The sequence below is a fragment of the Oreochromis niloticus genome, linkage group LG12 (genome assembly GCF_001858045.2).
Source record: "Oreochromis niloticus isolate F11D_XX linkage group LG12, O_niloticus_UMD_NMBU, whole genome shotgun sequence".
NCBI lineage: Eukaryota > Metazoa > Chordata > Actinopteri > Cichliformes > Cichlidae > Oreochromis > Oreochromis niloticus.
In genome coordinates, this window is record NC_031977.2 from 17,097,893 (window position 1) to 17,382,311 (window position 284,419).

At 41.1% G+C, this 284,419-nt stretch overlaps 15 protein-coding genes and 2 non-coding genes across 38 annotated transcripts in view; 8 read left to right on the forward strand and 9 right to left on the reverse strand.

Annotated features, from left to right (window-relative positions):
• LOC100694523 (gastric intrinsic factor) overlaps window positions 1-6,682 on the forward strand; it is a 39,606-nt gene extending 32,924 nt beyond the window's left edge. Inside the window, exons 1-5 of one of the 2 annotated variants that reach the window (XM_005473239.4) lie at window positions 3,301-3,683; window positions 4,482-4,576; window positions 4,661-4,790; window positions 5,566-5,681; window positions 5,796-6,682. In XM_005473239.4, coding sequence (XP_005473296.1) covers window positions 4,510-4,576; window positions 4,661-4,790; window positions 5,566-5,681; window positions 5,796-5,857 — 375 coding nt within the window. In that variant the 5' untranslated portion in view covers window positions 3,301-3,683; window positions 4,482-4,509 and the 3' untranslated portion in view covers window positions 5,858-6,682. Of the gene's footprint in view, window positions 1-3,300; window positions 3,684-4,481; window positions 4,577-4,660; window positions 4,791-5,565; window positions 5,682-5,795 lie in introns of those variants that run through there. The other variant, XM_019365874.2, reaches the window with a different exon arrangement.
• A 51,713-nt stretch (window positions 6,683-58,395) lies between these two features.
• unc45b (unc-45 myosin chaperone B) lies at window positions 58,396-65,852 on the reverse strand. Of its 2 annotated transcripts, none has more exons than XM_003451765.5 (20): window positions 65,704-65,852; window positions 64,928-65,089; window positions 64,800-64,836; window positions 64,511-64,686; window positions 64,179-64,268; window positions 63,919-64,086; window positions 63,620-63,785; window positions 63,288-63,458; window positions 63,023-63,194; window positions 62,604-62,904; window positions 62,409-62,503; window positions 61,817-61,958; window positions 61,595-61,735; window positions 61,352-61,479; window positions 61,095-61,161; window positions 60,603-60,716; window positions 60,334-60,449; window positions 59,662-59,779; window positions 59,410-59,565; window positions 58,396-59,016 (listed from the first exon to the last, which is right to left on the reverse strand). In XM_003451765.5, the coding sequence occupies exons 2-20, from the start codon at window positions 65,087-65,089 to the stop codon at window positions 58,744-58,746; spliced, it is 2,793 nt and encodes a 930-aa protein (XP_003451813.1). In that variant the 5' UTR covers window positions 65,704-65,852; the 3' UTR covers window positions 58,396-58,743. The 2 variants fall into 2 exon arrangements, with proteins under 2 accessions (XP_003451813.1, XP_005473297.1); XM_005473240.3 differs by lacking the exon at window positions 65,704-65,852 and adding an exon at window positions 65,428-65,481.
• A 5,093-nt stretch (window positions 65,853-70,945) lies between these two features.
• On the forward strand, window positions 70,946-90,251 carry kif2a (kinesin family member 2a). Of its 5 annotated transcripts, XM_019365852.2 has the most exons (22): window positions 70,946-71,139; window positions 78,403-78,497; window positions 80,308-80,430; window positions 81,225-81,279; window positions 82,240-82,356; window positions 82,599-82,643; window positions 83,988-84,088; window positions 84,212-84,307; window positions 84,392-84,446; window positions 84,525-84,687; window positions 85,363-85,453; window positions 85,572-85,635; window positions 85,720-85,811; window positions 85,897-86,039; window positions 86,261-86,465; window positions 86,634-86,744; window positions 86,851-86,918; window positions 87,196-87,321; window positions 88,083-88,230; window positions 88,844-88,945; window positions 89,073-89,208; window positions 89,306-90,251. In XM_019365852.2, exons 1-22 carry the CDS (start codon window positions 71,079-71,081, stop codon window positions 89,389-89,391), a joined length of 2,283 nt encoding a protein of 760 aa, XP_019221397.1. In that variant the 5' UTR covers window positions 70,946-71,078; the 3' UTR covers window positions 89,392-90,251. The 5 variants fall into 5 exon arrangements, with proteins under 5 accessions (XP_019221397.1, XP_019221399.1, XP_025752718.1 ...); XM_019365854.2 differs by lacking the exon at window positions 87,196-87,321; XM_025896933.1 differs by lacking the exon at window positions 82,599-82,643.
• A 1,454-nt stretch (window positions 90,252-91,705) lies between these two features.
• dimt1l (DIM1 dimethyladenosine transferase 1-like (S. cerevisiae)) lies at window positions 91,706-97,533 on the reverse strand. Of its 2 annotated transcripts, XM_003451679.2 has the most exons (12): window positions 97,358-97,533; window positions 95,401-95,474; window positions 95,199-95,285; window positions 94,346-94,407; window positions 94,155-94,248; window positions 94,022-94,071; window positions 93,799-93,922; window positions 93,604-93,696; window positions 93,445-93,509; window positions 93,304-93,367; window positions 93,087-93,193; window positions 91,706-92,436 (listed from the first exon to the last, which is right to left on the reverse strand). In XM_003451679.2, the coding sequence occupies exons 1-12, from the start codon at window positions 97,413-97,415 to the stop codon at window positions 92,394-92,396; spliced, it is 921 nt and encodes a 306-aa protein (XP_003451727.1). In that variant the 5' UTR covers window positions 97,416-97,533; the 3' UTR covers window positions 91,706-92,393. The 2 variants fall into 2 exon arrangements, with proteins under 2 accessions (XP_003451727.1, XP_025752720.1); XM_025896935.1 differs by lacking the exons at window positions 94,346-94,407; window positions 95,199-95,285; window positions 95,401-95,474; window positions 97,358-97,533 and having other exon boundaries at window positions 94,005-94,071; window positions 94,155-94,209.
• cenph (centromere protein H) lies at window positions 96,848-103,513 on the reverse strand. Of its 4 annotated transcripts, none has more exons than XM_019365860.2 (10): window positions 103,277-103,513; window positions 99,337-99,461; window positions 99,188-99,243; window positions 99,052-99,097; window positions 98,905-98,973; window positions 98,758-98,814; window positions 98,614-98,677; window positions 98,193-98,244; window positions 97,936-98,093; window positions 96,848-97,835 (listed from the first exon to the last, which is right to left on the reverse strand). In XM_019365860.2, exons 2-10 carry the CDS (start codon window positions 99,456-99,458, stop codon window positions 97,743-97,745), a joined length of 717 nt encoding a protein of 238 aa, XP_019221405.1. In that variant the 5' UTR covers window positions 99,459-99,461; window positions 103,277-103,513; the 3' UTR covers window positions 96,848-97,742. The 4 variants fall into 4 exon arrangements, with proteins under 4 accessions (XP_019221405.1, XP_019221404.1, XP_019221403.1 ...); XM_019365859.2 differs by having other exon boundaries at window positions 99,337-99,497; XM_019365858.2 differs by lacking the exon at window positions 103,277-103,513 and adding an exon at window positions 101,260-101,820.
• A 973-nt stretch (window positions 103,514-104,486) lies between these two features.
• On the reverse strand, window positions 104,487-104,558 carry trnaq-uug (transfer RNA glutamine (anticodon UUG)). The gene has a single exon. It is a non-coding gene; the product is annotated as a tRNA-Gln (tRNA).
• A 1,982-nt stretch (window positions 104,559-106,540) lies between these two features.
• On the forward strand, window positions 106,541-120,219 carry LOC100694356 (junction-mediating and -regulatory protein). Its single transcript, XM_013275385.3, has 10 exons — window positions 106,541-108,010; window positions 111,420-111,593; window positions 115,253-115,403; window positions 115,996-116,165; window positions 116,267-116,432; window positions 116,587-116,756; window positions 117,015-117,086; window positions 117,181-117,276; window positions 117,359-117,902; window positions 118,002-120,219. The coding sequence occupies exons 1-10, from the start codon at window positions 107,198-107,200 to the stop codon at window positions 118,307-118,309; spliced, it is 2,664 nt and encodes an 887-aa protein (XP_013130839.1). The 5' UTR covers window positions 106,541-107,197; the 3' UTR covers window positions 118,310-120,219.
• trnaq-cug (transfer RNA glutamine (anticodon CUG)) lies at window positions 113,260-113,331 on the reverse strand. The gene has a single exon. It is a non-coding gene; the product is annotated as a tRNA-Gln (tRNA).
• A 588-nt stretch (window positions 120,220-120,807) lies between the features above and the next one.
• Window positions 120,808-144,609, reverse strand: homer1b (homer scaffold protein 1b). Of its 3 annotated transcripts, XM_005473245.4 has the most exons (9): window positions 144,049-144,609; window positions 138,328-138,484; window positions 136,251-136,382; window positions 134,001-134,093; window positions 131,277-131,425; window positions 123,838-123,994; window positions 123,467-123,577; window positions 123,293-123,373; window positions 120,808-123,195 (listed from the first exon to the last, which is right to left on the reverse strand). In XM_005473245.4, exons 1-9 carry the CDS (start codon window positions 144,066-144,068, stop codon window positions 123,004-123,006), a joined length of 1,092 nt encoding a protein of 363 aa, XP_005473302.1. In that variant the 5' UTR covers window positions 144,069-144,609; the 3' UTR covers window positions 120,808-123,003. The 3 variants fall into 3 exon arrangements, with proteins under 3 accessions (XP_005473302.1, XP_003451810.1, XP_013130840.2); XM_003451762.5 differs by lacking the exon at window positions 144,049-144,609 and having other exon boundaries at window positions 138,328-138,840; XM_013275386.3 differs by lacking the exons at window positions 120,808-123,195; window positions 123,293-123,373; window positions 123,467-123,577; window positions 123,838-123,994 and adding an exon at window positions 126,702-131,015 and having other exon boundaries at window positions 144,049-144,596.
• Window positions 144,610-146,783: 2,174 nt separating this feature from the next.
• Window positions 146,784-155,392, forward strand: tent2 (terminal nucleotidyltransferase 2). Of its 4 annotated transcripts, none has more exons than XM_005473249.3 (15): window positions 146,784-146,881; window positions 147,232-147,389; window positions 149,728-149,829; window positions 149,935-150,190; window positions 150,297-150,411; window positions 150,489-150,577; window positions 150,688-150,745; window positions 151,056-151,122; window positions 151,213-151,289; window positions 151,436-151,564; window positions 151,655-151,698; window positions 152,186-152,322; window positions 152,956-153,047; window positions 153,153-153,232; window positions 153,328-155,392. In XM_005473249.3, exons 2-15 carry the CDS (start codon window positions 147,268-147,270, stop codon window positions 153,412-153,414), a joined length of 1,455 nt encoding a protein of 484 aa, XP_005473306.1. In that variant the 5' UTR covers window positions 146,784-146,881; window positions 147,232-147,267; the 3' UTR covers window positions 153,415-155,392. The 4 variants fall into 4 exon arrangements, with proteins under 4 accessions (XP_005473306.1, XP_003451809.1, XP_005473308.1 ...); XM_003451761.4 differs by having other exon boundaries at window positions 149,737-149,829; XM_005473251.4 differs by having other exon boundaries at window positions 146,802-146,825.
• Window positions 155,393-156,018: 626 nt separating this feature from the next.
• Window positions 156,019-172,131, forward strand: cmya5 (cardiomyopathy associated 5). 2 transcript variants are annotated; one of them, XM_005473253.4, is made up of 14 exons: window positions 156,019-156,479; window positions 157,282-157,927; window positions 158,054-160,813; window positions 165,818-165,913; window positions 166,003-166,221; window positions 166,310-166,332; window positions 166,878-167,002; window positions 167,095-167,229; window positions 167,386-167,532; window positions 167,765-167,912; window positions 168,015-168,148; window positions 168,609-168,726; window positions 168,800-168,976; window positions 169,068-172,131. In XM_005473253.4, the coding sequence occupies exons 1-14, from the start codon at window positions 156,364-156,366 to the stop codon at window positions 169,318-169,320; spliced, it is 5,097 nt and encodes a 1,698-aa protein (XP_005473310.1). In that variant the 5' UTR covers window positions 156,019-156,363; the 3' UTR covers window positions 169,321-172,131. The 2 variants fall into 2 exon arrangements, with proteins under 2 accessions (XP_005473310.1, XP_013130850.1); XM_013275396.3 differs by lacking the exon at window positions 156,019-156,479 and adding an exon at window positions 156,881-157,026.
• mtx3 (metaxin 3) lies at window positions 171,491-177,454 on the reverse strand. Of its 4 annotated transcripts, none has more exons than XM_003451678.5 (9): window positions 177,345-177,454; window positions 175,409-175,478; window positions 174,804-174,880; window positions 174,621-174,713; window positions 174,363-174,545; window positions 174,174-174,250; window positions 173,420-173,577; window positions 173,076-173,164; window positions 171,491-172,931 (listed from the first exon to the last, which is right to left on the reverse strand). In XM_003451678.5, the coding sequence occupies exons 1-9, from the start codon at window positions 177,435-177,437 to the stop codon at window positions 172,836-172,838; spliced, it is 936 nt and encodes a 311-aa protein (XP_003451726.1). In that variant the 5' UTR covers window positions 177,438-177,454; the 3' UTR covers window positions 171,491-172,835. The 4 variants fall into 4 exon arrangements, with proteins under 4 accessions (XP_003451726.1, XP_013130851.1, XP_005473311.1 ...); XM_013275397.3 differs by having other exon boundaries at window positions 173,399-173,577; XM_005473254.4 differs by lacking the exon at window positions 173,076-173,164.
• Window positions 177,420-189,539, forward strand: thbs4a (thrombospondin 4a). The gene is made up of 24 exons (XM_003451759.5): window positions 177,420-177,461; window positions 180,149-180,286; window positions 181,063-181,260; window positions 181,364-181,611; window positions 182,982-183,084; window positions 183,179-183,270; window positions 184,037-184,088; window positions 184,176-184,375; window positions 184,450-184,587; window positions 184,677-184,757; window positions 184,835-184,987; window positions 185,115-185,219; window positions 185,315-185,422; window positions 185,881-186,040; window positions 186,982-187,100; window positions 187,183-187,235; window positions 187,319-187,403; window positions 187,506-187,602; window positions 187,692-187,870; window positions 187,951-187,999; window positions 188,084-188,280; window positions 188,428-188,600; window positions 188,687-188,826; window positions 188,916-189,539. Exons 2-24 carry the CDS (start codon window positions 180,205-180,207, stop codon window positions 188,969-188,971), a joined length of 2,868 nt encoding a protein of 955 aa, XP_003451807.1. The 5' UTR covers window positions 177,420-177,461; window positions 180,149-180,204; the 3' UTR covers window positions 188,972-189,539.
• Window positions 189,346-207,269, reverse strand: serinc5 (serine incorporator 5). 2 transcript variants are annotated; one of them, XM_003451677.5, is made up of 12 exons: window positions 207,062-207,269; window positions 198,805-198,972; window positions 196,178-196,356; window positions 195,869-195,951; window positions 195,499-195,592; window positions 194,312-194,523; window positions 194,005-194,097; window positions 192,939-193,065; window positions 192,408-192,477; window positions 192,197-192,233; window positions 191,659-191,803; window positions 189,346-191,141 (listed from the first exon to the last, which is right to left on the reverse strand). In XM_003451677.5, exons 1-12 carry the CDS (start codon window positions 207,086-207,088, stop codon window positions 190,997-190,999), a joined length of 1,380 nt encoding a protein of 459 aa, XP_003451725.1. In that variant the 5' UTR covers window positions 207,089-207,269; the 3' UTR covers window positions 189,346-190,996. The 2 variants fall into 2 exon arrangements, with proteins under 2 accessions (XP_003451725.1, XP_025752648.1); XM_025896863.1 differs by lacking the exon at window positions 207,062-207,269 and adding an exon at window positions 206,639-206,786.
• Window positions 207,270-208,977: 1,708 nt separating this feature from the next.
• Window positions 208,978-215,725, reverse strand: cdk7 (cyclin-dependent kinase 7). The gene is made up of 12 exons (XM_003451758.5): window positions 215,571-215,725; window positions 215,271-215,330; window positions 215,152-215,185; window positions 214,993-215,060; window positions 214,787-214,855; window positions 212,472-212,582; window positions 212,248-212,366; window positions 211,916-212,015; window positions 211,725-211,811; window positions 211,446-211,595; window positions 210,107-210,245; window positions 208,978-209,424 (listed from the first exon to the last, which is right to left on the reverse strand). The coding sequence occupies exons 1-12, from the start codon at window positions 215,634-215,636 to the stop codon at window positions 209,396-209,398; spliced, it is 1,032 nt and encodes a 343-aa protein (XP_003451806.2). The 5' UTR covers window positions 215,637-215,725; the 3' UTR covers window positions 208,978-209,395.
• Window positions 215,726-229,427: 13,702 nt separating this feature from the next.
• On the forward strand, window positions 229,428-260,487 carry setbp1 (SET binding protein 1). Its single transcript, XM_019365763.2, has 6 exons — window positions 229,428-229,566; window positions 246,883-247,304; window positions 247,534-249,474; window positions 249,596-249,803; window positions 249,925-250,993; window positions 255,578-260,487. Exons 2-6 carry the CDS (start codon window positions 246,904-246,906, stop codon window positions 256,081-256,083), a joined length of 4,125 nt encoding a protein of 1,374 aa, XP_019221308.1. The 5' UTR covers window positions 229,428-229,566; window positions 246,883-246,903; the 3' UTR covers window positions 256,084-260,487.
• A 21,719-nt stretch (window positions 260,488-282,206) lies between these two features.
• Window positions 282,207-284,419, forward strand: part of slc14a2 (solute carrier family 14 member 2) — a 4,841-nt gene continuing 2,628 nt past the window's right edge. Inside the window, exons 1-5 of one of the 2 annotated variants that reach the window (XM_003451676.5) lie at window positions 282,207-282,317; window positions 283,011-283,082; window positions 283,171-283,354; window positions 283,960-284,149; window positions 284,327-284,419. The exon at window positions 284,327-284,419 is cut by the window's right edge and continues 36 nt beyond it. In XM_003451676.5, the coding sequence (XP_003451724.2) occupies window positions 282,294-282,317; window positions 283,011-283,082; window positions 283,171-283,354; window positions 283,960-284,149; window positions 284,327-284,419 (563 nt within the window). In that variant the 5' untranslated portion in view covers window positions 282,207-282,293. The remainder of the gene's footprint in view (window positions 282,318-283,010; window positions 283,083-283,170; window positions 283,355-283,959; window positions 284,150-284,326) is intronic. The other variant, XM_019365187.2, reaches the window with a different exon arrangement.

A 284,419-nucleotide genomic window follows, 5' to 3' on the forward strand; every position in this document is an offset into this window, starting at 1 on the left:
ATGTTAAGCTGTGGAATATTTAGCCAAAACTCTGTAAGTAGTTATGATGATGTTGATTTGTTGGTCTGTCATTTTGCTCCAGCCTCTGTGTTCGTGCACCAGGTTGAGCCCGTGTCAATAAGCCCAAACTAACTGTGTTCACTGAACTTCTCTGAATGGCAGACCCTCTTACCAAACCCAGAATAATCTCAAATTTCTTAAATCAAATAATTTGTCCTTGGAAAAACTAAAATAAAATCAGAAATTCAAGTTGGAAACGCAACACAATTCAAGTAATGTGGTGTTTCCCTGTGGTCCAGAACCGGAGACCAGAGTGATAGATCAACAACAGATCTAACTAAAGTTAATCTAGTGCTAAGCTGGGCAAAGAACCACAAAGAATAAAAACTTAGCACACCTAGTACGCAGCAGCTACAAGCATGGTGTGTAAGATACTTATGAGAGCCTGCAGAGAGGAGTGGAGCTCTGCAGCCAGATGTGTACAGATGTTTCACTGAGTGCACTCACTGGCAACAACATAAACACATTTTATACTTGTTCACATTTTATAAAATTAACTTTACTCAATTGACTAAGAAACTTTTTCTTAGAAATGATGCGTGCTTCTCTGTGCTATGCTGTATAATATTGTACAACAGATTAATGGGATGGCAGTGCAGAGACTTTGGAACTTGCCTTAGAATCTGACTGAAAATATTTCTTCAACAATAAAGTAATCCAGTGACAGTTGTCTGTATTTCCACTGCTGCACAGTAAATAACAGCTCCTGATAATTAGTTCGCCGAACTTTATTTCTCAAATTGTAAACAAATAGAGCACTGAGTCCTCACTCAAATATGCCACACACGCACTAATTGTAGAATTTACACACAGGGAATTTAATTGTGTCCGTAAAATGAAATTACTATTATTATCATTATAATTATTATTATTATTATTTTTTGCTAGCACATTCGTTATGACATATCATTCTATACACTCTTTGTCCAAGAAAGTTACAAATGCATCTCAATAGTACACAGAGGTTAGATGAGGTGAAACACAAATTTTCTATCATAATAAAGAATTTTGTGCTTCAAACATAAAATAACACCCTCATCCAGCCAAGCTGTAGATTTTTCAGTTTATGAATGCCAGTCTAAAGTGAGTTCAGTTTGAGCTCAGTTTTGGTCCTAAATCTCCAAAATACCACCTGTCTGATTGTCAGATAGTTTACAGTGCTGCTGCTGCTTGCTCCTCCAACTGTCATGAACGAGTGAGTGATGAAAGGTTTCTCTCACTGAAACCCATTGTGTCCAGTTCAGTTGAGTCAAACTTTTGAGGGTAAATAGTTGTTAGCTGTTTAAATGCTCAATGAAGTTGAAGGGTTTTCTCTGTCAGCGACCCTGAGCCTAGATCAGGCTCTTCGCATTCGCTTTTTCAGCCTTCTGCAGGCACTCTGTTCTGTCGGCCATCATCTCCACCTCTCATCTCTCGATCTCCATTCATGCAACCTTCATGCCCACCTCCAGCGTCTAGGCTCTGGGGGTCCTGCTCTAATCCCTTTCACAGCAGGGGTTCCGTTCTGCAAAGATGGGCCATTGCAGTCAAACCGCCAAACATCTATCTATATTCTGTTCATCAATAAATCATGTTCCTTCTAATGATCTGTCCTTATTGAAATATTGTTAGTGTTTGTGCAAAATGTGTTGTAGTACATAAAAAGTAAATAAAAGTGATAAAAGCCAAGAAATGAAAAGAATGAAGAGGGGTATTTGTTGAAAAGGATATACCATCTGAAAGCATTTTAAAGTGTGAAAGCATGAGGCAGAATCCAGGCATAGAAGGGAAAGTGGGGGGCGGGGGGGCGGGGGATGTGAGGGATGAGTACATCCCTCACATTTTTCTTATTATTATATCTTTTCAAGGGACAACACTAAAGATATGAAACTCTGATAGAACGTAATCAGTGTACAGCTTGTATAATGGTGTAAATTTGATGTCCCCTCAGAATAACTCAACACACAGCCATTAATGTCTGAACGGCAACAAACGTGAGAAAACCTCTGAGGTGAAATGTCCAAACTGTGCCCAACTAGCCCTTTCCCGTCCCGTTGTCGTGTGATTCGTTAGTGTTACAAGGTCACAGGTTTTAATAGGGAGGAGGTTAAACTGTTAAACTTGGTGTTATCTCTCTCACACTCTCATGCTGGTCACTAGAAGTTTAACATGGCACCTCGTGGCAAAGAATTCTCTGAGGATCTGAAAAAAAGAATTGTTGTTCTACATAAAGATGGCCTAGACTATAAGAAGATTGCCAACACCCTCAAACTGAGATGCAACACAGTGGTTAAGACCACTGAAAACTACTACTGCAACTGAAAACAGATAAGTAACACCCTTTGACTCGCTATAACCTGGAGCTGTTCTGTAAACAAGAAATGCTGCCCAGAATAGGAATAGAAATCTTTAACAAGTAAAATAATAAAGTACATCAGCTCCTTTGCTGGTAACTCGCGATACACAAGCAGACTAGTGACTAAAATTAGCTAATAATAGGCTACATTAGCTAATGTTTTTGATGCTATTTAGAGAACAAATTTCTAAATTTGTAAGTCAAAAACATCAACCCTGCATCATCAGAACATTTTGAACTTTTGCTATGTTTCAGTTAAAGTGTGTATTAAATCTGCATCACTGATTTGTGTCATGTCAGTAAGAATAAAGTAGGCCTGGCTCAGTACAGGAGCAGGAAATGATACTGCACTGTAGAGAGAGCCAATTTCAAGTTAAAGTCAAAAAGGAAAGAAGAATACACTGAAAATTCTTCTAAGAAGTTTCGGTACCAAACCAGAAAAAAGGTTAAACCCACACAATGTACTTTCTGTCAGCAGCACACCTTACCTTTGTGAAGCATGAATGCTATGAATGGTAACAACAATGTGTTATTCATTTTCCAAATGATACAGCTCAACATCAGAGTATTACCATTTCTCAACACAACTTACACATTGCATTTGAGACTGTGTGATTGTTTCATTACAGTGATCTAGCTATGAAGCAATAAAAGGGCTCAATTATGTAAAGAAGAAGGCTGAAGTCTGACAAATCAGTTATGTGTAAATTCAAACAGAGATCCTGGAAACACGATTAACTTTCTTGGTCACCTTCGGTTTGCGGACACAAGCACGCAGGTTTTTCTCACCCTGAAAATCCTAAATAAATTGCACATTAGATTTTAAAATTATCTCTTTTTTTTGGCCTTTTTCTGGCTTTATTAGATAGAGACAGGAAAGTTGCGGGAGAGAAAGAGGGGAACACATACGGCAAAGGGCAGCGGGTCGAATTCGAACCTGCAGTTAAACAATTAATTACAGAAAAAATGCCGGATGTAGCAAATGTTATACAAATTAAAACTCCTATGCAATTTAATATACATGGTCACCTTTTGTCATTCAATAACATCCATGGTTAGTCAACACAGATTTTAGCTTCTCTTTTTTTGATTGCACAAGTATAGGGCTTGGTTAGTTTTCTGTATCATCATTGGTTGTTTCTGTATAATGCTATGTGTGGCGTAGAGGTATAAAAGTTGCTGATCTGTAGTTCAGCTTCAACTTGAGGAGGAGGAACTGTTCAACTGAAAAGTTACAACCTCCACGGCTGCATTCTTACACATTTGTTGAAAAGAGAACGTGTAAAAGGTAAGAATATCTTTAAATGTCTTTGATATTAAATAAAAGCAATTTACCTTTGATCTACTAACATACTAAAGCATTTTCCATGTCTCCTTTTTTTTTTGAAGGCACAGTAACCTTTAATATTTAAATGTATCCAGTCTAAGGTTCTAATGTGTAATGTGTTCACATCTGCAGTTTTTATATTAGAAATAAAAGGCAGCACCCAACGTAGTCAACATTAAAATAGTTTATTTGAATTAAAATGTGTATTTTACTGCTCTGTGCGGTTCTGTTACATTTTTCATATTTTTTACAGATTTTTGTCACCATTTTATCATCTGCTAACGTCTCTGATTAGAGTAGGCTACACTCACAGGGATAATATGACACATGAAATCCTGGGCATTCACAGAGTCTGAAGCAGAAAGCCCAACTTAACAGGGAATGTTGATAACCACTAATGTGATACTCTTTATCTCCAACTTAGACTTTAGGGTTTGTCAAGCAAGAAAAGCTTAACTTTGTTGAACTTCCTTAATATTGCACACCTCACTTTTAGGACCTATAGGGGAGATGTTGACAATCCCATCAATGCCAACATCCTAAACACTGGTTGTGAGAACAAATACTCTACCAATACTACAATCAAGTGAACCTTTAGTTGACTTGATAAACTCACGTACCAAATAAAAATAATAATAAAACACTAAGAGGTTTTTCTTCCACTATAAATGCTGTATTTGGGGATGGTGATACTCAGTGTTCAGGAACCGCTTTCCACAACGTATGTTTGTGTTCATGTTTGCATATCAAAATTTTCAGGTGTGCATTCTGGTACCCTGCAGTCAAAATGAAGAACCCTGTTCTCCTCTCTGCAGCCCTGCTGCTGCTGTTTTTTGTTGGGACATCAGCTCAGGGTAAGCTATAAAGCAAAAAAATCACCTTTATTGTTTTTCTGCTCATCTTCTGTAAACTAACTTCAACCTCCTTTGTTATTTAAGGTAACACTAACTTCAGAGTGCAGGTGAATGTGCCACCCAGTGACATTAAGACCTACAACACTTCTACTGCTTATAGAGGAAGCCTCTTCGGTGGACTGACGAGACTGAAATACTCAAACCAAGGCTTCAAGTAAGACCATGATATCAGCTATTTCTTTACTAGAAGAAGCCATACATTTTGTTTTGTTCTCTTAATTTTTAATTAAAATTGAGACCCCGTATATCTGGGTGTGAATTATTAATTTCAGATGACTAATTGTGCCCTGTAATGTTTGTTGACATCTTAAAAAAACAAATCTTCATACTTTTTTCTTACAGTAGACCACAGAAACTACAGTATATGTACAGTACGGTCAAAAACCACATAACATCTTTAGCTTTAAAATGCCTTCCTTTCATTAATGTTTCATAAATCCTCATGAGTTTTTGAAAGTGTTTGTGCTCTTTTGTGCAATCACAATAGAGGACCTTCTATAACTCAGTTTTTTTCTTTTCAATTGAATTTTATTTATATAGCACCAAATCACCACAACATTTGCTCAAGGCACTTTATTTTGTAAGATAAAGACCCTGCAATAACACAGAGAATTTCCCAACAATCACATGGCCCCATATGAGCAAGCACTTGGCGACAGTAGAAAGAAAAAACTCCCTTTTAACAGAGAAGAACTTCGCGCTGAACCAGGCTCAGGGGGACCTATCTGCTATGACCAGCTGGGTGTGAGGGGAGGGAGACAGGACAAAAGACGCAAAAGAGCCAGAGATTAATAATAACTAATAATTGAATGCAGAGTTCTTTGTAAAAACATAGAAAGTGAAACTATTTGCATTGTTAAAAAGGATTTCATAGTTATATTAAAAACTGTCCATTTCACTCTTTAAAAAGTCATGCCCTGCATTTCCAGCTTTCAGTACATACCATATGACGACTATGGACCATTCCTTCAGAGTGTAAATGGTTTGGCAGGAAATTCATCATACTACTGGCAACTGCTGAGTGGTAAAACCCCACTTAATGTTGGTGAGTGAACCAAACTCACGATCTGTTAGATAAGCTGAGGTCAGACATTTGATGCACACAGTCCAACTTGTCCTATTATATAATATTCTCTGAACTTTTAAATTTTTTTTACAGGTATGGGATGTTACCTTCCAACAGCAAATGAAGTCGTCACCCTGAAATACACGAAAATTTAAGACCATCTAAAGTCTTATTGTTACTTATGGTCAACCAATACACTTTGATCTTTGGCAAGTTGAGGTGAATAATTGACTTGTTGTGTCATTTTTTTGCTTGGGAGTCTTTTAATCATAAATCAGTAGCCTATCACTGTCTTAGATTCTTTTACTGGGTTTCTGTCAGACTTTATGAATTAAGATTACAGCGTTAATCTACAATTCTGCCACAGTGTAGTAATCTGAAGTAAGAGAAAACTCCATCAGTCACAAGAGCAATCAGTAAAACATATACAACACAACAACTTGAACTGTTTTTTAATTTACTGCCTTTATGGCAACTTTTATTGTGTTTGAGAGTAATTAATAGTTTCTCAACTTGCCCCTGAGTGTCATAATTTTACATTCAAATTTCATTTTTTGAGAGCTACAAGTGCTCTCAGTTTTACTCTAAAAAGATGGTGTGGTTATACAGTAGACTGCCCAGAGACTGCTGGCCAGCAAAAACAGCAAGGTGGGTCAGCTGCTGACTCCATGTCAAAATAGCTTCTTTATCCTGCAAATCAAGTTATCAACAGCTTGCGAGTCAAAAGGCTTCTGAGATTGACTGGGCTGCTGACCTCCACCTGGACACCAGCAGGTCTCAAGATCAGCTGTGAAATTAAAGCTATTTTTATACTTTTGGGGCTCCTAGAGGGGTGTGAGAGGGGCAAAATAAGATCAAATTCATTGTTGAATCATTTTTGTATTAGTGCATTTTTATTGTTTATTAAAATGTTACTGATTATTAGTGTTATCTTTTGCAGGCATTAAATAAAGCATGTAACTTGTAGTCAAAGTAAAATGTTTCTAGCCTTGGTTTGTTTTATTTTTAGACAAGGTGTATTTAAAATGTTGTTAGCATGTCCACCATCATGTATCTTAAGACAAAGAAAGGTCTAGACCAAGGGTGTCAAAAATAAGGCCAGAGGCCAGAAACGGCCCGTCAAAGACTCCATTCCAACCCTCTGGAAGGCTCTGGAAAATGTAAGGGAGAGCATGGATTTTGAACTTCTAACTGTATTTTCATAAGTTTAAAGCTTTTCCTATTAATAAAGAGCCCGCCTCATTTATACTACAGCAAAGTAATTAATAGATAAACAATTAAATGACAGAAATTTCTCTACTATATAAATTTACAGTGGATTTACAGGAGAAAGTATCTTTTCTTTGAATGAATCAAAAATGTATATTTTAGAATTATGGGATAGTCTTGGTAATTAATTACTTTTTGTGTAATTTTACACATTTATCATGTAAATTCACTGGTCTGGCCTACTTAGGATCAAAGTAGCTTGTAAGTGGCCCACGATGTAAAATGAGTTTTACATCCCTGGTTTAAACTGCAAAATTAACATTTAGTTTACAGTAAAAGTATTCTGACAACTAGCAACAAAGCTAAGGAGCTACTAAGAACTGTTACATTTGGGAGAGAACTTTCATTAGCCAAATGTTTGTATATATATTCTTGGGGCAGGTTAACATTGTGTCTATGAAAAGGTAGCAGTGGAGACTTTGGCAAGACGATCATTAGCAGCTGCACAAATGTCTTTGACCTCAGATTAATTCATGGACTGCTCAGCATCTGGAAAACACCCCCAACAATCAGTGGCGTGTCTAGAAAATTTTTGTTGGGGGGGCCAGGTAGGGGCACAGATTTGGAGAAGGGTGGAAGATGTAATTGGCAGATAATGTTAAAAAAAAATTCTACCAACCGTTAACCATAATTCAATAACCCTATAAACCTAATAACCGAATGCACTTTTAACTCTTATTAGAATGAGATTTTAACCACTACGGTGCAAAGTTTTTAGATATTGCGTTGATAAAGTACAAGGGATACAATCAGTGCTTTGTCAGTGTTTATTCAGCATTCAAGGACAGCAATATTTGCATAGTATTTTTACTGACATATAGTGCAGATATGTTTTGGGCAAAAACATTTTTGAATATTAAAATACAAACATTTTTAACATACAATTGGCAAATTAGCCAATGCAAAACTTTATCTGCCTATTAAAAAAAGAAGATAATCTTCTCACAAACTGGTGTTTGATTTTGAAACAGGAAAAAAGTGGGGAAACAAATGAAAAGATTAACATTTGAATGAAACCTGAAAGCAAGTAAATACTTTCTATGCTGCCTTATGATAAACTTTGGTAATACTGATGTATAAAGAACAACACTGGCTGATGATGAAATACAGTCAGCTGGCATGGTGACACTGCCAGTATTAACCTGCAGGGCTGCACTGGGACAAAAAATTGGGCATTTTGACTAGAGACCGGCGGGCGACATCCGCTGGTTTCCTCTTTCTGGCGCAAAGTGGGCGATAAACAAACAAGGGAGAAAAGCCGATCAGCTGATCATTGATCAGTTTCATGATTGAAGTAGAAACAGGAGAGGGAGGGGGGAGACTGAGAGAAGAAGAGGCAGCTGTGCAGCGTAAAGACAGAATAACTCCAGCTTTGTCTTTTTTTCATTCTAGCTGAAGTCCGGGACAAACTACGTCTCTCTCAGCTCAATACGAAATGTGTAATATTTTCTCTGAATGAGGGACCATTCCATTTTTTTAAGGAGCCGCTGACAACTCTACTAACTAACCTTATGAATAAAATAAAGTTCACTATCAGTAACATCATAGCATCCACCCAGCTGTATAGAAACTCTGTCATGCTAGCTAGTACGCAGTACGAGTTATTGTAACTGACTGTAAAAAGTCAGCACAACGAAAATAAACTCCACCTAAACTTGGTTTATATCTGACCCAGATAGACTGCAGGTCATAACTTCTTACCTGAAATTTAGTTCACCTGACACTCGGACTGGCGGCTGCCTCGGATCTCTCCTTCTCCTGCCTCCCCTTCCCTCATCCACCTGCTGGCCTCCATGCAAGCTCCGCCATAGCCACCACCAAACAACTGAGTTATTTTTACACATCGGCCAGCATCTGGCCTATCCACCACCTCTCATTGTTCATGCCGTTACAAATAAAAGAAATAAATAAGTCATCAGCCCACCGGGCAAATACCCAGGTATGCTCGATGGCCAGTCCAGCTATGTTAACCTGTTAATCTTTTGCTGAAAAACTGTTTTCTGAGGTGCTGTCTTTGGTGCTTGGCTCTCCTACCTTTGCTAACATGATGCTCATAGCGCAGAAGCCGATGCTGCATTCACTTACACTCGGATATCTGACCTTCACTGTGAAAACATAATCGTACATTTGATATTTCATTGAATTTTATTGTTTTAGCTTCGGGGTGGCCAGTCTGCTTGGGGGGGGTGTTCCCTGTGCCCCCCCAGGCCACCCTGCTGGACGCGCCACAGCCAACAATCAAACAGCCCCATATGAACAAGCACTTTGCTACAATGGGGTGGAAAAAACTCTGACAGAACCATGTTAAGGATGGGCCAGCCATCTCCCCTAACCATTTGGAGGATGAGGGGAAAGAGAAAAAAAGAAGAGAAGAAAGAACAAAAGACACAATATGGGAGAGGGAAGACAAAATTTAATGATATAGTAAAGCATGCAATAGACTGGTCTACTGTGTCCATTTCATGCTTTGCCTCTCCAAAGCGTGAAATTGACACACATGCAAAAGTTGCAGTACTAGCATATTATATTTGAAGTCAACAAGTTGCTAATGAGCAAGGAAGGTTAGAGAATTGGCAAAGACAGCTGGACCAGGTAAGGGCTTTTTAACTAATAGGAATAGGAAGATGTCTTAGCTTTACAGACAGCTATGTTTTCAGAGTAAAAAACTATTTCTCCAGGCCAAACAAAATCTTCTAGATGAGCGCAAATCCATTTCCTCTTCAGCTTACTCATTATCAGACCGAGTCCTTTTCCACTGCTTCCAAGCTCTCAGTTAGGTTCTCTTGTCCTGTATATATGCCTCGAGACTGTATATACATCTTTTCTGTTTGTTATTTCTGATGTCTTTAATATTTATATATATCCTTTTACCCCTGCACGGCTGGCGTGGAGCACCCATAATTTTGTGGCACATGTAAAATGACAATAAAGGGCTATTCTATTCTAATATTTGCTTTAAGTTGTATGTTTGAGAGTTACACAGTACCAGGAAATCAAGCATCCCTGTCACAGTCCCGGGCTGTGTGACCCAGCGCTTTGAGTTTTCTTATATTTTGATATTCATTGTTTATGTTTAGTCCTTTTGGTATTAGCTCCTAGGTTCCTCAGTTGTACTTCTTTGTTCATTTAGATTCCTTTGGGTCTTCACCCCTGTGTTAAAGTTCCCCCTGTTGTTGACTGTGTCTTGCCTGTCATGTTTTGTCTGCAGCATTAATGTTGTCAAGTTCCTGTCATGTCTGCGTCTCGTCATGTTTCCTGTCTATTTTGAAAGTCTGGTTTCCATGCCTATTGTGTTTAGGTTTACTTTTTTCTGTGCGTCACTATGTTCATTCTAGTCAGCTGTTTCCTCATGTGTCTCCACTTCCCCTGATCACCTAGTGTGTATTTAAGTCCTTTGTCTCCTACTGTTCATTGTCAGGACGTCTGCCTATTTCCCTTCATATTATCAAGTCACAGTCTTAGTTTGTGTCATAGTCACAGTTTTACTTTTGTCTGTTTACCTTTGTGTAAACTTGGTCTCGTTTTTGGTTTAGTTCATGTGTTTGCCCAGAATAAAGGCTCACCTTTTGTTGAGAATGCAGCTCCTTCCTTCATTGTCTGCTTTTGGGTTTGTGCAACAAAACACACCGGTGTACCCTGCAGTGACAATCTCTGACTTGTTGTCTTGTTTTTTAGAGGAGCCACAGCATTCAGGGCCGTACACAGTGAGGATGTAACACTATTAACAAGGCAATTACCTGTGTGGGAGTAACGTTTAGGTAGCTGATCTGCAGTGTGGTGGCACGTGGCATTGAAGAAGATAACAGTGAAGAATCAGTTCCTTAATCTTAGTTACAGCAAAACAGACAAATAAAATGATTCACTAACAGGAACTTAGAGGAGAGAGGCCTAATGTTTAATACTCCACATTTACTGATTGGTGCAGTTGAGGGTGTTATATTGAAAAGTGAATAAAAATAGCATTTTTATATTGTGACTAAGAAGTTCATGTTAGGAAGTTTCATGTATTCTACATGTTTTTTTGTTTTATTTTTGCTTTTTTGCATTATCCTGAAATATAACTATATACCATTCAGAAACTGTCACTTCATGTTTTTTACTATGTGAATTTTTTTTATTCGTGTTCTCAAATATTGAACTTCTTCAGGTGGTTTGGAAGTTGGTGGGGTGTTTTTGTTTGTTTTTTTACACACTAGCCAATACTCAGACATTCTTAGGTCTACATATCAAATTACAGATCCTGAATTATTTCGATGGTAAGAAAAAAAACTGTGAGATTTCAGGCTTTTATCTTCAAGAGTTTGAGATATCGTGTTCAGCCTTAGATTTCAGTATACACAAACAAAACAAGGGCCTGAAAGTAGGTTGGCTAGGCTTTTTTTCAGTCTAGAAAAGTAGTTTTACAGCACTCATCATATATGTTCAAAAAAATGCGTATGCAAATAGTTGTGCAGAAAACAGAGCAGACAGCCAGCAGATGAAAATGTAGGGTATAGGAAAGGTCTCGCAGCGGTTTAAACCTAAACTTCTAGTAATAATGACCCACATCCACCTTGGCTTGTGTAATGAGGCACATGATTAATAGTGGGGTACTACCCTTCTTAAGGGACAACCCCAACTAGGGTTTAAATACCTGGGACTTTCCACCATTTGGTTTTAGAACTGAAGAAATCTCTTTGATGAGAGGTGAAAAACTTTCCCAAAATTTAAAGTCCAACTTAATTTTTACTTCTAAGAATTTGTTATAAAAACAAAAGTGCTCAATTCCAAGTGGCTTCTAATTAGCCATACAAACAAAAGAGACCAAAAATTAAAAACATCTGGCAGCAGGAAAGGTGGCCAAAGATGGTTTTATACTAAGAGGACAGGGCAGTAGAAGGGTGACAGGAGACAGCCTGATGACATTGCCAAGTGGCAGGATGTAAATAGTAAAACGTACTGGTCCCAGAACTGTTATTGTGGAACTGTTACTGTGAATTAGGATAAATTTGTCAAAACAGCCATTACAAAGAGGCTTTGAAAACAGATTTGAACATGGGATGTGTGACTGAGTCAAATCTAAAGATTAACCAGTTATGCAACAATGAATAATGTGCTGTTGTTCTGGTATTTTATTACATGGTCTGTGTTTTACAGGCCCAACTTTTACTGGCATTGCAAACTAGCTTAGGCTATAAAGTAAGTAAGTAAGTAAGTAAAATTTATTTATATAGCGCTTTTCACAGATAAAAATCACAAAGTGCTTTACAACACAGGAAATGGGAATATAAAAACAATATAACAGTAAATAAAACAATGTAAAACAATAAAACTATAAGAACAGCGTAAGAAGAAATTAATCAAATGCTTTTCTAAATAAAAATGTCTTCAGCTGTTTCTTAAAAGAATCAATGGAGTCCGTGCAGCGAAGAGACAGTGGGAGAGAATTCCACAACCGTGGTGCCACAGTCTGAAAGGCCCGATCACCACGAGTTTTAAAGCGAGTGCGCGGTACCACCAGCAGTCTCTGATCTAGTGACCTTAAAGCCCGAGAAGGTGTGTGTGGTTTCAGCAGGTCAGATAAATATTGAGGAGCCTGACCATGTAGGGCCCTAAATGTTAGAACTAAAATTTTAAAATGAAACCTAAAATTTACAGGCAACCAGTGAAGGGAGGCCAAGACTGGAGTGATATGCGATCTTCTCTTGGTGCCTGTTAAGAGTCGTGCTGCGGCATTCTGCACAGTCTGAAGACGACTTAAGGCTGATTTGTTAAAACAAGTAAAAAGGCCATTACAATAGTCTAAACGAGAAGAAATAAAAGCATGAATAATCATCTCAAGTTCAGGCTTGGATACCATTAGTCTGAGTTTAGAAATATTCCGTAAATGATAAAAACAGTTTCGGACCAGCTGCTTAGAATGCTGCTCGAGCGACATTGAGCTGTCAAATATGACACCGAGATTTCTAAGGCTTGATTTTACATAAGGTTCTAAGAAGCTGATATGCTGTCTAATTTCTGGGACCATGTGGTCTGGAGCAATAATTAGAGTTTCTGTTTTATCAGAGTTTAGTTGGAGAAAATTGTCATATAACCATTTGTTAATTTCTGTCAGGCAATTACTTAAATTAGACAATTTATAAAACTCAGACATTTTGAAGGAACAGTATAGTTGGATGTCGTCAGCATAGAGATGATAGGAGATATATTTATAGCGCTTAATAATTTGGCCTAGGGGAAATACATAAAGTAAAAAGAGAATTGGACCCAGGACAGATCCCTGAGGTACCCCACACGGCAAAACTGTTGATTCTGATGTGACATGATTCATGCAAACAGTAAAAGATCTCTCAGACAGATATGATATAAACCATTTTAAAACAACACCAGTAATCCCAAACAAGTTCTTGAGTCTGTTTATCATGATACTGTGATCTACAGTGTCAAAAGCAGAGCTGAGATCCAACAGGACCAGCACTGTGTATTCTCCAGAGTCTGCTGCCATCAAGATATCACTAGATACTCTAAGTAAGGCCGTTTCAGTGGAATGGAATTTACGAAAACCAGACTGGAAAGTGTCCATAACAGCATTTTTATCCAGGAAATAGTTAAGTTGTTCTAGTACTACTTTTTCTAAAATTTTCGATATAAAAGGCAATTTGGATATTGGCCTATAACTGTTAGGAAGAGATGGATCCAGCTGGGGTTTCTTTAATATTGGCTCAACAACAGCTTGTTTAAAGAAGCTGGGGACAGAGCCAGTATGAAGAGAAGTATTTATCATTTCCACAATACAAGGGCCAACTGAATCAAACACACTAGTGAAAAATGAAGATGGAAGGACATCAAGGGGGCTTGAAGTCTGTTTTATATGACAAAGCAGGACTCTGATGTCTTGTAATGTAACAGGAGTAAAAGAGGACCAAGTATCAGAGGAGAGCAAGTTGAAAGTTTGATATAAAAGCAATGGTGTGTTGCTTGCTTCATGTGACATGCCTGTCCCAGTGTAAAACAAAAACTAAACTGCCTTCAAAGTGGTTTATTTTAACGTCATGTCACTTCTTAAATCTTGTCCCTGAAAAATTCCTCAATTAATTAATTAAAAGAATGCAAACAAATGATGATGCTGGTGTTTGTTTACTGAATACTAATGCTGAGAGGATGAAACAACTTATATCTGATAATCCATATGTATTGTATAAACATACATATATGGTCATGGTCCGTCCGTGCTGTCCATGGTGGTAACTAGGCAGCTCTTCTCAGTTACCTGCTCCTTACTCAAGCAATAACTCCTCCTCCATCTGCTACAGCCATTACTTCAGTGTTTTGATGACGTTAAGGGTTGAACGTCTCTTAACTTTTTAAAATTCAGTGACAAAAAGACTGAGGTGATGGTTTCTGGTAGCCCCACTGAGACCCCCAATGTGTTTTTAGATACCTTGTCCCAGTATAATAAGCCAACTGTCACAAACCTGGGGGTCAAAGTGGACTCTGAACTGAAGCTTGACAGTCAGGCTGCCTGTTTTTAAATCACTTCTGAAAACCCATCTCTTCACCCTGGCCTTTGACACCTTGAGAAATGTTGGTTTTAGTTTTATTTTAGTTGTTGTTAGTTGATTCTATGCTGTTTTATCTTGTTTTGTTGTTGTTTTTTTTAAATATAGGGCTGCTTTAATTTTTATGTTTTGTGTTTTATTTTTTGCTGTTTTGTTTTATTCTGTTCTTAACTTATTTACTGTACTTTTTTGGGGGGGTCCTGTGCTTTATAAATAAAGTTGGATTGGATTGTTGCAGGATCTCTCTCATTCCTTCGTTCCTCAACGTGACTTCCTCCATGATCCAGTTCCCTAGAGCCACCGTCTCCTGCAGCAGTCGCCATTTCCCTGTTGCCAAATCTACCCAGAATCGCATTTCCCAATATTCTCTGCTGTTCAATAAAGACTCTTGTAAATACACTGAACAAAAATATAAACCCAGCACTTTTGTTTTTCCTCCCATTTCTCATGAGCTGAACTCAAACATCTGAAAAATTTTCTACATACAGCAAAGACCCATGACTCTCAAATATTGTTCACAAATCTATCTCAATCTGTGTTAGTGAGCACTTCTCCCTTGCCGAGATAATCCATCCCACCTCACAGGTGTGGCATATCAAGGTGCTGATTAGACAGCATGAATAGTGCACAGGTGTGCCTTTATACTGCCCACAATAAAAGGCCACTCTGAAATGTGCAGTTTGATCAAACAGCACAATGCCACAAATGTCGCAACCTCTGAGGGAGCGTGCAATTGGCATGCTGACTGCAGGAATGTCTACCAGAGCTGTTCCCCGTGTAATGAATGTTCATTTCTATACCATAAGACGTCTCCAAAGGTGTTTCAGAGAATTTGGCAGTACATCCAACCGGCCTCACAACCGCAGACCACGTGTAACCACACCAGCCCAGGACCTCCACATCCAGCATGTTCACCTCCATGGTCGCCTGAGACCAGTCACCCAGACAGCTGCAGCAACAATCAGTTTGCATAACCAAAGAATTTCTGCACAAACTGTCAGAAACCGTCTCAGGGAAGCTCATCTGCATGCTCTTCATCCTCATCTGGGTCTGGCCCTGACTGAAGTTCGTTGTCATAACCGACTTGAGTGGACAAATCATCACATTCGATGGTCTCTGGCACGTTGGATAGGCATTCTGTTCACAGATGAGTCCCGGTTTTCACTGTTTTGGGTAGATGGCAGACAGCGTATGTGACATCGTGTGCGTGAGCGGTTTGCTGACATCACCGTTGTGGATCGAGTGGCCCATGGTGGCGGTGGGGTTCTGGTATGGGCAGGCGTATGTTATCGACAAGGAACACAGGTGCATTTTATTGATTGTATTTTGAATGTGTGACCAAGTGGTCGGCGGGGTTATAAAAATTAATAAAATGACAACGCCACCTAGGGGAATTTCACCCCCAGGAAATATAAAATCTTTTGAGAATAAAATAATATAATAATAAAAAACGAGGTTTGCACAGGTTCGGAGATGCACAGAGAGGCAGGTTGGCTCAAATATTAATAAGGTTTTATGTATATTTATAGACCAATGAAGAATAAAACATTAAGAAAATACTAAATGTAGCGTCATTGTTGACAGTGTCCTAAAATTACAATAAAACAATCATGGAACTGGGACTTACCAGCAGCCGCGGACCCAAAAGAAAATCACACGAAAAGAAAATCACTACAGCCGGCACCCAGTGCTGTACAAAAGAAAGTGTGAAAACGACCAACCACCTGAGGTCCCAGGGCCACTGGCACGTCCTCCGTTCACTGAAATAAAAACACAGCACAATGAGTTAAAAGAATAAAAGGACACTGAGCGTCAAGCTCGCTACATATCATAAAAAAACTAAAAACTTGAATCTTTAATAGCTTTAAAAAAACAAATCACACACACAGCGCAAACTGGAGACTTGCACCCTTGCACACAAACACTAAATACTACTTGTCTTGTGCTGTTTTGTAGCAGTGTGTACACCTGAGACTGTCACCTGTCTGTCTGTCCTGCACTCTCTCTCTTTTTCTTTCTCTCTGATTGTGGAATAAAAGTATGAACATGTATTTATAAGTTACACTTGTGTTTGAATCCTGCAGCTTATCACACATTTGATTTTCATGTGTGACAACTGCAAGTGTCCAGAGTGAGGACAGACTGAGGGACCCACTGCTGCACATCATCTGTGAGGCTTTGCACCCCTGATGATCCACCAGGACAAACTCAGCAGTGTGTGAGGAAGAGGAGGAGGAAGAGCCAGCAGCAGCTGACAGATGGAGAGAATAGACAGACTGTTCCCTGTTTGTGAAGGACTGCTAGAAAAGTTTAAAATAACTAATTGTCTGTCCTGAATCAGTCTTATTAGGTAATGTTCAAATGATTTTATCATTCTAGTGTTTTCAGTGTGGGAGAAAGTACTCAGGGCCTTCAAGTTACACACTATGAAAGGCAGCAACAAGTTTAATATTCAGAAACCTAAAGTATGTATCAGCAGCAGAATGGAGCTAAAAATAAATATCCATGTTTTTTTCAGTTCTATGAAGCTTTGAGTATTTTGGATTAGTAGTACTGCTGTGTTTGTTGCATCATATTGCTGTGATTGTTTATATACTTTATATATTTTGAGGTAAGTTGATCTATAGTGTTACATCATCATATTTTATAAGGATGTTATGTGTTTGTATACATTCTTTCTTCTATACTTACTTTCAGTTTGACCCATTTAGCAGAAGTCAGCCTGTTTAAGGCTCTGATATCTATTCTGTATGACTTAGAGCAGTTATTACATGGTATGATTTTCTCACCCAATAAAGGAATATTTAATATATCAGTCTGCTCTTCATTTTATCAGAAACAGTTATCACAGCTCGCAAATTTTCTTTTTATACATATATGTAAGAATTCAGACACATTTAGTAATGCCGATGTATTAAAAGAAGAATATTTGTCTCATATATATAATACATCTATATATACACTGTAAAAGATACTTGTCTCTTAGTGAAAATTTAAGGTGATAGGAAATATAAATAACTGCAACTTGAATCCTTACTGAAGCTCAGTATTTGACACAGAGTTCAAGTTCACTGCTGTAATAACTAATAATGAATAATATAAATTAACTTTAATATTGTAAATATTATATTTACATTACCAAAGTTAGATGACTTTAGTCTCATGAACAACTTTAGCTAAATGATATTTATCAGCTAATCACTGATTAGCCCTCCAGCCCCCCTGCTTACTCTATATAGGTGTGTGTATGAGGAAAAGCTCCTCAGATCCACTTGATGCTTGCTGTGACTGCATGTAGTGTGATCTCCCAGTGCGCATTGGTAATAAAGCTTTGATGAAAAATACTCCAGCCTCATCTGACTCTTCTTCTCCAGCTGGGATATAAAACGGATCGGCGAGGTCAAGAAGAAGTAAACCTCAACACCAGGCATTTTGGTTCTGTGCATTCTGTACAGTTTAAACTCAGTGGGTTGAACAGATTGCATAAAAATGTGAGGAACTAAAGCATTTTTAACATATTTATTTCGTGGCAGGGGCTCAAAAGTAATTGGACATATTAGATAACAGAAAATAAATGTGTTCATTTCTAATACTTGGTTGAAAACCCCCAATGACAGCCTGAAGTCTTGAACTCCTGGACATCACCAAATGCTGGGGTTCCTCCTTTTTAATGCTCTGCCAGGCCTTTGCTGCAGCAACTTTCAGTTGCTGTTTGTTTGTGGGCTGCGTTTTACAGATGCTGTGGTATGCTTTAGATCATGAGCTGTTCCACGCCTTCTCCATACTTTTTTCTTGCCATCATTCTCGTAGAAGTTGATCTTGGTTTCATCTGTTCAAAGGATGTTTTCCCAGAACTGTGCTGGCTTTTTTTTTTTTTTAGATGTTTTTCAGCAAAGTCCAATCTAACCTTTCTATTCTTGAGGCTTATAAGTGGCTTGCCCCTTGCAGTGAACCCTTTGTATTTACTTTAATGCAGTCTTCTCTTCATGGTAGACTTGGATATCAATACGCCTACCTCCTTGAGAGTGTTTTTCACTTGGTTGGCAGCTGTGAGAAGGTTTCTCTTCACCACAGAAATGATTCTGTGATCATCCAACACTGTTGTCTTCCATGAACGTCCAGGTGTTTTTGCATTGCTAAGTTAACCAGTGCCTTCTTTCTTACTCACGATGTACCACACCGTAGATTTTGCTGCTCCTACTATTGTGCCAATTTCTCAGATGGGTTTTTTCTGTCTTAGCAGTGCAAGGAGGGCTTGTTTCACCTGGATGGAGAGCTCCTTTGACCACATGTTGTCTGTTCAAAGCAAAATCTTCCAAATGCAAGCAACACACCTCAAATCAACTCCAGGCCTTTTATTATCTTAACTGATGATGACATATCCAAGGAATTACCCACACCTCCCCATGAAATAGCCTTTGAGTCAACTGTCCAATTACTTTTGGTCCCTTTAAAAAGAGGGTGGCACATGTTAGGGAGCTGAAACACCTAAACCCTTCATCCAGTTTGAACGTGGATATCCTCAAATGAAAGCTGAGAGTCTACACATTATGTCCATGCCCATCATATAAGTATAACTGTAATATGTTTCGGTAAACAACTACACCCCAGAATGTCCACACTAATACGTTCTCATTTGAAAACTCTTTTTCTCTCCATTTTGGCCTTCCGTCCACACTGAGACGCTGTTTTTGGTCAAGGAAAACTGAGCTTTTTGAAAACGCTCTCCAAAGTGGATAAATTTGAAAATGCCGTTTTCGCGTTGCAGTGTGGACTGTGAAAACGGAGGCTTTCGAAAACGATGACGCATTTTAGTCATATGATGCAGTCATGTATTGCATTGTATTGCATAGCAGTTGTTTTGTTTGCTCTCAATTTTGACAGCCCTATTAAAAATTAATATCAGTTTGTACATGCTCCAGGTAGCTCCAGATAAAACTTGGCACTTTTCCTCAACATTTTGCTGCAACATTTCAAAGACCCGGAAAGTAAATAAACAGCAGATGGAAATGACGCAGGTCAAATCGCCTTACGTTTCACGTATGCACAGTACAGGAATGTGGAGTTTTCAATGTGGATGAAAACAATTGAAAACGATAGTGTGGACATGGAGTGTTTTTAGACAAAAAAACGCCGTTTTCAAATTTATCCGGATTAATGTAGACGTAGCCTCTGTTAGCAGCACACCTTAACTTTGTGAAGCACGAATGGTAACAGTGTGTTATTCATGTTCCAAATCATATAACTCTACATCAAACATTCCCATTTCAAAATGCAATTCACTCATTTCATTTGAGATGACTGCTTGATTGCAGTGATCTAACTATCAATTGATAAAACTGCTCAATTATATAAAGAAAAAAAAAACAAAGACCAAAGTCTGAATAGTTTGTAAATTACAAACACAGATTATGGAAACATCATTAGCTTTATCTGTTACCTTTCTGGTGTACTTGCATGGTTACTCAATGAGGCTTGAAGGTGGAAGTTAAAAAAGTTTATGTGCTGCAATTAAATAATGTCCACATTTTACACAAGAACAAGACACAAGCAAGCACTTCCACACAATTTAGACATTTTTCTACACTTGTTGAGGAAGCATGCTTACATATTTTGAAACTGGACTTTCACCATCCAAACCAGTCAGAGAGAAAATACCATTGCACAGTCTTCCTTTAGTACTTCAATATAATGTTGTACATTCTAAAGGTTTAGTGAAGTCAAGCATGCAGGTACATTAGCTGATGGGTGTGGGGATCCAAAGGCAATCAGTCAGGAAAAAATTGTATTTTTCCATAAAGTCTTTAAAAATAATTAGTGACTACTTCATTCCTCTTAATAACCCCTTAATGCCTAGTGCATCATATTACTACATACAGCTTTTGTGAGTTTTTTAAAACTTCTTTTGAATTTTTTTGTTTCATGCTTTTTTATACACCAACATCATAATCAATGACGGCTCTTTCTCAGAAGGCTTCTGAGATTGGCTTGGCTGCTGACCTCCAACTGGACACCAGGATGTCTCTAACGCCAGCTGTGAAAACTAATGACAACCATGTTTTACAGATTTCTGTGGCACTGTGAGCAGGGCAGAATGACAGCATGACAGAAATTAACATTAGGTTAAAAGCTGAGTAACTACTAAGAACTGAGAGAGAACTATCATTAACCAAAATGTTTTCATAGTTATTATTGGAGTTGTTCAAATGGTGTGCTTATGAAAAGGTAGGGGTGGAGACTTTTTCCACCATCCAATTCAAATAGTATAATTTTATAATTTCTAATATATTACATTTTACAGGATTCAGATTTTGGATGGCCCCAGAGTAATATGAAATGGGCCTTCTCTGAGGTGAACCTATCTTGCTCGTGTTTTATGAGTACACCAAATTGATCGTCACATCTTGCCTTGAGAGAAAGTCCTGAATGCTTGTTTTCAGCAAGTAAAAAAAAAGTGGAAAATGCCAAACAATGGGTCCATCATGTCTGCACCTGGGCATATCTCATGATTCACAATCAAGTCCCTGCGATGACGTTTGCATTTCTAGACAACAGAGAAAGCTTGAGTACATTTTTGAGGATGTCTGTGATATATTAATACAGTAGTTTCAATCATATTCAAGAACTGATTATTGATTTGTGTGCCTTTGTGGTATCTGAATAAAAATGTCATAACGACCAAACGGATTTGGATTCAAAATGTTCTAGCAATTTCTGATTGATGCACAACCTCAGAGTCTCCCATAAAGCTTTAGAGGGAGCTGTATTTGCACTTCAGTCAGAGATGAAGAAGAGCAGAAGGGAGTTATGAACCCACAGGCAACACATCCAGATCAAAAAAATCACACAAGAACCAACTTTACTACTTCTTCATCACTGTTATTATCTTGAATCCGCAATAAAAAACGATTTATAAATGTCATGATGCCATTAGTGTGTAGTGAGGAATGAGGACCCAAAATGTTGGACACAAAAACGGTTTAAAAAAAAAGCAGCAAGCTTTTCAAAGCAAAATCTAAAGTATAAACTTAACAATGTACAAAATAGACAGTAAACAGAAACTATCCCAAAAAGTTGATTCTGTTCATCGGGACGTAGCGTTTTCAGTGGGAGAAACATTTTGTCTCTCATCCAAGTGACTTCTTCAGGTTTCCCCAGCCGTATAAACAGTACTTTCGCACAGTGACTGAAACTAGCACCACTGAGGGAACAACAGACTGTGAGGTCAGTTCCTTGAACATTAATATGCAAATTGTCATGATCATTGATCAACAACCACTGATCAGAAACCAGTGATCAAAAACTATTGTTCATTGATCAATGGTTTTTGATCTGAATCACTGCAATCACATCAGTGATTGTGCAAAGGTACTATTTATAAGGTTGGGGAATCAATGAAGTGTCACAGTTTGATGCTTATCTCATGCTCCGAATCGACAAGCTCCTGGACCAGTTTGGCACTGCTCATGTTTTCACAGCCCTGGATTCAACCAAGGGCTACTGGCAGATTCCCTTGTCTGCATAGTCCATGGAAAATACAGCCTTCTCCACCCCGTACATATTGTACTAACTTGTCACACAGCTTGTTTGGGGCCCCCGACACTTTCCAGAGCCTCATGGACCGGGTGCATCTGGCACCTAGTCAAGAGGGGCACTGGCCACCCACCAAATTTGCTGGCATCCCCCAGTGGCCCTCCCTGGCAAGACTGTCCTATGTCGGTAATAATTTCTTCTGCTCAGCTCTGCTGAGAATCATTACAGCAATGACTGGGACTTCCAGTCAATCAATCAATCAAGTAAAATTGATTACAATGGATTTTAAAATCTTATTTGATTTTCATATGTACCTATTTTCAGTGATACCAACTTTAATAGCAGGAAATTAACTAGGCATATAATTCTTTTCTTTCTCTCTTGTTTTCCAAATTTTTCGAGTAATCTATATTTGACAACAGCATAATAAAAGTGGCTTGCCCCTTGCAGTGAACCCTTTGTATTTACTTTAATGCAGTCTTCTCTTCATGGTAGACTTGGATATCAATACGCCTACCTCCTTGAGAGTAGGCGTATTGAAATTCTGTTTTTGGTGTACCATCTGGAGTTGTTGTTCACATCTCAGTGGCTTCTTTGGTGTGGAGATGCATTAGAGCGAAAGGGGATGTTTGTGAGAAGCCTGCCAGCAGAGAAATGTAGCACCTCGCTGTAAAGAGCAGTGAGAATGTGACAGATGCTGAGGCTCAGGCCAGCACGCAGACAGATATTTTGGGAAACAGAAATGCATTTACATTTTGGGGGAAGTGTATCGACCTGTTGACAGACATATGAGGAAATGAAATTGTGCTTACTGTGGACTGAAAACACACACTGGAAGTTAAAAAGGTCACTTTACTCATTACCTGTCATCATGTTTTGAACCAACCTTTTCTTGCTCCATCCCCAGTTACACATGCTTACCTCATTTCCTATCAAACTGTCTGTTTCTCTGTAAATGTGCAAGGCCAGGGTCACAGAGTAACAGTTATAAAAATATACAAAGGAGCACAGTGAAATGTAACGCTTCACTTATCTGAATAACAAGATTCAGTTTAGTTAAGGATGAAATTTAAAAACAGCCAAATCTCCTGATGTCCCACCTGAGGTAAAGCCTGCAGTTCTTTAATGTAGTTGTGGGTTCGACCTCCTGGGTGACCTCCTTGTAGTAATTTTGATAGGCCGTAACTCCTGGGAAGGTTTACCACTGTTCCGAGTTTTCTTTATTTGTGTTTAATGGCTCTCACTGTGGTTCACTGAAGTCCTAAAGCGTTAGAAATGGGGTTTTTTACCCTTTGCAGACTGATAATTGTCAATGACTTTGTTTCTTAGGTGTTTCTTTGGATCTTGATATGTTGTGTTGCTTTTTGATATCTCTTACCCTGCTTCCCTTTTAGATGGGTGAGCGTGTTTAGTGAAACTAAACTCAGCTTTCCAAAAAATGTGGTTAATCACAGTTAAGTTGTGATTTAACAAGGGGGGCAATTACTTTTTCACACAAGGTAAGTAGGTTTGGATAAGCTTTCCATTAATGAAATCATAATTTAAAAACTGCATTTTGTATTTACTCAGGTTATCTTTGTCTAATATTAAAATTTGTTTGATGATCTGAAACATGTCAGTGTGACAAATCAGGAAATCAGGAAGGGGGCAAACATTTTTTCACACCACTGTATGTGGAAATCTAATTGTAGCTCAATGTGCACTCAAAACATACACACATGGAGTTAAAAAGGTCGCTTTGCCCATTAACCTTCATCATGTTTTGAAGCAAGCTTTTCTTGCTCCACCCTCACTTACAAAACTTCTAATAATGTCAGCCTCATTTCCCATCAAACTGCCTGTTTCTCTGTAAATGTGCAAGGCCAGGGTCACAGGGTAACAGTTATAAAAAATATACAAGAAGAAATATTCCTCTCTAATAAGGCTGGTGCAGTCCTCACAGTGCGCCTTTCTCTTCAATGCAATCAACAACTGATAACAAACTGCAGTTTACAGTAGGAAACGCAGTGATTATTTCCACCGCAGACTGGCTGTGAACTGCCTCCTTCTCTGCCAAGCAGCTGAGACTGGGACAGAAAAAAAAAATCAACCCTGGCATTTTTTGTCCAGGTGACTAATGATCACTCAATATATGTACAGCGGGTAAAATAAGTATTGAACAGCTCACCAATTTTCTAAGTAAATAGGTTTCTAAAGGTGCTGTTGACATGAAATTCTCACTAGATGTTGGTAACAACTGCTCCAATCCAAACATGCATAGAAATCAAACCATAAATTATGTGTAATAATGAGAAATGACACAGTAAAAAAGTATTGAACACATGAAGAAAAGGAGGTGCAAAAGGCATGGAAAGTCATGACAACAGCTGAAACCTATCAGTAATTGGAAGCAATCCTGCCACTTAGTGCAAATTAATATCAGATGGTTCAGTCCCAACTGAAGGCCTACACACAAGATGTCTTATTACCAAGGTGTTACACAAGTACATCTTATGATGGATAAAATCAATGAGCTCGCACAGGACCTTTGCAAAACATACTGATGGCAGTGGTTACAAAAGAATTTCTAATTTTCACCATAATCTGGCCACAAACAGGTGCTCCCCGCGTGATTTCAGACAGAGGACTAATAAGAATTATCAGAAGAGTTGTCCAAGAGCCAAAGACCACTTCTGGAGAGCTGCAAAAAAACCTTGGAAAACACGTATTTACTCAAACGCCATGGCCTGTATGCACGCTCAAGACTCCATTGCTGAAGAAAAAGCATTTTGAAGCACATTCAAAGTTTGCTGAAAAACATTTAGACAAGCCTGTGAAATACTGGGAGAATATAGTCTGGTTAGATGAGAAAATTAAACTCTGTGGATGCCAGAATACACACAGTGCTTGGAGGTCAAAAGGTGCTGCATATCACCCCAAAAATACCATACTAACAGTGATGTTTAGAGGTGGGTATTGAGCTGTTTTTCAACATTTAACCCTGGCACGGGTTAAATGTTGAAACATTTAACCCTGGCACGCTTCATGTAACTGCTTCTTTCAGTTACATGAAGCGTAACTGATGAATGGAAAAATGTACAGAAACATTCGTGATGAAAAGAAATCTGCTGCCATCTACCAGGATGATGAAGATGAAACAAGAGTGGACGTTTCAGTAACACAACGATCCCAAACACACTGCCAAGGAAACTCTCAATTGGTTTCAGAGGAAGTATTTTCTTTCTGCCAAAGCTGCCAGAATGGCCCAGCCAATCACTTGAAACCAATTGAAAATCTATGGAAAGGACTATAGAAGGGGAGCACAGGACCTTCAGGATTTAAGGACTGTTTGTGTTAAAGAATGGGCCAAAATCACATCTGTGCAATGCATATGACTAGTTTCTCACCAGTGTCATTTCTCATTATTACACATAATTTATGGACATCTATGGTTTGACTTCTTTGCATGTATGGATTGGAAGGGTTGTCAGACATCTGGTGAGAATTTCGTGTCAACAGCACCTTTAGAAACATATTTCCCTTTAAAATTGGTGACTTGTTCAGTACTTATTTTACTCACTGTGTGTATATTATGTATATATTTAATTTTAAAAATCACGTCGGTACAGTTGCTGGGTTAGGGGATCTTAGTTGCACGGACGGTAATACCGCATGCGACAATTAAAACTTAGCTATTAGCAGTGGTTCATGGTCAAAGTAACCCTTCATTTTACCTGAATCCTTGAATCTCTCCCTTCCTGATTAATTTCACCTTCCTCTTCTTCGCTCTGTTGTTGGCACTGCTCTCTCTCCTGCACTTCTCCACAGCTAATGTCCAATGTGCCAGATTACCAGTCCAGCCCTGCGAGGAGACCTGTGTGGTGTGTCTCTGCCTCCCAGCCCTGCCTCTTTACAGCCATGACATTCAGTGCGCCACTGGACTCAAGCGAGCACGAAAAGTGGCACGAGCACGCCCTCTGCTGACCATTTCATTTCTGTGGTCAGGCTAAGATGTAGTACTGTCATTTTTCAATCCAGAACAAGCTTGAGTGCATCTAAAGATACAAAAATTCCAGAGATGTGAATCTCTTAGGTGCACAGTCACACCATGCTCACTGAAACTGTCACGGTCCTGGATCTGTGACCCAGTGTTTTGATTGTGTATTATTGTTTATTAGTCTGTTTTCTTTTTGGTTCATGTTTACTAGTGTTTCTGTTTTATTTATTACAAACAAAAGTTATTAAGCGTTAAAAGGTGCTTTAGATTTAAAGTCTTATCATGAGTCAATAACGTTGACATTGAAAACAACTCTTGTGAAACTGCTGTTTCCAGTAGTAAATATGTGCAGTTTGTTTCCTCTGAGACAAACATTTCAGAATGAGTCATGCCGGTTACTGTTACAAATACTACAGCTGCAAGTCTCGTGTATGAATCTTCATTCTCACCACTCATAATGGAGTTCTCAAAACAGGCACGTAGTTTCCCATCTGCATTTTTCTCTTTTTTTTTGTAGACACTGCTTTTTCAAATATGTAATAAAGAGCAAGACCAGTAAGACACAATCAAGCGTTGCCATGAATTTGCCTTCAGATGAAAGCAAATATGAAGACTCAGAAGAGTCTTAGCCTGCAATGAATAGAAATGCAGGCTCTCAGTCTTGTGTCACAGGTGCACGTCATTGAAGTATGGAGTATGTATACATTGTAGGATTGCAAGACAGTGTTTATGCAAAGTTTCATAAAGATTGGCCCACTCATCTAGGGGGAGATAGGGAACATGTTTGCACAATTTAAAAGCTTGATATCAGTAGGCCTGTATGAATCATACGTTTCTTTGGGGTACAGAAGGCATGCAAGTGTCAGCCAGCCAGCCTGATTGCCTTATGACTCAGAGGTAAGTCATTTGACATGCTGACATTTCTTGGAAATGTTACATCAAGGACATGTTTTTACTTTGGAAATGATCAATTCCAAAGTAATTACCACTGTACTCTATAAATATAATACAATATTTGATTTTACACAGTGATAAAAACATGTGATTGAGATATTTTACTTTAGTATAATATCTCAATCACATATTGACAGCACAAACAAACCGCTTGGACAAGCTCAATACAGTGTTTACCACCTCAAGTTTTCCCATGTCATACCCCATCGTAAAATCCCCTCTGTCACAAAATCAGCCCTCCAAAGGTGGACGTCATATTATTAAAAAAAATGTTACAAATGATTTGCATGTCACTGAGTGAAATAAGTGCTTGATCTTCAAGCACATAACGTAGTACAGAGGTTCCCAAAGTGTGGGCCACCATTGCTGGGGGGGGCGTGAATTAAAAAAAAACACAAAGAATGCTTCGACACTGCTAGCATAATAAAAACACAAAGCAGAGGATGAAGCATCGCCAAATATGCTTCCAAACCAACTTCCTTCCAAGCCAAAGACCAGAAAATATGATGAAGCATATCTTGCCTTTGGCCTTACCTGCACAATGGTGCTGCCAAGGTTGGTCTCCCCGACAGAATTTGTTTCCCCTGCGTCAGGAGCATGCGCTGGACTGTTCAAATCACGGACAAACAGTATCCCACATTCTTGATTTTTAATTCACAAACACTTCTTATAATGAAATTTTGGCGATGTTAGCTCTTTATACAGTAAAGTTACAGTGGGATACAAATAATATCAGGCTGATCCTGCCACAGTTTGTTTTCCTGGTTCAAATCACTGACAAACAGTATCCCACAGTTGTTTATGTTTTTAAACTCATTTTGCACAGAGAGACATTTTTTGAAAAATGTATTGATAGCATGGTTGAATATTCTTACACAGTAAAAAAACAACAACAACTATACGTAAAATAATTTCACCATAAAGATGGTTTGTTTAGTGGTTTATTATTGCAAGCTGTAATTTATTACAGTTTACTTTTCTGTGTTTCACTGTTTACAAAAGGTTTGAGGTGTGAAATAAACTGCAATGGAGTTTGAAAAACAAAAATGGGTGTGTGTGGTTGAAGGATGTGTTTGTGCCCAAACTAGCAAAAAAAAAGTTTGGGAACCACTGATGTGATACATGATGGAGGAATCCTTGCTGAAAAGCATAAGTTTGCACACAGCTCTGGAGGAATTTTCACCCACTTCTCTGTAAAGAAATCCACCAATGCATATTTCTGTAGTGATACTTTTAGGTGCTATAAAGAACTGTTTTCTTCTCAGAAAAGGCCAAAACAATTACTGTTTGACAGCCTTACACATGTTCAGAAATAACTAAATGTCCTTGTCTCTAATAACAAAGTTTACTGCATATAGCTGTAAATATAGACTACATCCCATTTCTTTGAATCAAATGTACACTTCCTTTCCTGCTTCTCATTCAGTGCACCACTGGATTAAAAAAAAAGTATGTAAAGGGGCACAAATGGGCCCTGACAACAGCCAGTCTCATAGAGAACATAATGAGAAGAAGAATAAATAAACAATTTTAAAGAGGGAAAACCATTTTGGTTAGAAATATGATTATTTTCTTTTTACACACATAATAATACATCTACAGATAATATAAAGTTGGTTGTAACAATCCTTCTTTGTACTTCCATGTTGGAAAGCCTGTGTATTTCCACATAAATGTGTCACATTTGTGAGGAAAATACATTTTTGGATTTCCCCCATGAAAAACTTGGCAAATTCTTTCAGGTAGTACTAAACAGCTTATTCTGCTATTGAGCATTCCTTCTTCTTGATGTTGCCATCACTTGGAAAAGCCCTATTTAAGTACTAGCCAAAAGTGCGAGCATCAGAATGATGCTGTCTGCTTATGTAAACTCTTCTGGTTCTTCAACACCTCATGCAGACCTTAATCAAGACGACGTCCGAGCCGGCATGGCTACAGTTGTCCCTCACAGTAGGCTTGGGTAGCAGGAAGGACCCTTAGTGGAGGCATGCCCTGGCCTCGAACAAGGAGTATGATGTTAGATCCAAGGCATTAGACTAATGAGCTGTCATTCTGCAACCCAGGACTGGTTTGAGTCTGTCTAAAGATACAAAACATTATTTTAAATTTGGATACTTTTATCAAATTAGTCAAGTTATTTTTTAATTTTAGTTACCTTTGTTGTTGCTGATTTTTTGCTTTTCTGTAAAAGAAACCCGCTAACAGCAGTACCACACCTGTAGAACCTGTTTCAAAAACAAAAAAATAAAATAGGTTATAGTTTAGATTAAATTTGCATAGTGAAAACAAGCTGTGTTAGTAGCAGAAGCTATACTCAAAAACATGTATGGCAGTAAGTATGGCAACTAACTGTGTCTCCACACTTACAGGCTACTGCGGGCACGACACCTAGAAGTTTGGAATTGGGCTGCGAAGATGTTTCCACAGTGCTTGGGGTGACTGCCGGTGTGGTAGCTGGATGGAAAGGGATAAACTTAATTTAGTAGTTAACAAAATCAGAAACTGGTGAAATGTGTACCTAAAAAACAAATCTTACCTCTATTTAAAAAAGAGCAGTCTAATTGAGAAACAGGAGAAAGATGGTTAATAGCAAGAACAGCATTAGTTACTGGATATCAAAAAGGTACCAGGTCTCACTAAGCATCAGAGGTTTTTCAAATGATATATGGGAACTTTTTCACGTTATTTTTATGAGTCATGACTGACATATACATATACAGGAAATTACTAAAACATGCATGGGCCATTTTCAAAAGTATCAAACTGCCCCGTCAGCTGCAGCAGCATCTCATAAACTAAAATGGAATCAGTAAGAGAAGAAAGAGCAAGATGGGAGAAAAGATTGAATATGTTTGCATTGAAAATACCTGTACAATTTTTGGTCTCTATATAGTCAGTGTCCCCTTCAAATTCACAGGACTTTAAGAAGGTGGAGACAAACAAGTGGCCTCTGTGTTGGCAGATGGTATTGGGTGGAAGCGGACCGTAGGAACAATTTGAAATCTCTGACAATTTGAAACCCAGGAGCTCTAGATCTTCACAGTAAACACGCTTTACATCATTGACACAGTTTTCAGTGTCGCAGTAATATACATTCATGCCGTTTCCACCTGTAACACCACACAGTTTATCCATAAAACATCACAAATGAGCTTTTAGTAATGTAAACATTTATTATGATAAAATTGTAAACAATGGGAGACATTTCTGACCTGATGTGAGGAAAGAGCACGGAGAAAAGAGTCCAGCGATGACGAACAGCAAAACCACTGTCAAGGTAAAGAATACGATCTAAGCTGAATGCTCTTTGATGAGGGGTGCTGACCAGGGCCGGCCCTACGATTTTGGTGGCCCTAAACAAGATTTTATATGTAGTCCTAAAACACTTCCATTACACCTACCAAATCACACACACTGCTCATAACTACATGAAGAGAACACATACACACAAACTAGAAATAGGCTAATTAATTAAATGTCTTATTTTAAAGTGGCTGTTAACAACATTTTAAATATGAGCACTAAAGAAAAAAAGAAAAGTATTCAAAATGTTATTAGTAAAGTCAACATTTTCACAAGATAAAAGCAACACTCCTGCACATTACAAAGTCTAACCTGGAAGAGTTTGGGACGACCCCCCCTCCAAAATGCTTGCTATTATATGTGATGTTGCAGTTCTACTTAAGATGGCAAGCAATTAACAAGTAAATTGTTGTATTGAAAAACACATTGCCTTAAATGAATATATATTCATTAAGTTCTAGCCACTGTTTTCCAGGGGAAAATCGCTGTGGTTACATTTGGTCAATAACAAAAGCCAACTTTAAAGCCCCTTTTCCATTATTACATACTCGGATCGCCTTGACACAACTTGAGGCGGTACGACCCGCCTTGACTCATTTTCCATTACAATCAAGTACCACCTAATATATGGGCAGAAATCTGTGCCATCAGAAACTGAATTTGAATAAGTTAAATTTGAATTTGAATTGCTCAGATTGAATCTGAATTGTAACTTGAATAAATGCTTTTAAAAACTGAATATCAATTAGCCTAATTTGAAATTCAATTTATTGGTTTGAAAATGATCATCACTAAATTGAAATTGAATTTCATTTTTGAAAATGAATTCATTTGCTTTGAAACTGTATTTTATCCTTAAAAAATTAGCTCTCGAATAATTTCAGATTCACTTCTCACCATTCAATTTCAGTTCCAAAATTCAGTTTTTTGGGACTTACATCCGGTTCCGGTTCAAGAGTAATCGAGCGCAGATTAATAGAACTACGTTTTACTAGCGGACCGAAAGTGTTACTGACGGGAATCTACAGCATCTTGAGCTGAATTAAGACTTCAGAAGTCATTCGTCATGTCGAATGACCAGCGGATCTGTGGCCAAATGTTTAGAGAATGAGAAGTGTTGTTTGTTTATTTACAAAGTTTGCTGTTTCAGTGATAGTTGTATATCACATTATATCACGTCAAACAGAGGTGATCCAGTAATGCTGCACTAATGAATTAGACTAACTATTCACTTTAGCTAAAGTTATTAAGTTAGCTAAAGAGTTGGGATGCTGTGTAAGACATAAATAAAGCTAAAATACAAAGGTTTGGACACTGTTTTGCATGTTTCCCTACTGTAGGGGTCTCTGCAAGCATACGGGGCTCTGAGAGGGTACAAGATGACAACTTTGGAATTCTACTAGAAACAGTCGATCATATTTGTTTGTCAAAGCTGAATCCAGGGCAAACTACGCTAAATTAGCGTTTTTAGCTAACAGCTACAATAAGCATAAAAGTTACTGTACGGCTATCATTTGTTAACATGACGCTTGTTCTTATACATGTAATACATTTATTACCAACCTGAGAGTTTATCCGCTGATCATTCTGAAGTCTTAATTCAGCTCAAGATGCTGTAGATTCCCGTCAGTAACACTTTCGGTCCGCTAGTAAAACGTAGTTCTATTAATCTGCGCTCGATTGCTCTTCTTCTTCTTCTGCTGTATAGAGTTTATTGGCGGTTGGCAAACAGCAAAATGGTGCATTACCGCCACCAACTGGTGTGGAGTGTGGACCGAAATGATAAAAAAAAAAAAAAAAAAAAAAATTCAAATTCTCCCAAACAAACGGGTCTGCCTTAAAAACCGAAATACAGCCTGATAACTTTCACTCATAGAGCTCACGCGAAATAAATCAAACAAGTCCAACTTCACTTTCATATCGTCCAGCTTTTTGATCAGTTGTCTCTTTTCCATAACATACTTCTGACTAGGGATGGGTACCAGTTTCGGTTCTGACATAAACGGTAGTAACCAGACCGAAAAGCAGCGCACATTTCGGTGCTTTATTTCGGTGCTTTTTTTTTTTTTCTTGAGATGTCATACACTTTGGATTCTAGCCAATCATTTTACCTTTACAAGGATAGTAGGCGGGCCCAGGTACATACGTTCTTTTAGAGCAGAGCTACAGATTAAAAATGCCCAAGCCGAAGCGGTCAAAAGTCTGGCTGTACTTCACAGCAAAAGATGCAAACTCAGCAGCCTGCAACAAGTGCTTTAAGCCCCACGCCCCCGGTACCGCGAGCAAAAAGGAGGAGATCACGTTTAATCGGTTATAACACGGGGTGAGAAATATAAGTCCAGACATGTGTGGTATCCACAGAAACCTCTGAATCTCAGCTAAAATGTCATATAAACCATTTCTACAACCACCAAACTCAACGAAAACAAGCCATGATTAAAGAGCAGTTATGTAAATGCGCACAAGTCCGCTAAACAAACAAGGCGAACCAGAAATTCTCCAGACTTCATGTAACCGGCTAAAGAAAAGCTGGTTATCTTCCAGAGCTATCACCAATTCCAAACACCAAGTTTCACCACACTCTGACCAAAATTCACTGAATGAGCCGCAAAAGAAGACCACAAAAACACACAGCGGCGCAAATGCGCTAAGACAGAAATTGGCTTACCGTCCAGATTTCCTCCGTTATTTTCGCCGGTAGCCGGTAGCCATGTGATTATCAGCAGTTACCACGCCTACCTAGCGGCATCAGAGTCGTTTTCCGTCAACAATCTCCATAGTCGTGTCCAAATTCATAGGCTGCATCCTCCTGAGGACCCGGCCTTCGCGGTCTACGTGGGCCGGGTCCTCAGAAGGTCGGGTAGGCCGGAAGTAAACAGCTGTGAAATTGGACGGTCTAGCCTTCAGATTAGCGTACCGCTGTCTCGGTGGAGTTTAATAAACTCAGCCGTCTGCTCCTTGCTATCTAAATTATAACAGGACACTGGCGTAAATTCTCCACCGTCTCATACTTCTTTTTAATCAGTTTTCTGTTTGACGTTTAGTCAGCTGTGTGAAAACCAACGAGGAACCCACCCAGGGGATTAATAAAGTTTTATTTTATCTAATCTAATCTAATAACTCTAATCTCAGCCAAACCGATTTACTCACGAACAAACAAAACACTGAAAAAAGCCCAACAATAACATTTTAGGTTGTCTAAGTGACTTATATGTTATGTTTAACCTGAGTAGCGAAAGTCCGCGGTGATCTGAAAATGATGTGCCGGGAGTTGTGCCGTTCTCGGCGGCTTCAGTGGCCCTCGAGCTCCCGGCTAGCTATCGAGCTGGTGGGTAACAGACGTCTCCGAAAACGTCGAAGCACTTTTGCAAATATGCGATATCTTGATAAACCGAGCAGATATTTGATGTTTACACAGCTACTTTCTCGCCTGAAAATATGTTAAAAGTGTATTTTGTGACCCAGAAAGATTAATAAGAGTAATTTTAAAACTTAGTAGCGGCCGCCATTGTTGGAAACTGGAGTTTGGCTGGGCCGCGCTATGAATTCTGGGATATGGTGGGCCACGAAGGACACAACCGACCCATCCTTCAAATTCGGGGAAAAGGAGGACGCATTTGTCGGCTGCATTCGGAGGAGTCTACGAATTTGGACAGCCTTCGGCGCGTCGCTGTGACGTAATCGGTCTACAAATGCGGCCTCAGGAGGATGCAGCCCATGAATTTGGACACGACCCATTTTAGACCCACCTATAGACACGTGACTGGACAGACGTCACATGCAGTAAATTTGGGCCCGCGTGGGTTTTGGCATTACAACGTCTGATTGGTTGACGTAACGTGAACGTGGCATCGTTACTGTGACTCTATTGGCTCAAACAATTAAAAAGAGGTGTCAATCATGCAAATTGACCAAAAGAAACCAAAGTTACAGCCCCTCAGAGTTTAAAGGGCCAGAGGCCAATTAAGCGCTCCATGGCAGAAAAGGCCCATTACCATGTAAATGTAAGGTTAATTCTTCAAAAACGCATTTTTTTAAAAAAAAAAAGCATTTTTAGGCATGTTAATAAAATTAATTAATGACTGCTCTTAAATACCTAAAAAAATCAACTGGCATGGTGTCCAATTGTGTGCAAGAATTGGACATTTTTGTGCAATGTCTGGATATTCATGTATTGACAGCGCTGTAATTTTTCACTGTTTCACTTTAAAAACATAAATCTTTGCACAGATGATGTTTATATGTTGTTGCGGTTCTTATCATTTTGCAGAAAAAAAGAGACTGCTAAAAATAAAAAACATGAGAGGTTTTTGGACAAAGTTTGTGTTCTCCATTCTTTAAGCACCGGTTTGAGCACCGTTTAAGCACCGGCACCGTTTCAAAAGTACCGATTTGGCACCGGTATCGGATAAAACCCATCCCTACTTCTGACAATGCAGTAAAACATGTTGTATTGTTTCCTGTTCCCTACTGCAGTCACACTCCCCTGTACAGTGTTTACCTATTAAAAATAATGTGCTATTTAAGCCAGTGTGTCCAAATCTCAGTCGAGATATAATCGTCTCCTCTCTCCTGTTTCGTCCTGTACTTCTCATTTGCCCCACTTTCCTTTGGATGTTGTACAACCATCGCCCTTTCCTCTCCTCCTCCCATTGCTTTTGCCACCTTTCCTTCATTTTGTATCGTATTCTACTCTTGAGCTCCGTCCTACTCACACTAATAACCATGTCTACCATCGGTCTCCTTGTTGTGACTTTTGCTGTCCTATCTGCCATTTCATTTCCTTTAACTCCATGATGCGCTGGTACCCATAAGAATGTGACCACAAGCCCCATCATAACAAGTCTGAACAATGTTTGCTGGATCTCTATCATAATGTCAGGTCTGCAGTCTGAGTGGCTGTCTTGCAAGCTGGCCAGAGATGAGAGATGAGCTGAACATACCACAGATCTTAGTGGTTTCGTTTCCTCAATCCACTGGACTGCTAACAATATGGAAACCATTTCACCTGTGTATACTGACAAATCGTCACTGATCCTTTTCCCCACCTTGATATTAAATTCAGGAACTATAAAGGCTATCCCACTTTGGTTGGCTGTATTCTTTGATGCATCTGTGTAGATTTTGACATAACTATAATACTGATTAATATATTCCTGTACTGTATGCAAATTTAAGATAACACTCCTCTCCGTGGGCTCGATCACTCTTGAACCGGAACCGGATGTAAGTCCCAAAAAAACTGAATTGTAGAACTGAAACTGAATGGTGAGAAGTGAATCTGAAATTATTCGAGAGTTAAATTTTTAAAGGATAAAATACAGTTTCAAAGCAAATGAATTCATTTTCAAAAATAAAATTCAATTTCAATTTAGTGATGATCATTTTCAAACCAATAAATTGAATTTCAAATTAGGCTAATTGATATTCAGTTTTTAAAAGCATTTATTCAAGTTACAATTCAGATTCAATCCGAGCAATTCAAATTCAAATTTAACTTATTCAAATTCAATTTCTGATGGCACAGAATTCTGCCCATACTAATATGCGTGGTAGTCGTTATAGCAATGCAGCTGAGTGTCACGTAATTAGTATGCAACAAAGGTGGAAGTTGAGGCGACAATAGCATTGCGGCGTTACGTCAACTCCAAAGCCCTATATACATGCTGCTCAGTATGTGTTTTTTTGTCAGACTCAGGAGCCACGGCGTTGCTTTTTGTAGCCATTTCCCTCGTTGCCAGTTTACAAATATGGTTTACATTAAGCTCTGGTGACTCATCGAGTGACACCACTGACTGAATTGATGGCATGCAGTAGTCTCGGACTGCTCGAAACCCCAGCGGAGTAGTAGGTACTAAAAAAGTACTTGGCACCAGGTACTACGACCTTATGGAAAACCCTGAAAACCATGGCAATCTAACCCGAGTAGGTGCTAATGCCAAAGGGGCTTAAGTTGCAAAACAATACAACAAAAAAACAAAACAACCCAAAACACTGGTAAGTAGCTAACAACCTAAGCTAGCTTTACAATCAAAGAGGTTATTTGGGTTGGTTAACAGGTGGACCCCCCCAAAAAAAACTCAACAAAAAACAAGCATGTTCTCAAAAAAAAAAGAATGCTTCAGACTCATCAGTAATGAGCCATTAAATAAATCTATTATGTCTAGTCAGCAGTTCACGTTAAAAATAACTGTGGTTATCTACTGTTAAATATGTTCAAGCACATATTTAATATGTTTAAGCACATATTTAACAGTTATATTTAACATATTTAATCATCTGACAAGGGCTTAAATTTAACGGACCTTCATTTATATATAAACGTGCAAAACCACAAAGAAAGTCATGGTCCATACACCCTAGTGCCAACAGCCGTACAGACGACACCTGGCCCCGGCTGCCTGTAAAGTTCACGTACAGTTTCCACTAAAAACCCCTGAGGGAGTGTCCCGATTAATGTGTTGGATAAAAAGTAGATAATGTTAGAAAGTATAGTGACTTCACACCACATTCGTTTAAAATAATGTTAAAGTTAATGAGCTAAATAAGGCACAAGGTTGCAGTTAAAGCGTCACACCGATGAATAAAGCTTTTCTCATGATGAAGTTTAAATGTGAGACTTACCAATCATGTTAGATGAAAATGCAATCTGTCGCTACCCTCTGCTGGTATATTTTTCTTCAAATGGACCTTTATAATCTCCGCTGGAGCTCAGTCGCGTGGTCCTAATGATGTTCGCTTCCTCTCGTCCGCGGTTAAGGCGCAGAAAATTGTATTATTCTCCTGGACGACAGATGTCGCAACTCAGACACATATCGCTACATACGTTCTCATAAAGGAAAAGAAGAAGTCAAAACCGAAAGCCAAGACTTTAACCAAGTTTTTTTTTCCCACAAAAAAAAAAGTTTTCAAACAGTAGCAACACGAACTGGCTGTTTTTTCTCCCTCTGTGTATCTGTGAATCTTTAAACTTCTGCACTGGAATATAATTAAAATGGCAGTAAAAACAGACTCGATCGTAGACGTGTCTGCTTCAACCCAGCTGCTGCGGAACTATTCAGCGTACAAATCAGAGTAGCATACATTGCGTTAATTTGCATGCGCACGTTGTAGAATAATTCTACGTTCATCGTACAGTAGACAAATGGTAAGTAAATGATCTTTACTTTAAGATAAGCACGTTTGTTTTTATACTGATATATGATTCGGTTTACCGTTAGGATTATTGCTGGTCTCACAGGTTATGATTGTCTAACAAATATAGCTGTCACCTTGTGGTGCACGTATGCCGATTTGAAATTGTGTATGTTGATTTGACAGAACACGCTTAAGTGACACCAAAACTGCGGCACGCACCTCATGATGTCAAGTGAGCAAACTCGTGTTAAATATGGAGTGTGTCCAAATTCAGGCAAAGCACCTGAATCACGAGAGGAAAGACTTATAAACGTGATTTTTTTGTTATTTAAAAAAAAAAAAAAAGTTTTCATTTGAGTTCACACTGAACTTAAATTTTGTGTGTTCACTTTGAAAATGTTTAGCTTTAGTTCAGTGTCCCTTTTATTGGTATTATTTGTGAATGAAGTTTCAAGAAGCGCTTATTATGCTTAACTGTTGTTCGTTTTGCACTGATAAATAAGACTAAACTGGCAAAACTGAAAGCATTTTGTGCGTATGTATGCTTTTTCAGATGTTACGTACATATTATTGCCACTTTATCTGCAAGAAAAATCTAACTTATGCCTTCTCATGATCTTCCCATGGTCCTGACACGAAATATACAAACTAGCATACTCCTACGACAATTAGTTCTTCTACAACTGTTTAGTCCCTGAAACGATGCTGCAGGTCTTGTAGCTCTCAGATTCTTATGTGTTAATAAACCAACAGCTGACAGGTACTTTTATCAGATGAGCATAGAGGCGCGAGGGAGGAGCCGCTTCAAAAAACAAGCCATCAGTAAACAGCCAGACATACTCATGCAAACAGGGAGGGAGGGGAGAGAGAGTCCGGGAGAGGACAAGATAGAAGGAAAGCTAGCATGTGAGGTCTACCGACAATGACACAATGAGTTTTACTTCCTTTGTTTTCAGCTGTGTTCAGTAACCTCGGTGTTTTCCATCTCTTTTTCCCATCTCTCTGTTCACCTCATGTCTTTTTTAAAGCCACATTTTTCCTTAGCTGTGTGTGTACACAGTAGCCTTAACTTTAGATGCCTCACCTGGAGTTTGTTTATTGTTTGATGCTTTTAGGGTTACTTGTGTCACCTCAATAAAAGTTAGTTTTTGTTTAAGACGTCTCCATTTTGGCCCGCAACCTGCACACTTCTGACAAGTGTGAACTTACTTTTATTTGGTGTGGCCAGTTATAACTTATAAAGACAAACGCATTAAGGCATAACAGTGTAAGTTAAATAAGTGGTGTAATAATATTATTATTAATAATAATACTTTTATTTCTATAGTGCTTTAAAAAAAACATACAGTTACAAAGTGCTTCACAATTTGACTAAAACCACACATTAAAAACAAGTATACAGGTTCCAGCATATAGACACACACTCAAACACACAGGCTCACATTTAGTCCAACAAGCACACTTCTATACATACATTAGATGCAAACTAGGGCAAAAATATTGTATTGTATTGTGGTTTTTACAACAGTTTGCAAGGTTGTTTCAAAGTTTAGGCACTTTTGACTACGGCTCAGGAGGTCGAGCAAGTCATCTACCAAACACAAGGTCAGTGGTTCCCTCCTCAGCTTCTCCAGTCTGCATATCAAAGTACTCTTGGGCTACTGAGTGTGTGGGTGTAATTTGGGTGCTCAGTGAGTAAAAAAGTGCTATATACATACAGGTCCATGTACAACCTCAGCAGCATGGTTTCCTCTGGATTTAAAATGACAGCATGGAATAGCTAAGAGACCCTAAACACTGAATTTCCCGGAGGAATCCACCCGAGGGATTAATAAAGTTCTCTCTAATCTAATCTGATCAGATGAATGAAGAAGATGCTAAACCTGCGGGAGCCTGACCATAAATGATGACATAATTAACCTTTTTAACAGGAGAGAGAGCACAAGGATGTCATGTTTCGGCTGTGTAAAGGCAGGAGAAGGACCCAAACGCAAAACTCACCACACAGGAATTAAACTCAAAAGGCTGCTTTATTGCAGGATGGCATGAAAAATATAAACAAACTAAACTGGGACATGGATAACTAACACACAGGGAAACACAGCCATGAGGGAGACTACGACACTGACAAAGAGAAAACACAGGGCTTAAATACACAGAGGGATAACGAGGGAATTAGACACAGAAGGAGAGCACAGCTGGGAGTAATCGGGCTGGACGAGACAAGGGAAGCAAAACTAGAAACACTGACATGAGACACGGACCTTCAAAGTAAAACAGGAAACACTGACTGAACTCTAGACATGTAACTTAACAGCAACTGGGGAGACAGAACATAAGAACCTGAAACATGGTACAGAAAGGCACAGAGGCAACATGGAACACACAGGGAAGCCATATGACAGAACTTAAGAACTAAACTTTTGATAACCCTAATTGAAACCTAGGGAACAACAAAGACAGTACAACAAGGACTCAAAACATACACCATAATATACAAACACAAGATCTCTTCAAAATAAAATAGGAAACATAATGAGACGCAGACATGACAACCAGAACTTGACAACGTAAGACACAGACATGAAACACATGAAGAGCAGGGGAGACTTAACAGGGGTTGGAAGACAGGGGGAATCTAATAACAAAGAACTAGAAAAACTCATGAGCTTAATCATATAAACATCCAAATAAACTAAACTCAAAACACTGGGTCATAAGACCCAGGACCGTGACAAAGGAGACAGGATACAGATTAGGAGAGAGAAGATAAATAAAAACAAAAGTAAAGGCTGCAGTCTGAGAGAGTAGTACTCTATAAAGAGAATATGATATTATGAAGTTTTTAACATATGACAGGGCCTGATAATTCAAGACTTGGTATGTGAGGTGAAAGATTTTAAATTTTATTCTAGATTTAACAAGGAGCCAATAAAGATGGTCTGTCTTTCTAGTCCCTGTCAGTACTCTCACCACAGAATTTTGGATTAACTGGATGCTTTTTGGGGGATTATTATTTGGGGACTTTTGAGGAAATTTTTGGAAAAAAATCATAAGTCAGCCCTAGAAGTAATAAATACATGAACTAGTTTTTCAGCATCATCTCAAATTAAAGTTGGAGATTCCTTGGGCTTTTCCTCAGAGCTTCCCTTCTTGCTTTACGCTTTCCTGCCAACTCTACAGATGTCTCTACAGACAAGGGGAGCAAAGTCAAAAGTCTTAAATCTCATAATCTTCAGCAGCCTCTTTATCTTCAGCACTCAGTCACTGCCAAGTGCTGTTGGATTTCCACTCACCTGCCTGCCTCCCTGCCACTGCTCAAAGGATTCATGGAAAAAACTCCCTCCGGACCCACAGCTTCAGGACACTTACCCAGTCCCCTTTAACTGCTTTCTCCTCACGCCAGCCTCCACCTGCAAAACTGTAAGACACTTCCCGTTTATTGATTCATCTCACCTGACCAATCACTGTCATTACTTAGTTTTTTGTCTGTGTTTCCAGTACCACTTACCTCCTCTGCCTGAGCCACAATCCTCCCCGTAAGTTGTCTGCTTAGTTCATGCATTCACTCCTAGCTCATGTTTCATAGTCCATGGCTCATAGTTCACATTCAGACGTATTGCTCACCTTTGTGATTATTAAGTTTATAGCCATCTCTGAGTGATTTTTAAATAAAGGTTTTGTTATTCAGTTTAAACCTCTTGCCTCCGTGTTGTGTCTGCGTTTGAGTCCATTCTCCTGGGTTTTGGCCCCCCAGCCGTAACATCTGTACTGCTACTTAAGTACAGTCTGTACTTTTGCCATCTCTGACCTGAAAACAGGAAGGAATGCTAACTAGGACTATAAGTCACTATAAACACTGACAGAGTGACAAAAAGACAACAGAATATGTAAATGAGCCAAAAAAAAAAAAAAAAAAAAAGGGCACCATCAAACGGTAGATGGTAACCTCTAAATCCCAAAGGTCATTTCTGAGGTCCCTTCTTGAAAATGACATGCCCAAAATGGATAGATTATTTCTCTGCAATTACAAACGCTGTATAAATCTTAATTTTATTTTCTTCTAGAGCTAAATGCTGTGGTTACAGATGGCTGACGCTCCCTGGTCTGGTTCTGTTGGAGGTTTCTTTCTGTTAAAAGGGGAGTCACCCCCCTTCCCCACTGTCACAAAGTGCTTATTCACAGGGGATTGTCGGATTTTTCGGTTTTCTCTAGAATACTCTACTTCACCTTGTTTTTAGCAAAAGTAAAGACCAGTATATTTATTTTAACTTGCAGTATAAAACCCCTTGAGGTGACAGTTGTCACTGTGTAAATAAATCTGATTTGAGTAAACCTAAATTAGTTATATAAATGCATCAGTCTTTAAACATTTTGGCACTATTACAGTTTCACTACAAAAGATAGTTGGGAAAATCGTTGAATCTGGTGGAGCACAGTAAAAATGAAATGTCAAAAATGACATGTTGACATTACAGAATGCATGGTTTTGTACTACAATGGCAGAGAAATTGAAAAAAAAAATTTCATTGAAGTAAATGAAATTAAACGGCTGACTTTGTGCATGCACAATTTTATCCACTGAGGTGTCGAAAGGGTGCAAAATGCATCAACAGAGTATGGATGACATGTAAGAGTAAAAAATAATGGATTTCAAAAATGTGACTAAAAAGAAGATCAAAAAATATGTGCATGTACATGTGCTAGTGAAAAGGTACAAATTACTCAGGTCAAGTTTTGAAATCAGAGAAACAGTAAAAACAGAAAAACATCAATTATTAGACATCAATAAGATACTGAGCTATAGCAAATGTACTATCAATGTTTTGATTTAAAAAACGTACTTTGTTGCAAATGCTGATTTGTAGTAAGTATCAACATTAGTTGCTCACAGATCACAGTACATCTCAAGGATAATAAATGTTCATCTAAGCTCTAACTAAGGACAAAACATATTGTAAAGGCATTCTGAGAAGATTATTGGGAAGATTTCTATATGAAAACAAAAGAGAAAAAGCTCCCCCATCCCCTGCAATAGTCATTGTTTTGTACTTCATTCTAAAACTCATGATCAAGAAAAAGTTTCCCTTGTCATATTTTTTTCCTCAAATAATATTTAATTGAGTCATAATAACATTTTAAAGGTAAGTTCCAGTATGAGACATCTGTTCGTCTGCTTATTAACTACATTCAGATGATAGGGTCAGAATTAAGCAGAAAAGGTATGGATCCATTCTTACATGCTGCTGGTGTAATGGTGTGGGGGATATTTTCTTAACACACTTTGGGCCTATTACTACCAACAGGGCATTGTTTAAATGCCACAGCCTACCTGAGTATTGTTGCTGACCCTGTCAATCCCTTTATGACCACAAAGCATCACCCAGTCTCAACCCAATTGAGCACCACTGGGATCTGGTACAACTGGAGCTTCATGTCATAAATGTCTAACTAACAAATCTGTGTGATGCCGTCATGTCTGAGGAAATCTTCAAGCACCTTGTTGAATTTATGCCATGAGGAATTAAGATGGTTGTGAGGAGCAACAAACAGAGTGCACCTAATATAGTGTCCCGTAAGTTTTTCACTCTTATGAGACAAACTCACCTAGTTTATCTCCATTATCTCAGTTTTCTTATTAAACTACAGCAACACTGAGTCATGATCTACCAGCACTGGATGTGCAAAACCAGAATCAGCATGAGAAAGTTAAGATCCATATTCTATACATATAAAATTTTATTTTATTTTAGTTTAGTTTAGTTTTTTACTTTTGGAAACATGTTGTTGGACACCGCCACTGAAACCTTTATGAGTACGGAATCAGAATGTTTTCTCCCTAAAGGTCTACTCTTGTTTCTATGACTAATACATGAAGGTTGTTACACACGGAGGGGAAAACTGAAGCAGAAGTAACAATATGACGTCTGCTATTTCTTACAAAAACTTAAAATTAATGTATTTTTCAGTTGTTCCCTCAAAATGACAGAGTATTTGCAGAGATGGAAACAAATGTGTACATGAGGACAGGACAGCCTCCGTGCATATCTTGCCCTGGCCTGGGTCTGGTCTTAGGAAGCAGAATGGGATAAGGTTTTTATTCAGAAAAAGTCCACACATGTGTTCACTGTCTTTGAGAGCTTTTAAGGTGTTCATTCCAAACACTTGACACTCCATGCACTGTATACAGCCACATGGGGATGCTGTTTTACTTAGCATCTGAGCATACCCAGTAATACTGTGCTCCCAAGTGCATTAATAGCCGCGCTTATGACTTCAGTCATGGTCCAAAATCTCTTTTTCCACTGAAAAAACAACTGTAAGGTATCTAAGAAACACTATGGAATATATCTAACCACTTGGCAACAACATTTGGGTTATTGTTTATTGTTAATGCCTCCATTCATACAAAAAGCTGAACCATTATGAGGTGGAATGACCAAAACATTTCCCTTTCTATCATGTCAAATAGCACAATCAAGCCAGAAGTTAAGATGCACTCATGATGGGCATGAATGTCACGGGAATTCTGTGCTTTTAATGATTTGTTTGAACTGTTCTTTTTCCAGGCTGGAATGATTGACACAAAAATGTATGCTGTGTATTGCACAGCATACATTTTTGATGACTTAAAAAAACAGTAAGTGCACAAGTGGATTACATTTTCTCTAATCCACACAGGCTCAAATATACACCCCCCTCAAATATACAAATATTATTTATGCTTAATAATGTTTGTTTAAATGTACGTTAGCAAATTGAAACCTTGAAGAGATGCCATAATTCTGGCTACCAAAAGGATAATTCTGGATAACTGACCACAATTCTTGACAGAGAATAGTGGTCAGTTATCTGTATCTTAAAAACTATTCTTGACATTTCGTTTAAATTGGTTGCTTTCGTGGCAAAGAGCGAGAATACTTCTCAAATTTTCTTTCTTTTACCCACAACCAGTTTTTTGTGTGCTTGGGATCATTGCTCTGTTGGAACACCCAGTTGTGTCCAAGTTTTAAGCGAATTTGATGAATTTGGAGGTGATCCTAATGTTTCATTATTCCATCCATTTTGTATCATGTACCAGTACCACTGGCAGAAAAACAGCCCCAAAGCATGGTGCTACCACCAGCATGCTTGATAGCCAGTACCATGTTCTTAGGTTTGAAAACCTAACTGTTTCTCCTCCAAACATAACTCTCATCATTCAGGCCAAATAACTAAGTCTTTGTCTCATGTAACCATAACATTTTTCTCCCAAAGGCATTGGGTTTGTCCACATGGGCATTTCAGTTAGTCTTCAAGGTGTCTGTTTTGGAGAATGGGCTTCTTCCTCGGTTGGCACTCTCTCGGTCCATGGTGATGTAAAACTTCACTATAGACAGTGACGCTGGTGTTACAGCAGGGGTTCACGTCAGGCTTGAGCCTTGGTTGTATGAACTTATTGATCAGTAGTCTAAAGAGACAAAAAAAAGTCAATTAAAATGAGAATAGTTCCATCTATACAGTTTGTAAGTGTATTTAATGTTCACTAACCTTTCACAGCTGACTGCAGGCCTCTTTTAGGGGAACAGTCATACCAGGCTCGCTGAAACAAGGTTATATTATTAAGAAAGATATCCCATTAGCTAAAGACATTAAAATGACTAGTTTTTTATTTCAGTAACCTATTTTGTTTCTGATTTGGCTCTCTCTTTGGTTTCATAAACATGTTTCAAAAATGTATCAGTAGTCCCAGTAGTATTATTAATATTATTAGTAGTACTTGTGAACCTGTGGAAGAACAATCATGAATTTGTTACTAGATAAAAGCTGTATTTGCACTTAAAGATTTACTAGCTAATTAGGTGCAGATTCAGAAACATGAGAAATGTGAAGCATGCAGCCAAAACAACTAATGGTCAGAACTTACAAACTACTACAATGAGGATGATGAGATGAGTTTGCGTAAGGCCCTCCGCAAGACTTCCAAAACCCGTTGGGGTTGGTGAGGATTTGGTTGCTAAATAGAAAGGAAGAATTTCCATTTAGTGAAAAATTAAAATAATGATAAGCAGATGAAAGGTCTGTACTTACTTCTAGTGAAAGAGCACAGGTTGCTGAGGTCTATTTGAGAAATCAGAGAGATCAAAAAAGTCACTGTTTTGGTCAAGAAAATGTACATTGTGTCAGATTCTTATTTGCAGTAAGTATCAACATTAGTCAGCTCACGGTTTATATGGCAGAATAAATATAACTCTATAACATAAAAAGGTATTTTATACAGTGCAGTCAAAAAGTCGTTGCCCCCTTTCTGATTTCTTAGTTGTTTTCCATATTTTTCACACTGAAATGTTTCAGATAATCAAACAAATTTTAATATTAGACAAAGATACCCAGAGGAAATGATTTCATTTATCGTGGAAAAAAAAGCTATCAGAACTTATCTGGCTCTGTGTGTAAAAAAAAGTACTTTCACTATAAGCCTAATAATCAGTTGTGCAACCCTTGCCAGCAACAACTGCAGTCATGATTTGGCAATTCCTGACTGAGTCAGTCATTGCCAACAGGTATTGTCAGTTTTGTTGTTTTATTTTGTTTTATTTTTTGAGTCATTCTGAGGTTGTCTTGCTGGTTTGAGATCATTATCCTGCTGCATAACCTAAATGCTCTTGAGCTTCAGGACACAAACTGGTGGCTGGATATTCGCCTTCAGAATTTCTGATAAAGAGCAGAACTCGTGGATCCATCAATTACAGCAAGTTTTACTGAAGCAGCAAAGAAGTGTAGTGTAGTGCACTACCTCTACCATGTTTTCTTTTTATGAAATGCGGTGTTAGTTTTACACCAGATGTAACGGCACTCAAACCTTCCATAATGTTCAGCTTTTATCTTGACAGTCCACAGAATTACTTTCCTACAAGTCTAGGAGATCATCAAGATGTTATGTGGCAAATATGAGACGAGCCTTTTGTGGGGTTTTTATGGTCAGCAGTGGTTTTCTCCCTGGAACCCACAGATGCCATTTTTGCCAAGTCTCTTTCTTATTGTTGAATCATGAAACCTGAACGTAACCCTTGTGTTGTCCTCAGGTCAAAAATGGTCCCTAGGTGAATGGCAAACAAGTATACTTGTTGTCCTCGGGATTCCCATATATGGGAATCCCGAGGACAACACAAAAGCAAGTAAGGCCTGGAATTCTTTACATTTTTTCTTGGTTCTTTTTTGACCTTCTGGATGAGGGACTGATGCGCTCTTGGAGTAATTCTGTTAGTAATTCTGTTACAAATGGTAAGCATTTCAAATGTTTCCTTTATCAATTTATGCAAAATAACAAATACATTATCAAGTTAGATTTGACATATTCTTAATTTTGGTTACTTTTTGGTTGGGATTTCTTTCACAACCAAAGTTTCAACATTTTAAGTTTAGAAAATAAGTTTATCTTCAGTAAAGGAATATCTTCTAACAGAAAGTAGTTATCAACAGTGGCATCAGTTTCACTGTTGTTGGTTACGTATATATCAGCGTTCCATAAATATAAGTCGACTTAGTAAGAGTAGAAAAGATGCAGAAGATACAGACACAGAATAAACCGGAAATCTTTGACCATTATCAGCAAGGGTGGCACACCTTAATCCACTGTTTTCCTCGTGCAGCTCCTCTAGCATGACCAGAACTAAGTGTTATTTTATGAGATTGTTTAAGTACAAATGGAAGTAAACAAAACCTGAATAAGAGCTTAAAAATTCTACAACATCTGCCATCTTTCTGAACACACAAGTGGGCTATTCTGGATTTTTCCAAAGCTGGCCAAATTTCTGACATTAGTGAAAGAAATCTGTTATTTTCAGTGCAATGACAAAAAAAAAGAAAAAGAAAATAAAAAAAAATTAAAGAGAGGCATGAATGATTGCAACAACTTTAAAAAATGTAAATACCTGAACAATTTTTTGTGGTGATGTATCCACTATTCCCTTCAAATTCACAATGAGCATTTCCAGACATGGAAACAAATGCTCGACCATCATGCTGACAGACAGCTCTGTGTGGAGGAGGACCAGAGCACTCTGTCATGGATCCGTTATTGAGCAGGGCTTCATCGTTGCAATACACGCTAATTACACTGAGAGCACATTTTTCAGGCTCGCAGTAAAACACCTGCACACTGTTTCCACCTGTAACACCACACAGATAATCCATAACACATCTCACATGAGCTACTTTTTAAAAAAAATCTTGAGATTAGTATAGCTGAATGAGACAGTCACCTGCTGCGAGAGCAAACAGTCCAAAAGTAAACAGCAGCAGGTCTATGAAGAGAAAAATAGAAACAAAATTTGAGCCTTTCTGAGTATGAGCACTTTTAACTTTAAGTGATGAATCAGAGACTTACTACTCATGTTCAACACCAACGCTTCAGGATCGGTTTTGAGCTGGAAACCTCTTCTCTTACACAGTTTGATGACAGTCTGAAGAAACTCACTGTTTAACCCTACATTTAAGTGTGGTTTTGGCCCTCCCAGAAACGCTGCATGACTCACTCAGTTGTGAATGTGAAAGAAGTCTGCAAGCATCACTGCTTTGCATTAAACAAACATGCGCAAAAAAATGCATTTAAAAAATATTTTAATTTAACATTTTTCATTTAGTACTCTGAAATGCTCTTTTTAAAAAGTATTCCACGGTTATATTTGGGAGAAGTCAATTTAATATTGTTTTAATTGATGGAAATGCACCACTCCGTTACTTAATCAGTACTCTAACAAATTTAAACTGTGACGTACTGAGTATTTATTCCCCCACATTTTTTCACAACCCGCGTGATCAGATGCCACTGGAGCATATCTTTTAGCTCAGCTTTTCTGTTCTCTTCCCCCACTCTGGCCAGTTGTGGGGGCTGTCTGCCTACATGAGGCTGTTTCTTTCTGTAAATGGGAGTTTCCCTTCCCACCGTGGCAAAATGTTTGTTGGGGTTTTCTCTAAAGTATGAAGAACAATGAGGTGACTGTTGTTGTCATTTGCCACTATATATAAACATACCTGACATGACTGAACCAGGGATAGATGAATAAAAGTACCACCAAATGTTGGTTTTGTATGTCAAGTATTAATGAGTAATATTATAATTATTATATATTTTCTTGAATTAAATATATTTTTACTGGCACAAAATGTTGCACAAGGCTCTGCCTCCCATTCTACATTTGAAAACTACAAACCACAAGTAAGGCAGCAGTCTGAGACTGAAGTGCTCTGTAAGGATAATGAAGTACTATGAGGTCTTTAAGATATGAAGGGGCTGATTATTTAAGGCCTTGTATGTTATGAGAGGGATTTTAAATTTGATTCTGGAGCAAATGCAGAGAAGCCAATATAGGACAAATATGACTCCAAGTCAAAGTAGACACCATGTTCCTGAGAATTTTAGGAACGAGTACAATAAGCTCAGCTGTGCCTGAATTTAAACATAGGATATAAGAGGTCCCCCAGACTACTATAGTCTCTGCACTCACCTGATCTCCTTTGCAAACTGTTTGACAGCGAGCACCAACTATTTGAACCTCTGTCGAATTATGTCAATTTCTTTAAGGGCATGAGTATTTATGCAGTCAACCCAAATGATATGGGTTTGTAAAAATCTGTTTTCACACATGTTGTTGTTCATCACAGGTTGTACCCGATTTTAAGGCTTGGTAAGTGTTAGATATTTTTATTATGTATATATGTATAATAATGATATGTAAAACCTAGAAACTGACAGAGAATGTACTTTCATTTAACCATGACAGTACTGCATGATAGCACGTTTTATTTTCATAGCAGCTTAAAAACAGTTTACAAAGTGTTACACAGAAATAAAAATATCGGAATTACTCACGCATGTATACTTTTTTGGGGTGGGGGGTCTGATCCAGACATGCTTTAAAAGTTAGTAAAAAAAAAAAAAAATCAATATATATAGATATATATATCTATATATATTGAGAAAGACATAAATGACAGAGTCACCTGCTGCGAAGGCCAGCGCAAACAGTCCAAACGTAAACAGCAGCACCTCTGCCAAGACAAAACAACCTTTCATGTTGAACGGCAAAGTTGTTTAAACACAGTTTGAATCCTTCTTTTTCCTAAGAGTGACTGTAAGACATGTCATGACATGATAAGACATGCTCCTCATGTCATAATCTGCATCACTCATCTTGGGGACTGAGTTTTTAAATAGTTTGCTGCTGTCACTGGTGCTCCGGTATGTATGTAGATCCCCCCTAAAATCAGGAAAAGAAACATGCAGACCTCCTTTCTGACCTCCTGAAAGAAAAAAAAAAAAATAATCGGAAAAAAACAATCACAACCGACCACTTCTGCAAGGTCCAACACAGAGCAGCTGAATGGGCGTGAGCGGTTATAAACTGAGGGTGTTGTAAAATGCTATTAAAAAAAAAAGGCGGGGGGGGGGCAATCATAGGGGACAAGGAGAGGAGGAGATGTGGGGCACAGGGCATGAGATTGCCACTGGCTCAGTTGTCACACAATCAGAGGCTCTCATATGGGCTCAAAATGTGGTCATAAATATTTTGTACTTGTAAATCAGTTTTGTATGTGTAAAAAGAATTTGTGCGTGCGTAAAAAAGATTTGTATGTGTAAAAAAGATTTGTGTGTGTGTAAAAAAGATTTGTATTTGTAAAAAGAATTTGTGCGTGCGTAAAAAAGATTTGTATGTGTAAAAAGAATTTGTGCGTGCGTAAAAAAGATTTGTATGTGTAAAAAAGATTTGTGTGTGGACTTAGCCAAAAACCCCCCTGCAAGTTACAAGTACGAATTTTGACCCTATTTTTCTTCCTGTCATCTGATTGGTCAATGTCATGTCAATCACAAATGTAACAATCCAATCAGAGAACAGATGGGTTTGGCTGTCGGAGGGGCACTTTTTTGAACTGCAGGTCCTTGAAGGGAATAAATGCCCTTTTACATGCCAACCCAGCGTTTTCCTTCCTCACCACAAAGGAAAACAGTCTGTGGTCGTCCGAGTTTGGTGATTTTTGTGTCACAGGTCTACGTGCTTTATACAGGGACTTCCACAGGCTTTTCAACAGCGCTGCGGACCGCGGGGGGGCAGTGTTTTGGAAATGACAGTCTTCATTACAAAGCTTTCTTCGTTATGAATTAGCATACATGTTTTTATTGAACATTTGAAGAACTAGCAAAAAAAACAGAAACTGTTGTAGAGGACATAAAGTCAGAGATAGAAACGACAAGGAGCAGGTGCATCTAGTACAGGTAGAGCTGCTGCAAAAACCCACAGAGCTCAGCAGCCAGCGCAACAAATTCTGGATCCTTTGCTTTTAGTTAGCAGTTAGCATTAGCAGCACATCCTGCGTCTGATGTGAAAGGACCTTTATGCTGCGCACTGTGACTCACAGCAATGGTCCCGGGTCAGCCCTGACTTTGTGTTAAACTAATCCTAAAGTAATAATGGTATTTCTAACCACTGATATACCACAACTTTATCCTTTCAACAGCTGCTGAAAGTAAGGGGACCTAGCTGCTATCGGATATTTATATAGAGATCCTCCAGCTTCAAACTGTATTACCCTTCAAGGACCTGCAGTTCAAAAAAGTGCCCCTCCGACAGCCAAACCCATCTGTTCTCTGATTGGATTGTTACATTTGTGATTGACATGACATTGACCAATCAGATGACAGGAAGAAAAATAGGGTCAAAATTCGTACTTGTAACTTGCAGGGGGGTTTTTGGCTAAGTCCACACACAAATCTTTTTTACACATACAAATCTTTTTTACGCACGCACAAATTCTTTTTACACATACAAATCTTTTTTACGCACGCACAAATTCTTTTTACAAATACAAATCTTTTTTACACACACACAAATCTTTTTTACACATACAAATCTTTTTTACGCACGCACAAATTCTTTTTACACATACAAATCTTTTTTACGCACGCACAAATTCTTTTTACAAATACAAATCTTTTTTACACACACACAAATCTTTTTTACACATACAAATCTTTTTTACGCACGCACAAATTCTTTTTACACATACAAAACTGATTTACAAGTACAAAATATTTATGACCACATTTTGAGCCCATACTCTCAGTTCTCTAAAGTGCTACATCACATGTCCATTTTCTCACTGAACTGACCAACAAATTCATTACTCATTAAAGACTTTATGGGAACATCATGTGAGCAACGAGAAATAATCACAGATCTGTGATGTTGAAATTATTAAATCAGAGGCTGAGAGTGATGTTGGGCTGCCGGACTGTTGCACTTCCTTTCTTCAAGTTCTTCAAGTAACCATGGTTACAAAGGGACAGTCTGAAACGAAAAGATCTCAGGTTTTTATATCCATGCAAAATCAAGAATGTATAGTAAAGTAAATATACTACATATGCATATAGTGTTTATTACTGCTGTAGCCTTCATGGTACTGACTCTTTTTTTTTAGATGATAGAGGTTGATGTACTTTGTTATGTTTCATGTTCACTGTGGATTAATGAAACCTAGTGGACATTTAAAGTTTCAAATACATCAAATGTAGATAAATACAGCATAATGACAAAAACAGTGAAAGGAGAGTGACGCTAAAATAAAATACTTTAAAATGAAAAAGAAACACAAATTAGGAAGAGCAAGTCATTTGATTGTGTAGGCTGTCTTCAGGGTGAACGTGGACACTGTAGGAATAAACTGCAACAGAACACAGACTGCTGCACGTCAGCTGCATTAAACATTGACCCGTAGCTGGCACTCAGTATATATATATTGAAGGAAACATACCAATTACCTGGAAACATGTGGTAGTTTATGTGTAAAAACAAGGAATCAGAGCTCCAAAGTTACACATTGTACTGCATTTCATAGTTATTCATTTTGAATTTTGAATTGAAAACCTAAAACGTGCCCAAAAAACTAATAATTTGTATTTGCCAAATATAAATGTTTGATTCTTGCACTGTAAAATGTAATTCTAGATGTTTGTTATTTCAACATATTATTCTATATCAGTTTGACGATAGATGACTGAAGTTGTTGTTATAACATAGAATTACAAGTTAAAAACGTCCCAATTACACCAAAAAAAGCTAACTTGAAAACTCATGTCCAGCTAAATCAGCAACTTATGTGAACTTGACAATGTGGGTAAGTTGAGCACGGCAGGATTCAAAACTGCCTCACGTGACTGCTACCGAGGTGCATCATGGGGAATTGGCGGTTAAGACATGCTCACTTTACTTGGACGTTTTCTAATCGTCTTCTTTGGAATATGCTTTCAAGGTGAGTAACATTGGTTATAACTATAAGGAAAGAGAGCTACAAAAGTTGGAACATGTTTTGAATTTATGGCATGATGTGTGTTTTTTCTCTTTTACCGAAATGTTTGCTTTAGCTAATGTAACTTTAGCCGACAAGGTCCAGCTTGTGTGTCATGACCAAACTTGACCTAATAAACTGACATGTGGCCTTTTTTATGGGTTTAATGTGGCACTGACCAAATCACAAGTATTGTGCCGCTAGCTTTAAGGTTGTGCACTCAACCACTGTTGCGATATTAGCAAGCTAACTCAGCTAATTAATAAAGCTTATTTCATATTGTCTCTGTACTTGTAAATTTCTTTCAAGTTCACAGGCTGTTGTATTTTGGTGGAAGTTCATTTTGGCAATATTTCCAATAACTGGCTGCGTTCAAAAAGAACTTTTTGGCAGGACTCCGATGCTTGTTGTCATCTGTTTACCCCTATGTAATCACTTAAGTTGTTATTAACTGCTGCATGCTAAGCTGCAAGAGTGCACTGAGGACTGAGACAAAATATGGTCTACAAACCAGCATTATATTAGTTTTTATCAGATAGTCCTCCAGTGTGTTTATTTTTTGCTTTAATTCTATTGTGCAGTTATTTGTTACCCTGAAATGCTTTATGCTTAACAACAGCTCACCATTTTAACTTATTTTTGAACTCTTGTGACTAGTATGACTAGATTGTGTGAGTTTCCATACTAAAAGAGCTGTAGTGATAAAATAATTGGCATCAGAGACACTGGTTTTTGGCATGGTATACTGCAGAAGTTTTTTTTTTTTTTTTTTTTTTTTTCATAATTTACCTTATAATTAAACTGCATTCTCTGTATTGTAACAAAACTAACATTGTTTATATGTCAGAAAATTGGCAAACATGAATAAATGGCGAAAACAATATAATTATAACATATATTTTTATTTTACTTATTTTAGGTCTGTGAAGCCAAACTTGATGCTGGGGATATATTTTTGTCAGTGGAGTCAAATGGTAAGTTACAATTTGTGCATTTGTCATACTGGAATCACCACAGATTATATTGTAACTTAATAGCTCTGTAGAACAAATGATATAAAGATTGTAGTGTCAGGGTACTTCTTAAGAAGTAATATGGCACTATTGATGATCACATGCAGGTGGCATAAACTAAATATTCAGATGTGTTACCAACAAATGATTCATTAACAAAAGCAATGGAGCAGACTGTTTAGGTTCTTGTGGTTGTAATAACATCCATAACTGCAAGTTTGTCATTAATTTATTTTCACAGGTCTAGATGATCACATCTGTCTTTGTCATTTAAATGAGGTGGACTTGCAAACTTTGTGCTCTTTTGGGTAAATTGCTGTCCACTACATATACACAGAATCTGCACAGTATTTCAGATCTAAAAAGGGAGTATGTAATGGACTTGCTGGCTTTAATGTAAAAAGCCTGTTGTGTAACTTTAACGAGGCAGTTGGACTAAAACAGTATTGCTCATCAAGGTAAACATCTGAGGAATAAGGAAATTGTTACTTGTCCTTTTACTCAGTGTTCTTTTAATCGCATGTTTGCTAAAGTTTTACATCACATAAGTCATTTTCACAATCATTCTACTTTAAAAGATTTCAAGACAGAGCTTATTGTTCTCTGAACTTCCTTGTTTGCTGAACGGCAGGTAAAGTGCATCTTTTTGTTTGTTTGCTTTTGTGTGTTTGTGTTTTCTCTAATGGGCCTCAGATGACTGTTTGCTTAAATTTGGGTCTCAAAGAATCTTTTTTTTATTCTGCCTGTACTCTCCACCCCTCTTCTTCTATTGCTCAGGTTGAAGCAGAATTTGCCCGTCTTACATCTGTTGACCTGAAAGGGTTCCTTTTTGCTGTGCTTGACCATTATGGAGAGGTTCGTGGAGCTGTACAAAATCAAGAGCGGCATAGGAGGGCTAACTAGGCTCATAAAATGCTTCGGTGATGATGTAAGTGTTCAACTGCGAAATGTTCTCCTTTGTTTAAGTTTTAGGTTATCCAGTTCAACTGATGAACTCATTGAAAGAAAGCTGATAAGTAAAGTCTGTCATCATATTTCACAACTGGACATTTAGTGTGGTAACTTTTACAGAATCTATGTATATTGGTGTTAGGTTGGATATCATATTCTGCTTGAATGTCCTGATAAGCCTGATTCAAAATCTCCAATGATAATCATATATTGATGGAATTATGTATCAAAAAGCTGTGAATTTGGAGCTGTCTACATGCTTCATAAACACTGTTTAAAAAATGTTTTGGTTTTGTTTTTGACTTCTTTGACCAGAGCCCTACACAAAGGAAGAGGACAGAGGACCTCATTTTCTAAAGGAAGATCCCTCACACACTTTCAAGACTGTGAAGGTTAGCATTGTTTCTTTTAGTAAATTTAATAATGACAGCACCACAGTGGATTTTAAATGAAACATGTGGCATCTATGAAACAATAGATGCCACATGATAACATGTGTACTTTTTCCTCACCAAATGTATTATTACAAGATCTTTGACACTGGATTTGGTCTGGGTTTCAGAGAAACTAACTGGCAAGCTAGCATTGATATTATTAGTGTCTTGTGTTTATTCATGTCTTCACCAGGGTCTTTGACATTTCGCTGCTGTACTGTTCACTTCAGCTTTACGTTTGATTTCTCACATTGTATATTGTAATGGCAGCGATATTAGGATATTTAAGGGGCTGCAGTGACTGCTACAGCTGTGGGGGGCAATACTTTGGTGAAATGTCCTGGACCCTGGAAAAGAGACTGTGTAGACTGGGTAAGCAATTAAAGGTTACTGGCCGAGAGTCATTGGGCAGCTGGGTAAAGGTGGATGTTGATATTCAGTGCCAATTATGCAACCTGTTCAGCCATGTCTATATGCTCTTTTTTCATGCTGTTAATATTAGGGGAAAAATAAACTTTAATCAATAAACTGATTAAAGAAGCATTGTCTATGGAGCCATAATCTGATCCTGTAGTGTAGCTGCAGTTTGCACATTTCATGTATTCTCAGCCAGATTTGGTTTAGAGCACAGCCAATATTTAGCATAAGTAGATTTAAATTCACACACTCGTGATGGCAAGCTACATTGTAGCCACAGCCACCCTGGGGCGCACTGACAGAGGCGAGGCTGCCGGACACTGGCACCACCGGGCCCTCTGACCACCACCAGTAGGCAACAGGTGAAGTGTCTTGCCCAAGGACACAACGACCGAGACTGTCGGAGCCGGGGCTCGAACCGGCAACCTTCCGATTATAAGACGAACTGTCAACTCTTGAGTCACGATTCAGTCATCCACCCATGTGTGTGAATGACTGAATGTATAAAGCACTTTGGAGTCCTTAGGGGACTAGTAAAGCGCTATACAAATACAGGCCATTTACCATTTAAATTGAAAATTTTGTTTGAATTCTGCAATTGAAGACATGCTCAGTTATTTATGAACATGGTCTTTGTTTAAAGCAAGAAATGGATTTGTAACATGGGGGTGCATATCTCATTCTGAAAAAACTTTAACAACTAATAAGTGTTACCCAAAGCCAATCACCATCATCCAAAGCATCAGTATGGCTCTTCTTTGGAAAGACATGAATTGTTAAGCACAACGGATATTGTGTAATTGTAATTGTGTAATTTTTTTTGTTTTGTTTTTTTGTCTTTGAACCCTTTTATAGCCGACAGGTATTGAAGACACGTTTTCTAAGAGGATGAAAGTTGGCATTGTGATGGTGAAAGAAGAAGACATCATCGATGTGTTGGTTGTCCTTGAGGCGGCAGTAATCCTGTCTAATCTGAGGGATGTCTCAAGTGCCATTTCCATGCTGATGGGCCTTCTTTTTGCCCTCAACATAGACTATCCAAAGGAACTTAAGGACATCTTTGAAGCCATTCAGAACATCCTAATGAACATTGGTGGAAGGCAGTGCATCTCACTAGTGCATGGTCTAAGAAACAGACTCTTGCAGAAAGCCATGCAGAACTGTAATTGTATGCTCACAGCATACAATTGCCTTAGTGTTAAGGACAGTTTTTATTTTACTGTTTGTTTTTTTATTCTTGCAAGTTCTCATGTTTCACTTTTGTATGTCACTAAATGACTACACTTTACATTCCAGATTAGATAATTACTCATTTGTTCATGGTTTAAGAAACTTATGTGAACAACAATATAATGGTGGACTTTGCAGATGCTTATCTCATGCAAGTCAGTAGTTTTTCCTTTGTTTTGCAATTGAGCAGACTCAAACTAATGTTTCTGAAATATCCATATTATCAAATGTTTCAGAAGCATGTACTCATTTTCAGAGATATTGGTTCTGTGGAATTTGTTGCAATTGTAAACGAAGACAAATACAAGAGTTTGATGTCTTAGTTGTTATAAACTGATCTTTACTGTCACTTATCAAAGGTTTTGTACTATTTTAATATTTCAAGTTTTATGCTAGCAGGTGTGACTGAGCACAATGAAGTTTAAAAATTTTGCAAATGTAAAGAATAACTTTTCTAAAATAGCAAGTGTCCCGTTGATACATTACATTAATGCAGACTTTATGTTGTTACTTCACAAGAATCACTACTGCTCCTAGAGTATTGGTCAGAATTTAATCTTCACCCAAACTGGGCTCAAGACCAAGTTCAAATTTATTGTTTCACAGGGAGCAGCCTTTGAGTTTTGATGGATTGTGAGCCTGATGAGCTACGTCACTGATTTTTCTGTTTCTCAGATGACTAAGATGGCACAATAAATGGTGAATGTTGGGTGCTCATGAGTAATTGTCTTGTCATGTTCTTAAAACAAACTTTCTGTATGAAATGATCAGATAGACTTTAATGGAATCTGTGGGGTTTTATTTTTTTTTCTGTAAACAACAGAAAATTAATTTAAAGGAATGTAGATATTTAAACCTGAGATCTAAGATAAACCTAACAGGTAGTTTTGCTGAAATGGATGTTAGAAAGCTAAAACAACAAAACAAAACTTAAGATGTTTAATACACATTTTTCTTTACATCCAGTCAATCAACTCTGATAATTAAAATGAAACTGATTTACAAGTTCACTCAGCTACCTTAAGGAGCTCAGTTAATTAATAAACTTAAATCAACTTAGCTAACAGGTTATGTTAGTTAAGCTAAAATAGATTCCTAAGTTAAAAGAACTACTAAAGTATTTGAATTAACTAAAAAACCCAAGTCAACTGAACTAGGACAAGAGTTTAAACAATAGATTATTTTAATTTAGCTGAAAGGGTTTTCCCAAGTAAAAATGACAATTAAAGGAGTTGAACTGACTAACAAATCTCAGTCAACTAAACTAAGACGAAAGTTTAGACAACATGTGATTTTTCATTAAGATAACAATTGGTTGTGTTATAAGAACAAACTCTATTTCTTGACTTAACTTAAAATTTTAAGGCAGCCCTGTACCTGATATTTTTAAGTTGAAACAACAAGTTATATTTTACAGTGTGTCTATTTACATATAGCTATTCGGGCTGAATGATAGTCTTACTTCAAATCATAATTCACAAAAGATTTATTAATGTAGATACAAGATGCTGTTTGTTCAAAAAATCTGTAAAGATGTTTGATTTAATGTTTTCAGTCTGTGCTGCTTATTTGCACTGAGTTTAGAATAGAAAAAGAGACACTGAAACATTTAGGTGTTATTTAAATGGTGTATTATGGCTCATCAACCACACAAATGGCAAAATATAAACACATGTAAATGCATCAGTCTTTAAACATTTAGACACAGTTACAGCTTTATCACAAACCAATCACTTTAAACCCCCACCCCATATATGATTAGTATATCACGCAACCCCTTACTCGTTTCTGTATATATAAAAAGAATCCCTACTTCACAGTGTGAGGGGTTATATTTAGAGATGGGGAGTCAGGGTGATGACTCCTAAAATCACTTATATGAAAAAACAGTTATTTGGGGGGGAAATCTCTGTTTAACAGAGGGGAAAAAGGGAGAATGTCCTTTGATCTTTGGCTTTTTCTTTAAGAAGGGCTGGTGAAAGGTTTGATGAGACCCAGATCCATAGCTTTGACCAGACATGTGCGTGCTGCATCAATGGCCTCCTGCCTCTTCGGATTATCCTCCGCCTTGCCAACCACTGAAAGGATTTCCAGTAACTCGCTCTCTATCAGTTTCTTAGCCAGGTCACTGTTGTCTGAGTTGAGCATGTTGTAAACAATGACAAGACCGCGGTGTTGAACCTGAGCATTGGTGTGAAGGCATAACCTCTGCAGGATCTCAAGCCACTGGGAAGTCTGTTGGTACGGATAAGGTACTCTGTCAGTGACACTGTGTTTTTTTAAACATAAACATCATTGGCTAATATACACCTGACTCTGTAAGTTTTCAGACAGTGATATGTTTTTGTAGTTTTGCCTGTGATCAAACAGTGAAGGTGTGATTGAAGTGCAGACTTTTAGTTTTAATTCACAGGGATTTAACAAAAGTGTTGCATGAACTGTTTAGAAATTACAGATATTTGTATATACACTTTAGCAGTAACAGAGGCAAAACTGTGTTATTGTCCAAAAACCTACTATGCATGTAACTGTAGGAGTACATCTTAAAGTTATCTCATTTATGTGATATCTCTATACAAAAAGAAAAATCAGAGATGGGGGTGGGCTGTAGTAAACTGTTGCACATACCACCAGAGTCATTTTGGTGCACAGCTTCTTCTGAGCAGCCGTGATCATGGCCAGAGCTCCAGCTGCAGCTATCTGAAGTTTGTCGTCATCTTCGCCGCAGAGCAACACCAGCAACTTCAGCTTATCGTTGCCATCTTCCAGGTAGCGATCCTGCACCTAAAGCATATGGAGTTCATTTCATTTCCGGCCAACCTGTTGGATTGCTTACTTATTGTGTGCCCTCCATCATTATGTGTTTGCAGCTGTCCTTACCTCTTTACATGTCACCAGGTTGCACATGCATTCAGTGGCAGCCAATCTGATCTGGTCATTCTCTTCAAACATGTAGTTCTCAATCTCGGGCAAAGCCTTCTCTTTCACAATCTTCACTCTACAAAAACAGATGAAGGTTATAATTCCATCCATCCATCCATTCGCTTCCGCTTATCCTTTTCAGGGTCGCGGGGGGCGCTGGAGCCTATCCCAGCTGTCATAGGGCGAGAGGCGGGGTACACCCTGGACAGGTTGCCAGTCTGTCACAGGGCTAACACACAGGGACAGACAACCATTCGCACTCACATTCACTCGCGCATTCACACCTAGTGGCAATTTGAATTATCCAATTAACCTATCCCCACAAGTTGCATGTCTTTGGACGGTGGGAAGAAGCCGGAGTACCCGGAGGGAACCCACGCAAACACGGGGAGGACATGCAAACTCCACACAGAAAGCCCCCGGCCTGATGGTGGAATTGAACTCAGGACCTTCTTGCTGTGCGGCAACAGTGCTAACCACCGTGCCACCGTGCTTACGATGAAGGTTATAATTGAAAATGAAAAAATCTGCAGAATGTAACAAACTGTTGTATAGAAAATGACATCTTGTCATTTTGTCACAGTGTCGATTTATTCATGTGATCTTAAAAAGAAAAAAAAAAAATTTCACCTCAGTTTTTCACTGAAACCAGCCAAGTTGGTGAGACCTCTCAGAGCTTCATAGTTCTGCATGCCGTCTCTGTCTGTGTGAAGGAGGTTCACTAATGGACGTATTACCTCATACACCTGTGAAACAATAAAAGATGTGAGAGCTGAGTAGGTATGACACAGACTCACAAGTAAAAACAAGTCTAAACACTTTCATGTAAACCATTAAAAAAAAATCATTCCCACGGGCAAAAACTGTAACTGTAGAAAACAAAGGAGCTTCTGTCTTACCCTCTCACCAGGAAAGGCGATTTCTGGGTTGGAAATGGCAGCTATTTTGGCAATGACATGGCTGGCTTTCACCTTTCCTGCTTCTGTTCCTTCCAAAGCGAGTGGAATGAGAGCCTGAGGGCAGAACCACATTTATATGTCTAAATAACAGTAACATACAATTTAAGTCGATCAGTACAAATCCTGACATGCTTGCTCTGACCATGTATCTAACCGTGGCTTTATAGAGCACCATAAATGGTAAATGGCACACTGACAGAGGCGAGGCTGCCGGACACTGGCGCCACCGGGCCCTCTGACCACCACCAGTAGGCAACAGGTGAAGTGTCTTGCCCAAGGACACAACGACCGAGACTGTCCAAGCCGGGGCTCGAACCGGCAACCTTCCGATTACAAGGCAAACTCCCAACTCTTGAGCCACAATCGCCCATATATACACATCGCCCATAAATTCAAGTCTACTTTGATTTTTTTTTTTTTCAAACTGCTTACCTTTCCTCCACCCTGGGCAACAATAGTACCGCGATCTCTGGGATCCTCTGACAAGGCCAAGAAAACCCTAAAGATTAAAAAATGTGTTAAACAGTCATGATGTCATTTATTCAGCTGTCACCAAACTGGAATTCCCCTCTAGACTACAAACGTCACAAGATGTCCCAGTAAGATTCCAGTAAGCTACAGGGTGTGCTTTCGTTTTACAAATTTTGTTATGCCTCATCAGTCTGTTTTTCTTTTTTTTTCTTTCCCACCTTGCCAGCATCTCTTTGGTTTGATCCGTCAAGATGGTGTTGTCTGCTTTTACCATGACAGCAAGAGCTGATGTGACTCCGGCCTTCAGCAGCCTTTTCACTCTCTTCTCAACAAAGTCCTTCTTGTCCTGACAAGAAAAAAAGCATCATATGTGTATATGTGTGTGTGTATGTGTGTGTGACATTTCCTGTTCTGTTTGTTGAATCATCAGTTTAGGTCTGACTTTTACATTCTTTTCTTACTTTGGGGTGTTGCTCAGGTACATGTTGTTTTGAAAACTTGGCCAGCTGAACCAGCTCAGGGAGAATTTCTTTCTTTTCATAGGAGTTAGTGCAGTTAACCAGGATGCAAGCAACTGCATATAGGATCGTCTTATCCCTGGACTAAAAACACAGAGAAAAGGAAGAGGTTATTGGTCTCTTCTTAGTCTTTTCTGAGTTTTTCTCAGGTTGTTATTTCCGTACCTTAGCCAGTTCAAACATGGCTTGCATGGCAGGCTCATCCTCCACAAAGTCATCTTTTACATCAGCATCATTAGTGAGATATGCAAGACCCTCGATAGCCCATTTCCTGGTTTTGGTATCAATCTGGGGATTGCAGAGCCACCTAGAAAAGTCAAAAATGATCATGAATCATTGATTGCAGTGACAACCTGACAAATATGAAGCCTGCAGGGGTGTCAAACACTTGGATCAGAGGCCAGAATTGGCCCAGCAAAGACTCCAGTCTAGCCCACTAGACAGCCTTAGCAAATGTGAAGGAGTGCATAGACTTTTAACTGTATTTTCAAGTAATTAAGTAATACAAAAACAAGTAAATGACAAAAACATGTCAGCTTTTGGGTTGTTGTTTTTTTTAAACAACTCAAAAGCTGACATTTTCTTTGAATTAATGAAAACTTCATATTTTATACTTGCAGGACAGTCAAAGTGGGCTGTATTTTGCCCACTATGTAAAATGACTCTAACATCCTTGCTCTATAAGGTTGTTTATCGTATTTTTTAAATATTACTGTTGTTAGCATATAGCTAGTACAGAGTCTCTGTGAATACTCACTTTCTGCACTGCTTGGCCAGCTTCTCTGTGGAGCCCTCAGCAAACTGCCTTAAACTGTAATCATCGCCTCCTGCTGAACCGAGTTTACAGAGACCCTGGAGAGGACAGATGCATGAGTATTCATAAAGACAGACAGACCCTGAGACAAAAGAAAAAAACACAAATTAAGCTTTTATTGCATTTTGGCACACTCACCACCAGCGCACGTATTTTAATTTTCTCATTCTTGGTCTGCTTGTAGATATCCTTGAGTAGTGAAACACCATTTGTAATAATGAAGCTGGCACGGCTCATCTTTGAGGAGGCGTGGATCAGGGCCTCCACTGCAACCATCTGGTCCACCTCGCGTTCTGAGCCGCACAGTGCCACCATCATCTCCATGATGCCTTGCCGACCAACTAAAGCATTACCGACATCGAACGGTCCCTGCAGCAGCCCTGAGATGCAATTGATGGCATGAATGGTCTTGTCCATGTCTTTGGGGTCTATTTTGGATCTTTAGAAAATGAATGGAGATTTAGGGAAAAAAAAAAAAATCGCATTATTACACAAGATATGTTTGCTGGGCCTCATTTATAGTGTCTTTATTAACACTGAATGTTTCATGGACATACTTGATATATTCGTCACAAATGTCCCTGAAGTTGTTTCTCTCTGGGTCACACTTAAGGTCGTCATAGAGCTTGTTGAGGAGCACGCTGGCAATCAGCTGTGTATTCTCTGTCAAGGGCAACTGGTCTGGCAGCTCAGGAACCTGGCCACAAACCTTGAGGATCTTTTTCAAACCTAAAGAAAAAACAAAAACAGATGTTGTATGATTAGTATCACTCAAAAAGCCTGTGTTAGGGAATCTGTTAGGGAATCAGGTGTCGGGCTCACCATGGTCAATAGTGAAAAGGGTTTTGGAATGGTCCTGCTCCTTCTTCTCTTTGCGAGGTACATTCTTGCTCAGGAGGTTTAATGCCTGGTCTCTGCCATGGCCAGACACCTTTTTACTGGCAACCATCTCCAGCAGAGAAAGAAGAATAGTTTTCAAGTCTTTAGATGGATCTGTGGGGAGACACATTGTCCATCAGTCAATAGTACAGTGAAAAATACCACAAATAGAAGAGCCCTTTTTTCAATGAAGTCTGTGGTTTTAGGAGTAAGGATTAAAAAAAAGAAGTAGACAATCTAACTGATACTTATTACACATAATTATTCTCTCATACCCATAACCAGGTCTGCTTCTTTCCCATATTCTCGTGTATCTCCACCAGTGAGGGAATCATTGATGCACTGGAAGAGGTTGCAGGCTGCCAGTGCAATCTCCTCATTGTCAAGAGCCATGATGCTGCACATTTTATCAACACCCACCATCTGAATGATGGCCATGGCCTGTTGGAGTAAGTGTAAAGGGTTTTGTAAGGAAAATGGGAAGCAAATCATACATCTGGTAACATGGGCATGGGAGTTTATTATATTTATAAAGAGTTTTTGAAAGTTTCACTTTGCATGCACCATGACTCACGCGAGCCTTATGTCCTGTGCACATTCCTGACAGCGTACGGACAGCAGCCAGGATCATTTCTGGTTTGCCAGTCTCGATCATATTGAGTAGCAGAGTCACTCCATTATTCTGGAAAATTCTCTCTGCTCCTGCGTCTTCCCTCGAAAGAACAATCAAGTTGTTGGCAGCCTAGAGGTTGAAGAAGTTAGACTGTGTGAAAATCACAGATGACCTTTGTTGCCACAACAAATATAGAAATAGGATGTTTGGAAAGTCCTCACCTTCTCCTTCTTGTCCTTTTCGCTCTCTTCATCAAAGAGAATGTCAAACATGTTTTGTACCCTCGAATCTGTGGAAAATGTAGTTTTCAACTGTGGAGAGAAAAAAAATGCAACTATAAATGATCATTTCCTCTAAGCTCCTGATATGTAGACTACATTTTATATTGTTTGGTGATATGGCCATGAACAGTAATGGAAATTACTTCAGTGTTTAGCCTGCTGATTACTTGTATGTTAGAGTTTAATGGATACTTATTGCAGTTAGTTAAGTAGTATATGTAGTTTTATGCTGTTTTATGCTCTGTGTGCAGTTGTATCTGCCTAATGCTGACCTTGGACTGGATTTCTGCTCCCAGTCTGCGGAGTGTCTCCAGGAAGGTTTTGTTCTTTGGCTCGAGCGTGGCGCACCTCTGCACATCTTTGAAAGCCATATCCAGTTTTCCCAGCTTTTCCAGAGCTTGGCAGCGCCGGTACAAAGCCTTTATGTCTTTTGCATCAACATCAATCGCTATGGATGAGGGCAAATGGTTGAAGTTAATGACTAGCTTTCATTTATGGATTTTTGTTCTGCTGTTGACTGAATATTTACAGCTGTTCAAAGTTCTTAAAGTATTACTCTACCTTTAGTTGCATCAGATGCTGCATTAGCATAGTTTTCCTATAAGAAAAAACAATCACAGACAGTTTGTCAGTGAACCTGCAAGCGTAATCTGTTTGATATAGTTTTGGTCCCATATCAGAGTGCTTACCTTTTTTAGGTAGCATGCAGATCTGTTCCTGTAAATCACAGCCAGCACTTTTTTGTCCTGGCACACCTTGATGGCTTTAGTGTAGCACTCAATGGCCTTGTCGATATCGCCTGCCTGAAAGTGTTTGTTTCCCTCCTCTTTTAACTGGATTGGGTCTCCCATCTGGCAAAAAAATTGGAAAATATATATATTTATGTATATATGAAATGTAAAATCAAACCTGTGTGTTGTTTTATTGTGCTCACCAGGCAAAGCTTACTTTAACAAATTCTGCCAATCAAATTTAAATTAAGCTTTTTACTTTTTCTCTGGATGAAAGACAAATATGTCAAACAAGCTGAACATATAATGATCGTGGCTCACTCTTTTTGTCTCGTTAAACTGTGTTAGAAAAGAAGCGTGCAAGCAGTTCAAAGTTATACAGACGCACCATTCAAACAAACGACAGAGTAGTAATGAAAATAATTTACCATACAATTAGAAATTATTTTCATTCTCACCTTCTTGCTAATCCCTGTCCCACTGACCTGGGTCCCCTGTAGAAAATGGCCATGCACATGCTATCTCTAACTTTAAATGGCCTCCCCTCAGGCCTTATTTGGGCACGATCTCCCACCCTAGTCTGAGCCTAGAGACAAATGGCACTTTCCTAGATGACCGACACTATCTCCACCTGCTCCCCTGATAGCCACAGTCTACCCTTATACTAAGTACCTCTGCATACCTGAGTGTCCCTCAAAAGAGAATCACGGCTCTGTGTGGAAGCTGTTCTGTACCTTTATATTGTATCTCTGTTGAGTCTCTCTTCTTCAGTCCTCTTCTTTGTTCTTTGCTTCTGTGTTTTATTCTTTTTTCTCGTCTGCGTAGATGATCTGGACCTGTAGTCCCGAGTGTTTCTTACAAGCTTTATCTGTCATATGTTACCTCCCCCTACCAGTATCGCAATTTATATTTATAGTGACTCTCAAGGAGGTGGGACAGAACTAAGGTGGAGCACCAGTGACAGAAGGGGTTCCTTCCACAGTGTACAAACCCCCCAACAAACAGCTTTGTGCTTAAGATTGGTGTATGTTTATGACTACTTGCATTGAAAAACATATAATTTAAGGGTTGTTGAATGATCCAAAGCTCCCCCCCCCCCCCCCCCCCCCCCAAAAAAAAAACAACTTTACATTTGGTAATTTAGTGGAGAGTAACCCCTTGAAGGTGGTCTGCTCCTGATGAGGTCTATTTAGGGCACAGACAGCTGAGAACTCACCAGCAACTGCCTGATGAGGGGGGGGGGGGGGGGGGGTAAAGAGTGTGTGTGTGTGTGGGGGGGGGGGGGGATCCTGGTAGAATCTGGTAGCTTCTGGAAAGAGCACATACATAAGGTTTGATATTGAATCAAGCAATTAGTTTTTATGGTTAGGGGGAGAGTTCAGGGTTTAAGGTGGAAAGACAAGTGTAAATGTGTGTGTATGTTTACATCCTTTGAATGTGCGCTCAAATGGTTTTCAGCAATCCTCTCAAAAATGTCCAATGCTGTGCTGCATGTCCCCTCTATGGTTTTATAACTTCTTGCAACTGGTATCCTCTCAGCACACACACACACCCAACAGAGGTCCTAAGATGTTTTTGACGCTCCAATGAAGAAGTGCTCTGGTTTCACAAGTCACTACACATTAAAAAAGGGAACAATCTGTGAACACTTTGAGAAATTAAAAACATCTAAAATAGAAATTATGATTGCTGCAAATTACATGGAAAAATGTGAGAGCAAGTACGCACACGCCAAATGATAAAAATATGTTTTAAGAAGAGTCGTCATTGTCCTGAAGACCAGTGATCCTCATTCTTTCTCTCCACCTACTCTGTCCCAGGTTCAGTGGTTGGTTGGAGGTTTTGAGAAGCATGCGTCTCAGCAGCTGCAGTGGTTATTCACACAGCTGTGTTGTCTCATCACCACTGCAGTATTTAAGACCGGATTGTCCTCTCCAACATCACCAGATCGTTCAGCTTCCCACAGTGGTATTGTGGGGCTCCGCTTACTTATTGTGTTATGATCAACTCATGCAGGCCACTGTGTTCAAATGTTTACCTTGTCTGGCCTTCATCTTCATAAAACCTCTGGCGCTGCCTCCCTGCCTCTTGCTTTGAGTCTTAAATCAGTTTGCTTTGGATTGGATTTTAAAGTAGACATGCATATCAAAAAGACAGCTGCAGGCATTTTATTAATATCATTTCACAATTATTCATACTTTTGGAAATAATTTCTCTATTTTGAGCATGTATTGTAGTTTTGTATTTATAGTGTATTATGGTTTTATGTTTTCTAAATGTAATGGGGTTCAAATCTAGCAGTAACTGTAAACTCCATGTGCAGCACATCACTTTCATGCTCTGTATTAGAACTGCGTTAAACTGTGTAGACATTTTTTGATACAAGACTCAGACCAGAGGAAAGATCAGTAATGTTGTTAGTGTTGGGGCAAGAGATACTAATTATATTTGCACTGACCTCTGAACTCACCAGCAACTGTCTGATGTGGATGATAGGGTGAAAAAGTGTGTTTGAAAGCGGTTTATTGTTTCTTCTTTTTTTTGTATAGTTAATATTTCTGTTAAAATGGGTTTGTACCTGCTTAAAAGACCAGTCCTTTCAAAAATGTTCAAATGACCATTCAAATGGTACATTCAACTTTAAATGGCTTCCCCTCAAGCATTATTGCAGCATGATTTCATATCCCACTTTGAGCCTTGCAACAAATGCCATTTTCCTAAATGATAGACACTATCTCCACCAGACCCCCAGTAGTCACAGTGTGTCTTTGCCCTGACCATCTGCATACTGCAGGGCCAAGTCATGACTGTCCCTTAAAAACAAAAATAGTTAATACATACAATACTACACCAGTATACAAGACAACCCAGCAAAGATTAGTCTTCTATTGGCACAGTGAATTTCCTGAGACCTACTGTTGCTTCTTTTTCATTAACATTTGAGTTCAAATGTTTTTGCCCTTACAGTATTGTGCTAAAGTCTTGAAGCCTTTTCTTTTGTTCTCTGTCAAGATGATCCCACACTGCTTCAATAATGCTGACGTCCGGGCTCTGGGGAAGCCGTGACTGATAGTAATCCATTGTGTGTTTGATATCCAAAATTCTCATTTGGATTCATCAGTCCATCAGACCTACAGATTTTCAGTTCAGTTCTTCTGTAATTTGGTGTGCCTCAACCTTTTCTTTCTTTAAGTATGACGTCTTTACAGCCACTCTCCCATTGAGACCATTTCAGAGGTCAGAGGCGTCTCTCAGGTTCTGTTTCAGGACTTTGGTGTTATTTTTGTCCTGTTTCTTAAGATATGACTTTCAGTATTGTTCATTGCTTCTTCCTGCTCCTTTTTGAACATGAAAGTTATTTGTAGTTGCGGTTGCTCGTTTTTCCTTTTGTTTTGCTTTGTTTATTTGTCTCTTTGAATTCTATGTTGTTGGACTTTTTCAACATGTTCAAAATAAAGATTCAATCAATCAATCAATATTGTTCATCTGCTGTAAATAGTTGAACAATATTGATTGATTGATTGAATCTTTAAAAAAGTAGCAAAGTGGGCAAGTGGAGGACAAAAGCACAAAAGGAGAAGTTGCAGGATTTACAATCTGCTGTAAATAGTTTGTAAATCCTGCAACTTCTCCTTTTGTGCTTTTGTCCTCCACTTGCCCACTTTGCTACTTTTTTTTTAAAGATACAGTTCACAGTATGGCAGGAAGTGCTTTTCAGTTAATAGCTCTTTGAGAATCGATTTCTGATGCAAAAATACTATTTTCTGCCCATCAAACTATGTTTTCTTTTGCATTTTTTTGTATAAACAAATGATGTTTTTCTTTTTGACAGGCTGCTGGTAACAAAGCATCTAAAGATAATGTAACATGGTAGACTAATGTGCCTGCATTAATTCAGCTCCATATTATTGTGTGAAGTTGCACTGGGTTGGGAGTGGTTGTGTGTGTGTGTGTGTGTGTGTCACATTTTTGGTGAGCCAATGGCTGTAATGGGGTTGGACTAATTGGAGGCAGGTGTAATTGATTGCACTGATACACTGGTCTACTTATAGCCCACACTACAAACACTGCTGTGTAATTTTGTCTCTCTGTGCAGGTATGTAATGTGATGAAATCTGATATGTTTGGGATGGATGGGTTTTGCGCTATGAATTCTATAGTGAATGTGTAATTTTGTCTCTCTGTGGAGGCCAGGGCCTATTATATGCCACAGCCTCCAAAGGCAGTGGAGTTGGAGAGGCTGGAGTGGTGGGTCTCAGAGGACAAAATGGTAAATGGCCTGTATTTATATAGCACTTTACTAGTCCCTAAGGACCCCAAAGCGCTTTACACAACCAGTCATCCACTGGTGATGGCAAGCTACATTGTAGCCACAGCCACCCTGAGGCGCACTGACAGAGGCGAGGCTGCCGGACACTAGCGCCACCAGGCCCTCTGACCACCACCAGTAGGCAACGAGTGAAGTGTCTTGCCCAAGGACACAACGACCGAGACTCGAACCGGCAACCTTCTGATTACAAGGCAAACTCCCAACTCTTGAGCCACGATCGACAACTGCTAACCCTGTTGAAGTCAACACGTGGAGTGCAGCTGGCATTGTGGCATAGCTGGCTCTGGCCTTGGGACTGTGTGTTTTTACTTGATTCGCAAATGGGACATTGGACTGTTTTATCTTTTATCTTTTGAGTATTGTGTCAATAAATTATCTTTTAGAATTTTATTGACTGTCATCTTTTTTGCCCACGGCTGAGACGGTTGGTCAGACCTAGAATCTTTTTGGGTGTGTTACAATAATACATCTCTAACGTGTTCGTTATGTGTAGATGCAAAACTGATTCATTCCTTGAGTTGAATGCATTCTTTTTATTCTTGAATGATTCATAGGTTGGTTGTGGCTTAAAAAAAAAAAAAAGAACACATAAAAAAATCCTCTGAGAATCAGGTACAAGGACTGAAAAAGAAAGCCTGTAAAATATTGCTAAAGACCAAAATTGCTCAAAATAAGACTCTACTCTGGCTCCTTTAAAGCAAAATATATATAAAAAAATGAGGGGCCAGTTTAAACTTTTGCACAGTACTGTAGATTAGAAGAACAATGCAATACTGTTGAGGAAATAGAGAGCTGTGGTTTCATTGTTCTTTCTCATTAACATTTGTGTTTTTAAAAAAGTGTTTTGTACACTTTTTTTTAAGTTCACTTTCAGTGTTATGCAAAGTGCCAGTAATATTTTTTTTTTTTTTTTTTTTCATTTTTTGTAAATGACAACTGTTGGGCGTGCTGGTCCTCTCCATGTGATAGTCCGAGAGGTTTACACATGAAACGTCATAAATGTCGTAGGTAAATTCTTGGCATCTTTTCCACATTACGTACGTAGTGAAGAAGTCAGAGAACTGTGATGCAGCTTATCTGGACCTATTAGAGCAGTAGTACCACCAGGTGGTATACTGCATAAATTGCAGAATAGTGGGATTTTTGTTCATACCAAACAAATGCATTAGTGTAAGTGAATGCCTCCTCAGTTATTTATTAATGTCATATATGTTTATATACGTCATTAAAGGTATTTTTTTTTATTGCATTTTAAGATTAGTATCATATATTTGAAACATGAGCTCAATGTAAGTGCTCATTTTACAGAAAAATGAGCATTTATTATTATTACCTAGCATTTTAAATCATTCAGTTGGTTAGGAGGGAACTAATCTTAACATTTGTTTATTTTGGAGTCAATTACGACAGCCTATAATAGCTATAATATATTTATTATGGTGTGTTTGTACCCAAAGTGATAATGTACAAGTAAAAGTAATAGTTTTTCAATTAACTTTAATAAGAAATCCAATATTTTACAGCAACAGCCTATGATTAAAGAAATAACAATTATAAACACTGTAGTAAATGCAATGCTTTTATGAGCCGCATCACTTTTTTATTTTGAAAAAGCTGACCGGAAAGAAACTGCTATTCTTGGTAGGTACGTAATGCTCTTGACGTAATGCTGCCACTGACTGCATCTTCCTCCCAAAGCAAAGACTGCCAAAGAAGCTGATTTTACTGGCTTACAATAAGTCTCTAGTCCTGTATTTGTTCATTTTTAAGTGATGTAGAATGGCGTCTGGCTTTGGGAAGATAGTCGTTGGTACCTATGTGGAGATAAAACGCAGCGATGGTAAGTTTCACCCTGTCTCTTTATTTTTTCCCGTCGCGGTGTATAAGTTGTTTGGGGATCTTTGTTGCTGCGCTGCTGTTGAATATAGCAACCGTTGTTTCTGGCTGCAGAGCGTAACGTTAGCTGCAGGTTCATATTAGTTGTCAGGGCGGAGAGTTTCAGCACGGCCTAAGCCTTTGAATGGGCGCCTTACCTTTGTTAGCATGCCCATTCAGAAGATATTTCCCGATACCTCTAGATTCTTATCATTAGATAACAACAAATGTCTTTGATGGGAATTTATTAAGCATACAAACATATTAACTCTAGCGCCACCTAGTTTCTTAAATTATTTATTATAACAGGGAATTCAAAATTATAATTAGCCAAGCTAGCGGGATTGCTAACCCGGTTAGCTTAGCTAACTAACGAAGACGGCAGGATTAGCGTTAGCTTGTGGCTAGCCAAAGGTTGTGTGCTGTTTCCCGGCTTCACACAGCAGTGGCTCCGCAGTAAAATCGGTTTCGTTAACATGCAGTTTGGTTTTTGGTTATATTTTATCCCCGCTTTCTTTCATTGTTAGCTTATTAAATGCTCTCTCAAGAAACTGAACCGCTAGCTGTTATTGAAACCCTTTTGAGGTCTAAAATCCTGTATTCATATTGTCTTTTATCACGGTCATTTGCAATAAAATTACATTTGTAACAAAAGCATATACGTAGGCCATTTTTTATAACTCTTTCCTTTATTTCCTCTATTACTCTTGGTATTGCATGGGTCATAAAAGATGATAGTGTTTTATTTAATAGAGGCAATGCCAAGGATATATAATTGTAGATAGTGTAACCTTAAATATGAGGCACCTACTGATGCCCTAGGTTTTTTGTAGTGGTACTAAGGATGTAGCCATAATAGCTTAGGGGGGTTAAACTGGGGTTAAAAAGGGGGGTTAAACTGTATTCACTTGAGCTGAAGTTGTTTCTGAACGCTAACAGATGAGTAGACCAAGAAAAGGGAGAGGCTAGTTGTTGTATGACTCTCCTCTCTGTGAATGCCAGCTTTATTCTTGCTGCTGTGTAGTTGTTCGGCATTGCTTCAGGGCTATAGAGCCAAAGATGACACAGAAGTTTGTGTCATTCCCGCTGGCCCTTTCAGGACTTGGCTACACCCAGTGAAATTGTTTTGCAACAAACCCTCAAACAGCAGCAATCTTGTACACAAAGCACACGGGAATAAGCTTGAAAGCTAGTGCCAGAGGTGTGCTGCAGCCACTGTGCTGGTTAGTATCATTGGTAATGTCCCTAAATCCATAATCTCTGTCCTAAGATCAGGAGTGAGATGTGAACTAGATGCACAGCAGGGCTGCAGAAGGAACCAGTTGTCTGTCTGATGTTGTATCCAGAGCAGGGATTGCCCTCTCCCTCTCTCTCTGGGGGCTGGTTCAGATTCAAGCCAGATTCATGCTATTAGCCACCACCCCATCTGTTGCAGCCGGCTCCCTCTGTTCTGCCAGGACTCTCACTCGCTCCCTCTGTGTTTTTTCCATTTCATATTTATTCCTGTTGAGAGCTAGGTCTCATAGAAAATAATTAGGAGCAGTTTAATTAGACTACCTCCAGTCATCAGAGGATGTTGTGTGCACCTTTTAAAGGTATTATACTCTTAATTGTTCCTGTATATCAATTTTGAGTATTCATTTTGGGGCTTTCCTCTTTTCTTTTTATCTTTTTTAGTAAAATATTATGGTTTGGCATAGTAGGGTCTTTCAGAGCAGAGTGGAGTACCGGAGAGGCAAGGGTCTGTGTGGTGTTTATACACTGCACAATTTTTTTTCTGAATATGTGCCATGTTGATATGGTTTCATTAATAGGTGTCTCTGGTTCTGTGGGTGAAAACGATGCTTTGGGGGTTTTGTTTATTCCACAGGCTTAGCAGAACTAGAACACCCCCATTTTAAGCCCCTTCTGCTCCTGGGAGGTGTCAGTGTACCCATTCAGCAAGGTTTTAGTAAAAAAGTGGGGCACTTGATGGGGCATTCAGTAAGACAAGCCCGTGTGTGACTTGGCATTTCAGCTCATTTAACTCTAAGGATACAGTGTATGTCTGTGAGGAAAATGTAGGCAGCCGTTACAGTTTATTAAAGTCTGGGGGGGAAAATAAATATTCCCTTCTTTGGCAAGGTCAGAGAGTACAGCTGCACAATAGCTCATGTGGATCTTGTAGGTGTACAGTGTCTGGACGTATGCTGTGTCCTTGAAACCTGTCCGTTGGGTCTGTATCTTTGCAGAAAGAACGGTAGAATAGTTTCCAATTAAGCAAATTTGTCACTTCTCGATTATTAAAAGACATGTCTGCCTTGCCGTTTGAAAGTAAATGTAATAACAAAAATAATAATTTTACTTTTAATTAAATCAATAAATTGTTTGTTTTTTTTTAAGACTTGTGTGTCTCCAAATTAAAGACCTATGCTGTTAGTACTTTAAAACATGTGTTTCTGGGTACAACAGGTTACACAAGCTCCTGATGTCCAGTGTTGTATTTAGTGCCATTTACTGCTATTGAGGCTCAGTTTACATAGTTCCTGCCACTGCTAACAGCAAATGTCTACAAGCAGCACCATTGCTTAGCCTCTTCATGGGAAATTTCTTGTACTGTTGCATTATGGGTTCATCATGACTGCCTCCCTTGGCATTTGCACTCACTATAAGGCTCAGATAATCACTCTCATCTGGTAGCAGAATAGACGAAGTGCTGGCATTTTACAGTGAAGATCCAACTGTTGGCTCATTGACACAACAAACATCTTGCAAAGTTAGCAGAGTTGGGAGGAAAGTGATCACTTCATCAGTTTCAGCAGGATCATATGACAGTTACACTGCCTTAGAGTGTTATTCATGTAGTTGTGGGTTGTTATGAATGAGCCTAAAACAAGCCTTGTCCTTATTATATCTGAACCTAATGACCTGTGTAAAATTGACATTTAGAGTGAGACCAACTGTATCCACTCAACCACTAGTACCTGTTGAGCATTGTGTCATTTATTTAATGTAACAGATCTACCCCTTTTATAATAGTATAGTTCAAGGACTTCGGTTTGATATTTATTGGGCATTTTTTTATAGCAGTATGTAAAATAGTAGGGAGGTCTGGCCATTAATAGGTGTATTGTACTGTATTTTAAGAGAACTTCTAACTGGAGATGTGGCGTTCATGAAGTTCTGTACCAGTGCCAGTATGGGTGATTAAAATAACAATTTGGCTGTTGATTGATTTGGAGGGGGAGGGGGGTTGTTGCTATTTATTTCCTCCTTTGTGTCTGGGAAATAAATACATCTCCATCTGTGTAAATAAAAACAGAATAGTGCGTTTATGTATCATTTATTCCATTCATTTTCTTAACCGCTTATCCACTGAGGTCAGCGTTAGGGGTGGATCTATCCCAGCTGTCGCAGAGTGAGAGGCAAACTAGACCCTAAACAGGTTGTATCGCAGGGCCAACACAGAGAGACACACCAGCAAACACTCGCAGTTGGACTTGGACTCACTGCAATCGCTCTCAGAGATTGTTAGAGGCTTATAAATAATTGCTGTTTAATTTATAAATACAGACAGTCTGAATGAGTCTTTGTCAATGAGCACAACTCAAAGGGACTCAACTTAACTGGCTGCCAGTTGATTGTATTCTGGTTATATTCCCGTATATTCCCAACTTTAATAATTATATGTGAATTTCTTCCTATGTAGACAGCATTTTTTGATGATTCATCACAGCTAATTACTTTATTATCAGAAACTGATTGGATGTAATTGCTTTCTTGATCCCATTCAGTCACAGGCTGATAGCGTACTGACTCGGTCTTTTTGGCACCATTTATGGCCAGGCTTCACTGACAGTGTTGGTGTGCTTGACAATCTCATTTTGCAGCAAAAAATAATAACTAAAGTGTACTTAATTGTGTTAAACTTCACGACCGCCTGCTTTATTTAACTTTGAGTTGAAAAATGGCCATAAATCAGAATATATGTTACTGCAGTACTCAGCATGTTGAAAAATGTTAAAAATTGTCGTTGTATCGTATCATTAATTAAGTACTGTGATAACATTGTGCGGTGTCTGTTGATTACCACCTAAGTAGTACATGTATTGGGCTGCAGATTTTCTTGTGTAAAATTATATTGTTGTTGTTGCTATAATTTCAGAATTACATATTATAAAATAATAAGACATTTGTCTCGTTTTATCAAAGTAGTTTGGGCAAAGTTGTTCTCTTCTCTGCTGCCGTTACTTATGCACCAAGTAGTTTATTGAGTCTGATCGCGATGAAGCCACAGGAAGTCTGTGGTCTGCGGCTTGCTGCTTGACATTGGCAAAAGCAGGCAGCCGTTTTTTTCCAGGGCGGTTAGCAGGATGGAGCAGTGATTTGGAGAGCCATGCTTAGCACAGTTGTTTCCATAAATCCTCTGAGTGCTGCTACTCTTGGAGATGTGACATTTAATATCACATGTCTCTTCCCCCCCAGTCACTGTATAATTTAGCTAAAAAAATTTTCAGTCTCTTTCCAAAGACCAGTTTTTGTGGATGAATGCAGCTTGTGGTGGACCAATACCTGTGATAGGTCACCCATCTGGGAGCCGTCAGACCTCGACTGTTTTTGGAGCTTTTTCTAACTAAGTAAATAACTAATAGAGAAATTAATCATTAAATTAATCCATGATGAGTATAACAATATCAGTTCTATTAAACGGTCATTATTTTCCCCAATTAAAACAATTTTAGTTGTGATTAATGTGAATAATATTAATAACCTAATGATAATGACATATAGCAGTGTAACACTCGGTTCAGATTACTTTGACATAGGTAACATTCTCAGAACCTTCGCAGCACTTCTCCTTGTACAAGTATAGTTGTAGGAGTTTTACTTGGGTAAAGGATGTGAATGCTTCCTTCATTACAGTGCATGTTGATGTGTATGAGGAGAAAACGGGCAGAAATATCTTGCTACCATACAGCGCTAGTGCCTAGGGTCCAAAGCGACCTAGTCGTAACAGCCACACAGGATCTTAGAGTAGATCTGTCTACCCCAATCAACGCTACAAACAGTTTGTTCCTCAGACTCAGTGAAAACCTCCATCAAAGCTATTGGGACATTTTTATTACAGTGGTCCCTCGTTTTTCACGGGAGTTGCGTTCAATAAATAACCGATAAGTGAAATCCGTGAAGTAGCCAACTTTATTTTTACAATAATTATAGATGTTTTAAGGCTGTAAAACCCCTCACTACACACTTTATACACTTTTCTCAGACAGACATGAACATTTTCACGCTTTTCTCTCTTGTTTAAACATTCTCAAAGTTCAAATCTTCGTAGAAAAATAAGTGCAGTATTATAGAATGAAACCAAAGGCACCCGCCGGTAACGACGTTTCATCGACATTGTTGTGTTTATTGGGGAGAAAACTTAAAAACATACAGTACAGCACTTCAGAGTCCCACTGCTAGCGATCGAAGATTTATGTAAATTTGACAAGCTGTTGGTAAACATGTGATCAGCAGTAGAATTTTTTGTTTTAAAGCCTCATGTATATTTCCTGTTTAAATTCAAGTCCATGCTTGGATTAGTTACTATTATCATTACTGCCTGTATGGAAGTTTTCTATAATAGCATGTGTCTGATTTCTCTGATAATAAAATGTGAAAGCATCTTGCCTGCTAATAGCAAAACCAAATGAATTGTAGTATAAGTTGCTCTTGTAAGATAAGCTGTCATTGCACATGAACATGATACTTAAATCAATTATTAATTTATATCTATCCATCCAGCTGGGAAGTAATGACAACAACAACAAAACCCCCCTTCATCTACCCTATGTGTTTACAGGTGACAGATTACATGAACCACAATGAGTGTTCAGAAACTAAATTAGTTTTGAGGGCTGAAAAGGACCAAGTATAAAACCACTCTTACATTTTAAAACTTTGTGTTTTATTATAAATCAATTTCAACTATCTATTTTTTTTATTTTTAGTGTGGGGGTTGGAGGGCAGTAGGGTTAACTTTGTTATTCTGTTTATTTTTATGACTGTTTGTATCCTCTATAAATGCACACACGAATGGCTGAAATACTGGATGTCCACACCTTGCTAAATCACCTAAATTTTAAGGAAATAAAGCTATCACAAGTGCACCATATATACCTAACAAATAGAACGTGCATTCTGTTGAATAAATGGCTGCCCTGTGAGAATATCCTTTTCCCTGCTTTTTGCAAATGTAAAACATTTGTATGGTAAATTGATCAAATGTTCAGCACATGAGAACACTGAAAGCATCTTCGCTGGCCGCCTCTCTTTGTGTCTCTAAATAATGGATACTGGAGCATGCTGTTTCCTTAGATAGTGAAGGGATTTTGCAGCATGCAGTTGGATCTGCACAGGCAAAAATGGGAGGGCTGAGCAGCTTTTTTCTTTTTTGTCCTTTTTCTTTTTTTTCTCCAGCTGTTAGTATTGCAGTGTTGAAGACAGAGGGGCGGAGAGAAGCACAGAGGCTAACAGCAGCTGCTCTCATCTCTGTTATCCGAGAGTCTTGCTAACGTTTCATTATCAAACCTCCTGGTCTGAACTTACCAAGATTAGCCTCAGCCTGCTGCCTTCCTCTCACAAGAAACCTAATTTGTTCAGTCACTTACAGAACAATGGAAATGAAATAAAAGCCTCTGTTGGTGAGCATAGGCAGGTTTTGTGTTAGTAACATTTCACTGAAATGCCTGCATTATCTGGAACTAGATTCTTTGTTTGTGAGGATAAAGGTGAATATAAGCTTACATAATTAGTAATGAAACTGTTTAATTGAAGCTAGGTTAAATGTATATGGCATAATAATAAAAAAGTAGGATCACAACACTTCAGACACAACTGAAAATGTAAAATGTATAGAATACATCAGTGGGTCGTCACACAACAACTATAATATAGTATATTATTTAAAAACATGTTCTTTAAAGTCAGTGTATATCCAAATGAAAACCGTTTTATTTTATCAACACTGCATGCAGATCTGATCATGGTAGCAGGTGGAAATTAGACCTTTTTATATTTCATAAATCATGGGGTGTGAATGGCAAATGCAGTTATATTGTTGTTGTACTTACTAAACAATAAAATGCTTTTAATTTTCCATAGCTCTACACTGATTTTGGTCCTCATATTTGCTACCTTCAGCTATTAATGTTTTTCTGCTAATCTGATGTTTGAGTTTATCTCATCTCTGGTGCTTTTACAGGACGTATACATCAGGCGATGGTGACCTCACTTAACGAGGACAATGAGAGCGTCACAGTGGAGTGGATAGAAAATGGAGACACAAAGGGAAAAGAGGTAAACCACTATTTACCACTGTTTTTTACCTCTTAAAGCTTCTTTAACAGCACAAAGTGCTTTTTATTTTCCAAAGCAATGAATAATAGATCCAAAAGCATTCAGGAGCTGCTGTGATTATGCAACTAAGCTGCATGTTCGACCACACATCACCCCTTGCACACCCTGCAGCTCTGATCACATGTAGACAGTGTGAAAATTTAACAGTACATCTGGCGGCAGGCTTGCTGCATCATAATTTCATAATTATTTTTCATGGACATAATAAAAAGCACAAAGATAAGTAGAATTATTTATATAAAAATGTCTGTTACTTCATGTGGTTCAGCCCTGTCTTTGGAGCACATACGCACAGTCCAAATAAGACAATAAAAAATACTAGAAAAAGCATTTCCTAGCAAAAATGCAATGTGAATGCTGCAATTTGAAAATGTTGCCTGAAATGTTTAAAAATATTTGAAATATTCAAAGCTAAATTTGCTAAATCAGCTTAATTGCAAACGATTAGCAAAATATTGGCCAGCAACAGTACCAAAAACTGAAAATGTGTTAAATAAAACGAAAAAGGTACCAAAACTGAGCTTCATTTGGCTAAAATGACCTTTTTCAAAACAAAGACAAAAAAAGCTGAACTTGGAGCTGAAGCTCATCAAAATGAAAAATGATCTCAAATGAGAAATGTTTATCTAGAAATGTTTAGCCGTGTGACGATTTTGACATCACATCCTATGTCGCGAGACACAATCTTTGTGGTGCGTCGGCCGGTCGTGCACCTCTTGATTATTGTAAGCAGACGTCAGAGTTGTGTTTAAGACATGAGTCTACGATCATGCTGGTTATTAGCTCAATTTTAATCATAATCCTGCACAGAAGCTCAGAGATGTACAAACACACAGAGGGAGATGTTACATCTGTTTGAAAACTTTAGTTTGTGGAAAGAACTTTGAGCAAAGCAACCACTGCAGAGGGTATATTGGCAGCTTCAGGCTGTTTACTTTATCCCTCCAACAAAACAGAAAGAGAATTGAGAAATTGCTGAATGACATTGGATGAAAGAGGACAAGGATGGCTATGTTTTGATGTATATATTATACATGTGGGGCAAAAGATTTGGGCATGCAAAAAAGAGGTTTTTCACATTATTCTTCTAGCACAGTTTAAAGAGCAGGGGATGTCATCACACAGTGGTGGCAAAATGCCATGGAATATCTAATTCTTCATAAAAATTGATAAAAGCACACTTCTCCAGAAAAAGCTGAACGTTTTGATACCAGAATGGTTTCTGTAGCACAAAGTATGCAGAAGTAGTTAAGTGCAGAAGGATCTCAATAATGTGAATGCTTATACAGCGTGCACATTACCTAGATTTTTAAAGTATAAAAACGAATGAGAAAGTTGGAGCAAGTTGTCCATTAATTGCAGCATTGATTCTCAGCCCATCAAAACGACAAAGTGTCCATGCAGCAAGTCTGTCTCTGAGCTTTTTCACCCATGGAGCGTTGCTGAAATTTACAGTACAGAACTTTAAAAATGACATTCAACAGCAGTTTTAGAAAGTGTTCAACGCCCTTTGGCTTTACTGCAATAAATCTGACGGATAATTTTGACTACTCAGCACACAAGAGACATCCAAGTTTAAATATAAGCACTCGGGGTTAGTTTGAAGACTCTTGTCCACCTTAATTATGTACAAAACTGGTCCCATTTAAGCCTTTTTTAGGCTTTTGTGATGCACTGTATTTTCAAACTGACTGAACCCCCCCGTCATAGACATAATCACTTGACTTTATGCTGCTCTGTTTCTGGACAGATTGACTTGGAGAGTATATTTGCACTTAATCCAGATGTGGCTCCAGATGAAGAAATTGCCCCTAGTCCAGAGACCCCACCCCCTCCTACACCCACATGTGTGAAGGTCAACAAAATTGCAAAGGTGAGTGGTGCTGTGTGACCTTATCAGCACCTGAAGGTGTAGCGTGTGATTTACATTGCTCAGAATAGCAGCTCTTTGTTTTGTCACCCTTTAACATCCCTCATTCACGGGCTAGCGCCCAGGCTTCCTCGGGTAACCTGTGCAGCTCAGTGTGCTGGGTCTTTTTATAGAACCTCGATCCTTCTCAGGAACCAGCTAACTGGTCCTGTTAAGTACACCATGTGTCATAAATATAGATTAACAGGTGAGAGTCTTCAGTGTTTTTGGAGTTTTTTTCTTTCTAAATTCAGTAAATATTCAGGGCTCAAGGTTTCCACCACCCTTTTGTCTCACCAACAGCCCACCCAGACTCAAGATTTTCTTTGTGTGTTTTGTGGCATGAGCTGTATCATCACGGTTTTTCCTTTGTCAGAGATCTAACTAGAATTTGGGTAAAGTCCTATATCAAATCATCACTTACCCAGTACTGAATATTAGACATTTTTGTCTGATATTCACATTTGTCAAATGATCAGAAATTACAGGAACATTTCTGCCAGTGAGGGAACAGGGTACTTAGAAGATGAATCAGGAGTTGCACCTGTGCCGCTCTGTTTCTCCATCTGTGCCACACAGTATGCTTTGCAGCATGTGGATACATTAACCACTCTCCTCCAAAAAAAGCGTGTGTATTCCTGTATCTTTGTATGCAGAGTAGTCACGATAAGAAAAGTCTGGAACTTTGTGACAACAAAAGTAGGAATCACACTAGCTAACTCAATAGTCATTTCTCTTTATTTGTTTTCCCCTCACAGAACCGACGGACGATAGCACCTCCTAAGAATGATACTCCATCCAGAGATAATAGAGGTTTGAGGAACTGCAACATTATCCTAACATATTTATGGTGGTTTGATTGTTATTGAAATTGTTGCTTTCTATGGCTTGGTATTTTTTGTTTGTCAGTCTTTGTTTTGTTTATTTCCATCATGAGTTTGCTCACTTTAGTTTAGCAATTATTTTACTATAATGCACAAAATTTGTGGGGGTTTTTGTTTTGTTTTTGTTTGTTTTTTTTGTCCACCATCTCCTCCTGTGCAATCAGGAACAACTAACTTTTTAAGCATTTATAAAAGCATCATATCATTTTTATTTCTTGACATTAGCTTCTCATTTACATCCACAAAAGTTGGATTATACATGCCGTTTTTGCATTTATGCAGCTATGGTCTCATAAAAGCTTCTTGTCATACTCATTTCATGGCAAGCAGCAAACACAGGCCAAACAGTACTGTAGTATGGGCAGGCAGTAGTTGTTTAAATGTAAAATTGATAGTTTAATAGAATATGTTCTCCAATGCAAACATAGTGGCTCCAGTGTAGTCGTTTACACTTTTGGCTAACAAGCCAATACCAGGAGGAGACACAAATCCCTTTGGTGGTGCATCAGTACAGGACACCCAGTGTTTCAAAAAAAAAAAAAAAAGATAAAGTAAAATAAAAAATACTGACTAATCCATTTATATATAGAACTACCCACTACTTTCAGCTGCTTCCTTATTTATAAGAAAGCATTTTTCTGAAATACAAACATAACACTCACAGCCTTATAGTTTCAGTACACGTGAACCATCCACATGTTTGTTGTGCTAACAAATTTTTTATTCATTATTATTATTATCTATTTTTTTTCTTTCCTCCTTCTTCCTCCTTTTTAATATTCATTCATTTGTTTATTTGGGGTTTTCTTTTTTGCTGTAAATGTTGCTTGGTAGTGGCATCTGGATCAGAGATATTTGTATTTTAATCTTTGTGGTGTTGTGTCTTAAGCAATTCCAACCCGGGCCAGACCTCCACAGCCTCAGCAGCCAGAGCCTGCTCCACCTCCTCCATCGCAGCAGCCTGCACAGCCCACTCAGGCCCAGACACAGCAGCAGCTACAGAACGGTAACAATCATGACATTTGTCAAGAAAATTATAATTTCAAGAAACCAGTTTTAAGCAGTTGGCCAAAAGCTTCTAGACTAATCCCTTATGCAAATGTGAAGCATAATCCATATAAGATTTTTTTTTCTCTTTTTTTAAATCCAAATATACTGTCAGCGTTAGTAAAAATGCATCGATCGCACAAAAGCATATCATCAAAATCTTTTAATGTCATGTCTTTGTTGACCACATGTTCATCACAGAGTCCTCACATCAGCCGCTATCCAGAAAGGAGTTTGGACAGCTTTGTATGTATCACCTGCATGTTACCCCTGCCCTCAGTGCTTCACAGTGATTCTGATAGTTTCCAATAGAGTCCGATAGACCTCTAGTCAAACAAGAAGATCGCTCAGCCAAATGTCTGCCACGTACTGCTCAGAGCTGTTGGAAGGACAAGAAGCAGCACACTCACAATCCATCCAGCAGACAGGCTTTCTGGGTATTAGGAGGGGGAAAAAAATTGTGGTGTCGTTTGGCTGTGCTGCTTTTTTTTTTTTTTTGGTCTGTGTGTCTGGTTTCTGCTGAGTCACACACGGGCACACACGTGGAAGAGCCTGCGGTAATGTGTGTTACGTCTCTGGGCTCAGACAGCAATGATAGCCTTTTACTCAAAGTGCTCGCTGTCATTCGGAGAGCTGAGAGGATGATGTGAATGCCTTGTCCCCCCTCCTCACCCCCTCAGCTCCCCTCCACACAGACTGAATAGCCCATAAGCAGTAATGGTGCTGAGTTCCTCTTATATTTCTTGTCCCGGTGCTGACCCAGCTCATCTTCTCCTCCCAGATTAGAGCAGATTATTAATCCCTCTGCTCTGATAGTCTGGGTTCTCAGGGACTGGAGCCAGCAGGAGGCCAGGACTGTGTCACAGGGCTTGGGCCGGGCTTTGCAGCGGGAAGCTGGGGCTGCAGCGGCGAGCATTGAGCCGGGTCTAATCGAATAACATAGTTTTGATGAACTCTGCACTGAATTAAAAGTGGCTTTTACTCACATGTTTGCTAACTTGTGTTCCTTTATAATGGTGACTAATAGATTGATTGACCTGAAACAAAACTAATCTGGGGGTGTGGTGCTCGGGAGCTTTGGAATAACCTTCTTAAGACAATCATTCTTGATTTGAAACAGCCTCTTACTGTAATCAGACTGGATTAAAACAGTAATGCAAGGCACATATCCTGCATTGTAAGTGTGTTTTGGTTTTGTCTTTGTTTTTTCAATTTTCCTTTCAGAGGTCACATGTCCTGTTGTGTTTGAGGAAACAAATTAAAAAAAAAAAAAAACAGGTTTTGAAACACAGTGCTGCAAAAGGCCTTTTGTTGGTTATGTAGAGCAAGCAGCTAATGTTATGCGGGAGACACTGTGTGCCAGCCGCTGCATCCCGGTGTGTAGTAGCTGTATCACTGCTCTGCTTTGTTGGAGCCAGCCCAAGGTTTCTCTGCTGTTTAAATAAAGGCCAACAGAAAGGAAAGCTGATAGAAGACGCTGGGAAAGTAGTAGAAGTAACATATTGTAAGCGAGATGAAAGAGGAAGAGAAAGCTGTTGATACATGATGTGAAAGGTGGGAGAATTATTGTTTTTCTTTTCTAAATGGCAGCACGAAGGAAGTCAAACTGCGTGAAGGAGGTGGAAAAACTTCAAGAGAAAAGAGAAAGACGTCGGCTTCAGCAGCAGGAGCTCAGGGAGAAAAGAGCTCAGGTACACTGATGATGTTCTTTTTTTTTTCTTTTTTTTCTTTTTGCCATAGAGTTGATTACATTGAAGTGAGAATTTATTTGATTATGTCGAATAATTGTCACGTTGACTGTCTCTGTCCTTCAGGAGGTGGACACCACCATCCCCAACTATGAGATCATGTACATGATCCGAGATTTCCGAGCCAGTCTAGACTACCGGCCCCTGACCACAGCAGACCTGGTGAAAATTCTTCTTCGTTCCTGATCGGTAAGAATTGACCTTCATCCAAAGTTTAATAAATGTCCTTCTCATTGCACTGCCCAGATTGAAGAGCACAGAATATGCGTTTGTGTGAGGAAACGTCCACTCAACAAAAAAGGTGAGGTCTTTGATGAGTTTCGCCTCATGCTATGTGCTAAGTACTTTTTTATAAAGTGTCGCCTCTGCTGTGTTTCAGAGTTGTCCATGAAGGATTTGGATGTGATCACCATTCCCAGTAAGGATGTGGTGATGGTTCATGAACCTAAACAAAAAGTGGACCTGACCCGCTACCTGGAGAACCAGACCTTCCGTTTTGACTACGCCTTTGACGACAGCACCACAAACGAGATGGTTTACAGGTTTGTGACCCGAAGCGACATCTGAGCTGTTAGATTTATTCAATTTCGAGTCAGATTCAGATTATGTGATGCAGCACACGATAAGCCGACCAAAGACACAGGCGGAGAATCTCTGCCAAGCAATGGCGCACAATCAAGAACAACCAGACTTTCCAGTATTTGCAGTGTTTGTCTTAGCTTAGTTTTGAGAGATGTTTGCAGACAGCTATGTGTGGGGAAAAAATTGTTGAATGGTTTCTGATGCACAAACTGCAAATGAACAAGTCAGTGTTTTTGCCCCAAATTATCGGCCGGGGGGGGGAAACCCTGGATCAGCGCAGCCACACTCATTGAGGGGTGCGACCTGGCCGCTCGGCCAGCGGAATTAGACTGAAATGTGTTGATTGTGATCGTTTTTGTTTTTTTAAATCATTTACAAACATGCTACAAATGACTCTATCTATTTGCTTTGTTACTAAACCAAACTAATTCTAATAACAGCCACAGGTTGACATTTTCAAGTTGCAAATTCATAGATAATAAAAAACTGAAATCTGTTTTTTTGCATGTTAATATAATTCCTTTAGTCAGAAGAAAGGTGACTAACAAACAAAATTAGATGAATGAATTGTTAATATTTTCTGTATAAATTCAGGGAGGGAGTAGAGCATGACTGTGTTTTGTCTTCTCCTGCAGGTTCACAGCCAGACCTCTTGTGGAAACCATTTTTGAGAGAGGCATGGCCACCTGCTTTGCCTACGGACAGACAGGCAGTGGAAAAACACATGTGAGTTACAATTAATGTGCCTTTAAGAAAACAGAAGGCTTTTATCCTTGTAGTTGGAGTGCATCTTATATAATTAACATTTTAACTTGTATATATTTATTTTTCCATTGTGTCACAGACTATGGGTGGCGATTTCTCTGGGAAAAACCAAGACTGCTCTAAAGGAATTTATGCATTAGCTGGTAAGCACATCAGATGTAGCTCTTTGTTGACTGAAGGATAAGTTGGATCTGTTTTGGAATTCGGTCTCTCGTGTTTTTATGCAGCTCGGGATGTATTTCTCATGTTGAAGAAACCCAGCTACAAAAAGTTAGATCTACAAGTGTACGCAACTTTCTTTGAAATCTACAGTGGGAAGGCAAGTCATGTGTGATCATTTCTTTCCTTCTTATTTTTTTCTTAAAGAGAGATTTTATCTAATGCTGATAGAACTGTGTTTGTAGGTGTTTGACCTGCTGAATCGTAAAGCTAAGCTGAGGGTACTGGAGGACGGGAAACAGCAAGTGCAGGTGGTGGGGCTGCAGGAGAAGGAGGTCAAGTGCACAGAGGATGTCCTGAAACTCATTGAAGTGGGAAACAGCTGCAGGTATGACAGCAGGAACTTTCTCAGGAATCCCGAGACTTTGAGTTCTTGTATTTGATCAGTGATCAGATCAAAACTCTGAAACTCGTTTATTGTCATGCAGACGTCGTCTAGCACAATATTCATGTTCTTTGAGGATGTTATTCCTTCTCCTAAAGTTATTAATTTTTTGCCCTCGCTGCTGCTGCTTCCTCTTCTTCATCATCTTGATCACCCCCCAAAAGAACATCAGGGCAGACTTCGGCCAACGCTCACTCGTCTCGCAGCCACGCCGTATTCCAGATCATTCTCCGGAGGAAGGGGAAGATGCATGGAAAGTTCTCCCTCATCGATCTTGCGGGCAATGAGAGGGGGGCGGATACATCGAGCGCTGACCGGCAGACTCGTCTGGAGGGAGCAGAGATCAACAAAAGCTTGTTGGCCCTGAAGGTCTGTGTGCAGTGAAGGGATAGCTGAGTCGCTGACTCCTAAGTGTTGGCTACCACTTCATTTTTTTTCCTGTTGATTTGTAAGATAACAAAGAAATGTCATGTATACTGTTTCCATTCGTTTTTTGTTTTATTTTGTTTACCAAGGATGTCTCTCTTGTTGTTTCAGGAGTGTATCAGAGCTCTGGGTCGTAACAAGCCCCATACGCCATTCAGAGCCAGTAAGCTCACCCAGGTCCTCAGAGACTCCTTTATTGGGGAAAACTCACGCACATGCATGGTCAGTCCTCTGTCTTTGGCAGTCTTTGGACATGTTATCACATCTTTTCCACAGATTAATACATGTGAAATAAATCTGAATGATTTATTCAGTTTTTTTTCTCCAGATTGCAACCATTTCTCCTGGGATGACATCCTGTGAGAACACACTCAACACACTACGCTACGCTAACAGGTGGGGTTGAGATAACCCACTCCAGTGATTTGGACAGTATCTACCTTTTACAGGAACTTCTTGGATTATTCACCTTTATGAAATTTTAGCTCTTTTAAATTCCTCTGTAATGTCCAATGGCTTTTAGAGAATCTGAAATTAGCTGTACTACTCCAAATTTCTCTGCTTACTCTTGTTCGTTCTGACTCTTGTATCCTCTTCCCTTTTTTTTCCTACTTTCTTTCCTTCTTGTTTCCCGCCCTCTGCTGCTCTGTATGCTGGTATGATGGCTGTGTAGAGTGAAGGAGTTTGGAATTAGTCCGTCAGACATCCCCTTCTCCCAGAGCGGTCAGGGAAGCCGCCCTGAGCACTCGCCCACCAATACCTTTGAGTATGATGACTTTGCTGCTACCTCTCCCAGCAGGTCAAGCACTTCCCAAAGCACAGCACCACACGCACAAATACACACAGTGCATGCTGTCCCTTTGTGTATCTAATGCATTATAAAACACACCCATGAGCTCATTTATCAGCTCCTCACTGCGCTACACTTCCTGTCTTCCCCTTTCTGTTTTTCATCTGCATGTTTTGATGTGATTCATCTTTTCATCCCTGCTTTGACTTTGATCTGAACTGTAGACAAAACTTCTTTTTTTTTAATTGTGTTGCTAAATCCTGAAGAACAATATGTCTGTCTGTGTGGGTGTGCCTTTTATTTGCTCTGTTGTTTCATCGCTGTTCATGCCCCGGATGTCAGGGATAACTGTGATAGCTGGGTGTGATAAGTCAGAATGCTGGTGCAAAACTCGACTTTTAGCTGTTTGGCAAATGCATCCACGGTGAGCTTTTGTTTGAGCCAAACGCTCAGCGGGTAATCCCTTATCCCAGCCGTAGTCCTAATTAATTGGCGCTGGCACCTGCAGGTTGGGTACAGTGCTGTAATCCCTCATCAGCTTTGCGAGAGCCTAGTTAAACATGAGCTCTGAACACCCAGACTCCATGAAAACTGATATCTGGAAATTGAGCATTGTCATCTGTGCCTGTGCATGACATCACTGCTGTCATGAAGCTGCCATGCTGCACAAACCATGAACCGCAAACCAAACATCAGCCTGGTTAAAAACAGGTCTGACCTGTGGTCACTGCGATCTGATGCGTTTCTTTATTTCTTCTTTTGGTCTGCAGGGTAAAGGAGCTAACGGTGGACCCCAACCAAGTGATGGAAGGGGGACGCCCCAATATCCATGCTGTCAACCAGCTGGATCTCTTGGATGAAGAGTGGCTGAGCATCTCACCACAAAGAGACGACCTCAAACTTCTCTGTGAGCAGAATGTAAGTGCTCACGATTCATTCTTTGAAGCACAAATCAGACTGTTTGCATCTGGAAATTATATCTGAAAATAGGGCTGCTGTGCAACAGGAGGTAGAACAAGGCTGTGTATTACTCAGTAGTTCAGTCCCTGGCTCCTACAAGGTGCATGTCAGTGCAAGATACTGGTATATGAGCACTAAATAAGTACCAGCCCATTTACCGTATCACAGCTGCCACGTATTTCACTACCCAAAGTGTTTTCTTTTGGATTAACATTCAAACTTTTATTTATCAGTGATGAAGGTGATGTCCACTGATAACCAGATTTCAGAAATTATCTCTGTGCTGTAGCTTTTTGTTAAGTCCATTTAATTGTAAGAAAATTAGATTTTTGACTAAAATGCGTCATACAAAAGAGTGAGATATGATAATAATAACACAAATGGAAGAACTCAGTCTGGTTTAAAACCCAAATAATAAACATGGGTTTTTACTCAGGTTTAAAGAATATTTGTTTGTTGGAGACATCGTGACGTATAAAGGGAAAGAAGCCACAGTTTAGAAGCAGCTATTTAAAAATGCCTGATCTCCTTTGTTTAAATCTGGATCTTGCTGCTGGATCTGTAAACACAGGAGGAAGAAGTGTCTCCCCAGCTCTTCACCTTCCATGAGGCCGTGTCACAGTTGGTGGAGATGGAGGAGCAGGTCCTAGAGGACCACAGAGCTGTTTTCCAGGTTAGAAAACACTCCCGCTCTCCTTGGTTCTTTCATTTTCTTTTTCTCGTACATACTTGTATGAATCCAGATAAATTGCAGCTCCTGACAGTGAATTTATAACTTCTCTTTGTTCTCCTCTGAGCAGGAGTCTATCCGGTGGCTGGAAGATGAAAAGGTGCTGCTGGAGATGACGGAGGAGGTGGATTATGACGTGGAGTCTTACGCCACGCAGCTGGAGCAGATCCTAGATCAAAAGATAGAAATTCTCACCGAGCTCCGAGGTATGCCCGAAACTCACATGCACATCACTTAACAATAGAATACAGCCCTCCTGTTACATTTTTTAAATGTGTGAAATGCTTTTGCTCTCTTCAACAGACAAAGTGAAGTCATTCCGCTCTGCACTGCAGGAGGAGGAGCAAGCCAGTAAGCAGATCAATCCCAAGAGGCCACGTGCTCTTTAGAGTCTGAAGAGGTTTAAGTGGCGCGTTGAGAAACATAACCACTAGATGTTTGGCACAAGTCGAGCTGACACTAGCAGCTGTGAAAACACAAATTAAAGGACTGTTTAATGTACCAACAGGCTCAATGAATATCATTTGTTTTGATCCCTCTAGTAACAGAAACTGGCTCTCCACTCACTCTTTGGTCTTGTTAGAAAACTGGAAGGAAAGTAGTTTTTATTTCCTTCCACTTTAGATGATTTTTTTTTTTTTTTAATGGAGAACGTTTAGTTTCCTTTCCTTGTACTTAAATTATTTTTCTTTTATACCCGTTTGTACTTCCTTTGAACTGAAACTTTTCGACCGGTTTTAAGAGGAGATCTCAGTTGAACATGCTTCGAAGTTTACTACACAAAACCAGTATTTGATTTCTGGTTTGCTCTGGCTGACATTTCTGCATGTGCACTCTGTGATAGCTTATGTACACCACTGTTTCATGGTCCGGGGATCCCCCCGGTCGGCATCGTAAAGTCATACTTCATTGTAAATGATCTCTTCTCCCTTTCCCTTCCTTCTCAAAGTTTTTACCAGTTTGGAGGAAGCGTTAAACCACATTGTGTTTCTTTCCTTCTGTCACCCCTGACAGATTTTTACATGTAGTTTGCTACAGTCTGTGCCATGTGGCAACTGACTCAAAAAACTCTTACTGTAAAACATGTTTTCCACCCATTTAACACTTTGTTAAAAAAAAAATGGAACTAGAAAAACTATTAATAAATGTATAGTGAAGATCACTGACCTATCATTGGTTATGTTGCTCAGTGTTTGCACCAGATGTAATGCTGGAAGAATTAATAAAAAGTCATGTTTCATTTCAATGACTTATGTGACCCAAATTATCTTTAACTGCTATGAACATAAAGTCAAGTTTGAGTAGAAATTGAGCGTCTAAAGGTGGGCTCTGCTTCACCACCTTGAATTTCACTGTGCTACTTTAAGTTTTCACATCAGGGCGAGTTCAACATACCCGTATCTCTCTGCTGTCTGGATTCACTTACCCTGTCGTTGATGATCAAGATAAGCAGTCACACAAAGCTGGTTATAAACTAGCTAAGTTAACCCAAGGTTTCCCCTGGGGTGGTGTTAGCAGTATCTGACTAATCTAAAAGGCAGTTTCATGGCTCATTTGTCATTTTTCTTCCACAGAAAATGATCCCTATGAGTGTCACCTGCTCCAATCAGAGACTTTAACAGATGATAAAATGGTGATCAAAAATCTATAAAGAACAAGAACTCGTTCATCTGTGATTTAGCACACAGACCAGTAAAATAAACATTTAACTCAAATTATTTTATCATCGAGTTCGCTCTGTGCTGCTTTAAAAGAGAATTATCAGCAGACGATAGAAAAGTACATTTATTTGGTGACGTGGAAAATGTATAAACACATGCACTCCCGTGACAACGTGATGCAGTTTGTTTCATTCAGTGTTTTCTGTAAGTTACGACTTAAAACATGCTGTAAATGACAGAATTGTGCTAATGTGGAGCTTTCAGTTGATTTTAAACTGAAACTGCCTCTGACAGGTTTAGTTTTTATTCTTTCAGCTGCCGACTCTGTGCTGTCTTTATGAGAGTAAAGAATAAATATAAAAACAGAATTCAAACATAGGCTTAGTCTGCAGCAGTATAGGCATCCTCCTGTTTTAAGATCAGGTACTACTGATGCTTATAAAAATATAAAAGTAATCGCAAAAATGTAGCTAACAGAAAGGCGAAAATAAAGTAATAATGTCACGTCTAAGAATCTGTATTCACTACTGATCGCTGTATTCTGGAGACCTGATTGGTCAGCAGGCGGTAATTACTTACCTGCTGATCTCTTATGTGGAAAGTTCAAAGAATACGTCACCATTGTGATTTACCCTGATAACCGAACCGCCTTCACAGTATAGAAAATTCAGGGTTAACCCTGAAATTACCTGCTCAAGACGAAATCCTCCTTTGTAGTACACGCCTCAGAGCGTGAAGACAATACTTCAAATGTATTATTCTATATTAAAAAAGAAAATACTAACTTACAACAGTAACAGCCTCCAGTGTATTATTGTACTCAAATGGCAAGTTCGGCAAACTTATTTTGAAAGTCACCTCAGCATCGGTAGCCAATGTTTCCACCTTAACATGACCAAGACATTAGTGGCTATTCACTGCCCTCCAGCGGCCAGAGTGAGTAACTACAATTTCCACACGTGTTCTTTCAGTATCCATGTTTCTTTGGTGTTTCTGTGACCAGTAGACGTGTATTATTGTTAGAGAAAACAAATGGTCACTATTTTCTTTCATAACATTTATTGAGTTTTTATACCCCTCAGTCTAATTGGTTATCCTTGTTCTGAGCTTATCCAGACTTTGTTTTAATATTTCTAGTTTCTTTACATGTATTATATTCATGGCAGTCATACCAGTAAAAGATTTTCTGGTACAGACTTTCAAAAACAGAAAAAAAAAGTCAGAACAAAAGCATAAAGCAAAACTTCTAATGAAGGCAATCAAATTGTTTATGTAGTGCGACAGGGAATATTGATTCTTTGTTAAAGGGGACCTATTACGCAGGAGTAACTCTGCATTATTGAGAGTTACAAAAAAATCAATGTAACATTTCTACACTTGAGAAGGAAAATCTGTGTAGTTTAGAAAATGTCTGGTTTTAGATTACAATAATCTACATTTTTGGACAAAGAACAAACTCAGACCACAAAGAGGCTTTAAAGTATCTGTGCTCAAAGTTTTTACAGGTCATATATTTCCACAAATGTAAAATAGCACTCAATATGAGCACTTTAAATGCATCTGATATTATTTGTATATTTCGTTCAACCATTTCAATATCTGAAATTTCAGTTCCGTCAAACAGGGCTCCAGGGGCTGAACTGGACAGGCCGTTTGCTCTTCCATGATCTGACCACAAAATTCTCCCTCATGTGACAATTTTGAAAGATGAGAAGATCTTCTCATCAGAGTTAGGAGAAGTGGATTCCTGCAGAGTTGAACGCATGCAGCAGTCTGAGGATGATGAAGAAAAGACGATTAAACACATTAGAACAGTGAAGCCTTTAACAACCACATGCAGCCTGCCGTTTATAATGTACAATAGACTCCTGTCATCCACACACAGGTCACATTCGTGTGCAGTGTGCACATATGTTACATGGCAAGTTCTAATCTGAATCTTTTGAGTTTTCCATTAGTTGGTAAAACCTGGTACTGATTACTTAAAAAAACAACAAAAAAAAAACTCTTGGTTGGGGTTCAAAGTGAGCAGAGTCGAGCTGAAAATGGAACATCAATAGACCACACTGATTGGTCAGGGAGTGACTCTTTCTGGCTCTCATCTTTACCCCAAGTCTGGAAAAAAGCCCCCAACTGAGCAGGTAATGCCATCGCTTCGATATGCTCGATTGTTGTGTTTGTGTCACATACAAATTACATCACAGGACTCTTGAGACAACCATAATAAGAGGTGCTTAATTGTAAGTCAAGAGAACAGAGTCGAGTAGGTGATCGTGGAAAAGAGGCAGGCATGTGTATCTACTGACATACCAATACTTTTTTACACTGTAATTACACAAGAATCACATGGTAAATTGTAGAGAAACCACACTAAAAGCTACAGGCTGTGGCGTTTCAAATGTAGGTAGAGAATGTCAGCTTACACCATGAAGTCATCAATGTCCATCGACCTGGCTCTCTTCTCACTGAAATCAGCCTCCTGAAGGACACTCTCGATTTTTTTGCTAATGCTGAAGTCAGCTGGGACTTCCTGTGAAGATGCACAAAAAGATTATTGATTAAAAGCAGCCAACGGGGAGCGGGCGAGGGCGAGATCTTTAAAGAGGGCTGAGGAGTTGTTTATTTAAAAACTTCACTCACCGTATTGTGAAGAGAACAGTGAATTCTGTAGTTCTTCTCCAACATCTGCTCCACTGCAGCGGACCTACAGAATACAAGATCACATGATCATCTGCTCTGGACCACACCCACTTTTGAGTGAACCGTTTGAGAGCTACTCACTTAAAAGCTGCGTTGAGGGTTTTGTTTTTCCTTACAAAGGCTATTCTGACGAGGCCGTCCCACTCCTACTCAGAATAAAAACAACATACACCTTCAGTTTAACTTCTATTTTTAATGAATACTCCTCCACAGCAGGATTTGTTAACAATCAAAGCTCACCTGGAAGTTCACTGGAGGAGGAGGATTTTTGGGTTCTATCCTGACAACACTTGACTCCACTTTCGGAGGGGGACGGAAATTATTCTTCCCTACCTGATAATATTGAAAGATAAATAAAATACACATCAACACTGTGACAAATGGTCTAGAGAGTTGCTGTTAGCATTAGACAACCATCAGAGAGCGGATGCTGACCTTCATGAGATGGTCTACACGAGCCAGAAGCTGCGTGTTGATGGAAAGTCTGCAGTACAGTTTGTCTCCAGGCTTGGCAACCAGGCGCATGGCGAACTCTCGCTGGAACATCAAGACTGCACACCTGGAGGAAAATAAATAAATAAATAACAGGCACTTAACACAGCAGGGATACGAGAGAAGATGATCAAACTTCCTCTACGGACCTCCAGCTGTGTCTCACCTGAAGAAAGGCCGGTGCAGCAGGAGCTTGAAGACAAAAGGTGATGAAATCTGCACAAAGAGAAACTGTTTGGTCCCAGTGCAATGCAAGACACTGAAAGACTTGTGCGGATTTGGCAGAAACACATCTATACCTGGTAAGGTAAGTTAGCCACACAGACGTCAAAGAAAGGCAGATCTGTTTTTAGCACATCTCCAATTAATATCTGAAGCTTGGCTTGTAAGGGTCTGATGGAGAAAACAATGATTTTATTAGATCACTTTATATTCAAGTACTACTTTTAAGCACAGTATATGTGAGAGCAGCGCTGCTTTGTTCACTCACGTGCACTGTACTCTCTTCTGAAGTTCAGCCACCAATCTGCAGTCCAACTCGCAAGCGACGACCTGCAGAAACGGCGAGTCACTTTTAAAAATCTGCAGTCACTGCAGCACCCAACAAACACCAAAATGAAACAAAATACCGGATAAACTCCAGGAGTGCAGTCTGTGTAGTCTTATGGCAGTTTTATACTTTCCAAGTGTGAGGAGGGTCTTTTTGGGGGTGTAAATTTTATCATTACAGGGTAAAAGCAACACTCAGTGCCCTCTCAAATTAGTTATGACAGCGTGGACCTGTCTGCAAAGACACTACGCTGAGATCCACCAACTACGCACGTGTGCTCCAAGCATTCTCCAAGAAAAAATGTAACAGAAACGTGCATTCATTCGTGCTGTCTGCAAGCAATTAAAATACTGGCCTTAGGCTTTTAGATTTAGATCTATTTTTTTTTTTTTTTAAACACACCAGATGCATTTGTATCTCCTCCTGGAATCGAACCAAGTATATTTTGATTGTTTTTGAAAAACTTTGATTTTTTTAAAAACTCAAATCTCAATATTGAATTAAACTTTTTGTGGTTTGAAAGGATTTTGTGCAACTTTTTTTTCCATTTGCAATTTAGTTGGGGCTTAAAAAGTTGCAGAACATCTCATAACAAATAATAATGAGAATGTAAAAAAAACTAATTGGATTTTCAGTTTCAATATTTAATGTTTACACAATTCTCTATTACATATAGGTTTTAAAATATCTGTATTTACTGACATTGTGTATCACAACATTTTTGGAAAAAGCCTTGCATAAAAGTGTAGTGTGAGTTCTTGGAGCGAGACCCCCGACAGTTTGAGGCTCTCACTTTTTTGGCCTTTTCCAGCAGCTTAACCGTCATGTTACCAGTACCAGGTCCCACCTCGAGCACCACGTCTGTCGGCCTCAGAGCAGCCTGAAAAAGACACGCGTCACAGTTCAGTTAGATCAGCAGCCTGTGATTGCCCACTTTTTTTTTTTTAAATACATATTTTACATTTTGTGAGTATTTGTTAAAAAGTCTTTCCCACCTTTTCAATAATCCCATTGACAACCAGAGGATTCTTCAGGATGTGCTGGCCGATGCCAGTGTTGAACATGATCCCTGCAACAGAGCGCAAACTGAGCACTGCATGCTGGTCTTGTGTGATGACTATGGTCATTTATGTATGTACACTTATATCTGTTTATATGTCCTAAGCTCACATTTTAAGCCAAGGATGAGTCCATCCATGCCAGCTCATCTAATCCCATGAAAAACATCTATGAAGCTCTTGCAAAATCTAAACGTTATACTCTAAATACTCCTTTTGCTTGTTCCCTTGCTAAGATGAATGTGAGCTATTTTTCACTTTCTACTAAATTGGGTTTTAATGCACTACAGTCCTCCTTCTGTATATACACAGCAAGAAACCCCCAAGGCTCATTTTGCAGATAAACAGCTCCTGCTGAAAATTTTAAAATCATCATTACTCAAACATTGCATCTATTGCAGATGGGTGAACGTTGCACTGCTTTTTGTTCAGTGGGGTTTACATGCACCCGGCAGTGATACAGTATTAAGGAATCACACCATCCCTTCCACAAACCGCTGAGAAACATAACCACGGCTGCAGATTCAAAAAAATTTCCTGCGCTCATAATTGGCACCGAGACGCCACTTTTCTTTACATCCATCCTCCTCTTTAAAAATCTTCTGCACTTCTCTCAGCCTTCAGGTAGGAATGAGTTAACAGTCAGCCTGCCTGTTCATCAACTTGCTCAGTGTAAGTTTCCAGATGGTCATACTCCTAATTTCATTTAAATTCATGCAGACAGCCAGAAGTAACTGCTGTCTTTGTCTTCATCTAACGTGGCCAAATTTTATCCTTTCCATTTCTGCTTTTGTGAACTTTCAATGTTGCTCCCCTGTTTCCCCATGCCCATCTATTCCTGTGAAATAAAATGCATACTGTAAAGTTACAGCACCAATTCCTCCCCCTCCACGGTCAGTCACCGCTACTTATTACAAATATCGAACGCATCTCGCCATCTTCTGCTAACTTCCTCTCCCATGCAGAGTGACCAGACTGACATTTTGATTAGTTTGATGTTTTTCAACAGACAATACCAAATAACAGAAAGCTTCATAAAGTCTGGCTCTTTTCCAATAGCTGCCAAGAATCAAGGCAGGCCCCCTTTCCAAGAACTCCTGGTGGACTGAGGTTTGTTTCAGGCTGCGATGAATTAGTCTGGATCAGTGGTCTGGTTTGAATGAACAGTAATGAATTACTGGCTCAGCCTCGTGAGTCGTCTTCTGTATAGCTTAAAGATTTTTGTGGCTAGGCCCTTAAAACGTATCAGGGAATCTGACAAACAAGAGTCTGAGTTTGTTGCTCTGTTATCAGTAAACATTTTTCATTGACATCAAGGTTGAGGGTGCTTGCAAATGAAATAACCCCCCACCACCATGAAAAAAAACAAAAATCAAAACAAGCATTTTAACATAATGACAAAAGACATTTATTTACATATCAGGAATGACTTTCAACATTTCTTCATACATAAGCCTCTTTGGGGAATATTTACATTCATAATATTGCAAAACAGTAGTAATAAATCTACATTTTAGAACTGTTACAGTCAGTTATGTTTCTCTGATCTTGATTAGCCGTAAACAAATTTGTTTATGTCATTTGTTCACCTCCTAAACAGTGTATACAGAAAATGACAGAGGAAGCAGCTGGTTTAAATATCGCAGTTAGCACAAATGAACAGTTTGCAGGAAAAGAAACGTTCAAAAGAAACCTTTTCATTGAAGTAGCTGGTGGGTTGGAGTCACTGAAACGTTTCCACGTCAACACAAGTGACGACAGTCACAGCAGTGGTTCGTGTTACATGCTGTGACTGTTAAAACAGCGATACACGAGCTCTGCAAACACTGCACAGACACGATGATGTCCGGCATGCTAACATGCTAATGCTAACGCACCCCGTTGAGAAACGTACCTTGGTTTTTGACCTCTTGGTGCTGTCTGCTTTTCTTCTCCGCTTTGACCTTCGGCATTTTACTTTATTTTGTCCCACTTAAAGAGCTACAAAAATCCAAATAAGTAATTATCCAGAGTAAGGCTGGCTGGACTTTGTAAACACGTGTAGTCCTTCCTCTGTGCTGCTCCTTCTCTTCTTCAGTGACACGCTGAGCTGCAGATTTCATCTGTTGGCTCGCTTCCTCCGCGCCCTCTGGTGGCGATCTGGCGGCATTGCTTTTACTTTTTCAAGATGAAAATAAAACTGTTTTTGAAACAGTTTGTTTAACACACACGCACACGCACACGCACACACACACACACACACACACACACACACACACACACACACACGACCTCCATCTTTACTCAGAGATGGGAAACTCCTCGAGTGTCATGGCGATGTCTCGAAGTTTGGGATCATCAAGCCAGTTGACTTTACAGGCCAAGAGGATGCCCTGAAGAGGAAAACAAACATTAACATACAACCAACGAAACTGGAAGTGAGTATCAAACATTCAGTCATAAACTGTACCGACTGTTTTTTCTAAAGTTTACCCTGAGGACATTTTGTGTCATGATGGCCATCTTTTTATATTTCTCCAGGTTTGCTTGGCCTTTCTCCAACGCAGCTTTGTACTTTTCCATGTCTGGATACTCTTTCTTTGAAAACTCCTCCATGTGTTTGATCTTCTCATGCGTGACCCGTTTCATCTCTGCAAGCAGAAAGTACTACTTTAATCTGGAGTCGAAACAATAAATAACTAAGAACTTTAACTGTGAAAGACATCCGGTTTCTTTCCCGTAAAGCATACCAAGTCTGTTCTTCTGTATTTCTGTAATCTCATCTTGAAGTTTTTTGGACTCCTGTTAGAAAAATAAATAGTGAATTAGGGTATAAAACCCTCAACTTTAAATAACACTTTAACCTATAGCATTCATGTTGAAGAATAAAGGTCGTCATGCCAAGTATTGACTTTGAAATTTGTTAGAATTGTACAGATTCTGTTTTTGCCTTATATACACTGTACTTCCATGAATGTTTTCATGTTTCAATAAAGATCAGAACCCAATATCCATTTTCCAAGCAAAATATCAATAAATGAGGGTTGACTGAAGACTTTTGCACAATACTGTAAGTGATTACAATACCCTAACACAACAAATTGTCTAATATAGGAATCCCATAAAATTTTAAACACACAAAGCACTTCAAAGAAGAATACAGCTGCTCACCTGTTGAAGGTGTTTTATGTGTGAACAAAGACCCATGCAGCGGTCACTTATGGCTTTCAGGGCGCTGAGGAAAAAACAAAACAAATGTTTTGATAAAAATAATTAAATATTTCAGCTGTTTCTGTACGTTGTCAGTAGACTTACTCTGCTTCAGAGTCACTCCAGTTCAGCTTTTCTCCGATAGCGTGCCACATCTGCATTCTATAAGACATCAGAGATGATCAATGATCTGTCACGATAAACATGACAACATCCAAACTCCAAAAACAAATAATACAAGCAGCGGTTTACCTGTGCAGGGTCAGTGTGCTGTTAAAATGAAGCGTCTTCACCCTTTCAAGCTCACTGATATATTCTGGCCTGAAACAAACACGCGTCAACATCTTGTTTTTCCCCCTTTTTTTGTAAACATTTGGCTTTAAAACGTCAAATACTCACAAGTCTCTCTCTGCTTCAGATGTGCTGCACGACCTTTTATTTTTTTCTATCAGGGGAAACTTAAAATTAATTTCTATTTTTGCTCTTAAAAAACTAAAAAAAAAAAAAAATTTAAATGAAGAGAATTGTTTTATACCTGCGTTGAGCTGTACTGCCATCTCAAAGCACTGGTTGGACATCTGTTGCTTTATTCTGTAAAGAAAGTAAAGACCAGAGGTGACATGTGCGGCACAGCTGGATCAAAAACTGACTTTCAACACCGATGTTGGGGTGAGAGATACAAACCTCAGCATGTCTACAGGTGATGTGTCTTTCTGTCCGGTGGCGCCTTCAGCAGCAGGAACATCATTTGGCTCCACAGTCCCCACCATGTGATTGAGTTTCCCCTGACTGTCAGATGACTCCATCACCAAAAAACAAAAAAGAAAAAAAAAGAGTGAAGATTCCTGGAGAGACAAATCACACCACAGAAATGTGGATTTAATCCAACATAAGGAACTATAGCTCATTAAAACTCAGACTGACTAATATGCACTAATACACAGAAAATAATGGCATTTAACCTGAAGTTTTTGTCTGCCAGTCATCAAGTTTTTGTTGTTTTTTTTGTTTCAGTGGCAGAAACAAGCATACTCATCTCAACATACAAAACACATCATACAGCCTTGTATCATACAGCCTTACACTCATTCATAATTCATACATGCAGCTGGTGCAAAAAACTGCCCACAAATCATGAGCAAAACATTAAAGTTAAACTTAAGTTTTCAGCAGCTGAGCTGAGGAAGGCCGTTTCAAAATTCCAACTTATCAACTCAAACATGTGAAAAAATTATTTGAAATTTCAATTAGTAAGTCAAACTGTTGAGATCGTGAGAACAAATTTTGGATTAGTGTCTTATTAATAGTCCACCTTGGCAGAAACAAGTTTGCATAAAAAAATACCATATTTTAAGTAGGGATCGGCAAATATCCCACAATCAAATATTATCACAATTTGATATGCATTAAGATTTTATGATATGCCAAGTTTCAATAACTTTTAAAACAGCCAATTATGTTCTCAAAGTTAAACTTTGTCTGCTTTATCAATAAGCACACCAACACTGTCAATAAACCTGCCATAGCTGTACTGCCAAAAGACAGAGACACGCTAACTGTATGCAACTGAATGAGGTTAAGTTGTTAAATACATGCGATCTGTTCCTGATAATACAACAGTTAACAGTGATAAACTTTGAACTGTTAAATTTGTGCTCAGCAGCCTTTCTGCTCTATAGGAACATGACCAGAATACAACCAGCTGGCAGCCATTTGAGTCGAGTCTCCTCATTGACAAAGACTTGTTCAAACTGATGGCGAAATGTTGGCAATCTGTCTGCATTTATAAATTAGACAGCAAGTATTTGAAAACATTTAAATATATTTCTGACTGTCAAACTGTGACTGAATGCAGAAGACTGCCTCCTATTAAGCGACCTGAAAAATCACCTTGTGATCAAAAGTGGTTGTGAGTGGTGGCCAGGCAGACAGACAGATGGTTTTTCAGTTGACCAGAAAACTGCACAACATTATGTAGAAAAAGAAAATCGGGGCAGATTCTGCAGGTTGCACCAATGAATCATCTGGTTTCCTTGCTGTAGCCCTCCACTGTAACCACTGAGCTCAGTGGTTTGCAAACAGTAAGCAGTTTTGTTGTGCAAGTGTCAATCTTCAGATAATGCACGGAAACGCAGCCAGATACGAGCAAAGAGGCTTCTGTGACAGAGGCTCCTGCCACCTGTTCATTGCTACACAGTGAAACCACTTCGAAAGTCACTTTAACCTGCCGTTCCTGTCATCTCATATAAAATCATTATCGACTTAGCCTGGTGACACTTTTTTTTTTTTGGAAATACGACAGTATCACTGGTAGTTCAATCACTTCACGGTGCTATGCTTAGCACCTGTGTTAAAGCACCCGCAGTAATTTGTCACCCATCAGTTTTACAGTCACGCATAAAGTCAAGCGCAGGCTTCTGATGTCGTAGAAGCTGAAAACTGTACTTCAGTGCAGCTCTGCTTCTGTGCTGTACACAAACATACAGTTCATGTTAGCAGCCCTAATCGGAGTTGATGCTCGTCTTTATACGGTTACAGCGGCCCTTTTCAGCAGCTGTCAGCTTAGCGCTAAAACTAATATCGGTTTATTCTAAAGAAACATCTTACCTCTCTGAACGTAATTGATGATGCTTCAAGTCCAAATGACATCAAATAAGCACAGTCTGCTGAGCCTCTGTTAGCTTCAGCGTTACACTTGCTAGTTAACGTCAGTCGTTCAATGTAACGGCTAGTTACAACTCTTCACAAGCTTTCATCTGTGTGAAACACGGTTGTCAATTAGCAAGAAATTGCGCAATAGGTAGTCAGTTTTGTCACTGCGTTAAATTGTTATTGTTGTTCTTTATCAGGGATTAGCAAACCAGCCTACAAGTTCAGTACCGCCACCTGTCGGACAGGAGGGTAAAACTGAAGACAAGCAGTCCACATTAAGACGGTTTTCGTCTTCTACTCATGCACCTTCAGCAAGGCTCATACAGTGAGAGTTGGTTTCACTTTCTTTAATGCTCATTTCAACGTTTTAAAAGAAAGATAAAGACCACCCTAGCCCACAACATATTATTCGACTTATGGATAATTGGCCTATAGCTGAGCTACTAGTTCATAATGTTAACCAACCATTAAATGAGTTCAGTGATTCTTCTCCATTTGTCTTCCACTTTACTCGTATAACCGACCTGATACATAAGCATTTCACTGTGCATTATACTCGCATAACTGTGTGTGTGACAACATCCCAATGCATTTAATCTTTCTTTTAAAAAAAAATGTAAGAAAGTCCAAAATGACCACATTTTTACATGTAATAGCCCATCCATGAAAAAATTAAGAACTAAAAAAGATATATATATATATATATATATATATACACACACACATATATAAACTAATAAACTAATAGGTTTGGACAGTGAGTCTCAGGAGGAGAAAAAAAACCCCTCTAAGATCAATGCATTTAAGCATACAGAGATGGTCAAGCTTACTTGCTGAAGTTCAAACTTAAAATCAGAATGAAGAAGAAAGCTGATTTAGATTACTTTAAACGTGGCACTGTTGTTGGTGTTAGATGGGCTGGTCTGAGTAGTTTAGATACTGGAGATCTACTAGGATTTTCCCACACAACCATCTCTAGTGTTTACAGAGAAGGATCTGAAAAAGAAACTGTCCAGTCAGTGGCAGTGTTCTGGGGTAAAACACACTGTTAATGTCAGAGGAAGGGTAGAATGACCAGGCAATAATCACTCGTTACAACCAAGGTATGCAGAAGAGCATCTCTGAATGCACAACATGAAACAGATGGACTACAGCAGCAGAAGACCACACTGGGGGGCACTCGTGTCAACTAAAAACAGGAAACTGAGGCTAGAGTTTGCACAAGCACATGACAATAGAAGAATGGCAAAAAGTTGACTGGTCTAATGAGTGTTGACTTCTGTTCTAAATTTCAGATGGTAAGGTCAGAATTTGGTGTAAATTACATGAAGGCATCCATACTGGCTTGTTTCAATGGTTCGGGCTGCTGTCTGTGGTGTAATGGACTGGTAGAGATTCTTTGTACACTTTGGGTCTCTTAGCTGAAAATCAATTAAATACCACAGCGTTCCTGAGTATTGTTGCCAACCATGTCAATCCTTTTATAACTACACTGAACCCAACTTATGACTGCTATTAAGAATAGTATAATTATACAATGTCACAAAGCTCACATTATCTCAAACTGGTTTCTTGGACAAGATAGTGAGTCCGCTGTACTCAGGCGCCAGATCTCAATCCAATACACCAAATCTGGGATGAACTGGACTTAGAGATACTCATTATGAATGTGCAACTGCTGCAAATCTGCAGCAACTGTGTGATGCTATCATGCCAACATAGACCATAAATAAGGAAGGCAGTTCTGGGGTCCAACCTAGTGCTAGCAACGTTTACCCTAATGAAGTGCCCGGTGAGTGTACCGTTACAGACAAATAAAGGGAATCCTCAAATTAAGAACAAGAATCCGGTTAACTACACAGGAAGTAGAGTAAACACATGTAAGCATCATTTTCATATAACGTCATTTAACGTGTTTTCAACTGGTTATAACTTAGCGTTAAAACTACTTCGGCTTACATATAAGTCTTACCTCAATTGAGTTAGGTTAACGCTGTCTTACGTCAAGATTTTTAAAAAAGAAGAAGAAGAAGTAGACGACGAAGAAGCAGAGGTTAGTCCTCCCTGGCGTCGTCGTTACACTCGCCCGTTAAAGTTAACAATTTTTTGCTCATCAAAATGTCACCAGCTGTAACACACCAAACTCTGCTGACGCCGCGCGACTTAACTTTATAACGACGCCGTCCCGCCAAGAAACACGTAACGGAACGTCACCATACGTCACACGTCAACTTTCAACTTTCAAAGGCTCTGCCTGCCACACATCGAGGGATGCGGCGCCCCCTGCTGGTCGAGAGGAACACCACATATTGTTTATGTGAATAAATACAACAGGTTTGTTTTCTTTATCATACCGTTTACCATCGTTACTATAGTCACTATAGTTAACCCACATGTATACGAAATGAAATACTTGCTTTTTAAAAATATTAGTGACTGAAGAGTGCTATGGAACCAGTGTGCATTTTTTTAATACAAAAACAAAAGTATTCTTCACTCAAGACAAACAGGGTTTGTTGAAATACACCTTTTATTTCTTTACTTGCAAAGTTTTGTCTCAACATTCTGCCTCTACTATTTTCAAGTATTTGCTCTAGAGAGTAAAAGTGTTAGACACGGTGCCATAAATCATACAATTAACCACGAGTTTAGTTGTGACCCAAGATGTTTCCCCTGCACGCCGAACTGACGACTTCACCTCGACTTCCTCAGGTCCATCAAACAAAACAAAGCAGGATGAGGTTCAGTTGTGATGCAAGATTATGATTTGTGTAAGCAACTGTGTAAGTTACACCTCTACACCTGACACCGTTAAAACTGAAACACTATATTTTACATGCATTTTTTTTCTATATGTAAACTATGCCTGACATTTATTCTTCTGACTGGATTAATTTATTGATTGTTTAGGTAAACGCTTTAGGCTGAATGGTGTAGGTTTTTCCAGACAGTCGCAAATTGCAATAGCCTCCCAAAGCAGGACACCACAAAAATTTCGCAATTTGATCTAACATCAAGCAGGAGTAAACACATGCACGGGCCCAAATAAGCATTTCCATAACACATGACAAATCCTTAATCTGTATAACGTAAGAATCTTGTTATGCTGATTATGTCGACCGATTGTGTATGATGTACTTTATAGTAGGCCAATTTGACACCATCTCAAAGTGAAAAGTGACAGGCTCCACCGAGATTTGAACTCGGATCGCTGGATTCAAAGTCCAGAGTGCTAACCATTACACCATGGAACCCTTTACTCGCGTACCTGGTATGCACGCACAGGACTTGCGCAAAATCCCCCTTGGCTCACTCTACCTGTGAAAGTTGTGTGTGTGTGTTTTAAGAATGTTCCACTTGTGGCTTTCAAAAGCCAAAATAAGGTTTTATTGTTCAATTAATTTAATTGAACTGATTCAGTAAATCCCTTTTAACTGAGTTCCCTAAATTACGAGCTCCGTGTTTCATTGTGTGTGTGTGTGTGTGTGTGTGTGTGTGTGTGTGTGTGTCTGTACCAGTGCGTGATTTCAGGTATTTGGGAATAAACTGGGCTGTTAGTATGGAGGTTTTGTTAGGCGGTAGTCCAGTGAAATCCAAAAGAAGATTTAAAAAAAGGAACACACGGTTCTTTAAAAATGTTCAGCCGTCTATCCGAAATCACCCCAACTTGCTCCAATAGTCGTAGGAGATGTTCAGCATTTTGCAGTATTTTTAAATGAACGTCTTTTTATTATTGTATCTTTATTTCAGACATATACAGAAAAAAAACAATATATACACAAGTACACATACTTGCATTTACAAATACGAATATATATGTAAATACACACAGGTATGTGCTCAGATAAAAAAAAAGAAGAAGAAGAAAACAAATAAAATAAAACAGAGTCTAAATGACATGAAATGACAATTATTAAGTCTGAAATGGAGTAGGAAGAAGTATAACATACTTATTAATCCCTACCCCATGCTCAACATTCTATTGAATCCCACCATTCATTGTTACCCCTAATTCCCATCATCACTTACCCCACACAATAAACAAGGAGGACATGTATAAACATAGCTACAGTGATAGATATAATTTAGATACAATTTAGCATAGTTATATATACAATGGGTGATCAACTTTATCAGTTTCATATTCTTCCAAAAGTAGTTTTCGAAACATCTTTATCTCTTTATCTTTAAAACTACAGGATCCCAGAGGTAAGCCAGGGATCTGTTTAATAATGCAAACACAGTGCTCTATAGGTTGTTGTGGTGGGAGGCAGTCTTCGATGGAACCCATTAAGGATTTTTTTCTTTGCATCATTAGGAGTAACAGACCCTGGTGAGAGACTCACTTTTATCTGTCTCAAGGCTGTGACCATTAATGGGGAATGCTATTTTCCATCCCTGTCTTCTGTAACAGTCCAGCCAACGTGTAAACAACAGGAGCTGTGTAACTCAATAACAGTCCCCTCCTCTGAACTTAACCATGTAAGCTGAGGCACCTCCTTTTCTTCAGTTTATTTTTCAACTACTTTATTACTTCAAGGTTTGTGGTTTTGGACTACATCATCATTATGATGGCAACTAAATCCTCCCACAGTCCAAAGACAAGCGGGTTAAACTAATAAGTGGCTACTCTGACTTGGCTGTAGGTGTGAATGGCTGTCTGTATGAGTCATCCCACTGATCCCTGGTGACCTGAACATAAAGTAGGTTCACTCGGCTTCCTGCCCTTCCTCTAAAAAGGAAGAGGGAATGAACTGTTTTATATTAGATGATTTCAGGGGCCTTCCAGAAATGGGGTTAGTTTATTGTGAGATATAAAGCAGCACTGCACAAATAATGATCACGATAACATGGGTCATTCAGTTACTTCTGAAAATGAGCTGTCAGTTTAATTGGTGAAATATTTTAAAACGTTAATATTCTGTGCATCTAGCTATTATTTAATTAATTTCGGAAAAAGCTGCATTGTTTTTATTTTCTAAACTACCAGACTGCTCGACAATAAACGTAACAGTTACGTGCCCTACTCAAGCGGAATCTCTAATGTTGCGTTCACGTGCTTTTTGGGATACAGCAATGCAGACTCAGTGTCCTCAAAGCTGGCTTGCATTAGTCAGTAGTCAGCAGTAACATGATGAGTAACTACGAACTGCTGCTAAAGCAACTTTCCATGGGATTACAAACGTTAATGCAAACCGCTCTTCCTATTTACATAAAGTCTTCAATGTTTCATAAATAGACCGCAGTGTAGCTTTCAGCACTCAGTTTTGCCTATTTCCCCGTCTCCAAGTTTATCAATATACTTGAAAGTTCCGACATATCTCGATGCACGTGAAGGCATCATATTTTGCGTCTGTGGTCCTCCTGGGCGAAAGCTGAAGACAACATGGTAATGTGAGTTTGGAGACGATGCTACCCTTTCACACAGACCGGAGAGAGCCCCGTGTAACGCTCATGTGTGCTCTCGGTGTGGCGTATCTGAACGATGTCTGCTTTGGTGTCGTTTTTCATGATTAGAAAGGGGCTCTGGAGCCGAGAGAATAACGGAACCCAGCTGACAGGCGGATCGACCGTTGGACTGGTAAACACTCGGGCGCCTGTTATGTGTCAGAGCCGAGTCTTTAACGGCCGGGAAAGCTAATGGCAGAGGTAACGGCTGCTCGATGCTGCGATAGACGTCCGAGCTGAAAGCAGGTGGGCCAGAGATGGGACATGAAACCGCACTGCTTCAAATTCATCCACTCGAGCGAAGGAGGATAGCCCCCCAGGCGAAATCTCCTCGGAGAGCAAACGGTTTGGTAAACGACGTTACAGCGCTGTGAGGCTCTCCGTTTCACGCCCCACTCCCAAACAGTGCCACCGCAGCATATTCCCGTTTCATCACTTTGCAGAGATGTCCTTCACAATGGAGGATAATTTGGAGTCGGGTTGGGTAGCCGTTCGCCCGAATGCGTTTGAGGAGAAGGAGAAGCATAAATTTGTTTTCATCGTCGCCTGGAATGAGGTGGAGGGCAAATTTGCCATTACGTGTCATAACAGGACGGTGCAGAGGAGAAGCTTTGGTAGGGACCCTCCTGCGGATGTGACTGGTCTGGATGGGGACAAAACAAAATGGCCCGAAAGTCCCGTCAGGGATAAAGCGTCTAGCAAAGGGGCCAGTGAGGCTAAAGCATGCAGCCCTAAAACTAAGTCCCTGTCAAAACATAGTCCTGTCAAAATTCAGACTGCGACTAAACCCGCTACTTCGCGGGTTAGCCCCGACACCGACGCGTTACAATCACTCAGAGAGGACCAGCTGTCTCCATCACTGGACTGCCTGGACCTGGAGGAGCTGGACAGTCTGAGCAGGGAGGACTGCAGTTGGGCCGGACTCTTCTCCTTTCAGGACCTTCGGGCAATCCACCAGCAGCTGTGCTCGGTAAACTCCGTCCTCGAGCCATGCCTGCCGGTGTTTCCGGAGGAGCCGGCCGGGATGTGGACGGTGTTGTTCGGCCCGGCGGAAGTATCCGAAACAGAAATGGACGAGCTGTGCTTCAATTTACAGGTGTACCTGGGTCACGCGCTCGACACCTGCGGTTGGAAGATACTTTCCCAGGTTCTCTTCACGGAAAACGACGACCCGGATGAGTACTACGAAAGCCTGAGCGAACTGAGGCAGTCCGGGTACGAGGAGGCGCTCAGCCGAGCAAATAAACATCTGCAGGAGGTGAGTTTTGAGATCCTCCCACAGCCTGTCTGTGACACATCTAGAAAATGAAGATGCGCTGCACTTATCAGACCCAATTCACTGCTCAGGGTATTTATTTTATTTATTTATAAATTTTAACAACACAAAAACACACAAACTCAGCAAAAAACTACTATTAGATGGGATTCACCTGCAATAAGACTTCAAAAAGAAGTCCAACAGGAGGAGCTCTCCCTTCTACCAGGAGGTTAATGGCACAAAACCCCCCAAAGTGGATGGAGAACTGCTAGAATAATAGTCAGTGTACAGGACACTATCTCCGTGTTTGCTAAGAATAATCATGAACACAGCAAGAAAACTCATGAGGCAAACACTGGCTTATTCTTCAGAGAGGCTATATTGGTCATTTCCATTTGCTATAATAAATCTGTGCTATGTAGGTTAGACCGTTATAGCAGGCACACTTAAAACACACAAAAAACAAGTTCAACAAAAATGGCTGAACTACTGAAACCTGATTTATTTGATTGATTTGTTAAGGTTTTATTTTTCTTTAAATAGTAATACAACTGCAGTGCATAATAACTAAAATAATTAACCCAGAATTAAGTCAAACAAAAAGGCACATTTCATTTTCACCTGTCCGCTGCTGTCACAGGACAGACGTCACAGGAGGAGAGGCGACAAATAGAATCACGTTCCCTTTGAGTAGGAAGCTAGTTTCTGAGGTTAGAAAGAAAGAACAAAGTTCAGTTAAATTCAGTTTTATTTATAGAGTTCTAACTCACAACATTGTTGTTGTGAGTTAGAACTCTATAAATAAAGGCGCTTTATATTGTCACAACAATCAGGCGACCCTCTATGAGCAAGCACTTGGCGCCAGTGGGAAGGAAAAACTCCATCTCACTCATCTAAAACACTAAGGGGACTGAAGTGTGAGAAAACCAGATCACATGAAGTTACAGGAGGTAAAAAAAAAGACAGTGTAACCTCTGCAATACAACAGACACCCAGTCAATGACAGGTAGAGTGCTTCAGTTTTTTCCTTTTCTGCAGAGATAAGGTGGAGTGCCCAATAATGCTGTCTCACCAGTGAGCAAACGTTGGTTTTTAAAAAAAAAAATTCACTGCAATGTGCTGTGTGGAGTACTAAACTCACAGCGTGGCAGCAGTCTGCTGCTTATACAGCTGAGCGAGTCCAGTCCACACACACAGACACACAAACTCAGTCTAAGCACTTATTTTTCTTTTGCAAAGAGCACAGTTGCTAAAAATGAGCTCAACTGTTGCCAATGACAGCACCAAAAGGATTTGTGTCTCTTCCTGGGATCGAACCTGGATTTCTTTTGATTATGAAGCAAATTTGTAAGCCATAAAGTTAACAGTATAACTATAATTCAGGCTAAGAAGGAGCACGTGACCTCATTATATGTTTATGACCTTTAACTCATGTTTGAAATCATGAGCCTGGCTGATTTGTGACCTTGAAAATGAGTTTTATATTTATTTCATGAATGCTAATTAAAGATGTTCTGAAGTAAAAGGAGTTTTATATTTATTTTAATAACATCACTCATTTCAAATTGCATGATTTAATGTTTGATACAGATTCTGACTAACAGTGCAGACACCCTCCAGACACTATTCGTGCTCCGGGCCTGCTCCTCTGACACACTTTAGCAGCAGCTAATGATTGGTTAACAGCTCATAATAGCAATAGGCATTATATTGATGCTCATCAGCTCTCGCATTGTGCTACTAATCAGCAGTGGTAGATTAATGCATCCTTGACTTGTGGAGCCAGACAGTGAAAGAAGGGCCCTGAGGGAAAAGGTGAGAGAGGCCTTTAATGGAAGGGTTTTCAACAGTGTTACTTCTTCATTACGTTACAGTGGAAGTGGTAGATAAACCTTGCTGTGTTACCGGGATTTCTTTGAAATACATGGACTATCTAAAAACTAATTTTAGCGTAACCATTTCTTACGATACACTTATATTCGTTTTGCATATGCAATGAAAAAGGATAGAAGCTTCCTCTTAAAGTTGCCCTGTTTATGATTGCAGTCACAGCGTGATGCATTTCATATCTTTTTTAACTCAGAATTGAAACGACATGCATTTATACTGATGTGCTTATGCGACTATTTTGGCCGAGGCGTTTCCTCTCTGCTCTGCTTTTGGCAGCGAAGAGAGACTGAATAGCGCACACGAGTGAGAGAAACCATGTCGTTCCACCCAGACGGTCCCACACCCACTCCTGCTGTCAGAATAAAAAAGGCAGAAAATCAGACAGAGGAAGTGTTGCCTTACTGCCCTTTTCCTGATCTGAAAACATCAAACAGCCGAGCCATAAGTCTCACACAATGTGCACCAACCAGCCAGAGCTAATTCTCTCTGATTGTTTCAGTAAGTGTTTATCAGTTTGGGATTTCCATTTGCTCGACGGAGGATTCATCCTCGAGGAGCTGCTGATCTTATTCAACTGTTTATCACAGGCTGAGCTCCCTGGACTGCAGTGACAGCACTCTATAGCTCATTCAAAAACAGAAGTTGTTTATTTTGTCAGATATCTCACACATACACACATGCACGCACACACACTGGCCTATCGATCCTCTCACTCCATTTGAGGGGTGAGTTAATGCTTATTTTGGTGTTGCTGGTAGCCTACAGGATTGTTCAGTCTGGCAAAAATGTGCGTGTATCGATCTTATTCCCAGCAGCTGCAATGACTCTGCTCACTTAGCCATAGTCTATGCAGCAAGAGACTACGCTCAGATATACTCCTGTTATTTACAGTTACACAAAGCATCCTTGTAGTCTAGTCATAGTTTTCACTCATAATCTTCTCGGTTTCTACTCCCTTCTATTCTGTTTGGATGCAAATCCCATTCATATCATGTATTTTAAAGCTTTAGATTTTATTTTGCAGATTGAAAAAATATATATTTTATACTAGGCATTTTTATTGCAAATAAAGCTATCCAACAGTCTATAAGTATTCAATATCACATCTCGCTGAAAGATTGAAGTGATACAGTCATTAATGAAATAAATAATTAGGATATCATGTATGTGACTCTGCTTAATCTTTACGTTTTGAGTAGGTTTGCTAAGATATATTGTACTATAGTCCAAAAGTAGATTTAAGGCTTTTTAACTAAATTAAAAGGTCTAAATATTTTATAATTTATTCAGTATAAAACAATTTCCAGGCTCTTCTACGCTTTATTTCTGATTAAATATTCTGGTCTCTTGTGGTGCCCCCTCTGCCTTGCTCTTGTGTAATACCACCTTATTTTAAAAATCATGGAAACACCCCTGATTTGCAGTATGTTTGTAAGCTGATCGATGTGCACTGTTTTTCTTTGTGTTTTAAAAGTTGTTGATGTTAAGAAAAATAACTTCTTGTACGTATAAAATGCAGCTGCTGGAGAAGCACAAGACCATGGACAGTATGGTGGAGTTACTGGAGCTATATGAGGAAGAAGACCAGGCCTACGGAGGTCTGCTGGAGGCCTCCACACAGTTGTACCAGTATCTTCTGCAGCCCTTCAGAGACATGAGGGAACTAGCCATGCTACGCAGACAGCAGATCAAGGTAACAATTTCCCCTTGTCTGGAACCAGAGAGGCATTCTTGATATTTCGTGGGAATTTGTTTGGATTTAGGTTTGGATCTAAATCCTTTAGTGACCCAGTAAATTCTCAAGACCTCTTTGGCATTTTACCAAGCCCTTTCAGTCACGATCCATGACAAGTAGCCTACATAGTATGCATGCAAACACACATTTTACACACAGGGGGTAAATGAACACTGATGACATATAACCAGGAGGAAATAAAAATAAAATGAGACACAAATTGTTGTTGTAGATCATGGGAATTGTGTGGGTTTTTCTGTCCTCTTCTTTAGCTGCTATATTTAAATTATTGCATTTAGTCAGTGACGTGAAAGGATCATAAAACACAACGGACGTGACAGGAAATTCTCATGTCTCCTAAAATAGGGCCTGCTCCATTTGTGTGCAACACTGTGTATGTGTGTGTTTGACGAAGATGTATTATGGTATTACAAATTATCTTGTATTTTCTGATAAGCTCCAACACAGTGGGAGGGGGACGAGACGGATCTAATTGCAAAGGGAAGATGAATGCTGGTGAATGGATAAATGGTGGAAAAGCTTTGTTCAATCATTGCAGTGCTGATGGCACATTTATATTTAGCTCCGTGACTCACACACAGCACATCAATAATAATAAGACCTCAGTGTCTTTTGGATGGATATTAACCTTGCCACTTGATATCCATCTACTAAGAAAAAAACACAGCTTTCCCATCCTTGGATCAAAACCCCTTCCTCTAAGTTTTCCACATTACCTGAAAAACTTCTGGTGGTGTTTGAGTGAAATGCTGTCAGTTGGAATGGATCTCCAATTTCCCGTATTCTCACAGAGACATGAATAAATCATGTTGTGTGGGGTCCTATAGGTGTACACCTATAGGACCTCATGAAGAAACAGAATCACTAGGAAGTATATTTTATGTCTGCAGCACGTACAATACACTGTCCACACTGTTCAGCTGGGATTTGTCACCCTGGCAACCAGGAAAACTGAACCTTAAAGAAGTAACAATCGCTGTACTTTATCTCAAACAATTACCTTTTTCTAACCCTGAGTATTTTTTTGTTGTATAAACCTAATTGAGTCCAGCTTAATAACAAATAATAATCAATATTAAATATTGTGTATATTGAATTAATATTTTTTAGCATTAATAATAGTACAAATGAAATGGAAAAAAAATCTTATGTGTATGAGTCAAACTGTTGTCTCTGCTGTGAGCATAATCACTCCACAACATTCAGTGAATTCAGGAATTTTAGTGAAACTAATTCACAGGAATAAGTGTGGAAAATTTATGTCAAGAAGCACAAATCAATAGAGGTTGTTACTATTCAGAAACGACCACACTGAATGGAAGGATGGATTGTTGAGTAAAGCTTTCCACTTCACGTGTGGCTGCTGTCAGTCACAGTCCTTCAACTAAAGACAGAGTTTTAGCAACTTTAATCCTCTATGTTGTTAGTAGGTCGGCTGTATGGGTATGGTATAGATGCATACATATACTACTCTGATAAGTAGAGCAGAACCTCCCTTTTTGCTTCTCTGGATTTTTTCTGTAGTGCATTTAGTCTGCTCAACAATATGTCAGCAGAAGCGAGGCCAGAAAACAAGAGGGGAGAAAGAGGTTACAAAATATGCAGGTCCCACCGAGATTTGAACTCGGATCGCTGGATTCAGAGTCCAGAGTGCTAACCATTACACCATGGAACCTCCTACCAGAGTGGGGGAGGTAGGAGTGAGTTACACTCAAACTTCCGGGTGTATTTATAGCCTACAGCATCTGCAGCTACTACACAGCAAGACTTTCAGTGACTTAGTTCTTTTAACTTCACAAAATGGTTAGATAAGAGTATAAGTGCTCTTTCTTCCCCTAATGTTCATGCATGTTAGAAAACTGATGATTCAGAACTGGCAGGACTGCTGTTTGTCCACTCTGTGATGGAGTAACATTTAATATCAAAACGCTTAACCAAAGGTTATTTTTTGTGAAGTGAAAAACACTGGAAAGACAACAATCTTAATTAAGAACTTTTTATACGTACCCGACTTAACATATAGATCGAGAGCATTTGAGATCCTCTAGTAAAATATTTCTTTATATCCTGTAACCTTAGCTATATAGTAGCACAAATCAATATGGAAGAATATTTTTTATTAAAAAAGCTTCAGGAAATTGCAGTGGCAAATGATACTGGTGCACCAGGTGATAATCTCTGTAATCTTGTTTGTCTTGTGATTTTGTGTAAAAAAAGGACTCTCCTGTTTTCCACATTAGTGATGGATTGTTTATTCTTTTTTTGGTGTCTAACGATCCTGCAATGTGATAATTAAATGACAAAGTGTGTGATGCTGAAATGATCCAGGCTTTAATTAGTTTTTTAAGTTTGCACTAGTGCATCTCAAAAAATGTGAATGTTGTAAAAGAGTTCAGACTTCTTGTGATTTAATTCTAGAAGATTAACTTTCAGTGAAACATTTCGAGCCCTTTTTTTGATTGAAAATGAAACCAAAATTTATTTAATCTGAAAAGAGGACTTTGGACCAGCGAGCAGAGGTCCAGTTATTGTTTTCTTACACCCACGTAAGATGTTTCTGAGGTTGTCTTGGGTTCAGGAGTACAGCAGTGTGCGAACATCTAGCCTTCAGGACTGAGGCTTATAGTTGATCGTAATTTGGACTGCATTATTGTGGCTATGTATGCTGAACTAGAGTTTTTTTAGTGTTTGAATAGTAATTTACTCAAAATCTATATGAAATATTCTAACAATTTTAGATAGTGGATTTCTGACTTCATCAAAATGAAAACATAAAACCCCTTGAAATATCAACTTTACACGTAATGAATACAGAATATATGAAAGTTTAGCCTTTTCAGTTAAGCTATTAAAAAAACAACTTTATATTGTATTTATGATATTGATAAATACAATATTACATTAATTGATACTGTATTTGTTGATATTAATATTACATGCTTAACTGACATTATGCTATCTTCCATAAACATAACCAAAAAACAGCGGAAACTTTTCAGATTTACTTTTTTTTTTTTTATTTGTTTTTCATCATCGCACATGCTTTTGTAATCAAAGGGATCGTGTGAGGCTGACACTACTTTTTGTTATAGATGTCTACTTGCATACATGCTCACTTGACTGTGCACAAAATAATTAAAAAAACTAAAATAAAAGAGAAGATGAAATTTCATGACAGTTGCCAGTGCTTCCATGTGTGGGAGTGAGGCTGCCCCTCCAGGCCTGTTTTTGTGGTGAAAGCACTTAGATGGAGTGTGTGTTTTTAAAACACACACTCCATCTCAAATGAAAAAGAAGCAGTGCTATCTTAAAGGTGTATGTTTTTATGAATGGGCAGCTAACTTGTCATTGAGATTTGGCTCCACTGTGTACACAGGAGCTGCTTCCTAATCTTTTTTTATTATTCTTATTCAATGGATATTCATTTTTTAATATCAAGACACTATATACTGTATCCAAAGGATTATTTTGAGAAGTGTTAATAAGATTAAAAAACTAAACAAACTTACTTTTCTTTAGATTTTATTCATCACAGAAAAATATTAAATGTCACTTTTTAATCTTGCTGATAAGCTGTGTGCATATCCTCTTGTTAGATTTCCATGGAGAATGACTACTTGGGCCCGAGGCGGATTGAAGCTCTAAAAAGGGAAGACTCTGACTGGCAGAAGAAGGCTCAGGAGGCCGTCCTCAACATCCAAGAGTTTACTGTGAAATACTTTGAAATCACTGCCAGAGCCCAGAAAGGTACGGTCTGCCATCACTGACACGTCAAGTCGATAAAGCAGCAGAAGGATGACTTTGAATAATCAAACAGAGAACACGCACGCATAGTAGAGACATTGGCGTGTTATTGACCTGTGTGTGGTTTTGATCCCAGGGCTAATGCGATGTGGTATTAATGAGACACTGCAGACAGCTGTGCTTTAACAGAAACAGGAGGAAACAAGGACGACCTATTGATCAACCAGCTCTGCCAGCAGATTCTGTCAGTGCAGGGTCACTCCACAGTGTGTCCCTCTTATCTCATGTTTTCCTTCACAGCTGACTCATTCTTTTATTATCTGAAATATATCAGATGAAAAATCAAGTAAGTTATTTGCTTGAAGAGACGACTGAAAAGAAAGTAGTTGCAATATCCAAATGTGGCCAATAGATGTCTCCCTCTGTGTTATTGTAAGGATCCTTCGTTTTATGTTAGACTGTAGTCATCACATAGAGGGAAAAGAAATTGCTGTGACGTGCCCACTCACTGTACCAGAGGATGAAACTGAACGCTTCTGTGAGTCACTCTCACGTTTCACTCAGCCACCTGTGCAATGTGTTTTGTTGTCCGTAGGTGTATATGAGCGTATGAAGTTGGATCAGCGTAAGTTTGGTAAGTCTTCGTGGACGGCGGCGGTGGAGCGCATGGAGAGGCTGCGCTACTCAGTTGCAAAGGAAACCCTCCAGCTCCAGAGAGCCAGGGAGATCTGTCTAGAGCAGAGGAAACACACACTTCGAGAAGAGGTGTGGTAACACGCTCACGACCAAATGAAGCTGACAGGCACGCTTACTAAGCACGCTTTGTTTTGTGACCATTTTCTATTTTTTGCATTCATTCCTTCCAGATGCAGAGTCTGTGTAGCAGTGAGGATGCGATGGCCCTCTTAGACCACATGGAGACCCAGTACTATGAGCTCCAGCTTCAGCTCTATGATATCCAGGCTGAGATACTACAGTGTGAAGAGCTGCTCCTCACTGCTCAGTTAGACAGCATCCGTAGACAGATGACAGGTTCTACTGCAGCTACTTTTTGTTTGCAAGATCTTAATTATCCTGTTTTAAAGAGAGTCCTGAAGTAGAATTTCTGCTATCTTAACTGCTGTAAGACTTTCTGAATTCTGGTTGTACATTAATGGTTTATATTTATGTGTATGTGTGCTTTCAGAGCGTCAGGATGAAGTGGTGTACTATGACACCTTTGAAAGTGCGGATGATATAACAGAGGACGATACTGCAGAGAGAGAAGAGCTGCGCAGACTTCAGGTCAGCGCTCGACAGCTGGAGGCAAGGAGGGGGCGCATCACTGCCAAACGCTCCTATCTAAGGAATAAGCGGGTGTGTGTGCTTTACTCGCTTTTATTTTCATTCCTGAAGTGTAGCCTGGACCATGAAGGATATTCAAAATGAAGAAGTGACTGCTAATACTGTGGTTGAGATCCTGTTCAGCTCTTCCTTCCTAGATATTTGGATTTTGTCTCCAACAAATTATGAAGACACATGTATATATAATTACACATATATATAATTATGGTTTGTTCATGACTGTGAGTTTTTATTGATTTTTTAAATTGGTGGTTTTGTGTGTATCGATAGGAAATCTGTGTCTCCAACCACACTCAGAAACAGCAGAGACGCCAAATCCTCCAAAAGGACCCCACATCCCAGGTAGAAGTTGTTTTAGGTTTTTTTGATGATGGTACTTTTTGCTGCTAAAGCATCTTCATCATCTCTCTCCTCCTCTAAACTCATAAATTACCAGCTGAAAAATGAAGAAGAGGAAGATGAGAAAAGGAAGAGCAGCAGAGTAAGCCAGGAGAGGCAGAGAACACTAGACAGATTACGCACTTTCAAACAGGTATGTGCCCCCCTGTTCACTGGAGGTGTCTCAGTATATGTAATTATCTTTTGCTCACCTACACCTTTGTGTCTTTTTCTAGCGGTACCCGGGTCAGGTGATTCTGAAGTCCACTCGGCTACGCGCGGCTCACAGCACAAGAAGAGAGCGAAGAAGCGTGGAAATGAGTAGCTTGAGTGAGAGGGACGAGTGCGCGGACTCTGTTTGTGTGCAGAAGCAGGGCCAGCCGTTGTGTCTGAGTACCAGCGTGCAGACCGACCCCAGCCCCAGCTCCACGCTCACCACTCAGCCCACGACGGCACACACGGCATTGCTTCCACCCCTGCCTGTGCCCAGTCCTGCAGACTCCTCCTGCTCTCCTTGCTCCTTGTCCTCATTGCTGGCGTCCCCTATCTCCCCTCCTCCTCCACCACCCCCTCCACCCCCGCCACCGACAAGGGAGGAGCTGTCGCCCTCTGGGAGCCCGGGGCGGCGGGGGCAGAAGGCTGAGGGGAAGAGTGCATCAGAAGAGCTCGCTCTCTCCCCGCTCGGCCCGTTCATCCCTCGCTTCTTTGACAGCAGCCAACTGGTGAGCGCCCGCAAAAAGCTGAGGAAGACCCCAGAGTTTGACGTCCACAGCAGAAAAGGTACCAGGACTGTTAAGAAGCAAAATATTTGAGTATTCACATTAGCTAGTTACAGCAGCCAATCATAGTCTGTGTTCTTCTCCCCCTGCTCACATGCAGTAAGCTCCCCCATGGACGAGGTGCTCGCCTCCCTGAAGAGAGGCAGCTTCCATCTGAGGAAGGTCGACCAGCGTTCCCTGCCTCCTGCCAAGGGTGACGATGACCCAAACAGCATCCTGGCCCAAATTCGTAAGGGGGTCAAACTTCGTCGTGTTCCCTGCAGAGAGAGAAAAGACCAGGGAGAGTTACCCCCTTCCACCGACCCCCTGACTAGGAGCATCCACGAGGCGCTGCGCCGCATCAAGGAGGCCTCACCAGAGTCCGACTCAGACGACGACGGTTTGGCCGCCCACGACTGGGAAAGCTAGGGTTCAGGGCTGCACCCGTAACACAGATGACTTCAGCCTCTGGCACTGCACACACTGTACTGTACTGTAAACACACACACACACAAACAGTCAAGCACACACAGCCCAGCCACACATGTACCCAGTGACTACGCCAGAGAGTCACAACAATTATCACCGACTCACCAAACGCTCCAAAGGTCTATGGTCAATCTGTTTTCAGTTTCTTTTTCAGACTACATCATCACAATGGTTAGCAATTATGTTTTTACTACTACTGTATGTCACTGTGGTTTTGTTCCCATCATCAGACTGTACTGATTCCATGTTTATTTTTTTATTTATATCAAATGTACTGTTTCGCTGACATACTGCACTGACACTTATTTGTGAAACTGTATATGAAAAGTGCTGGTGAGCTGTGTGACCTCTTCACTCACCCTACAGCATAAAAGATGTGTGTTGCTGGTAATTTGAAGTTTTTGGGAGATTGAACGATGAATAGAAGTTTACACGTTCAAACTGGGATCACTGAATTTAGTGTCCAGATTGTAAATCATTACAGCATCTGATATTTTTCATCAAGCTGCCCCCTCACTATGTTGCCCATCTGGTTTTGGCCCATTCCCATCATGTGGGCATGGGCGTGTCTGACAATATAAGGACCAGTGCTCATCTTTAAATCCTTGCCTCTGTGGCACCAGATTTGCGCCCCTCCCCCTGCTCTTGTCCTCTTCTGGCCCTCACCACCCCCAACTCTCACAGCTTCTCTGAGTGAGCAAATATGTATCGACCCATCTGTTCGACCGCAGCATATGGCTGGGCGGGTGGAAGAAATAGAGAGTGCAGTTTATCATTATTTGTCACATCTAACAGCATCTCTAATCTGAAGCTGGACATCTACGGTTAGAGAGGATTGGACGAGGGGTCATTGAAGTTTGTTTGGTGAGGTGGAGGTCAAGGTTAGTGTCAGTGGTGCTCGTGGGTAGATTCAGTTGGTGATTCCCAAACTTCATATAAGGGATAGTCACGGTGGAAGAGTGAAACTGGTCACGCTTGTTTGAGTGATGGATGGTACGTAGGAGGCTAGATTCCCTCTGCACTGTGGGGAGTCAATGTGGGCCGTGGAGCAGTCGGTTGTGATTGATGCGGTTTCTCCTGCCATCTTCTCCACTTTCTCTCCTCCCCTTTATTGCATTTTTCCAAATTTCTTTCCCTGCACTCGGTGGGCAGGAGAACACAGTAGGAGGCCTGTTACTCACAGTGCTGGAAGTGAAGATATGCACACATGGACTCACACTCTAAATTCACAGCCAACATGTGCAAAATCGTTTCAGTGACAGAAAATGGTGTGAGCACTTTGATGATACATAGTACAAATTCTAAATCACTTTATCTGTACAGGAACAATTATTATGCTTTAACCACTGGGGGAAAATATATATTTAGAAGCTAAGTAAGTTTAAAAGCACTGAACAAACTCGGTCCTGAATTTTTGGAAAGACAGTACAAGAATCTGCATAAACATAGCACAAAGATGTGGATTCACAAGTGTGGCTCTGAGCTTGGAAGAGCTTCAGCATGCACTGTCTTAAACAGCTTTAATGCAAAAATGAATAAATAAATAATAATTATAAAAAATAGTGTGCTTTTTCTCTTAAGCTTGTGTTGGGAGCCATTCACAGATTAATCACAAGGCAGAAAGAACAGGCACGGGTGTATATGTCACAGCTTGAAAGTAGCTCAGTGCTTAAGATGGTTTCTTTTTTTTCCTGGCAGAGCCAGTCTGAGGCACAACAATCTTCCATGGTACCCTCATCATGTAGCATGAAACGGACACTGACCCGACTTTTAGCCTCAGACTAACTCAGACCTTACCCGACTTCACTATAACTGACCAGGACAAAGTTTCTCCAATGTTAGTGCTAAAAGTTATGTTGCTCCTCTTATCTGTGGTCAGCAGTGTGTTTAAAACTTTTGGGAAAGCGGGCTCACACCTGTGAACCGGCTGTTTCTTACCTGACTGACCTGACTGTCACGTGCACTTACCTTTATCTATAAATAACCTCGACACAGCTGTATTTTTGCACTTCATTTCTTACTTTGTGTCCTGTTTTTATTTCCAACGTGTCTCCAGCCAAATCTTTTTTTTCTGATGCAATTGCTTCCTATAAAGACCTGTAATCGACAGGCTGACTATATGATCCTTTGTCTGAATACCTGTCAGTCACTTGAGAAGTGCAATATCAAAATAATGAAATATGAGAAAAGGAACGAAGCCTCTTCATTGGTGACAATGAGTTTAGATTGATTGCCTAAAACAGTGGACTTACTAAACAAACTGTTCCAAGAATACCTGTTTGCCTTTTCCTAGCATTCTCATTTATTCTGATGTTTTGTTTTCTTTTTTAATTTACAATTTTGTCCTTGCATTTGAATAAAACCTTGTGAAGCATATTCTGAGATTGTCTACTGAATATTTTTGATTAAAAAAAAAAACAGAGCCCAAACACTTTGCACACACTGAATGCCGCGGTCACTGTATTTGAATATAAAACATAGCATTTCTTAGTTCACAGAGGTGTGTTTCTTTGACTTTGAATTCAACAGAGGGTGTAGTTTGGCTGAAGCACCAACAAATATGTCTCCTGATCGTTTGTCACCGGCATGTGATAAATCCCTTCAGCTGCGAACTCACAAGTCTCACCAGTCTATGAACATCGTTGGCCTGAGGTACCTCTTTAATGTCATGAGTTCAAAATTACTTTAAATAGTCAAAAATATTGCCAGTCTTCTCATACCTCTAAATACAATAATAATACCTACATTTAAATACCATAAGTTACAAAACAGGAGAATGAAAAGCTTCTTATCCACTACTGTACAAAGGCATTCATTAACAATAGCATTAATATTAAGGTACTCCGTCTCTGTCACTCAACTGTCCAAGTTAAACCAGAAAAAAAAGTAACATTTCCCTTTACATGAGACTTATTCCAGTGTATTAACCTGCAGAAAGCTGCTGTGGCATTACTTAATACAAATCTAATGCACAGAAGAGTTTTTGTTGTTGCTGTTTTCAACCTACAGGCTGAACACTCATGGGTTAATACACAACAATAAGCCACCCCAAGGCGTTGCTGCATTTTGAGTCTTCCAGCCATTCATTTACAACGCAGTCATGAGTAGAAAGTTGTCTTATACAGTTCTATAATTATATCATCAGTGTTATATTCTGTGTAAAAAAAGAATAGAAACTGAGTGCAGTTCTGTATTCACCAGTGAGGAGTGAAAACCTGCGGCCAGTTTCACTGAGGGTGGAGATTTTACGAACACCAAGATGACACTCTAGAAGCCCTTCACGATGCACTACTTCGACCAGACAGGGCTGCCACACAGTTTTACGGTCAAAAGTAGTACACTTTCTGTTGGACAGGGGGAGACCAGCTTAGTTGCATTTGACCTATATCTGCATGAGTCCACTGAGTAGAGTACCTGATAGAGTTGGATAGAAGGTGTCGAAAAGAGCCTGTCTGGTATTGCTCAGTGTGAGAGTGTGTGTGAGTGTGTGTGTTAAGTGTCGGCGGCCTTATTGTCCACAATGTTTCTCTGCACACACGCACACACACACACACACACACATATTATATACAAACACTTCTCCACTCATGTGTGCTTTGAAGGCACACATTATGTCAGGCCTTGTTCAGAAACACACACCACACTGAGTTTGGCAGGAAGACAGGTCTGTGATGGTGGAAGCAGTCCGGATGCAGAAATCCTTCATGTTGAATATAACGTGGGCACACACACCCGAAAATTTCTGTGTGGCATGAACAACGCCTCTGGAAGATTTAGTAGTCGTCTATCGTATAGGAATTTAAACTGGCTGCGGACATACAGAAGTAAACCGAACTATATTTTTCCCAGGTTGGGATTTGGGGTGTGGGGAGGGGGCAGCTGTGATGTTACTCCAGACAAATAGGTAAGACTGACTGATTTGTTGTGTTGAGAGTCATCCTTTAATTCTCTTCTGGCAGCCCGAGCTCAAACATGGGGCTTCTCTGTTCAGTTCTCGTCTGTACAGTAAGTCACTTTGGATCAAAGCATCTGCTAGTTAGAGGACAATATTTTCGAGGGGATTTGGCAGCTTTGGCGCAGTTCTCTGAGTCTTAACAGCAATTATTTCCACATGACTTTCAACGCTCCCCTCCAGGGGGTTGGGGTGGGGGTGGGGGTGCAGTCTAGAGTGGAAGCAGGGGGAGGGGGGTGACGGTGTGGTGTGATGCTGCAAGCTGTGGTGCAGCTCTCCCAGTCAAACAGTAGATGGCACTGAGGCACAGTTCTCAAGTTAACTCTTTGCGAAAGGGTGTGTGTGTGTGGGTGTGTGTGTGTGTGTGTGTGGGTAGGTTGGGGGGGCAGGAACTACCAGTTCAGCCGAGGTTATGCCTACACCAGCCCATCAGAAGGCAAGCTGAGGTAGACCCTGCATCGTTGCGAGCAACAGGAGCGCCTGCGGTTGGTAGGAACTGGATGCCTGCAAGGTAAAAAAAACAGGGGAACAGCTGCCCTTTTTGACTGAAATATGAATGTGGGCAGTGCAGAGTCTCATTTTAATCTGTGTGGGTTGTGAAGGGGAAAAGGGGGCATAGTGGGTAGGTGTCAGAGTAAGTTGTCATATGGCTCTGTCTGTGAAGTTTAGGTAACTTTGTCTTCTAGCTGGCCTCCTCTATGAGCCGAGCCAAGGTGTCTCTGAGCTCCGTCAGCTCAAAGATCTTGCCGTCCAGCAGCTCCAGCAGCGTCCGCAGGCTCTTCCTAAAGTTCTCCTGCTCCTCCTGGTTCTCTTCCAGCCGCTGCTCGGCACCCGCCAGCTGCTCCTCGAGCACGCGGCTGCGCAGCTCCGTCTCCTGCGCACAGTGAGATGATGTTGGCATGTTAGTGCGTTAAGGTGGGGCGATTTTTTGGAGGATAGAAGATAGAGACCGTCCCACTCTTTTGACTCACCTCGAGTTTCTGGGTGAGTGTGTCTTTCTGCTCCATCAGGTCATTCATGTTTTCCAGTTCTTCTTTCAACTTTTCCATTTCCTGGGGGGTGTAAGAAAAACAGTAAAGTGCTGTGTAAATTAAATTTAACGTGCATGAGCCTTTTCATTTTGGGGAAAAATCACACACACACACCTCTTCTTTATCCCTTAGTGCAGTCTCTAGTTCTTCTATGGTTTGGTTGAGCTCAGTCTTCTGGGATTTGATCACTGGGGTTTGGTTGCTCTGGCATTCAAGTTCAGTCACCTGCAAGAATAAATTGTGGACATCATTATTCAGATCCAGAAAGGAACCGGTGTAACAGAAACAGGCTCCCTTCTCATTCCCAGACGACCTCTTCCCTTTACTCTCCCGCATGCTTACACTCAACTCTCTTTTATTCTTTTTCCCTCTCATCCCAACTTCAGAGCACTCCCACCAAATGATCACCCCTTTTTAAACTGAAATGATTTAATCACACATGAAAACAAACAAGCATCCCTGTGGCCCCCCCATTCCTCGCTCACCCGTTTGTGTAGTCTCTCTGCCTCTTCCTGGTAGGCGGCCAGTTGCTGTTTCCACTGTTTGACGTTGGCAGTGGACTCCAGCAGAGCTGCCGTTAGCTTGGCATTGTTCCCCTTTAGTGCCTCCAGCTCAGCTTCCCAGTGTTTTGTCATGGCTGGGCTGCAGAACACAGGGAAACGCATGCTGTCAGTTCACCAACAGTGACATTAGATGATCGTGTCTCCATCAATCCATCGAACAATAATGCAAATTATTATTAAAAAAAATACTTCATAGTTATCATTTTCTATTGTGTTAAATCATTTCATTGTACATCTAATAAGGTTTCCATCTCTCATTGTAATCTGTACTTTTATTGGGCTTCACTGAGCTGAGCACGATTACTTCAGTTTACCAAGAAGGTTACGTTTTATTATTTGTCTGTTTGTGTGTAAACAAGATTACACAAAAACTTCCAGGCCAATTTTCCTGACAGTTGGAGGAGAGCGACAAATGTTCATATGTTAAGGACCCTTTGGGGGAAAAGAGCAGGCCCACAGATTTTAGCCTAAAGATTTGGTTTAAAGTCAGAATAAGGGTTAGGATTAAGATTAGGATTAGGAATGTAGTAGCTCTGGTTAGGGTTACAATAAATCCCCAGAAATGTAACTCAGTGCTCTGAATGGATAGAAACATGATCGGGCGTAAAGGAATGCATGTGCATGGTGATTTTCCCAAATAATTTGAGTTATTCTATAAAATCTGCTATTAACTGTAATCTTACCAGCTAATCTGGTAAATTTGTTACTGTTAACACAACAGAGGGATATAATTTAACTGATGAAAATGGTCAGTATGATTTGTTTTGTGTTCACGTGACCATGAAATTGTATGTCACAGTATATAATATAAATAATACCTTTTAGAAAGAATATTCCTAAATACAGGAACATGAGATAACAGGGAACAACGACTGCAGTGGGCACTCAGGCTGGAGGTCAGCACTTCACGGGCAGTAGCTGTGAAAGCAGCTGTCTGCCAGATGAGCTATAATCTGAGATTATATCCTTTAGACTGGCTGGAGCCTAATCTGGTCCAGCTACTCACAGAGTAGATGACCAAGTGATTGAATGTGACTGATTTTCATGCGCCTACAAAAAAATGATATTTGTCCTTTTCATTCATAGGTTCAGAGTTGTATAGTATATATCTTATTATACATTTTATATATATAATAAATGGGGAACAATATACTGTTTAAATATGTACAAACAGTATATTATACAAGCAAACAAAATAGAAAATAGGTGCAGAGTTTGTACAATTCTAAAAAGCCTGAAAGTCAATATTTGTTATGAAACACATTAATTCTTTAACATAGCCTGAACTCTCTCAGGCAAACTGTCGGGACATTTCTTTAAGTAGTCTTCAGGAATAGTTCTTCAGATTTTGGGAAAGATATTCAAAGCTCTTCTTTGCATGCTGGCTATCTTTTGTTTAATTCTCTGTTCTCAGTTGATCCCACACTGCTTCAGTAATGTTGAGGTCTGGGCACTGGGGAGGCCAATCCATGACTGATAGTGTTTCACTGTTTGTTTGGGGTTTTTTCTCTGTCAGCTAAGTTTTTAATGCAATTTGCAGTGTTTTTCCACATTACAAAAGGGTATCGCACCATGTAAAAGATTCAAATCCTTTGTCATTCCAATGAATTTCACCAAGTTCTCCAACATCACTGGCTGAAATGCAGCCTAATGACAGAGCTTCCACCATGTTTCACAGATGATTGTAGAGACTCACTGTTGTACCTCTCCTGACTTCCTCCGTGCATACTGAAGATAATTTGAATCAAAATTGTAAAATTTAGATTCATCACTGCACAAGATCTGTTGCCACTGATTTTCAGCCCATTCTTGTGTAACTTGTCATACACTCAAAAAAGGAAACTGGGTGGTTGTTACATTTACAAAAGTCTAACTTGTCATTTGAACAAAATATTTTCATGTTTCTATGGTGAACGCAATTAAATCATGTTGGATCTGCATGAAATTCAACAACTTAATTTGTTCTTGTTCAGATGACATGATACAATCTAGGAAGTGTGGTTAGTTGCCTGCACTCACGTAATTCACAAGATCACATGAGATTTCAAACCATAGGAAAATCACTGGGGTTATAAGAGGTGGACAACCATAGCAACATAAATGCTGTTGCTATTTATTGTGGTTTAACCTGTCAAGGACAAAAACATAAAGAAAATTCTGCATCAAGCATAGCTTTCATACTTTTGTTATGTCTGGATCGACAGCTCAAGGGCATGGTGTTAGTGCTGTTGCCTCAGAGCAAGAAGGTCCTGGGTTCAAATCCACAATCTGGCCAAGTTTGCAATGGGTTCTCTGGTACTCTGGTTTCTTCTACAGTTTAAAGTCATGCAGTTATTAGGGTTAAGGTGACTGGTGATTCTAAATTACCTAAAGGTGTTAATGTGACTACAAATGGTTGTTTGTCTCTATGTGATAGACTGGTGACCTGTCCAGGATGTACCCTATCACTTCAGGGTTATGCCCCCCGCAGCCCAGATAAAGATACAAGGATGGATAGATTGGAAGTTGAATTTTTTGTTGAACATTATGTAATATGAACACAACATGTACCACAGACATAAGTTACATTTGCTCATTCAACAAGATTAACATTGGTGTAACAAACAAATATTGTACTAGTTCATGTAACAAGACTGACTTTTGATGTGCCAAAGTGTTTAAACAATATAACGTGAATTTAAATTAATTTCATTAGACTAACTTGGTGCAAACATGTTAATTGAATAAAAGTCAAATTAATTGAATGTTAACATTAATATTATGTTACACTTACAAACATATATCGCGTTGAAACAACACAATCAAGATGGATTAATATAACATGATTTGTTTAGATGGAATATAAGTGGCAGGATAAAATTATGTTCATCCAATGAATTATTATTTTGAGTCTACCTCAGTCTTTCCTGAGCTTCCACTGAGACCATTTCTGATGAGGCTTCAGTAAACAGTCAGGACTGTGTCAGATTTTTTCTGGATTTTTTTTTTTTTCATATTTCTTTTGAACATGACTTTTAGACACCGATCATGTTCTGTAGATAGTTTTTGTTTAGGCCTGTGACTTCTTTAGTTTTCCATTTGTCCTGGTTTCCCAAAGGTGCTGCTCCACATCCCAAGTTATGCTAAAGTTTTGGTTAAACGGCTCTGTGTTTAACCAAACTGCGTGATTTTTGGCATCTGTCATAGATTTTGCTACACATATGGAAACATATTATGTGTTTTTGTGACAGGGTGCTAGTAACAAAGTGCTTAAAGATACAATATGAAATTACTTCTGTTATGCATTGACACAACAATTCATTCTTTGGATAAGGTGGCTTTCTTTGCTCAAAAACACTCAGGTACAAGAACTGGATTGAAAATGTCCAAAGAAAAAAACTTTGAAACACCTTCAGAAAGCCTGGTGAACAAACTGCTCAGGACCGCTTAAAAAACATACACACACAAGAAAATCTGGCTCCTAGTGTATTAGTAAGTACATATTTATGGAGGGAAATGTTTCTTATGTGCTCTCCTACGAGATCTGTACACTGCATACAGTATCTCTAGATTTATGTAACATCTATTCCCTGTCTCTCACATAATGTCTGACTTTGGCGCCATTAGATCTAAACTCTGTCGAGCACCTGCATCAAGTCAAGTATCCCTGAAAAAGGAACTCCTACTCCCACACATACTTCACTGTAATTTTTCACACTGGTGCAAACACAAAAGGAAGCTTAGCTCGCTCAAGGGGTGATGAGGGTCTGTATGATCCATAACAATGTTTTCAGTTCTGTTTTGTTCCACCCCCTCATTGACACGCACACACACAAACTGTATAGCCCACTGTATATGCTCACACACTGCAGCAGCACTCCACTTTTCCGTAACACCCACTCTGCGAAGAGTAAAAGCGAGAAAGCCCAGAAAGAATTCACTCAGGACTCCCACGGCGCCTTCACTTCTTACACAACAGCCACCCCCTCCGTGAGCGCAAGTGTGTCTGCATGTGTGACGCATAGGAGGGAGACGACACCTCATCCTACACATGCACATAATACCAGACACACAACCCCAACCCCCCAACTACACACACACACACATGCTCATACACAGATGGAGCAGAGCTGTCACCAAGGCATGCCTCCCCACCAATGTATAAACCCCACGCTGCACCAGCTCGGAGAGCCAGAGTGCAGGCAAGACGTCAAGATGTGAAGACGGAGACAGACGGAGACAGCGAGGGAGAGCGACAAAGGGAGAACTGGAGAGTGCAAGATGTTTTGACACTGGCGTTCGTCTTCATTAAACGAGTCTGGCTCAGAGGTTTCAGGGGGGCACCTGAGCACTGTTCTGGCTGAGGATGGCAGGGCAGAGAGGAAAGTGTGTGTGAGACACAAGGAGGGTAAGTTTAATACTGCTGTGCCACTGAACTGCTATCATTTACATGTCAGAAATGTTAATAGAAATAGATGTTTTTCAGTTGGTGTCTCTTGATTTTTGGTGCTTTTAAAATGTAAAAATGAATGTGATGTTTAAAAAAGTATAATTTCCTGTTTGTATCAGTTTGAAATTGTAAATACAATGGAGTTCACTCTTTTTTTTTCTTTGTGATGATATGTATCATTAAGGCAGCCATTAAAAGAGCAGATTTAATCCAGTCTCAGATTCACATTTTTATTTTACCAATTGTGTTTTTTTTTATTAAATGTTATTTTTCAAGCAAAATTCTGAATGTTTTTTGTGTTTTGAACATAATCTGTACACACTGCCAATACATCATGAGCATCAACACTCTGTTTTTTGCGTTGCTGCTTCACAATGTCGAGCGTCATCTCAATAAAGATACCGAACACAAAGCGTAAACTTATTTCTGCAGCTCTCTTATGTTTCTGGCGTGTCCTGACCACTGCACGTTGCCAGGTAGGTTCTTCCTCCTCGCACAGCCCTTCAAGAAGCGGGGAGGCTGAGCAGTTGCCATGGCAGCACAAGAGGAATGGAGACACTGGCACGGTCTCCTTTCACGCAAGCCTACCGCAAACCCACATTAGAGCACCATTCACACACGGCCCCGGCAGTCCCAACAAAAAAGGTCTTACAATATTCAGAAAACCATTCAAAGCGAGTCCGGTGCAGACCTGCAAAGCCACGCTCACGTCCGGATATAAAAACTCTCTCGTGGACCTGCTTTCTTTCATCCCTCCTCCCTCTGCCTCGGCCCTCTGCTCCCACACATGCCTGCCTACACAGCCCCGCTAAGCAACAGTGCGGTACCTACACATATACACTATGATCATCAACATCGTCATGAACAGATATACAGCCAAGAGTCAAGCCATCACAGAGGTCTCCACTCTTTTTGTACACTGACGCCTGAGTCTCCACAAAATAGCATAGAAGTAAGCACATAAAATACACTAAAAAACACTGTATTCCTTTTTTCCCCCTTCTCCTTTTTGCTATCAACCAGCTGTCAAAAAACACATTTTCACATCGGTTCGAGGAACAGTCCGATGATATAAGACTGGCAAAGTGTGAATCATCGAGAGACAGAAAAATGAAGGGTTACGTGGTAAAATATTTGGATGGCTCTTGCTTCTACCCTCACTGCATATGCCTCTGAGAACACGTGAGACAGAGGTTCGCTTGTTACGTCCACAACTTGCCATCGCGAATGCAGAGAGTCGACCCCGTCTCCCACGCATGCAGCATTAATAGACACATGAGCAGCAAGGCTGCAGCAGGCAGTGGGTGTCCTCTCTACATCCCGCTCTCACTTCACAGATCCGTGAAGCCTCACAGACATCATCGTGCGGTGGCAGGAATTTGTGAGCATACACTTCACAGACTTTCCCTCATTAATAAGTTCTTAATAAGTACTTCTAAGTGTATTCAAGATCTCAAAATTTATGTTTAAAATATTTAAAAAAGCTTCTCCAGTCACATGCCAGTATTTAAACAAATAATAAACAAAAGAATGATAATACATTAAGCGATTGATAATGATTGATATCTTTAATTAATAAGAATCGCAGCCAGAGAAATAACCAAAGTGGCACAAGTTACAGAGGTTTTACAAATAAAAAGACCCGTGTGTACAGTGGACTACAAGTGACATTGGATAACATTTCCTCTCCTCAGAAAAAAAGAAAAACACTCAGTTGAACAACTCAAACTGATTGCCCATTCCCGTCTGTTCAGTTTATTTATTGTGCTGAGAGTGTGTGTGCAGTTGGTGCTGTTTAGGTATGAGTGACTCATGTACAGACTTTATACAAGCACCTCTCCCTCTCTGTCGTTCTCGCTATTCCCAGTTTCTGACACATACTCTCTCTCTGTCTGTCTGTCTTGCACTCTCTCTGCCTCCCACTACCCACAGTGTGTTATATAAGTCTTACATAAATGCTTCATCGACAACTTTTTGGCGATGAGCCTCGCACAACCGCACCTTTTCAGAAAGCCATTGTACACAACAAAAATATTTACACGACTCTTTAACCTCTGAATCTTACACAGTCTGGTGCATATGAACCAGGATTAACAATCACAAGCAACATGAGTTATCCATTTCAGAGGAATGTACACAACAGTACTGGTGCATGCATAGAGGTGACACCAACACCTACTCAGTCAAGAGATTTGAATTTGACATGATGTTATTGCATCGCAGTAGCATACACAAAATTAGAAATGTGCTTGAGTTTTCTCACCGAGCATGCTCAGACTGAACAAAAATGAATAAGTGAAATTATTTCTCAGACCTGAGAAACACTCAAAGTTACATCGTTTGCTGGTCCAGTGTGTAAATATCACTGATCATAATTCAAGAAGAACTCTTGCGCCCATATCACCGCATTCGTCCTTACTGGAGTTTTGGCGTGCTGGCTTAACCTTACTTTTTAAAAGTTGCTAAACAGGCAGTGCATCAGGTTTTTGGAAAGAGCGCCCTCCCTGTTGCTGATCTGCAATCGGGCTCTTAATTTTTGAAAGTTTTGATCCTGAACATTTTTTTTTCCTGTTCGTTTGTTTGTTTTGCGTAGTTATGGTGTCGCAGTAGTCAGGACTTGAACTGACATCCCTATCAGAAAGAGCAGACCCGACAAGTCTTAAACTGCTCCCTAGAGAGGAAAAACATGAGAGAGTAGCGGTGAATAGAAGGCGTTCACGACCATGCTGACATGCAACATATAAAGGTGAACACGCATAAAGAAAGGAGGTGCAGGCTACACGTCTGTGCCTCAGACAAACAGCAGACAAACCACCAATCATATTAATTTAGTTATTTTAGCATTGTTTGTGTTAGATATGACTGTGACAGCAGCTGCATGCTCACGTGGTTACGACTGCGTTAATGTCACACATCATAATGTGGGATGTACCTGTGTGCAAAGGCCAGAGCGTTCTGCGCCGGCTCGGGACGGGCGTCTGAGTTGGGAGTCGTGTCACAGATTTCATCTGTGCCGTTGATGTTTTCCATGGGCGGAGTCACCGGGGTCAAAGGTGATGAGAGCTCGCCTGCCGGAGACTCCTGCATGTGGACACGGTGATTCAGCTGTTACTGTCAGTTAAACATAATAATCAAGCAGAACACGCAAACAATGGTTCAATTTTCAAGACAAATAGCATTAGGTGTTAAAGAAAACTGGGTAATAGATAGTAGTTATCATGAGCTTGTAACCCATCAAGTATTTTTCCCAGTAAAACGACTCATTTATTCCTCTAATTTTAAACACCGTAAGATAAGACGTCTTGTTTTTTTGCTTTTTTTTAACAAAATCTCCAACTCAATTGGATGAAATGCAGTTCATGACAGAGCCTCCTCCGTGTTTTACAGTTGGCTGCAGATGCTCTCTGTTGTACATCAGTGTAAAGTGGTTTAACATTCAAAAATGGTGAGTGAAAAAGCAGCCAATGTCCAAAGAAACACCTCCAGAACGCACTTTACAAAGTTACAACAAACTCTGCCTCTGTGGAAGTGAACTTCAAAGAAATCAGACTTTAGCACAGTACCCAATATAAAGCTTATATTATTAAAATCATATACAGACATAATAATGTCTGTGATATTATAAAATGATGACAAGATTTAAAAACAAAGCAATGATATTTTGAAAACAGGAGGCGTTCTCTCACTGTCAAAGCTCCCACTACTGTGTCGCTAAAATTTTTGACATTCCTACAGGACATTAAATTAGCAGTCTGTAGCACTGGGAAATTAGAGAATTACAGATTAATTCTTATCTTTATATCCCATACAACCCCAGGATTATACAAGAGACAAATGATTTGGCTGCTGCACTTACATAAAACAAAGCTATTAAGACTCAGGGCTTGGGCACAATACAGTAACACAATGACGCTTCCTGTACGCCTCTAATGGGCAAGAAGGAAGTGAGAGATAAGAGGAAGATTACGCCTCGTTTTACATTTTGTGCTCCGCATTCATTAGTATGTGATTTAATATCTGTTCAGGATGCATTTCCACTGAGATTCGGCCTATTGGGACCAGCATATAACATTTAGCTCTATTCTCAGCTTGTTTCAGTGGAATCATTTGTGTCTCATGATTAATTTTTATTTTAGCTCATTCAGACGAGGTAAAGGAGAGGATCTAGAGGTCAGAATAAAAAGCCAGCAGGCATGTGGGTAAAACACCACCTTTCAGCAGGGACCCCGGTGTAGAGCTTCGCAGCCTCTACAGTGCAGGTGGTGCTGAGAGCTGCAAGTGCAGGCTTCAACCCCAGGTGAGGGAGCAGCTATTCTCCTGGCTTCATTAAAAGACTTCCTCACATCGTACTGTAGCACTTTAACCTATGTGGGCTGCGGCACATATAGTAGGCTGCAGTACAGCCGGAGGCTGCTCCCCTAGCCTCCATAAGGAAAAAACATGAAGCCGGTTAACAGATTTCGGCACAGTTACAAATACTCTAAAACACTCTATTATTACTATTATTATCATTTCCTCCACAAACTAAAGGCTAGCATACAGGCTAATTTTTTGCCGCAATGAGCACAGTTTTTTTTGTAATCTATAGCATGGATACATGTAGAAAAAATATGTACCACACTGGTAGCTTATGTCCATACACTATATATAAAATGTGGATGTTACTGGTGGGTCAGAAAAGTGAAGCCAATACATTGACCTGCGGCCATTCCAATGGCCAGCAGAGGGCGACTCTTTGGGCTGCAAAATTAATTCTGTTTGTTCTGAAGCTTTGGCGGAAATAAACCTGCTTCTATATCCGAGTAAATATTTTTCTGATGAGTTCATGGGATCGGTTGCTGGTATAATGACTTCTTAAATATAGCATTAGTTTAATTTTCTAATTAAGATACCATTTAGAGAAAAAAATAGACAATAACAGTCTTCTTATTCCCACAGTGAGTGGTTTGCCCTGTCTCCATATGCCTTCCTTTGTCTCTTGTTTTTCCTCCATCTAGTCATGATAGATGGATACGCCTCCATGAGCCTGGTTCCACTCGAGGTTTTCTTCCTGTTAAAGGGGATTTTTTCCTTCCCACTGTTGCCTAGCACTTGCTCACAGAGAATCATCTGATTGTTAGTGTTTTCTCCCTAATACTGTAGGGTCTTTGCCCTGCAGTATAAAGCACCTTGAGGCAACTGTTGTTGCGATTTGTCGCTATATAAATAAACTTCAACTTAAAGTTCATCCGGGGGCATGGATACTTTAGCTGTGCAGTGTGCCCTTTTGTTTCTCATTCAAATCCACCTTCACCCGTGACATGTGGTGACAACAAATTAAAATCGCCACAACCAAAATGCTTCAAAACCCGAGTCCATAAACCAATAGGAAATGTAATTTTAGCTACATCTGCCTAGGAACCACCTAAAAACAGACTACCATGGGCTTTTATATGTAAGTCTTGGGGGAGAGGCGTTGCTTGTTTGTTTTTAGTTTTTTTTTAGTTTTTTAGGTTTTTTTGCAGATAAAAATTGGTAAAATAAAATATAATTAAAGGTAAAATTATTGTTTTTCCTGCTTATAACTGTTTACTACTCAACATGACTGTGACAGTAGTCATGAGTAGTCGTGTAAGAGTGGTGGTGTTGTGATTAAGCTTGGTCATACTGAACATACCTGAGAAGGAGATGTGGCCATGTCCATCTTTTCTTGACTCTTCTCCTTAGCGAGTCTTGCTGCTTCTTTATATTCTGCAAACTTCTCTGCAAACTGGACACAGAGGACAAGTGCGTGAGTGAATGTGGGCTGTACTTCCTACAATAATGTGGCTTAATCTGTGCAGTATGTATGCATCTGTATGTGCAGAATATATGGACTTAAATGGGCTGTGAGAGAAAGAAAGATCTCAGTATGTATTAGTTCAGCTGTGACTTATAGAGAGAAGCTGTCTCCATTAAAAAACTGCAGTTGAATTTGGAGAAGAATTACCCGTAATTCCTCTGCAGAAATATGACCCAGCGGGGTCTCCAATGACAACCTTTCCATTGCACACGCACGCACATACTTAGAGCTAACCAAACTGTGCCATTTTCCTCTTAGACTTTTCCTGTAATCAGAAGTTGTCAGCGGCTGAAGTTGATCTCTTGGGTTATTTTGGTCGAGAGCAAAGATACATTCAGCCAGCCTGAAGCGGTAAGGCGAGCTCAGCTGAGGGGCTTTGAGCAAATATAAACACTCTGGCACATACACACTAGCCCACCTCCCCAATGTCCCTTTAGGGTGTGGTTCATCACTGATGCGACTCCCACACTAATTTAGTATATACAGTACTGCAGAGGGCTGAGTGGTGAGGAAATCAAATTGACTCAGCTGAAGTCGGTCTTGTGTCCGCCATTAGTGGAGTTGCAATAAGTAACTCAATATCATTTTACTTCAGTGCAATATAATAGTCCTGGTTCTGTGCTTTAAATGCATAAGTTTAGTTTAAGTGCTTCAGGAGTTTTGGCACTGCGGTTATCTGAGAAGTGAATTAGATTATTTCTAATTTAAAACAAAGAAAATACTTCCACTTGGCTGGCAGGTATTTCTCAGAGAGTTCCTGTTCGCAGTCTAACTGCCTGCAAGTCGGTTAAAGCACTGATGTCGAGCATTTGCAAGTAACTTGACAAAAGTATTTTGTTGATCATCATCATCATTATTATTGTTAATTTTTCATCCTCTGTATTGAGGTTAGGTGTACCCTTCCTCTCGCCCTGTAACAGACTGGACAGGGTCCAGTCACTCTGCAGCCCAGAATTAGGTAAGTGGAAACAAATGGCTGGATGGATAAACTGAACTGACTGTGCAGGTTATTGTAAGCTTTATTTATGTACAATGTCTTATTAAGATTATAAATTATACTTGCATAAACTCACAATAAGATTCAGTGATACCAAGCAGTTGTTACTGTAATACAGCAACCGGCTACCTTACAGACACATAATTGGATAATTTGGTACCTGGCCACTGAGCAGAGTCCAGTTAGTGACAAACTGCTGTGCACAGCACCTTTAGTCCCTGCCGAAGTGCTCCATTTCCAAAGGAGCCGTCAAATTAAGAACATAAGAGGCTGAGAAATCCAGAGTTTTGGCCCCTTTCTTAAGCCATGAGCCAAAAAAGAGCCAAAAAGAGGACAGGTTATATAGTTCTTCTCATGATAAATACACTGAAGCCAGTTGGTTTAAACCAGCATGTGAAATGCAAAGTGTGCCACTTTAAACTCACAACCACTGGGTCCTATCTTTTCTGCTAATGGGAGTTTTCTACTGACGAAGCATGAGCGAGAAATTTGTTTGAGGGATTTTGAGATGGAGGAAAAGAACACTTGACCTTCAGCAACCTTCAGGTCACATGACCACACCGCGTTATTGTGCGGTATAAAACAAGGAATGCTTATAAGTATTGTTAACAGCCTTGTTATCCTCGCCTTCCTGGCACAGGTGACGTGTCTGTACTGCTGAGTTTGGTAGTAACGTGTGTGTGTATGTGTGTGTGTGTGTGTGTGTGTGTGCCTGGGTGTGTGCATGAGGTGTCCTAACAGTCGGGATGCTGTGAGTGTGCCTGGTTCATGACAGAGCTTAATCACACTGCAGAGGAGAGAAATCACCAGCTCAAAAGTGAAAACACTCGTATACTGTACACACAGAATGCCCAATCAGGACTAACTGCCTGACGAAGGAGCTACGCTTTGAGAGAAACTGTAGCAAGCAGACGAAAGAAAGCTGAAATGCCATCCTCTCTCAGGGACCGTGAAGAAGAAGAAGAAACAGCAAGAAGCTCTGTGATTGATGCTGAAAGGTTTATAGTAGAGGTGGTTTGAGTGTGTGTGTGTGCATCCCTGTGTGTGTGTGTGTGTGTGTGTGGTGTTTGGGTGGATGGGGGTGGTACCTTGGATAGATGATGCTCAGTGGAGAATCCCAGTCCATAGACAGTGTTAGCTCGGCTGTCCGCCCACTGCCCAAATTTCTGTGAGGTCTTTGTGAACGTCATGTTGGGGCTGATGGTGCTGTTGATTATTGCCTACAAAAAAACCGAGGAGACCCATTTAATATGCATCAAATTAACTGTGTGTATCACGACTGGAGGTGTCAAACAGAGAGCTAGAAAGATTTAAAGTGAGAATGTTGGTGAAACTCTCTATTGTATGTATGTAGAACTCACATTAGCTAAAAGCCTAGTTATTTACATCTTGATCCAGAGTGACTCTGTTCGATTATATCCTGATACATGCTCAGATGAACAGAATCAACTTTTTGGATCTTTGATTGTAAGTAACTAACTATTTCAGGCCTTTGTGAAGGTTTCTTTGCTTTTCAAAATAAAATATCAAAGTGTTTCTTCAACTAATTTGATTTTTGACTATTTCACTTCTCAGTTTCTCTCATCTTATAGGACAAATAATTATTTGATTCTAAAAATTCAACCTTTCACCTAATCTAAACAAATACTGTGGTACTGCGTGCCTTCGAAATCCCCTCTAGACCTAAATCTGTTTAAAAAAAACAAAATAAAAAATATGAGTGTGCAGTTCAGAACATGATGGTGACATGTCTTTGTTGTTGCTTTTTTATTACTAGTACAGATAGCAGCTTCCATTTACAGACAATCCCACAAACACTGAACGTGGCTTTTAACAAATACACTGATATTAATAAGACACAACAGTATCCAGGCATTTTAAATAGACTATTAAGATTCTTTAACTGTTACTATTTTCATCAGGAGTGACCAGGATGGACAGGATTAGAAATGAGAACATCAGAGGGAAAGCTCAGGTTGAAAAGTTTGGAGACAAAGTTAGAGAGGCAAAGTTGAGTTGGTTTTTAACATGTGCATGAGGGATAGTGGATATATTGGATAAAGGGAAGACATTTAATGGATATAGTGAAAAAGGACATGCAGAGGGATGTGGGACAGAGGTGGATGCTAAGGATGGGGTGAAATGGAGGTAGATGGTCTGCTCCGGCGACCTTTAAAGGATCCAGCCGAATGAAGAAGATTAAGAAAAAAATGTAAAGTGATTGGTTTATAGAGATTCACATCTTCAATGGGAAACAAAGAGACTCAATGCAACAGAGGGATTGTCAAAGTCAGAAAATACTGAGAGACGAACTAGAGAAAAGCAAAAAAACCACCAAAATTCTTCAGCCTTTTCCTCCATTTTCAGTGAACCAGAATTGAAGTGTACCTCTTTTACATAATTCAGCTGGCTTTGTTAAAAAACACTAATGTAGGACAAATTAATGGCTGATCAATTAGCAGTGTTGTGTAATGCTTGGCATTCTGGTTGGCATCAATGCACGATGCTTTTTTAGTGAAGGGGAGAAGTCATTGAGTGTGTGTTACATAATAGTTGAACTTAGCTATCTATTTTGTGCTGGATGATATGAGACGATTGCTAAATTGACCTTGTTGAAGACCTGGTTCTTTTCTGTATGTGTCTCCTTGTTTCTATTTCTTTTTCTCCTCACACTGTCATCTGTTTTTCTAATTTAGCTTCACCCCTCTTTTCTCCGTAACAGGCAGGGGGCGTGCATGTGTGCAGTACCTATAAAGAGCTCCAATCTGCCCTTAGTCATGCAAAGCTAGGGCCAATCACACCAAGTACCCCTGCTGGATATCTAACAAAAAGAATATCCTAAGATATAAGTATAGAAGTGCAGATAGACACTAAAGAGCAGTTGCATGAGTGAAACATGAGCTGCCGGTCTCGGGACGTCCTACAAACCCTGAGTTCTCTTAAGAGGTGTTTGCACATTAGTTTCCAAATATAATAAATTATAAACACCATTAAAACTCAGTGGATTGCAGTGAAGCCTGTTTGATGTGTGATGAGGTAATTACGCTGAAACATCTGGAACATCATAATAAAACCACACCGGTTGGCAAAAATGAAAAGCAGTCGGTGTTTCATATGCAACATTTGGGGTGAGACGTGAATCAGCAACCCGAATGAGCCGCTCACCTTGGTGCCGTCCAGGCTGATGATGCGGTAGACGTTGCGCGTGCTGTCGTAGAAGTAGGAAACCGTGACGGCATGCTTGCTGGTGGGCAGCCAGTTCTTCTTGGTGTTGGGATCGATCTGGAAGACGTGGGCCCGCGTGCTGTAGATGGGCTGCTCCCTGAAGGGAACGAAGAAGAAGTGGTGAACCTCTTTGTGCCGCAACACCAACGTCTCACCAAAACCGCCGCCGGCAACGAAACCCCTGTTGCCCACAGGGGAGTCAGATCGCCCGGGTAAATGAACAACCAGCTCGCCATCCTCCATTGTTACACCACAGACACAGAGGCTGTCACCGAGTTACTACATACTCAGTGTCTTGTATACGAATGAGAAGCTGGCTTAACTGAGTTCAATCATATATGTTAAACCTAAACTTCCTCTCATATTGGCTGTCTACCCAGAACACACTCTGTCCTTCTTTCTTTGCAAGGCAGCACCCCGTCTCTCTGCTCTGATATGGGAATGCCTGCAGCACCAAGCGAGGGTCACACAGGAGGAAAGGAGAGGGTTTCAGGCTAAATATAGACAGTAGGCCACAGTTAACTAGCATAGACACACCCCACTGAGCTGCAGTTTCCACACACACAAACATACAAAAACAACGACACAAACATGATGGGATTTTAAATCTGCATCCTGGTGTGCGTGTGTGGAAGGAGTTTGCATTTGTGTAGATCATCTGCACATGACCAGCCCCCTATTACGGGTTTATCTGAGATGTCTTAATTCCTATTTGACCTCTGTGTGACGCTCAAGCCAGGGCTTAGATTAGCCCCTGTTAGGGCTGAAAATTATATAACAGCCATTTCAAAAAAATTTTTTAGACAACCCATCACCCATGTGCAACCTTCACCCTTCATTCACTTATCCCCCTCCTCTCCCCGTTTGCTCCTACAGTGCCCTCATATATTGCACCATTGTTGGGGCTTCTTGGGTAATATCTACAGTCAGTACACACACAAACTCAAAGCGCAGGGTGCTGAGGGAGATATTCTGGGCTGGCAGTGCTGGCAGAGAACGAGATAGAGAAGTGCTTACACTGCACTGTGGGGGTGATGGGGGACATCAAAGGCTTGCTGTATAAATGAATATTAAAATTCAACAGCAGCACCCCTCCTGTGTGTGATTAGCCAAGACTGGGAAAGACAGAAAAACACGAAGACAGGGGAAAGGGAGAGAAAAGGCAGAAAGGAGAATGATGGGGGGGGAATGTGGAGTATAGGAAGTCAGGGAGTGAATCTGGGATGATTAATGCCGCTCCACAAAGCTGCTTGTGGAGTGCTGTGCGCGAATTATCATAATCATCGACAGCAGTGTAAGTGGCGGTACTGTGAGTCATTTCAACTCTCTCCCAGCACACATCACACAACCACGGCCTGTCGGTATGATCTGTGCAATAGCCGCTTTGGCAACTCGCGTCATTTTTCATTGCATAATTTGATGAAGCTGTGGCAAATTTTCCTCTCCTTGTCGTTTGATTGTGTGCGTGTGCGTGCCGAACACAGACTCGTTCTTGGGCTTTCATTTTTACATAAATGCCTGTGCCAAAGAGTTTTGTTCCAAAATGACACCCACTAGTTGTCAAGAAAGAAAAAAAAAGCAGAACTCACTCCTACAATTGAACTTTTAAAAGAAAGCAAAATAAATGAGGGAATTTGACTGCAAAATGTGCATAAGAATCATTTCTCGAGTCTTCTGCCTTCCTTTAAAAGATGGCCCAGTCCATAATGGCTTCAGATTCATCATGCATTCCCCCATTGCAGTCCTTTTTGTTGTCTACAGTGATCTGCCCTGAGCCAATAGCCTGGCATAGTTAGCAGTTATGGGATGGCATGAAGGTCAGTTCAGTACGTGCTGATCCTCTTGCACTCCAGCAATGAACTCTGTTTTATCAACAGGGGACACGCGCTAAAAGTGCTTACAAAAGCTGCAAGGAAAGGTATGAGACCCTACCTGCCTCCCATCACTGCATGAAATAAGTAAATATACGCTACAAAGGGGGGGGGGACTTCAGTGGGATGTGAGTGAGTGGGAAGGAAGAAAGTGTGGAGGAGGAAGAAAAACACAGAGGAAGAAGAAGAAGAGGAGGAGGAGGAGAAGGAGGGGGCGTTTAGCATGCAGAGTACACTGCGTGACACAAGGGCAGGTGATGGAACATGAATGTTAAGACAGAGAGAAAGACGGGGCCGGCAGAATGACTGAGGGAGGAAGAGTGATGAAGTGAGAGAAGAAGGGAGGGATGAGGAAAATGTGGAGGAGGTGATAAATGTAGGAGAAGCTCAAGAACTGATAAATCCACTCATCTTCCAGTAGGAGAAGACAAGAAGAGTGGGAAGCTTTAACTGCAACACAGTGTGGCAGAAACGAGCATGTGAACGGACTGCGAGCTGCTCAAATCTGAGCGCTCGGGAACACAACACAAGCACGCCAAAGTGTCAAGCGGCTTCACGAGTAGGTTGTGTGCCCGAGACACTCTGCTGACTTCATTGTATGTATTATCTCTCCATAACGATGGACAGATAATACTTGTTCGGTTTTTAATACGGTATGAAATGAGACTTTAAAAGGGAGCTGGTGTTGTCATTCCCAGCTCCATAATCATCATAATCTTCTGGTACTATGCTAGAGGAGCTTTGCATGAGTCACAGCTCAAAATAATGCTTATTTATCTTCTGCAGGGCCTTCGGGTTACTCTCTATCTGAAACATGAAATGATCATAATGTGGCTGCCCCTTCTCTTTGACAGAGGGAGCCAAAAGCAGCAAAAAAAACTTCTGAATCTGCATTTTGAGCAGACTAAAGTCTGACGTCTTAGTTCACATGGATTACTTGCACATGTGCTGACTTCATTATTTGAGATTTTGGCCATATTTAATATGACCATCCATTATAACTGTAAAGAAGGAAAAGTTTTTGGAAGAGTTTTTAAGACCTCTACATCATGAGTGTGATTTTTTCCCTACAAAATGTAGCTGAAATTATAGAAAAAAAAATCTCAAATATCCAAACTGATATGTCTTTTTTTGTTTGTTTGTTTGAATTTGTCAGAAGGTTCAAAAATTAGAATTTTCTGGCAATAATTTCATGGTTCAGACTTTACAGGGTTAATGCTGAGCAGTTTTCTAAGCATTTGATAAGGAACACGTTTCAGATTTGGCATTTATAGAAGTCCTATCTACAAATTAATTGATGCAGGTCACCTACCCCGAGGGTGTTGTGAATTAAAGGGTGAATACTAATATTTTACAAAAACAAAAGGTTGGGTTGTGTGTGTGTGTGTGTGTGGGGGGGGGGGGGGGGGGGGGGGGTATTTTGATAGTTCTGATTTTATTTTCACAAGTTTTGAGCTGTGTCTGCCTTCACTCCAGCACAATAGGAGTGAATAAAAATAGATCTGAAAAACATCTCCTAAACAGAAGAAGCGTCTTTGTGAGGCTCAGTAATGCTCACTCCATCCTTGTGTGCAGATTTCACTGTAACTACTGCTAAATAGTAGAAAAATCTTTTCGTGGCAATGAGCGCTACATTTGTGGATCGGATATTTAAACACTTAATTGTACAAAATGTGACAAACTGGGGGGGGGAATAGGGGGTGAACCACTGCACCCTTTAAGATATGCCAAGCTATGGTGAACAGCATGTGTATGAATGTACCAAATGTTCTGTGGTACATACACACATCTGGATTTCCGGGAGTGGAAAAAGGTGTTGCCTACACCGCCTCTTGTGCTTCAGGGGTTTGATGCACAGATGTGGGCACGGTTTCCAGTCTCAGCTCACACATTTTATAGCACAAAAGGCTGTGCTTTATTTTCTACTCCAATGTGTCCCCTTCAACTGTGCAGCTGCCCCTAGCTAGGCAAAAAGCTGAAACAGAAGTATAATAACGAAACAGCCCCATCTCAAGAGATCTCACTTTCCCTCGCCACCTACACCCCATAGAAGATGTCCTCATTTCCAGAGTTTTTCATTATTTGAACAGAAAAGAGCTTGAGATGGAGTAGATCTTATTTAAGGTGGGGAGAGGTTAATAATGGGACACGTCACTGTTGCACCGTCTGCTGGGAATAGTTGGGTTACCTAAAGTGTGTGTGTGTGTTTGCGCTTGTAAACACACATACTCTCTCTCTGTCTCTCTCACACACACAAACATGTGCAAACGAGCAAAGACAGAGAGAGAAACAAGTCTGTCTGTGCATCGATTGTATTTGCAAAAGGAAGTGAGTGAATACCAGAGAGGGTGTTGATAGACATTCTAATGTTATCCTCTGTGCCATCACCATCGGCGCTGGGGGAAGGCTTGGAATAAAACCACTCGAGGCCGGAAGTTAAATGTAACTTTATCTGTCTGTGTACTACACCCTATCTGCACCTATTCAGACACTGTAAGCGGCGCGGTGCTTTGAATCCGAGTTTACAATTAGTCCAACTGCAGATCAATTGAGTCATTGAGTCAGTTGCATAACAGTAACTTAGTCACCAGTATGGCAGAGCCTGGTGGAGAGCTGAAGCTGAGTGGGACATGGCTGAATGATGTGCAGCCCACACTGTGGGAGGGCAGAGTGGGCGACTGTGAGGCCTCCAGAGTATTGTAAATAGTTAATGCAGGAGTTTTGGCTGATGCCTTAGAATCGCACTGTGCCCTGTGCCACATTGTTTACCCCCTGCTGTGCAATTAATCACAATGAACTGCGGGAGACAGCCGTTAATGAACGGCAGGCTTGGTGGGGGAAATGGACCACTGAGCTCGGGGTTAGGGGACATGCAAATGAGCGGCGCTGTGTGCACACCAGGCGGCTGTTTCACTGATGGAAGCCTGTTGTTGAGGACGTGTATGGCAGCGGTCACTGTGCTGCCATATAGAGACAGAAAGCCACCTTTTGTCACTACAGAGCCCAGTGCAGCATATGACATCCCCCTGCCTCTGACTGTTCAAACCCTTCTCTGGAGCAGGAACATCATGTACAATTCATCACACACTGTCTGTGACTGGGAGTATACAAGAACAAATGCTGCCCTTTAACATGATTTCTTTGAGAATTTCATAACTACCTATAATGAAGTAGGGGAGTAAACATAGGGACCTGGATAAAGCAGCTCATTTTCATACTGCGGTGTGTCAGATTTAAAGAAATAAAGAATAACAAAGAACTTAAACTTTGCTTTATTTTGGTAAACACAGCCAAAGCCCCTATAAGACCCACCGGTATAATCCCACTTTGGGAATGACTGCAGATTAACAGAGTATTTTGATCCTAAAAGTTTGAAGCTAGACTTAACTTCTGAATGAGGCTTATATTTAAGCAGTATGTTTGTGTTTATTCTTCGTTTTTAAACCTAGAAGACGGCAGGCCTGCTTCATGGAGGAAATGAATAAGTTGTCTCGTTATATGAATGCCTTGTTTAGTGTGCAGCACATCAAGGCCGTGAACAGAGCACCTCGTAATCACACGTCATATAGCCTTTTGAACATGCATCCACCACACGCTCTATTAAACACCACGTAAGGCGTGTGATATAGAATCTGGGTACATTTTTACGCATAGTCTCCGGTCGTTATTTTTTGCCTGCTGTGTTTTCACGGCAGGCAAGTTCATACCCCGAGAGGCAGCTGCAGCTGATGTAAAAACAGAAAACAAGGGAAGAAAACTAGTCAGTCTGTGGGATAATAACCACACTTACCCCATTGTTGTGGTTGACATGAAACCTGACCGCTGAGGCTCTTTTTCCCCCTTTTATTTGGCTGTCAAAACCTCCCGAAATCTCTAGGATTGGCCGCTGCGTATGAAGGTCTTTTCACTACACGACAGCCTCCACAGTATCACCGTCGGTGCGTCTGCAGGAATTTGATGACAACTGCTCCATTCCCCCCTCCGCTGTCACCGCGTGAATTCACACATACATGTTGTTCTGCACATGGCACGGAAACCAGACCTCGTCCTCCTTCGGCGTTAAGAGCTTGGTGATGAAGCAGCAGTAGCAGCAGAAGCACTGTGGGAGATCCAGCAGCGCAGGGTCCAGTGGAGATCCGACAGGCGCCCTGCTGTTGTCGTGTAAATTACGGATCCTTACTGGAAAGGGTGGAGAAGCCCTGCTGCCTAAACTGGGAAAGACAACCCTCATTTAGCCAGTAGATAACGCGCAGCATCACACTGTCCACCCGCGTCTCTCTCCCCCACCTCTCTCTCTCTGATATTACCACAGCCTCACGGGCTACACCCCCACTCTCCCGCCCAGACTATTCCACAGCATTTCCACTCACTCTTTATTAGTTGTGTATGTCCTCATAAAATAAAATAAAATCACGCGCTTCTTCAACACAAAATCATACCCGTTTTGTCTCTCTCTCTGATTCACCAAACTGACAAATTATCACTCCTTATCAATATTTGTAATATTGGTTCCCATGAATTAAAACGTCCTGCTGTAGCTTTATTTGAGCTTTACTATTGATCCAAGCCCCCCACCCCTCCCTCCTCCCCATACCCGCTCCACATCTGGCTGATGCTGATGCATCCGCTTCCCTCCTACTCAGTTCATGTCAGTATTGATACTGCCGACGTCACGACACCATCCTCCGCAGTGACGTCACTCGGAGTTCTAGAGACCGATGCCGTTTGATGCTTTATGAGAAGTTTACTGGGAAGTAGCCTCCTCACTAGGGCTGTAAAGGAAACATTATTCCGCTACTGTAATAGGTAATTTCCTACTTTAATATTCTGTTTGTTTTTTTCTCTCGCTGTGAATACCAGCAGCCCGAGGTGATGCAGAGAACAGGTCATTTATTTCTGAAAATAGGAAAAATTAAAAATAACCCCTTGAAAAATGAATAACCCATTATTTAGTTTGTTGGCCCTGCTCTCTGGCAGCTCAAAAATATGATATGATATGATATGATATGATATGATATGATATGATATGATATGATATGATATGATATGATATGATACACCCATACAACTTTATTTGGGTTTATTGTTTGTAATTCCTGCATATTTGTTTTTTTTAAATGATATTCTTCTCCAGTTTAGGGGTCATGATTAGTCTACAGGTGCTGTTTTGTGAGTTTGGGGTTTTTTAATGTATCTGTCGAGTAACCAAACCCTAGAACAGCATCTAATTCTGGGGATACGAATAATATGAAGCCATAAAGTGTAAGCACATCTTGAAGAAATGGAAAAATAGAAAACAGCAAATAATTTATTTAAAAGTGGTTGGTTAATGAAAGCAGCCTATCTTTTATTATGGTGTAGATTTATTAGCCTGCCTTCTCACAGTAAGGTCATGTCTAATCACTGAAAAATGTACATTGTGAAAGGAGAAAATACATTTTTTCATATCAGCTAACAATGACTTAAATTTGTGAATTTTTAACAGCTTAATAGTAGAGAGTGTGGAGAGTGAAGAGAGGATATCATTTGGGACCAAATCCTAAAGCTTCTCAACAGACAATAGATAATAGATAATATGAAAGGAGCCATTGTGATTTTACTAGGCTTTATCTGATCCCCTGCCCACATTCAAATTAACCTCATTTGAATACAGAGTATTGTGCAAAAGTCTTGAGCCACCCCTCATTTCTTTATACTTTGCTCACTTTACCGTTTTTATTGAGCCACTTAACACTGACCTATGATGAATCAGTGAATCATGAAACAGGCACCTAATTTAAGCGATGAGCCAGTGTGGTCTCTACTCATAACAGAGAACTTAGCAAGAAGCAATTTGAAATTGTATCTTTAGGCACTTTATTCTTAGCAGCCTGTCGCAAAAACAGGAAAAAAAAATCCCATTTCTTTAATTTAATCTGTGAAAAATGCACAGACTTTGACAGACATGAGAAAGTATTTTTGGATTAAGATGATTCCCAAAGAAAGACTTGGCATATCTCAAAACTGTGTGCAGTGTGGCCTTAAAAATGTTGTTAAAATGGGACAATGTGAGGGCAAAAGAAGAACTGGTAGGCGAAAAAAAAACTATCTACAGCAGATGAACAGTATCTGAATATAGATACTAAAATCAGGACAAATCCAGCAAAGACCCAGCACAGGTGTGGGGCTGCATTTCAGCCAGTGGTCTTCTGGATCTTATTGACGATGGAATTATAAACACAGAAAAGCATTGGCCAGCTGTGCAATACCATCCGAAAAGCATCTGATATGCAACAGCTTCATTTTTCAGAATTATACTGATTCCAAACACACTGCCAGTGCAGTAAAAGCATAGTTGAACAGAAAAACACATTGTGGAGCACTACGAGTCATGGATTGGCCTCCCTAGAGCCGGGATCTCACCATAATTGTGTGAGATCATATATAACAGCGTGGGATCATCTCGACAGAAAACAGAACAAAGGCAGGCAACATGCGAAGACGAGCTGGGTGGGTGTTTCCTTTAAAGAACTCGCGGATACGGTCCCTTTAACTCTTGTTTCATGACGTCATGGCATCAATGCGGAAGTATGTACGCAGGAAATTAGCATCTTCAGTTTTGTTTACATGTGACATGCAATTTGGTAGGTGTGTTCGAGTGTTTTGGCTTCAGGTTTTTGGTGAATATTGTTAGAATTTAGTGACACATTTTTCCAGATGCCCCCTTCATTATAAGCATTACAGAAACGCCTTTAACTGTTACTGTTGTCTTCAACGATGTTTAAATTAGCTAGCTAGGCGCTGCTAGTCACCAGCTAGCGAATGTTAGCTTGCTACATTGCGCGTTAAAGTTTCGGTTTCCCGAGTAACTTTTCATTACTGTTAATATTATTATTGGATAACAGATGACGCCAGTTTCTCAGTTGACAGTTTCTCTTCCGGTACTAATGATATGGACTTCAATATCTTTTTTTTTCTTCTTTCGTACCATCAGCGAAGTTGATGCTGGAGCTCTGTAAAGAACCACAGCATGTTCCCCCGCAGAACTACCCCACCGAGGGGACGATCAGCCTACAGTAACGGTCTGCATCCACCGCCAACGGCGCCCCAGAGCTACGATTACAACCACCAAAGTCTGCCAGGTGTCAACAGGTGAGTCCTGTGAATGGAAAAACTCGAGTATCAGTCTCGGGGGTGTACTGCACAGCAGCTGCTTCAAGATGAACTGGAGTAAACTTTGTTAGCTGTGGTTGAGATTTCCTGTTGTGTCGGTGCATTTTGTTCAGAGCTGCAAGGGCTGGTTGATTAATGTTGATTGATTATTGATAAGTGGATCAGTTTTTATTGGCACCTTTTTTGTCGTTGAATAAGCGCTGTAGTCATTTAAAAAGAAAAACAGTGAAAGAAGATAGTAGTTTCCTACATATGAGACTAGGATGGTTTTTCTTTTTACTTGATAGAAAACCGATTATGTAAATATGGATTCTGGTGCTCAGACATTACACATCATTTTTTAATTGGCTAACTGGTCTACTGGAAATTACAACAGGCAGTGTTTATCAATTTTATTATAGTGAACTTAATTTAAAACTCTCGATGTGGGGAAACTGAGCCAAAGTCAATGAAAACTGAAATGTTGTTGTGTACTGAAAACACTAAATTAAATTTTAAAAATTATTCACAACAGGAATTTTTCATCAAATTTGTCCAAGCAACAAGAGAGGATGCATATATTCAGTGTACACTCACCAGCCACTTTATTGGGTACACCTGTTTGAGGCTTGTTAATGTAAATTAAAACCTAATCAGTCAATCATATGGCAGCAGCTCAGTGCATTTAAAATATTTAGACATCTTTAAGATGAGCTGCTGAAGTTCAAAGTGAATATCAGAATAAGGAAGAAAGGCAATTTAAGTGGCTTTTGAACATGGCCGCGAAGTTGTTGGTGCCAGACAGGCTGGTCTGAGTATTTGACAAGCTCCTGATCTGCTGGGATTTTCCCACACAACCATCTCTAGGATTTACAGAGAACAGCCCGAAAAAAGAGAAAATGGCCAGTGAGCGGTAATTCTCTGAATAAAATTTCCTGTGTTTATGTCATATGACAGAGGAGAATGGCTAGACTACTTGGAGCTGATAAGAAGCCAACAGCAACTCAAATAACAAGATTTGCAGAAGAGAATCTCTGAATGTACAACGCATCACACCTAACAGCAGCTGGGCTGCAACAGCAGAAGACAACACTGGGTGCGACTTCATTCAGTTTAGAACAGGCAACTGTAGCTACAATTTCCATGGGTTCACCAAAATTGGACAACAGAAGACTGCTGTGACATTCGAATGGGAGCGGGGAGGGTAAGAATTTGGTATAAATGGCATGAAAGCATGGACCCATCCTGCCTTGTATCAATGGTTCATGCTAAGGGTGGTGTAATAGTGTGAGGATATTTTCTTGGCACATTTTGAGCCTCTTAGTATGAACTGAGCATCATCTAAACACCACAGCCTACCTGAGTATTGGTGCTGAGTGCTTCATCCCTTTACCACAGTGTACACGTGTGGTAGCTACTTCCAGCAGGATAACACACCATGTCACTAAGCTTAAATCATTTTAAACAGTTTCTTGAACATGGTAGTGAGTTCACTGTTCTCAAATAGTCTCCACAGTTTTCAGATCTTAATCCAATAGAGCACCTTTGGGATGTGGTGGGACGGGAGATGCACTTTTCGGATGTGCAGCTGTCAAATCTGCAGCAGCGGTGCGATCCTGTCATGTCAATATGAACCACAATCTCTGAAGAATATTTTCAGTACCTTGTTGAATCAATGACATTAAAGAATTTTTGGAATCCTGAAGGCAAAAAAAAGGGCTCCAACCCAGTGCTAGCAAGGCTAACTTATGCAGTGGCTGGTGAGTTTGTATGTTAAGTGTTGCTAAATATAGTATCTCTTGAGATCGAAATGTCAGCATACCTTCATTCCTCTGAACTTCTAAAGTCTTGCTCCTGACAAGCACCAACCATATTATAAATATATCCATCCACTTTTCTAACCGCTTATCCACTTCAGGGCAGTAGTGGGGCTGGAGTCTTTTCCACTTGTCATTGGGTAACACAGAGAAGCAGACAACCATTCACACTTCCATGTCTGTCTTTGGACTGCGGAAAAAAGTCAAAGTATTCAGAAAGAACATGGAAACTTCACACAGAGCAGCTCCATGGGTTTGAACCCACAACCATCTGTCTCGCAGTCATTTTAAATACAAAATCCTTATTTTAAATTTAAAAAGCCAATAATAAATATTGCATTCTAACTTTTATCACATTTGTTAAGGACAAAGGCGTCTCGCTCTGTATGGATTCATGCTTCGTGGCACCCGAGTGAAAGAAAACAAAACAAAGAAACTGAAAAGTTCATCATTTATTAGTGGTTGCTTGTTTTAGACTTTTGTGTTCTGTGCAGTAAAATGTGCATATGTGTTTTTGTAAGCTTTCCTAGACTTGAGAGATTGCCTTCTTATGAATGGAACCCCCCACCATCCACCTCTACTGTTCAGCCTCGTCACATGCCAGCTATGATCAATGGGCGCAAGTATGTCACGTATTACTATTTATCGATCCAAGAATAACCCACATTTGTCCAAGTCCATTGCCTTTTACGTCTTATCACCTTTCTTTGTCTTCGTGCTTCTTCCAGGAGGCAGAATGATCAGTTCAGCGCTCATCATGTGAAGCGCCAACGTGTTGACACCCCCAGCCACCACTTAAGCAGCCCACCTTTAATTCATAGCCGGCCTCCACATCATCGTACCGACCGAGCGGTGGCAGAGCCCTCAAGATTATCCCTCACTGGTTTTGATCACTCTTATCCCGGCCCTAACTTAGATGTCCGCCCTCAGGTACCCGCTGTGCTGGAAAGCTCCAGCAGTCTGCATGCCAGCATTACAGACAAGGTAAATTCAGAAGGACTTAGTCTTTATTTAATAAACATGAAGTCTGAGCATGTTTACGTGTAGATATGTTTGGTTTAGTCAGCGTCACATGTTTATGTGCCCTCAGCTGAGTTGTCAGATGGTGGAGCTGTTTGAGGCGTGCCAGCAGCAGCCTTCAGATTTGCAGCGGAAGGAGGTGTGCCGCACTCGTCTGCAACAAGACATACAGCAAATCTTTCCATGTATGTATGAACTGGACATCCACATTCTGCTCTGTCTTGCTGCTTTGATTTTTATTCACCACGTGCGTTTCTCACAGCTGCGCGGCTTTACTTGACTGGATCGTCCATGAACGGATTGGGCTCCCGGTGCAGCGATGCTGATATATGCCTGGTTATCAAGGGAAATGTAACTATCTTTGTTTCTGTACCGTAAATGTCATGGAAATGTGTAAAATGTGCAATCACAGATGCTGACTTCCTCTTTAACACTTGCAGTGTTCCTTCTTTTTGTTCCAGAAAAAGCCTGATGCTCTTCGTGTTCTTGGTCGTCTCCTAAAGTTGTTCAAAACCCTCTGTGAGTAATCAAATACCAAATCATCTATAAAAACAGAATTCATTGTTAACTTTTAAACGCTCGTAGACATGTCTGTAAACAGTGTCATATTTAGTATTGTGTAAGTCACTATTTTTGCGTATATCTAGTAAGTTTTCTTAACCAAAAATACAATTATTGGTGTCCTTTGTGAGCTCTGATATGAAGATTTTCCCTTAGAATTATGCTTTTGTCACTAGGGGGAGCTGTTCACTTAGTGGAAAATGGGTTTCTGTTTATAGAAAATGAAACAAATGACAATGGATCTCATGATGTTTGTTTTGATTTTCAGCGTATGTAGAGAGGAATCAGCTGATCAGAGCCAAAGTGCCAATCCTCAGGTTCAGGGAGAAAGGCAGGTGAGAGCAAAGCAGTTGCTGGAACAGTCATCATCAAATCAGAAAGCAGATTTATGATGTTTATGATTCTCTCCGGTCTTCGCTCCGTAGTGATCTGGAGTTTGATCTGAATGTCAACAACACAGTGGGCATCAGGAATACATTCCTTCTGAGGAGTTACGCCTATGGTGGGTGAGACGGTCAATAAGACCAATTTTGTTCATGGCAGCAGCTTTTCAAACTTCAGCTCTGCCTGTGATCGTTTGTTTTTAATCCAGCTATAAGCAACGCATACTTGTTGTGACATGCTGTGTTTGTGTGGTCTCTCTTTCAGCTGATCTCAGGGTAAGACCCATGATCCTCGTCATCAAGAAATGGGCACGATACAATAATATCAATGATGCCAGCAAAGGAACATTAAGCAGCTACACGCTGGTGCTGATGGTCCTGCACTACCTCCAGAGTCAGTACAGTCACACGTGCAGAAAAGATTCCTCCCACTTGTTCTTTTGGCTTAGACTGACTTGATTTGTATATGATGTGTTTTCTGTAGCTCTTAGTGAACCTGTCCTCCCATCTCTACAGAGGGACTACCCAGTAAGTATCTTCTTTGCATTTTGAGTCATTGAAATCTCTTTTTGACAATGTTGTTTTCATTTAAAACCATTTATAAACTATATTCTTTTTCTTTTGTAACCTACCACTTAGTAAGATAATTAGCTACTTGAGAAACTGTTTAAAGAATCTCTAATGGCTCAGTCACACTAGAGAAAAATAGGACGAAAACTGTGATCAGACTGGCTGCAGTCACTCTAAGACAGGCAGGTGAAGGTTTGCAAATAAGCGCCATCTAATTTATAAATGCAGACAGACATGCCGACACGTTGCTGGCGGACTGAGTCAGCCTGTGCCAGCAAGTGCAACTCGTCCGTGATGAGTTTCTTTGCAATAGTGGATTCAACTCAACTGGTTCCATTCTTGTTATGTTCCTATATAAAAGCAAGGTTTCCAAGCGTGTGTCATAAAGTCTCCTTCACTGCTTTCCTTATTATGTTTTTTTTGTCCCGTGACTTGATTTTAACAGGAGTCATTTAATCCTTTAATGGACCTGGACATGGTTCCAGAGGGACCCAAACACATCCCTCCCTACATCTCGAGAAACAAGTCCTCTCTGGGGGAGCTGCTTTTAGGATTTCTCAAGTACTATGCCACAGAGTTCAGGTATCTTCCAATGAGTATCATGTTGAGTGGCTCTTTACCGTGTTGATTTTCTTGCTCCCATTCTTCATCTCCAACTCTCCTCGCCAACTCCTCCTCCCTCTCAGTCCTCCATTTCTCCTCACTGTCTTCTGTCCCGCTTCCTCCTCCCTGGTTTCATGTTTCTTGCTGAGGGGCAGAAGCAGGTGAGACCTTTGGCCTTACACAGCACTACCATGACATACCACGATCCCTGTGTTTGCAGTGTGTTACCACACCATCCCAAAGTGAAAAATCAGACTAACATTCATGGAGCAGACGGTTTATAGTGTCAGTGACTTTAGAAAACACAAGTTGAATGATTTTTGCTTTTGTTGGGGGGGGAGGGCTAATTCATTTATACATACATATAATAACATAAATATAACATAATTCTGATAAAAATAAGGCTAGGTTTTGTTTTTTTTCTGTGTTTTCATGACTTAAACTAAATCTATCTCATGCTTGGAAGAAACTTCATCTGTCTGCGCTTTGTTTGGAATAAAGTAGTATGCAAAGGCACTGCTGTAGTCTTTGAGGCGCTTGAAGATTGCGTTAACTTTCAGCCTAACGAGCACTGAGTGTAATCCCTTTCCTGTTGTTGTCTTTGTCTTGCAGTTGGGATAAACAGGTGATTTCTGTTCGAGAAGCCAGAGCGTTCCCTAAGAACAATTCTAAAGAGTGGAATAACAAATTCATATGTGTGGAAGGTATGCAGTTTATTGGAAGTAACAGGCCACAGCCACCACCATTTAACATTAGTATCGCTGTGAGAAATGTCCACAGTAATCCAACAGTGACTCCTTTTGTTTCAGAGCCTTTTGAAAGAAATAATGTCGCCAGGGCCGTCCACGAGAAGCTCAAGTTCGATGCCATTAAAGCGAAGTTTGCTGAGGTACGTTGAAGTTTTGATAACTGTGCTGGCTCTTCATTCTCCAAGCCGCTACGGGCCACATATGAGTTATTCATAATCGGCTTCTGTCTCCTCAGTCGTGTCGGTTACTACACGAGAGGAAGGAGCTGAACTCGATCCTCCCTTTCAGAGCCATCATCATTAAGGAGTCATCCAGGGGATGAGAGATTCCTCTAATTAGATGAGCTAACCGGTGTCCTCTACCTCAAGACCGTCTCCTGAAACAATGCGAGAACGTATTGATGTTCTGAGAGAGAAACCCTGCTGCGCTGGCACCTTCACGGCCGCTTCCATATCTGTGTTTTCTGTGGCTGTAAGATTCAAAATGTACCACCGACTTTCAAATGCATTGCTGTCAAATTTGTGTAACGGAGGATAATGCAGTATTTGAGGGAAAAATGTATTTTATAGAGATGCTAGAGGCCTCTGAAATTAAAATCCTGTTACCTAAACTGATGACAGAAAAATGCTGAACCTCTTATAAGAGATGGATATTGCTGCTATATGGCCTATTTTCCCTGCAGGGAATATGTTTATCAATGAACTGGGAGATGACTCTTATGTAAAGTTAGCTTAAATGGAAGCAGCAGCATTTTATTTTGAAAGGCGAGTCCCAGCCACTGATCTCGATTAAATTTCCACATTATTAGAGCCATACTGCACAGCGTTGTATTTAAAAACGATTAATCTCTGCCACGTATTTACATGTACAGTCTGTCATGTTTCTGTCTGGACCAACTTGTAACATCAAAGTTTATTTTTTATTTTTATAGGTCAATAGTGAGAATGTGGTGGATTTAAACACTTCAGACACTTTTTGCTTAAAATCGCATTAATTGCCCTCTAGTTTCCCACGCTCACTGCCTAAAGCTTAAGTCAGTGTTGTAATTTGAAGTGCCCTTATTATACTCATTTAATGGCTCCTAAATGTCATTTGGTTCTGCTAAAATTCTTTACCCGCTTCAAAGTGCAAAAGAAATCTCCCACTGCTTTGCTGCCTCTGTCTGAAACACACCTTTTGTTGTCTGGAGTGCATAAAAATTCTCGTATTCACTCTTGCAGCCATCTGCAGAATACTTGGTGTTCGATTTCTCGTAGCTGAAACATTTTATAGCTGGCTACCAGAAGCTGTATGTACTGCAAGCAGCTGCCTGCGCCTGGACTTAATCAGGTCCTCACTGTTTGTCTGAGGGCATATCAGACTAGCTTAGGTGGGGAGGTTGCCAGTTTGTTACCTAGTGATGTAGATAAGTAACTGTAGAAAAGCCTGGATTGCAAATGAGGTGTTTCAAGCAGTTAAACAGCTGCATTTTTGGCTGTTGAAACTTTGCAAACCTTTTATATGCACACAAACCTTTCAACAGACTTAAGGAACCCCCAAAGCACGATAAGGGTACTTTTAAGTCACCCGAGGGCTGCAAAGAGGCCAGACTCTAGATTTCCCCCCTTCCTGTAATAACTGGTCCATATGTCCTGCATCAAGAACTCAATGTCTGGTGTAAAGGCTGTGCAGTGTCATTTTAGAAATGTACTTGATTTATTTGTTATCCACTCGTGTTTGGATTACGTATACATAAGTTATTTAAAGAATTTACACTTCATGTAAATTTGTCTTTTCTTTCCTCTTTTTGTACATTTTGTGAGTTACTGACTTTTAAATGTTTATTTAAAAAAAATTAAATCTCTAAAGATGTATGATTGTTTTCAATGTATATTTTGGAGCTTCATGTGAAGTCCACCGAAATCTTGGCTATGCAAATAGAAGCACCAAAATCAGATTACTTTGTACACGGGCTTCTTTTGGGGGGGGGGAGGTGTTGTTCGTATTCACATGTCAGCACATTTGAAAATGCAACCAGCAAATTAAGGGTTAAAGACTTTTTTTTGTTGTTGTTTTTTTTTTTTTTGTATAAATACCTTGCAAATGTTTTGAGCCACCTTACTTTCTTTATCATTTGTTTCCGAGGAGCCAGACGTTCTTGAGCGATAGTTCTGCAGGTTTTCTGGAGGTCTTTCAAGGATTTTTTTTTTCTTTGGACATTTACTGCTTTTTCATCCATTTTCCCTCCGGTTCTTTTTTTAATGTTGTTATTTTTTGATTTACCACTGATATATGAATCATTAAAAATCACACCTACCTTAGGGGATGAACCAGTGTTGTGTCTACTTAAAAAAAGACAATTTAGAAAAGACTGAATCAATACTGGCAAATTTTAGTATAGTGCGCAGTGTGGCCTTAAAAATTTTGAAGAAAATGGACAGCATCAAAGAAGAATTTGTTGACCTAAAAAAAAATAAATAAAAATTATATATATATATATATATATATATAGGAGATTAACAGTATCTAAATGCCATGTGAGAAATGCATCTGGCCCTTCAGTTTATACGTCTACTGAGAGCCGTATCAGAAATGCTCTGGTGACTGTCAAGAAACCATTCAGTTTGCAGTTTATTCGCCCTCACCCTTCATGAGCTTATAAGTATAATTCGCAGATCTTTCGAGAAATTATGATCTTGTTTTTTTTTATTATATTATTTGCAGCCTCCTCTGGCAGCAGTGCGCCACTTGCTTTTTGTTCTTTGGTTTGACGACCTATTACAACTTGTTTTATGGCTCCTGTATAGTTCTGGTCAGCGGTTAGATACCTTACAAGATATGTGGGTGCGTGTGTGTTGCCACCAGCAGCAGGGGGGCAGGGGTAGTCTTTCAGCACATGGCCTATATTTAACTTGGGGAAGGGGATTTTGAACTTAAAGTCATATTGCCTCTGTCAGCTGCCACTGGCACACACAAAGATGCAGTGAAACATTGCTTTTTTAACATTTTGAAACTCTAAATTCTTCTTAATGTTCGCTGTTCGTGTGTTTGACTCAGTCTCTACTGATACGTACCCCCACCAACTGCTTTGCCCTTGTCTTACTTGACTCCCCACTTTTCATTCCCGGCTCTGTCTATTTCTGTCCCTCGCTGAGTCAGATGGACATCTCCCAACTTAGAATGACACAAACAGGCGGACCGACTACCAATTCAGAGTGACTCAAAACATCAAGAGGACTCTAAAAAACAATACTTGGAGTTGAAAAGAGAAGATTTGGGGGAAATTACCAAGATGGACGAATGTGAGAGTCTGTATTCAGAGATGACGGAGCTGCAGGAGTTTCAGTGTGAAGCTTCAGATGTCATGAGCCAGGACGATGAAGATGAATTGGAAGAACTACAAAACAGGTGCTTTTAAAAGAATCTGAATAACGTCATTTTTATTCATATTATCTCTGTTTTAGAGTGATTTTTTAAAATGTTAGCTCTTTGTCTCTGGGCTTCTTAGCATCAAATAATTTGTTATAAACAAGGAAAGGAGAAGTTGTGGCTTATCTCTATCTGGAAAACATAAACTCAATTTAGTTTCCATTAATCTCCATTAAACTAACTTAATGCCTTAAATAATCACGTAAAGAAGTGTCAGTGTGGCAGCTATATCAATGTTCGATGTTGTTCACCACCCCATGTTTTACATCTCATTTTTATACTAGTTTCTCTACTTATTCTTCCCATTTCATAAATAGTAGAAGAAACTGATATCTTGGTTGCATCCCAGAAGGCCAGGCATCGCTTTTCTAATATTACATGAATGACGCCTTGGGACGTCACCTTTCAGGGGGCTCGGATGTATTCATAGCCGGAGCGATGGCTCAGAGCGCATCAGATCGTTATTTTTTTCAGATCATCACTCTCACTGGTAGCCCGGCACCAAACACCTGGTCTAATGCTGGAGGTCTGCAAATCTCAAGTGATCATCTTGAGAAAAGATTAACTGGTGTTACTGTGTTTTCATCTTAGATTAACTCAGCTGCCTCGGTGCTCCAAAATGTTGCTCGAATATGTTTTGATTTGATTAATTGCTTTGTCCTCAGCTTATATTTCCATGAGCTGTGCCAAAAAGATCTCCTCTTGCAGTCAGACTGTTTAGTCATGCCTTTCCTTCCTCCCTCCTCATTCCTCTCACTCAGTCAATTCCTCTCTCCTTCAGTCTCCGAGAAGTTGTCCAGGACCCATCGGTGAAGCCCAAGCTCCAATGCCTAATGGTGGATCCGTCGTTCTCGATGGTAACAGTTCAGAGCGAGGACAGTGGTATTGTTTGGGAGACGGCCTCTAGCCGCTGCTCTACTCCGTGGGCCTCTGAGACGAGCTCCACCTCTGAAGCTTACAGCATGGAGGGCTCAGGAGCTGCGGGAAAGATCACCATCGTCTTTGATGAGGAGAAAGTAGTCCGCAGGAGGACGAGGTCTGGAGGAAGAAGCAGTAGGCTCGGGGACAGGCTGAGCCGACCTGGGAGCTCGAGATCGGCTTCAGCTCTAGGAGTGGAGAGACCGGAGATGGCAGAGGTTTCACTTCCCAATGTCAAGCAGGAAAATAGCAAAACAGAGACGGGCTTGGAGGAAATCAAAAGCAAAGATCAGCAGCTTTTTAGTTTGATTTCAGAGGGCTATGAGATTCTTAACATTAGAGTCCCCTCTAAACTACCCACTGTGGACGAGGAGGAGAGTACAGAGCTGCAGGACAATTTGTCTTATCTGGATCAGACTCCAAAGATCAAGTCTCATAACCACATTGAGTGGACGTTGCAAGATAATCAAGTCTTGCCAGAGGGGGAGGAAATACTGGAACACCAGGAGGTACTTTTCTGTTTCATTTGAAAGATTGTTATAATGAACTTTTTGATCTTTATTATGTTTCATTTGTCAGTTTAAGTGTTACAGTGCACCTTTTGGATTGAGATGCTGATTTTAATTTCTCCACAGCCCTCAAAGCAAGATTCTTCTCAGCCATCAGCAGACACAGGACACACACCCACTCAGAGAGAAAGCACCGGTGACATCGACTATTTCGAGAAGTTTACCCTTTTGGATGTGGTGGCTCCTGGAGAACAAGCAGAGCTGCAGGAGGAGGTTAAACAGCCTGCAGCAAAACTCCAAGCTGAGGAACAAAAGCCTGCAGGAGAAACAGCCACAGGCGCCCCCTCTGCATCCGAGGACTCTTTCGTGTTTGTTTCGGATGTAGATATAGTTGGGGAACACTTTGATGAGGTCTTTTATGGAGAAGGACTTCCTGCTGATGCACTACATCAGAGAGAAGAGGACAAGACTGAGAGCCAAGGAGGGATGAGAAGCAGACGAGAAAGCCAGAGGTCAACGAAGGGGAGCGGATCAGTGTTGTTTGAGAGTGAAGAGACCACTCTCACGCCCATCTTTATCTCTCCTGGACCTCCTAAGATCATTGACCCGATCCTGCTGGAGGAGCCCACTGCCATGTCCTTCATGTACTCTGACCTTTACGAGGATGCTGTGGGTGAAAGGAGGAAGAGTGATGAGGAATACTCTGAAGCAGAGAGCGTGGCATCTGAGAAGTCTTACAGGAGACGTTTGTCAGATTCAGAGGAGGCACATGGGTACCTGGAGAAGTTCATTTTAAAAGACGAAACTCCTACGCTGGATGTTCAACCAGAGCCAGTGGCCAGTGAGAGTGAAGGAAGGATGATGTGGCCGCAGAGTAAGTTTGAAATTACAGGATGTCTAATACGAGTACCAGAAGAAGAAAAGAAAAAAAAGGTAAAGAAGGAGGAACCAGAGGAGCAGCAAGTCAGTGTTGGAGACAGGAGTGAAGATTTGCACGAGCAAAGAGGAGTAGATAGGAGAAAAGTTAAAGAACCAGAGGAAATGCAACTCTCTGAGGCTACTCAGGAGGAGACTATAGGAGTGACCTTGGAAGATTCAGGTCAGGAGTCTAAACCACCGGAGAAAAAAATGGAAGATCAACAAATGAAGCTTGAAGGTAAGACAGACATGACAGAGTCTTCTGAGTGCAGCTCAGAAAAGCCACTTCCTGAAACTCACCAGGTGGACTGTAAAGTAGACCACACACAACAGAGTGAGGGTCATCAGAGAGAAGAAGAAAAAAAGTGTGAGCAAAGCTGCACTGAACCTGAGCATGGCTGTGAGGAGGTGTCAGAAAAGACTGATGAAAAGACGCCTGTAGTGCGTGCAGATGTAGAAGCACCTGTAAGCAGCAAGGTGCCTCCTGCTGTCATTAAATCTGAAGTACAAGCAGAAACCTGGAAGACGAGTTTGCCTGAGGAGGTTGTTTCTGACACCAAAATAGAGTCTGCTGATGAAGAACTAGTAACCAAAGCAGAGGCCTTAGCTGAAGTGAAGGAACCTGAGACTGTAACACAGGAAACGTTTACTCTGACTGAACCCTCGGCTCAAACACCAACGTTACAGCACAAAGAGGCTGAAGATGTTGGACCTGTTGAGGTTATCACGGACTGTGATGCTGCAGTGCACACTGTTGTGGAGGTAACAGAAAAAGCAGTGAATGAAAAAGAGATTCAAACCCAAGTTTGTGTTGATCTTCAGGAAGTGAGAAGTATTCCTGAAGGACACGAACCTCTGACAGGGAAAACTACTGCTGAGGACAAGTTGGATAAAGAAGGGTTAGAGGTCACAGCCACGTCCATTGAAGTAACCAAGCCTGTTTCAGAAGCAGTCATGACAGATGCAGATGAGAAACTTCATGTAACCCTTAAAACTCAGCAGAAGCAACAAGACATGATTGATGGTGAATCAGATGAAACAAACTCTAAAGTACCCGCAGAGACCAGTACGACTTTGGTGCAGGACATAGTGACCGTAGGTGATGAGCTAATCCTCCTCGTCCCCAAAGGAGAAGCTGTAGAGATGGATGTAGAGATCAGTCAGTGGTCAGAGAAAGATACGGTTCCTCTCCCTGAGTCTAACAGCACAGCTGAACTTCAGGCACCAGTAGAAGAAACAATGATGGAGTCTGAAGTCAAAGTAGAACCAGAAATCTCTGCAGTAGAAAAAGAACAAACCAGGAATGATTTCGATATGGACTATTCGCCACCTGCACCTGTAGAGGAAACTGACTCCAAGGAGGCGAAGATGCAGAGACCCACAGAAGAAGACAAAATCATCTTTACTCCCCAAGACGATTCATATGAAGTGCACAGAGAGGAAATACATCCTGAACAAACGGTCGTAGAACAGATGGCAGAGATCCACAAGATGGAAGAAACGAGCGTTATTAAAGAAGATCTAGTTCCACATGTTGAGCTGCAAAGAGAGGATGTTGAGCAACAAATGGAGCAAGATTGGGGATTTGCTGGGCGCCCCGATGTACCTGACGTTGAGATGGAATATGAAGTGATATCTAAACAGGATGCAAAGGAGATGCCAGAACCTGAAACACAGAGAGATGTGGCTGGGCTATTACCACAGCCTACTCTGAAGAAAGAAGAGGATGAAGAGATGGTGGTAGAGAAGGTAGATTATTTCCCAGAAGAAGAAGAAGAAATGATTGAGGCTGACTATGAAATAATCGACGCAGAGGAGGAAATGCAGGCCCAGTTAGCTGCTGAGCTACAGGGGATGGACTGGTTCTGTCTCACCTGTGGATTTCTGCTGTCAGAGAAAGACTGCATGTCTGGAGAGCATCACAGCCACGATGTGACTGCTGTGGATACGGCCTACGAAGAAATAAAGGTAATCTAATATTGAAGCACAGCTACACATGCTGGGCACATGCACTATTGCCTCACAGCAAGAAGGTTATCTGTGTGGAATTTGCATGTTCTCCCCATGTCTGTTCTCTCTGGTTCCAAAGGCATGCAGTTAGCGGGGTTAGGTTTATTGGTGGTTCTAAATTACCTCTAGGTGTGAATTTGAATGGCCATCTGTCCAGATTGTGCTCTGCCTTTCGCCCTGTGGCACCTGGGATAGGACCTACATCCTACAACTAATGCTGATGTAATTGCTCTCTATGGTACCTCACCTGATTTAGTCTAAAACAGCCTGTAAGGGGTTACTTAGCCTACAGTGGTTATTTCCTAAACCCTGAAAATAAAGCCAAGAGCAGTAGTCAGGATACAGTTTCCTTTCTGAACTATGATATAGAGTGCAATACAAAAAGTGGCACAGCATTAAAGATAAAGATAAAGTTAAAGATGACCTTTATCAGTCCCACAGGTGGGAAATTTGTTTTGTTACAGCAAAAGTGCAAGTTATGTAGCAGAAATTAGAAAACACTGGAATGCAATAAAATAAAAATAAAAATAAAATACTATATACAATAGAATAAAAATAGAATAATATATACAATAGAATAAAATAGAATACAAATACTATATACAACTGAGTAAGAAAGTACAAAAGTACAACTTTGTCAGAGAAAGAATTGCACATATAGCAGTCTTATTGCACGTGTGAGGGTTTGATCAGCTGCAAAAGTCTTTGTTGTGGAGTCTGACAGCAGTGGGGAGGAAAGACCTGCGAAATCTCTCCGTCCCACACCGTGGGTGCCGCAGCCTGCCACTGAAGGAGCTGCTCAATGCTGTCAGAGTCTGACAGTTATGAGTCCAGTCCAGTTTGCTGTTCAGATGAACACCAAGGTACCTGTAGCTGTCCACAGCCTCGATGTCCATACCTTGGATGTTCAGTGGTTGCAGTGGAGGATGTTTGTGCCTGCAGAAGTCTACCACCAGCTCCTTGGTTTTACTGGCACTGATCTGGAGGTAGTTCAGTTGGCACCAGTCCACAAAGTCCTGAGTCAGTCCTCTGTACTCCTTGTCGTCCCCATCAGTGATGAGGCCGACTATTGCAGAGTCATCAGAGAACTTCTGCAGGAAGCACTGGGTGGAGTTGTGGGAGAAGTCTGCAGTGTAGATGGTGAAGAGGAACGGAGCCAGAACCGTTCCCTGTGGGGCCCCCGTACTGCAGACGACCCTGTCCGACACACAGCCCTGAGTCCTCACATACTGTGGTCGGTCGGTGAGGTAGTCCAGAATCCAGGTAGTGAGGTGATGGTCCACTCCAGAGTTCTCCAGCTTGTCCTTCAGGACCGTGGGAAGAATAGTGTTGAAGGCACTGGAGAAATCAAAGAACATGATTCTCACAGTGCTCCCAGCGGTCTCCAGGTGAGAGAGGGAACGATGTAGGAGGTGAATGACGGCATCATCCGCAGGTTGGTAGGCAAACTGAAGTGGGTCCAGTGATGAGCTCACCAGGCGCTGAAGCTGAGCCAGGACCAACCGCTCCAGGGTCTTCATCAGGTGGGATGTCAGAGCCACCAGCCTGTAGCTGTTGAGGTCCTTGGGGCGTGACGTCTTTGGCACTGGAACAACACAGGAGGTTTTTCAGAGCTGTGGGACTCTTCCCAGCCTCAGGCTCAGGTTGAAGAGGTGCTCCATCACCCCACACAGTTGGTCCGTGCAGGACCTGACGACCCTCGAGCTGATGCCATCTGGGCCCGCTGCCTTCTTGCCATTAATCCTCCTCAGTTCCCTCCTAACCTGGGTGGTTGAGAGAGACAGGCTGGAGCCTTATGTTGAGTGTGTATTGGATGCTGTTGTTGGGGGTGGGGAGGAGTGAGCAGGGTGAATAGAGGAGTTGTGAAGTGTCTGAGGTGTCAGAGGTGGAACAGCAGCAGTGGGGGTGGGTGAGTCTGCAGCCGATGTTGGAGACTGCCTCATGGCTGAATCAAATCTGTTGAAGAAATGATTCAGTTCATTTGCCCACCTCACATCCCTCCCAGGCAGAGAGTTCTGATGTTTGTGGCCTGAGATCGTTCTGAGGCCTCTCCAGACTTCACCAACGTTGTTTTGCTGGAGCTGGTTCTCCATCTTCTGCCTGTAGCTGTCCTTCCCATTCCTTATCAGTCCCCTCAGCTTTCTCTGCACCCTTTTCAACTCCTCTTTCTCTCTGGATTTGAAGGCCCTCCTCTTCTGCTTGAGGACAGCTTTAATTTCTGGGGTAATCCAAGGTTTGTTGTTGGAGAAACACCGTACAGTCCTGGTAGGTACGGTGTTATCCACACAGAAATTAATATAGTCAGTAATGCATGTAGTAAGGCTGTCGATGTCCTCTCCGTGGTCGTCACAGATCACCTCCCACACAGTCGACTCAAAACAATCCTTAAGAGCCTCCTCGCTCTCCTCCGACTATGAACTGAACAGAGCAGAACACCAGTTTTTATGCCGTAAAATCAAATCCAAATTTTTTATTTTCTCTGGTTCTACAAGGTCAAAGTGGCTCCCGGCTGTTTCATCATTCAAACATGTAGCTGCTGACACAGCACAAAAACCACACTCGTCACTGACGAGTACTGCAATCAAGTAGCAGCTCATTATCCTACATCTCACCAGTGTTATGAACTCTTGTTATGAACATCACACATTTTACGGGCATTAGTTTATAATAAACTGGTCTTAAATTAGTCAACGTTTCCATTCAATGCCAACAGGCCGCCGCTTCTCAGGCTGCAGCCAAGCACATTGAATTGTAGTGATGCAATGCTCTGCTTTGATCGGTGCAAAGGTCCAGTGTGACATCATCACGTAGAAAATGATATGTGATCTGTTCACACACACACACACACATACATGCACTTTCCTCTCTCGCTGTGCCTCTGGGTGAGCTTAGGGTCAGCCATCACGTGTGGAAATGAAACCTTCTAACAATCAGCTATTTTAGTCTTTTTCCTCAAATTAAAATGTAAACAAACACGGATCTGTGTTTTTAGGCTGAAGGTTTAAGACACCTTTTATTGCAACAATCAGAGAAAACTCCTAGACACACACGCCTCACTAAGAGATAAGTTATTTCGGCTTTTCTGTGTGGTCTGTCAGGAAACACCTGACAACAGGACAGGGGTATGTCAAACTTCTGGCACTTAAATGAAGAGAAAGTTGGAACAATTTTAAGAAAGATTGAATGTCATTTCCAGCTGATATTTGAACCAGGTCTTGAGGATGTGTGATCCTCCATATTTATGTGAAGTATTGACAGCTGTAGAGAGTAAACAACATAAAGATCAAAAGAGCAAAGCTCTAATCTAAGTCTGACTTCAGCACCAAGAAGTGCAGTATATTCAAGTACTCCACAGAGGAGGAAAATTGATCCTGGCATGCTCACCAGGGAAACTTAGCAAACCTGTGTCCGGTCCAGTTCTCCAAGCTAGAAATTACATTGCACTGCTTCACTTCTTCATGCACAGGAGCCTGTTTGTCAAACACGTGTTAAACTGCTCTGTAATGTTATAAATCTGCTCTTAGATGAGAAATTCATAGCATTCAGAAAAATAAAGACTGGCTTATTTTAAGCATAAAACATTAGCCAGCTGACTCTCAGACTAATTTAGAACTAAGGTGTCAGGGCCCATAATTTGTGGTTGAATATTATGGAGCCAGCAGTGTGAAGGGAAATACCTTTTCAAGACCACAGTTACTGCTTTTAAAATTTAATGTGGTCATGATTGCTAATAACTCAAAGAAGTGAATCTTCTTGCTGGAACTGAATGGGCTGATATGGCTGTTGTTTGGAAAAAAAATCTTAATTGAATACATTCAAACATATGACTAAAGTCTGGCTGTTGGTAAAGCTAAAGGCTATCTCTGTGTGACTGGCCCAGGGTTGTGTGTGCAGGTATGTTCACACGTTCTCCTTCAAACACCTGTTCTGACTCTTAGCAGCGAGGAGGTCGGTGTCAAGAAGCAGAGAGCAGGGAGCGATCAGTGACCACATCTTGACCCAGTTAAATGTGAGCTGCTTGTGCTGAAGTGGTGACAGGGGATCGCCACTGCTCTTCTTCCTGGAATAGCCTCTCTGATGGCTCTCCTTAAAGCTGCAGCGGGCTCATATTTTAACTTCAGGATGAACCTGTTTTATCTCTCTGAATAGTAACAACTTGCGGGAGGGATTTGTTTAATCTTTAAACGAGATAAAGAACTCAACAGAGCAACTGAGAAAGTGTGACTCACTGAATAAACACATGATATAAATGTATTTTCCCTCTTGTTATCGTGAGTGAAAAAGAAAGCATGTTGTTTTCAGTTGGTTAATCACGTTGTGAAAGATGAAACTCCTCTGAAACCCTGGCAGAGATACCAGCCCACAAAGAGATCCTTATTCTTGTTTATCTGCTAGATTTTATTTAAAACTTTATAATCTTTCGAGGTTACGAACTCTGAGAGAGGTTTGGCTCAGCTTTGGCATCATATGCAAAATATTTCACTTTGCATCTCTACATTATTGTCAGGGTGCTTACAACTGATATTTCAATAGGAAGAGATCACTTGGAAGAACTGAACATCATTTATTGAGACAGAAAAACTTTTTAGCGATTAGACTTTGACGATGGTGGTACAAAATCCCAGCAGTGACAGGATTTAGGACAAGAAGGCTTGGATGGAGCTCTAACTGAGGTGTCTGTGAGGTGGAGATGGGGAGGAGAGTCTGAAAGGGAGAATGACGAGAGCACAGATTTAAACCACACAAAGTGGATGCTGATTTGCTCAAAGAAGGCGAGCAAGAAGATGATTGGACTAGAGTAATGATGTCAGTACTGAAACTGACAGGATGGGAAAGCAGTAGTGATGTAAAGAACAGAAAAGCAGCTGAACACCCAGGAAAGCAGGCAGATGAGTGATTGCAGATCTTCCTTACTGAACTTACGCACAAGCTTCATTTAACCTGTAAGTGTTCATAAAACAGGAGTCGCTAAATGGCTGGATCTCAGAGCTTCAGGGGAGATCGGAGAACATTGAGGACTTGGTGTCAGAGCTGGAGCTTGCCTACAACTCTGTGGAGGTAAAGCATGCTTTAGTTGCTCAAAGCAGTACTGTTAGCTCGTGGTAGAGTTTAATCAAAAGCCTCTCTTTGCTGTTCGTCTGGCTCAGGATCAGTTCATAGAGAGCGAGGCGGCCATGAAGGCTCAGAACAAGGAGATGATGGACGTGGTGATGGAGCAGTACAATAACATGTCTGTCAGCATGGAGGAGGAGAAGAAGACCAAGCTGGAGCAGCTCTATGATCAGATTGTCTCCTTCCAGGAGAGCATTGACTCAGCCAAGGCCATTCTGGAGACCACAAGCAGAGAGGCTGAGACTGAGGCCAGGGTGAGTCCCGAAGCTCCTCGGGCTGATTGCTCATGATGGTTTGTGTCAAATTTCTAATAAAATCTTCTTCAATCTGCTCCCTCACTAGTCGCCTGAAGACATTCATGCAAGGTAATTTGCTTTCAGTGAAAGCTGTGGGAGTGACTGTGATTTCACAGGACTTTAGTGGTAACCAGTTTGGCATGCTGCCTGACCTCCAGAACCCTGACCTGTGGAGCATGCCGGTATGCTGGATATTAAAATGCATGAGTGAATTTTTGTTTTATCATTACATATCTAAGAAACCATGACAAAAAGTCAATAAGTGCTAATTTATTTAACCAAAAACATGAATTTAACACAAAAAGTTTTGCCAAGAGATGCGAAGCTCAGTATGATCAGAAGACAGATTTATAATCATACTGACTGCCACAAAATAAAGCTCCATGTGGTGTAAGCATGGGTGAGGGTTTCTAACTGATCTCCTATAGCATAGAAATATCTAACACATAGGCTGCGTTTCCCAGGCATGGATTATATGTAGTCTTTATAATGGAGATCATCATTGAATTTTTCTTTTAGGTTAGCTTCAGGCTTAATCTGTGTCTGGGAAAGTTGGACAGGTGAGCAGATCGCTCACATTTTAATGCTGATTCACGTTGTGGTTTTATGGTCAGACTTACAGCAGCTCTGGACTCAGCCTCGACGATGGAGCTGGGTCCCAAGGGACTGCTGGTGTTTGAGGACTACGCCAAGGCCAACACTTCAAGCTCAAACCTCGCACAGCGCAAGGGGATCCCAGGTGGGTCTGCTGTGAGCTTGCACTGTGTTTGCAGATCTCGTAATATCACATGTACGTATATGTGGCATAAAGCTTCCTGGTGTGTGTCTCAGTGCCCCAGAGGCCGACACTGCTGCCGCAGGAGCCGGGCTCAGCCACCAGCACCAGCGTCACAGTTTACTGGAAAGTCAACCCTGGAGATATCATAGACTGCTTCCAGGTCTACTGCATGGAGGATCCACAGGGCGGTAAATACTGACAGGATGTTGCTTAAACTGAAAAATTGTGGAAGACTAATAGTTGTAGATCTTTTTTAAAAATAATGACGTTTAACAGTGAACAAATTAAAAGATTTCTGAGTATATAAATGTAAGGAGGTGTTTTATATCTGCTGTGGTCCACAGCTGTGTCAGAGGAGTACCGTGTGACAGTAAAGGAGAGTTACTGTGTCCTGGAGGACCTAGAATCTGACAAGATGTACAAGGTGTGGGTGATGGCTGTCAACTATACAGGCTGCTCTCTGCCCAGCGAGAGACTTACCTTCAGAACTGGTCAGTCTGCACACCGGACTCATGGCAACACATCTGTTGTCTGATAAAAAAAAGTTGAAGAACTGCTTTCATTTTTTCCTGACATGCTTGACAGAATTCAGATTTCTCCTCGACTATATTAAGACAATGTGCTTGGAAGCAATCTGGCTGTTTGTAGTTTACAGACGAAGCAAGAAAAGTCCTGCAAAGCCATAAAGGTCTACTTTACATTATAGTCGTCTCTCTTTGGCAGCTCCTACAGTGCCAGTGATAGACACAGAGCGCTGCAGCATCCTGTGGGATTCAGCTGCTCTGAGGTGGAGCTCAGCAGAGCAGAGTCCCGGACAGAGTTACACTTTGGAGTACTGCCGACAGTATGAACTGGAAGGAGAAGGGCTCAGGTGGGTGTTAACCAGACCGGTAAGCACACTGACACGTTACTACACTAGATGTTTATGTAAAATGTTTGTTTGTGCATATATTTTTGCTGATGTGACTTCCAGATCCATCTCAGGTATCAAAACCTGTGAGCAAAAGATTCTCCTGCAGCCCTGTGAGAATTACCTGTTTTACATCAAAGCTGTGAATGAGGCTGGGGCCAGTGAACAGAGCGAGGCTGCACTCATTTCCACAAAAGGTATCAAGAACACATACTTCACAAATCATGTTTAGAAATTTAAAGGATGTACATGATATCATGGGTATGAATGGTGCGGTAGGGTGGTGCTTTAGATTTCTTTGAATTGTTCTTTTTCCAGGCTGTAATGATTGTGCAGCATACATCTTTAATGCCTTACAAGAAAACAAGAATTGTTTTGTTTTTTCTCTAATCCACATTGGGTCAAAAGTATGCATGCAGGCTTATCAAGTTGCACCCCAACAGATGTTTTTTGGTAGCCATCAATAAGCTTCTGGTATAATTCTGACTAAATACTACTCTGCTTGGCAGAATCGGTAGAGTTAATTTAAATTGGTAAAAAGAACAGTCCAAGGAAATCTTGATTATGATGATTTTATGTTCACAAGTGTACAACCACCCTACAGAATTTCTGCTCCCCTGCTTATGCTTTTATACTCTCTGCTACTTTTGTCTTGAGGGACGAGGTTCCACCTGCTGAAGGCATCAGCTCATCCTGCTCTGCAGCTCTCAGAGAACCAGACCACTCTGCACTATTCCCAGGATGCACACAAAACCGCCTCGCTCACAGGCACACAGTAAGTGTAACCCAAGAGCACGTCCAGTAGACCTTATTAGGAAAACTCTTTTTAAAATCATCGTGTCCTAAAGGTGTCCATCCATCCTGGGTGAGCTGCTGCCAGCGCGAGGGATCTATTACTGGGAAACCAGTGTGTCACAAAGTACGGCCTACAGGCTCGGAGTGGCATACAGCACTGCCAACAGAAACAGCTCACTGGGGGAAAATAGCCTGTCCTGGTGTTTGCAGTGTAGTCCCTCACCATCAGGGTAAACATAAGGAATTTTCACCCATTGCTGTGATGCTTCTGATAGTTTTGGTATTTAACTTCCACTTTTCTCTGTCTTTCTGTCCCTCCAGTTTCAGGTATCAGTTACTCCACAATGACATTCAGTCCAGCGTGTTTGTGACTGAGATGCCTGACCGAGTGGGCACTCTCCTGGACTACCAGCTCGGTCGTCTGTCTTTCTACAATGCCCAAAGCGGTCAGTTATTAGGCACCTTCAGACAGAGCTTCACCCAGCCATGCCAACCCGCTCTGGCTTTGGAGTTGCCTGGCAGCCTGGAGATCAGCATGGTGCTGGTGGTGCCCGAGTTTACCAAGGACAGCTAGCTCTGCTAGTAGCCTAACACAGTGGAGAGTTTACAGGTCACGATGGACTCTTAAAATGTTGAAGAATAATGCAGAAGAGATGATTCCTCTAAACCTAATATATGGATTTGTGTGTTGTTAGCGAAAGGAAGAATGATCACTTCAAGCATCCTTGGATTTCTTGAAAGGTGGTATACAAATCTAAGTTATTATTATTAGTACTTCAACCACATAGAGCTTTAAAAGCTAGTTTTCTGCAATTGAATACAAATAAATATGTAATTGGGTAAAGAAAAAACCAAAAAAGGACGCTGTCAATTTAAAAAAAAGAAGTTCTATTTCATATAAATGGATTTAAATTAAGTGATTTATTTCCCCCATTGATGAGCGCGTTGTACTTTGTACACAAAGAAAAATGAAATGTGAAAAATGTTATAATTCTGAACAAAACGTGTGACAATTTTTTTTTACTGTTTTTGTAAAAGTTTTTCTAATTTCGCCCAGTTCCTTCAATCCCTTCATCACAGATACTGTTAGTAAATACTCGAATAACATATAGACGTCCAAACACAACCACTGTATAATTAGTCCTTCAACAAATTGTTATTCAAGTTTTTTTTTTGTCACCACAAAGTTTTAGACTGAGTTTGTGTCTCCAAACATACACTGTGGCACTTTTTAAACTGTTTCATAATGTGAATAGGTTTGTTTTGTGTAAATAACCTTTTTAAAGAGATGTGATCAGTTCTTTGTTTCTTATGTGCGACTGTCAACAAATGCAGATCAGCTGTTTTTCTTCTTCTGTCTTGTAAAAACTGATTTTTCTGGTCTGAAAGAACATGATTATTTTTCTATCTGCTCAACTGGACTAATTGGTTTGACTCATTTACCATCCAGCCATCCTCCCCTTATCAAGTTCAGGGTTGATGAAGCCTGTCTCAGCTGTCACAGAGAGGCAGGGTACACTCTGGACAGGACGCCAGTCTGTTGCAGGGACTGTGGGAGGAAGCTCCACATAAACTCCACATAGAAAGGACCCTTTATTTGAACCAAGCACCTCTGTGCTGCAGATGTGTTTTGACTCCTTTTCCCAATAATATGTCACCACTAGGGGGCCTCGGTGCTCCGTTAACTGTATTACTGTCTTTTTAAAAATAATCTTTCTGGAAGTTACGAGAACTGTAAACCTGATCTGAACCAAATGACCACAAAAAGAAACTGAAATCTAATTATTTTCCAGACAAGCTTTTTTTTTGGTGTTTGTCCTAAAGATTGTATTTCCACCCATATGTATTTGTTACTCAATTTAGACTTTCAAATCCTCTTTTATAAGCAGGTTTGTGAGCCACAAGCGATCATCACAGTTACATGCTTTTGGAGAGGACATTCGCAGTTATTGCGTCATTATTTTCCAGGCAATCACACCATTTCCCCCTTCTCGCTCACCTCTGACACCTTTTATCATTTCTGGGAAAATGGAAAGAGGGAGGGAGCAGAAATGTGGAGGGTACACACATGCAACCCATCAGTGACCAGATGCTCCATGTGATGTGCTGGATTCTTCGGCTGGAGCCTGGAGAAAAGCCCTCTTAGGAGGGACAGCCTTCCTCTGGTGGACAACACTCTGTTGGAGCCACCAGATTTCTCTTGATGCTATTTAATATTACTTGACAAACATATTGTTCCAGCACAGGAAGGCAGAAGATGACCAAAATTTCTAACAGATCCAAAATGTGGTATTTATTTCCAGCTACTGCACCCGCTTCCCAAGCCATCCAGGAGAAATCTCAGCAGGATACTCGCCTTCACGTGACTGACTTGGACAATACCTGGAGTCAAGTATGCGTCGTTTCCTCTCAGCTTTCTCTGTGATTAATTTTTTCCAGGCTGAAGGCCAAAACTAGACAAAGAGCCCTCTATCCTCCCAACATCTAAACAAATGATCACACAGTCAGTAGAGGTACGGCAGGCAACAGAGAAATCTTCTGTAATTGTTACTGGAAAAACCCAAAAGCATGCCTTGATGCTTTGGCTTGGTTTGAGGATGGAGGAAAGATCAGCATTCAGAAATTAAACAGGATGGCGAGAGTCTGTGAGAAAGTTCTTGTCTGGTGTTAGAGGACATTATTTTGACTATTGTTCAATCACGCCACAATATTCAACAATACTGGGGGGGGAAAGCCAGAAACCGTTTTTATCATATATGCATTTTAATAGACACTTACAGATTGTGAGCAACAGAAATTACAAATATAATTTTGGATATATGTATCAAAATGATGAAGAACACAGCATGTTGACACTTGTACAAGACACGAGGAGTCATGAAGGCACACTTTTCCCTTATGGTCCTTACAAGACGGCTGACCAGCATCAACCCCCCCCCCGAGCACATCTGTTTCAGAGCACATCTGTTTCAGAGCACGGTGCTTTCAAGAGCATGCGGCCATGAAGTGACTTTTTGAAGGTCTGAGGTGAAGAGAAATCATATAAAGGAATCATACGGAGTAGAAACACTTCGAGGGAATTTCTAACTTTGTGGTCCAAATTATAGTGTTTAAAAAAAACAAACCAAGATAACTAATGAGACATTTCCAACCCTTTCAGTCTGTGGCACAGGAAATTATAGCAGCACAAAACTGAAACGAAACTGAGCGAAAATGGTAGTGGAAAAAAGAAAACAAAAGCAACAGCAGAAGTGAGTAGATTCTTAAAGCCACATGACATCGTGAACAAAAAAAACCATGATCCTCGGGTCACACACAAGCACATTAGTCCCAAATATAATGCATGGATGGCCCTTCTCTTACCTCTGTGTGTCTAGCAACAACATTTTGAACAAGCTGCTCCTTTTTAGAGGAAACAGGAAGTCAATTTCATTGATTATCCTCATAACAATATTTACAACTGTACACAGCAGAGGAACTGAAACAAAGTTAAATAAGTTAAATTAGTTACTCTTATAGTCATGTCCGCGCACACACTGTACATTACACCCATTCAAATGTTAACAGAATTTATGGAACATTTTAAAGTGGACACGAGGAAGGTACTTAAAGAGATCCTTGGTGGTAAAACATGTTAAGTGCTCTAGCTTAAAAGTGCTCTACTGTAGTGACCAAGGTCTCGAAGGTGTCCTTTAAACGAAACAAAAAAAGAGTGAAAAAGTTAAAAGAAAATCTGCTGAGTGGTCCACATTGAAAGGTTAAACTGTGCCGCTGATTTTCCCTGCTGGACTTTTTCTTTGAACTTTCTGTGTCTTTCTCATCAAGCACCACTTCACAGCAATCCATCGCTGACCACATACATGCACGCTTCTTTTCTTTTTTAAAGCCTCACATGCACTGTCACTTCTCTTCCAGACAAAATCTCTCATCATTATCTTAAAATAGCCTCTTGTATTTATATAGATATGCTTCCATTCATTTTTTGTTTGTTTGTTTGTTTTTTTAGAGTCATGTTCTGAACAGCACCTTATGTGTGCAGGGTGCTGCTCTGCGATTCATAGAAACGGAGCAGGATTTAAAGGTCAGGTGTTAGGCAGGAGTAGAGCTCTTCGCACTGGACAGACTGGGTTTGGGCTCTGGTCTGTGGGGTTTGTGCTGTGGGCTGCTGCGCAGGTTGTCATCCATCTACAGCAAAAGGATGTACAGTTTAGTTAGTGCCCACAAGCACAAGCAAGAAATGAAAACACACCATAAACACGACTGAGATGGTACCTGCAGAAAGCAACTATGAACCCATGCAAAAGAAGAGAAAAAGGAAAGCAGAAGCACCTTTTCTATCAGATTGGATTCTTTGTTTACAAGCTGAGTTAGTTTCTGGAGGTTGGCATCCATTGTTTCCTGAACAGGTGGGAGAGAACCTGGAGAGAGATCAGGCGAGGGAGCACAGACAGAAGAAGAGGAAAAAGTAGAAAGCAGAGAGTGAGTGGAACAGGAGCAGTGTTAGACCATTTAACACCCAGAAGTAAAACCAACAGAAGAAAGAGAAGAAAGAAATATGTGTGAAGAATTAAAGTGCTGATGATGTTCTGTGTAAAGATGTTAGTTGTTTCAAGCGCTTACAAATAAAAGCTATAGCCACTACAGAGTATTACCAGCTTGTGCAGCAATCTTACAAAGGTGGTCTGAGCTGAAGTAGACTGCGAGGATGTTGTCACAGAAGCATGTAAGGTTATCCAGCTGTCTGAGATGGCTCTGCAGAGGGCTGCTGGGAAGACTGGCTTTATGAAGGGGAGCCAGGAAACCAAACACAAAGGCATCCAGACTGGTCGGCCTAATAGCACAAACACACATGTACAGAAACATACATTCAGACATGTTAGAGGATCAATCAGAAAATCTTTAAAGCAAAATTCTGTTGCTTTTTCCCTGCACAAAATAGAGCTGCGAGATTAATCAACTTTTCATTTAAAGTTTAGCCCTCGTGACAAATTATGGAAAACAAAAATGATGATCAAAATAAAATATTTTGCTTGTTTCTCCCCTTCCTAAAAACTTAGACTCACACAGTGTTTAATTCAGCTTGAGCCAGGATGATGGGGAAAAAGTATTTTATTAAAAAGAGCGATCACAAAGGAGTAAAGTAGGCACAGGACAAAGGATTCTGAGGGCTCACAGCCTATACCCTACGGAGGTGAAGGACTAAAGAATAAAGAACCTTGTTTATTTCATGTATTCATTTTTTAATAAGTTTTCAGCTGAATTGCAATCCAAGGACAAGCAGAGATAAAAAGTTCTCAAATAAATCAGAATTATGCGAGTTTTTCAGGTTTTTTAGTCTATTCTGCTTCCCCATAGCAGTCTAACTGTGGAGTGCATGAATGCTTCTCTAACTAAACACAAAAAGTATGCAAACACTGGAGAACTCACGAGTTGCCAAAGAAGAAGTTAGCTGTTCCCAGTCTGTAGGAGAGCAAGTTCAGGCACTCTTTAGCATCACTGTAGATCTACGGGACATACAGAGAGAGACACATTTACAGCTCTGAAAAAAACAGAACCTCACACCAGGCGAAGTTTAAACTGTGTCTAAGCGACGCATCGGTACAGAGCGGCGTTTACCTTTCCCTCCACCTCAGAGATTCTGTGCAGCGGTGCCTCTCCTGTGGTTAGAAGGATGCGGGAGAGGGCGCCGCTGGCGAGACGTCCTGGTACGAGAAAATTCAGCGGGAAAGGCGAGCGTGAGGCGAACCAGGGCCGTGTTAGATTGGAGTAGTTTTCTGCATCGACCCAGAACGTGTGCAGCTGCGGGACGCAAACATCACCCTGTTAGCTTGCGACCAGATGTTGTCAGGGAAACAGCAAAAGCAAAGCGCTTACCAGAGCTGGTCGCAGCTTCTCCTCCAGCAGAGCGATGTAGGCCATTGTATCTGCTCCTTGTCTGGCTGTCAGCTCATAATCTGCATTAAACCTCTGTTTAAAAAAAAAGAAAAAATAGATGTAGAGATTTATAGATTTGGCTAAACAGTTTAGGACACATGCTGAAGAAGCAGGCACACTCACTTGTTTCCTCAGAAAGTTAAGAATTTGTGTTGGTTCTTGAACTGCAGTGTCGCCGCAAAGCAATTCTGGGACAGTCACTGTGATTAATAGGAAACACACATTAAAGTTGGATATTACAACTGACTAATGTCTTATTAAAGACATTGAAGTTCATCATGCTCAATGTAATTTACATTTACCAGCCACAACGGGGAGGCTGGTATTGCTTTAATCATGTGTGTGCGTGCTATCAAGGCAAAATGCGGTCTCTCGAGAAATAAACTGTGGGAAGAACTGCCTCAGAGATGGCTCTGAGTACTTTGGCAGGTGTTTACACGAGGAGTTTGTTAAGTCTGCGCCACAACCGTGCAAGTGTGCTGCAGAGAACAAAAGGCGTGGTTCAGAAACTCACAGATCTTCGAGTTTCAATATGTAAATATTTATTTAACTTAAGTTGCATGAACAGATAAAAATATTTTAAAAGAATGCATGAATTATGCATTCTTTATAACTATATGTACAGTTATATATTCAGAATACAGTCTTGTATGGGTTCACTGATTCTCCGTCTAAGGCATGCAGAGCCTAAAACTGTAACACTGTGTTTATGGGAGGGTGCAGCCCACCTGTGATTGTTTTCCATGTCCAGTCTATTGGAGAAACTGCGACTTTTGCCCCAGAAAACTTGGTGTATGCCTGAAAGAAAACACGTGTTAGGGAAGGTTTTAAAAAAAATACCACTTATAGTTCAAATGTAATGTTATGTTGGAACAAATGATCTAAGAGCAAAAGTACTACAGGATAAAACTACTTTCAGGGAGATGAGTAGACCTTTTAGAGCCACAGTGCAGGACTTTCACACTTCAATCAAAGTTTTACACAATCTCAGTCTTGTAGTACAGATGAAAGCTCGCCGCAATCAAGCTTTGGCATCGACTGCAAATTCTAATTTGGCACAGGGACACTATGATTACAGCGCTCACCTTCAACAGCTCCAGAGAAAGAGAGAAAATGTGAATAAAATAACAAAAATTAGAAGAAAAATAAAAATGCATCAAAATAAAGACCAGCATGTGCAAAGGTTAGGGCTACAGGGGACTATTGTAAAGGTGGGTCATTCCACCATCTTTTAAAAAACTGGGGCAGATACCTATATCTATTTTGTTCTATTCAGATTAAACTGTCGATTGATTTTTTTTTTTTTTGGTGTTTTTTTCGGTACAACTTGCCATATTTGTTTAATCCATCATGAAAGTTGAATGAAAATAACATTTTGTGACTAAAAGTTTAGTGTTAATAAGAAATACTATACATGTTTTATTTAGCAGCATAGTGAAATGTAACTTTATTGCATGTCACTAGTTGTCTTTTGCAATGTGAAGTTTTTTTTATTAGTGTGTGCTCAAATATGAGAGTATACAGGACAGCTTTAGTTTAGTTTTTTTCAGATTTTAGCTAGTCAGTATTCGCACAGAGTTTCGGAGATATTAATGTTCAAGCATTGGTTCAGATTTTTTTAAAAATGGGTTGACGCGCCAGTTTTCACAAAAATATATCTTGAAACACAAAGCACAAGTTTCAAACCGATCATTATACATGTTCAAACTTTGAACCATAAAATGTTTAAGCAAATTTAATGATTTGAAACAAGAGACCCAGCTGCAAAAACCTTTTAGTAAAAAAAAAAAAAAGGTCACTTTCAGTGTTTACAATGATCTGCAACACACACAAACACAAAACAGCAAATCACAACATACCATATTACTCATAAACCACAACTGCATCAATAGATAATTATTTTCTAAATCAAGAAAGGTTTGCCAAAATAAAATGATGTATTCAAAACAAAAAAATTCCACATTTGCTTCCAAAAACATTAAACTACATTAAAACTTCTGTTTTTAGATTGACTAAAAGGTTCAAGAAGAAATGGAGAGGGCACTCTATCCTGCTCCTTCGTACAATTAAATTATAAGGCTGTTAAAGCCATCAGTCACAAATTTATTCGATTAGAATCTGACATTTAAACTAAGTCCTCTCAATCAGAAAATCAGAAAAAGTGTCACCTTGTGGCAAGAGCTGCAACTACATGCACCCAATGACAGATAACATGTTAGCAGCAAAAAACTGTTAATTTTCGGACGGTGTTATCAGGTTAGCTATCATCTACAGCTTTTTGGCCAAAATTCTTCAAATATACCTAAAAATATAAATATTTTTTAAATCCGAGGCTCAACCAGCTGACCTTGAGAGATCACAGCTTTTCAAACAATGGGAGTGACTTATGACAGCCAGCTACACATGAAGGACAAACCCTGCAGCCAGCACAGCCGTGACTCTGTGCTTGGGACATGAAGTCCAGCTGGACACGCTGTTATTTTCTATCCTGCACATCGATGCGGCTAACTTACCAGGCAAGCTGCAGCAGGTAAGTTAGCACGGAGGCTAACCACAAGGGACAAGAGAGGAGACGCAAAGCAAACCGGAGACGTGACGTACCGTTTTAAAAGCGGCGCCAGGTGCACTGAGCGTGTTGTGTTTGTAAGCAGGCTGTGAGCTTACCAGAACTATGAGGGACTCGGTGTGAACAGAAGGCAAACCCCAGTCTCCTCCCCAGCATCTCAGCTCCATGGCAGCCGCCATGTTTTGGTTCATTCAACGGGACACTGACGTCACAGGGTACCTTTCACATCAGAGCCTCCAGGGTTAAAAAAAAAAAGAAAAAGAAACAGAAAAAAAATCAAGTTACATAACAAATATTAAGGGTTTTCTGTAACTCTTTTTTTAATAAACATTTATTAATTCGTTTATTTATTGATTCATAATTCAGTACTGTTTTTTTCTTCTTCTTCTTCTTCTTCTTCTTCTTTTTTTTTTTTTTTTAAAAAAGCGTTGTTTTTCAGCCAAATTATTTTAAACAAAGATACTGGCCCAGTGTGAAACAGTCTCTGTGGGACTGCAGGTCACATGGCAATCACATGGCAGCAGCATTATGTGTTTAGGCATAGTCAAGGCAGCTTGGTGAAGTTCAAACCAATCATCAGAGTAGGGTAGAAAGGAGACTGAGACTACTTTGCGCATGGCATGGTTGTTGGTGGCAGACATGCTGTCCTGAGCATTTAATTTTTTTCCCCACACAACCATCTCTGGGGTTTGCAGAGAATGGTCCAAAAAGGAGAAAATATCCAGTGAGCAGCAGTTCTCTGCGTGAAATTGCCTGGTTGGTGTGAGAGGAGAATGGCCACACTGACTTGAGCTGACAGGGAGGAAACAGTAAAAGTGAGGTATGCAGAAGAGCATTTTTGAAGACACAGGACTTTGAAGCCTTAAGGCAGATGGGCTTCACCAGATGCCTCTTCTGTCAGCTAAGAACAGGAAACTGAGGCCACAGTTCACATGGGCCAAGATTGTACAGGGGAAAACATGTTGCCATGTCTGATGAGCCTTCATTACTCCTGACACATTCAGATGGAAGGGTAAACAGAATGAAAGCACAGATCAATCCTGCCTTGGATCAACTGTTCAGACTCCTGGTGGTGGTGTAATAGTGTTGCGGATATTTAGATATTTTGGCACACACAGATGGTTCTTAGTACTAACTGAGTATCGTTTAAACGCCACAGCCTACCTGAGTATTGCTGCTGATCAGTGTGCCCATTGTCGGATGGCTGCTTCCAGCAGGATAACAAGCAGTGTCACAAAACTCAAATAATCTCTTCAGCATGATAGTGAGTTCAGTGTACTCAAACGGCATCTTCAGTGACAAGCTCTCAATCCAGTAAAGCATCTTTGGGATGTCATGGTTTGGGAGAGTCACATTAGATATTTGCAGAAATTGTGTGATGCTATCATATCAATATGGACCAAAATCTCTGAGTAATGTTTCCAGAAGCCTTTTCAATCTATGCCACAAAGGATTAATGCTGGTGAAGGCAAAATGGGGTCCAACCACCTTCTAGCAAGTGGACAGTGAGTGTATATTATACAGCAGCTACAGTAGTTCTTGATTTATCCTTTATTTGTTCCTTGCCTTGCTCCTTAGATGCTTCCAGGCAAATTTGGAGCTATGGTGATGAGGTTAGCAAGAAAAGCAAATACTCAGTGAATAAATGTTAATTGTAATTAAACTCTTTGATCAGCAACTAACTCATGTGGTTGATGTTTCTCCAGTGTTTTATGCTGCTACTATGGCAATACTTCAGAGCCAGAAATGACATGCTGAAAAAGTCATGTCACTCAGTTTCTCTTTAATGTTCTCTAGTTTCATACATTTAAAACAGCAATCTGTCACGAAACACTGATTTATTAAACAGCAGCAATGGAACAAGCAATCATTTCATATTTTGATTTCCATGTAAAGTAGTAATTTCCATTTCAGTGTTATTTTATTGATTATTTTTTTTACCCGCCAGAGCATTACTTCTGTCCAAGAGCTGATAGGCAGACTGTTAAAGGCTGCCAGGTGTTTGTTCAAAGGCCAGACAGCCAGACACAGGCAGATGTACCGCAATAACGCACCGAGGGATGGTAAATGTCTCTCACTGGCTCGAACCAGCGGCTGAGATGTTGAAATGTACTTGAGGTTAGTTAAAGGAGAAAGCATTAAGACGAGCACCAGACATCTATCATCAAATGTTTCCAGGACTGAAAACTGCCCCGAGCCTCGCCCTCTGCTCCTTCGTTCCTGCATTCTCCTTCTTAAAAGAAGCTTCGCAGAGGTACAAAGAACCCGTTACATTAAATCAATTTAAAATTAAAAACATCTGCTGTAGATTTATGCAGTTCAGTTGGCTTATTGATGATGAGCCAGGGCATCAGATCCTCGTTTATGGCACACATTCATGATGTTTGTGAAAAAAATAACAACAGCCAGCTGGAATCAAAATGTTCCTCCCTTGAGGATTACAGGCATCTGGTTGGAGAGTTGGCTGTCTCTATACAGTGTGATTTAGAGCACTTTTCAGCTACTTTATTACAAATCCCCCAATGTAGCATGACTCTAAATAAAAAATGGGTCATAAATACATGAATCCCGCACACGTTAGCTCGTACAGTATGTGGAGAGAAAAAGTCTCACAGTCATTTTCAGAATAAAACAACTTTCCAATTCCCTTTTTTAGTTTAAGTTTTACATTTCTTGTTTATACATTATTTAATCATAGTTGGTGTAGCAAGGGGACACTCCCCCACCCAGACTATTAAAATGGTCTCTTCACTGTGCCACTTTCATAACAGTAGCGGACACTCCCCTTTGCTTTAAAGGCTGTGGCTGTGGACACAAGACTATCTCACCTCTGCTGAAATTTTGGTTTAAGATCTGGAGTTTTTATTTTCAGCCTGTGTGAGATCAGCTTATTGATCTGCAGGAGGACAGTTCAGAAACAGGACTTCTTTTGAGGTGTGCCCCCCCTTTGAAGCGCTGATGATTGTTATGTGCGTCAGAGCGGCAGCTCTGTCCCTGCTGCTGCAGCATCTGGTGCTCAGTGTCACAGCTCAAGGTGTTGGTAAGTGCTGGCGGCATCTTGCTATGCATGCTCTTCTGCAAAGCATGACATATTTTGTTTCTGTGTTCTTTATATGTTAAACTTAATCTTTTCTGCTGACATATTCCTAAAAAGCTTTTGTTTGAAAGTGAGTTGCACAAAAAAAGGGAGGGAGGGGGTAGCTTTGGTGATGGTAATTGCTGGAAATTAGGTTGGCTTTTTTGTGGCTTGTAGAGTTTTATGTCCAGGATCCAGTAACAGTCTGACCTAAATAAGGTGGTAGAAGGACACTAACCGTCATCTGAGAACTGCATTTGCAAATCTTTGATTTTCCTGGAATCTACATGCAGATCTTTCCGTGCAATTTCTTGTCACTGTGTATTATTCCTGAAATTCCACTAATGGCAGTGTGAATGTGTGTGAGTGGGTGTTTGTGTGCGTGAGTGTGAGGCAGCGGGTTTGTTCCAATGGAAAAAGTTTACTGCTGGACCTTTCTGCAGCTCCCGTCTACCACTCCATAAAACACACAGCAGGGTGCTGACATGAATGCACACATGTGCACACGCGCAAACACACAAATACACAGGTACACTGTGACACATAATAAAACACCACAGTGCACTGACTCAGCAGCAGCAAAACAAAGTGTGCTGGGAGTCACAGCTAATAAGACAAAATACTGAAAATACTTAGATGAACTGGTCATTTGCTTTGTTTTAAAAATATGTCTTTTCTCTTAAGATTTCTTCTCACAATTGTGGTATAGTGCTAATCCAGTGTTCTCCTTCCTGTGTTAGTCTATGACCTGCTGGTGTCACCAGACTGTCTGCCAGACTTGCTCCAAGGAAGCTTGAAGAACAAAGGAAGAGATGAGGCTTTCCTGCTCTCATCCTTTAGGCTCCACAGCAAGGGACCCACCTCTCTCTTCAGTGTCATCAACCCCACAGACAACACTAAATACCTTGACCTCACCATGCAAGCCAAACTGAGCAAAGGTGAACACTGACACATACTGAGGAGCCTGTGGCAAATGCAGGCCACTCTATTCTTTGTTTTAGCTTCTTTATGGCTTTCATTCAAGCGTCTCTATATCTGCAGTGACTGTTCGTTACCAGAAGACGGATGGCAGATTTGGTACAACCAGTTTCAACCATGCATCCCTGGCAGATGGACAAGAGCACCACGTGATGCTTCATGCCAGCGGTCTACAGCGTGGCCCTGGTCGCGTTCACATCTATGTAGACTGCAGGCTGGCTCACACTTTGGATGGTGTGCCAGCCGCGTTTGGGTCACTTCCACAAGGTCCCAACAAGGTGGCACTCAGGACGCTGCAGTCAAGAGGACAGGTGAATGAGAAGTTTGTGGCTGAGAGAAAATGTACTGACGATATGGTGCATGGAAACAAAAACAGTGACTTTTCAAGATCTGATTTTGAGTATATTATTTTGAATAAGAAACAACCCCATGTTTCTCTTCAGCCCGGCTGACAAAGAGTCAGAGCTCTGTTGAACCGAATATTTGGTTGTACTGTAACTGTAACCAGTAATGACTTCACGAATTTCTTTAAAAATAACATTTTAATAATTAGAGAAAAAATTACTCAAAACCATCTCACAGATGTATCATTATATACAGCTGCTTTCAATACTATTGATATTTATTTAGAGTCTTTCCCCCGATTGATCTTTTTGGGTTAATGCCAGTAATTACTTCCTCCAAATCATCAACGTGTCCTTTAGACTCCGTTCCTACAAGAGTGCTCAAAGAAGTCCTACCATTAATTAATGCTTCGATCTTAAATACGATCAGCCTATCTCTATTAATCAGCTCTGTACCACAGGGCATCAAGCTGGCAGTAATTAAACCGTTACTTAAAAAATCATCACTTCATTCAGTTATCTTAGCTAATTATAGGCCAATCTCAAACCTTCCTTTTATCTCAAAAAATCTTAAAAGAGTAGCTGTAAAACATTTAACACATCATCTGCAGAGGAATGGTTTATTTGAAGAGTTTCAGTCAGGTTTCGATAACAGGTTTCAGAAGATCATTTGTTTCAGAGGTTACAAATGATCTTCTTATGGCCTCTGACAGTGGACTCATCTCTGTGCTTGTCCTGCTAAACCTCAGTTCAATACTGTTGAGCATAATATTTTATTACAGAGAATAGAGCATGTCATAGATACTCACTGCAGTGGTTTGAATCATATCCATCTAATAGATATTAGATATATAATTTTTTCTTCACACACAAAGGTTAATTATGGAGTTCCACAGGGTTCTGTGTTAGGAACAATTTTGTTTACATCATACATGCTTCCCTAGGCAGTATCATTACAAGACATAGTATACATTTTAACTGCTATGTAGACGACAGCCAGCTCTATCTGTCAAAGAAGCCAGAAAACACACACACACAAGTTAGTTTAACTGCTGGAATGTCTTAAAAACATAAAGACCCGGGTGACCACTAATTTTCAGTTTTTAAATTCAGATAAAACTGAGGTTATGGTTCTCTGACCTAAAAAATAAGAAAGAAATATGATACGACTAGTTATTATAATTAATTATAATATTATAATTAGAATATAAAGTGCCTTGAGGCAACTGTTGTTGTGATTTGGCACTATACAAATGAAATTAAATGGAATTTAATATTCCAATTAAACATTCTCACTCTGCTCCTGTAGTTTATTCTGTTGTTGTTTATTCTATAAGGGTGAAGTGACAGACTTGAAGCTAGTGATAGAGGACACCATAGACAATGTGGCCACTCTGCAGGACTGTACCATGGATCAAGCCGAATCTCTGCAGCTGCTGGGTGAGTTACAGCACGCTGCCTCACATCACTGGACATTTCTCTTCTTGCAGATGTGATTTTGACCGTCTAATTATGATTTGCAAAATCTGCACAGCTCTGCAAGGTGGCAGGATGATGCAAGATCAGGCCACCATAACAGAGCTGAAGAGCATGTTGTCTGAGATGAAGGAGCTGCTCAACCAGCAGGTAACCTCTTCTGCATGCCGGTCTTGTGTCTCTCTCTCATGGATAGCTACTTGGATGGATTCAGGGGCTAAATACAGAAAAAAATAAAATAAAATGAAAGGGCATTTTTTAACACAGAGCTTCAATAAGCAGATCTATAATGATGATGTTGTTTATCGCTTTTATGGATGTTTTTCTGAATGCACTTTGATGCTGAGATAAAATGAAATGCTTGGGGGATGCTGGTAGAGAAAAGACTTCCTAGGTTGTTTGGTAGAATATGCTGCATTTAAAAGACGGGGGCATATTCACAACAGGATTGGTTTTGCATTGTAACATCAGCTTTTTGCTGTGAAATGTGAGAATCCAGACTGTGAAAACCTGCTGCTTTTGTCTGAAGGTGTCTTGTTTCAAGGATTTATGTAACCCTTTACATCAGACAACTGAGTAAAAGCAAAAATCACACATTCAACGTAGCAGCAGATATAAGTGCATGTTTTCAGATTATCATCTAAAGCAAGGGATTTATTAGGTGATAAGACATCAAACTGAGAGCCAGAGGCGATAACAGACTATTATCACATATACAGAGAGAACTGCTTATGTAAGGAAACACTTATCTTGGCGGAAACACATTTAAAACCTTATCAAGCCTCAGTTGCATTTTTACAAGTTATTGAAAGGTAAAAATCTGGTTTGCCTCCTTTGATAAGCTGTAAAGTGATGACACTAATACCCAAGCACACAGTTTATTAACAGTTTTACACTCTGTGTCTTTGTGCCTAAGATTAAGGAGACACATCATCTGAGGAATATCATCACAGAGTGTCTGAGCTGTGGTAAGCAATACAGAAACAATGTACTCATTTACTGTATTTAAACAATAAAGGGGCCTTTTAACCTTTATCTTTGCCTGTGTGCTCCAGACAGAATTAATGGTGATCCAAACAAACATCCTATTCCAACGCCTCAGAACTTTGTCATGCCTGACCCCCCGGCTCCGTGCCCACTTGGGACCTGTTTCAGACAGGACATGTGTGTCCGTTCCCCATCGGGGTCTTTCCAGTGTTCCCCCTGTCCTGATGGATTTACAGGAGATGGAGTGTATTGTGATGATGTAGATGAGGTATGAATTGAGTATAACTGAGTCCAAGTAGCACTAGCTAGGATTCAACCAGCTTGTTTTTCTTTGTGTTTCAGTGCCAGTTTAATCCATGCTTTCCTGGTGTTCGGTGCGTAAACACTGCTCCTGGCTTCCGCTGTGAGAAATGCCCCCGAGGATACACTGGACCAGAGTTAAATGGAGTGGGAGTTTCATATGCTAAGACTCACAAACAGGTAAAACAAAATAATACACTACATAAGAGTAATTCTGCTTGATTCACTGTTTACAAAAACTTTTATTTTGTGTACACACTTTCTGTCAGGTGTGTGAAGACATAGATGAGTGTCTGGGCCCGCCTGAGAATGGAGGTTGCACTGCCAACTCACACTGCTACAACACAGCTGTAAGACCACAGGAGCTGCATGGTGCATGCTTTCAGTGTATTGTTTTTACACATTTCTGACTCTGAACTCTGCACAGGGTTCCTTCCGCTGTGGAGAGTGTAAAGCTGGCTTCACAGGTGACCAGAATACAGGCTGCCATGGTACCAGACTTTGCCCCAACGGTCAACCAAACCCCTGTGACATCAATGCCGAGTGTGTTGTGGAAAGAGACGGCAGCATTAGCTGTATGGTAGGACTTTGTGAACAGAAACATAAATATGAATATGAATAAGTTTATTGTTGTGCCACTCTAAATAGTGTATTGAAAATGTCATCACCACCCACCCTGACCCCCTTTTTGTGTGTGTGTATGTCAGTGTGGGGTTGGTTGGGCTGGCAATGGCTATGTGTGTGGAAAGGACACAGATATTGATGCATACCCTGATAGTAAGCTGCGGTGCAGAGACAACAACTGTATCCAGGTACTACTTTCAACATATCCCACCTTCTCTCTCATTCAGTTCATCCCAGTGTTAAAAAAAAATGTGCTGCTTGTGTTTTCCTATTCGGTTTCCAGGATAACTGTGTGTTTGTGCCAAACTCTGGCCAAGAGGATGCAGACAGGGACGGGCTGGGTGACGCCTGTGATGATGATGCAGACAGCGATGGCATTATTAACATAGACGTGGGTGACTTCAGCCTCTGCATGTCTGGCATGCAGTGAACTTTGACTCTGTCTAAAATTAATGCTTTTAAAGCATGACAGATATATTAGCCGATATATTCTATTGACCATGAAATGAAAATTTAAACTGTAAAAAAGTGATGGGAGAAACATACTTCAACCAGGAGTGTTGATGTTACATAAGTTATCTACCAGGACTACAAACAACTAGCTAATCCAAGCACAGTCAGTCAGAGTATAAACAAGTAATCAACAACACGATTATTTTTAAACTGCATTGTCAGTTTAAGATAATAATGCCAAAATATTAAAATAATAATTTTGGTAAGGACTCAATAACTGTCTGAAAGAAAGGAAAAAATATCAGTCAACATATCGGGTTATCAGATTCTGTATAGGTGTTGATATCGGTCTTAAAAATCCCATATTTGTCAGCTCTGTTCATTTTTCTAACCCAGGATAACTGCTGGCTGGTTCCTAATGTGGACCAGAGGAACAGCGATAAGGACGTCCATGGCGACGCCTGTGACAACTGCAGAACAGTCGAAAATCCTTCACAGAGAGATACAGACAGAGACGGTCTGGGGGATGAATGCGACGATGACATGGATGGAGACGGTGCGTGCATGTCTGTTATTATCTACTTAACACACAATAATTGTTGTACTCACTTAATTTTGTTTTCCTTTGCATCACCGCGTGTCATTGAAATCACTCCTGCAAATAGGTTGAGTGGTCATCATAATAAAAAGTCTAAAAAACTGACTATTAGTGACTTTATTGCATAAATTAACCATGACTAATCTGGGAACATAATGTGAAAACAAACAAAAATAAAAAAGTAATTGAACTTTTTTAAAGGTTATCAGGTTACACAGCCTGTCTGGATCAGCGTGTCCAGACAGCCGTCACAGTTCTTTTTGGAGGATGCAGACAGAGACATTTTTGTTGCTTTAACTGGACTGACCTGTGCTTTATCTTTCCAAAACATCCTCCTGGTCTGTTTCTAATCCACATCCTCTACCAGTTAGGTCACTTTCTGAAAAGCAACTTTTGTGTAATTTTAAAAAAACAAACAAAAAAACCAGTGTTGAATGTAAAAATGTTCCAGCTAGAATTGTAAGCCTGTTTTCAAAAACCTTTCTCACATACCTCATTTGATTGGTCTTTCAGGTGACCTTTCATTTGCTCCACTGGAAACAGTTTTATTAGCACTGTGTTCCCACATGTAGGCATTTACGCATGTTGCATGTTTAGACTCTGTTTGGTGGACGCTTTTTGCTCAGTTTGGCGGCGCTCCGAGCCTCTTGATCGTTTGGTTTGGTCTTTAACTCCAAGGCTGGATTGCTAAGTGCTTGGTCATGTCTGTCTCCTCACTAAAAGCATTTTTCCACAGTAGGCCTCCGCCAGGCATTGAAGGCCGCTGGAAACTATTTCACCTTCGTCTTAAACAAACACTGCCATCTGTTGATGTGTTTGACTGTGCTGCAGTCTGCATTCTGTCAATGTTCTTTTGTTTTGTTGTGTTTTACACATATCCTGATACTCTCTGTCCTCAGGCTTGAAAAATATTCTCGACAACTGCCCGCGAGTCCCCAACCCAGACCAGAGAGACAGAGACAGTGATGGGGTGGGAGACGCCTGTGACAGTTGTCCTGATATGGCCAACCCCAACCAGGTAACAGACCACACAAGGGCATGAAACAGATTCATCAGCTGTGACACGTCTGACCACCAGTGTTTGTTTTGTCTACCCTCAGTCTGACTCAGATGATGACCTTGTAGGAGATACCTGTGATGATAATATAGACAGGTAAAGCCCACATCATGATCTGTGGCGTAAAAGTCTACAAACATGTGTCAGACTTTTGATTTTCCCTACCTCGTCTTTGTCAGTGACGGTGACGGCCACCAGAACACAAAGGATAATTGTCCCACAGTCATCAACTCCAATCAGCTGGACACAGACAAAGATGGAATGGTGTTTATCTTTTCTTTCAGTTTAATTCATTCAATCCAGCAGCAGTTCATCCTATATAGTCTTCAATTATCCACCAATTTTTTGTGGGGTTTTTTTTGTTAGGGAGATGAATGTGACAATGATGACGATAACGACGGCATACTGGACGAAAACGACAACTGCAGACTAGTTGCCAATCCAGACCAAAGGGACTCTGATAGTTAGTATCTTTTGCTGTGTTGTGCTTGGATGTGCAGGATTGAGCACAGCGCGAGTTACTGTTTTCTAAGCGGTGTCGCTGTATTTCAGACAACAAAGTCGGAGACGCGTGCGAAGGAGACTTTGACAAAGACAGCGTCATCGACAGAATTGATCACTGCCCAGAGAACGCTGAGATCACCCTGACCGACTTCAGAGCCTATCAAACCGTGGTGCTGGACCCAGAGGGCGAGTCTCAGATCGACCCCAACTGGGTAGTTCTCAACCAGGTAAAAATGATAACATCACCTCAGTTTCAGAGACATCGATAACAGTTTTTCTTCAGCTTCACACTAATTTTTTCCGACAGGGCATGGAGATAGTGCAGACCATGAACTCTGACCCTGGGCTTGCTGTAGGTAAGTATACTGTCACACACTCATCCATAATTCACTTACTTAAACCTAATAAGCGCTGATCTGCGTTTCATGTCCAATTTGCAGGCTACACAGCTTTCAGTGGCGTTGACTTTGAGGGAACTTTCCACGTGAACACAGTGACAGATGACGACTACGCCGGCTTCATTTTTGGCTACCAGGACTCCTCTTCCTTCTACGTAGTGATGTGGAAACAGACAGAACAAACCTATTGGCAGGCCGCGCCCTTCAGAGCCGTTGCTGAGCCAGGAATACAGCTCAAGGTGTTGGGGATTAACACTTTCCACCATACAGACAGCATTTAACGACCTCCCCTGTACCTTTTAAAAGAGTATATATCAGTAAAGATTTGGTTTGATGAACTTATGTCTGATTTTATGTCTGATCTTATTTCTTTTTTAAATCTCCAGGTGGTGAAATCAAAGACAGGTCCCGGTGAATATCTGAGGAACTCCCTTTGGCACACGGGAAACACAGCTGACCAGGTGCGTCTACTGTGGAAGGATCCCAGGAACGTCGGCTGGAAAGACAAGGTTTCCTACCGCTGGTTCCTCCAGCACAGGCCGCAGGTTGGCTACATCAGGTACAAACACATACATCTCGTCACGAACACGTCCACGCTCGCTCTGTGTGAACTGACTCAGTAGTTTCGCTTTGTGTTGGAACTAGGGCTCGTTTCTTTGAGGGTTCAAATCTGGTGGCGGACACTGGTGTGATCATTGACACTAGTATGAGAGGCGGGCGCCTGGGCGTGTTCTGCTTTTCTCAGGAAAACATCATCTGGTCCAATTTGAAGTACCGGTGCAACGGTAAGCATCTGCAAGCATCCGAAGACAGTCGAGTCATCCATGTGAGATGTAGATATGCTCATTTGATTTTCTCTTTGCTTTTTCCACAGACACTATTCCTGGTGACTACCAGGATGTGCCCAGAGCACAGAATGAAGGGCAGTAAGACACCGGAGAAACAACTTAAGCCCTGCTGTAAACATAGATTAAAGGGGCAGAGCGGCGGTGCTCTGAGCAGAGGACTAAAGTCCGATTAATGTCCAAGGGAACATCATGGGCAGTTTTGGGGATTGCACTTTGAAGTTTTAGGAAAGCAAAACATTGGGCATTATATACTTAAATGCAATGTAACTGAAACAGCGCATTCACTTTGCAGTTTTTGTTTATATCTCTGAAATATCGCCTTCAGTTATCCAGTTTATGAATGCATTGTACATCTTAAGTACAATAAAATACTGAGCATTTTGCAAAATTCAAAGCATGTTCCCATTATTACCCATTTAAATGAAAATTACAGTTAATAAATAAAGACACCCTGTGTTGTATCAGTGGATGTTTTATTGAAAGAGTGCAAGCAATGCAAACTCCATGGCACCTACTTTGATTTATTTCAAGCATACAAGATGTTTCTGTGGTAGTATACAGCCTTCACAGTGGGTCTTTTGATTCATTTTTTTAATATATCAAAGTTGCTCAGCACCATAAAATGTCTACATTCATACCAATATTTAAAAGGCAGGGAAAAAAAAGTTATATAAAGCAAAAAAATTCAAACAAAAAGCTTCCACACATCTTGGATGGTTTTCCAAAATGTACATATAAATTATAAAAAAATTGAAAAAAAAAAAACAAAACATGTTAGGAATCCAATTAGACAAAAGAAAAGCAAGAACTGAAGGAATTAGATACAAAAAAGGGTTTGCTTGTGTAATATATCTTGTATTTTTTATACAATACAAAAAAAACAGTTACATAATTAACACAGGAGACCCTCTGAAACCGGTATAAATGTAAATTCGGCAGTAAACTCAACATCCAGTGTTGAATAACTTGCTGATAAAAGCGGTCCTGCTACTTTATTCTGACCACAAAGATAAACGGACGCATGTAACAAAGACGAGGCAGAAAGCACTTATAACTGTACAGAAAACAGCTGGTTTAAGTGTCTATGTATGCATGCAAATATATAATGCTTTTAGTTAGATGTTTCTCTGTAACAGATTAGTAAAGAAATGAGTAAACTGAGTATTTTCTGGTTTTCTGACATCTACCTTTGGCAAATGTTTCTCATCTGTGTCACTGCTGCTCTTTGAGAGAGGTGGCGCTCCGCTAACGTCACTCTTGCGTTAGTCAGGTTGATTTTTTTTTTTAAAGAGAGCTGCCGTGTACAACAGCGACGATACTGGAAACCTTTCAATGACATGAAATTTTCCTAAGAAAAGATCTGGCTCAAAGGGAGCACTGACATATTAAAACCTTAAACATTTTTGCTTTTAATCTAAGTGGAAACTTCACAACACAGAGTGTCTAATATTAAAAAGAGCTGTTGCATAGAAAACCTCTACAAAAGGGCACATTATAACAAAGCGTCAACATATACAGCTTAAACACAAGCCTGAGAGATGAGTTCTTCAACAGAGTCAGGGACAAATCTAATTCAGTTCACACTGTATTCCTTTTTTGATTCCTTTAAGACACATTTAAATAAATACAATATCTTCTGTAACATCTTAAACTTGAAATAAATATGTCCCACAACCTCGATACAACTTTGTGATCCAACTGTACAGAACTAAAATGCCTGGGTGAGCGTGAAAGCAAGAGAGACACATAAAGAAACACACTTTCAGGTCTGAAGTCATCTTTAGGGGTTGAATGATTCCCAATGTAACTCAAATCCCATGATTCTTCATCTACTTTCAAACCTGTAAGCCACAGAAAACTTTGTGTGTCAGTGGTACTAAAAGAAATAATAATAATACAAAAAATCACCATCAGGGTATTAACAGCTTAACATTGTAAAACAAAGTAAACACTACCATATAAAACAAAAGGCAACAGATAATCCTCCATTTCAAACACTGAGGGTAGTGTAGGGTTGTGTTTCAAGGTAAGGGAGGTCTGTGGAAGTCTCTCGGCCCAGAGTGTAAGCTTTCCCCCGGCCACATCCAGACCACAAGTGATATTACAACTAGGCCTCAAAGCGCTTTGGGCAGACGATGGGGGCGATGAGGGTCCACATGTAGAGGATGAGACACACCCAACAGGAGGCCATCTTGATCCAGAACACTGACCAGCTCCCGTCCAAAAGCTTCTCAATCTTGTGGTCGTCGTAGCTGCAAAAGAGACACGCGGTAAGAGAACTGAGCAAACACGCACACTCTGATTTCTCTCTTCAAGACAGAGCTAAAGCAAAGGCAGTGTAAAAACAAAAACCTGAGGATTCAGTGCACTAAAATAAAAAGACACAAAACACAAACAATTCACAAAGAGAGCACTAAAGCTTTGATGACGGCCACGAGACCAAAACGGGCAGAATAAACAGATGAATATACTAAGTGCATCCTCTTCAGAGATTAATAAAGAGGACAACTTTGCAAGTCTAAAAAAACCCCTCAAAAAGCCGATGCTGCTGAATCAAATAAAGATATGCAGCAGAAAAAGGAAACCAAACAGACACACAACAGACCTAAGAAATGTTTCCATCCAAAGTGAAGCTTTGATTTCAATATTTTTCAGAGGTCTGCTGTCAAAGTGACAGAAACATCTACAGACAAACTACAGTTCAGTAATTATGTTGCTAAATGTATGAAGATCTCCGTATTGAGGTTAGTATGTATGGGAATCACTTACTGAAACCAGTTGGTGACGGTCATCATGACATACAGGGAGCCAAGGAAGAAGACAAAGTGAAAGAAGGCGTAACTGTAGATGGTTCCCTCTCTCTCGTCATACACCACATTCTGGCCTGAACCCGTCTTCTCCTCATCGTATTCTTCTGAAAAGCAAACATAAAGCCGTGCAGTTGAATTAGGGACACTATTAATGTATAAAAATGTCAGTTAAAAGCAAGGTGGTACTCTTCTAGTGGCTGTTTTACAACACTGCAACTTTATTTCCAGCAGGTGGCAGTGTTAGCCTGTCCACAATCCCACTTACCCCCGATCTTGTTTTACAGTGTAATACTAACCTAGTAACAGTGACATCATCTATGCTTGCTGACCAATGTTTTCTCACCGTACTCAGTCTGGCTGAGGAATAGCAATACCCCGTGTGTGTGCAAACACCATGGCTGAGTATATATGTGTACAGACAGGCCAAAGAGAGGCTGCTGCGAGGCAAAGAAAGAACGATGTTGGAGAGGGAGGAGGGATTATTTGACTTTCCTCACCTGTGTCATCTCCAAAGCAGAAACAGCAGCGAGCTCTCTGTAAGGTAAAGGAAACATTCAGGTTACCACTGAGCTGGGATTAAATATATGAGAGATGTGTATCCTGGGCTTAATTTGTTCCATTCACTAAGGGCGTCTAATGCCTGGTAGGTATGTATTTAACCAGTCTGCACATTTAATTAACCCACACACGGTGAGGCTGTGCATTTACCTCTGTCTCCGGCTCAGTGTTCCTACACACTCTGAGCGCTGCTGAGCTTCGTCGAGTGGTGGACGTCAGGCTAAAGGTAGAGTGGAGAAAGAGAAAGAAAAGAGAGAGATGAAAGGAAGCAAGACTGTAATTCCGTCACTCTGCATTTTCTCCACCAGTAATTTGCAGTTTGAGACTGCTGCAGAGTCCAATTTCCTTCTATTCGGGGAATGGCCACAAGAGACAGGATGCCTCCGCTTGATGGAAAACATATGTGAACAAAAGCAAAGAGTCATAGTTCTTGTCTCGCTCAGCCACAGCCAATCACGCGCTGCCTCTTCAGAGTCACAGCCAATCCAAACTAGCCTGTCTGTGTCACCACAGCTTACCATGAAGTACATTTTATTCCACATCACCTGTAGCAGAAGTGCTTTTAACAGGTTTGGATTGTAATATCTCTATACGATCAAATCAATGAAATATGTATTAAAGGGAAAATGTGCATCTGTGCACGTTAGCAAAAAAGAGAAGCATGAGTTGTGTGTGTCTTACCAAGAGTAAAGGACACAGCCAAACAGGATGACGGTTCCCAGTCCAGTCACAATCTTTTTGTCGCTTTCTGTCCCAGAGTTGAAGGGGAACACACATACGGTAGTGTTCACACCATCGATTACCACCACTAGACAGACAGAAATATGCAGACAGAGACAGATGATTGAGGAGTTGGAAGAAATAGGGGGAGTACAACTGTTGGATGGATTTCTTTGGAACAGGAGTATTATAGGGAGTAAGGATATTGTGAAAGATGCAGCCTATGCTTGTGCTTGTGCATACATGTGTGCGTGTTCTGGCACCATGTTACCAGCAATGAAAGGGAAAAAAAGAAGGAAAAATGGAAAGTTGGTCCAAAAACAACAGCCTTTCTAACAGTATGTAGGCTAACTGTTATGAGTAGGAGGCATGTCCTGATGTTTAACATTTATAAGAACTTTTCTGCACATATTTATCTCAGTGTAGATTATCCATTATATATTAAATTGCAAATTCACAAACATCTATATACAGTTTAATTTGTGGTCACATAATCACTACTCCCTCTGAAACTCTCAGCTAAACTTTGAGTTAAGCCTTTATCGCTTTTCCTGATGCATTTTTTTCATTTATGAACATCATTTCATGCTCCAAAAATTAAGATCTGTAAAACAGTCACTACAAAAACTAAAAAAAAATTGCACTGCCATTGCATAGCTCACTGAAAGAAAAAAAGGTGGTGGGCTTTGTGAACAACTTTGCTCTTGCTGGGCTGCACAGTTTCCATTTCACAGCATGTGCATATGTGCTTGTGGGAATCTCTTTTCCTGTTCATGGTTAATTGCTGCCATACTTAAGGGAAAAAACCTCAAATTCTGCTGTAAACAAAGTTAAATGACTGTGCATTAGCTCTCCATGGAAGGATGGGTGAGTGTATTGAACATGAGAAGGTGTTCATAAGAGCTTTGCAAATGCTAACTTTGTCCAAGCCTAACCTGTGACTTAACATAAAAAAATCAGTTTTTAAGCTGACACCCAATAATGGCAGTGATCACCAATGTGAAGATGCATTATTGTGCATACTCACTTTCTTTTGGCTTGCTGGAAAAGGCTGAGAAGGTGAGGTACATGACATAGACAGTGATGACTCCTGGCTGCAAAAGTCCTGAGTTGGGCTGCACTGCAGGGACACAAATATGGGAATTTTCATATAATAATAATAATAATAATAATACTATAAGAACTTATTATTATTAAGTGTATTGCGTTACAAACATCTTGCCACATGAAATTTCTAGGCTATACAATTATTAGCCCCACCTGAAATGCAAATATGTGTATTTTAATTTAACTGAGTCAAATTAGATGCTGTGTCTGGTAGAACAGGTCCTTACGTTTCTGTATGAACGGGGAGATGGCCAGCAGGGAGACGACGAGGCAGAGGCTGCCGTTGATGCCCAGAAAAATCTTATTGAGTAAACAAGCCTCGGGGTGAGTGTAGAAAATACCCATGAAGATCACGGCTCCGACTCCAACGCTGAACAGAACCAGAGTCACAAAGGCCAGTGCTGCGTACCACAGGCGGTTATACTTCACTCCTGAATACCTGCAAACAGAAAGAGTGAAAAGCAAAGGGAAAAAAAAAATCACATGCTTTTCCAGGTCACTTTTGACTCAATTTTAGTTCTACCTGTGTGGGTCAGTGTTGGTTTTAGGGACTCATGAAACTGTCTGTGGATACTTTTTAAATGGGTCAGTGGTGACAAAGTGTAAGTGGGGAAGAGTAAAACAACATAAAGGGCCCTTCACATACACTCATGGCCCAGTATGCAGAGCTTTTGTGATCTGAGTGTTAAGTGTTGTTGAATGATTACTAATAATTATAAATAACACCGTGTGTGAGCCGAGGTTATTGTAGCTAACCAAAACTGAACTAAAAACAACAACTGGACTCTTGAAAAAAGTGAACTGAAGCCATTTTGGGAACATGGAAAAAATAAAATAAAACAAAAATATAGAGGAAGTTTAAGAATTGTGTTAATTTAGTCAAAATTGCATATAAACTGTTTTTGCAGTCTCAATAGATCTGTATTTCAAAATTCACTATAAACACTTATTACGAGGGACTTTTTGGACAAAAGTGACCCAGATCACACTGTGCGGGCATGAAATATGAACAGAATGGTGTAGGTTAAGTTGAGAAAAACAAAAAGGCACATAAAATAATTCAACTAAAAGGGAAAAAGTGAATATAGCTTTGTGCCTTCTCACTGATTTTTCTTGATCTAAAAATCTGAGTTTTCCTGATTATAGTGCACACACCAATACATATTGAGAGGTTGCGCTGGTTTTTAGAAACAAATCTGCTGCATTTTGTGTGGAGGAAGTGGGAACTCCTAAACCATATACATCCTGTGAATCTAACACAGCACTGGCCTGCTGCGAGGCCTGCCCTCCACCCACCAAATCACACTTTCTGCATTTCTTAAAAGTCAAACAAAAAGCATTACAGTGGTCTTATTTCACACAGTGAACCAGGGACTGAAGAGGAAGGTGATGAGAGAAGAAATGTTGGTCTCACCAGTTTGCGTTCCATCTGTGTGCAAACTCCACCAACAGCATGAGCTGGATCAGTAGGAAAAAGAACCCGCCAATGGCTCCTATGTAGCGCCAAACTTTGGCAATGAGCAGAGAAAGAGACAGAGACAATTGTTTAACTGATGACAGCCAGGCAAGCTGTACCAGTATTGAAATTGTGCTCCATAAATAGATAAAGTTACAGTGACATTTGTGAAAGTTTATTCAGGTCAGATGACACAGGAAGTTGTTTGTTACTTTACCTACATTTACACAGCTCTATGTTATGTTACCCAATACACCACTTTAGTTATTTAAGCTTTAAAAGAAAACTTTACAGTATTGAAGCCTCAAGGTGAGCATTCAGCTCTTACCTTCCAGAAATGTTGACTCATTGGGGAGGAAGAAGCCTCCAGCGCAACACGCCACCAGCACGATAAACTTCAGTAACCAGAATCTGAATCAAGGCGGTGATAATGTTATAAAAAAGGGAAAAAAATGCAGATAAAATAACACCGTAAAAACAATGATTACTGACAACTGAGACGCAGCAGAATATTTAATGGAATAAATCCAAAAATAACAAATTTAACAAATCTCGCGTTGCCTTCCTTCGTGACTCTTGTTCAATATTATGAATGCAGCTGCTTTTTTTGATAGATGATTAAACAAATTCTTCTTACCCGTTATGTACGGCTGCCCGGCAGCCCGTGCTGTTGTTGACCCGTATAGTGAACATACAGAAGAACAAGAAGAAGCAGGCCATGCCAAAGCACACCTTGTACACAGCAGCGTATCCAACCAGAGTTTTGCAGTTTTCTCCTGCATTCACCGTCTGGCAAAACTCAGTGTAGAAGGGGATCTAATTGGGGGGAAAAAAACAACCCAAAACCCCCAAAATACTCAAATTAGATCATCATGTCATGTCAGTGAAAAGCAACCCACCTCTGCTCATGTTTGTCTAGTATGAGGCCTCGGTGAAAGGGCCCAATAGTGTCCATCTATTCTGAGCGTCACGCCCCTAAAGGAGCAGAAAGAGAGAACAGGCAGCAACAACAACCCCTCTTTCTCTCTGTGGAGCCCTCTTTCATCCTTCACTCTCTACAGCCTGTTAAAGGGGCCTTACAACTAACTGTCAGTGTACACAAACAAAGGACATGGATGAATAAATTAACCGCCTTTTGTCAGCGAGTCAGAGGAAATGGGAAGAGGGGAGAGCACAGACAGACACGAGCAAGAAAAACGTGGAGATTCCTCTTAAAATAAACTGCGAAAGACTTTTCAGAACTACAGTGAGCTGCGTAATACAAAACAAAGATAGGGACCTTGGTGTGACATTCAACAGAAGACTGCGCGTCTGTGGCAGAGAGCCAACAGAAGGGACACACTTTGAATTCGATAACCGCAGAATGGAGTCTCGATACGTCGTTCCCCTTCACCGGAACGAGCTGTGGGCCGAGTACAAAATGTGCTTTTCAAGCAAACACTGCTTTTTGAGAGCGTTTCAAATCCTTACTTGGGGATAATAAATTGGTTAACTCGGCTTTACTAATTACTGGAGATGCCAGCGGATTGAGCTGTCATCACCTCATTGTGTTAGCAAAGTCCAGAGCCAGATCACAACGTAAGGCAAAAAGCCCATTTCTGGAGCTTTTGTCTCAGGTTAAGGACCATATTAGCATGTCCATGGTGTTGTGATTAAGGAGGGAAAGGGGCCGGCTGTTTCGGACTGCTGTAAATCTCCTGAGAAAAGACCAGCGCTCTCATACGCACAATGACTGCTCTCTTAGCTGGGACTTCCCACTGTGCTCGGTGTGCGACTGACAGTGTGTTTATGGGTGTGTGTGTGAGTCAGTAGGCTTTGTGTGGGGCTATCAGAGGCCATTTTGTGCCTTGGATGAGTCTTTTACAGGGTCTCCATTCACATAGAGACACACAGTAGGGAGTAGTTTTATTACTGCACTGTAGACACTGGCAGAAAGGAAGAAAAACTGCAGAAGAAGGAGACTGGTGGAAAAAAAGAAGATCACCTACAAATATCACTTTGACTCAAGCAAGCCTGGCCAGTGCCATGGTAACACAGTCAGCTCAAGACATCTTTCCCAGAGATAGAAACATCATTATTTCCTGTTTATCCTGAGGTCAATATAAAATGTGAGTCAGTGAGGGAGCAGTGTATCAGTGAACCAGGACATCACCTCTGAGACCTTGTTCCAGACTATATCTACACTCTGTGTTGACAGTCTGACTCTCCCAGATGACAAGGATAACTATATTGTAGCAGACAACAGCCGCTATCGTGGCATTCCAGTTTAATGGGATTTATTTTTAGAAACAGTCACTGGAGGTCATCTTTCATTTCGTTCATTCAGAGAAGAAAGAAAAGGTTCACGAAAGAGTTTATCGTCTCCACTTCAAAGGCTTGATAGGCTCTTAAAACAAACAAAACCTACCAGGCAGGACTCGTGTCCTCAGAGCTGTGGCCTTGCTGCTGTATAGATACACATATCTGTTAAAATAGCGAGATTTCTGTTCTGCCCATAGCAATGCTGTAAATATTTAATTTTTCCTGTTAGCATCGGTGGTGTTAGCATAGAGGCTGCTGGCCTTGTTGTTTAGAGCAGACGCTGAACAAAATTGTTCAACCACATGACAAAATCTGGTTCAAAATGTTTTTGTTCTTGTTACACTTTCCACACAGTTCAGTTTCATTTTCACGAGGTGAAAAGGTGTGAAGCGAAGCCGGAGAAGAGTGTACAGACTAAAGAGTGAGGCAAAACTGTGTAAAAGGTCACAGTATTGAGGTTTTTATTCTTTTGTTTACCAGAGGCTGCGAGCTGACATTTCAAAAAGCGAGGGACAGAATTAAGACTTCAAAGACAGGAAAAAACCATCACAGAGACAAAAAAAACGCAGAAATAACACACACGGGACACAGCCATCAGGAGGACATTTAACAATATCTTAAAGAAGACTCCACACCTATCGAGAAACACACTGGCCCTCTATGATGCAGTTTGTACAGCATATATGGGGGAAATGGTGAACGGGGACCAATTCACCATGTTCAACTGTTTCTATCTACTGAAGACCCAGGAGTCATAATCTATAATGTAGTTTACATTACTGTAATTTAAAAAAAACTTACTTCAATTATTATTTCTTTTTTAGATATGCCATCCACTGAGCATGTCCTATTTAAAACCTTTATTGATATATAATGTAATTACATTTTGGGGGGGGGGTTGTTGGCAAAACAAAGAGTGTGCATGCATGCATTTTGAGAGAATGATGTGATATATGTACTCACGTTCTCTTTCAATGCCTGCTCCACAGTGGGGGACATCATGATGGCACAGAGGACGGTGACCAACAGGAAGTACAAGGCATACATGACTCGGGTCCCTGTGGATTGTTTGATCTTCGGGCAGCAGTTACAGCAGCACGAGCAGGCCGCTGAGCCGCAGCAGCAGGCCAGCTGCATGCAGAGAACAAGGCAGAAAAGGTGGAAGAGAGAGGGGGGACAACAACAACAACTTTATTATCACTCTTCAGAACTTTAAGCAGCTTCTCATAGAGACATTATGTGTTTTGTGGCAGAGCTGGGAAAACCAGGCGTCAGTGCAGTTATCTCTCTCTCAGCAGTTTCACTGGATAAAAGTAAACTGGTAAAAAAAATATTCCCTGAAATTGGCTTATGTCTCCACCACCCTGAGCATGCCCAATCTTGTCAGGCCTACTTGGATAGGAGACTTCCCAGGAACACCTGCATGCTAAAAGTATTCTTGGGCAAGAACCCAGAGTTGCTTCCGATCAATTTATTGGACTGTGTAAATATTACATAGAAAACAGTGCTTGTGTGTTGTATAAAACTCTCAAGAGTACTCAGTTTGAGCACAAAATTACTATACAGGAACCAGTCCACTGAGCTACATTCTAATCTGGGGAACAGTGGACGAAAAGACATGCATGCCATGATATCTGCACACAGTATAACATGTTTGATAGTTATATGTCATATTTAATCCCATCACTTCAACTGATATAAAATCAAATATCGTATTATGAACATTTTAACACTCCACCCTTAGACTCTATTCAGTTAAGGCAAACTGTATGAGAAAGAAAAAAATGTTATCAGAATAACAGGACCAGGTCAGACTGACATGCAACATGCACATAGCAGAGATAACAAAATAATCTCAAACTAAAATACTCAGCTTAAATCCTCTTAGTCAATAAACTGTACAAGGAACATCAAAGGAGGTTTCCTGAGTTGTCTTCATGAGATGCAATGCAAATCTTTTACTTTTAGTTACAGTATCAGCAGTTTCAAATCTATCTGGTCTGTGGGAAACCAAAGAGTTTTGTTTGCTATTGCAGATGAGTTTCAGTGGTGTTGTGCAACCCTATTAGGGCAAACTTCACTATATTAAAAAGCTTTCCATGCTTTCCACTCAGCACTTAACTGAGTTTATGTTTTCTACTGAACGGTGAATAACATTAAAAAAAAAAAGGATCCCCATTCATGCTTCAGTCAGAGCCCTCTCTTTCCTTCACAGAAGAAACTTTTGAGGATTACAAGACAGTGAAGGCAGTTGTCTGAACACACACACACACAGAGGCCTACTCTGTTTCTTCTGATAGGCGGTCATATAGGAGGAGGACAGTTACATAAAGGCGGGCCTTGTGTCCTTTAGGAAAGAAGAGGCTCTATAATTATACAGCGCTGGGTCTTTCTGTAGCCACCCCACCCTGCTTTTGTAAGCTTCCTACCCCTCACCATGCAGAATAAACTTCTATGGTAAGAAGCAAAACTTTGTTGTGGGGAGCAGTCAGGTGTGGTGGCACCAAAGTTGTCACCATGCCTGACTGCTTCCCACAACACAGTTTTAGTTAGGGGTGGAGGGCTTGTACGCACCATTTCCATTTCTAAATTAATCCACTCTCCTCCTTTGGGACAGAGCGAAATCTTTCTTGAGCTATGAAATTAGCTCCTGTAATTATGGCATTAGGTGAAAGGCAGTAAATTATAAGCAAATGGCAGACTTGGCAGTAATGATGGTGCCATTTCTGTGGACTGGAACATCCAATGAAGGTTGCACACTGTCTAATGACATTAGCTTATAGGCCAGACTTGACAGTGCCCACATATAAAAATTTTTGCCTTAAAATTAAAAGACTAAAGTATTTTTTATGTATTTGTCTTTCTGCATCTGCATTTTTAAGGGCTGTGTCTTCCTGTGTAAGACCGGAAACGAGGGTTTATCTGATCCTATGTTGGTTAATATGTTTTCGTTTCCCTACAGACATGCTAATGCATCTTAGTGAGATCATGTCACTTTGCATTTTAGTCAAAATAGCGGCCTTATCTTACTTCTATGAGTTTGTGTCCTACGTAAGTGTATAATATAGCTAGGGTGTACTGAGGTTACAAAGCAGCTCTGCAACACTGTCTGGTCTACAAGTAGCACCGTTTTAGTTTTACTGCCTCCTGCAGGAGGTATCTCCATATAAAGTACATAATGCTCTCTACAGCATACATTTAAACATTGAATTGTTTGACTCTTTTGTAGGTGGTCAAAACGTACAAAAAAATCCCCCAAAGCAAACAAACAATCACATGCCAGCTTCAGTTCTGCAAAAAGCAACCATAAAGCAGAAGCTTTATGGGTATTTTTAGCCTGTATTATACAGGACTAAGTCTAAGGCATACTAAACCTAATTTAGAAGGAATGAATGAATGATTAATTAATGCAAGTTCATGCTAGAGCTGTGTAATGAACTTGAGACATTTCAGGGTACAGACAGTTTTATGTCAGTACAGCACATGTGTCCATGTGGCCATGTGACATCACTCTTGCAACATGTTGCAGATGTAACAGGGCAATGGTGGCAGGAGCGAGCCAAACGTAGCCTCGGGTGCGGTTACACTTTTTAAAACAAGACAGAGACAATGCTATCTGCAACATCTGTCGTGGAACACATCTAATCTGAGGAAACACCTGGTTAAAGAAAATATATCTAAAAACTGAAGTGCATATTGTGTTTGATAGAATGAAAGCCAAACAGCGGAAGACCTGGCGCTAACTTTAGCACGTCTGTCGACAGTGTAAAATTAGTTTAACCTGTGAATGATGATGAAACTTTTAGTAAGACATAGACAGCATCATCAACATCCTCTTCAAGTATTTAGCTTGTTGGAAAAGTTGTTCCCAGAGAATCTGTCCTTTTTTCACTATGCTGGATAACATTTTAAGTAAATAACAAAATGTTTCAACTGAGGAGTATGGGCTTACTTTGTAAGAGGAAGATTTTTCTTATTGATCATTTCAAAATGAATAAAACACTGAAAAAAGATACAGTTGATTGCTGAATCAAAGGTACCAGTACTGATATTGGCAGAAACGTGAAACGGCAAACAACAACAAGACAAAAGCAAAAGTGTCCTAAAACCGGTTGTACCACATAGAAGACATACAATTCTTCATCGACAGCAAGCACTCCCTGCAAGTGGATCACAAATGTGCTACTTCTGCTGAACCATAAATTCTGCTTCAGGTGTGAAGATGTGTGTGACTTCATGACGGGGTGATATGGTACTATGAGGTCTTTAAGATAAGATGGGCCCTGATTAATCAACACCTTGTACCTGAGGAGAAGGACTTTAAATTCAATTCTGGATTTAACTGGGAGCATTGAAGAGAAGCCAGTATAGGAGAAATACCAACCGTGTTGGTTTATTCAAGCATGAGAATAAGGATCAAGCCTATAAACTTGGCAAATACTTCAAGCTAAAGGGAACACAGTTTATTCCCAGTTACAGTCCAGCGCTGTACATCTGTACACAGTTTACCAATGCTTGAGTATTGGCAAACTGTATCAAGACGTCTGAAACACTGGCACAAAGGTCAAATGTGCTTATTTCTGCTTTCATGCATACACGGGCTTGCAGCCTTGAATCTAACCATGTGCTTCCCCGCCTCAACACACAGCTTAAGAGAATAAACGGCTTCCTCTTTCTCTGCTGCGCCCACGTTTTTCTCAATGGGTGATTAATTAGCCACAACAGACTGAAAGTAAGCAAGAAAAAAACAGAACAATTTAGGTTGTGAGGGTGTTTAGATTTAATTAGTTAGGGGGTGTTTCACCAGCGGACTGCACGCAGCACGGGGGCCCAACGGTAAACTCTGCAGAGCTGACAGAGGGAGGGGGGTGTCATGAGAAGGGGCAACGTCTCGAGGAATTCCACCACACACAGAGACAAAAGGGTATCCATGGAAACCAGCGTTGACCCTACCCACTCGATGAAGCACCCACCACCTCCTCCACTGCCCCACCAGCATATCGACAGGTGGTTGGCGGATCAGCAGTTTGCAGCCCTACTTAAATATCAACAGCAGTCCCCCATCTGTCCCATAGAGCGGCATACCATGACACATTAAAGATGACACATGGCTACTAGCAAAGCGCTAGTCTGGTCTAGAGTTAAATTAAGCCTAGACTCTCACAACCCACACACACACACAAAAAACTCACCACACTGTGATTTTGGGACTTTCACTTGTCGTTTTTTCTTGTCATCAGAAACTGTGTTTCACTATTTTAATCCTATTCCTCTCATCCTCCCCAACATGTTACTGGAAGATTTAGTGACGTCATTTCTTTTCTTCTTCTTATTTTGTCCTCTTCGCCCTTTCTCTGTACTCTTTAGTTGTCCTTAACTATTTGTCACTGACCCCTCAGTGCTTCAGCTTTTCAAGAGGTGGTGGCAAAGACGATGTTGCCTTTCTTTTACACAAAGACATACCGACTCAGAATCCATCAAGACGGGGTGGATGGGACACAGCGGTGAGAATACACTTAGAAAACGATCACATTTAAAATAAGGAAGCTGAATAAGTCTGAATAATATTAGCTTCCTCAACAGGGAGTTTGGCCTAAAGATGGACGCTTGCGTAACGAACGCGACAGTCTTGCGTTCCACCCAAAGACGATATCTGCGACGGCTGTAAGCTTTTTGATTTCATGAGGATTACATTCCTTTCACCCCTCTTTTATGCTCCACTGCCTTTCATCCTTAAAGCATCCACGATGAAAAGGATTGGAGCATCTCGCAAACAGGAAATGGAAAGGGTGGCCTAAATCAAACCCACTGGGGTAAACCCCAGCGCACAAAGCCACGCTTACGCAACACAAAGAGAAATGGGTCACACACTATACCACTGTAAGGACCACAAAGGACAATGAGGATTTCAGATACAGACCCAGTTGACAGCAGTCCTGACAGTGACTAAACAAGTACAAGTCCATCTGGCAGACTCTGGATTTTTAAAAGAATAAATGTATTTGGTGTCTGTGTTTTGCTGTACTGATTTCAGATTGTGACTTTACGTTTGTCAGCAGTTGTGTCATGATGCACACCCAACAGCAAATTGGAAAAAACATACGCACACAGACAGGAATGACTCATGAAAAAGGCAGGCAAAAACATCCTGACTGGAACAATGTGGGGAGACAACGTCCCCAATTAAAACCTCATGTTGATTCGCTCATTCGTCACATCTTATGCACTATTTATTCCATGCCCTATTTTAGTTTGGTACACAAATCCTTACGGACTACGCTGTAGCTGGCTGCTTTAGAAATCTTTGGGACTCTTTGCTGGTTAAAGCTTAATGATAGCGGCCACTGTTCAAAGCACATTGAATCACGAGAATCCACTAGCTCTGACACACCCTGTTATCTCAAATTACAATGCTTTCTGTTGCAGGCGGGTCACAGGAAACCAGCAAACATAATAAAATTTAGGGCAACAGAAGACAATGCGGGATCTTTCTCACATATGTCCAGTTGGCGCAAGCTTCCAGACCAAGATCTACTCCCCTTTCGCTCATACTGTTGACTGACAGCTCCACTATTGTCTATATAGCTAGGCAGCTGTATACACACAGCAAAAATGTATCACTGCTCTGTTTCCTGTACACAAAGGGAGGTCTTTGCTCTCTCTCTCTTGGCAAATATAACCCCCTAGCTACAACCAACACAGAGAAACTTTAGTCCGGTGGAGAGAAAAGAAAAGAAAGTAACGAAAGAGAAAAGAAAAACTGTGGTACAGCGAGGAGCAAAAACGAAACAAATTCTAGCAGATGAAGGTGTTTGTCACGAAATAAGCAAAGGAAACAAACTGAACAAGAACAGGAAGATGGTCAAGATACAAGGCGGTATCACTTTTTTTTTTTTTTTGTTCACACGGGAGGCCGTTTCACTTCTCAGAATCAGTTGGGAGTTTCAAAACACAGCCAGCTAAAAAAATAAATAAATGCTAAATCACAGAGACACAGGCATATGTGATAAGGGGGAGGTTGAGAAAGAGACATTATCACTGGTTTGTGGCAATTCAGTGGGAGACAAAAGGGATGAAGGGCTGCCAGACATGTCCTGGTTTGGGAAAACGAGTCGCTGCTGACCACAGCAAAATTCCTGAGGGGAAGTTGAAAACAGCAGACATCTCTGATGTGTACACAGTTAGAGAGTAATTCTGATCATATGACAGAGTCAGAAATGTATTTTGGATAGGAGTGCTCCAGATGTTTGCAGGCAGAATTCACTAAGGCTGGTTTTACAAGTCGAGTTTAAAAGGTAATCACCTACCCCCGCTGCTGCTTTACAGCTACTGTGTCATGACCCCATTTACTGATGGGTCAGCTCTGTTTGAATGAGCGGTGCTGGCTCTTTACACACCACTTCCTCTGATTTTTCACCACTCCAACGAGGGCCTGAAGACTTCTTTATCAGCATGTTTGCAGAAAGTGACACTCCATCCTCTTGACTCTTGTACCCTGATAAGGGTGCCTGCTCCATGGCTGTGATGCGTAAAAACACCCACATGATTTCAGTCCTCTCCCCACACTTTCAGCCAACACTTTGCAGCGCTCTGGACTCCACTCAACGCTGAGCTAAAGCCTTCAACCTGCCCTTGCCCCCATCGCAACATGGCATACATCCCTGATCCCACTGAGAAATTACAAGTGAGCTGCTCCCACGTCGTGCTTCCTGCTGCCTTCAGATCTCTCCCAAACAACAGCCGCCCTTGTCTAATTTCAACCTTCAAGCCAGGGAGGAAGTTAACAGACCACACACCAGTTTGTGCCACTCTGAACCTCAAGTGTGGCAAATATATTCACACGCACGAAGTTAATTGCAAGCATACACTTTAATAGAGATGGCAAGTTAACGGGGTGTCTGTGACAGGGATTAGCACACCACCAGCACAGCAAGACAAAACTGATCTTATTCTTTGCCCTTCATTTCCTCTTTAATCCCACTCTGTGAAAAGAGCAGGAAATAGAAGTGACCTCCCTCAGTTTAGGGATGTGCATATGTAATTAAATTCCTAGCCAGATCAGCCCAGCAGTGGTGACCCACTGGTCAGAGCCCAATCTGTAAGCTGTAGAAAACACGCTCAGCATGAAAGGAAACCTCTCTGACTCTGAACCACCACCCTTTTAAAGTATTTCTGCAGCTTCACGGCACTAGGACCTCTCATAAAAGTGATGCAAGCAAACAAATCAAACATCCACAAATTATCTAAAGCAGCAAAAGCAAGCAGATGCGTTATAACCAATCAATAGTCCAAACAGTCAAGCTACTGTTGTTACAGGGTACAAAAAACCAAACTAAACTAAAACAAGAACATATGTGGCTTTAGGGGATTTGTTGGCTTTAAAATAACAATCCTTTAAACAGGAAAAGTAATCAAAAATTTGTTGGCTTTCAATCCACAAAGTATGCAACCCAAAAGTAACTGTTTATTCCATACGGAGAAATACTGCATTTCTGACGTATAACTACAAAAATAAAAGATACAAATCAAATCTCCTTTAAAAAGCAACAAAGCACATTTAAAACGGAGCCGAAACAGAAAAGAAACCAAGACAAAGACAGATTTATTGTTTTTGTTGGGTATATAGCTATGTTTACTTTTCAGCACCACCTATATATGTAAATAACTAAATAACAAGTTAGACCGAGCCACAGCTGGCTAGCCTCTTCTTTAGCTCCTCCATCTGTTTCAGTGTTTTAGGAGCTGGGGAGTAAGATGTGCTTAAAAAAGAAGTGTAACTGTCCTCCACAGCACTCACTTAATCACAGCCATGGCTCGTTGTTGGTTGTGCCCGTCAACACATTTCTGTATTAACGGCCACATTTCCCGTAGTTTTGCCTCGCTTCGCTTTGTCCTCCAACGCCTTTACAGTGAAGTTATCCAGTCAGCTCAATGAGGAGGAGGAGGAGGAGGAAGAATGTGGGCTATAATTAATTATTTCGCGCTGTTATTACATTAAAACGCAGCTCGATAAGGCTGACGGGAATCACCGAGGCTTGGGACAGAGGCTGGCTGGCTTTAGCCGACGGAAAACGGCGAGAGACGAGGACAAAAAACAGTAAACAATACGGAAAGGGTCAACGTTGAGCACGTCTCATTGTTACAGCGTTTCAAACCGCTAAAGAGCAACAAACACACACACTCTCACAACAGTAAGTCAGGGTCGGCTATTGTTCCTCACCTGCGCGATACAACACGGAGTACACATGACGAGGGGACAGAATAAATACAATCCGTTTCAGAGTGAGGACAGCTCGGGGATTTCTCAGCCGCTTTCCTTCTTCTTCCACACAAAATCAGCGACACACGGGGAACCAAAGCGCTTCTGCTCCCCCCCCTCTTTTTTCCTCCTCTTCTGATCTCTCCTCCCACTGACTGACTGACTGCACATCACCGCCAAACAACCGGCTCTGCCACAGAGAGCATCAGAGAGATGACTAAATAGGTTATATCACATTTACTGTCATAAAAAAAACAAAACAAACATTATTCGCATTCTCAGATTATATGTTAGATGTAACACAAAGCCACGTGCCACACAAGTTAGACTCCTGGCCTGAATGTTTAAAATATATGAAATAATATGGATTTTAAAATACTATAAGAAATCTGTATTATAAGTTAAAATAAAAAATAAAAAAACAAAAACAAAACAAAAAAACAAAGGGGTGGGTGCAGGATTAAAAAAAAAAAAAAAAAAAAAAAAAGTCAACAGCTATATCCAGACACAGGATGACCTGGATCTGATCCCTCCATGGCTCATTAATCATCAACGCCGAGCTGTTAAGTATAGGTGGTATTCTGCTTATATTCACATGTAATTATTTCAATAGGGAGGAAATGTCTATCATTTAAGTCACCTGTGTTTTTAAGTACAACACAAAATGGCAATGAGTCTGACATGCACACAATGCCCGGATGAATCCCTGCATAAAATATATTTCAAATGATATATAACCTATCAGAAATAAGGACATTTTAACATCACATAATATAATTTAATACCCTATTTGTCCCAGAATACTGAAATTATTTTACCTCAAATGTATTACTTATTAGTCAATAGATGGCTAAAATGAAAGGGCAGGTGACTTGCTGCCACACACTTATACTGTATAATAAACTTGCATTTTTCTGTAAATCAAAAGCTGGACTTTATCTCGTTTTTATCATCCCACTGCACTTGTTCTCTTGGCTGTATCTTGCTGACTCATAAGTATGAGTAAGTTTCTCTTTGTCCAAAAAACCCTGCCCGTGGTTTTTAACGGCATGTGGGCAACTGTGTGTTGAGCATAGCAGTGCAGTAGGAGTCAGTTTGCTGGCCAATGAAGGGGCCTTGATAAGGCTGAGCTGCTAAGGCTGCTACTGCAGCTCTCTGCGGCTTGTGTTGCCGTTTGCCAACACTGTCATATGACCAAATGACTCAACACACACACACTTTTTGTCAGTCACTACTGCCATTGAAAGTCACTGCGTGCCTCTTCGGTGCCGAATTGTGGGCCTTTTTAAATAGGCGTAAATCACACGGGACTGCCACTTTATGAACGCATCAAATCCACGACCCTCTGAAAAACAGAAAGCACACATCTGCAATGGCCTGTGTAACAGAATCCGGCATATTTTTGATTGAATGTGAAGAGAATATCCATACTGACCTACACACGTCTCAGCCTCCATCTTCACTCTAATCTTATTGTGTTTGACAGGAAACCAAAAAGGGCAGCAGAGCATCAGGCCTCCGACATGTCAGACTGCATCGGATCAATGTAACGTCAAAAAGAAAGGACAGGAAGCAGAAAATACAAATCTAGTATCACACTGCTGCATGATACTGAAGCACAGTGTCACCATGTGAGCCCTGAAGACAGTGTTTTTGCTTCACTCCACCTGCTGAGTGAACAAACCACAAGTGTACTTCAGCTCACAGGCAAAGTGAATGCTGTAGACGTGAAATCAGTCAGTAATGTGTGTGGATTGTTACTGTGTGAATTCATAAGTGTTAGGAAGACGTTGGTTTTCAGATTTGACCACACAGGCTATTAATAAAACCATTACTACCAACCCCAGCACATCTCTAATCCAAACAGGAAACTTCAACATGAGCATACGCAGCTTTTATTGCTGTGGCATACAAAATAATAACAATACAAAAACATTCACATGAAATAAATTCTCACATGTTGGTTTGTTTTTCTTTTTCACACACATAAATAGACGTTTTTCCCCACAGGCTCACAAAGTTTAGTCATCAGTGAAGGAGGACCAGAGCCAACGCTACTGACAACAGCCCTCTGCTGTAGATCAATCGCTGGCCATCTGGACACAGCAGCATTTTAGAGTTAACGATTCACATACGCTGGCTACAACTTCTAAAATGTCCTAAAGTCAACCACACGTGAGGGAGCCTCTGCTGGTTATAGACTTTTTTCCCTTTTCTTTTTCCAGTGGACAGTCCTGAGAAATGCAGGAAGCTGAGCCATGCAGTGGTGATCCTCGGATTTAACCCGGTCCCTGGTCAGAAAATGAGCTTCTTCTTCATTGCAGCTGAAAATAACACAAAGAGTTTTGTTATAAACATTATTTAAAGAAGAAGAAGAAGAAAAAAACAAAACTTAAAAAACCTAAGTTAGATTAGATAGACACGTATTTCTGTTCCATGTGTATGTACGCCACATGCTCAAATCAAGCCTATAATGAGCAACACGCTACCAAGAGGCACCAAGGTTTCTGTTATAAATGTTACAAAAGTCAAAGCTAGATATTTTCCAAACCACAGAGGAGCTGGAAAAGCTTTGAACCTCCCAGTGACACTAAAAGGTTCCACTTTAGTAAAACATACCCTCCCACTAGCCACGAAACTGTGGGCGCGTGTTCGAATTCAGTATTTTCTGAATTTGTAACTGCAGCTAAATGTACAGCCAACACCCGCTGAATTGCTAGGTTAGGTTTTTAACTTCAGCGAGAAGCAGTCAAAAAACTCACAACATGCTATAAAAAAAAAAGAAGAAGAAAAAAAATCTGGTCAGTGTTGGAAGTTCTACAATATTCAGCCCCTTTAAAGTCTGCCTCAAACGAGTGTCGCAGACACCTCAGTTTTTGCTGCTCAAACCACAATATAAACAACATGACTGAGAAAATATTTAACCCAGAGTCAGGGTGGTCTTTTATGGATTAAGGACACACACAGTGGATTTAGTGCAAATATGAGATCATATCCGGTAATTACTATTCTCCAGGCCTTCAATTTTTCTCTTGAGCCCGACTGTCTCCTTCTCCCTCAAAGCCTCGGCCGAACAGTTTGGCCGGGGGAGCTGGGGACCAGGAGTGGGACCAGGCCGATTGCTGAAGTACCTCATCTTTAGAGCCTGCAGAATAAAGGAAAACACCTTTTTATACATCTGTGGCATCAAACATCAGAGTTGTGTCTCTAATTTGATGTATCAAAGATGCAAGAAGCTGTTTTTTTTTTCTTATTATTGAGATGTGTAATAGAGAAAGTGGAAGATGTGTGATTAATGCAGTTGTTGAACAATGCAGAAGCACAGTCCTTTAGTTTATGATTAACGCAAAATGAGATAGTTCAGGTTTTCTCTCTAGTATTATGAGTTATTTAGTGCCTTGCGGTGACTGTTGTGAATTGGTGCCATGTAAATAAAACTGAAGCTGCAATTTTACGATAGAGCTCAAACAGAAGGCAAACATCAATTCCTGTATCAGACTGACCGAGCTTTTATGTCAGGGATTGTCACAGGTAATGAAAACAGGCTCTGTGCCTAGGACTGGAGAAGAAACCAGTTTTCGCTGGGAGAGCACCAGCTATGCAGAGTGCATTCACTCGCCTGGATCAGACAATAGTGAGTTTTACTAACATACTGAGACTTCTGAGAAAGAACAAACAACCTGAACAGTGTGCCATCACACCCCTGCTTACACCTACTACTAAGAAGTTCTCCACACTACACATTTCACTAACACAATCGCTGCTCACCAACACTTCTTCTTTCCAGAGTTAAATCCTTGTGATGTTCTTGTTTCAAAATAATATTGAAATTTAAAAGGTTATAATTTGGACAGAAGAAACTTCGAAGGACAAATTCCAACCAGTGGGAGCACTGGGAGTCAGAGGTGCACAAGGAAGCGGCATTGAAGAGGATAACAGCTACTTAACTCGGGTACAGTTTTTGCTCACAACTCGTCAACCCAAACATCCCCAAAAAACATGTGCACTTAAAAATGAGCAAATAATAAGCATTTATATTTATTTATTCTTCCTAGCACAAAGCTGTGTGGCAACCACATCATGACTTGTACGAAGGTGAAATGTCTACTTTTTGTTTTGCAAGTCTTGTAAAGTCAAGTTTTACAAGTCTATTAGTGGTTTATCTTCGCATTACACTCTTAAAGTAAAGGACACTCTTCACCGGCTGATCACAATGAGAGTCGTACTGCCTGAAGCGAGGCCTGTAATTCTGAGGGAGCTACAAATGAAACAACAGGATTTCAGTGCTGAAGCCGATCCAGCAATCATCAAATAGACTGCAGTGTAAGAATGCTTAGCTTATTACCTGTGTAGCTGTGGTCCTCGCTGAAGGGTTAAAGGTAAAGAGACCTTGTAGCAGCTCAAGTAAATCGTCTCCAGCTGCACTAAATATATGTTCCAGCGGTGTGCCGGGGAATATTTTGAAGGACACATAGTCTGGTAGACTACTCAAGCCCTAAAGAGAGATATAACAATACAATGTAAGCAAGAATCCCCACATCTCATCAAAATCAGGCCAAACTGTAAAAAAAACCTAAAAAACAAAACAAAACTTCAACAGCAAAAAAACCCCAAACAAACCCACAGGCCACGTTTCTTCTGTGGGTGTTCCCAGAGCCTCAAAGATCTTAGTAAGCTGGTCGAGATCCGAGTCTCCAGCAAGGAACGGAACCTACAGCAAACGGGAGTGTAGAAACATTGACATTAGCATGAATATGAAAATAGCTGCGTCCCCTGCGACTACGTGCTCATATCTTTGAAGTGAGGTTTATTTACCCGAAGCAGCAACTCTGCCAAGATGCATCCCACTGCCCACATGTCAACACCCACACCGTACATCCTGGCACCAAACAGGAGCTCAGGTGATCGGTACCACCTAGGAAAGACATGAATGAATGAACAACAAATAGAGACATATTTTACAGACCTTGCAACCTGGACTTCTTAGTATAATTCTGTCACATTTAACCAGTCCTAGTTTGGTTAAATGTTTTATTAAATCATGGAAAACATTTAAAAAAAATATTGCTGCTCTGAAGAATTTCTAATGAGACTAACTCTGGAGAAGTTCTGTATTTTTAATGAGGTAACATGGAGACTGATCTGACCTGGTAACAACTTGATGCGTGTAGACTCTGCTAGGACTGCCAAAAGACTTGGCCAAACCAAAATCAGCCAACTTCAACACCCCACTGCCATCTAACAACAGATTATTGGGCTTCAGATCCTGCACAAAAAGAGAAAAAAAATTAAGAGGAAAAGGCCCAAAATATAAATTACAAATTAGACATGGGCATATTTATGTGTGAATGCTGCGCACACGTTTTCTTACCCTGTGTAGGACCCAGTGCTGGTGCATATACTCTAATCCCTGCAGAGTCATGAGGATGTAGGCTTTGATGTTGGCTGGAGTTAAGACTAAACTAGTGTCTTTGATGATAACCTTAAAAACAACAAAACAAAGACCAAGGGTCATACGTACAGCCAGACTTCTCATAATTACTAACATCCATGCATTAATTCATGTTTTTTCATAGCTCTAGGCCACACACACAAAATTAAAATACACTTTTTCTGAGTGGACAAGACAATCGAAAACATCTGGAAAATATCCGTCTGAAGAAATCATCCAAGATAGAACAGTTCAGCCTTCATAACAAGAACCATCATCACCTTTGAATGCAGGAGTCTAACTAAAGCTAACCTTGCAGTCCAAAAATATATAGGCTTTTATAATATAGGCTTTTAGCACTGGTAATAAGATCAGCATCACATTTCATCCTCATGTGCATCCTGTTTTTCTGCTGCCTGTAATGGCATCACTTCACTGAGCAGCCAAAAGCAGAGTGATATTGATTATTTTTAAGTGCGTTTATCTTATTTTGCATCATTCCATTAGGGTCTAAAGTATTACTGGTGGGCGCCTATTTGGAGCCTTTTTATGCTTAGATAATCCAAATAAAAGCCAGAGTAACACCTAGCTTAGCACTGGTGACACTTTGTTTGACCTCTTGTTCATGCTTTCTTGGCTACTCTACTTTAGTCTGACCTTACACTAAGAATGTGAACAAAGGGTAAAATTTCCACCTGCTGGCCCACAAGGGAACTGCAGAATTAAAAAGAAAACTTTTTTTTAAAGAAATGTTTAACAGATTAGAGATGACTGACAAATCTCCAGACAGAAGCAGCCATAATGCAAAACATGACATCTTAGGGTTTTGTTACAAACAAATAAATAAATAATATCGTACAATACTGTACCCTCTAGGCAACACTGTACTGGAAGATGTTTCTAAAAATAAAATAGGTAAGTCTAAGATTTGGCAGTCTGTTTGTGACTTTAAGAGCTCTTAATGTTATATTATTAATATTTAACTACAGATAAGAAATGTATTCTATTTACTTGTTCACACTGTGCTCAGATCGGCTGGTTGTTGTGTTTGTGGCCTTCCAAACACCCCTTTCCAACAGAGAAGTTATAGAGTTGAGGAGAAAATAACATCGACACTTATTTCAAGTTTTTTATCAAAATACTATTTCAAGTTTAATCTCAACATTTTGAATTATTTTTTGACACAATTTTTTTTCTTCCTTGGTGACTAAAGCCGAGAAGTAAAATGTATCAGCTGCTCAGGAAGAAATAAAAGAAACAGTTTGTAAGACGCAGTGCCGACAGGTCCCAATGAAGTCTGGTAACATGTTGCACTTCATTCACCAAATTCACACACAAAAAACCCCCATCAGAGCTATGCAAAAGAATGTTTACTAAACCCGAAGCTGTGAACAGATTAGTCTTCTTAGCCAAAAACCAGCAGCATGTAAAAGTAAATGTGTGAATGGAACGAGATTAAAGCCTAAATTATTATTTGCTCACAAATTGATGCGAGAATAATAATATTTAATGCAATTGTTCTTAAAATGAGGGGAAAAACCTTCCTGTTTTTAAGGAAATGTTTATTGTATTATTTTTTTTATTCATAGTTTATTTTTTGCTTGAAGATTTTAAGGATTTGGAGAACTGATGTATATGTATCTGTGTAGGTATATAGTCATTGCAGCTAGTAATGCAGTATGTATTACATTGTTTTATGTTTTCACTTTAAGATATTCACACTGTAAATGTGTCTTATAACTTTTCTTTTCCTCAATGTTTACTTTTCCTTGTTATTCTGAGATATAGGAACAATTATTAAGATTTGTTTGACTAAAAAAAATCATAAAGTCATATTTTTGGAGACGTGATATGAAATGTTTTAATGCTTTTACTTAACATATTTACACTAATGAACAGTGCAGCACATTGTTATACTGCCAGTTGATTTAACCCTATTTTATAATGTCCCATAATGCTTTTATTTTTAGTTACAATTGTGAATGAAATGCTCCCACTTACACAGTGACAACTGAGCACTACGAAGCACCAAAGCAAAAAAATTGTGTTGAGAATTTTTTATTTTTTTCCCCCCAATCATTAAAGCCGTAAATCGTAAAAAATTATTAAGGAAGTGGGAAGCTGCTACCTATTCTATCCATCTATTTACCCCTTTTATTTACCCCCACAAACTAATAAAAAAGTGAATATTTTTTAAAAGTGCACAAACGCTGTGTATGAAATCCCTCCACATTTCTATTTAGGTCTCTACTCACCTCCAGGTCTGTTTCCATGAAATCAAACACCAGGCTGATGTTTGATTTATGTCCAAAAGCATCCAACAGCTGCCACACATATAAAACAACAATATTTAGGTCAAAAAATAAATAATCTGCACAATATAGAAAGATTAAGGTATCTTCCTATACAATCGATACCAGTAACACAAGATTATGATGATGTGCGATGAACATTTAACTACCCCGATAATGTTTGGATGATGGAGCTCCTGCAGCAGTTTTATTTCTCTGAGTGCAGTCCGATTAATTCCTATTTTAAAAAACATAAATACGTAAAAAAAATTATATATATAAAACGGATGAAAATGAGCTGCAGCATATTGATAGGACCCAGCACTTACCATCTTTAGCCTCAGTCCTGTGGCCAACCTTAATCTGAAGGGAATAAACAGGTAAATGTTTACTGCGGCTCATCAACAAACAGTGTGAATGGTAGTAGTAAATAGCTCGTTTCTTTTACCTTTTTAATGGCAACTATTGTGTCGGTCAGTTTGTCCCTGGCTTTGTACACTGTGGCAAACTGCAGAGAAAAAACAATATTCAAAAAACAAAAAGTTTTAATTTTTTTTAAACTTATTTTGGTGAAATTTACTGGCACAAGAAGCAGAGCAGCATGAACCACGGATGCTTTGTTGACATTAGCAACCAGCTAACGCTTTGTTAGCTCGCCATCGTGCTTTCTACGCAATAAACACAGCGGTCTAAGGACGTGCGAAGAAAAAAGCAAAGACACATATCTCTTAAATATTTTTCCCCCTACCTGACCCTCTCCGAGGAAATCCAGCTTCTCGTACCGCTTGGCTCTGCTTTTCACATCAAGCGCCATGATAGATAACTGTCAGTGTCGTGCTGAGGCACTTCCTGCTCTGTTAAAGGACCGCAAGTAGTCTTTCCGGGTTAGAGGCTTTAAATTTAAATTGAACAACAGCGACACCTACCGATTTTATTTATCCAACACCACCGCGAACCAAATTATAGAGCCAAATAAAAAAACCTAGCATGATTTATTTATTCTGGATTTGTTTTACTGGATTTTTAAAGGTTTGTTAAATTACAATAATAATATTAATAATACTAACAATACTAATACTGCTACTACTACTAAGATTAATAATAAGTGAAGGGGAGATCTAATCTCAGTTCCAGCCTCATTCGCCTCTGTCATATCTAACATTTTACTGTTATGATGCAACATGCAGTACTGTTATTTTCCTCACAGTTTGTCTTTTTTTGCCCCCTTTATTTTTCTTTCACCAGTTAGCAGTTTGACATCTGTCTCCTGGGAGTCTCTTCTGTCAGTTAGGAAGGTTTTGTGATCCATGCACCACTGAGCACATCTCTACATCTCATCTCCATACGCAGTGAGATACCCTCACATCCCACAGGATTAGGCATGGCTCTTCTCCTTTGACCCTCCTCGTCTGCTGCCTCACACGCACATACACACACACATGCACGCACGCGCACACTCGCCACTGACTTTCATTTTTATGTTAAGTTTGACAAGAGGGGTGTGAAGGATCAGCAGGCCTAATACACCCCTCATTCTCCTCTCAGATGTGTGCACATTCATCTGACAGCTCCCAGATGTGAGTGACAGGACCGTATGTGCCCATGCAACCATGCAGAGAAGAGAAGAGGAGAGAAGAGAAGAGAAGTGAAGAGAAGAGAAGAGAAGAGAAGAGAAGAGAAGAGAAGAGAAGAGAAGAGAAGAGAAGAGAAGACTTTACTATCTTATAATCAAACTTTAGGGACACACGTGGGGGGAGGGGCTCAATGTGGGACGTTAACGACCACAGCTGACATAACTCAGATCCATTTACATCACTTGCTTTAAAACAAATATGACATATTGATGCCTACTAATTCTGCCATGATTTAAAGGCATTCTTGCCTCATTCCCCTCAGTGTCTCGGTAAGACTGCGGATGAAGAGAGACATAAGTGATTCTGGTAGCGTTTGTATAGTTTGTCTCTGTAAATCACATGACACTATGGGTAACATTATGCACAACAATAACTCACTCTGGTTATGTGTCACATTAGCAGATGGTGATGCTGTTGAGCGGGTGTGTGCATATTTGTGTGTGTGTGCGCGCGCGTGTTTGTGTGTATACCTCTGTTTGACGGGCAGGAGGAGAGTGAAACCACAAAGCTGTTTATCAAACTCATAGGAAGTGGGTGTTGTTAAGCGAGGACGTGTCTCGCCACCACATCCTGCTGCTGGAAAGCAGCTTCAGATGGGACAGTGTTCACACAATGTACAGTAAACAACAAATGCAGACCAAATGTCGTTTATCTGTGTGTATGTGTGTGTGGTATGTGGCCACCTAATTCTTCCTCAGAAACAATTTTTACACTGATTGCACAGCTATGATAATCTGCTCATTTGTGATGAGTGTGAGGAGGATGCATTTGGGGTGACCTGTTCAGAGATGTCAAAAAATTAAATAAAAATGTATTTGCCCTTATTAAAAATTTGCATTTAACACACATGCTGTTACACACACTCACAGATTTCTTTTAAGTCACTGCCACCCAAAAACCATGCATATCTCTTCAAAATGCGGAATAGAAGATGTGTTGATGGAGTGAAATGTTGAAGTGCAAAGGCAATTTTTCTGCAGAAGAGCAGTGTCACAATCTCAAGTTTGCCTCGAGAATATGCCCTAAAATGTTGAATGATGCACACCGGATGTTCTTTTTTGGTCTTTTTTGTTGGTCATCATTTGTTCTGTTATACTTTTTAGTGATTTAAGTGTAGTGTTTTGGGTCAATACTTCAGAAATGAAAGGTTAAAAAAGATCTCTGATGGTGTCACCGAGTGCGTAAGGGATGAATGATTCAGCGCTATCACAGTCAGTGCTGTATCACACACCTGCTGCTGTAGGTTTCTGTCCTCTTTTTACTCACAGAGTCTCTGGGGAAGTGGCTGCGTTCTGTCATCTAGGGAGTTTTCCTCTTTCTCTCTTTCTTTCTTTATGTTTCTAACTCTTTCTCACAGGCCCGCACACACACATGCACACACATACACCACACACACATACACATGCAGCTGTATCTGACCACATGCACAGTTATAACACAACAGGATGTTGTAGGGTGGATGTTTGAGGTGTGAAGGTTCACACAAGCCGTGACAAACAATATCTGTTTCTCAGAACAAATTATTCATTATTCATACGTCTAATAGATGCTGACATTTGTATTTTTACTTTTTTTTTTTCATCTCTATTTTTTTATTGAAGCACATAAGCCAGGTTTTCCACACCATTTTTTTTAAAACTACTGACTTACTGCAAAAGCATCAGCCACACATGGTCCACAAACATGCTTCACTTTGCCCCTTTCATTCTCTGCAGATGTCTGTAGTGACAAGACAATAAGAAAGCAGAAGGACAAACAGAAGGACAATCATTATCTTCCGTGCTGCTGTGTGTTTACAACCAACGCAGAGATTTGTCAAATTGGTGCTGTCAGTCCTGGGCTGCATTGTTAGATGGCAGAGCTGTCAGTCTGAATTAATATTAGGGCAGAAATGTTTTTGTTCACCACTGTCTTCCTCAGGCATCTGAAGCATCTGCGTACACCGGGGCTTGTGGACGACTTCAAGATGAGCCCACTTGATAGCTGAGCTCGTACGGAGCCAACATTATGATAATGTCCTTATAAGTAGCAGGGGGATGGGCGCAGTGTCATCTCTTCACATAGACAGAGCCAGCGGGGAGTCCACAGTCAACTGCATTTAGGGCGTCTTTGTTGTTGTCGTAGCACCCATCTGTATTGTTGTTTCATTCTGGTCTGTGTCTTTTCTCAGACATCATTATCGCACTCATTAGAAAAATCTCTATCGCAGCCTCAAATGGGGAACAAAGTCTGGCAGTGTTTCTTTTCCTTTCCTGTGTTTGTCTGCGTGTTTGTGCGTGTGTGCGCATCTTCTCTTGAATATGTAAGTCTGGCTGTATTTGCAAACTACATGTGGCCACTTAAATCCTTCAAAGAGGCTGAACACTGTGTGCTGAGCTCCCTTGTTTTAATGCTGTACATACAGAAAATATTCCATTGTTTGCCTTACCTCTTATATAGGCTTATTTGTCTTCTAGTTTGCAGCAGGGTGTTGTAAGAGAACTTTGGGATGAAAGAACATGTGAAATGTAGCCCCAAGATTAATTCAAAACCCATGATGGCCACGAGCACAGTGAGGGAAGTCATAGTTGGAAGGCAAAGGAAGAAAAGGCCCCTCTGATTTGTTTGTGCGTATCAGGATCTGGAGAGATGGCCACAGTGGTGTGTTATCCAAGGAGCCATTTACTTCATTAACCCAGTCAGATCACCGAGGCCTCAGTAATCAACCTTGTCACACGTCCCATTAACTTCTCATTCCATCAGCACGGCCCTCGCACCTTCTGACACACACAGACATGCACATGTGTGCACAGATGCACTTTGGTTACGCACATTTGTGCCTGCATGACACACAACTATGTTTCTTTATTTTGTTCCCCCTCACTGATGCCCATATACACACTCCTTCTCCCACTCTCTCAGCTCACCCCATTACCTCCATCAGTCCCAGGGGTCTCGGAGCTCTGATGAGCCCGCCGCTGCCCTGCGAGATTAGTGGACTCCCAGAGAGAAGCCCCTCGCTGGTTGACCGTGAGTCTCGGCTGCTCACAATGTCAGCTCAAGGTTAGTGTGTTCACTCACGGCGCAGTCAAGCTGCGTAGCTCTGTTATGAATACAAGTGCGTTATTAGTATTTTATCTCTGCAGACGCCAGCGATTATAATATTTATAAAGATCCCCAAATCAATTACTGCCATTCACCTTTGCTTTCCCTCTCAGCTTTTCTATCTCTGCTTTGCTCTCTAGTGGCCCCCCACTTGAAACATTTGCCAAAGCATTTATTAATTAACTTGTTTTTTTCTTCACTTCTTCATCTCAATCTTTCAATCTCCCCTCTCCCCATTGATCAAACCACAGAGGAGCCCAGCATTCGGCTAAAGTGGTTTGAATTCACTTTTATGCGCCGCACATCAAGCACAGGGAAGCATTTACTTTGCATCCCACTTGAGGGAATGAAGATCTTCCACACACAAAATGGCAGGGAGAGATGAAGGAATGAGGGCAGCTCTCGGTCTGTAATAGAGCGTCACATAAGTGGCTGGATCCGTAAGACAGATTGATCTTTTTATGTTGAACTTGATGAGCATGAATGATGCACCAGATTTCCTGTAGCGGTGAATAGAGATGAAAGGATTATCCAGATATTTAGATCATTCAGGCAGGAACGTTGCCCTGCACTGCTGTCTCTTTTCTCCCCATCATAATTCAATATTTACAGTTTAAGCTGGAAAACTGCTCCCTCTTGGCCGCCTGTATCTGGTATCCATGGAAACAGATTTGAGAAGAGAGTGCTGTCTTTATGTGTCCGGGCGCGGGCGCGCGTATATGTGTGTGTGTGTGTGTGAGAGAGAGAGCGAGAGTGTAATGTTTACTGATACACTGCAATTGATTGGTTGTTGGGGAGCAGCTGTTGACCCCTCTCTCTCAGGGGTCTCTTTGTGTTCTTGCACACAACCCAGATCAATAGACACACACGGACGTGAACACAGACACACACAGATTTTGCTATTTTAAATTTATTCTAGAGTCAGTTTCTGTTTCTCTCCTCCAAAACCCATAAAAATCACCCCTCCCCAGATTAATTCAAATTTAAAGGTAGCCTTGACTCGTAGCCATAAACCTGAGCCTTATTTTAATGAATATGTAGAGCAGATCATGCCAAATCTGTTTAGAAATCCTGGGACTGTTGCTTTCACTGTCATAACATTTGGTCTACATAAAGATAAAGTAAAACACCGCGAAATACACACACGCTATATTTTAATACCGGCCCCATGCCCTTATATGGAGAGATGATCAAAGGCGCTGTTATGAAAGCGCTCTCAATATAATAAAGACACAGACACACAGACATGCAAATGCAATTGTGAAACTAGTCAATGTGGCACAGCAGGCAAAGTGCAAAGCAGTAGCATCCACACTGCTGATGGCATTGCAGATTTTTAACTACAAGTCTGAAACTGTGCCGAGTGTTTACATGCTACTGAGCACACCACCCTGGCTAATGAAACATCTCCCAGTGGGTGCTCTACACAGGGACACATGGGCATGCATGCACTCACAGACACACACACACACAGACAAACACACACATGCCAGGGATGAGTAACAGCTAGTAACTGTGGGGCACCAAGAGAGAAAGGTCATCTGACATCATTTGCATCGCTTGTTAATGTTAAAGAATGTTTTCCATACAGGGAAGGTCAAGTTTTGCATGGAGACCCGATATAAACATAACTTCTGACAAAGATGAATTAATGGAACAACTCCGGCTTGTTCATGCCTGGTTGATGTGGGTTTTCCATCCTCCTCTAATTTGACATATTAAGGGGAAAGCACCAGCACTAGAACAACACACACACACACACACACACACACACACACACACACACACACACACACACACATGCACACCCCACTCTAATCTGCCTTTTTTTTCACCCACTCAACCCCACCCACGCACCCACCTTGTCTTACTCTGAATACAACGTGTCAGCAGCGCAGCGTGGAGTGGCAGCGTTTGTCTCGCTGAACACACATGTTGAATTAGAATAAATGAATACCACGCTCACCAAATAGCACCATCGCAGCTCATTCCAGTAGTAGTGGTTTGCGCACAAGCCATTTCCTATGAAGACAAAGGTGATAAACTTTATTTATAGTTCAGCCCACGGGCTTGCAAAATGTTTCATGTCAAACACCCCCAGAGGATATGCATTAGAACCACTACTGATAAGATTTATGTATTAAGTTATGACTCAGCAGAAGCTGCCTATTCTGGAGGAGCAAAGTGAAGGCAATGATCACAGCATCTCTAATATTCTAAATCGGTTATCTTTTATTCATTTTGACTATATGAAAAAAGATAGCTTTTATTGTAACCCCCGACCCTGATAAGGATAAGCTGAAGAGAATGAAGGGATGGAGCTTTTTTTGCCCTTAGTGCATCTGTTATATCATTAAGGCTGTTAATTGTGTGCTCTTTTTTTTTAAATTTGTTTTCTGATGACAGAGCTTTTTTCATGTTTAATTAAGTGAAGCCCTTTACTTTTTAAATAAAATGCTGCTGCTGACTTATGCCCAATTGTTCATGCAGGTGCCCGGTTAGTGTTCAAATGAAGCCACAGTAGCTCAAAAACTGATTCAAATCGGACTGGCCAGATGTTGAGCTGAATTAACATCTGTTGTCTGGTATAATTGCTCTGAGACAGTGATTCTCAAACTTTTTCTGGCTTGCCCCCACTTCAGAAGTCAACAGCCCCCAAACACCAATTATTAATAATAATAATACAAAAAAACTACAACTTTAATGAAACTATAGTGAATTTAAACATCAACTCTTAGTTTGCCTACAAAATGATATTCACTCAAACTTATCTGTAGTCCATATTTTACCCCTGTTTGTTTATGTCCAGCCAATTAATCAAATCCCACAGCTCTAAGACCATTAAATATTTATTTATCATTACAATTTCAGGCATTTTAAAGCCAAGCTCAGTAGACTACAGTTACATAGTATCAGATGCATATTTCCCTTAAAATATTTATTTCAGTCGCAGTCTCTTCTGCTCTGTATGCAGGTAGGTATCTGAACCTGTTGAAAACCAGTGCCAAACATGTTTCTCCTCACAGCAGTGACTCAGTCAAAACAACAAGCCTTTTGCCAGATGTTGCTTTCCCTATTTGCATTACATTAAAATAACACCGTGCCAGTATGAGAGCAGTCCCACGGGAGAAAGCCCTGGGAATTAGGGGGAGGTTTGGAAAAGAAAAGAAAAAAAAAAAGGAAAAAAAAAAAGGGAGACTCGTTGAGGTTGTTTGCTGCCAGGGGGAGGCGATGTCGCTCCTCCTCTTCTCATCTCTCCCCTCTGCTTTGCTCTGCCAGAGCTTTCAGTCTGCTGGGTGAGATCATTACCAGACACCAGGCTCCGGGACCTGACATTCACCGATCGGAAAAGCAGAGAGAGAGAGCAAGAGCGAGCGAGAGAGAGGCACACAGAGAGAGAGGTAGAGAAAAGCTTGACCCAGTGCAACCGGCGACGAGCAACCCCCACTACCATCTCCTGCCTCTTGTGCAGCCCACTGACGACTAAAAGCGCGGTCTTGTCGCTGAAATTCCACCCCCCGCTGCTGGATTTGGGCTTGTAGTCGGATGCGGGCTTGTTTTGACTGCAGTAACAGTCCTGCTCTCACCCCCCTCCTCCTCCCAAACCAGCCGAGTAGCGGATTTGCGAGGGATCTCAGTGCCGTGCAAGCTCTCCGAGTGACCAGCGATCCCGCAAGGCATCGGAGACTCAGTGCGCACGGCGGCGGCGTCAGCGGCGGCTCTCCACAGCGCGAGTCAACGCGCCAGAGCCTCTAAAGATCTTATTTCTACCAGGAACTGGACCCAAGCGCCAAGTTTCCGATTGGATTTTTTCTCCTCCCCTGTGCGGCTACCTTGATTCTGCCACCAGATCGACTGCAAATCCTATTTTCTCGCTCTCCTTTTTTTTTCTCTTTGCTTTCCAAAGCACCGTTGACGCCATTTTCCCCGGGATTTTCTGTCAAAAAACATATCCGTCTCTTCTGGCACCGTTTGACAGCTCCACGGGAGGCTGTCACCCCATCCGTCGCTTGCGTAAAATGTCTCTAAATGGATTGTAAATGATCGTGATAAAATATTTACACGTTAGAGCCGAGTGTGAGACAACATTAGACATGGGTAAGTAGCCCCGGTTGACTGACCACATTCCACACCTGAATGCACCTCGCCGGTGAAAAACTGTGTTCGTGTTTGTAACGCCACTTGGCCGCCTGTGTCTGCTGTCCATGTGTGCTGTTTGAGCTGCCTGTCACCACCTACAAAGCCTTCCATATTCTGCCCGCGAGACTGTTATTCCTTAAATGTGAAATTGCTTGCAGTCACATGCCAGCAAAATCGCCCGAAACACACGCGCACGCGCGCACATGCTCACGCCACCACTCAAGGAGACGCACACCAGCCCCAAACAACTGTGGTACTACTCGGTCTCCATCTGTTATTACTGTGTAATACCTTGGTAATTAGATGATGGTGGTAGGGGGCGGGTAAGAGAAAACAACCAATTAAGGCCAGTGGGATAAAGTGTCCACTGCTCAGATCAGGGTTTAACTCAACCACAGTTCGGCCTCTTAAGTTTAAATCTGTTTCTGCTGTAGTGGACCACCTGCGCCTTCACTGACATGGACAGTCCATCACATAGCATCACAATCTGTGGCATGCAGTAAGCAGATGGCTGTCACTCTTTCGGCCTGTCAGTTGTTCCTTTATCTGAAGTTAAGCTGTGATTTTTGTTTGCTTGTTTGTTTCTTAATGTGTTCAGTGTTTTTTTGTTGTTGTTTTAGAGGGAAAAATGTGATGTCATGTTGACTTGATCTTTATTCTGATTATTATCATTATTTACTGGTAGCACAGTGTGCACAAACTGTAGCATCGTCATCACAGATGTCAGTGTGCCTGAATGTAGTAGCTTGGTAAAACAGCTCTGCCCACTGTGGTTGTATTTATCAGCAGGTCATCAATTTCACGTGGGTGTCAGAAACTACGTGTCCAAATGCCATGGCCCTGTGGAGGAAGGTGAGGGCCGGGGGTCGGTGGTTATCATTAGCACCTAGAAACCTCTGTCACAACCAGACCACCAAAAGAAACGGATAAACATGACCAAGTCTCACTGAGGGCTGACGTGCGATCAGGTTCTCTTGGCTATATCGGAGGGCTTGATTTTATAAAAAGAAAAAGAACAAGGGTTAAAGTAAAGGGACAACTGTAAGAGAGGTGCGTGAGTAGGTGGAAGGAAAGGAGGCTGAGGAACGGATAATAGAGGTGATTCAAGCTCGGATGGAACCATCGATCTTGTCTTGTTAACAGTTTCAGCTCCCCCAGACCTGGCGGCATTTTTGTGGCGCAAAAGTACGAAACAGGCTATTAGACTCCCGGTTAAGTAATGAGATGCCTGCATGCCACCTTTAAATTAAAGTATGAGAAATCGATTAGGTGTATCCCCTTCTGCGCTGGATACCTTGGGTCGAAATAGGATCACAGAGAAGGTGGGTGGGGGAGGAGGGAATGTGAACGGGATCCAAGGACAAATCTAACTGTTGGCAGGCTCTCTTAACAGAATATCAGCACTGGAGCACCTTTTGGCAGAGCGCACAGAAAGAGGGGAGGGAGGGATAGGGAGGTGGAGGGGAAAGGGAAGAGGTAGCAATGAGGAGAGGGGAGAGAACAGAGGTTGAGGGGGAGTGAGGTGAGGGGAAGGAGGAAGACAGTTGGGGAGTAGGGGAGGTGTTTTTGCTGACAGCCATTTTGTGGCTTCTGCTGCAGTTAAAATGGTTTAACATTCATCTGCTTCAGCCGGGGAGTTACGTGAGGATGGTTTTAGTGCTACCTGGCATATGGCTCATCCAGTGGATGTGCGCGTGTGACTGCGTGAAGCAGCTTTAAGGCCATCTTTTTCAATTATGGCTGTCCCACACATGATATTTTACGATTGTCCTTCTCGCTGCCCTGCAGCTGAACACATGCACATGAACTGGGGAGAGAGAGAGAAAGAGAGAGAGGGCTTTATTTTGTATTTCATATCCAAATATATATATGCATTTATCCAGCTAACATAGGGGGGGGGGAAACCCAGTATAGGCACTTTTTAGGGCTTCCATCACCTCGCTCTGCTCCGAGGGACTAATAGACATCAAACTTGAAACCTCACGCTGTGCCCATTGGACTTGTGAATACTAGAAATCTGGGCCTATTCTCTTTGGTTTGTCTCCAAGCAAAGACTGGACCCTTCTAGAAACATTGGCATATGTGTCTACCCTTCACTTGAGAGCCCGGGGAACAAAATAAGGGGGAAAAAAACTGCAAATGACAGCCAGACTAGGATCATCATCTCACACCAAGATGCTCATCTACATCCAGGGATGGTCGTGCTTCTACTATATTTGCATAAAAAACCATGAAATAATTAAAAAAAAAAAGGATCTTCACCTTGTGCAATCACGCAGGCGTTTGGTGCATGTGTGCGCGTGCATCTGTCTGCATTTGTGTATGAGCTATTTGTGTGTGCACCTCAGGCACTGGGCTGCTGGGTATGCAGCCTTAAAAGGTTGTGTTTCTGCTGCCATCCCTCTCTCTCTCTCTCTCCCGCTCTGTGTCTCTCGCTCACACTCGGACTCCCCTACCTCTGTTTTGTCTGCTGTCTGTATCGCTCACCATCTCCGTTCTGTCCATCTGTACTCCATTATCGATGCTTTATCATAATTGTCGGTAAAAGTACAAGGCGAAATGTTGGAGGACTGTCTCATTCACAGCCTTTCACATCCAGCACAGGCAATGACCTTATGCTATTTGAGAGGGAAGCTGGTTAGCGCTGGCAGTTTTGAGAACATAATAAAGCTATTTATGCAGCGAGTCTGGCCTCTTACAATCACCCTGCTGTCTGAGGCTGGTCGAGGTGTGTGTGCGTGTGTGTGTGTGCATCGCTGTGTTTGTGTGCATAAAAGAGAGTGAGAGCGGGGAGAGGAGACAGTGAGGCTCAGGCTAAGTAAGTGAGGGAGGCCCGAGGAGGGGTCAGTCTTACATAAACTCTCAGCCTGTCTGCCAGTAACAGAACTAACACCGCTTAGGGCAGCGAGCAGGGAGGGGAGAAGGAATAGTCATGACCCAGCTAAGGGGCTTATGCAGTAATGGCCCAGAATGACCAGAATTGCACTAATGCACGATGCCATTTTGCTGTCATACTGAGCGATAGCTGTGAAGGGGTACTAACTCTTAGGCACAGAGTGGATGTGCGTCTTTTTAATGTGTGTGTGTGTGTGACTGAGTGAGTGATGTTGTAGTTGGCAGCTGTCTCTTTTTCCTGTCTTTGTCCTCAGTCACATGACATCCAGGGCAGCTTTCACACATGCCATTAAGGCGAGTCACCGAGCTGACATTAGGAACTGGGAGGCTCCTGAAGGACCAAACGGGGTCATGTGGGCACTGTAAGACCAGGCTGGGACTACACCTGGACTGCACCGCCTTTTGTTTATATCTGTAAAACTTTGTATGCTTAAAAGTGTGATTGTACAAGCACAGCGATGGCTGTGGAGTTTGCGGGAATGAGTTTGTAACTTGCAGGCAGTCAGCAGTTTTCATTCATGCTGGCAGGGTGTATGCAAAATCACTCTTGAAACAGGCAATCCATCAAACTGAGCATTATTTATGTCTCAGTGTTACTGATTGATGTAACACTTGCTATGGTGTGGTTGTGCACTGAGCACGGTCTGCTTTGAAGACTCGTGTTAGTCAAAGAGTTAAATGAAGGAGGCTCTGGGATGTGAAATTTTACCCTGCCAAGAAAGCTTTGCACTTAAATTCTTGGTTGTCACGATGTCACCCCCCCCCCCAAAAAAATGTGAATTTGGTACATTCTTCCATTAAACAGGCTGCCGTCAAGGAGCTAAGTTTAAAAAACAGTTATTTTGAATGAAAACCAGTGATTTCCAAGGTAGGAAATCAATCTGAGAATGTATTAATGTGCTTTGGGAAATGTTTGGCAGTACAGCCATGTGAGCAATTTGGGCTTCATAAGCTTAAACATGCAAAACCGCTGTTACGCTCCCTTAAGTTTTTTGATCCTTGACCGCCACTGGGCTACCAGAACCTACATCAATAACCCTTGTAAGTGGTTTCAGATTGGCAAACTTTACGGTTAAAGAGAGGGTTCGTTGAAACAAGTCTTTTTGACTTTTTTTTTATTTTAGGGCATGCAGAAGAACAGAAAAACACATACAGCTAAAGGAAAATGACTGTAGTAGTCATGCCAGGGAGTGTATTAGGTTAATAGGTATGCAAATCTTGATATATGCTCTGAACCAGTTGTGCTCTTTCAGATCTTTTTAAGTCTGCGGGAAGCAAGATCCCTTTACTTGAGTCATGTCGACAGGTAGTGGTCTAGTCTGGGTTCACATCAGTGTAAATGGTGTCAGGCTAAGCTCAGCATGTGAGACAGCATTCCCCACTTCCCGCTCAGTCATGCCTCATGTCATATTGACTGATGGGATTCCCTCGAGCTGTAGTGAGAAGTGTAGTCCACTGTTTGTTTTGGTTGCTTTCTGTTTATACGCCTGTGTGTAAGTAGGCCTGTGTGAGCGCACGTGTGTACGTATGGCGTGAGTGTGTAATATGGATCTGCGTCTGCACGTGCAATGATCCAAAACAGAAATCCTGAATCCTCTTGACAAGCAGCGGCCACAGCGTTTTTCTCCACAGAGCAGGAATAGCAGCAGGGGGGTGCAGCATGTGTACGGCAACGTTGTCATTTTGGATGTGCGTCTGTGTGGATACGCGCACTGGGTTTTTTTTTCTGTGCATGTGTGTAGCAATGCGGCCGCATGCGTGTGTAAAATGGTTCAGACGCTAGTTTTTCCAGACCAGCTCGTAAACCACATCTGGGGAAAGAATTTAGATTCCTTCTCTCCGTCTTTCTCTGCTGCTTTTCCTTTTCCCCCTTGTGTGTTCCCCTCCCTCCTCCTTCACTCCTCTGAAGAAGAAAAAAAAACAACAAAAAAAACGGAGCCAGCTTCGTTCATTTTTTTTCGGTCTTGTGTCCTCAGGCTAACTTCAGCCTGGTTTTAGAGCAGAGAAGAGTAATGTCTTATTTTGCACTGATCACTCTAGTGTCTGCGCAGCTCCGCTTCAGATCTGTCACAAGGATGGAATAAGTAATGAAGGGTGAGAGAGAAGATTTAGCAAAGAGGGAGTAAAGAAGAGAGCAGGGAGAGAGGAAGGCAAGTGGGTGTCAGAAATGAGTTTGTTTATGCGAGGTACAAAATGCAAATGATAGCTAGGCAGCATGCCTCTGCAGCTCTGTGACGAGTGTGTGTTTGTCTTCATACTTAACAGGCAGGCAATGATGGCGATGACAGAGAACAGGCCTGTGCTGAGAGGTAGCAGTGGAATGGAAGCTATGGGGATGACAGAACGGGTCTCATACGCCCTTTTTTCCTAATTATGTCATTCACCTGCTCTTTCCGCAGACTGTCCCTGGCTTCGCTGTGTTCCTGTGGGACAATCAACACAACCCCAGTAGCTGATTGACAACAACCAACCAGCCCGACAGACTACTGCTTTCTATCTTCCTATTGGCTGGCTGCCAAGGCTTCCCCCATCCTGACTGGCTCTGGTGGGAGAGTGGATGGAGCAAAGGGATCTGGTTGGCTCAGCCCGACCCAAAGAGGCTGACCTTCAGGGAGGTAGGGTGGGGCCAAATGAAGGGGACCAAGAAGGAGCAGGAGGCATCGGGTTGGCACGCAGCGATGATGTGATTAACGGTGCCATCAGTGAAGGTGAGGGGTTAGAGGAGCAGGGGGACGGGCTAATGGAGGAGCAGGAGTTCTCCATCAAGGAAGCAAGTTTCCAGGAAGGAAGTCTAAAACTGAAGATACAGACCACCAAGCGCACCAAGAAGCCCCCAAAGAGCCTTGAGAACTACATTTGCCCACCGGAGATCCGGACGACCATCAGACCTCCAGTTGGAGAGGGCAAAGGGGGACGGCAGGGGCGAACAGGTAGTGGAGGAGGGGCGGGGCGGGCCCGAAGGAAGAAGAACGAGGGCCACCCAGAAAAAGGGTAAGTCATGACACTGTGATGCAAGTTTGAGCTTTATTGAGTGAAAAAAAAGGCTTCTCTCACTCTCGAGATCTCTGAGTTGACCACTCCCTTTCTCACACACACCTTTCTCGGTAGCTCCCTTCCCGACTTGGTTACATGGGGTCAAAGTTTGCCCCGTAATTGAAACCAGCCTAACTGAGATCACACAGCGACACACATACAAGCACACAACACACACTCACATAAGAGCTGAGAATAGGGCTGACATAAGCAAGTGACAGCTGGCGTCTGCTCTCTCCATTTGTGGTCATATACACAGAGACCTTTACTGTCTCCTCTCCTCTCCTTTCCTCTCCTTCCCTTTAATGAAATCAGCTTTTGTGGGTCAGTGCCTTCAACGCCGCCCCCCTCCTCTTGCTTCCATCACACCCTCTACACACTATACTGGTGTTGTACAGGTCCTTGGGGGAATCTAGTGTTTGCAGTGTGTGTTGACCTACACAGTGGTGTGTGTGTCCAAACCTGACAGCCATCTCGATGTCACCGAGCTCGACAGGCCAAGCAGGAGTAAAGGCGTCATGTTGTCAACATGATGTTGTGTCGTGTTTTCCTCCGCTGTGCCTCACTTCTGTGGCTTCGGCTCTTAATTGGCTCGTGAGAGGCGCCTGTGATTGGTGTTTTTTCATCAGTGTCAATAACAGTCCTGCCTAGTCTCCATTTAGTAAACGCTTTGGGTCAAGGTTCAAGCGAGGTCTGCGCCAAGATGAACATGATATCGTCACCTGTTGGGATGTTTTTCTCATTTTTCTCAAGTAGATGGATTTAGAGTAAGGCAGTGAAAAACAGTGCAGTATTCAGCTATTTGGGGCTTTCATTCTACTTGAAAGGGTTCGCGCATTCAGGCTAGTCGCCATCGAATTATCGGCCACCCTGCTAGCTACAGAGGTATTGTTAGGCTATTAAAGAAGTTTTTATTGAAATTGTTTTCAATAAAAGTTTAGTTTATGGCAGTCAAGCAGTGTGGTACAGCACCTGCGAGGGCAAGAGTGGCAGAAATAAGTACGATCATATGGCAGGAAGAAGACAGCAGAAAATAGACAAAACCGCAGACTAGAGTGCATATGAGGTTAGTTTTTAATATGGCGAAGGGTTGTTTGAAATATCTTTAGTAAAAAAAAAAAAGAAATCTTTGTTGATTTTAGCTTTTATGATGTGTTTAAAGGCTGTATTGTAGTTTTAAGTGTTTAGCTTACAAGTGGAGTGTCATGAGAAGTGAGAATAAACACAAAGAAAACAAATTTTTTAATTTCTATCGACAGTAGGCATGTCACAACGGTAGAATTTCAAACTTGATACCGATACCCGTGAAAATATTTGGTACTCGTCATGACATTTATATTCCAAAATTAAGAGGCACATTTTAAAAATATACATATATTAGAACAAATGATGGTCCAGTCAAATGTAATCAGCTACAGCCCTGTTTCATTTATTCCTCTGCTTCTGACTACTTGGTATCTTAGTTCTTTGCTGAGCAAAGCTGCTGAGCACTGTTTCTGTCTAGCTGCCTGTAGACTTTTCATAACATGACACTTATTAGACACAAATAATTCTATTACCCTGTCAAATTATCACTGTTTCGTAGCAGTAGTTATAGTACTTTAGTAGTAGTTTACACACTGATAGGCAGGACTGTGAATAAAGTTTGCCGCTAGCATTAGCAATAGCTGCTACTTTAGCCGCTACCTTATCATAACCTAACTATTTTGGCTAATATGGCTGTCATATAATTGCTAATAGTTAAATTGGCCAGGGAAAAACTTCTGATTATTGTTTAGCAATTTTCTGTTGTTAAAATGAGAGCTTTACTAACCTCAGGAAACTCTTCGTAAAGATTGGGGGTGTAAGACTTTAAGCTGCTTTGCTAATTTTTTTGCTAGTGTTCATGTATTCACGTGTTCAGCTGCTGCATGCCTGTCTATCTGCAGAGGTGCTGTATGAAGTTCTCCGTCAGCTGGAGGAGGCAAAGCCGGTGCCGCTGGCATCGATACTGTTGCAAATGAGTATTTCAGCTGATTGTTATTTTTAGTATCAATTAGTATGCAAGGATCAACTTTTTCCGATGACACTATTCAGTACATATACTGCTTCCGGTGAAATCTCCAGTTGACAGTGCCGTGCCCCTTGTCTTAGTAATGTGGTGCATAATGAAACCCTGCAACACGACAATTCAATGAGCGCCTCGGTCGATGTAGTAGAGCCTTAGAATTAAAAAATGTATTGCTGGCAGGTTGATAAGTCATAACTCAGCAAGCAGATTGTTCTCTAAATAAACTGGGAGTGAGTGGGTGTCATGCGTCGCCCCATGAGTGACCTATCCAGGCAGTAATGCTAACGCTAACCCGAACAAACAAAGCATTTCCAGTAGTGTTGTGTATTACATGTGAAATAAAACTTTGTAACTTTACAATTGTCCAGACTTCATGTGTGAAAATGGCTTTGGCAAGTTCCACATTCATTCATGATATCTTTATGGGAAAAGGTTTTGTTTTATACTTTTTTTTAATGAATTGCTGGATCGTTCTAGTCCTCTCTAAGTATTTGGTTGATTATAGATATTTGCAATTGGTGATAACGGTTTACATAAAGATTGCTCGCCAACATGATTGCTCTACACTTGTGTTTTTCCAACAATTGGAACACTGGCTTGGAAAAGAAATTCATGGTCATTTCTTTGTTGCTGGCAGATTTCAGTGTGATTTACAGCCACAATTTCCAGTAGTTGTCTTCAGGATGTGTATTCTTGTCTGAGCTTTTCTGTAAATAAAGTATGAACAGGCCTCTGAAAATTTTCAGTGTTTACATCCATTAGTAAGCTGAATGAGCTGAGCTCGGCGCTGTGATGTTTTTAGCAGCCATTCCTAATCTAGCGCCATCGGCCCCCACTGGGAAGCCCACTGCTACAGTATGATTGACAGGGGTTGTCATAGTGACACGGGCAGCAAGCTGGTCTCTATTGAGGTTTGAGGTTTGGGGAGGGGAGAGGAGGGTTGTGGAGGATGTGTTGGTGTTGATTCAGATCAGTTTCAACCCTTCATCCCCTGCACTCTGTCCCTCAATCACACCCCCACCATCCCTCTCCCCCTCTCTTTCCCCCTTACATCCTTTCCCTCCATCTACCCATCACCTGCCACCCCAAGGGTGTAATACAGGCAGGCTCAGTGGAGAGGAACGGGTTAAAGAGAGAGGCCGGGCTGCTTTTTCTGTCTCACTCTTTTTCTGTATGTGTGTGTTGAGGTTAAATACTCTCTTTGTGGTGTACGTGAGGCTGTGAGTCAGGAGGGGGACGGGAGGTGAGGGGGAGCAGATGGACAGCCTCTCTCCTCTCTGTTGTATTGTGTCCACATATATGCTTTCTCCCTCTATTCTTTTAATCAATCTCTCTTTCCACACTTTTCCCCCTCCAGCTTTTCTTCCCCTATGTCTTCCTCTTTCCAAGCACTGTCTTTCATCGTGCTTTTCTCTCTCTTTCACCCTCTGTTGTCTTGTAGCAGATGGCAGCGTGGGGCAGCAGCAGCAGCAGCAACAGAGCAGAAGCCAGAGTGTGAGCAAGAGAGAGGGGTAGAGGGGAAGGGGGTCGTGGAACGAGGAGGAGGAGGAGAAAGGAGGTGGGGGTCAGGCATATGGAGAGCCTGGTTAAGGGGCCTCCTCAGAGGGAGTGTGTATATGCGTGTGGTAGTGTGGTGAATAGAGGAGGGGGAGAGGCAGGATACAATAGAAGCCCATTAAGACAGAGATTTGACTCTAATAGACAGAGAGGGAAAGAGACAGACAGACAGATAAGAAGGCAAACATGTAGAATGGTGCGAAGAAACAGATGGAAATTATGTTTTTTAGCCGTTCTTTCTTTTGTAGCAGCCTAAGAATCTGCCGTCTGAACAGCCCCTTCTCCTCTCTTCTCTCTGCTGACTTGTAATAACATTAAAAATTTAGGTTATTCCATGTGGGAAAGCTGTCGTTTTGCAAACCCCAAAAACAGCAGCCTAAAAAGAGAAATCCGAGTTATGCAAATTGGCTTTTTACACTAGAGACGTGGCAGAATGTCAACAAAGGCTGTGCTTGCAATCCCTTGTATTTGTATTTACCCCTGACCATTTTATATGATTGTCCATATTCACAGTGTAAAATTTAAATACCGCACAGATCCATCGCTGGCATTGATTATGCCACAGTGCACAGTGCAGTGCATCACATTTTATAGGCTTAAATGTTATATTCATTTGACTCCACGTCTGTCAATGATGACCAATAATGGCCTGGATTTATTTACCGCTCTCTATAAAATGCTATTTATTATGCAGTGAACATGGCTGCAAAGGCACGAGAAAAGAGCAGAGTTAGCCTGTTTCAAAGGGAAGGGAAAGGGGAGTTTCATCCACCTATCATCTTCATAGCGAGCATCCATAACCGAGGAAGTCAATGAGGAAGCGTAGTGTGTCAGAGGACAGACCCAAACACACATTAACGGGATATGATGGGCTCCCCTTCTCTGTCTCCAGCTGACATCACACACATGCTGAACGTCCTCTCACACACGGCTCTTTGTCTGGGCGCGCTGTGTGTGTTTGGAAGATGAATGTATGTGTTTTAATGGATTGGGTCCTGGGTCAACCACTGCATCACTCCTCCAGACACACACTCCTCTCGCGCGCACACACACTTAGAAACACACACTGACATGCAGTTAGCGGTCCGATGCCTTCACATGGGGGAGCGTGCGCTAGCTAAAATGCATCCACTCTTTTACTATCTCTTCTATACACACACACACACACACACACACATACACACAAATCATGTTGAACAGCGATTGCAGTTAGAGAGAGTGTTTTCCTGGTTATCTGTCCAGTTCCCTGGACGTGCCAAATGTGGCTCTTAATCCATTTCACTATCTGTGGGGAGAGATAAGCCAGAGCTTTTCCAGGAGTCCAGACCAGGCCTTGTGTTGTTGTTGTGTGTATATGTGTCTGCGTGTGTGTGTGTGCGCGTGTATTAGTGGGTGCACGCGAAAGCTCGACGGTAAGACACACACTTATCTTGTCTTGACAGCCCCTCTGCTTGGTGGTCCTCCTGGCTATGTGTGTGTATGTTGCTGCTTGGTGGTCTCCCAGCAGTGTTTGGGATTATTATGTGTTAGTCAAGTGCATTCACAAGGAAATTAATGCTGCCACAGTCGCCACGCCAAGTGTGTGCATGCAGTACGTGCACATGCGTGTGTGTGAAATGGTTTGCCTTTTGATGTGAGCTTTTTTATCCCTGGCTGAAATGGCGGTTGGTGACCTGAGGGACTTGATGAGCTCATAAAATAGGAGTGTGTATGGGTGTGTGTGTGCGCGCGCGTCAGCTTGAGCGTATAGCATCGTGCTTACCCACAGAGAGCACCCCCTGACTGATTTATGAATATGTATGAACATGAAATGATCACCTATAATATGGCCTGACCCACCTGTCATATTGGACCTTTTTTCTCTGGTGACTGTCACTGTGGTCCAAAGACCCAGGCTTTTATTTTCAGTGTGTGTGTGTGTGTGTGTGTGTGTGTGTGTCTGTGTGTGTGAGTGTGTGTGCCCTCACTGTGCTGTCTTTGAGAGTACGGATCGGGAATGCTTTAAGGGGCGTTTCCCTGTAGTGGATGGGGGGATGGGACATGTGAATGTGTTTGTGTGCATGTGTGCTCGCATGCTGGGGAGGGGTGAGTGATTTAGCACCGCTGAAACACCAGCTGTCCATCTGTGTCTGACCCCCCATACACACCCCGTGCACACTTGAAACACACACAGACACACACACTGACGCACACACAGGCTCGTCTCCTCGCGTCTAAACTCTGATCTGCTCTTCAGTATCTCTCAAATCTGAAGAAAGTCCAGACAAAACACAATCTGTTCATCGGCCTTTCTCCCTCCAAACACAGGCACGCTCGTGCTCACATTCATCATAACACAGACTATCATTAATTTCCTTTGGATATAACTACTGCTTGCTTAACCCTAACCCTCAAGCCAAGTCTTCCTACTAAAATTTAATCATTTGCCTTATTATCAGAAGTGAGATGAATCCCCAGAAACTGATTGTCTGTCCCTACAACACACACACACAAGTGCACACACACATCTACACACACACACTAAGGAAGACTGCTCCCTAATAAGCTCTGCGGTAGTGCTGGTGCTGCAGTGTATCCACAATGAATGACTCTGCAAGGTCACTCCTAGTGAGTACATGTAAATGCTACACACAAACATTCACACACACACACACAGCCACACAAAGGAGCGCTGAAGGCTGGCAGCAGAAGAGATGAACTTTGACCCTGCTGGACATTCAGAAGTCGAGGTGATAGCTGAACTCCACAGTTGTATAAGCCCTAGTGTCTGTGTGTGTGTGTTCGTGTGTGTATGGTGTGTGTGTCTGCCTGTGTGTGTGTGCTGTATTGTTTGTTTGTGAGAGTGGGTCAGGGTTGAGACAACTGGAGTCTGGCCTTTGCTTTCTTAGCCTCAGGGCTGGATTTGGTGTCTGTGTACGCGCATGTGTGTGTGTGTTTGTGTTGACCATTTGGTTGGAACTGTAGCTAATTTCTCAATCAGACACACACATACCATCTTCTCAATCTGTCCTAAAGGTCAAGACCTATTCATTCACTATTGTATCCAGTCCCAGTGGGTTGCTTTTCCTCTTAAGTCTGATGCAGGGCGGCTATAATAGGCAGTCTAGCTGAAGGTACATTTTAATAAAGACCTGAGGCAACTACACTCAAAGAAATGCCAGTGGGTCACTCAGGCAGCATCTGCCAGTGAACATGAAGGCATGTTGCGTTGCCTTTTTTTTTTGGCAAATATATTTTTATATTTTCCAAAAACAAAACAAACCCAAAACAAAACAAACATATCAAGTTCGGTCTTTTAAAGATACAGCTGATAATGAATCATTCATAAAAATGCAAATATTAATCAGTGGAGGCTTCAGCCTTTTTCAAACAGCGTGACATTACCCAACAGAGATGCATGAGAGAACTCTCTGAAGCTACAATTAAACATTAACTTCCATTAATTTAACCTGCTGGCTCTCAAATGCAAAACCTGTGATATTGCAATGTTTTATCTTTTTGCATCATATTTTGGATTGGGTAGTGTAGACGGGAAAGCAGGTGAGGGAAGAGAGGAAACTTAGGCCTCTGCATTGGCCTTTTGCATATGGCTGATGTAGATCTATGAACTATACCAGTATCAGTGTAAAAGATATTTGATTGCACAGTTTTGAGCAGGTCATTTACTAGTTAAAAGGTTGGTGGTTGATGGTCAGTCTGCACGTCGCACGACCCAGCCCCAAATTGCCCCTCCGCCTAGGTCAATGAAGCCTAGGTTATACTCTGTTGCAGACATGGAAATGGACATCATTCATCAGTCACTCCTGTTATACTTCTCTAAAGTCTGCTGCTTGTGGCGGATGCTTGGTTGGTGCATTATAATGAAAAGTTGGCACGGACAGCTCTACGCGGTCACAAAAAACTGACAGTCATGTGTCTGCACTGACCCTCGCATCTTCTGATGATGTAATTTACCATTTACCAGTTTACCATAATTTGCCACTGGGATCCAAGTTGACAGAAACGGACTTTTGGCCAGCAAGCCCTTAAAGGCATAACATAAAGTCCACTATAAATGTGTTTGTGAGTGGTTGTGAAAAAAGTGCTTTGAGTCTTCCATTACAAGTGCTGTTTAAGTGCCAGTATGCTTACCATTTAATAATCTGGTGAATTCACAGCGAGTGACTGGTTGTCCTGCTATTTGAATCCTCTAGTAAGGCAGTACTCTCACCTAAACCAGAGTATTTCTAGTAATGAGAACATGTACAATGTCTAAACCAATATTTGTGGTTCTCATGTGTAAAAACCTCATTTGGGTCATAAAAAGAACAAAATTCAAACCTCCTGGAATATCAGTCCTGAAATTAAAATAAGTTATAATAAGCTTATGTTTACCTCAAATTTGCTGTTGTTTGCTGCTGTGGCCAATATCACTAAGTTTTACAAAGCTGTCGTGGTTTTATGCCACTTGGTCATTGTTGTTTTTCTCACTCTAGAGGGCTTCAGCCTAATAGCAGAACCTTAGTAGACTTCTACTGTTCCATTACCAACTTAGCATTGTTTTTTATAGCATCAGGTTGGTCCGTGTAATGTAGATATTGACTGACAAACCAACGAGAGATCGTGTAATCTCTCTTTACTGATGACTGATCCAGGCTATAATTTTATCAAAAGCATCAAATATTTATTACTGCACTGTTGAATAGTTGTAAACTCAACTGGCAGTTATGACTTGTTTATAAAAACATAATTGTAATACATCATTTTGACATTGTTTGCCCTTTTTTATTCATTGAGGTCTTCAAAAAGAACAGATTGCAATAAACATCAAGAGCAAACTGTACAGGCCTGAATTTGATTTGTGCGACAGCACAGCGGTTGACTGTGACTCACTTGACTGTGGGATGATCTGGAGGGCGGCCATTTTTGATGTCCTCTGCAGGCACGGATGATGTTGAGTCACAGCATCATGTGTTCCCGGTGGCTGCTTTGTTAGTGTGGCTCCATCATGCCTCTGCCTCTGTGGTTAGTCAGTGTGTGTATGTGTGTGTGTGTCTGTGTGTCTGTGTGTCTGTGTGAGGAGGAGTGTATTCTGTGGTTTTGAGAGGAGGTCCGACAGGAATAGATGCGGATGTTTGGTGAGAGGAGTGAAGGAGACGGGGAGTCAAAGGAAGAGAAGGGAAGAAGGCGAAGAGTATTGACTTTCACTGTGTCTCACTGCAAGTGTGTTTGTCAGTGAAATCTGATGGGGCCCATCAGCTGTCTAGGATGCGCCTGTCAGAAGGTTGGGGGTGTGTGTGCTTCTGAAAAGGAGGTTACAGTGTTCACGACACATAATTCGATAAAAGACATTTTGGCATTTACAAATGTTTTCATCAAATTTAGTGCATTCATCTCTACTTATTTTTTTTTACACTGGATTGATGAATTGTATTGCACGGATGGATACGAGAGATTCACCAATCCGACTTTTACAGTATCTTTAGCCTTAAGATAGCTACAGATACCGAGCCACAGTCTTATAACAGCATTAAATTAATAAGCTGTTATCGTCACAGCCTGGAATTTTTTTCTTTTATGCATAAGGCTCACATTCAACATTCAAAAATTTAATGTAGCAAATAAATATTTTCTGAATTGGTATTTATTAGTAGCCGAGATAGGCTCCAGCCCCCACACGACCGCGAATTGGATAACCTGAAGAGGATTGATGGTATTTACTAGTAGGATAATGAATGACAACAAAACAAAAGTATATGAAATTAAAAGTAGATAATGTATTTGTGTTAGTCACCCGATAGATTACGCACTAGTGTCGCTTTCAGCTCAGTGTGAAAGTCATCAGGCTGCTGCAAACTGCTGTTATATACGGTGATGCTCATGCTTAATTTATGGTACCGCAGTTGTGTCCTTTTGAACAGTTTTCCACCTACGCAAGCACGCTTGCGTGCCGTCTTCCAAAAACCCAACAGCATGCAGCATGCATGCATGAGGCTATGCCGATCGCTAATTGGCTGCAGTAGGCAAGGGAGCGACGTTTGACACAAACAGCAGAAGTGCAAACAAACATCAAAGATTATACATATATATATATATATATATAAATATATATATGTAGACGAACGGTAGAGCTCTCCGTACGACCACAACAGAAGCATGTTTGAGCCCTCAGTCTGAGGGTACCACTTTTTACTGCTCGTCACACACATTGTGTCTGAAGTGGAGCCTACTATAGATAGTTAATGTGTAAAAATAACAGATTATGTTACTGTAACTTTAGCAAAGCCTTCCGTACAACAAGTATTGTATGAAATATGACAGTGAGATCAAGTTTAAAAGAAAGAGGAAGCTCACTTAACCACAAATCAAAAACTGTTGTAAAGATACAAATAAAAGCTGTCGGTGGAGCTCCAATGAAATACGTCCACCCTGTTACACCTTTTAGCTTCCTTCATGCTACTTTAGTTCTCCTGCTAGCACCTGACGCACTGCTGCTAAAGCTGTAAAGCTAAACTGAATGGATCAGCTGTAGATCGTCACTGATTCATACACAATCTAAACATCGTAGCAGTGTGTCGGTAAAAACTTTCAACCTAGCCCTTCCACTCTTGGCCAGGCTCTAAAACTGTTATACTTCTTCAAGTGTTTGGTTTGAAAAGATTCTGAACTTTATATAAGCACATCAATGCGCTACATGTTTCACACTAAACATTCAAAAGCATGGAAGCCAGCTGCTTTTTACAGTCTTTTTCTTTCTGCCCAGTTTTATCTCTTTGCACCAGGCTTTGTAAAATAATCATGCTGCACTTCTGCTGTTTGTTTATGCTCGTTGTCTCTTAAGTATGGATACAGACATGAATAAATGATATAAATGTGTCTGTCTATCCCTCTGTCTGTGTGTCTGTCCCTTGGGGCAGCTCAGACTAAACAAACAGCTGTGTTTATGAAGCAAAGAAGAGCCACAAGGGTCCTCTGTTTACTGGTCCATTTCAGCACACAGGCATACAAAATGTTCACATGCACGCACTGAAATACACACTCACGAATGCCCCGTGCTCCTCATCTTTTACCTGCCCCGCTCTGTTGCTTATTTGACCCCTGGTGTTTTCTACTCTCTCTCTTTCCCTCTGCCCCCTCTGCTCAGTGCTTGCTCGCTCTCAGACCGAGAGGAATGCCACTTTGTGTGACCTCTCACCCACACCAAGGAGGGGTGCTGCTTTAGATGAGGGAGTGAGGGGGCAGCTGCAGTCATGTGCCTGGGCTTGAAGGGAAATGCACATACACACTCACACGCACTCACACACACATACACAGAGAGCCAGGTTTCTAGCTAGCTAAAAGACATTAATTCTGGCAGTTTTGTATACACATACATGAAGTTGTTGTAGATGTGCTGCTCTCCTTCACCCACCTCTTTTTGTGACCATCTGAGAAAGTGTAGGATGCTGCGGTCTGTGTGTGTGTGTGTGCGAACACACGAGTGGAGTGCAGCCTCACACAAAGGCGTTATTGTTGGTGAGAGGGGGCCTGAGGGGAGGCAGGCAGTCTGATTGGTTAAGACTATTGTGTCTCACTTTGCCCATTCTCCCTGTCACTGAGGATGTCATTACGGTGGCTCTCTAACTTGTTCTCCGTCTCCTTCCCTGCCACCCCCACTCCCCCACACCCTTACACGCCAGAGATCATCTGAGGACTTGAGATATTCACAGAAACATTCAGACCGAGCAATGAAAATGTTCCTTCGCAAACTTCAAAACTTGCTGTGCAGACACCAGAGTCCTTCTACAAGACATATATTTATTTGTCCATTAACAGTTGTTTGCAGGCATTTTACATGCGACATGTGGCGTGACACGGTAAGGTGTCCTCACTCCATATGCCATGACAGGCAGAAAAAAAAAATACATGAAATACACACTAATACCTGAGATGCATGGCTAATGTAATGCAATGAGCTTTTCATTTGCTTTTCTTTATCGATATGAGTATGATATTGCAGTGTTATATAGTAATATATGCTGGATGGTAAAGAAGCCAAAAAACCTGCAGGTGATGTGGCTGCATATCGATTCACTAACCAGACAGACAACAATACCTTGCAGTGAATTATTTTTAAGTAGCTAATCAGTGAGTGGGGCTGTTACAGACTGCTGTTTGCCAGAGAGGAAGTGTTTAATCTCAGCGCAGCTTCTGTCTTGAATTACCCATCATTCCACACAGGAAGTCATCCCTTAGGATTTTGAGCAGCTCATTGGAGCTTAATTGTTTCCTGTTGTACAGAAGTGCTATGATTGGGTCATATGGTGCACAGAGTAAAGTGACCAACACATTGCGTTGGTTTTATACTATGTGCAGCAGCACATGTGCGTGTTTTGTTGTATAATTTCCTTACCCTAAAAGATGCACTGTTCTAACAACATTCTGTAGTCATGTTGCATCCAAAAAGCATTACACTTGTTCTAATGTGTGTATATTTTCTTTGTTTTTAAACTTGTGTGCTGACTGACATATATAGATTCTTTAAACACGTACATACAGGGAACAATTTGTGGATAATCGCCATTAAAAAAAAGTCAAATGTGGTTGTTAACGCTATTCAAATACGGGGCACACATGCGCCCATGCACACCATTAATGCTAATAGCAGGGATTAGATATACACTATATGTAGCATGTAAATGTGCCTGTCATTACTGAGGGGGTGAAAACCTCCAAATGCACCATAATAGCATGCTTCGGTTCAGCCAATCACAGGCTTTGTTCAGATTGAGTCATCTACCTCTGAGCGTGTCTGAAGAGAGTGTGACAAGCAGACTCTTTGGTGTTTCGCTGCTATCTTTAGGAGCACTCCAATCTGAAGGATTACTGCTGTGGACGTAGGAGGAAACATTTTACTTGAGACCTACTGCTGTGCCTTGAATGCGGCTTGTGCTTTGCAGTTATCTAAAAGAAGAATACACAATAGATCGAAGGCTTGATCATGCTCAGCAGGAAGGGTACACAAAAAGGCACATAGGAAAGAAAATACTGCAGAAAAAGTTAGCTCGAGCCCCTTTTTTCCTACTGTGGCTGTAGGCTGAACGCATAGTTTTGGAATTGCAGCATTAAGTGGAGAGTGGAAGTTTTGAATGGAGCCCAGTTTCCAAACTTTCCCACCCAAGTTTCCCAGAAGATGCTTTGTCTGGCACAGATGCCACCAGATCTGAGATAGTAAAGCGCTGGCTGAGCGGGAATATGCTGAGTGAAAACAGACATGCAGACACACATACACAATTTTAGGCAGTAGGCCTGATCCCAGTGATCCACAAACTGTCCCACCTTGACAACCCCTCCTTTTTCCTCCCATTTCTCCTCCCTCTTTTCTCTCCCCTGCTGTGGGTTGCCTCAGGCGCATGAATGGAAGTCTTTATTCCCGGGAGAACTGGTGGGAAGAACGAGAGAACGAGAAACAAGGATAAGGGGGTTGGCAAGGAGGGAGGGGGGAGGTCTGTGAGAGTGGCCACAAGATCAACACAGTGCCACAGCTCCTCTTTTCTCCTCCATCGCTTTTCCCTCCTTTTCTCTGCTCTCACCCCTCCGCCCCCCCTCCCTCTTCCCAACCCGCGCCTTTCTATCCCATTTTAAGTGCTGTGGATACAAAGCCCTGTTAGTATTCATGGTGTTTGTTTGCAGAGGAACTCTGTGTGTGTGTGTGTGTGTGTGTGTGTGTGTGTGTGTGTGTGTGGATGTGTGTGCACAGACCTGTCAGAAACACAGATCACAGAGAAGCAGCGCTGTGAATGGAGGTGGGGAGAAGCGGGCGGGGTGGTGGGGTGGTAGTTCCCACAGGAGGAAAATGGTCAGCTCCAAAAAAAAAGGGAAAAAAGAAGAAGAAAAGGATGATGGGATGAGGGGGGAGGGAGGGTTAGTGCACGAGGCCACGGGGGCAGAGGGAGACAGTATGGTGTCAAAACTAAGAGAGGCTGTGTGACAAGGTGTTACAGAGAGGAAAAGAGAGGATCATATCAATCATAAGGTTTCGGAGGGAACCAGTAGCAAACGAGTCTAGGCACCTCTCTTCTTGTTTTTCTGCTGGTCCTCTTCTTCCCTCCCTTTCTGCTGCTCTCATTCTTTTAGTTGCACCCCATTCCTCCCTCCCACTCTCTCCCTCTCTCCCTTCTCTCTCTCTGTGCCTCTCTCTCTCTCTCACTCTCTTTTTCTCTTTGTGTGTCTGTCTGGACAGCTGCCCAGTTCCATACACAGGGAAAAATGAAACACTCTAACCGCTGGGCGTGCAGCCAAATAAAAGGCTGCGAAAAACTATTTGAAGGGCAGCGTGTTTCTGTGCGCCTGTGTGTGTGTGTGTCTGTGTGTGCGTGCGTGCGCGTGCATGGAGGTTGTGTATATGTTTGCCCCTGTATATGTGTGTGTGTGTGTTTATATGCGGGTCTGGTTGTGAGATTTGGGTGTGCCTGTTTAGGGTGTTCTTTCCCAGTATAATGGTGCAGCCAGGGTGCTATGTGCATGTGTGTGTGTGTGTGTGTGTGTGTGTGTGTGTGTGTGTCAGGGAGCGGGAGCAGTTCCACTCCTGAATTTCAGTTTGTTGGTGGAGAAATGAAAGGTTGCAGGAGAGGAAAAGGACAGCAGGGACCGGCACATACCTCCCCTCGCATCAAACTGGAGGATAGAAGAACACAGTGTTTTACATCCAGATTGTCATTTAAAACAGCCTGCTCAGCGTGATACATTTATACACACATACACGCAGACACACGCGCACTTATTTGTCAGTAAATATATGCTGACTCATTTGCAAAGTGCCTTTCAGTTGGGTGATTGCAGCACTTAGTCACATATTATCCATGACCTCCTCCTCCTGTGCTCTGACCTTATCTGATGGTTACGTCACCACCGGAAAGGAATGTACAGCTCCATATCTGCCTGCACTCAGGTGTTGGACAGCCAGCATTAAATCCGTGTTGCTGCAGTGCTGATCCAGAGAAAGACATCTTAGAAAAAAGGCAGTTGACTCAGCTGTGTTGTAAACACAGCCCCAAGAGCCCCGAGGGCCCCGGGGGGAAGAAGAGTGCGTCGGATGGGTTGAGAAGCAAAGCTGCTTTGGTTCTGCCCTGAGCTGGTGTTTATCGTTATGTGATCAGTAGGGGTCTTGTAGAAAGATGGCCTGTGTGGAAAAAGGTTGAAGCTTCACAGTTCTTTTTCGCTTGTGAGCTGCACAAGGGTCAGAGTCCATGCTTATGCTGATTTCCCGACCGCTGCCCCCTGCTGCAGGCCAGCAGTAGCACAGGGAGATAATGGCTTATTCACAGAGTGCAACCACAAGAGCGGGCAGTGTATAAAACAAACATTAAAAAAAAACATCTGAATCAATTTGCTTGCTTATGCAGGCTCTGGAGACCTATGAGTAACAAGTTTTTAGTGCATGGTATTGACCACCAGTGTGGTGATGAAAGGGCAATACAAAGCATGCAAGTGCAAATTTGGAGAAATTTGGAAATTTAAATCAAAATGTGAATAAGTGAAGGGTTAAGTGAGTAAGCTGACCCTGTCAGGAAAAGACAAAGAAGGAAAGTTTCACTGTGCTGATAACAACAACAACAACAACTATGGGAGTGCCTGAGTTTTCATGCCCACTATTTATATTTGCTTGCTGGAATATCAGACATTGCGTGTTTTTTCCCTGGAAATGCTTTGTCGAGTGTAAGAGGCATAGAGGAGGGGAGACGGAGGAGAGGGTGGTAGAAGGGAGGAAACTAAGAACAAAAAGCTGAACTGATGCCAGCAACCCAGCCTCAACCGGAAAAAAGTAGGAGGAGGGGGGTTTCTATTTCTTAATATTTTTTTTCTTCTCTTTTGCTCTCCTGCCTCTCGTAGGAAAGGTGTCCGCGCGCCCTCTCTTTATTATCTCTCTGTGGTTGCTTTGTGGTCAGTGGGGAAGATACATTTTCTCTGTGTGCGTAGTGTATGTCTGCCGGTCGCACTCTTAACCGCCCCCATCACCCTGCCTGTCTGTTTTTTTTCCTGTGCCCTCCTTTAACCTGAAACAGCAGGTATTCTAGGACAGGTTAAATGAGAAAGCAAGTGTGTATCAGGTGTCTGTCATCTTACCCCTCTGCGGACTCACAGCATCTCTTCTCCAGTGTCAATGTGTATACACACACACACATATACCTCACAACTGATAGGATACCATGGCAGTGCGTTCAGGAGATAAATTAGAGCGTGCATTTACATACCTGCATTTGCTGCCTTCGTTAATCATTTACAGCGCTCAGCATTTGCGCACGTGCCCAGTATGTGTTTTCACCCATGTGTTGCGAGTGTTGTGCCTCTCAGCGTTTTTTTTTGTGTCTGTGTGTGTGTTTTTGTGCTTGTGAATTCGTGCAGACTGCTTCTGGCCAATAAACAGCTTCTGCAACAAGTGTGGAAACATAATGAGTGTCACTACTTGACTACCGACAGCAGTCGGGAGAGCAGAGAGAGTGATAGGGAAGCAACAGAGGAGATGAAGGCTGAACAGGATGTTAGCAGGGAAGGGAAATATATGGCACTCTTGACCTCGCAAATATGTACGCTGTCATAAAAGTGCACGATGGATTTTATTGTTGTGCGTCTGCGTGGCTGTGTATATTTATCTGTGGAGAGGAGATATCTTATCAACTGACAAGGAGCTGCTCCATCTAGACCAGATTAGCGTTTTCAAATGTGTGTAGCCGGGATTTTTTTAAAGTCTTTGAAATGTGTGCATCTACTGTATACAAGCGCGAGTGTGTGTGCGTGTGCACTTGCACGCCCATGTGTACATGCTGAGAGGCAGGCCTGTGGTTAGGTTACATCTCCCTGCAGCGCAGCAGAACAGTGTCTCGTTGCGTCATACTGAGTCTGTTAATAACAGGCTAAACCACAAAGGCCATCCGCTGCTCTATTTCTCATCTTCCAGCAGTACACTGATTATGCAGCAGTGATACATTAAGCAGAGTTATGTGGGGGTAATACAGTATATTAAGGTTTAGTATTTTCTCCTTTAAGTGGACAAGTCTAACCGAGCAGAGACTTACTTCAGATTTGTGGCGTTTCAGTGAAAGAAAATGTATATAAATTATATCTTACTTCCGGGACATATGTTGTGCACGGCGCCTTCTTGACAGCATGACATTGCAGTTATAGTTGTGAACAGCGTATGAGAGCTGTCACAAACATAAATGTGATCTGGAGTAAATAATGATGGATCTAGTGCAGGGACGCAGCTTCGCTATGCTACCGTGTTTAGTACTCAGACACCCCCAACTTGATTCCCTTAGCTCTCACAGCATGCAACATCCTTGCCACAGGAATTTAATTACTCTGTAAACAAGCCTTTTGTTCTGTTGCACACTGTTTTCTCATGCACGCGAGACGCATGAAAATCTTCAGATCTACTGCAAAAGCTGTCATATTAGAGGAAATCAGAGATTTGATAAGTGCTGACAAAAAACGATAATATATGCTGAACTGGATGCTGTGCTATGCACGTGTTATATCTGTGGAGATAGGCCAATGTTAAGAAGACAGGAAATAGAGCAGTCATAGTTTTATGATCACATTATCATTATCATATCATTTGTCTATCCCTGCAGCTATATAAGGCTGTCTCATGATTGCAGTTTAAATGTAGTCACCAGTCTTTGTGTCTCTTTTTGTGTCATCCCCAGACATATGAGCGCCAGTTCAGAATGCCAGAGCAGAGAGAGGGAGGCCTGCTGCAACTACTGGGAGATAATCCTCCTCTCAAACACCAGCTTCGCAGCTCCCTCCATCCTGCACACGCACTCTCGCACACACAGCAAACGCAGCACTCCCTCAATCAGAAATTTCAACACACTCACGCACCCCAGCTCCAAATCGGTACAGACTGGATCCCGTCTGCAGCACCTTCTGCGTCTCCAGCCCATCCTGCGGATTCTGAGGCAGCCAGAGACTTGGCAGCAGATAGCAGAGGCTCGTTGCTAGATCCGACCCAAGCTTTCTCACGAACGGCGACGCAAAGTCCCTCACCTCAGCGGTCTCTGACTCCAGATCTGCAGCTGCCAGTGGTCACAGATGCCAGTATTCTCAACTTGACCTCTCTCAGCAGGTATATTTTAGTTTTCCTTGTGATGGATGATATCATGAACTGTGCGCTGTGAATGGGAATGTGAAAGTTACAGTAGTGAAATTTGAAAGGAAGATCTTTTAATTAACTAGACACAGTGATTCAAATTAGGTAGTAAGTGTTCTGCACAGTGTTGGTGAAATACAAAACTATCCATTCTCTTCATTTTATCGCACTCATCCTAATTATTTCTCTGTGTAAATCTCTCCAGGGGGAAGGGTCTGCAAGAGGTCAGTGAGCAGCTCTTTGGGAACATTAAGAGGAAGTACGGCAGGAAGGACTCCCAGAGGATGCTCTGTAATCCCCACAGTGCTGATTCACATTGGGGACTGCCAGAGAAAGGATCAGAGAGCCCAAATAATTCAGAGGAGAGGCAGAAGTACAGGCAAGAGGAGACAGCTGAGCGGTTCCATGAAGAAAGAGAGGAAAGGAGAAAAGAGGAACGAGAGCGAACAATTGCTGGGAGGAAAGGAGACGAAGAAGACAGAGGGATGCCCATGCTGGCAGAGGAAGCGAAAGGAAGAAAGAGGCGGAGAAGGCCTTCTTTTGACGAGTCGTTTTCTGTAGAGGAGCAATCTCAGCAGCGGACTCTGGACTCTGATGCAACAGAGAAGCAGCAGCCTGGGCCTTTAGAAGCCAGAGGAGCACATAAGATAGAAACTCACAAAAATGATTCTCGACTCGTGAGTCAAGCTGATATCAGCGGAGAAAGGCTGGATAAAGCAGAAAGAGCAGATAAAGGTGACAAAAGAGAAAAGGGAGAGAGAGTGGACAGGGCGGAAATGGGAGAGACAGTTACAAGTGGGGCTGACCAAGAGTCAAATCTGAGCGCAAACAGGATGAAAAAGAACCCCTTGGGTCGTCCTAAGATCAGCGCGGACACCCTTAAATCCAGAGAGCCAGCTCACAATCACATCAGCAAACCCAGTCTCAGTGTGAACCCTAGATTCCCCTGCCCAAACCCCAGCCCCAGCCCCCGGAGTAACATCAGCCCTATCCCCAGCCCCAGACCCAGGGCAAACATCAGCCCCAGTCCAAGCCCCAGATCAAGAGCCGATATGAGTCCGAGCCCTAGTCACAGCACCAGCTCCACGGCCAGTTCCAGACCGACCAAGGCCAACGACAGGTGGTCCTACCTGAAATCAAAAAGCCATGCCAGCATTACATCACCGCAGAGAGAAAACTTGGGTAGCCTCGCAACCTTAGCTGACCCGCCCTCTGCTTTCCCCATTACCCCTTCTAGCCCTCTCTACACCAACACTGACAGCCTGACAGTCCACACTCCCATTAAGAGGAAACGAGGACGCCCCAAGAAACAGCCACTCCTAACTGTGGAGACCATTCACGAGGCCACTTCCACCTCACCTCCAAGCCCATTGGCCCAGGAAACCACTGCAGGGCTAAATCGAAGGAGGAAGACACACACACTGAACACTTTAGTGCAAATGGCCTCCACGATGACCAATGCCAACAGTCTCAAACTAAAGCGTGGAAGGGGGCAATCCAGGCCAGTGAATAAGACGAAGCTTGGGAAAATGCAGAGCATCCTGAATGAGATCCTTTCAGGATCAAGTCAAAATGGCACTCTGGCTCTGAAGTCATCTTCTTCCCCTGTTACCTCAGCTATGAGTGCCATGGCATCCACCATTGAAGCTCGACTGGGAAAACAGATAAATGTGAGCAAAAGAGGAACCATCTACATTGGTAAGAAGAGAGGGCGGAAACCTAGAGCCGAAACTCAAGGCTCCACTCCTCCCAAAACCACTTGGGACAAGCCAGTATTGTCTGTCTCCACATCGAGTCTCTACGAATGCCCCGCAGTGCCTTCCTCCACCTCGTCTCCCAGCTCTAGTGCTCCGTCTATAAGAGCCAGTCACTCTGATGCCGCTATGCCCAGTTTGCAGCCCATTTCAGCCTTGCCCTCTAAACCAGCAGGCAGGAGCTTTCTCACTGGGGGATGGAAATTGTCTCCTCCTCGACTTCTGGCTAATTCACCATCCCACCTGTCAGAGGGGGCGTCAGTGAAGGAGGTGACTCTGTCCCCCATCAGCGAGTCCCACAGTGAGGAGACTATTCCCAGTGACAGTGGGATTGGGACGGACAACAACAGTACCTCAGATCAAACCGAGAAGGGTCATGCCTCTCGACGAAGGTGCAGTAGACTGCTGTTACACTCCTTTACTTGCTTTATAGGCATTTTGTTCTGTATCTAATAGATTGGCACGCATTCATTTACCTGCTGTTTTAATGTGATTTATGTTGTGTTTATACAGGTACTCATTTGATCTGTGTGGGTTTGAGGCGGCGGAGGCAGCAGCTTTGGAAGCATCCAACAGAGGTGGCAGAACACGCTGCGAGCGCCAAGTAACGGCTGTCGATAACTTTCTGTCGCAGCAGGAGAAGAAGCAAAAGCATCATCGGCGGAAGAGGAAGTGCCTACAGAGTCGGGATCATCTTCACTTTCTCTCTGAACTGGACGAGGTTAGAAACACTGTAACAAATCCTGCGTGTGAGCCTTTAACAACCGCTCTAATGTACAAGCGTGCACTAAAGGGTGTGGGTTTGTTTTTCTAAATGTTTCCTGTTTCCTTCCTCCCTGTAGGTCGTGTTAAAGCTCCAGCAGTTACGAGTGTCTCACAGACGATTCACCTGCTACCCCCAGCATCCCTATCCTTCCATTTTCCGCCTCAACTTCCACCATTACTACCCTATTACCTACGACTCGTACCCCTGTGACTCCAGTTCATACCTCCGCAGGAGTGCTGATCTGAAGGCTAAGAGGAGGCGCGGTCGTCCAGCCAAAGCCAGCGAGCCAATCACATCGAAGCTGCCTTTTGTTCAAGGATATGGTTATCCGCTGGCAGGGGGAAATTACTATGCAGCACCGTATGCGATGCCTTACGCTCCTCCTCTGAGTCTGGGCTACTTTCCCCCTACTCCCCCATTTTATCTGCCCCATCACTCGCTAGGACCGGCGCCCCCATCTCCCTTCATGAGGCCTGCTGTGCCCCCTCCCAAGGCTTTCCACTCCAGCGGACACTCAAAAATCCAGCCTGGTGCCAAGCTTTGCAGCACTAGTGGTCCACTTCAGGGGCCATCTGTAAGGGGAGAGGGTTTGGGATCCCTGGGCAGCAGCAGCGCAGGTGGTCTTGCAGGGGTTCGTCTCCACAAGAGGAAGCACAAGCATAAACATAAGCACAAGGATGAACCTCTTCTTTCACCACGAGACCGGCAGGACCTGGGAGGGCTTTTCAGCGGAGCTAAGACCAATGCACGCCTCAGCATGCTGAGTGAGAGGAGAGACTTGGCCAGTCAGGGTCCTTCAAAGCTTCTGGACAAGCAGAGGAGCAATGGCAGAGGCTCTTCAAACCTGGGATCCAGCTTAGGGATTTTTGAGTCTGACCAGCTGTCCTCACACTCTCGTGCTGACAGTCAGTTCCATTCCCTTCAGACTGGGCAGCCTAAAAAGAGCTTCATGGGCAGCTACAGTAGCCAGTCGCAGCGGTCAGAGTCAGCATCTGACCTATTTTCGGGGTCACAAGAGGACGAGTGCGGCGGAAGGAGCAGGAGGACGAGGCTCACTGTGTTTGGAGATCAGGGCTTAATGTCATTCCAAACGACGAGGCAGGAGCCAGGACAGATGAACAAGTGTTCCAGTCCATCCCTCACTGGTAAGAGAATACACCATATTTACGAGAAAGCACAGTGCATTGTATGTTGGACTTATAAATAAAAACAGCAGCAGTTGTTTTCTACTCACTGGGACGGCATGATAAAGCACATTGCTTTCTTTAATGATGTGTTGGAGGTTTGAGGTTTGCCTAAAACGCAGTAACTCCTGTTGTTTGCTTGTCTTTGCTTATCCAAGCCGTTCATTCATGGCTAGACACAGGCTCACCCAGTGTTCCAAATCTGAGCTGTAAATATCATTCACTGTACAGGGCCCTACACAACCATCACGTGACTCCCCTAAAAGTAGCATCCAGGAGCTGCATTTTCCAGTCTAAACTACAAATGTGCTCGCCCTGTTAAATATCTGCACACCCGCTATAACATCAACACGGCCACCACTTTGAAACAAATGGTTATGTTAATGTATTTGACTGCTCTGCATGGCTGATGTTCATTTACAATTAATATACTGGAGATTAGCATATAATTGCACAGTTAGAGCTCCAGTTCCCATTGTGCTTGTAAAGGGGGGATAATGTTTAGCTGAAGTATGTTTTATGTTAAGTTATATGTGCACAGACTTGCGTTTTGGATTGGTGGTGAGAGAGATATGTCCTTTACAAAATAACAGCAACTTTGTTGTGTCCATTATCTTAAATGTGGTGCACATGTTCTGTTACGTGTTTATGTGAACAGACAGCGGTGCGTCCAAGTAATGTCCAGAATGTATAAACAGCTGTTTGCACTTGTTCCTTAGTGATTTCCCAATGTTTATGTGCGCTATATAACGCGTTAGGAAGTGAAGAGTCCAGACACAGGCTTACTTTACCTCTAAATAAACCCATGAATGGATCACATGTGGAAAGCTTCTGATCTGAAGCATCGGCAGCATGTAAGCAGCTGACATTAACAGCAGTGGACCTTATTACATCACATCACTCCTTATCTAAAACAACAAGGTTCCTATCTGTTAGACAGAAGTAGGAAGCGGGAATTTATTAATGAAAGAAAAACTATACGAATGATATTTGATACATGATACTATGCTAGCCTGTGGAACTGGGGGAAAGAGACACATACATGCTGTTGCAAACCACTTAGAACTGTTAATTTAGTCAAATGAGAGCATGTTTGCAAAAAAAAAAAAGGTTATACATTAATATTAAACTCTGTTCCTGAGTGTTAATTGACTTCTGTTATTTGCTGGCTTTATCACATTTTGTCAGTTAACTGGGTTTTCCCATTTTAAATGTAGATTCAGTAATACATGTCAAGGTGATTCCTATTATAAATACGCTTATGCACATCATTATCGGGGCTTAAAGCAGACAAAGAGACTGGGTAGCACCGAATTCTCACCACCCAATGAATGTGTATTTTGGTACATTCTGTATTCTGCTGTCTTTGAGCACATCTGGCTGGGGATAAAGAGAACGTAATGCATGGATGGAGACGACTATAATTCACCAATCTCTCCTTCCTCCCCACCCTGCCTCCCTTCCCTCTCTCCTGCCAATGCTTTTGCCAGAGATATATTATTCACACAGTATGATTTATTTTCTACAGACACGCCGTAAAAGGCCCTTGCCTGTGTTAAAAGAGCTGGCTGGTAGCCAGGGGTTTAATGACTGGGGCCTAGTCCAGTGGTGGGGAGGAGAAGCCAGGGGCTCAGTTAGAATACACCCCCCCACCCCAGGGGATCCAGGACGGATGACTCATATACACCCCCCCACCCCCTCCCCCCATAATGACTCCTCCTCCCCCAACCCATCCATATTATCCCTCTAGTGTTGTTATACCTCTTCTACCCTCTGTGTCCTTCCCTTCCCTCATGCTGCTTCTGCAGTTCTTGCCCTTGCTTTCCCCCTCTGCCTCTCTCCCGTGGTTCCCACATCCACACGCAGATTTCCTCTCGTTCCTCTGCCTCATCTCTCTCTCCATCTCCCCCTTCTAGCTCTCTCTCCTTCTTCCCTTTCACTTTTTGCTTTTTCCCTTGTCTCCCCTCCCCCTCATTTCCCCATTACCTTCTTTACTCCCCCCCCCCCCCACACACACACACACACACTCCTCCTCTAGCATGACTTACTGCTTCACTTCACAGCTTTAGTCCAATTAAAACACAGACGCATGTGCGTGAGAATGCTCGCCGCACATGCAGGCGCAGGCCCCTGCATACACACAGATAGAGAGACGGTTACACAGGTCCCCGTCCAGATGTAAAATTCATACTATTATCTGAGCGTGCAGCAATGACTTTGTCGGTCATGGACAAATCATTAAGCACATGTGTGTCTCTGTGTGTGTTGTGCGTTTGCTTCTTGAGCAGATCTCGCTGCATCAGATGTAACTTTCTTACATGAATGTCTGAATGAAAGTCTTTACTGAATAATTCAGAATAATGTTTTTTTTGTGGCAAGTCAAGCCAAGTTGTATTTATTTTACCCAATATAACAAATCACAAATTTGCCTCAAGGGGCTTTGCGGGCTGCACAGCATATGACACACTCTGTCTGCTGATCCTCGGTCCAGATAAGATAGGACATGTGATAGATGCTCTGTGTACGCCATAAAACAACATAGTAAATTACCAGTGTAAACAGTCAGGATGACAGAAATAATAGATAATAGAGAAGCGTAGATTTGGGAGGACATCAAGCAGCTTTCAGTTAGGGGGTCGAGAGTGCAAGAGGAGAAGACGAGGATATAGATTAAGATCCAAAACATCTGGAAAGAGGCACCCACTGCCAGGATAGAGAAGTGACCGGACCTGTGGTAGTCCAGCACGGAGGGCAAGCTTGTTTAAACACATGCACAAACCTTCATCCAGAAAAAAAATTACACTAAATAACATACATCAAGGATTATTTTAATCTGTCTCCGAAAGGTGCTCTCAGCTACGGCACAGGCAGTGGATAAGTGAGCATAGCTGTGACTTCCTATTTCACAGAGAAACAGGTTCTCAGTACTATACTGCCTCTCACACTGCTGAAGGTCACCGGTTTTATGTTCCGTGTATGGAGCTCATAAATTTCTGCTACTTTGTAGTGTGTGTGTGTGTGTGTGTGTGAACTGAGCATGTGCTCACTTCTGCTGCAGCTCATAAACCACTGCTACTTAGTGCTTTGTGCATTAACTAATTTCACTGTCAGGCCCGAATTTTTGACCAACAGCGTGATATTCTTCTGTGGTTTGTATGGGAGGTAGTTAGGCGGCTCCTTATCTTTCCCTTACTCTTAATTCATTAGAAAACAGCTCTGTGCGGTGCTTTTCAAATTTTCATCCCCATCATTACCATTTGGTCTCCTTAGGATGAAAAAATATTGTAATCTACTAGTTGTGGCAGTTCACTGACGTTGTGCAAATCTTAAAAAAAAAATCTATTAAATATTAAATCTTTCCCCTCATGTTTTATGAAAGAGACATATTCTAAATGTCTTGAGCATCATTTTTCACACATTTTCCTGTAACACAGCCAACAATATTTAAAGTATAAAAGTGAAAAAGCATCTTTGGTTTAATGTACTCATCAAATGTTAGAGCCCCTAAGAAACCTGCTACACCATATCAGCAGGAGTCTGCGGGAAAGGAAGAAAGGCTAGAGCGCAGGAATCCAGCAATCCAGAGTAAAAAGCTCAAGGAAAAGAGACGAAGCATGTTGCGTGCACACTGCTTGGGGACTGGTGGTTGATTGTGCTTTTCCTCCATTTTGGCTGTGGCTCAGTCCGAGCCCCGGGAACAGTGCCCAGACAGGGAGGAGGGGGAAGCGAAGAAATGGGACATAGATGGGAAACAAAAAGAATGACAGAGACAGACTAAGATCAGGAAGCGGTTTCTGAAATAAAGATGGAAATGAAATGGTGCAGTGTTACCAGTTTAATTGAAAATTAGAGAGTAGCACATTGCCGCCCATGAAGAGACGAGTGGAAGAGAGAATGTGAGTGACGGGGAAAGGGGGAAAGAGTAAGGATAGAGCAATGTGTAAAGGGCATACTGCCCAGTTCACCAGTGTGAAGGAAACAATATGGCTCCAGTTTCTTCTGCTCAGCCATTCTGAACTGCTGAATTCATTTTTTGTGCATGTGTATGTATGCATCTGTGTGTTTTTGTATCTGTGTCTGTATGCGCATGTGCATGTGGACAAGAGTGCCGATATGTGTGTTTGTGTTGGTGTGTGTGTTTAGCTTTTTGGCAGTCTGTGCTCCAGATGCACAGGGTTGTTATTGTGTAGCGACATATTAAATGGTTGAAGGAGACATTTCCTGCTAGCAGAATAGGATCTCCTCCTCTCCCCTCTTCTCTCTGCTCTCTAGTAGACAATTACAGGATAGGATCTGCTCTCCTGGCTCAGCTGGGCTTTGAAAAGCTTACATGAATATCTCAAAATTAGCAGGAAGCTCTTAAAGCAAGAAAAGACTTTCTCTCCATGAGCTAAATTGGCATGATGTCTTTCCTAGTCTTTCCAAGACTGCTCTTTTTAACTGACACGCAAGCACAAATGGTCCTTTCTTTTTATAGACCTTACTTTGCTATTTATTTTCCTTGACATTTCTCACCTGACTCTTTCTCCCTCTCTTCTCTTCCAGGTGTTCCCAGTAAGCGGAGGTATAAACGTCGCGAAGTGGAACAGATCCAGAAGGACGTAAGGAGGATGCATTCTTTGAACTTTGAGCATGTGCAGAAGATCCTTCGTGCCAAGCGCCTGCAGCGACAAGCCAAAACAGGAAACAATGTCATCAAAAGACGGCCCGGACGACCCAGAAAACAACCTCTGGAGGAACCGGAGCCGACCAAGACGAGGGAGGAAGACTGGGCTGAGGTTCGAGGCTTGGACATGCTGGCTAGCAGGAGAAGTGATGAGAGGACTCTGGGGATGCCTGTTCTGGAGAGGTGCGATAACCTGCCAGGCAGACAGAGCCTCAGGCCGAGCCTGACCCCCGAGCCTCTGGAGTTCTCCAGTCACGATTCCATCTCAGCAACTATTGAGACTGTGGTGCATCAAGCGCGGTCTGTGAATCCGCTGGCCAAAGGGGGGAAACGCAAAGGCAGGGGCCTCAGCAGGGACGAACTGTGGGCTCCATCCAGTCAGTAGACCCGCAGGAGAAAGCACCTCCTGCAGAACTGGAGAGCAGTTAACGGAGCCAGTGTTTCAAGCCTATCAGATGCAGTGCCCTTAATTTTGGGACTCCTTGGTGCACTTTGACTTGTTTCTCCTCTCTGATTTGTCGTGAGGAATACAGTGGGTTGGTGGAGCAGGAGGAGGGAACACTGCTGGTGCCATCCCTCAGTTTGCTACACCCAACCAGACATGGGCCTTTCAAAGATTCATTGGACCTTTATTTACAATGGCACTATATGGTACTATTTGATACTGAATCTGATGCTCTAAAACTGTGTGGTACTTATGATAGTGTAGGATATTATGTGATTCTTTATGTATCTGATACAGTGATGTGTATGGTACTTTATGATACTGTATCTGAATGTGGCTTCAGCCATATATTTACCAGCAAGGGGAGGGGGGAATGGTTAATATAAAACTGTGCAGCTCTGCTTATTTTTGCCTTTCTGAGGAAGCTTGTCAAAAACATGTGGAATAATAACTTCAGTAATTAAGCCACCTTACCCTATTACTTCCCCTGTTTTGCTCCCATTCATCTATACCTTCCTAGTGTCCTCGCTCCCTTTGAGAAGTAACTGATACTTCCTGGCAGCTCCGCACTCGTGGTCCCCCTCCCTGCTTGACGCTCACCCCAATTCTTTAGCCCTCCCTGGTGCCTGCCGCTTAAATCCATCCCCCTTTGTCCTCTCACCTATTCTCACTAATGTTTTACATCTCCATTTCTTGAGCTCCCTCAACCTACCCGCTGTGTCATTTTTTTCCCTCTCTCCCTGCTCAGGCCTCTCCTGGGCAGTGACATAAAGGCAATATGGTGGGTTAGACTGTCCCAGACTGTACATAGAAACAAAGTCCACTGTTGCCTGCCTTGTACAATGGGAAAACCAGCTCATAGATGTGTACTGGCATACAGTATATTAAATAGAATTGTTGTACCATAGACAATGAAAGTGTGTATTGTTTTATAACCAAAAAACAGACATGGGTGTGACTCAAGACAAGCTTGTTTTCAGACAGACAAGAACCACATGTATTCATTCATACACTCATTATTGTGTTTATAACCAGGGGGCATTGCATACAGGAGGAATATCAGGTGTATTTTTGGTAAACCTTAAAAAATTGGTTAAATGCACTATTAAAAAAGACAAAAAAAAAAAAAGACATACACTTTCATCAATCAAATGCAGCACTTACATGCTTGTTCCAGCCTTATTTTTCGGCATTCGACGGTGTGGTTATCCAGTCCAGAGACCATGCATTATTTTAATCAAATTGTATATGCAGGCTGCGCAGCCAAAAGCGTCAAACCGAAGCCCGCCGAGTCTGAATTGGACAGTTCAGCAGAAGAGGGCTCACACAGTCAGTGTTTTGAAAAAGCTAATCCCAGTCTTTCTACTTAACATAATTTTCAATCCATATCCTTGGAAAAATATTTTTGGAAAGTAAATCCAGTATTTAGATTTAGAAACCAAAGTCTCAGTATTCAGTGTATAATTTAAAAGTATCTAAATCAGAGTTTGACAAACTCTCCACCATGTTGGCACCAATGTAAAGCATTCCTATGTGCACTGTAGAATGTAGCCATCTTGGATATTTTTTTTTTTTGCGTGTGTCAATATGTTAAACCTTTGTTAAACTCTATCGACAGTATCTGTGGCTTTGGGTAGTGGTTGGTATTTTCTCAATTAGGTGTTTCTGAATAATAAGCAATGGATCAGTGTTTCTTTGGCAACCTTGTTGAAATTTTGTTTCAGGAGATTCTGTTTCGTTCGGCCAGGGGTGGGATTCTCAGTTGCAGCAGTTCGACTTGTGCCTTATGTTTCTTTCTCTCACAAATTACCATTTGACCTGAGGAATATGAAGCGGCAAGGAGTGCCCCAGACAACGACCCAAAATGTTCATGATTGTGCAAATGACACGTGTGTCTTATTCACGAGAACCCCGAAACTGCCGGCGTCCCTTCACAACTTCCATAGTTAGCATCTTCTGTCGCTGGACGCTGCTGTCTGGTGTCTCCCAGCTTCCTCCTGGTTTATTTTCTGACTCATATCATCATAACATTGGTAGAAGGGCTGGACTGAAGGAGCTATTATATTACTGTTTTAAATACGCATCATATACCTACCTACATACTGCTATAGCAGCGGAGGTGGAGAGTGTATCAGATGTGTCCTCCATCCAGTGATATTGATTGTACCCAGAGTCTTAGATATATAATTAAACACCACTTACTCTGCCCAGTAAATAATGAGAGATATAACTGATTATATACTTGGCAAAGGAGGAGCAGCGGAGATTTTTATGGAAATCACGTTCTCGTACATTGTTGTTTGCTATGCATCAGGCCATGCCTGGCAGTGACCTTAAAAGGAATTTCTGTTCTGGGTCCACCCTTCGACAAAGAGAAATAAGTGGTCTTATTTACTCAATAAATTGAATTCATGTATCAAGAATTGTGAATAATACCAGTAATAATTTGTAATAAGTTGTGCAGAAAGTGACTATCATCTCATGAAAACTATAGTGACTGCAGCTCTATGCAGTACAGCCTTAACCAGATGTAAAACTACAGTATTAATGTGTCTGTTGTAAATAGTGTTAGTATGTCCATCCTGCATGGATACCAGTTAGGCTCAGCTATGCTGGGACTGTCTCCTCAAACCACAGTAGACCTTATCTCTCTATCAAGGCTGCTCAAGACCCAAGGAACTATTCAGAAAAATGACAACCTCAAGTGATTTTAATATTTGACAAATTCCACTGCCTATTGACAGTCACGGCTCCGGCCGGCTAAATTACACTGAATGCTAAAACGATTTGCCTTACCGCGCTTTTAAAAGTTGAGGATATAAGCCCCAACGTCGTGCACTCGACCAAAAATAGGAAATCCCGGCTGACTTGTAGCTACTTTGCCTGCGGCCAGCTTGGGCAGCGCCGTAGCAGTGAGTAAGTAAGAGGGTTGTTTTGTTCGGGGAGCTCTCAGAGGAAATAGCCAAAAATACACTCGCCCTAATGTTAGTGTGCTTAACCTTGCTTTGCTAGGTGATTTTCAGTGGGTCTGCAGTCTGTTGTGGCAAAGATGAGGTCTAGAAATGTGGAGCGGTGAGGTGTAGAGGATACACACTTGGCAGCTTACTCCTTCATACTGTGGTCAGTCAGCGGTCTCTGATGCTAGAGTTAAAGACCCCAGGTGTTGTCTGTCCTGTCTGTCTCTCCTACCAGCCAATGCTTCGGTGCCTTCTAACACTGACAAGTATTGTCCTAATCCAGAGCTTTCACTCTACACAGAGACTGCAGAGGGGATGTGGTTATGTATAGGGTTCAAGGTCACTGTTGTTGTGATGTACTTAGCAGCCAATCTGGACCGGTGGCTACAGGAGGCCCCTAAACACTGATGTAAGGATCCCTTACCTCGTCTTTGGCTTCGGTACCAAGGGCGGCGCAGCAGTGTTTGACCTTACGTTAGCGGTTTGGGGTGTATTTCCTGTAGTCCGCATTTACCACTTCAACACAGCAACTAGGATGAGAGATAACGGCACCTAAGTTTTGATTTCGCCCCTCGTTCAATATGTAGCGTGCTGCGATGTGCATCCTACACATGGAGCAAGGGGGTCGTGTGGAACAGAGCCTCATAAATGTACATGTAGTCATCCTCACAGCATACGTTACCATTTCTAAGCTATAATGTTCGAAGCTGAAAGTGCAGATGAAGCATTGAGAAAACCAATAAATGTACTTCTTTAGAGCACAACGTGAGCTCTTCTAACAGTGTGGGCATATTTTAGTTTGTATACATAGTGTATTTGAGCCTTTTTCTAGAGTGGGTTTCCTTTATTTGCATGCTCAACTTGATTGTATGCATAAATATTTTAGACAAGCCGAAAGTTGAATTTCAATTGAATTTGAAGGAAGACTTGTACATTGTTTGATATGTTTCTTTTTGTAATGAATTTTTTAATTCATGAAACATTTTTGTACATTGTATGAATATTAAAAACTGCAAATATTTGACATATAGAGTAAATACTAGAGGCGCATGCATATGCATATATCCTTCACAGTATGTATGTGTAAAATGTACACATATATTTTGTATTTGCATTTGCTGGCATACAGATATGTGTCTTAAGCACATATATACCTGTAATATATATGTATATCCATGTCTGCTGGCATGCTTTTGGTCATGTTTATCTTTCATGATCTTGTAGGTTTCTTTTTTTTATTATTATTTCTCTTTCCTCAAAAAGAAAGGCTCATTCTTTTGCTACCCTTCTGTTGGCTGGCAGCGTTGAGCACTTATTACGAAGAACTACAGTTCAAGTTGTTCATGTTATCCATTGTGTGAAATAATAAATGACTTTATTGACAGTTGATGGGATCATTTGCTTCTTTCTGGTTAATACTGTCTCGTGTTTGATTTTCCGATCTGTTTGATTTTGTGATGAGAGCCAGGTGCTTCGTGGGTGTGTGTGAGTGTGTGCAGCATGCATGTGCACGTAACGTGTGAGGGGAGTGCGATGACAGGGGACTTGCTGCACTGTTGGTGCTGAATGTCAGATGGTCTCGGTGAATGAGTACTACTCTACAATGTGTCGAGGTTAAACGAGAGGGAATCCTCTCATCAGATTATAGCACAGCCTCATTCAGTCACACACACACACACACACACATACCTACACACTCTTACTCTTGTACTTGTTCATTAACCAAGCCTACATCTCTAAATCCTCGCTGCACTAGCCCATCAGTGTTAGTTCTAGGTGGGCTGGGCTGCAGGCTGCTCTGTTATTGGACAGAACTGAGTGGGAAGTGCCCCACTATTGGCTGCTGCCAACTAGTAAAATTCTTCTGTTACCATGGTTGCAGGGTGAGCTGCCCAAATGTGTCTCAGTGTATCTCGTAGTGCTGATTGAACCGTTGGCACCGCCGGTGTTGTGGTAAAAAAAAAAAAAAAAAATCTCCCCCTTCATTTGATGGCAGTCGAGGCTGCAGTGCTGCTGCACCCAAATCACTCACTACTGATGCCTGTAAATGAGCCCACGTGGCCCCACTCCACCCTCTGCACAGGAGGATGAGATAGAGCACAGTGAAAAAAAAAAAGAACAGCAAAACACATCCTGTATGATGGATGTACTCTCGAGCAGGAGCTACAATTAAAGGAGGGAAAAGAGAATCATCAATCTGATGATACGTGGATTTTCTCATGGGGTTTAGTGTCAAACTGCAGTTTACTCTGAGACACTGTGGTTGACTACATAAAACACATGCAATATTATCAATGATTGGATGAATGCCTGTGATAATTAAAAGTCATCTGGCTGAAATGGGCAGACAATAACTTCAGTGATATTACTTCAAAAAGGGAGCCCGGAGCTTTCAAAGGGCACCAGCTTCCTCCAGTGTATCCATGCAGAGAAATACTAGCGTGATAACTACAGCTCTGCCCATACACACACACACACACACACACACACATATATATATATATATATATTTATGAATCTGTTTATAATTAAGTTAGAAATAGATTCTAAGCAGTCAGAAGATGGAGCCACCATCCCGGACAAAAGAAAGAAAACCACTGGGAATTTCTGTCACAGGTACTTTTTGGTATTCCTGTCTTATTGCTCCACACTGTATCTGAAACTTTTCTGTTTCATGACAGTTCTGTGAAGGCTGATCTGTCTATGCAGAATTATTCCAGTAAAAATATTTTGACTGCTGCCACTGTGGCCCACCGGTTTGCACAGGAGACCTTTAAGCCACTTCTGCAGGGTCCCAGACCATTTCCTGGGTGACATTCCCATTACACTCAGACTTCAACTTTCCTGTCTAATAAAGCCTAAAAATCATAAAGCACACCTTTTTTTTTAAGTAAAAATAAAAAGTTAACCAAAATTTTTGGAGGCTTGCATCAGTGTCATGCTGATGGTATTTGAAGATAAAGACTGTCCTGGAAATGCAGGGCTAAATGCTTGAACTCAGGGAGTGTAGGAGGAGGACAGGTTTTATGAATTGTGGTGTGTAGCTGGGGCTGAAGGTTTACTATTCTCAAACCTAAACAAAAGGCTCAAAAATTTGGGAGGATCTTCCTCCCAACCCTGTGTAGGTCCACCCTTTTGTGGAATGTAGATTTGGGGTTTAGGGAACTTTACAGCGCACGCTTCTTAAAATACGCATAAATCAAGTTGACCAGCAGTTTTTAATTTCTAGGGTAATCAGCTTAGTTCTTCTGACTTTAGATTGGCTCTTTGCAGACTGTACATTTCCTTGCAGGCAAAACTGACCAGTTGTAATAACTTTAATTTTTTACAGACTGTAATTTGGAATGTGTTGAATTGTTTTTCTCATGGTCCAAAAGCTGTGCGTGTTGAGCATGAGCTTGCTTTGGTGATAGTGGTTTTTGGTGGTATTGTGATTGTGATCTCGGCTTGCTGATTTTTCTTCCTAAAGTCTCACCAACTCCTCAAATCAGTGTTTTAACCCCATTTATATTCATGCGGCAAGGAAGCAAGTCTGTGGGAAGAAAAAGTACAGAAAGTATTTTTTTTCATACCAACATCTGCAGCACAATCGTCCTAACTAACTGTAAACTAAAACAGCTGCTTGTGTCGTCTTCTAGCTATTCACGTCCATATTTATGCAAACCAAAGCAGCCTTTGTACCTCTGGAACTTTTATTTTCATGTTTTAAGCCTAACAGTATTTAAAACATATTTTCATACACATATACCACTTGGTGACAGTGTGCTGTAGTGGTTAGCACTGCTGTTTAATAGCAGGCCTGGGGCATTTAGTGTGAAATCCGTATGTTCTCCATCTGCCTATGTGGGTTTCCTCCAGGTGCTTGTGTTTCCTCCCACAGGCCAAAGCAATGCATGTTAGGTTTATTGGTAATTCTAAATTGACTGTAGGCTTCGAATTGATACTTTGTGGTTGTCTCTATCTTTATGTGATGCACTGCAGTCGCCAACCACTCACCCATTCAGTTTGACTTAGTATGGATGTGTGTTTCAGAAAATTGATGGCTTGGTATATATAGCCTTGGGATATTGTTAATGTGGTCTAGTATGTAGCGACACAAGTGGCTTCAGGAAGTTTTCTATAGCAAGTCCTCTATTTTTGACCAGTTTTAAAGGAGCACTTACACTATGCATTACATTAATGTCAAATGACTACTGATAGACATGGATAACCCCTCTGCACCACTTACTGGCCAGACAGCACCTGGATTCATTTGTTTAGATTTTAATTTATTAAGTTTAGTTCATTTTTCTCATTCGTGTTACTTTCTCCTATCTTGTATATGATACTGTGTGAAGGTCAAAACACTTAGTTTAAGATTTTAACTAGACCCTGAGATCCATTGAATGACTTCCATCTTTTATATACAGTCTATGATATCTCAGTGTCTTTATGCCTCACATGAGCAAAACATACAGTTGTATTCAGTCAGGAGACCATCACAATACCCCCCCCCCCAAAAAAATAAATAAATAAATAAATAAAAATAATAAGAGACTATATTACACTAAGAAATCTCAAGGTAAAAGACTGCAGTGAGACCACTCTGCCATTTAATTAGATCCCTGTGCAGTGTGTTTTATCAGTAACCCATGCATTAGCTCATATCAGACAACTTGAAGGTTGCAGGATAATTATTTTTTTATGTTAGTAAAATGCTTTGTGTCATCACTCTTAACCATTTTTTGCTTTAGTTATTCAGCCCTTTTCTTACTTTGCATAAATCACTGTGGCACATATTCACCCCCGCTTTATGCTGTGATAACCTCCAGCTTCATAATTACCAGACAAACTCAAGAGTAATGATTCGATCATCTAACATTTGGCAAGAAAGAGAATATGTGCATTTCCCAAAATGTTGATCTGCTTCCAAAATATTTCTAATAAACATCAAAGCCTAATACTACAAATACAAAAATCTTCATGGTGAGATTCAAACCGCAGAGCCAGATTTGTTGAAAATCAGTTTTGTTGACCTGAGTCAAGATGCACGAGTGATTGCCAATGAATATCAGTGTCTGTTTGAAGCACATCCAAAGCCACACAGACCACCAACAACAGACAGAGTCATAAATTTACAACAGATAGCCCTGCAGTCCAGGCCAACTAACTAGGAAGCCTGCCGTAACCAAGCATCCTCTCAATTTATCTCTGTTGGTGTTTTCAGAGGATGACTATTGCTTGTGTTTATGAAGATGGATAGAGCAGGCAACATCTAAAGCACCTCCTTCCTCCCTCCTTCCCTCCTCTTCTCTTCTCCTCTGCACAGCGATGGGAGACACCATCTGGTGGTGAAACGTATCAGTGCGACTACAGTCCCCTCAAAAGCCTTCATGTCACATCCACAGGACAGAGAGCAACATCTAACTCGCTGCGGTTACAGCAGAAAATGTGACAGTTGAACAAATGCACTTTGTGTAGCAGAGAAGAGGGAAGATGAAATGCTATTTTTAAGGATTTAAAGGATAAAAATCTGCCCTGTGACCCGAAGGACTCACACCTGCAGTGCTTTGCTCAGTGATCCACTTGAGAGATCAGTGCAGGAATTACTGCAGCTGAACGATGGTTCGGTGTGTGCGCGCTGGTGTGTGTGGGGTGCAAACAGAAAATAACACCAGAGATATGACAAAGTGCGTTCTGCATGGAGCCGGCCACTGTTGCCACGGTGACAGTGTGACTCAGAGCAGTTTGATTTAGGTGCCCTGTTTTGTGTGCGTGTGTGTGTGTGTGTGTGTGTGTGTGTGTGTGTGTGTGTGTGTGTGTGTGTGTGTATAAGCATTTTCCTGCATATACAGTATGTAAATGTTTTCATATACGGGTGCAGTTTGTGTGCTTTGTGAAAGACGGGGGGAAAAAAAACTGACAAAATTTCCTCTGTGCTGAGAGTAATTTCCACCTCTCTCATGTCTCCTTGGTCACAGTTAGAGCCTTTGTTAGCAGATTGGCTCTGCCTGAGTCTTATTAATGATGCCAACACTTAGGTAATGTGCCTTTTTGATGAGAGTAGGCCACTTAATCTCACTATTTAGACTCCATCTCACTCACATACACACACACACGCCTCCCTCTCAATCCTCCTAATAAGCGTCCTCTTGTCTCCTGTAATTTGGCAGATGAGTCTATTATATGATACAGTCATATTTTATTAATGGACCCCCATAGTGAACACATACACCCCTTAGTGGATGAGATTATGTGGCGCACGGGGAGCGGTGTCTCCGTTTTAAAAAATGATTTCAACTCCTCTGTTAGTTTTCATCTGCGTCGCCCGTCTGCTGCGTTGTTAGTGTTGGGCTGGAAGGCATAACCACAGGCATTTCTGCTGAAGTTGGCACTGTTCCTCCACACTTCATTACACTTCCATCAGCCCCGTGATAGCACGGAACAGTGCAAGCTTCAAAAGGCCGAAAACAGCAAAATAAAAGACAACATTCAATTATTAAATTTAACATTTCTTGAATTTAAAAAAAAGAGAAAGAAGATTTTTGTTCCATGTCTCTGTCTCTCGTTGTCTCTCCCACTTCTGCAGAGCTGTGCAGATAATTCATACCATATGTTTCAACAGTGCCAGGCAATTCGAGCAACAGTGGTGAAGCACGCTCATCCAAGACTAATTTTCTCCAATGCTATATTGCTTCAATGATATATTGTCTTACAAATTTGGGAGTGCATCAACTTTTCCTCTATGTGACTAAGTTCATTTAGAGTCTATGGCCACACAGAAGGCCTCTGTGTAAGTGTGCTTTGAACCAAATTGTAGTGTCATAAACCAAAGTCATGAGAAAATATTTTCTTGATATCGTTTACCTTCTGGTACATGATATCTGATGATGACATTTGATGGCTGTCCACCACATCTGATATTTCAGGGTATCTATCCCTGGAGCTATAAGCATGGGGGGAAAATGAGAAAGATTTCAGATTTGTGCAGATGTTATTTGTGCATATAATTGGTGACTGATTCAGTTGGTCACATCACTAATCCAATATCTCAAATTAAACATGTCTAGCATTCAGAATTTGGCTCTAATGCTATCAAATGTTGGTGATATTTTGAGTAGTTTATTTTATACAGTTGCTAAAAAGCCAATGCAGAAAGAAGTGAATCTGAGAGCATTTGCATTACAGCATACATGCATGCAATCTGCACTCTGAACATTTTTTCCGTCTTTCTCTTTTTTGGTGTGTGTGTGGGTGTGTGTGTGTGTGTGTGTGTGTGTGTGTGTCTAGTCCTGTTGGAAGTTATGAATAGATTAAGGTCTTTATCAGGCACTCATTCCCTTCTTCTGAGATAAAGACAGGCCTGCAGTGGCTTGTCTTCTGCAAACCAATGACAAGGATAAGCCATCTGATTGCTAAATTCCCAGGAAACGGTAAACCACATCTCAGCAACAATATCTGTTTGTATGTTTGTGCGTGTAATGTTATCTGCCTAAACCGTCACTTCTGTGAATGCAGCCGTGCAGATTTGCACGGGTGCATCACACATGTGAGACTCCTTATAATAAAGAAGAGTGAAGCTCTGAGGTATGAGGAGTTACATGCTGAGAACAGGCATATGATTAAAGTCACTGGACTGGAACTGAGTGGCTGCTCATTAAATGCATGGGACAATGTTGGTTATGTACTGACATATAGAAACATTTTCAGGCAGTCATTAGATAAAAACACCTGTGCAGACGCTTCAGTCTGTCAACACGAGAGTCTGTGACAGAGAAGGATAGTTGAAAACAAGCGCTCCAGTCATTTTGATTTCTAGGCGAGATTTGGATATTATGTCCCCCTAACATTTGGATTCATAGTTCACAGGGTATCAGTATCACAACCGTGGGAAATCCCCATTACTGTCGAGCTACTGACACACTAACTCATACAAATTCAGACTTGCACATACCAATATTATCCGCATTATAAGTTATCACAGAGTGGATTATATTACACTAATGCTAGTGGAGAACGTCAGAAACCTGGTTACTCATATGTTAATCCTCCTAGCAGTGTTAGCAATTGAACTGCAGATCAAAAAGCTTTAAATAACTCCAGGATATTTCAGAACCAGTTCCCCGCAGACACTTTTCCTTCAGTCTGTCTGCATTAGCTGGTTATTGTAGTGTAACAATGTGTGGTATGCACAGGATGTCAGTGGCAGACTTTCAAATGTCAGATTTATTAATCCCTAAGGAAATTACGTCTGTATATGATTAATGACAAAATACTTTCTCTCCCGTTTAATGCCCCTCCAGCTGGCGATGCCCTAGGTGGCTGTCTAGTTAGCCTATAACAAAAAGTAGCCATACAGGGCAACATTAATGTGCAAGCAATCACGCAACATGAAAAAATCTTCCTGGATAGGCTGTTGTTATATTTAACCACAAGGGCATGTGTCAGATAATTAGACTGAAAATAATCTTAAAGGCAGAGCATGTTTTAAAGCTCCAGACAAAACCCCCTCTAAACACTGAAGAACTCAGACTGCCCGGACTTCTGGTTTCATAAGCTGTGCTCACCCAGCAGTCCAGAATGAATGGGCACTTTAGTGGGTGGCTATGAGTCAGGTTTGTCTACCAATGAGAAGGTCGTGGTTCAATCCTCGGTTTCTCTAGTCTGCATGTAGAAGTGTCCTTGGGCAAAATAATGAACCCCAAGTTTCCCCCAATGCAATCATCTTAGTGTGAGTGCATGAAATGCTTCAAGACATAGAATAAACCACACTATGAATATATGTTTGGATTGGTGAATGTGGCTTGTGGTAAAAAAAAAAAAAAAGCCCTCTGAGTGCTCAGAGTAGAAAACATCTGTATAAGTACCAGCTCACTTACCATTCAGCCCCAAAATCAAAATTTCATGGTCCAAACATGTTTTTGAGACAAAAGATGTTTTGATTTCTGGCATGAGGCCTTCACCTGATAGCAGTCACCTCTGACCACCACAACCAGCTGCTTCTTATACGCATGTGTAGGTTTCATCTGTGGTTATCTAATGTTTCAAACATCCAGTTATCATCTGCAAACTGGAGCTATCGAGGGAATGTGTATAAATCATTAACCAAAAAATAAGCAGAATGTTGGTTTTCCTGTAAGAACATTTCAAATGAAGCTAAATATCAAATCAAAAAGCAGGTGTATATATTCATTGTTTAGCTCCACTCACTCTCTTTCACTGATGACTCTCTAATGAAAGTGCTCTGCTGCACTCCCAGCTGAATTGCAGCGAATTCTGCGACTGTGTTATTAATTAGGAAGTTGAACGACTCCTCTAGCCTGGCTCTGATGCAGTTCATTGACTCCACTTGGTGGAGTTGGAAGCTAGTGGTAACAGCCACCTGTCAGTCAAAGCTGCAGAGGACCTGATTAAGCACAAGATTAAGCCTAAACTACATTTAAACAGTTGTTTTAATGGGGAAAATTAGCAGCAGAGACCCAGACCTGCTTCTTTTTTTTTTGCTGTAAACTTAACAGTGGAGTCTCACCTGTGGAGCTAGCCTCAAGTGGCCCCTCAGAGAAGTGCAGTTTCTGACAGTTTTGCACTTCCTTATTATTTTTCACCTTGGAAATTATCAAGTGGGAATGAAGTCTACAACTTTGGTTCCTTAATCCTGCAAAACTAGTTCTCACTGATTTTTTGGAGGATGGAAAGGAGGTCAAGGGGTTGGAAATATATGAATGACACTGCTATAGAAAACAGTAGGTCCAGTCTGACCTTTACTGCCCCAGTCTGTGGAACCAGAGGTGTTTTTTCCCCCCTCTTTGCCTGTTCAGTTCCAGCCCTCCCAGGCACATTACATAACTACACTATTATTTTTCCATCCCCTGCCTCACTCTGTCTGACTGACATAGCGGGGGGAATACAGATCCAAACAAGGCAATGATAATGACTCGCTCCTTTCTTTTGATCACACTATTTGTCACTCGCTCTGCTTTCTGCCTTTCTCTACTTTCTGCTATACCAAACTTTCCTTGTCTTGGTCTCATCTCTCTCATCTGTCCCACCACAAGTTGGTATGCCTTTGCACCCAATGTGGTACGCTTGCTTTCCATTAGTTCATTTCCCTTGCTTTGAGAATGCACTTGCATGCTGTGTGTACGCGTGTGCATGGACAGTCTTTGTGCATGCATGCACACATGTGCGTGTGTCTCCTGAGTCTCAAAAAAGTATTATTGTAAACATATCATTTGATGGGGAGAGTGGTTCAGGTTGTTGGCCGGCTGCCCTGCTTTCATTTGGAACAGAGCTGCCAACATCTGGACTGTGTCAACACTCACTGACAGTGTTTGTGCATACGCAAGTGTGTGTGTGTGTCTGCGTGTGTACTGGGGTCCCTGCATCAGCCCCAGAGCTGTCAGGCATTGGATGGGGAACAGATTTGCTGAGATTAATCAAAGGTGTAGCATTAATAAAAGGAACCCTCTGTCTCCATGCCTCCAAGCGGCCATTTTAAGAGCCTGGGAGAGTAGCCTTGCATCCTCCAGGACGAGCAGCAGTCACAGGCAGCCTGTGCTTTTATCCCAAACAGGTAAAATATAAGATATAAATGTGAACACCCTGGAGGTGAAAGCAATCTTTTGTTTATTTGTGGTTGTGCTGTATTTCTTCTGGTGCCGAATGTGAAAGAAACCAAACTTTGTGGCCTCCATGCCCCCCCCCACCCCCCACCCCACCCACACACACACACACACACACACACACACACACACACACACACACAAATTCATCTGCAACACAAGTGTTGTGTATTATTTGTGATTTATATGGTAAAAACACGCACAACCTCCCTCAATGATTTATTTAAATATAGGTCAGGATGTGCAGCAGATGCACACAGAGTCATTTCTCCTCCCTGAACTTTATCTCTGGCAAATGTTTTACTTTATCTCTGGCAAATGTTTTTTTTGAATGCTTGTGCATGTGCATCTATATGTGTGCCCTGAATATGTGTGAATATAGAGTGTGAGAAAAGCTGCTAATCTCCTCCACAGCTGAGGCGAAAATCTCTGTCCAGCCTTCAGTCTGGGCTGCTGGCTCTGGCTAGACATCTGATCTGTCCTCACTGGGCTGAAGATATTTGGGTGAAGCGAGCACTGATGTTATTCCTGAGCTCTGGTTAGAGCTGGGCTGGGATGTATTTGGGTTGGCTGGCTGAGGGATGAAGCCTGTTTGCCTACCGGGGCCGAAGACTCTGCAGGGGGCCCTGCCTAATCTGCTGCACCATCCGACAGCTTAATTAGTGTTTCACTGCTGCACTCACTTACAGTCTGCACACACACATTTCCTCTTTTTCCACACGCACACACATGCACACTGGGCCATAGCTCATTAGTCTAATAAAGAGCCATTAGAAGGTTAAATGTGGGTCTCATTAAAGATTAGTCATTTACTACCATGCATAATAAGACTCTCTTGTGTGATTGTGTGATTCTGATAGCTGCTCGTATTGCTGTGAAAGTGAAGACCACAGTCAACTCATGCAATGTTAATTTACCATGCCATAGCCTGGGATTTGGCTCGTCTCCTGCTGAGAGTATAAACACCATGAGAAATGGATCCAGTCACTTCCAGTCAGTGTCTGAGGGCTTAAATGTCATTACATGATGGTGTCTTTATGTTGCGACTATGCTCTACACACTGTAAATTGTTTGAGATGATTTTGACGAGCAGTGATCCAAGGAGCTTAAAGAGGAAGGAGCTTGAGAAGGATAAGCTGTATGAAGAGGGGTCTAGATTAGCTTGAATGGATTTGGAAGCCCTTGTGGTAGCTCGCACTAAAGGCTGTATTGAAATGTCAGAGATAATAATTTTAGTTCTCTTGTTCCTGAACATCCAAGTACTAATACCGCTGCCATCTGTTTGAGAGCAGAGAAGAGGACATCCATCAGCGCAAGAGAGCGAGAAAAAGAAATGTAGAGAAAGCCGCACAGATTCATAGTTGCTCTTTCCAACCCTCATCAAGCTTATCTGATCCAAATGGTGCTTTTGTCTTAACTTGGACTCTAATAACATTATAGTCTTGGTCACGGCCACATAAAAAACAGATGAGCATGAGGCATAAAGGGGAAAAATCAGTTTTCAAGAAGGAATTAAAATATTGGAGCTGCCAATGTTTAGACTTAGTGGATAAAGCCCCCAGGCAACTGGGGATGGAGGGGGAGAGAGCAAGAAGCTGTGAGAATGTCAAACAGCAGACGGCTTTACTGACTCAAGACTTGGATTAGCCATCTGAAGCCTTGTTTTAGGAGTTACAGTATCAGTGAACAGCCCGTGACTAACCTTCAGTGTAAGACAAAGTGTTAGCTGCATATCAATTAGAGAGATTTTCTTTAGCGGTAGACTTGAGAACTGAAAATGAGCTGTTAAACTGGCAGACAGATTTGCTTTTCCACCTTTCATTTCTTCTCCTTTGCCTTCCAAGTAAGAAAAAAAAAGAAAGACATGTGTACACTTGTAAAGCCTCCTGCTCCCTGTGACACTGACTTTGAAAATGCTTATGTCATACAGCAAAAGTAGAGAAGAAGCGACAGTCGGCTGCTCCCGTAGTCACAAGAGGTCACCACAGCGGTGGCAGTTTTTACACTGGATGCCCTTCCTGATGTGGCCCCAACGAGATTTGTGTCTCCTCCCAGGACTGAACCAGGGATCCTCTGCTTTTTAGGCAAATTTTGCTGTATTTCCTTTAATTTGTGGTTTCATTAGTTGATATATATTGCAAGGCTTTTCTATATATACATATGGAGTGGCTGAGGCTCAGGATGCTCGTCTATTATTTAGAAAGTTCTTTGATCCCCTGGGTGTACATGTGTGTGTATATCAGATAAAAATTATTTAGATGTGGAAAACACTGCTTGTGTGAATAAGACGTGTTGTATAAAGTGTTTTGAGTACAGAATGAAAATGGTAGAAAAATACTTATCCATGTCTTAACAATCAGCTCATGGATCACACCTGTCCAGTCCATCCCTTTAAAAAGGGAAAGTAAGGGACAAACAGCAGAGGGAACAGATGGGCAGGGTTGCAACCAAGGAAGGAAGGAAGGAAGGAAGGCAGGAAGGAACTAAAAAAATGATCCCAGGGCTCACAAGTCTTGGAACCGCATCCTCTGGAATGAGCTACTGGCACAACAGAGAGGCTGGATCCAGCGTAGCTTGCACCTTGCAGCAATGAGAGCGACAACCAGTGATTAAAGTTTCTGCTGAGACTGTTGTAGCTGTTTATTTAGTTTTTGCCTGCCAGTTGTTTTTTAGAGTTGTAGTTTAGTGTTTTTTAATTGAATATATTTGATCCTACTGTATATTTTATTCCAAATAAACAATAGTTTATTTGGAATAACTAGTTTATTTGGAATACTTGGTAACTATCTCTCTTTCTTGCTGTTCTTTACCCGATCAAAAAGGGACTGTCTCTTCTTTTTTACACCTACAAATAAAAAAACCCCAAAACCACAAACACATTTTTTTTTAAAACTGTCCTTTAACTGGAAATGCCAAAGTGTCATCCTGAGAGCAATAAGGGGGAGCTGTTCACGGCTGTGATGTTCTGAGTAATACAGTATTCAGCGATTTAATATTAGTTTCATTTTGGCAACCCATCTGTCTGCGTGCCTGACGAGCTAATTTAACACTGTCATAACTGTTTGGAAACAAGCCCACACGAAAAGCAGGCAGATTTTTCTGTGTTTTTTTTAAAATACAAATTTAAATGCGTGTCTGTCACCTCTTAATTAATTTTAATCGATTATTTGCAGCATTTTGGAGCAGTGCCATTGTTAACACGGAGCTTCTTTGACTGTTCACCGTGTTTGTTTTCTTTATGTCGTAGCATTCGCTGAGTGCGTGAGTGTGATGTGTGCGGATAAATTATTTTGACTGACACGATTCACTTGCAGGCAAACTTGCTAATTTACTGTCTCTCAAACAGATGTCACATCACGCCTCCAGCAGTCAGATCGTCGCGAGCGTATATCACATCTGCCCATATGTGCTTACGTTGACTGTCAGAGAGTCTTTGTCGCCGGGAGTTTGACGTCTCCAGCTGAGTTTCAGCAACTCACAAGAGACTCATTACAACAGCATATAAAAAAGTTTTAATCATCAGCTAACTGTTTTCTGTCTCTATTAAACACAGATCATGTTCCTATTACTGAAGTGAGCTACCGGCCTAATATCATTCCCTTCATAATGCAGACGCTGGTTATCTGCACCTTAGGGGGAGATGAATTGCCTGGAAAGTCTCTGCTGCAAAGATACATCTCTAACAGAATTATTTTGGCCCCTCAATCCTGCAGGCGGTATGACTGCATTTTTATTTATGTTACACACCTTCAGCAGTGAGCACAGGAAGGAATCTGCTCGTTACTGAGAGGAACAGGTCATTATTGCAATCTCACAAAGGATTTTTCACATTGAGCAACCGAGCATGTCACAGTTCCTAACATATATTGTCACAAACTACCGAGATCTAATGTTTATGGTGCACAGCTCCCTCTAAAAGTGTGTGAATGTGTGTGTGTGTCTGTGTGTGTCTGAATAATATGAAAAGTTGGTTTGGCCTGGCGCCATGCAGCTGGAAGCCATCATAGAACCAATTACTTTCTGTCTTTTGCTCTCCTTTGCTCGGCCTCTTTCTCCTCTTTCCTTGCTTTGTCGTTCTCTTGATCTCTTCCTTCTGCTCCCATTTTCTCCATCTGTCTGATTTTAATTCTTCTGCCTGGTCTTAACTCTCATCCTCCTCGCCCCAACAGATTTAACCCCTACAGCACCACCAAAGCATACTTCCACTCATGCTTTTTTTTTTTTTTATCCTTTCTTGCATGAAGACTACTTCACCTTCCTCACTGTTAGCTTAAATGCACTTTCTTTGGGTGTGATTCTCCTCCTGAAATGCGAAATGTTTGTGAGTCGCATGCTCCGCCAACACGGCAGACAAATTTACAGTAACATGTCTGAGCTGCAGCTCATGCCATGACGAAGGGCGTCAAGAGTGTAAACACTGATTACAGATTGTGTACTAAATGAATGTGTCACCAGAGGGGGGAGGTGGAGGGGTGGGCAGTGGAGGATGGAGGAAGTGAGAGACTTAACAGTGTAAACAAATGAGGAGTGTAATGAGGATAAAGTACCGCTGTGAACAAGTGAGCCTTTGTTTTCCCTTATACCTGCGGCTCTCACTTGCTCTCCGGCTGTTGAACACACACACACACACACATATGAACAAATGGCTGTATGGCTGTAGCTGTTTGGGTTTCTGGGAACTGCAGTTTATTGAATGTTAAAGAAAGCGAACAGCATCCAGAATAATGTTTGTTTTGTTTTGTTTTTGTTAAATGGAAACACCAAAGTACTGGTCAGAGATTTTTGGAACAACAGAAGAATTCATCCAGTCATCCAAAAGTCATTTATAATTCATGCTGCATGGCTGTAGATGCAGGTATTTTGTGGCAGAATGCAGATTTAGTTTACTTTAACATGCTATTTTGTGTTTATTTTTCACTCGACCAGTCTGAGCGCCCATAGTCTTTGTTTTTTCTTGAATTTAATTGTTCTGCAGTGTTAAACAATATGCACACACTTACAGTACAACCTTGTCCAAGCTTTCTCATAACTCCAGTGTGCACACAGCTTTGGGTTTAAAGTACACAAAATATCTGCATAAGTGTTTTTCAGACTTTTCTGGAGTGAAAACCCATTTCCATCAGAAGACAGAGTTATTGAAGTGTCCACCCCACCCCCAAATTAAGTGTCTGCAAACAGCTTGTGCACTGTGCAGTGATACAACACTGAAGTTGTGTTCTTGACAAAAAAGGGCTGGAGGCTTTTTACACTTGGTGTTGTCAAGTTTATTGTGCTAACTGCTTCATTCATTGCTTGTTTGCGGTCAGGTATAGTACTTTTAGCCTCAAGGCTTGTCTATGTCTGATGCCACACATCAGCACAGCTAGCTCAGAGCATTGCAATTCTAAGTCTAAAATGGCAACATACTGCTCACCCAACTGTGCATTTTAGTAAAAGGTCAGCAAAGCAGAATATTCGTGGTAATCTTTCATAATCTAATCTGCCCTTAAACAATATATGCTTCTCAGACAATATCTGTGGTCACATCAAATTGTAGAGAAAAACACCACACACCAGTATCAGTGGTATCTGACCTGTTCTACCTTTCCCACATAGATAATAAACAAGCCCTGAAGCCCTGAATGATTTCTGCAGGACTCATTTTTGACCAGGTGGTTTTCACGGTGTGTGTTATGTTTTCCAAGATCCTCAATAACCTGAAAAGCAAAATGTTTTTCTTCCCAACCTATTTCCACATATTCTTTGTTTTTGTATTTTACTGTCAGCATTTTAGGATTTTGAGGAGTCATTTTGGTCATTAACCATAAAACTATAAATCAAGTAATTTATGCTATCATTTAAAAAAACTATTTTCTGCAATTCATTGCAAATTAACTTTTTTTTAACACCCTTTCCTTGACCTTCTGGCTTTGTCTCAGACTCCCAAGTTAACTCTTAACATCAAGCCACGGATCATTAGGACTATAATATAACATAGCTTTCTTCAAGTAAGAACTCATTCCCTTGCAATTCCTCAAACTATTCAGTTCTGGTGCCAACGACTATAAGAAATGTTTGTGTAATGTAGTTATCTACACTTCACAATAAAGGATCTGCTGTAACTTGGAGTTTGTAAAAAATGTGCAGTGGGGGCAAATCAGCCTCCGAACTCAGGCACAAAAAATACAGCAGTCATGCACCTAAGGCTTACTGTCACATGATGGCGCTGAAGGTGTGTTACAGGTGTGCAGGGGAGCAGGTCTTTGATACTGGAGGGTTTTAGTGAGAACAGCTCTAAAATTAAGATAGAGACTACACTCTATGAGAAGCTATAGCATGCTGTGCTGGGAAGATGTTAATAATGCATGCAATTAAAATGAGAAATATGTGCGTTGCATGAGAAATCCAGTAACAATGCAGTTTTTAAAAACAGTCCATGCACGAGGTATCAGAGCTGATTTTTGGCAACATGACTTTATAAAAGAAAGGACGACTTACCTGCAACCAGTGGTGGCGGTGACTTTTACAGAAATGCAGGTAGAGATAATAACTACTATAGCTGAATAAATATTTAGTAAATTACAAAAAAAATAATAATTATTAGCTAAACATGACAAAGTGGCGGAGGAATGTTTTTAAACCATTCCTTTAGAAAAAGAAGCAATAAAACATTAGGAAAACACCTCACCACACATGAAACTGAATTATGAAAAGTAAAAATAATTATAATCCAGAAAAATGTTCCCCATTAGTGTTAAATAGATTAATATTACTGCTGCATAACTTTAGGGTTGAGCTCATTTATTTAAATATAAATTTACTATATAATTTAATACTATAATTTACATTTTGTTAAATGTCCAGCATTATGTTCTATAAATCATATGCCTGTACTGTCCAGTGAGGAACATGTATCTATAAAAAAATAGTTGTTTGTAAGTTTAGAAAGACAGACCTACATTTGATTTTTTTTTAGATTTTTTTTTTTTTAGGTATATTAAAATGTGTTTATTAATTAAAAAAAACTGCTGGTTAAACTTCTTACAGTCAGACATTGTCACAGATGCTAATTTGAAACTGTTGGCTAAGCCTACACCTGCTCAGCTTGCCTGTTTTATTAGATGGGACACGGTCAGAGCTTGTGTCCCCACTCTGTCATGGTTATAATTATCCTTGTTGATGGCCAAGCACGTTAGCAAAAGGAAAACTCATCTGTTATAATGTTAAATCACTGAAGCTTGTTTAGTTGCTAATGGTAGCAGAGTTTCCATATTAGGCGCAAATTGTAACTGATCTCAGAGCAGCAAAAGCTGAGCCAGTGGCAGCTTGCCTCACCCTCCGGTTTTCCCTGTTTCCTGTCAAAGACCTGTTTATCCATGATGCATGCGCAAACCACCAGAAACAAGATGCTGCACAGTTTGCCTAGCTCCAATAATTGTTAACACAAGATGGACACAAGACCTCAGAGACAAAGACAACTACACTTTGCTATAAGATTGAAATAAGCACAGACGTCAGGAACAATCCGAAAGCAGTTTAAAGATGGCAGTAATGTCAAGGACGGACACACATATTCATTGACAGGTGAGGAGCTTTACGTCAGTGCTGTCTGAGATGAAAGGAGAGGGATCACTTTAATTTAGTATGTTTTAATTGACGTCCATAAAACGAACCAAAGCACTGCTTGCCTTGCTTGTCCTCACAGAACGTCACTACCTACAAAGGAATAAGTAATAAACTGAATATAAATAATATTTTTACAGTCTGGTAATTGAGTATTTGTCATCCTGAGGATGAAAACTGGTAACTGTATTGCTTTCACCTTGATAAAAACAGTCAGTATGAAACACTGTTTTTTAAAATAATCTGGCTCCACAGTATGCCTTTTTTTTCTCCTGACGCTCCTGAGGAGGCGAAGGAGCTTAAATATTTGACCATTTTTGTCCTGTTATGTCTTTTTAGCACAGCACAGATATGTCAGGAATGCAGAAAGTGCTGAGAAGTTGTTGTCATGAACACACACACGCACATACACACACATTTGCACACTTTTCAAGTGAATGGTGCACCATAAAAATTAGAGGTGTCTTTCACTTTAGAGCACATTATACAGACTTACAATTATTCCTAGCATAACTGTTTTCTTGGCTAATCGACTTGGAGAGAACTCATGCAGACATGGAGAGAACATGCAAGAACCCCGTACCTTCATGCTGTGGAGCAACGATGCTAACTACTGCAGCTGTCAGCATTGTTTCTGCTCATTGAAGTCTCTGGACATTCATTTGTGTTCTCTTAAAGTCCCACCACGGCATTTCAATCAGGTCACCCCTCCATCACTGTGTTTGACAGCTGGTATGAGGTGTTTGTGCTGATATGTTGTTTGGTTTTGCAAATTGTGCCACTCGGCATTATGGGCAAACGTTTTCACTCCAAATCTATATTGTACCAGAATTCTTGTGGTTTCCTCAGATGCTACTTTGCAAACCTAAGCCCTGCTGCCATCGACTTTTTAGAAAGAAGATGTATTGTTTTTTAAATTGCACAGTTCTGAACTTTTAACATTTAAGATAAAAATCAGGGCCCGTAGAGTCGAAAATGTGACTCCTGGATTTATTAAAATTTCTCTGAACATTGCACGATCTGACCTTGGGGTGAATTTGCTGGGATGTTCATTCCTGGGAAGATTATGGCATTGTGTTAACACACATCTGAGTGAGCCAGAGCAGCAAAGTGCCAAAACTGCTTTTATAGATGTGCTCACACTTGCTGCTGATCAGTTAATCAAGTGCATTTGATTAGCAGCACATGGCTGCTACTTACCCGCTTAATTCTTATGGAAACAGCCAGGCTTTTTTAAATGATTGTGGATAACATCAAATAAGAGTTAAAGTTAGGATGGGTATGTGTAAGCGAGTGAGTGAGTGAATGGCCTGTGTGTGTGTGTTTGTCTGCGTGTGTGAAAGAGTGTGCATGGCTGTTGGACGTGGTCATAGAGGGAGGGGTTCACCCTCCCCGCTGCTGCCCCCCCTGGGATGCAGGTGCTTGTTGGTTCCGGGGCACATGGCTGTCGTGGTCATTGACCCGCTCCCTTGGTGGTCCAGGGTGGCTTGGATCTCTTCCATGTCAGGGGGTGGCTCTGCAGGGTACCGGGCTGCCTGACACCCCGGGACCCTGATCTCGGATTGCACTGGCATGGCCGGCCTCTAGTGGAGATGGCCACTGGTCTTCTGGGAGTCCCACCCTTTGGTTGTGGCCGCGCTATCTGGGGCTTCCTTCCTTCTCCTGCTGGGATGGGCGCGCAGATGACACCGAGATCTGTGGCCGCAGGTCTTTGGTAGTCTTGGGTGCTGTGGATGACCCGGTTCTCCTGGATCCATGTCTGTCTGCCTCTGGCTCCTGAGGGGCATGACTGCAGCTTAACACCCTTTTTTTCAAATACATTTCATGACAAAGACACAAGCACACTCACACTCGACACTCTCTCTCTCTGTCTCTCTCACTCACACACACACACACACACACACACACACACACACACACACACACACACACAGAGCACAGTAAGGTTGTTGATTTATGTACATCTGCATTTTCAAATTGTTGTGTTCCAGGTGCTGTATGTTTATTTTTCTTACAGGTGCGGCAGATAGCGATACATTGTGCATTTCTATTTGTACTCCATCCTTTTATTACATCTTCTCCTACCCCTCCTTTTTTTCTCCTTGCCTGTCTTGCCTTGGACATTGTCATACTGTATACCACATATAATGTAATAACTGAAACAACAAAAACAGAAATGAAGAAATAAACAGATAAAAGAAACACCTGAACAAGAGATAGAGAGCCTATAGAGAATTTATAGAGCTGATCTTGGAAAAGCAAAATGTTTGGCACAACAGTGCATTCAGATCATAATTGTGATTGCAGAAGCTGCCAGACAGCACAGGATTTAAAAAAAATTACAAAATAAATAAAAATAACCTTTAAGTTTGAAGTTGCATCACTTTATACAAGGTGACAGAACCAGTAGAGGCCTGCAGAAATAATATTTTATCAAGTCTGAATATGGCTGTTTATGTTAGTCCTCTGTTTAGTCATAATTAAAAAACTGCCATACCTCTCACCATGAAATAACACTTACATACCTTTTAAAGGTAATTCTTCTCAATTCTTCTCAATTCTTCTCAGCCATCAAGAGTCTGTTTTGTCGCTACAACACTACTATTTGGCTTAATTTCCTCCCAAGCATTGCAAATAAAAGGGACAGCGGGTTAGCAAAAGACTGAGGCCCTGTTCATGCCTACTATTAAAATGCGTTTTCAGCAATCTGATCATGAGTGAACAGCTCTCACTAAACAAAAGAAAAACAAATCGAACAAGCATCACACAAAGAATGTCTCCCTGTGCTGAAGGGGCCACTCATGAAAAGGGGGCGAAATAGTAACAAGTAACACTCTCATGCACACACAAACACACACAGATGGAGATGTGGCCGGGCGTCGGGCCAGACGCTCCGAGAGAAGGAAACTCACATTCTTGTGATGAGGAGTCATCAAGTATCAGGTTCCATAGACTCTGGCTGAGGCTGGAGCCCCCTCACCACCTCAGTGCACACACACACACACACACACACACACACACACACACACACACACACACAGAGCGGGAGAGAGATAAGTCAAAGAAAATAAGAAGAAGAGATAAACACACGCAAACACAGCCCACACCATTTTTTGTGTAGATAAAAATGCACAAAAATCATGAACTGCTGCTTCTTGTAACCTTTTAAGACCTGTCTGTAGAGACATTAGGATAAAAGTGGTAGGTTTAGTTATAATAGAGACATGTTTATTTTTCTCTTTGAGTGTTTATACAAATTTAAAAAAAAAGAAAGTTAAACAGGTTGAATGAATGCAGAGGAATGTGCCGGGATGTTGCAATGTGAAGCATCCAGGTCAAATAATAATTATGGAAGGAGGAGGTAGAGTAATGAAGGACTGATGTGTAATTCAACGTGGTTCCACTAGATGTCAATGTCACTCTGTCTTTTGCTTTAATCAGTCAGCAGGTTGAATTCTTTAAGAGTGTAGCATGAGTGTTTCTCATTAAATGAGTCCTTTTATAAAAGCTTTTGTACACAGTTAGGTAAAAAGTAAAAGATATAGGGGAAAGTTTGGTAATGTGCGTGGATTTAGTTGATGTCTAACATGTGCTATTTAGTTGTATTTTTATCCCAGAAACAGCAAATTTTGGCGCTTTAATATATTTCGAGCTCAGTTTTAGTTTTAGTTTGTTAGGTTTCCATTATGGAGTGACAAAGACAGATTACCATGACATTTTGAATTGTCATCTGGTCCCTAAATTGCACGTTTTTCCCTTCACATAAAGACGTGTACCAAAAGTCGACTGTCCTGTAAATCTGAAATCATGCTGACCTTTTTGTCACAGCCCACTGAAGCCGTTACAGTACATTCAATAACCTGGAAAGGTCCTGAAACTACAGATAAGATACTGATGGAGAACAGTGTGATCTGTCTACTGCTGACACAGATTCCTGTAATGTCACCTTACTCATTCAATATGAACATTTAGTCTACTGAGTAAAGTCAATGAGCTCAGAGCTGGAAAAACATTGAGCTACTTTAACATGGTGGGAAATAGTAGAAGCAGCTGTGGGTGGATTGGCCAGAGTTTTACTGTTTTTTGTTGTTGTTGTTGTTGTTTTTTGGCATTAGATTAGAAGATTAGCCTAAATCAGAAATCAAACCATACCACCATAAATAAAGTACCAAACGAGCACTTGAATAACCATTCCTGGAAAGTTCTAGTGTGTTCTGTTTTGACAAAAATATTTTGCCAAACCTGTTTGTTGTTCATTCACGCCCTCATCTTCAAACTCATCTTTCATCTCCAGCAATGAGTGAAACTCTGCGGCGGCAATCAGGGCTGCTAATCATCTCTGCAATTACATTATAATTGTGTTTAATGACAAAATAAATGCTAAAGGAACAAACAAACCAACCAATCTGCACTTTCATCATTCATCTTTAAGTGGATGTGTGTCAGCTGGTTGTGGTAATGCTACTTGGATACGCGGTGACGGCACTAAAGTGCAGCAGATTAAACAAAATCAATTCAAGCACAGTGGGAGTCGTGCTATGCTTATCCTTAAATTACTTTACATTACAAACTCTTCTGTCTGTTTTTTAACTTAACTTTTAACTAATGATCTCCTATGTGTGTTATAGCCCATTGCCAGTCATTCTGGAATGTGGAGTACATTTTCCTGAGAGTGATTTTTAATAAGTAAAGTGATTTAAAACTAAATTGTAGAAATGTTACAGAGTTTTTCTTCCTTTCTTTCTTTGGAGTTGAGGACTCTTTCTAAGCGTGTCCAGGAAGATATGAGTGAGGCGGCGACTATCACTGCTGAATTCCAATGATTCCTGCAGAGGATGCACGTGAGATGAAGAGGTGGATGTGAGGGAGAGATGAGGTGGAGTTTTCTTTAGAGCCTGTAACTACAGTATAAAAGCCTTCAGCTGAAGGATCTCTAGAGCAGCTCTAGAGAAGCTGGCATCCATCTCTCCCTCTGCCTTTTCTGGGACAAATGCCTGGACTGAACTGCACAAAGGTAGGGGCACTGGTGTTTGGCAAAGCCTCTGGAAGTCCAGCAGGGCAGTTAATGATTTTTCTTTATCAGATTAACAAATATCTGTGGAAGATTAGTCTATTCTGTGGTCTAGTGTTAGCTGAGTTTATTTCACCATTGTTAAACTCTTTAACAGAATGCAAAATATAGCGATGTAAAGGCACTTTTATTGGCAACAGAACAACAAATGGGAAAAAGTAACAAAACTAAAGACACTGCAAGAAAAGTGTTGTAATGCCCTCCAGTAACACTCAAGTTTAAATACAAATTTAAAATAAAGGGTTAAAAGGGCTGCATCTAATCATTCATATAAGTAAAGAAGGTCCTTTAAATCATAAATATATATTAAAATTTCCCAAGATATGAGATTGCATTTTTAATTTTTTTTAAATAAGTCTTGATAGAACGAAGGTACAGACACAGTAATAAATCATTTATTGTCCCTCGGGGGATATTTCAAAGGCCACACTTAATAACGATGTAGAATGACTTTGAAGCACAGAAACGTGACCGCTGCCAAAATACCAGTAATCATACTGAAAAACAAAACGCATTCACGTGCAGTCAGTATGTATACCTATGGTGTACCTTGTTATATATAAATGGTCATATAGGTACAGGGTATAGGAAGACTGTGTTTGCTCCTGAGTAACAGCTACATCTCTGCACTGTCAGGAAGTTCAGAAGATTACCAGCAGTTCCAGTTCTGATGTGCTGTCCTCCAGTGTTTCTGCCACCACCTGCACTGTTAGTCAATGTTTCATATTTCACCTCAACTTATCATGACCCAAACTGTAATTCTGAAATTAATTACTGAACATACTGGTGACTTCAGGAGCTCCAGCCCCTGATGGCACACCCTGACTTACCGTCTCAGAATGGGAACTCCCAGGAGGACGTGCAAGAGGACCGAGTGCAACCTGGAGGAGCAACAGCCCTGCAGAAAGCCAGGGCCCGCTTCCTCAAAGGAGTGTCCTACTTCTCTGGAGACATGGAGGTGTTTGGAAAATGGATGGAAAGTAAGTTAACATCAGCAGCTTACAACAGCTTATTTTAAAATTTAAAGTTCGGAACTAAATAGAAAGTAGTTTTGCCAACAGTGCAGGAGGTATAATGGTATAATAAAGGTATAATAAAGCCAACCTGGGGCATAATATAGTTTGGTTAACTAAAAATATTTTGGTCATGCTGATTTGTCAAAAACTTTCTCACTGTTAATGCCGCCTTTTCATAGGACCGTGCATGAGTCAGTTAATCAAAGTGTGGGTGTTAAAACTGGTAGGATTACCCCATTAACTTCTGAAGTACTTAAATCAGAAAACCTCAATAAAGCACTACTATGAAATTCCATGTATGTCAGTATTTCTCAGCAGTGACAAAAATCATGACGGGAACTTGAAAATGTGTCCTTGAGACAAGCAGCACTATCGAGTTTAATGTGTAACTACAGACAATGTGTAACTATTTCCCTCCATACATGTGAGAGTTTGTATAGAAGAAGACGTATTGGCAGTTTCCCACATGCATATCCTCTCTGCTGATTATGTTAGTGACCTTTTCACAGCCTCTGAAGATGTGAAGTGTTTGCTGGCAGTCAAATATCTCTCACTGTCACATCTTTCAGAGCAGTTCTTCCTGCTGCGGCTGCTGGATTGGGTCTTGCGCGGCGCGGCCCAGGTGATGTTTGTCAACAACCCCCTGAGTGGTCTCGTCATTTTTGCCGGCCTCATCCTGCAGAACTACTGGTGGGCCCTAAATGGCTTTGTGGGCACACTCTTTGCAACCATTTCCGCTCTCCTACTGCAACAGAACAGGTGTGAGCACTCAGGTGTTTGTTTTTTTCACCTACCTGATGCTATCTTTAAATACTGGCAGTCTTAATACCAGAAGGCTGGCCGAGAAGTCATTCTTGATGATTATCTGCTTGGCAGTAAAAGACAATTTGTCATGTGGCTTAAGCTATAAAAGTGATTCAAATAACTTTCCTTCAGGGGTGCAATAGCTGCAGGGCTGTACGGCTACAACGGGATCCTGGTGGGTCTCCTGATGGCCGTGTTCTCTAACGCAGGAGACTGGTACTGGTG

Coding starts and splice junctions, on each gene's coding strand:
- thbs4a (XM_003451759.5), top strand. CDS start 180,205: ATGATTGTTATGTGCGTCAGAGCGGCAGCTCTGTCCCTGCTGCTGCAG. Junction 183,271..184,036: donor AGGAGCTGCTCAACCAGCAG/GTAACCTCTTCT, acceptor TTTGTGCCTAAG/ATTAAGGAGACACATCATCT. Junction 184,758..184,834: donor CACACTGCTACAACACAGCT/GTAAGACCACAG, acceptor AACTCTGCACAG/GGTTCCTTCCGCTGTGGAGA.
- homer1b (XM_003451762.5), bottom strand. CDS start 138,630: ATGGAGGATGGCGAGCTGGTTGTTCATTTACCCGGGCGATCTGACTCC. Junction 136,383..138,327: donor TCAGCCTGGACGGCACCAAG/GTGAGCGGCTCA, acceptor GTTTTTTTGTAG/GCAATAATCAACAGCACCAT. Junction 123,196..123,292: donor CACTCACCCAGAAACTCGAG/GTGAGTCAAAAG, acceptor CACTGTGCGCAG/GAGACGGAGCTGCGCAGCCG.
- cenph (XM_019365857.2), bottom strand. CDS start 101,301: ATGTCATTTGGACTTGAAGCATCATCAATTACGTTCAGAGAG. Junction 98,974..99,051: donor TCTGAAGCAGAGAGAGACTT/GTGAGTATTTGA, acceptor TGTTTGTTTCAG/GCCAGAATATATCAGTGAGC. Junction 97,836..97,935: donor TGACACAAAATGTCCTCAGG/GTAAACTTTAGA, acceptor TTTCCTCTTCAG/GGCATCCTCTTGGCCTGTAA.
- kif2a (XM_019365852.2), top strand. CDS start 71,079: ATGGCGTCTGGCTTTGGGAAGATAGTCGTTGGTACCTATGTGGAGATA. Junction 85,454..85,571: donor CAGGCAGTGGAAAAACACAT/GTGAGTTACAAT, acceptor ATTGTGTCACAG/ACTATGGGTGGCGATTTCTC. Junction 86,919..87,195: donor ACACTACGCTACGCTAACAG/GTGGGGTTGAGA, acceptor ATGGCTGTGTAG/AGTGAAGGAGTTTGGAATTA.
- LOC100694356 (XM_013275385.3), top strand. CDS start 107,198: ATGTCCTTCACAATGGAGGATAATTTGGAGTCGGGTTGGGTAGCCGTT. Junction 111,594..115,252: donor TACGCAGACAGCAGATCAAG/GTAACAATTTCC, acceptor TCCTCTTGTTAG/ATTTCCATGGAGAATGACTA. Junction 117,903..118,001: donor TGACGTCCACAGCAGAAAAG/GTACCAGGACTG, acceptor GCTCACATGCAG/TAAGCTCCCCCATGGACGAG.
- mtx3 (XM_013275397.3), bottom strand. CDS start 177,437: ATGAACCAAAACATGGCGGCTGCCATGGAGCTGAGATGCTGGGGAGGA. Junction 175,479..177,344: donor CCGAGTCCCTCATAGTTCTG/GTAAGCTCACAG, acceptor GTTTTCTTTCAG/GCATACACCAAGTTTTCTGG. Junction 174,714..174,803: donor TTAACTTTCTGAGGAAACAA/GTGAGTGTGCCT, acceptor TTTTTTAAACAG/AGGTTTAATGCAGATTATGA.
- serinc5 (XM_003451677.5), bottom strand. CDS start 207,088: ATGTGTACTCCGTGTTGTATCGCGCAG. Junction 195,593..195,868: donor TGAGTCAACATTTCTGGAAG/GTAAGAGCTGAA, acceptor TCATTGCCAAAG/TTTGGCGCTACATAGGAGCC. Junction 191,804..192,196: donor CTGCTTTGGAGATGACACAG/GTGAGGAAAGTC, acceptor TTTGCTTTTCAG/AAGAATACGATGAGGAGAAG.
- dimt1l (XM_003451679.2), bottom strand. CDS start 97,415: ATGCCGAAGGTCAAAGCGGAGAAGAAAAGCAGACAGCACCAAGAGGTC. Junction 94,249..94,345: donor CAGAAGAGAGTACAGTGCAC/GTGAGTGAACAA, acceptor TTTCTCCATCAG/ACCCTTACAAGCCAAGCTTC. Junction 94,072..94,154: donor TGGCTAACTTACCTTACCAG/GTATAGATGTGT, acceptor CTCTTTGTGCAG/ATTTCATCACCTTTTGTCTT.
- tent2 (XM_005473249.3), top strand. CDS start 147,268: ATGTTCCCCCGCAGAACTACCCCACCGAGGGGACGATCAGCCTACAGT. Junction 150,191..150,296: donor ATGCCAGCATTACAGACAAG/GTAAATTCAGAA, acceptor ATGTGCCCTCAG/CTGAGTTGTCAGATGGTGGA. Junction 152,323..152,955: donor TACTATGCCACAGAGTTCAG/GTATCTTCCAAT, acceptor TTTGTCTTGCAG/TTGGGATAAACAGGTGATTT.
- unc45b (XM_003451765.5), bottom strand. CDS start 65,089: ATGGGAGACCCAATCCAGTTAAAAGAGGAGGGAAACAAACACTTTCAG. Junction 61,959..62,408: donor CTGGCCAAGCAGTGCAGAAA/GTGAGTATTCAC, acceptor TGACTTTTCTAG/GTGGCTCTGCAATCCCCAGA. Junction 59,780..60,333: donor GGTTTCAGTGAAAAACTGAG/GTGAAATTTTTT, acceptor CTGTTTTTGTAG/AGTGAAGATTGTGAAAGAGA.
- cmya5 (XM_005473253.4), top strand. CDS start 156,364: ATGGACGAATGTGAGAGTCTGTATTCAGAGATGACGGAGCTGCAGGAG. Junction 156,480..157,281: donor TTGGAAGAACTACAAAACAG/GTGCTTTTAAAA, acceptor TCTCTCCTTCAG/TCTCCGAGAAGTTGTCCAGG. Junction 166,333..166,877: donor CCTGAAGACATTCATGCAAG/GTAATTTGCTTT, acceptor TTTTATGGTCAG/ACTTACAGCAGCTCTGGACT.
- cdk7 (XM_003451758.5), bottom strand. CDS start 215,636: ATGGCGCTTGATGTGAAAAGCAGAGCCAAGCGGTACGAGAAGCTGGAT. Junction 215,331..215,570: donor ATTTCCTCGGAGAGGGTCAG/GTAGGGGGAAAA, acceptor TTTTCTCTGCAG/TTTGCCACAGTGTACAAAGC. Junction 212,016..212,247: donor ACGCATCAAGTTGTTACCAG/GTCAGATCAGTC, acceptor TGTCTTTCCTAG/GTGGTACCGATCACCTGAGC.
- setbp1 (XM_019365763.2), top strand. CDS start 246,904: ATGCCAGAGCAGAGAGAGGGAGGCCTGCTGCAACTACTGGGAGATAAT. Junction 249,475..249,595: donor GGTCATGCCTCTCGACGAAG/GTGCAGTAGACT, acceptor GTGTTTATACAG/GTACTCATTTGATCTGTGTG. Junction 249,804..249,924: donor TTCTCTCTGAACTGGACGAG/GTTAGAAACACT, acceptor TCCTCCCTGTAG/GTCGTGTTAAAGCTCCAGCA.